This window comes from Parasteatoda tepidariorum, chromosome 6 (genome assembly GCF_982258835.1).
Source record: "Parasteatoda tepidariorum strain Cologne lab strain chromosome 6, Ptep-v5.0, whole genome shotgun sequence".
NCBI classification, from domain to species: domain Eukaryota; kingdom Metazoa; phylum Arthropoda; class Arachnida; order Araneae; family Theridiidae; genus Parasteatoda; species Parasteatoda tepidariorum.
The window spans coordinates 57,371,588-57,636,513 of record NC_141760.1 but is presented as its reverse complement, the minus strand read 5'-3'; the positions used below and the strand labels follow the sequence as shown (position 1 = coordinate 57,636,513).

The following is a 264,926-nucleotide window of genomic DNA, read 5'->3' as shown; positions in this document are numbered from 1 at the left end:
GTGCATTATCCTGTTGGTAAACACCATCCCCCGCAGGAAAAACTGTTGCCATGAATGGTTGAACCTGGTCTGCAACTATGTTCAAGTAGCTTAAAGACGTCAGGGATTGTTCTATGAGAATTATGGATCCTAATGTGCCCCATGAAAGCATTGTTCCTGGGCGAGAAACCATGAAATCCTGGGAGAGCCCATTGTTATAGATGAAGGGTGGTCATGATGTAAAGGCTCTTCGGTGTATATATATATATATATATATATATATATATATATATATATATATATATATATATATATATATATATATATATATATATATATATATATATATATTTGTTAATTGGAAGTATTGAAAGTCTCTGTTAAAATAATCATTGATACTTGTTTTATAATCATTTTTATAATAACAATTCATACATGATGTATGCATCTTCAAAAATCACGATACTTTTCACACTTTCAGATCTTTAGTATTTGATATATGTTAAAATTTTAGTACCGATAATAATTGTAAGTTGTTAATTATTGTCGAGCAAAATAATAAATTTAATTTTTTATGTCAGGATTGAGGCAGATTTATCAGCTTAAATGAATTTAAAGTGGTCGTCAATAATTGTCTGATTTTAAGTTGTGATGCACTTTTTGTTTCTCAATGTTTGTTGTTAATGTTACATGAACATTATCTATTCCCTAAATCCCCTAATGATATTCTATAATCAGCAAACTAATTATGTATTTTTTAAAAAAAACAAGGTATGTTTGTTTAAATCAAGTACTTTTTTCAAGCTATCAGTTCAAATGCTTCATTATGCTTTTACTATTGCTTAATACAATTATTAGAATAAACATCCTAATTCATGTTAATTTTAGTTACATAATTTTTAATTGTATATTGAACTTTATAATGCATTATTATGTTTGTTTACGTAAACAAACCTTGATACATACAATGTTAATGCTTGCAATTTATTTATGAATTAAAAGTTCTTTAATATTTTGAATAGATCATGATTTGATAAACCAAAATTTTGGAATTTTTTATAATATAGTAATTGTCAAAACAAAAGGAGAGTTTAATGTCAAAATGATTAAAGTTAGTAGAAGATTAACACTTGTAGTTTTATATATAATTTTTTTTGTAGCACAAAAAATGCAAGATTGTATCACGATATTTTGTTACAACTTATAAGTACAACAATTTATTTAAAAAAATAAATTTTCATTCAAATATTTGCTTATAATAAGAAATGCTTCTTATTTTAAAGGGTTTCTTTTAACGTTATTTTTACGATTTAATTTAGTTCCATGCTTCAAGCAATATATGAATTCATAGATATAGTAACAAGAATAACAAAATTTAATTACAAGCGTATAAAATGACATATATCATAGTTTTAATTTAAAACATATTTTTATTTATATTACGAAAGTATAAATGGTTAAGAGTATTTACTTGATTACATTCCCCAACACTGCATTTGTGGAAACATTTATGTGGATGAAACTCCTTTACCTATCAAATGCTTCATGGACAATTACACGCTCTAATTTCTTCTGCAACAAGTTCAACTTATCGGCAGCTTAACAGACGTAGAAATGTTGTTGGGATACTCGTATGAATTCCCTGCTTCAAAGTAGATAAAGAAAAGCGCTTGCGCATCACATAAAAGTTTCATACATCTCTTATTCCACCACAATTCGGGAGGAAAATATATTTTATTTCTGTGTTGTTGTTTTTTTTTTAAATACTATTTTGCTCTTGCTTATAAATATTTTGTATGAAACATACTGTAATCGAAATTTTACCTTCAACCTCTCCTTTTTTTTATTACGATTTTTATTTTATCTGAAGTTATTTTTTTGATATTACGTTGTTAGATATTTCTATTTTGATTTAACTATTAATTATTGGGAAAGTATGGAAATATGAAATAAAACCTGAAGATATTTAGATTAATAACATGACGATAAACTGAATTAGAAGCATTTCGCAGAATTTGCATTTTAATATTAACAATATCTAGATTGAAAATAAAAGTATGATTGAAAAGAACGCAATATGTTAAAATTTATCGCATTTTTGCATCTATGAGAGCACCTAAAATCCTGGTAATTTTTATCGAATCACTTTGGTAATAAATTTGGAAAAAATAATAAAATTGTATGGTTTTATAATATTTTAAAAAAATTTGGTAGTTTTATCATAATACCTTTGAGCAGTGTTTCCCAAACTTATCACTTTTGTGTACCCTTTCTAAACTTTCCGTAACACTGGGTGCCACTAATAAGAAAATAAAATTATTTTTACCATAAAAAAAAACTGCACAAAAGTTAAAAATCACAACTGGCTGTTGACACCACTAATTATTAACTGTTAACTCTGCAAATAATAGCCAATAAAAAAATAAGTAATCGTAAATTTTCATGGCTAGCTTTGCCTTTAAATAAAAAATTTTGAAATTTTCGTTTGCTGCAAGATATTTCGCATAAGAACGCGAACCCCCGCTAAACTGTTCCCGTACCACAGGGAGTACGCGTACCACTCTTTTGGAAACACTGCCTTAGAGTGCAGCATACAAACCATTAATTCGGTTAAATTAACTTTTTAGTTTTGTATTTTCTACTAAATGCATTGTAGTAAGAATAATATTTTTAAAAACCAGAACTTCCTGTTAACCATTACCATATGAAAAGGAAAAGAGAAAAATGAATAGTTTAAATACAGTACATTTTGCTTTTATTACCAGAATTATGATGTTTTTTACTAGAAATGTCATTATTATAGAGTACAGTAATTTTTAGATTGCTTTTTCTCTCACTATAATTTGAAGTTAGCAATTCCGTATAGAATTCAGAGAAACATCAAATCATTTTTTTTAATTCTTTACCCAATATCTTTGAGGTTAATGTTTATCAACGATAATTACTACTAGCTGCTCTGAAAGAAATAATTCGTATTTAATGCTACAAATTGAAGATTTCATAGCTTCATAAAAGTATTGAATTTATCATGAAATCGATATATCCAATGTGTGTTGAAGCGTAATGTGATTTCTAGTAGCTTCACTGTTAATTGGGAATTTTAAGAGCTATCATAAAAGCAATTGAATGCCTATCTTTAATTCTAATTATGTTTATCAATAAACATCAAAACATATTGCTGTTCATAAAATGAAGTATTTCGAAAATATTTTAAAGAAACATTCAAAAGTTAATAAAATTTTTAAAATGTATTTTTAAAAAGTAACATGTTTTTAAGCATAAAAAATAATTTTAAATTAATAGAAATTATTGAAATGTTTTTTGGTCGATGGAAAAATTGTGCTGATGAAATCCTAGTTTCTATATTTATTGATAGTTTTTTTTTACAATATGGATGGATCATTCTGTTTTTTTTTTCTCTGCGCTGAATCTTTTAAGAAACAAAAAGACGGAAATTAATATAAAATAATAATTCCAATTGTGTAAAAGTTAAACTCGGGTAGAATACATTGCATGGTTAATTTTTATATTGGTAATGCAATACATCTTTTATACCAGTATACAACTAATATTTCTGAAATTGATTTATGTTGTGTTTAATAAGAATCTAGGTGTAATAATGGTATATCACTTTATCGAGGAAATTGGGCGAAACATTGAAGTATAGTATACTAAATGTTAAGACCTGGTAAATTTAGTCAGTTTTCCAAATGAGCTGAGCAAGAGCTAACATTATATTGAAACACATTTTTCAGTAAAACAGAAGCAAAATTAATGAAAAAGATCTTTGAAAGATCTAATCTTTGAGATTTTAATGTTGTTTAGATGTAAATATAAACACACAATTATTCATTTAAAGTATTAAGTTAGTTGAAGTTTAAAATGTTTCTAGAATGGTGTAATATGAGCAAGATAAACATTAAATTTATTATTATTTATTATTTTTATCTATTAAATCTAAAATTAGGAAAATAAAGTTCTAAGCGCCCAACAAAATAAACTTTTCATTTATTATTTTATTTCTTGTGAACTTTTTAACAAAAAAATTTATTATTGTGCTCAGCTTTTAAAATACTTATCTATAATAGAGTTTTCAACGAGACAACTGAGCTGTAAGTGATGAGGCATTGTTTAATGTCCAGAAATAATAACTAAATAAATCCGAAATGGTCTAAATTATTAAATTAAGCATCATTTAGTCACTAGAATAAGAAAAAGTTATTATTTTACCTAACTAATTTTTGATAAACTTTATCTGTAACTCTTTTTTCTAATAAATTAAAAAAATTAAATAATAAAGCTTTACGCTAAAATCTTCAAAATAAACAGGTGTAAAAAATAACAAACTTTTAAAAAATGTACTTATTTTAACTAACTAATTTTTGATATATTATGATTTTTTAAAATTAAAGCTTTATATTGCAGGCTGTAAAATGGACCTATGTAAAGAACAAAATAAATGAATTAGCGTAAGCTTATCATAAACATATTTTTGCAGCAAATTTTTTAGTGATTGATATTTTTGCTGCGATTTCTCATTGTATGTAAAACATCAGCACAATGGTTCTAACTTAAAAAGAAACGGAAGGCGCTAACTAATAGGAGACGATATGAGGAGGGTTTTGTATTAGAGTATACAGTATTAAGGCACGTAGAAAGTGTATGGGGAACATAATGCATGTATACAAGCACCATTTTTTCTATTTAAATAAAATTTTAATAGGATTTTTTAAAACCTATTCTTAAAAACTTAATTTTTTTAAATTTATTCAGAAATTTTTCCGTGATCAGTTAAAAAATTAAAACGTATTTTCAATTCACAATTAATTACTATTTACTATAAAAAGTTTAACGACGAAAAATTCAAATTTTCGAAGCATTATTCTAATGCGCCTCAGTTTTTATATAAAGTGAAACTTAAAATAGCATAACTTGATCTGCCTTTGTATTAAAATCTCTAAGTTTCTTGAAAGACTTACATTTTTTTCATTTTTTCCAGTGTATTTTTTATAAAATTTCGCATAAATATATAAATATTCTTATAAATATTCCTGATAATTTCACTTAAATAACGTCTACAATAAAATAAATGGCCATATAGTTAAAAAGAAGTATAAAAGGCAGAATATGCTTTTGTTTGAAAATTTTCTTATTGAAAACAGAAATAGGCTCTGTAATATAATAAAAACAAATGTTCCCTGAACCGTTCTGTTGACGGTTTCTGTATGGTTGAACAAGGAAAAAGAATGAAAAAACATAAACAACCATCAATGCAATACGCTTCTTGTAGGATAAAGGCGTTTCTCGAAGTCAATTCCATCTGCTCACTTCTAGTATTTCGTTTTTCTAAAAGTACTAGAAAGAGTCGAAAGGACATAATGGTAAGTTACGGTTATTTTACGGATATTGTTTCATTTTGTTTGTTTAAGGGATCGTTTTCGATGTTTTTTAACAGTATATCAATGATTTCTGCGAAATATTCCATTACTACCATGCTTTCATGCGATTTTTTTTTCTTTGCTAATAAAAAGACTTCTTACTTCTAAGAATACGCTTACAGCATTTTTTTCCTATATCTAGACTTTTAAAAAATTATATATCAAAATAAATGAAAGGAATAATAATATTTTATTTCAAAACTACGCAAACATAATTTTTTTATTAACACTCGCCATTTATAAATTTATAAATTGAAACTTAACTTATAAAATCAATCACTGTCTTATTTAAAATATTATTATGTAATATATAATTAAATTATATATGTTCCAAAAATGCATTTTTAAGAATATTTTATACTTTTTGCAACTCTATAAGCATTTTACCTTTTATTTCGCTAAAGTCAGACTTTTTTTAAATAAATATTGCATGTGGCACTAAATTAGACAATAAAAAAAATATTATTTCACTTCAAAATGTATTAAATTAAATATTTTTTTGTTATAAATGATTATATTTTTGGATATAGATATAACTTTTTAAAATAGTTTACTTTCTTTAGATAAATTTTTATTTTATAGCATCTAATTTATACAAAGAAAATTTGAAATAAATTATGTTTCTTTGAATTTATCAATTCTTTTAATAAAGCTTACAAATTCTAATAGAAATAAACTAACATAGTTTAATTATTTTATTTAAAATTTAAATTAAATTAGGTAAATCTTAGTAAAATGCATAGTATTTTTGTTCAAACCTCAAAAACCTTTATTAACCTACTAATTTTAAGGCAGTTTTGTAACATCAATAATTCATAAGAACAATGAAAGTAAAGCGTATAAGTTAATGCACCACATAAATGCTGAAATATTAGCTCTCGGTATTTTTAAATATTATAAAAATTTATTTGCAGCAATTAGACTTTGCTTTTTGTTTTAATGAATATCCTTGCAATTCGAATGAATTGCTAAATCGGAATTATAAATTGTGGCAGCCAACACTTATAATTCTGATTTAGCAATTCATTTTTTATTAGAATGAAATTATTCATACATATATTTCACATGAAAAATGTTGTAAATCAGGATCATCATAACATATATAATCAAGTTTAAAGATTAAAAACATAAATTGTGATATTATTTCCATGATATGAGTACTGGTCATATGGGTACAAATGTGTTAAATTGAGCCATAATACCCTAAAATAAATTTAAGGAGTAATAATTTCATGGTGATGTGGGTAATTGTAATATGGGCAATGGTATTATGGGTAAAAAGATGATAAGTTAAACCATGATGTCATGTAATCAAGTTTAAATAGCAATAATTTTCACGGTTATATGGGTAGTAGTAATATAAGTATAGAGATGTTAAGTTGAACCCCAATACCATGTTATTCATGGTAATATTCATGGTGATATGGGTATGTATTTTGTATAATTTTAAGGAGTAATAATTTTCATCGTAATATGAATATTGGTAGTATTTGTGAAAAGCTGATATATTAAACCATAATACCATGTAATCAATCTTAAAGGGCTAAAATTTTCAGGATATGCATCTAATGTTGGGAGGTACGGTGGTATGGACAAAAAATTTGTTAAGTAGAGCCATGTGACCATGTAAACTATTTTGAGGAGTAATAATTATCAGGGTGTTATGGATTTAATCTGGAAAGTATTTAAAACGAATCGAATCAGTCAGAGAATTTTATTCATTATGCTCCTACACTTTTAAATGCGATATAAAAGCTTATTTTTAGAATAGCAAATTTTAGACATTTGAGTTTTTCTCTAAGATACTTAGATTTTTTTTTCTAAATGCTTCACAACTAAATTTAAATTTATTCTCATTTTGCACATTGAAAATTTAGAAACTGAATCAAGAACATTGCAAAAACTGCCTAGGCAATTTCACCCACTTACACTCCAAAGTTTCCTACTTACCAAAATTACTACTCACTCCTGTGTGTCACATTTTGGATGCAATTTTCTAAGTAAATAAAAGAACGTTTCTAAATTGTTCTTTTTTTTCTGCGTGGAAGTAAAACACAAGTCTCATAGGTATAAAGCAGCAAGAAAACTACAAAAAAAAACTACAGTTTTCTTTTTTTAACACAAAGTAAAGCTTTCAGCTCTAGTAAATGCTTAAAGCAATGTTTCTGAAGTTTGTATGCTGAACATCCTGCCTTAAAAAAGGATTTTATTTACTTAACGGAATTCAATGGCTATCATATTAGGAACAATATTCTTTCAGAAAATAAATAGAAAAAGAAAGTTTGTTTTAAAACAAAGAAAGTGCCCCAAGTCTAGTAATATGAAATAGTCAGAAACGAAAAAAAGCTCATTCCAAATTAATTTTTCCATTCGCATGTAATAAAATAAACGACATCTAGTAATCTGTAAAGAAACTACTTACTTTTATATTACAAAAAATTTAAAAAATATAATTAATAACTTAATTGCTGCTGGTAAGTTCATTTAGATTATCATTTCGAAGGGAATGGAAAATTATAAAACAGTGTCATGTTATGATTAAATAAGTACCAACACTATATATATATATATATATATATATATATATATATATATATATATATATATATATATATATATATATATATATATATATATATATATATATATAAATATATATATATATATATATATATATATATATATATATATATATATATAAGTTCAAAATGAAGATAAAACAAAGAAAAATTATAGACATATGAGGAAAAAAAGGGGAGGGAAATAATAATTAAAAAAATAACAAACAACTGATTTAAGGAAGGAAAAAAACAATAAAACACAGGATGAAATTTTATTTAAAAAAACCGGGAAAAAAAGATGTAATCTTTTCATCAGCTTACACGTTTATATCCGCAAAAAAGAGTGCTTTCTGATATTGTATCAATATAGCCAAAGCGAAATATATTAATACAATAGTGTGAGGAGCACTCAAAATTTTTTTTTACAGAAATTACAAAATAAAATAGAACACAATAAGTAAAAATAACACGTAAAAACAGAAAATTAAATAAAAGAAAAAGAAAAAACAGTAAAACATAAACTATAAAGCGAGCGAAATCAGATGTACTTACATGAATGAGAAATTTTTCAAGAATGATTTAAAAATGTTTTAGAAACATCAATGAAACTTATTGTTTTTCTTAACTTTCTTCGTGTTTTCTTGTATTTGCTTATATATATATATATATATATATATATATATATATATATATATATATATATATATATATATATATATATATATATATATATATATATATATATATATATATATATATATATATATATATATATATATATATATATATATATATATATACATATATATATATATATATATATATATATATATATATATATATATATATATATATATATATATATATATATATATATATATATATATATATATATATATATATATATATATATATATATATAATTAATACGTAATTCATCGTTTTTATGACTTCATGAGAGTAGAATATTTAAAATACTACCAGGTTAATATTTAATGGATTTCCAGAAAAAGATTTACAGTGAGTAAAAAAAAAAATGTATATGGCTGTAAGATAACAATGATAATGTAAAGTTTGATTTTAAAAATATCAGCAGCAGCATTTATAGCATTGCTATTAGTATTGTGTTGCTCTTAGCATTAGCTAATAGTATTATGTTGCAAGAGAATCTGAGGGTCATTTTTAAGGTTGTAGAAAAATTGCATGGTTTTAAGGTTTAAGATACTAATATTACGATGTCAGGTTTAACTGATTTTTCTGAGCATATAATAAATAAAAATATCAGTAATAGTTAAAAACGAAAGATTGCATTACAAAATTTCGGGGCTCTTAAAACGTAATAGAAATGAAACTATAGAATTGAAATTTAGTTTTTTGAGTCTTACAGGGAATTTTTGAAATTATTGTCGTGTTTTTGGTAAATCCAATTATTTTTTTTAAGTTATTGCAATTTTAAGTACTTTGTTTCGCTATTTTATCCCTTTTTTACATAAAATAAATACTTATTATCCACTGTTAAAGAAACATTGCTATATTTAAAATGCATGTCACATATATATACATATATATATATATATATATATATATATATATATATATATATATATATATATATATATATATATATAATATATATATATATATATATATATATATATATATATATACATAGGAGGAGCTCGTGAGCGAAACAAATAGATGCGGAACCCTCTTAATTCGCTTATGAAAATACTATATTATTCTATATAATATACTCAGTTCAGTTCGTAGAATGTTTTAGAAATTCTACATATTTTTTTAAATTTTAAGTGTTTTTAAAAAACAATTTCCATGAAAATTCTCTTTGCTTTTAATATTTATAGTTTATTTCTAAAAAAAATATATTTTAATGTTGCTTCTGAGATACATTTACTCTTAAATAGAAGCGGAATCTCTTAATATCCTTAAAAGTACGTTACAATATTCAAAATTTACTCAGTTTGCCTTATTGTATATTTTAGAAATTATATATTTCTTGAATTTTGTTCAACCTAAAAATTATTCCCATGAAAGTTTTTAAGTGTGTAATATTGTAATATATTTTAGCTTCTATAAAATATAATTTAAAGCTGCTTCTAAATTGAAGTTGCTTTTATGCTTTTAGTTATAATATTTTGAAGTTACTAAAACTCTAAAGTATTGCAAGTTTAATAATCCGAAATCCAAGCTATTTATGTTTTTTACTTATGTAATTTTAAAACCTATTTTGGCGAAAAATTTTTTCTCTTTTTTCCTGTATACATGTAAGGTTTGTTTTATTTATATTTTTTAAAACAAATACCGTTTTTGACTAAAGCTAGCTATTAGTAATAAGTGCCTTCAGAGATAATTGAAGATATATAAAAATAACAAGAGCCGCTACTACTAAAACTGAAAAGCATAAACATTTAATAGATTTTGTTTCGATAAATATTTAAAGTCCATGTATTGCGATGCTCCCTGAAAAAACTTGAATACCCTCTCTCAGACGAGAAACTGCCGCATTTATACAAGGATATAGTTTCTGACGTTTTTCAAGAAAATAAAGAAAGTAGTGGAAGTCATTGAATAATGGATTTACTTGATGCATATGTAAATGGGTCTCAGAATAGCGAATTACCACACTATTTAGAAATTCAGCAGCGTAGACGAATTTTAGTCCACAAAAAGAAAATTTTATGTAATGTATGGAATATATTAGTATGTAATTTATGTGGCACTAGTATTTTTTAACTATACAATTAAGTTAAAGCATTTGCCACATGTTTTTAATTTACTATTTTTAAAAATACAGCACAGATAATACTGTATTTTTAAATAATACACTGAGAAAACTATTTTCGTAAAATTATTGATCTGTCTGTCATTTCTGGCAATAAATCAGCAACATAGTTTTGTTTAATAAAACCAAAATTTATAGAATTCAAACCATTAATTTGGTAATTTTCTTATTTCGTGATTCTATTCAAAAATGCTTATTAGAATTCGTGGTTTTCGAAATTATCGATCTTGTTTGCAAACATTAAGTAAAAAATACGAACCTAAAAATAAAAACTCAATAAATGGTACTTATGATATGCTCTGAGGTATCATGATAAAATTATCAAATTTTATTCCATTTACCAAATAATATCGCAAATTATTAAACCATATTTTATTCTTAATTTTTTCAAAACCAATTCCGGAGTACTTTTATTATGAATACTGAGAAATATGGTGTTCCCGTAGAGCCACAAACACTGTAAATTTTACCATGTTCTGATACTTTTGAAAATACTTTTTTTCTTAAGGCGCGTTTAACTGCGCGTTTTTAATTTTACAGTTTAATAGTTCTCTCCCTCCAATTAAGAAGATATTTTTTTACAACAGAACTCAACACCCGTATAATTAAAAACGTCATTGGACAGGGCACAGAAACAGGAATTTTTTCTTGTATAGAGCATTCACATTTTTCTTAAGTTAGCAGGAAAATTTTCAAAATTTTAGTGGAATATTTTTATAAAATATTTATTCGGAAATATACGTGATTTCTTGCAATATAGCCAAAAAATTCAGAAAAATTTTATTAATAAAGTTTTTTGGAAGAAAAAAAATATTTATGGGTCATTCTCACGAAAACTGTCATTTTTCAGTTCATAAAATCCCAAAAAAGTAAAGTGAATAAAAAGCTCTGAAACTTTTTATATTAATAGAAATATGTAATGGCATTATAAAGAAAGTATATATCCTATAAATTATACTTAATACTTAAATTAATTAATTTTTTAAATAATTAATTCATAATTAATTAATTTATAATTAATTAATTTATAATAATTAATAATTAATTTATGATAATTAATAATTAATTAATTTAATAAATTAATTTATTAATTTTTTAATTTATTTTTCAAATTAATTAATAAGCAAATTTATTATTGTCACTGTTTAAAAAGTGAGGGAATGACACTAATAGTGAGGGAATGATATTTTATTTTAATGCATGTTTTTATCTAAGTTACATCTACCTAAAGTTTGAAAATGATAAAATACTAAGTATATCTAATATTTATCATAATTTAGTCTTATATATTTAATAGTTTTTACAGGTTTGGGAAATAAAATTGGCTGGCACGATTGAACAAAAAAAAATTTGATAATACACTCATCTTGAATCATTCCCTCACTTTAGCGTCATTCCCTCACTTTACACACTAGTGAGGGAATGACGAATTCAATAAAATTTAAAAATAACAGTTAGGCCTAATTTATTTCTGAAGTCAATCACATACAATTATATTCATACAAGAAAGCAACATACAATTATCCACTTTCACGATGAAGTTGTATTTTATTTTACTCTAAAAAATGACATGAGGGAATGACAAACGTAAAAAATTTTACCTGGTTTGATTCATTCAAATTTATTCCACAGCAAGGCTTCATTAAGTTGAAGATGGAAACATACTGCAATTTTGTTCTATGATGCCAGTTGTTAACTTCTGAAGTTTTTATTAAAATATTTTTATTCTAAGAAGATTGCAGGTGATAAGAACATTGTTGTGAGGGAATGACGCGAAACACTGGGGACAAAGTTTAAAATAGTGCTGTGTTAATATTTTTATCAGAAACTGAATTTAAAATTGATTTTCTGAATTCTATATTTCAGTATTCTGAAATAAAAAACACGAATTTGTAAAAAAAAAATTTATTTCAGAAACAATTTTTTTCTTTTTTAAAATCAGCGGTGGGGACAAGAGAGGGAATGACATATTGGTATATTTTAATTACCTAAAGCAAATAAAAAATAAAAATTGATAATTTTATTTTTACTCTTTCGTTAGCTTGCATTCTGAAGGACACTTTCCCCGAATTTTTTTTTTTTCGTAAGCTGTAAAACAAACATAAAATATACTGGGGACATGAAAATGACTGTTTTTGTGAGAATGACCCATATATATATATATATATATATATATATATATATATATATATATATATATATATATATATATATATATATATATATATATATATATATATATATATATATATATTTGGAAAATTTATTTTTTAAAAAAATATATGTATCATATAAGCCAAAATTAAATTTAATCGACTCATTAGTTTAGAAAGAGTGTTCCGTTCAGGCAAAAATCTGTAGCACTGAGAAAAAAGCATTTGAAGAAACAGGTAGCATTTACCAGTTGCACAAAACGTATTTGGAAAATCGTAAAAATATACATCAATAATAAGAATTTAAAATTGTTTTGGAACTTAAACATGTAATTTTTGGACCTTAAACATGTAATTATCCAGTAATCATGTACTTGATCATGTAAGTCTTAAAAATAATAATTTAAATATGTAAGTTTGGGACAAAAAAACCTGAAATCACTACCATAAATTTTTACGAGGAAATTGTTAAAAAGCAATTTTATTTAATTGTTATTTTCTTTTACCAAAACAGACAAACAACCATAAAAAAAGATAGCATTGAAACTCGTAACCGAAAAATTGTTTATTGACTGTTATCGTTAACCAAATACCGTTGAAAGACAAGAATTTTATCCCCGCCTACTAGGCCCATAGCCACTGAGAATTGAACTCTTGTCATTTGAAAGCTGGAAGCTGAGCCATGTGATAAGGATTACTACTGCATGTTTTTATTTTCTACCAATGGATACCTCATACAGCAGCGGACATAAGCATGGGGGGAACAGCTTATGAGCAGTGGGATATTCTGTTAATCTTATGAATCATTGAATGGGGGGAGGGTAAATCCCAGTGTTCACAACACAATCCTCCCTTACTCTAAAGTATGAAGAGTTACCAGCGCTTCGTACTTCCCAATTGCTGACCCCGGACTTTTGGAATACTAAACTCTCTTTCACACATAAATGGCGTAACTACAGAGATCTCCATGCTGTTAAAATCGCATTAAATTGTTCCATAGTAAAAGTGGATCTAAATAAACAAAAAATTCTAGTATGTATTCAAACGAACTCAAAGAATATCTGTGTATATATATATATATATATATATATATATATATATATATATATATATATATATATATATATATATATATATATATATATATATATATATATATATATATATATATTTCTTTACTGAATTTTTTTACTAAAAACATTAGATAAGTTTCAAGAAGAAATAAGCTGTAATTTACATTCTTGTATACACAATTTATACTATATTAGATTGGTTTTTATTTAAGTGTTCTCAATTGACCAGAGAGAGAGAGAGAGAGAGAAAGCGCCCTCCACCCAATATTTACTTAAACGCCCCCCCCCCCAATAATTATTTATAAAGTTTGTATATTCTACTTAAAAATGCAATCTTATTTTTCGCTTTTAAAGAAATTAAAGGCAACTTTTAATTGAACCAAAACAGTAAAAGAGCTAAGCCAAAAGAAGTCCAATTTCGTTAAAAGAAATCTGTAACTATTTACTAATAAATTAAGAGAAGCGCTGCAGTTAAATGACTTTTGTGTGGTACATAAATATTAATCGAAAATGTGTTTTTCATAGCATCATATTTCGCCCTTCAAATAAAACCATATACATAATCTTCACTAATATTTAAGATGTATTTTAATTAAAACTAAAAACTCAAACTACGAAAAATTCAAAATACTGCTGAAAATATTCCACTTAAAAATAAAACATGTGTTAGGTTGAGATAAAAGCTCTTTAAGAACAGCTAAGCAGATAATAATTCAACGTGAATTTTCTTCAGACAAAATAAAAAAAACTATATCATTTTAAAATATGAGAAGTACTTATGAGAAAGTATTAAAACTTCCATCATTAATAACAGATAATCAACCTGAAATTATAAAAAAAAGCAACGAAAGATCATTTATATCCATAAATGATGTTATTGAGACCAACTTCATTTCATCCTTTAAAAGCGTAGTTCTTAATGCGTGCTTTCTTTGCGATTTATAATGACTTTTACGGACGTAAATCAGTAAAATATTTTTCTAGAAATATATTAATGATTTATTGTAAGAACATTTTTTTTATTTTTCCTCAACATATTGGGACTAGTGCCATAAAATATTTATTCTTATCATTTCTATTATTACTTATAAATTTAAAATTTCAAAAAATAGCAATTTTAAACGTATCGTCTGTGAGCTTTTTATGCTGGACACAGTTCGAAGGACATGTTTAATAAAATATACAGCTCGAAATGTGGGTTTAATAAAATGGACATAGCTAGAAACGCATGTTTAATAAAATGGGCAGTATTCCAAATTCGTGTATAAGGAAATGGATACAGCTGCCAATATAAAGCTTCAGAATTAGAAATAAATCTTTTCAAAATAAAAGTCACACCAACGAATTTTTCGTTAAATTTGTAGTTTCAATTTCAACTTTAAAATCATTTCACATTTCACTTAATGTGTCAGAATAAATTTTACTCTAAAAATAAACTTATAAATAAATACTGCTACTTCTATAATATCGTAACACATTAGGCCCCGCTATATTAAATGTTGTTTTTAATTTTTTTTTAGAATTAATACACTTAATTAGGCACATTTAAAGCAAAGTAAAAGATTTTAAGCTTAAAAAATAAATTTCTTTTTTATAGGTGGTTCCCGAAGCAGGAGCTACGGTACCAAATTACGGTAGGTATATACATAGTCGCATATTTCTCCTAACCTCTTCGATCCTTTTACCATGGATTAAAACTCCACTACGATGATACAAACTCAGACAACTAATATATTTACTCACCATAAATAAAATTAAAACTTAACAATATAAGTAATTTAAGCAAAATAAAATTCCACAAATTTAAACAAAAAAAATTTTACAAATTTAAATTAAATAAACCTTGGCAAATCCAAATGTTTCTTCCTCCAGTCATCTGTTTGACTCCAGGAGATGTCTTCTTGGTGTAATTGATGATAGCCTTTAGCATTTGGCCATTCCTGGGTGAACTTTCTGGACGCCGAACCTGTGGTTAAAAATTGTAGCCAAACTCTATGAACCATTGAAAGATCAAGAATTTAGACATCTGACCATTTCTGTCTGACTTTGCCCTGCCTCTAGTCTTACGATAGATCTTCCTCGCATATCTTCGTACAAAGGATGCCTAGATGTCATTGTTACAAATTGGCGACCTCAAATTTCTAATTTAAGAAACGCAGTAAAATTTGTAGGCCTGCGATCAAACATATAATTTCATTCTCATTGCATATGATATCATTCAATCCTAATTTAAATATCGCAGTTTTACTTGGCAAATCTTATTTGACAACAAATTCAAATTTCATTGAAATTGGCTTATTTTTGGGTGAGTTATCACTATTTTTTTAAATTTTTCCTTAATTTATGATAGCCAATGTAGTTGCTGATATTACAATTCAGTTGTTCAAAAAACTTAATCAACAGCTTATTTACTTTTATAAAACCCTAATGGTAACTGTATCTTGATGTTAAAATTCGAGCTAAGATTTAGCATAACTTTTCTGATGACTATCAGTTATAATACTGTTTCATATTTTTAATATACACAAAAAATATCATAAATTTTTATTGATTTTACTAAAACATGATCTCAAACAAAAACTGATGTAAAAAAAATGCATATATAAAATACATGTGCGACCCAATATTATTATAATTAATAGGTATTTAAAAAATCCTTGTAAAAACTTGCACATTAAGAATCGGAAATTAATATTTGATCGAAGTAAGAATAAAAACGCAAATGAATCACTAAGGTGGAAATTAGCGAAAACATCAGAACCTGTTTGACTGGCGGGAAGGGACAAAGAGAAAACGAAAAACGGTTGCTAAAAATTTCACATTTCATCTGACAATCAAACTGGTTTGATCCCGTCTTTCCTTGTTTGTCATTTAACATAGTTTGATTACGTTCTTGTTTCTTTAAGAAATTAAATATAACTTTGACAATTAATGTTGATACTTTGAAGAATTGAAGCATATTCTTAAAATAAATATTAATAGCTGTGTTACGGCACAGCTAAGGTAATATGTATACATTCTTCCTAAGTTAATTAAAATGGTAAAAAGTTATAAAAAATAATTGACGCGTCTATTAATAAATGCTCCATTAGTTATGTGATGATATCAAATATGCCTAACTTCACAATATCCTACGTCTTTCATTTAATAACACCATTTGTAATTTAAAATAGAAGGATTTCGTAGAAATATGTTTTTCTTCACAAAAAAAAGTTTTACTGTCCAAAAATGATTGATAATACTAAACTAATCAATAAAAAATATTCGAACTTTATTTTTATTATTTTTTTTTACATAAGAAATTATAAGATTTAAAAAAATGCATATATTTAAAGATAAAAAAAATGTCTGATATATTATTCAGACCTGTCAAAAAGAATTTAAGCGTAAATAGAAGCGCTTATCTCAAAAGTATTTATTAAGTTTTAAACTGTCTTCAAAATACCTTGTTTGTCAGAAGGAGCTTAGTTAAATATTTTATGCATTGTGGTTCACTGCGTATACTTTTTTTTTTCTATCATAAATAAGTAACTTGTTTTTGTATATGAGTTTAGAATATTAACGCTCTCATCTGGAAAAGAATCATAAAAATTTCAGCTGAGTATGTAACGTTTCTTAACTTAATTATTTAAAATTACTATCAAAACTTCAGATATAAATTTTTTACTAATATTTTTAAGTTAAAACAGAATGCAATGGTTTTATATACATATTTAAGCAAATATATTTAAATATTTAAAACGATAATAAATGTTCCTCAATTTTTGTGTTTTATTTGTTACAACATAATATCATGTTAAGTAATTTAATTGTGTTGATTACAGCAAGTGGTTCATCAAGGGAAATTCTGCATAAAATAGGAAATAAATTATAGAATCTCTCATCCGGAAAGGAATCATAAAAATTTCAGCTGAGTATAAAATGCTTTATTACTTAATTATTTGAAATTATTTTCGGAACTTCAGATATAGATTTTTTATTAATATTTTTAAGTTAGAACAGGATGTAATGGATTTTACATACATATTTAAACAAAACACATTTAAATATTTAAAACAATAACGGACTTTCTGTAATATTTGTTGTTATATTGTTACTTCATAACATCATAGTAAGTAATATGTGTTGATTACAGCAAATGTTTTATTCAGAAAAAAACAGTGTAAAATTGGAAAAATTGGAAATAAATAATAAATTAAGATTAAATTGTAATAGAAGAGTTGGGAAAATTTTTTTAAATTATTTTTATTTTTATATTACGATACACTGAATAACGGATAGTACGGTAAAAAGTTTATAAAGGTTTTGATCAAAATTCATTATTTACACATTTTGTAAAATCTCTTTAAGTTATTAATAAGGCAGTTTTGTTAATATTTTCAAATTATTCTAACTTGTTGAAGATTTTGCCACCATTAAACTTAAAAACTATGATGATTCATATTGGAAGCAGTAGCTTAAGGACACAGAGCATGACACAGTTTTGAGTTGAAATGATACAAAATTGTATTATTGATGTATGCTATTTTTACACTTTAGTTTCAAAAAACATAAATAATAAACAATTCCTTAAAATATTTTAACCCAATATTGTGAAAGTATTATATAAAACAAATACTTTAATTAATATACAAACTAAATTACATTAAATAGGTACTAGTAATTAATTCACAACCACTATTCTCAATTAAAAATTCTTAATTTAACAAAAATACACAATATAAAAGTAACGTAATGATATTGATTGCATAATATTTAACATATGTACATTAATTTTAATTTGCCAATGTTATATGTAATAAAATATTTTTATGTTGTAAGCAAATATTCATATGTGGTGTACAATACCACAATTGCTTTTCCCATGCTCAATGGTTTCTTAAGACCAAAATATTTTTTAAGGACATTTGGTCACATTCATTTAGGCAGTGCTGTTATTAGTCCACAGCAAAGCAAAGTTTTCGAATAAACAAAAGATAAAAACCATTGTGAAAAATTCAAAGTACTATTACAAAAAATCAATAAAAACGATACCATAACCTATATAACCAAACTTGAAATTTAAAACCCGATAAGAAGCTATACGGGTAACTTTTAAACCTGGAATGGCAGCTTACTGAAAATTTTAAAACCAGCGAGACAAATTACCAGAAATTCTGTTGCAGGGATTCACACATACGAAACATTTTGAAACCAGTTTACAACATGCATACTAAGAGTACTGAGTGAAAATGTTAAGAAAATAGTTAAGGAAATCAGTGATGAATGAAAGAAAGTTGCTAACAAGTTAAATCGTGCTAAAAAGCAAATGTTTTTTACTACGAGTTTTAAAATCTCGAGTCTTTTTATTTGATGCATGATTGAAAATAAATTCAATAGACTAGTCTTCAGTGTAATTTTTACAGTAGTAATTCCCGTAAAATCACTGAATTACTCTTAGTAAATAAATATTACTGTAAAATTTACGGTATAATATTTTACTGTAAAATTGATTGTATGGACCATTTCTTTATACCGAGATTTGATCCTAAATTTTTCGCAGTGTATGTTTATTTTTTATTGATGTCTTTATTCATTTTTCTGGAAATGGAAGAAGAAAATGAAAAAAAAATCTAAATCCAGCGCTTTTAGATAAAAATGTTTTTTTCCTTTCAAGTAATACAAACATGAATCCCTATGAGTTGGCATTTGTCGTCTTTATGATGTTTTTACTTTGCTTGTTTTGGCCTCACTAATGAGGTAGAACCATTCATTCCGTAAATCACGGTAATATTTTTTTCATCCCACGACTTTAACTGCATTTTTTCCTAACAAGTTTATGCAGATTTTTATTTTACTTGGAAAAAAAGGAAGCACGCGGTATGCTTAAAACTTGTTTTGAATAACGATCATAATATTCCTCTTGATATGAAACTAAAATTACAAACTGCGCAACAACTAAGCTTCCTTTTTTCGCTTCTTTTATAAATGACTTATTTATTTGCTGTTGCTTTTATCCAGTGTGCTGAAAGTATTCTTAAACAGAACAGAAAGTCATTTTGTAATATGCTTTATCAATAAATGGCATCGTTAATTCCTGTTACTTAGGGAGCGTCTTTCTTCAGCATGTTGTATCAACAAAATAGTTTCCTACAACTCTACCTTATCATTCACTTTTTTTTCTTTCATTTTTTGTTCCTTTTCTGAACTAAAGTTAGAGCCAACCAGTGGCGTAGTGAGGGGTGGGCAAGGGGGTCATCATGCCCCGGGCGCTACTCGCAAAGGGGCGCCAAATGGTCCGCAAAACAAAAAATTGTAGGATAATTTTTATTATAATTGATTTCTGGAAAATATATTTTAAATTTAGTGCCAGTGTAATATAATAAATGCTAATTCGTAAATAAAAAGGAACACTAATAGTCTAAATAAAAGTGTAATAATATATTCATAATGGAAATGGCACGTCTTTTCTACTGGCAGGACTGACTCGACCTGTGTCTGTCTGCACTTCCTTATAGCATCTACGCTGTGTGGTTACATAAATTATCTCCTCCTTTCTTGATTTGTCTGATGAAATAATATGTCATAATGAATATTTGCTGTGTACAAAGTACAAACATTCTTTCTTTCAGAACACTAATTATTTTTATTTCTATAAACGCTATGTAGCTTACGCTTGTTATTTTAAAACGATAACAACAACACTCTTATGTACTTATATGTACAGTCACTGAAAAAAATATCCCGAAAATAACAACTGAAGGATCGTCTATTTTTTAATATAGATACTTCTCAGGCACAGAACAAATACAGCGTTTTGTCGTTTCTAGGAAAGAACACAAACGCCGTATTTGTTGTGTGCCTGAGAATTATCTGTATTAAAAAATAAATAATTCTCTAATTGTTACTTTCCGGATACTTTTATCTGTGGCTGTACGTATCCGTGCAACTTGCGACAGGTTGCGGGAGTCCGCAACAAATTCGAGAAATACTCGAAATATTAACGTTTAAGTTATTTTGTGTGTGTATTTTTCAGTTTTGCGCCCTTGTCATCGCGCTCTGCTTAGAATAAAAATGAAATGTTATGAAATATTAAATGTTATAAGTTTAATGTTAGCATAAATTATAGTGTATATTTCACTGTGTTCACCTTTCAAGTTCAAGGCATTCCTGGTAAGTAATAAAACAAATAATGAGGCCTTGCTGAAAAACTAGCACTTCAAGATGGTACAAATGTAGGAAACCTATTATCTTTACTTAGACTTAGCTCAGTTTGATCCGCTACTAGCAAATCATCTTAAACATGCCACAGAAAATCCAAAAACTGTCTCATATTTGTCAACACAGATTCAAAATGAATTCATTCATCTTCTGGCATCTACAGTTCGAAATCAACTAATAAATGATATCAAAAGAAATAAATATTATAGACTTTTGTTTGATTCAACTCCTGATATCTCTCATCGAGAACAAATGTCCCAAGTCGTTAGGTTTGTAGATGTTGATTTTAACAATAAAAAAGTTTCCATCCACTACTCTTCGACTGAGTCAACGAACTTCAGGCAAATAAGGGACATCAAAAATTTTTTCGTCCAAATCTTGTAAAAACTGCCTGAACTGTCGGTGATTTAGTCCTCTGCTCCTTATAAATTTTACATTTTTAATTATAGGTAGCATGACATGGTCCATTTTTAAATGCTTGGATGCCAATGATTCCTGATGAATTATACAGGGAAATCCCACAAAATTTTCTGATGTTTTCTGTTTTAATTTAGTTACAACGCCCGAATGATTGCCAGCCATGGCAGTAGCGCCATCCGTAGTTGTGCTGTTAAGTATATTCCAGTCGATGATTCCGCTTGCTGCTAAGAAATGTCGTTACTGTCTACCTCTCTCGCTTGTCTAGGCACGCGCTGCCCTTGAAATTACTTGTAAATGTAGTGTGCACATTTTAAAACTTCCGTAGAGGAATCGAGTGAAGTCTAAAAGCTCTAAAAAACACTATTCTCCTTTCTGTGACATATCGCGATCGCAGGCCGTATATTTGACATGACTGGGCTAGAGAATATAGTAGAAGTATTTGAAAAATTAGCAGAGGACACTACCACTACAAGTGACACTAGCAGTGAAGCTACAATTCTGTTGCAAAATGTACTAACTTTTAGTTTCATAACTTCAGTTCATTTCTGGTATGAAATCTTAAGGAGGAATGATCGTGTGCAGCTAAGATTACAAGATCCTAGACTGAATTTTAGAGAAGCGTTCCATGATCTTGAATCATTAACGACTGAACTAGCCGAAATTCGAGACAAGCTCTGTGAAGAGGCAATCGAAAATGCGAAGTTTCTTTGTGAAAAATGGGATAATGATACAACAATGCGTGTAAGAAGACGACGCAAAATGCCCGAAGAATTGGCTCGAGATGTTGGTCTTTCAGCAGAAAGTGAAATTTCTCGCGTTAGGAAAAGCGTTCTTGATCGTCTCCAACAAGAAATATGTACACGATAAAGTGATCTTAATTTCAAATTTGGATTTCTACTAGACTTTGAAAATTTATTAAATGAGGATAATGTTGATAACGACCTTGAAAAAAATTGCAAACATTTGAGTGAATTTTATAATACAGATTTCAATGGAATAGAACTCTTTATCGAAATATGTGACTGCAAAATGTTACTCCGCAGTAGAAAAGAAATTGAACCCAAAACTCCATTAGAATTTCTTACTTTTATAATCTAGTATGGAGAAGATGTTTTTCCAAACCTGAGAGTGGCACTTCAAATACTCCTGACTATCCCAGTATCAATTGTTAGCTGCAAACGTTCATTCAGCAAATTAAAATTAATTTTGACATATCTACGACCAAAGATGGGACAAGATCGCCTAAGTGACCTAGCATTTTTAAGTGTGGAAGGAGAAAAATTTGAAATGATCACCTTTGATGATATTATTAATAAATTTGCTTCATCAAAAGTAAGGAAAATTTATACATAGTATTTAGTTTTATAAATGTATTATAATCATACTATTGTTAAAAATACGTATCTCCTTAGAGATAATAAATATTTACTTTTTATTGTTTTAAAACTGCGTGTTTTTAAAATATTTCTTTATAAATATATAAAATAAATAATAGGTATCTTTTGAACTAATTCTAGATGATTATATACATATTTATTGATTTGCGAGTATATTTTACGTATAATATTATATGGTTTTCGAGTAGGGGGGGGCGCTAAAAAGGTATTGTTCCCCGGGCGCGAGTTAAGCTCACTACGCCACTGAGCCAAACGCAGCAATAAGTCAAATAACCATCAAAAGTCATGCAAGAAGCAAAGCCGTTCAATATTAGTGAGAGTAAAGCGGAGATTTTTAATTCATCAAAAATAGATTTTCAGTTCAACAATAGCTTATCATTGTGAAACTAATAAATCTGTAAAATGACAGTATCAAGTAATTTGAATACCTTAACAACTTCATGGGATGCCTATGGATGGCTTCTAAATTTTTCACATGATTTCCATTTCATTCTCAGAAGTAAAGCTCTCACTTTTGACGATTCAGCAATCCTTGATTTGTATTTCGTCAATTTTGAGAATCATTTCGTCACAAAACCTTACGATTTATGACAAAACGCAAACTCTCAATTGTATGATGAAAGCGTAATGCATTGTGGTAGATTGTTAATTAGAATGACGAATGCAGAATAAAGACTAGACGATCGAAAATATATTTTGTCTGAAATAAGAACTCGCCCAGACATTCGTCTGGACCTGTGGTGGGGACTATGGTAACGAGATATGACTATTTCAAGTAGGGGGTGTGGGGTCACTGTTTTGGAGTGGTTTCGGCTCGGGTAGGGTGGGGAAAGGGAATCTCTTTCTTCGGTCTATTGTGTTAGTCCTAGAGTGAAGCTACCCTCCCTAAAATGTGCCATTCTTGTTTCCATAGCTCCACACTGCCTCAGACTTTGTGACGGGATGAGTTCTTAGCTTAGACAAACTATAAAGTGCCGAACTAGCCCAAAGTATTGTATGGTGGTCAAGGAGTTGAACCCTTACCAGAAAAATTTAGGGATCGAATCTCGCTTCTGGTATGGCTGTAATTTATCTCTCCCCAACAAGCACACGACTTTAGGGCTAGTGAAGGGACAATGTCGGCTCACCTAAAGTGCCATTACGGCGGGCTTTTCATTGCCGTATCGGTTCCGTTAATAAAGTGAAATCTGGGCCAGAATGAGGGCCAGTGCATGGCATTTCAGGCAAAGCGACGGCAATCGTTAAAGGACCGGAACTAGTTTGTTGCCTCTGGATTACTTTGCCATTTTTGCCTGTTAAATACCGGAAAAAAAAATTTTTTTCACAGAAAAAAGAGAAAATTGCCGTAAAGGCTTTTATTGTACCTTTATGATGTCTTTTTTGCCTTTTTATCAAAAGCTGAATATGTTCACTGGCACACGTCGTTGCCTCACTTGCCGTTAAGGCACCTTAACTGTTGGCTGATTAGAAAACGTCTATGCCGTTTTCGCCCGTATCGCACCTTTATTTCAGGTGCTTAGGCGAACTTCTTTGCCTTATTTGCCGGCGTACCACCCTTAACTCACCTCAAACTCAGTTTAATAGAAAGTTTTAATGCCGTCCTTGCCGGTATCACACCTTTATGTTAGGTATATCGGCAATTTTTTTTTTTTTTTTGTCACTTACTTATTTATTAGAGTTCTCCTTAAATTTCAAAGACTTTTTGCTGCATGTTGTTGATAACAATTCTTATTTAAGGAACATAAATTGTTTTCTCTTACTCTGCTGATATCAGCTATAGTAATTTATTGCATTTTAACTTTTTATATTGTAATAAAGCAATAACTGCCATTACATGCTAAAAACTTATGCTAATATAAAAAGCAAAATATTGGAAAAAATTGCTTAATTTATGGTAAATTATCATCCAATGAATCTTCTTACATAATATAATAGATTTCTTTTTTATTTAATTTTAATCAATTATAAATGCAATAAGTTAAAAGTAGAATCATATAAAAACATTGTGTGTTTAATTGAGTGTTCACATTTTTTTACACATTATGAGGTAAAATTAAATAAAAATTTTATTCTAAGATAAAAACATATTGCGACTTAATGTATAAGTTATTTAAGTTATGAAAAAAAATTAAAATAATTATATATATTAATGTATAAGTTATTTAAGTTATGAAAAAAAATTAAAATAATTATATATATTAATGTATAAGTTATTTAAGTTATAAAAAAAATGAAAATAATTATATATATTAAACCTACAATTAGCTTTTTTTGATAGAAACAAAGCCACAACCCAGTCATTATTTTTGTTATCAATATTATTCATATTTAATATTGGATAACTTTCTTTCAATATTATTCATATTCAATATTAGATAAATAAGACACATTATAAATATTTTTAAAAATATATATATACTGGGCACCTGTAAATAACACATCAGTTTCTGTGATTTTAAATAAATAAAGCTGGAATTTTAATAAAAATAAAATGCATAAAATTTAAAATAAAACATGACCTTAAGAAAAGAATTTTATTTTATTTCAATATAACAAATCAAAATACAAACAAGTACATAACTGTACAATAACTTCTTTATAAGCATTCTCTTTCACAATGAATCTAGTTTTCCTGCAAAAAAGTAACCAATTTATTTTACAACAGATTTATTAAATAATACGTACAGAAACAAAATATCTAATTAATTTTTGACGAATTTTTATTCTGGGTTAAGTTATAATATCAATTAATTCTAACTATTCAAAATACTTTTATTGATCCCAGGGAAATATTCGAAGAAAAATTCTATTCAATAATTTTCAAAAATTTTGTTTTTCTCTTATAAATATAGTACGCTATAGAATTTAATAAAGTTGCTCAAACCACCTGTTTTTTTTTATTACTTACAAGCGAGCATTGATTGTCACAAAAATAAATTTAAGCTGATTGTAACAAAAGGTAATAATAGCACAAAATGAATATTCCAGCTCGCAATTAAAAAAAAATGTGTAAAATAGCGGATTCATTTGGATGGAAAAAAATTGCAGCATCAAATATTAAAAGAACTATGAATAATATCCTATGAATTAATGAAACAACCTGGATAAAACTTCTCTTTACAGTATTATGAAACAATTAATTAGTTTATATATAGAGAGAACAATGATTGACTTTAAAAAAGTTAAAAGTGGTGACCAAACTTCATTACTTTAAACTCATCTGTTATAAACTGTTAACTTTTAAAATGCTTCCATAAGTTAGAAGACTAATTGAAGCGGTACATATCGCTTAACAATGCTTATATATTGCATTTTGTAACTACAGATCAATCTATTGAATAATTGAACATAAAAATGCATTTTAAATAAAGAATTTGATAGCAAAGCTTTAATATTTTTTAATTTAGAAAGAATACATTCTCACCAAAATAGTTTGTAGCTATTAATATGTGATGTAATGTTAATATTTAAACAAAATTTAACTTTTTTACGATTAAGAACTATGAACGAATTTTTTACTTTAAATTAACATGTGAAAATATTTTAAGTTTATATAAAATTAAATTATTTAATTAAAAGAAATTTTAACCTCAAGGAAATAAACAAACTAAAGGTTTTTAAAAATGCAAAAAATAATAATGTAAAATTTTTTAAAATAGTACGTTTAAAATCTGAAAATATGTTATTTGATTAAAATTTCTAATAATTAAAAGAATATATGATCGTTCAAAATTATACTCCATTAAGTATTAATTACTTAAAAATGATATACCAATTATTATAGAAGAAGTTATTAAGATATGCGATAAAGAGGAATGATTTTCTGAATTTGTAATGAATTTACAAACTAACTAAAGAATATAAATTTTATGCCATCAAGATAGGTTGGTTTAAACTAAACGGTTTTTTAAAATATTTAAATTTTTTTTATACATAAAAAATTTTAATTTGAAGAGAACCAGTTGAAAACCAGTGAAATATATATATATATATATATATATATATATATATTAAACATCATAACAGTACATAGCACTTAATAACAGCTATGCAATAATTTTAAGATTTATTTTATAGTAAATTTTTACTTTTAAATTTTTAATATTTAAGAATTATGAAAAGAAATTTACTTTAAGATGACATGTAAGCTATGATAAAATCAAATCATTTGACTAAAAAAGAAATTTCTCTCAACAAATACAAGTAATTCTAGTATAGGCATAATTTTTAAAAAAACGAGCTGAAACTTTTTTAAAAAAGTAATAAATTTAGGCGGCTAAAAAGCTAAGAGTTTAGGAAAGTACTTTTGAAAATCAAGAACAGGTATTTTGATTAAAAAATTTCGATTTAAAAAAAAAATATTTCCTTATAAAATTTTTCCTTTAAAATCATAAAAAATTATTTATTGACAATCTGAAAATATTTTAATACAAATTACAGTCGAAGAAATTATTAAAATTGCAGTTCTACATATAGAATATAAAGTAGATTTTCTAATTTTGCTATGAACTTGTAAAATAGATTCCACAAATTATAGAATATAAAATCGGTACTACTGAGTTAAAATGTAGTTTTATCATGTTCTTACATTTTCTGTTGATTCTCGTTCATTCTAATTCTAGTACTCAACCATTCTATTTCATTCACATTCTCAGAATTTCTGGACTTTTCATGAAAGAAAGAAAAATAATTAGAATATGAGCGTGGAAAAAACTGTTATAAATCAACAAAATAAAAACTTTAAATTAAAAAAAAAAAACTGCTTAGAACTCATTTCTAGACAATAAGTTTATGTTTACCAGCTATCTTGTACATGCACAATGCTTATCGGAAATTATTATTAACTACTGAAGATATTTCTTATAAAATAATTACCATTGGCAAATACTATAGAATATTGTTTAAAATTGAAATGCGAAATTTAGATTATTTTTTTTAGAATTAGGTAAAATTAGATAAGTTATGATAAAATTAAATCATTTGATGAAAAAAATGTTTCCCACCTCAAAAAAAATTCTAGTATATTTAAAATTTTCAATTTTAGTCTAGCATGTGTATGGTATGTGTTGTTAGTCTAGTATGTGGTCAACATTTACAAAAGTCAAAAATAAACTTGAAAATTTTTTAGGAAAGTACTTTTGCTAATCAGAAATAAGTATTTTGATTAAAAAATGTTAAGGATTCAAAAAAATATTTTCTTTAAAATTATAAACAATTATTTACTAATAATCATAAAGTATTTCAATAATACAAAGAATACCACAAATTATAGAATATAAAATGGATGCCACTAAGTTAAAATGTAGTTTTAACATGTTCTTACCTTCTTTTCTGTTGACTGCCATTTTCAGTCTCTCCAGACTTTTCATGAAAGAAAAAGAAAACAATAAGAATATAACCATAGAAAAAACAGCAAAAAATCAACAAAGTAAGAACAATGAATTGAGAAAAAAAAACTGCTTCTAACTATTTACAATACAATATATCTGACAATAAGTTTAATGTTTACCATCTATTTTTTATATGCTCAATGCTTATCGTAAACTAGTATTAACTACTGATGATCTTGCCTTTAAAATAATTACACTAGGCAAATGCTATAAAATATAGTTCAGAATTGAAAGGGTAAATTTAGAGGACAAGTTTATATATAAAATAAAAAATCGAATTTAAAGTCCTAACTTATTATGCATCTTTTTCAAAAATGGGGTAAAATGTGTGTTTAGATAAATTCTGCCTAATATTTATAATAAAATTACATTATCAAATCAATCAAATATTATAAATGACAATCATTAAGAAAATAGTAATTTATAGTTCTTTTATAACATGACGTAGTATTAAAGTGAAAAATTTTCTTTTTTAAATTTTGTTCTCTAATTCAAATTTAGAAAAGGAATAAGATATGAAAGGAAAAAAAATCCGGCATAACAGATATAGAAGTCTATTCAAATTATAGATACTAAAATAGTCCAATATATTACTTTTGTCCGGGTTACCCTTAATTTTAGAAATAAAATTCCTTGCCTCTTCCATTATAATTTCAAAAAATATTTAGATTAATTTTTTGCACTACATAGTAATCATCAGAAATATATATATATATTCAACAGTCAATTAAAATCACTTTTTTTTACGGAAAATATGTCAAGCATAATGCTTTTTTAAAAATAAAATTTCAATAGGTGAAAGTTCAACAGGAAGAGATTTAAAATAAACAACCCTATAAATCTTAAGATAGAGAATGAATTAAGAAAAAGATAAATAAGATTATATAAATAGTAAAATTTGCACAAGAACTGGAAAAAGAGCTAGAAACAGAAAACTTAATTCTATGAAGAAAGAAAAAATATTATGCTGCAAATATTTCTATACTTAAAAAGAACTTTGAATTTATTTCTACAAAAAATATTCTTATTTTAAATAATTTTAAAAAATGCAAATATGTTGCAGTAGATTTCTTTTATGGGATAATAAAGTATATGTTTATCTTAATTACTTTTAACCTCATTGGCTACATAGTGTTAACGTGAATTTTAGAGTGAATTATATTTCACGTTTATTGCAAGATTTTTTTCATGTTTTGGCCGAAAATTACATCGTTCCTGACAGTTCCAGCATTTCTGTTTACTTAAAATCAAATTTCCTGTCCCTTTTGTACACAAAGATATGGGCCAAAACAATTTTTTTTACCATTCATTATAAATGTAACGTTCGTTATAAATATAAAGTTTTTCAAAAATATGAAAAAAATTTTAAAAGACATTTTAAGAAAATGCTTTTGCAGATTAAATTATGCGTTATTTATTTAAAAAAATTAAAAATGTTTTAAAAAACATACTTCAATAACAGTAAAGTTATTTCCTAATATTATTAAAAATTTAATCCTAAATTTTACCCTTAATATAAAGATTTGAGATGTTCTTACCTTTTATCTTGACCTTTCTTCCAAAAGATTTTTTCTTCCAAAAGATTTTTCTTACAGTATTTCCATCCGTGCAAAAAAAAAAAATTAAATAAATAACATTAATAAAAAGCAATTACAAAGCAACAAAAGCAAACTTAGAAAGAGTTTTCCCAGTTAACGAGTTTTAGATTGTTAAACGTTTCTAATTTAAAAAACTCTTATCAAAAAATTATTAAATTTAAATTATACGATAAACTAATAAAAAATTAGAAAATGTTAATACCATTTCTTTTTTTTTTTTTTTTTTTCTTTAGTGGTCGGAAACATATTTGAAGGAAACCCTTTAGGTCTGATCAGAAGTTTTATTTGAAACAAAAGGTGAAACGCGCTGTCAATACATGGTCCTGGCAAAAAATGACTACCGATTTTTTTAATAAATTAAATAAGGTAATTAAACTAAGTAAGTAAATTAATTTAAATAATTATTAAATTAAAAACTTTTTAAAAAAATAAAGAAGCATTTGATTTAAATAGCTATATAAAATCATTTTTCTATTGTTAGGATTAATGGAACTTATAATTCATTTTAAAACTAAAATGGTAACTTACACTATATTGGTTTTTAAGGGAAGAAAATAAAACAAGGATTTAAGGGAAACAATTACGCGGATAGGTGATCGGAAACGGGGGAATATAACGATTAAAAAATATAATTACTAAAAACTAAATAAAGAAAATAAAAACAAATTATTTGTGAAAAATTAATAAATAATAGTGTACTGAAAATATAACATGAGCTAAAGAATAAAAGTTTACTTACTTGTCCTTCTTAGGCTGTTGAGTATCGCATTCCTGCAATAAAACAGAAAGGAGACCTCTTTTGAAGTTGACCATTTCCATTATTTATCACCTTTTTTCTCCAAATTTTTTGGCGACCATTGAATCTTTTGGCGTCTGGGGTAAGTGGACCACCTGGTTGAAGAGATTATTTCTTAGAATCGGGGAAGGGGGTTTAAAGTGCTTAGCGTTCGCTTTCCCCTCTCTTTTTCCCTTAACTTGAAGGATTGGAAACAAGGTCACTTAAATGATTCTTTTTAAAAATACGTGTCCTGTGATTTCAGACAGTAAGATGTCCTCAAATTAAGATCAATATTTATTTTTAAGTTATTAAAAACAATTTCTGGTGATATAAAGGAAAAATAAATTAAATAACAAAAACATTTAGTTAATTACCAACGATAAATGAACTCACGAAATTAAATAATTGCATTATGTCAAAACTTATTTGTATGCTTTTTTTTTCAGAAAAACTTTTATACTTCTACACTTGGAAATAATGCTTACATGAATGTTTTGACTTCCTGTGCAGAAAAATAAAATCCTGTTTCTCTATAAGATTAATATGTATTATTAATAAATATTATTAACTCTTTCTGTTAAGGAATTGTTCCATGCGAAAATTAAAAAAAGAAAAACAGGGAGTCTCTGACTCCCCCCGTTTCCGATCACCTATCCGCGTAATTGTTTCCCTTAAATCCTTGTTTTATTTTCTTCTCTTAAAAACCAATATTTTAAACTGAAACGCTGAATATTTTGCTTTTAAAATGTACAAGTGAAGTAGCGTTATGTAAGAATGTTTTGTTAAAATGCTAATCGTAACGACTTCGAGGACTACCTCAACTTGAAAATTATCATCTGCACTTTAAAGAAGATTTGACCTAAGGAATACAGATTGTGTATTACAATAATAAAACAAGAAAAATTGCTGAGAAATTATTTTATTTGTTGACGAGAATTTTAACAGTTTAAACTGAGAATACTTTTTATTGTTAGGTTTATTTATTTTTAAAAAAGTCAATTTAACTGTTAAGATTTATATCCTGCAACATGCAAATCCCTCTCTCTCTCTTTCGCTACTCTTAATTCAATTCAGTCCGAGCTTACAAAATTAAAAAAAAGACAAAGATCTCCTGACGAAAAAATGAATTTTCTGCAAAAATGAATAAACAGTCAATATTTAAAATATACCTGAAAAAAATCACGAATGAACACTTAAATTAGAAATGACTTTCAAATAAATTGGAATTCGAAAGAAAATTCGTTTTAGGTTTACATATAAAAATGATTTTTTAGCTCATCGAATTTTAACTGCATAATTACATTTAAGTGGAAAATACGAAGAAAACAATTCGGTAAAATTACGGAACTGTATTGACATTTCTGGTTTAAAAAAAAAAAAAAAAAAAAAATAACTTGGGTAATAAAATTAAAATATATCCTGCATTTAAACCATTTATTTGATAAATTTTCTATTCAAATGGTAAGGGTTTAACAGAAATTCTGGTTTCCACAAATATAGTTCTTATTACCACACATTTAGTAGAAAATACAAAACAGAACAGTTAATTTTATTGAATAAAGGCTTATAAGAAGAAAATGCTCTTAGCTAACATGATTATTTACCATATTTTACCAAAATTTAACAAACATTATAAAATTTCATCTTATTGTCAACCTAAAACATTACCCTAACACTTTGGTAAAAATTATCGAGTTTTTTGGTGTTTCCATAGAGCTAGAATTATGGTAAACTTAGCAATATTTTGGTAGTTTTGATCATACATTTTCTCATCTTACAGATCATCCATATATAGTATTTTTTTTACAAGTATAAGAGTTAATAATACTTATTATCGAATGTTAAATTTTCTCTGTATTTCTTTCTATAAACCATAGTAATTTCAAATTTTAAAATCTTGTTGTTTTTGCTCAGAAAAACAAAATTTCAATTCTGTAGAGGAATTTTTGTGTCCAGCAGAGCGGCTCATACGATATTTTTTATCACTGAGTGTAGGAGTTAATAATTCTCAAACAAATTATCGATCATACATTTTCTTCATTCCATCGTAATCCCTGTACACTTCTCTACAGTCCATTGTAATTTGATTTTTCTAAATCTTGCAGTTTTTGCTCTACAAATAAAATACAGATAATAAAACGTAGATTGAAGTTATCAATGGCGCATACGGCAATAATTTAACTCCGTTGGCTACGCCCTAACGAATTTTTAATTTAGAAAGAAACGCATGGTATTGTAACGTATTATTATTTCTCTACTCAAAGAATTAAGGAGTTTTCCTCCCTAAACATTGCCCGTTCATAAATTTTTCTGTATTGGTTCAAAATTAAATAAAAACAGAGTACATTAATTATTTTTTCCTTCTGAACTTTTTTGCTAATTTAAGAAATGAAATACGGTTAGAAGTTTCTGAGTTAACTCATAAATATTAAGACAGTAAAAAATTTAAATGCATGAATTTCAAAAGATCTAATTTTAAATGCATTTGTGTCCAGATGAGAGAAGAATTGAATTTTAATAATTTATGAAGATGCGAAATAAGAAGATTTAACAATTTAATTACCGTTAATTTTTCTTTTACAGTTTTCTTTTTATATTTTAGCTTTCTTCATTATTGCACGAACCACGAAATATAGTTAATTAAGTAAGTTACCGATTTATTATATCAATTGTTAGAATTATGACAGGTTGTAACTGATTTCTCGCTTTATAATATTTTAATGTTAATTTTAATTTGAATAATGTTAATTTTAAAACACATGAATGAGAATGAATTTGATTTATTTGAATCATTTACAAGCTCTGGACTGTTCAGATACAAGGAGTTTAAAAATCCAAACAAGTGCAAAGAATTATGATGCTTTGTTGTACTTATAAAGCATAAAAAGCGAGACCCTCTCCATTTTTAACAAGTTATATTACTAATCAAATAAGACCTTGATATTAAATCAAAAAATATTTTTTTTAAAAATTAGAGTTCATTTATATATTTATTTTTCATTTACTTTTCTAATTTCCCACAAATGGTTGAAAGATTTTTGTTAGATACATTTTAGAAACACAATTTTGATCTGTAAATGACTTTTACGGTGTATTGCTTTTCGCAATCTGCGAAATATGAGAATTTTGCGTTTTTCTGTTATATTTTTGCTTATTTATTTTTTTAGGAAAAAAAATAAACAGTTCAATGAAAAACTTATTACGAACAATTTAACATAATAGTGGTCTTATGAAAATGTTAAATAATAATAATCGTCAGCAATATAAGGAAAGAAATTAAAACTGAAATTGATGATAGGGGAGATCGATTCAAAACATAAAAAAATAACAAAATATTGGAAAAGTCTGAAGTTCCTCAAGAACTCTGACCCCCAACAGGGTGGGATGTGAGAAACGCATAACCGGACATCGTTAACTTCTCAAGTTACCATACACTAACAAAGAGAGGAAAAGGATCTCTTTTTGAAACAGCTACATTCCATCACCTCCTCGTCCCCCTCAAAGTAAACTTAACTTCTTAATTCTAAAATAAAGGTCTTTACTTCTTTTACTAACAAATATTTTAATATCATGAAGGGCACACAAATACACTTACAAACTCCTTTTTATTCCTGAAATTCTATTGCATAAAATTGATCATTAAAATTCTTATGATTCTCTTTTTGATATTGACTTTACATTTAATATATGCAGAAAAAAAAAGCGCTAGTTCTTACAACGTACAAAAGTGCTTGCATTACAAACTACTAATTTTAGTGCAATCATTAATAATAATAATTCAAATTATTATCGAAAACTATTTAAAGCAGCACTAATTCGATAATTAATTATTATGATGGGTCGCTCCTGGGAGAGCAACCCCCCTGTGAAAGGAAGGGACAGTGAGTAAACTTTGTTTTTGTTTTAACGAAAATAATTCGAAACAATATTTTCATTTAAGGTTTGTTATAGCAGAGTAAAGATTAAGGTGTTAAAATTCTGAGTTGGAAACTTAAATCCTTTAATTTTCTATTAAGATATGTTTACTGGACTGTTCGAAATTGATTATATGGGGTTTATTTGATATAAACCCCATATAACCAATTTCGGGAGATATTATATTTATTTGAGCTAAGTCAAATAAAGAATGAATAAGTCAATACGGCAAAAAAATTACTCAGCGTAAATTACTCAAAGTTGAATTACAAGTTCCTTAAAATAAATATTCTACAAAAAATATGAATATCAAAAAAAAAAATTTTTTTTACAAAATAAAGAGTAAAAATTTAATTTAACTATGTCGTATTAGGTAAACTTCGTTATTCCTACTATAATTGCGAAATTTATTATATTTAACTGCAAATAAACTAAGAATAAGTTACTAGATATCAGATATTATTGATACAAAATTTTATTGAAAGATTGGTTTGAACTGTTTTCTAAAAACCGAATTAATCCAAATTAAAAAGATTATTAAAATAAAAAATTAAAAAAAGTATGTGTTATTAAGAGAGAAAAAATATACTTTACAATTACAATTTTGTTAATAAAATGATTAATGAAAGTCAAAGAATACTATTAGTTTAATAACATGAGAGAATTGTAAATGCACTATTCCAATCACTGGATACCCATTGATCATTTTTTTTCTTGGATAGATCTTTTATAAGGTCGTCATAAATTACAAAAGGTGTCTAAATTAATTTTTATCCTTTTGTCAGTCAATGGGCCAAATTGATAATTAATTCCAGCCAATATACGTTTCGTAGAACAATACAAAATTCTTTTCTTTCTTCAGTATTAATATTTATATAATAATTGCTGCCTAAAAGGAGAACAATAGTTGTGTATAAGTTAACTATAAAAAGATTATAAAATGCTTTAAAGTAATTTAATATAACACTATTAAAAATACGCTCTGGTGAAAATAAAAAGAAGAAAATCAGTCTGTAAAACAATGAATTCTAAGAATTTCAAAAATTGTCTTCTTTATTTTTTATTATTACATTTCGAGATGCTTTTTGATTTTCGAGACGCTATCATGATTTTTTTTCATGGCTCTTAGAATTCTTTACTTAAGATAATAGTGTTGAAGTTTTCGATTAAATTGGTCTAATCGAGAAGTGCGAACGCGTGAGAACCTAGAATAATAACATTAACATTGATCATTCCTAAAACTTTCTTTTTATATGAAGTTGGAAAAATAAACTGCATTGCTAAATTAACGTAAAACGAGCAGATATTAATAAATTTCCTTCTCTGTCAGAAGACTGAAAAGGTCCCTGACACCGCCACTGTTTTGGGGTTTTCAACTTAACGTTACACTTTATCAGACACTGTTAGATTTAGAAACTTCACATTACGCAGATATGTAGGAGATTGAACGCAAATTGCAATGGAATTAAAAAATAATTCTAAAATTAAGTCAAGATTATTTTTATTCTTAAACTTGTTAGAAAAATAACACGTGGGCCGCTCTATGGCCGCAAGCATTCAGTTGCAGAAGTTAAATTTGGTATGCTGAAAGAGCCAAATTTAGTTTATAACCGTAACATAGTCTTTATTTCCTCTTAGAAACTCTTATTTGTTTGAAAGTTATTACAATTTAAAAGGTTCTTTTTAATTTTTTCTTTAACTAATAAATATTTATCGATTGTTGTGGAAAAATTTTTCATTTACGCGATTTTCATAATATCCCTCTTGACTTTATTAAAAATAATAGAAATAAAGAAAAAAATATATATAGAAAAAGATTAGGTGTTGCCAAATATAAAACTTCGACATTTCATACCGATATTTGAAAATATATGTAGAATAAAGAGAAATAAGAATTGTTTCCTATATGATCTGTTAACAAGAAAAAATTACTTCTAATTTATTAATTCTTATTGTGTCTCGCATTCTGCCTTTCTAAATGCAATATTTTTAAGCACAGTTATTTATTATTCAAATCCAGCTATCTTTTTTATTTTGTTAAAATTAACAAGTTAATATAATAAACTTAAATAAAAGTATAATAATTTTATATTAAACAAATAAATTTTAATCGACTTTTCAGGAAAAAAAAACTTTTAAGAACATTCTTGAGAAAGGTTTGTACCCAATGCCTCTAGTTCTGAGAGAGAAAAAAACGATTTTGCGCGTGGGCATAAACTGCTTTTTTCATAGAACATCTTCAATGCGTAATAACTCTCGGCGAGACCGTTTTTCCTTATTTTTCATTTGTCAAAACTTAGTAATCCTTAAAATACAACTGCTGGCAATCCAATCGTAATTTTTATTTAAAAAAGTAGAAGAAAACGATTTGTACTTGATCTTCAATTATTTCAAACTTGATGAACGAGAATCAACTACAGGGATTATCGAGCGTAGCGAACAGGTGACGGTGCCTCCATGTAGAAAACAAGGATACATAAAAATAAATTGTGTCGAACAACTATTATCAGTAAGCGTATGATTAATATTTAAAATCGCCTCTAAAAAGGGACTGTAGAAGCTGATCAATTGATAAAAATTTATCTGCTGCAGTCAAGGTATAAATTATCGTCACAATCTGAAAAACATTTAATATATTTAAATATTTGCATGTTTACGAACTATGATCTGTTTTTGATTTTTTTTTAAATTAACCTCAAACTTTAACCGGATTTTAATAAATTAATTCTAAAAGAACTGCACTCTTTAAAAAATAGGTATGAAAATTGGATTCGTTTTGTACTATGAAAATTGCCAAGTCGATTCGGCAGCATGAAATACTATTTCATTTTTCGCCAGTTTATGGTTAAAAGAGCTCCACTTAGTTCTAATTACATAATCATTCAATTTTGTCTAAATAGTTATGCCTTTTCTAAAATATTGATTTGCAAATTGACCGTAAATTTAAAACTATATCAACAGTTTAATTGGGCAAACAAATAAAATTTCGGTTCTCTTACCGTTATTTTCATATTTCAGCCATTGTTTCCTAAGATTTAAAACACAGCACAATTTTAAAATTTGTTAATCCCAAAACCCCTTGTGAGAAAAAACAATGTTTTTAACTCATGTATAGGAAACATTTTGTAAATGACGTTTGAAAATGGATAAATGTGCGTTTATTATTTTGTATTGTCATGTTTCTTTCATTTTTCTACAACTAGGGAACATTATTGGAGAATGAGTAATTTTTCACACAATGCATTTTTATTTAAATCTTATATCGACTTCATAGAAGAAAAAATCGGTAACTTTTTTTAAATCATGCTATAACTTTTGTATTTTTTCCTGCTTGAAATACGATGCTATTTTTATTAACACTTGAATTGAAGTATGTGATGAATGTAAGTGTAAAGAAAGATTGAAACAGAGAAATTTAATGTTTAATTTTGTCTAATTTGCTATTAAAAGAATTGAGTTTTAAAATAAAACTCAATAACGCAATTCTGGTTTTAAATAACTATTCCGCTATTTAATTGGTAAAGGCAATATGCAGTAGAACATTTTTTTATTTATGTCACATTTTATGCTAGAATAAATAGTGCAGACCCTTGCCACACATGAATGATAGATTTGCTTTTTTTTAGTAAGCAGAAACTTTTGTTGGAGGGCTGTCCTTGGGTGGGGGAGGGATATGGTTTCCGCAGAGTCCGCGGGGGGTTATGCCTCAGCCAGGACAGAAGCCGTACCGACTGTCATTTTGTGTAAATTGGCGAAATTCTATCAAAGTTAAAAGAAAGGCAACCCTACAAGACCCGACACTTTATATTTTCTGCCATCTATCGGCAGGAATCGAAAACACGTCTAAAGTAAAAAATAAAAAAACAGCGCCATCTGTGTATTGCATTTAAAACAGTTTTTTTTTCCTTAATGTATATAAACTATTTTAAAAATAAATATAATACTGCATGAAAAAATATTTTTGTTATGCGAATAAAAAATAAATATAATTAACATTTTGAAAGTATAATTTTTATTTTTATCTATATTCTGTATTATCAGCTTAGAGAAAAAATTATTTGCTTAATATTTTGAAGTTTAATTAATAAAAATATCCAAATGTATTTTTATTATTTAAAAACATATTTTGAAGAATAAAATTTCCTAAGCAATTATTACCTTCAAGTATTGCTTAAAAGTTTACAGAAAAAAAATGTTACTTACTTTATTGGACTAGACGTTTGCTATAGCCAATCAGAAAATTTAAACACGATTTTTTTAAAATTCAAAATTCCTAAGACCATTTAAACTATTTTGAATCCAGTTTTTAAGAAGTAAGTGATTAAACTAAGATATTAAGTTTAAAATGAACATTAAAATAAAAAAAATAAAAAGCAGTTTATATAAATGAAAAGTTTACTTTTTTAAATGGTATACATTCATTATTACAAAATACTTAAATTGTAATAAAAGTTAGTAAATTAATGTAATAAAAAAGCATATTTCATTAAAAATCCTTGCTCTAAATTCAAGATATTTATAATTTCAAGGAGGATATAAGCAATTTACAATATTTTTTTCTATTTATTTTCTATAAATGGATTTTGTTATTTACATGAATTTTGAACTTACCAATTCATTTTTGTTTTAAAGAATGTTTAAAAAAAGAATCATAGTCTGAAAAAAATTCATGTTAATTTCATTTGGTTAATTTCATTGTTCTAGTTATAAGTATTAATATTTATTCTTATTTTTAAGGGAATATGTATTCAATTTTTCTTGAAAGTAACAAATATATTATATTTCGAGTTAAAAATTATACTTCAGAAAATGATTTCAAAAAGAAAAAATTAAAAAAAAATAATTATATATATTTATTTAAAAATTGTTATCAAATTTAAAATGATTATTTTTTTATTAAAAAATATAATAGGTAATGCCACAGAAAGTATATTTAGATTATAATAAAATAATAAAATTCTAGTTTTTAATATTCTATTTAAAAAATTAGCAGTTTTCAAAGAATAATAAAAACTGTTTTTTTCCTCTCAAAAAATACGGTTAATGTTTTATGAATTTTTTTCCTTTCTCTCCTGATTTTTTTCAAAGTTTTGAGTTAAAAGCACATTTTTTACCAACTCTGCATCTATTCATTATTAATCAATTGTAACATTACATTTAATTAACGGTATACAGTAAAGGTCCTGTAACTAATTAAGTGTAAGAGGCCAAACAGCGGTATACAATAAAGGTCCTGTAACTAATTTAGTGTAAGAGGCCAAACAGCGGTTTTATTTTTCGGGCCTGTATAAGTGAGGAGTTATTCCGCCTCTTCCTGAAATGCCTCAAAACAAACGATAAAGGACCCTATTGTACTTGCCTTTTGCCGTTATCCTACCTAGAATGCCAGCTTACGGCCTTACGTTTGCCGTGAGGTGTGTGCTTACTGGGTCTGTTCTTTTTATCTTTCCTTTGTAATTAAGGTGACAATGGTCGATGTGCTACGAGGTTTTTTGTTTGGAATAAAATAAAATGCTGAAATAATCCTTATTTTTTTACGAAATTTGTGTCCTTAAGGAAGTGATAGTTATTTCGTCACTTTGACGAAACTTCGCTCGGAGCATATACCAGAAAATGGTTTTGTCAAAAACAAAGAAAGTTTAGTGAAATTTGAGCATCTATTTTTTACAGTGTTGTGATGTATTTATCAATCGGAGTTTTATGATTATGGTTTTATTATAGTTTAGTTTTTATGTTCTTGTTTTGTTTGTAAATGTTACCCCATAATCCATTGGAAAATCGTAGTTATTTTGCAGGCCTTAACTGCCACAAATAGTCAAAACTACTATTAAGTGATACTGACACAATTATGATAACATTTATTCTCATATCACAACCAGTTATAATGAGGAATAAGAACTATGGAAGTGGAATAGAACATTCAAATGAATTAAGGACATTTGAACTTGCTGACATGAAACTTCTCGGTTGTGAAATTCTGTACAACAAAGTTATAATGAAGAATAAGTCCAATTATAATAAAGAATAAGAACGATAGAAGTGGAATAGAACACTCAAATGAATGAAGGACACTTGAACTTGCTGACATGAAACTTCTCGGTTGTGAAATTCAGTACAACAAAGAAAAACTTTGAATCATTTCTTTTAAACATTGCAACTTGAAACCTTCCTATCTGAGAACAAAATGAGAAAAAAAAATCGTTTACTGTTCCAAGTTTATGAATCAAAAATTTGCTTGGACATCAATTATTTAAGCATTCAAAATCCTAAGAAACGACGAGAAAAATTATTATTATTATTTTATTTTTTTCTGAAAAAAATTACGCGCTGTTTTTGAAACACCGTGAGTCATATTATGCACATGGATGTTCTTTTTTTTCATTATTTCTGCAAATAATTATCTATTGAAATTTCATAACGGTAATCTCACATATTTAGAATGAATAACAAAGTGACGAAATGTTTTAGACTATATGAGAAATTCTACCAATTATTTGTTTTTAATTTTACTGAAAGAGACAGTTAAAAAATATATTTTAATATTTTAAATTACTTTTTAACTCATTTTTCAATCCTAGAAATCACTATCATTTCTTCAGCAAACAGAAGAGTACTCTAGTTTTTCACTGAAAATTTCAAATTGAGAAACTTGAACCACTGCTGAGTGTTCACTGACTGCTAAATATACTTAAATGCCAATACTGGTGACATTTAAGACACACTTTTTCCATTAAGTTTTATGAAAAAAAAATATTATTTATCTAATTGCCGTTGCTGGCATTAAAAATATATTTCAAAACGAAGTTAAATTCTGTCCCACCGATGATTATTGGTCGGCGCACATCAATAATTTCTGTGGCATTTAAGGGAAGAAAAAAACTCCTTGACCAGTAGGTAGTTTTCCGCCAAAAATTAATCAGTGAAATCTACTTGCAGTGGTCGGAAGTAGCATACTACAAGTAGTGTAACTACTGTAGTCGCTACATTTTTCGTAGTTTGTTGTATAGTGTGCTACTCTTTGTTAAAAGTAGTCTTGTGCATAGTACAATAAAAAAAAAAACAAGTTTGTAAAGATTCTTGGCAATAACTTTAAACACGCTTTTAAAGCAACAAATTTTTCAAATTTGCTAGGTTCAAACCTACGCGAGTCCGTTCATGAACGTAATGAAAATGCCCGTGTGACAGCAACTGAGCGTTACCGAGAATTACGTATTTAGAGTCAAATATAACTAATATTTAATAAAGCCATTATGAAAAATAGATTATTTGTCACTTTGGTTCACACTTTCACACTCGAATGATCATTCGTGAAATTTTGATGTTGTTTCAAAAGAAGGGAATACATTTTCGCTGTACTTCATTTCTTGGAAGCAAAAAATCTGAAACGCTAACAAAATTGCAAATATTTGATAATTTCCTGGCATTTGATAAATTAAATATTTTCAGTCAAGAAAGGCATGAAAAGTTATAGCTTAACTAAACGAATTAAAAATGAAAAACAGCATTCAGAATAAAAAACTGGCTAACGTAAACATGAATAAATATTTCTTAATAATTCCTCAAGTGAATTTTTTATTCAAAACTATTTTGAACATAAGTGTACATTTAGTTCTGCAGCAAAGTTCGTCTTTTTTAAAGTAATATAGTAGAAGTGAATTTGAACTATAGGCTTATGCCAAATGGTACTGAATGTAATAATTTTTTATTTTTATTTTGATATAATCAAATTCTAAAAGTATGTTTTGCTCAACCTGATGCCAAAAAACCTCCAAGAAAGTCATCAAATAATAAAAAAATGGAATTGCTTTAGCTTAATTAGGTGCGTCTGTACATGGCTTTCAATGTTGTGCATGATTTCTTAGTGTCGATCAAAACAAGATTTATTGATTACATACTTTTTCTAACCAGTACAGAGAACGGGTATACAGCTACGAATACAATGAATATAATTCGAAGTAAAGAAATTGCATATTTCCAAAATATAAACTAATAATTATTTATACTTATAAAAACACAATAAAAAAATTTGGATAATACGAATGCTGACCACATATGTCTGATTTTTCTGAGAAGAAAATTAGAACAAAATGAAAACTGGAAACGCATAGTTCTCAATAAGAAACAAACAACTGTAGCCAAATCAAATTTATCTTTATAACACGAAGAAAATTATATTTTTTTAATGAATAGTGAAAAATAAAAGAAATCTTTCGCAGAGTTACGAAAAAAAAAAACATATTTTATTGAGTTATACAGATGCTTAGTTGCACAGTCGTTGCTAACTTGATTAGAAACTAAACATAAAAGAAACATAATTAGTTTATTTCTTCTAAGTAATGTGTTTAAGACGACGTTATTTGGATTACGTGAAACAGAAAAATTAGTAGTTTTGACTTTCTTAAAGTTCTTTTCTTTTATTATAAATTAACATAAAGTTTTAGGATTACTTAATTTAATAACTATATAACGAATATTGTGCTTTATAGAACATTTTAAGTACAAAAAGTATTTTTTGACAGTATGCATCTGTTTGTGAATTTTAAAATTATTTTCATTGCGATCACATATTTTTAGCAAGCAAGAAAGGAAAAAAATTTATAATAAAACAAATGAAGTGTTAGAAATTACTCGGAAAAAATGGTTAAATAACAATTTATTCAAAGGTTATTTTACCAATTATGATGGTATAAGATGGTATTTAAACTGTTAACTTTGAGAAAAACCGTTTATTAATCGCTCAGAACTTATCAGAACTATTGCACTAACTATAGGCCCAACTAATGAAGCTACTTATTTCTATGCAGCAGGATACATTTTATAGCCGAGGGGCTAATATGTCAGTCTTATGACGGACAGAGCGGGGATTCGAGTCTCAACGTTGAAACCACAATATATTACTTTCAACACAAAAAGAATATGCAGTATCCTGAATTTTCTAATTTGTGCCCCTGGACTATTAAAATACGATCCTTCCATCCACGTATAGGTGGAAGCAACATAAAGTTGATTAACACAATAAAGTCTAGTATTTCCATCTGCTACGCTAGGTGAAACAACAGATAAACCGATTCCTCAGTTCATTAGATGAAAGACAATTCAATAATAATCTAACTCTATTGCCCATTACTTAAAAAAAAGCATAGCTCCAATGTTCAACTATTTTTTTATGGTTTTGAAACCATGCTATTTGTAAATGGTTAGAAAAAAAACGTATAGTTTTACATTAATGGTTTAATAATCATACTAGCTGTAAGTGGTTTCACGACCATTAGGGAATAAAATGTTCGTTACAGTACTTTACAGTTAATTGGGTGGACAGACAGCTGTCAGTTATTTTACGGAAATTTAAGAAAGAAAATTCTAACAGTGTGAAATGGTCGGGAAAACTAAAATATCAATAACTAAAATTTAAGTAAATAAATAAATAATAAAAAAATTAGAATAATAAAAGAAATAATAAAAAAATAAATGGACCATCCTGAATAACTTTTGAATTAATGGCCGGATCTTCACTTTCTGGGACTCATTCTTATTGGTTCGAAAGGGGGACCTTAAATATGCTCATTTAGTTGTGAAGACGACATTTAAATTGTAAAATCAGTCCCTTAAATGTTCTTTCCTAAACAAACATACTTTTTTTTCGAGGATTCAAATATCTAGTACACAAAATAGGGGGGGGGGAGGTATTAGCAATCTGGGAAATATGGTTCCAATATTTAGGAGATAAAATCAGGAGAGCTGTCGAAATTTTGGAATCAGTACTTTTTACGTATTTCGCGTTATCTCGAAAATTTTTTTAGTGAATCAAAATAATTTTGCTTAAATTTATATAATTCATTAATCCAAAAATAATTTCATGCAAAAATTATTTTAAATATTTTCTTTTATTTTATTTTAATGTAGTCAAAAAATTTTTAATTTGAAGGTGCAAATTTTTTTTTTGCAATCATTTTAAAGAACGTAATTTTACATGGTAAAATGCAAAATTTGAGCAAATTCACTCAAATAGTTTCTGAGAAATCAAATTTTGCAAATATCATATTTTTAAATTCTTATTTCAAAACTAGTTTCTTCCACGTTAAGACTCCATGTTAAAGGGCACAAGAAAATTCACATATAATGTTTTCGATAAAAGCCGTTAGCGAAACACAGGATGTGATAATTTTTTGATATAATGTTTTGATGTACAATGTTATTGTTTGAAAAATACTTTTTTTTCTAAACCAAGGATATAATAAGTGTAATCGAAGAAATGACCAATTTCAACAAGCAAACGTAGATCAGAAAATGTCAGATGTTTATCGTTTTTATCAATCAAATCCTGGCGTAGCAAGCGATATTTTTAATTGTATTGCATAGCATGCACTCTGGAGTACATACTATGCAAAACAAAATATTCTGCATCGGATCTATAAGATTATCTACTATAGGATTAATCTACATCTTTATTTCTTTTCAGATAATATCCTAAAAATTTATATTATCTTTCGAGTTAGAATGCTTTTTTGTGAAAATCATTACACATTTACTCAACTGAAGCGAAACTTGCATAATGCGAACTTTGGTTAGTAAGGATTATTAGTTTTACCCCCTAAATGTCAGCACACAAATAAGAGATCATGGTATACAATAGAAATAAAAATATCTCATGATATGTTAATGCAATAGATTCTGTTTGATTAAACTGAATGATAAATGCGGTATTTTATTTTATAATCGGCGTTGAACAGCCAACCAGATTCTGAGCTTATGACTATCATTGTTCAATTCCATAACCTTGTAATTTTTAATCCAATCCAGATCGCCTGGTTTATGCATTGGGGAAAACTAGCTTTCGTAGAGGAATTTTTGATGGAACTAACAGGTATTTGAGCTACACTAAGAGGAAACCACGAAAACCTCTCACGGGAAGTGAGATGACATTGGAATTCTGACCTAAGATCCGTCTAACACTGAGGAGTTTTACGTCAGAACTGTGGTCGGCACGAGACACGTGCGTAATTCGTATCAACCAGCTCCCACTAGAATTTAAACCTGGGTCCCCTGATTGAGAGGTGAAAGCTTTATCACCTTAGCCACCGTGGCTTTAAATGTGGCATTTATTATTATCATTATTATCTTCACTTGCGTTTGCCTACTCTTTCCCCCCAAAATTATTTAACTATTCCATTCACATGTTTACTATCGGCTATCACAGTGAAAAAACCATATATACCTAAGCATGTTGAATACTACTGTTCACTTAAATTTATGTGTTATTTCTTCATGAACATTACTTAACATTAACATTACCTAACATTAACATTACCTAGCATTGATATTACCTAACAGCATATATGGCAACGTTACTTTTAAAAAGTAACGAGTAAAAGTACAAGTATTTTTAAAAAAAGTAACGAGTAAAAAGTAAAAAGTTCTTATTTTAAAAAGTAACGAGTAAAAAGTACAAGTAAAAGTACAGGTATTAAACAAAAAAAGTAACGATTTAAAAGTACATTTCTAGGAAATCGAAAATACAAAGTAACCTAAAATTTTATTGAATAATATTCTTATGTTCTTTAATGTTTTTGAAAAATTGTAGTTATTTATTTAATTATTTTTAATTTTGAAAATTATGGATTTATTTTTAAATTCGGAAGAATATTATAATATAATTTTATAATATCATCGTAAATAATTTTAAAATCAAATATAATTTTAATATCAAACTTTTTATGAATTTGCACGAGAAAGAAATTTTATCTATTGATTTTAATTTTTTGTTTACTTTTATTTATTTAAATTACCATTGATTTAAAATTATTTTACTTTATAGAAACGCGTTTTAAAAGCACAAACATAAACAAAGCAAACACGGGGTTTCAGAAAGCTTTGTGATCTTTGAGCTAGTAAAAAATAATTGAATGTGCAGTATAAGTTGAAACAGTACAGCCTACAGTTTTATTTGTAACAATGGCTAATGCTGAAGTTATGCAAGAAAATCATTTTCCGAACATTTCTGCCTAACGGAATAATTAAAATTTGTAAACGAATTTTAGTATCAGCGGCTAAATTAATACCTTCGAGTTTTCAAGAATTAAAATAGTAATTATAATAGTTTTCAGTAGCACAAATAGTTCTGAAGTTCTTAGAGATTTGACTGGGCATTGTTTGACAAGGTCGGGCATAAACATAATTTTAGTAAAAAATTTACTAGGTAAAAATGTATTTAGTAAAAAATTTATTAAGACAAAAATTTTATTATTATTGATTTCAATAAGAAAATTGAAAAACGTAATAACAAAATCCAACATTTTTTTAATTAAAATGTATTAAACAAATGCATAAAACTCGAAAATGAATGAAAATAACTTGCTAATTAATATTTTTATTCATTTTGCAAAATAATTGCATTTCGAAAGCAAATTTTTTTTTTTTAGAAAGTTTACTGAGTTTTAGAAAAAAGTAACGATTTCATTCGACATTTCCGTTACAAATACTTGTACTTTTTCCCTAAAAAAGTAACGAAAGTACAAGTAAAAGTACTAAATTTGAAAAGTAACGAAGTACAAGTAAAAGTACGTACTTTTTACTTGTACCGGCGGTACAAGTAACGATAGTAAAAGTACTGCCATATATGCCTAACAGTAACATTACCTAACATTAACATTGCCTAACATTGGCATTACCTAACATTAACGTTACCTAACATTAACATTACCTAACATTAACATTACCTAACACTAACATTACCTAACATTAACATTACCTAAACTATTACATTTGTCCGACAAATATTAATACGGATTTGAATAACAGCTTTGCATAAACTTAGTACGACCACAAAGAGTTAAACAATAGTAGATATATGAATAAGATTGAGTATGAATAGCATATGCTGCTTCAAAATATAATCTTTTTCTTATTAAAAATCTTTTATGTATAAAGTATATAAAGTTTATATAATTTCTGAAGAACTATAAATTATCACTCATTAACTAGTTTTATTTCACCCAAACATACGCTGAAAACGGAAGCGGTAATAATACAGTGCACCAATTTAAACATACGAATATTCATTATTTCTACTCTCTCAACAACCTTTCACAATTCCAGAATAACGAGAAATTCTTATTAGGCCGAAGATGAATAGATCAAAGTACTGAGCCACGAGGGATTGTTCTTGGAAAGTACTTGAGAGGATATCTCTTTAAGAAATGACAAAGTACAGATCCTTGCCGTAAATATACTAATGCTTTTTGCGCGTAGTTAAATGTTGCTCCGACTGTTTGAGTTTATACGTAACCTTAAAATTCTGAGGTTTTCACAGAAAATAATTAAATTTGTGTTTTAGATGTACACAGACATTAGATAATATAGAAATATGAAGTATGCTATTATAATTTTTCCACACAATTCAATTTTCTTAATTAATAAATTATCTCAGGAACAATTTTATTTAAAATATTTTTTCGATTTTATCATTAAAAATTATTTTAGTGTTCTGCCATATAAACAGTTGTTTTGCAATATAAACAGTTGCCATATAAACTTTAATTTTTTATTCAATTGAATTGTAAGATTCGACATATAGCGATATATGTTTATATCAATGTATGTTTATATTGGTATTAGAGGTTGGACTGAAGATCCAACGGGCACCTAAAATCCACTCAGTCCTAACACCAAATAATTATTGAAAATTACCATCACCTAATTACCATTTTAAATTACCATTGAAGTAATAGTTACTAATAGACACTTTGGTACATGGGATGAGATCCAGAGTTTCGAGTTACCCAATGATAATATAGTCAAAAAGTAAGCCAAGTAAATAAGTCAATCTAAGTTAATGTTAAATTTTAAATGAACTGGTTACAACTTTATATTAAAAAAAAGAACATCAGAATTTAATGTAACTGAAATATTTTTGACGCAATAGTTTGACCTTTTGACACAATAGTTCGATCGTTTGACACAATAGTTTGATCTTTTGACGCAATTGTTTGATTGTTTGACACAACAGTTTGATCGTTTGACACAATAGTTTGATCCTATCTACGGAAGAAGACCCCGGAGTTAGTACAATATAAATGTTGCACTAGAGCGAAAAATATTAATAAGCGCAGCACGAGTTATATCATAACTAGGCAATTGACTCGACACAGTAATGAAGGGAAGTACGGTCTTATTCATGGTTATTGCAGTATGGGGCAGTATGTTTATTGCATAAAATCGATAAAATACGTCTTTTTTAAAAAAAAAAAAAAAAATTTGTACTATTTAATAAATTATTTATGGAACGTTGGACGCAGAGTAATAAAGTTTATTATTATAAAATGAAGATATTGTGATTCTAATAAATTGTGAAGTTTATATAATATTACACTAACAAATAATTGACGCTAACAAACTACTAGTTATAACACCAAAGAAACTAAAATGGGTTAAATGGTTACTGAAATAGCTTAATAGCTTATGTTTAAGAAAAGTATGGGCACAAATTTTTCATGCAACAGGGGGAAGAAAAAAACTAAAGTAATTATTTTGGGTATTTAAGACAGTTTATGATCATTTTATTTACGAGTGATTAAACCGTAATTAGAAAAAACGTTAAAAAATAATTTTCATGATATGCTTTAAACCAGGGCTTCTTAAACTTTTTTATATAGCGACTCCCTTCAAGCTTAGGAAATTTTAAACGACCCCCTCCTCCATATAATGAAATATATATTAACCGTAGATGTAGATGTAATATCGCACTATTTTACAATGTAAATAAAATAAGGATTAAAGAATACGTACCCATCCATTTCACATATACATAATTGGAAACGTTGACGGGATATCGGTCGTAATAAAACACAATAAATAGAATGACATAAAACTATATATATATATTTATTCAATAGAAAAAATAAACTTTTGTAACAATTTTTTTTATAAGAAAACATAAAACTATATCTATATATTCAATAGAAAAAATAAACTTTTGTAACAATTTTTTTAATAAAAACATATTATTAACATCAAACAATATTAATGTGACGGATGTGATTGTTTATTTTTACACAAATAATTAAATCTAGGCTCAATTTGAGTTAGTGCAGATCGTAATAAATTTTCAACGTTTATTAAAGTTGAACGGTATTTTGATTTTATGTAAGTTAATGTGGAAAAGGCTGATTCAATTAAATATGTTGTACAAAATGGCAGTAATTTGTTCATTGCCATTTCCGATAGTAGGGGATATTCTGATTTGATTTCTATCCAAAATTCATGCACAGGCACTTGAGAAAATCTAAGTCGCAAGGTAGTATCACTTGTTAATTCGGCAAATTCTTCTTGTGCTTTTAAGTTTAAAAAATTAATTTCATCCATTTCAATTGAAAATGGATTGCAAATCCATTGTTGTGTATCGATATCATTGGGAAAATACCTATGCATGTAAACTTCCATATCCTTCAAATGATTAACTATAATTTTTGTTATAGGAGTATCTTTTTCTGAAATATTGTTACTAATTATATACTCGTCAGTAAATGGAAACATTTCGAGCGATCCACTTTCCACTCTGTTCTTCCATATAAGAATTTTTTTAACAAAGGCCTCAAGTTTATTTTTTAACATAAACATATTAACGCAGACTCCCTGCATTGATAAATTCATATCATTGATTTTATCAAAAATATCTGCCAAATAGCATAGCTTGAGAAGCCATAAATTATCTTGAAAATAATCGGCCAAATTAGAATTTTGCTCTGTTAGAAATATAAGAACTTCATCTTTTAAAGTTAATAATCGTTTCAAACTTCGACCTCTTGATAGCCACCTAACTTCAGCATGTAGCAATAAACTTGTATAATCCGAATCCATATCAATGCACAAATTTTTAAACAATCGACTATTAAGTGCTCGACTTTTAATAAAGTTAATGATTTTGACTGCATCAAAAAACACAGTGTTTAATTCTGGTGCAATTTTTTTAACAACAAGTGCCTCTCGGTGGATCATACAATGTGTAAATGTAATATGATCATTTCCAGCTTTAACAAATGCTGTAAAACCAAGATCTTGTCCGGTCATTGCTGCAGCACCGTCCGTGCACACACCAACACAATTTTTCCAATTTAATCCTTCTTTTTCAAAAAACTCATTTACTTTTTTATATATATCTTTTCCACGAGTATGACCTTCCAGAGGACGACAAAACAGTATATCTTCATGAATGCTTCCCTCATAAATATATCTTACAAAAAGTAACAACTGTGCCATTTTTGAAATGTCTGTCGACTCGTCCAGTTGTATTGCAAACTTTGAGCTGTCTTTAAGCCTCATAAGAAGCTGTTGAAATTGATCATTGCTAATGTCTGAAATTCTTTTGGACACAGTGTCATTTGATAATGGAATTTTACTAATTTCAGCAGCATACTGTTTTCCATGAACAATTTCAGACATTCTTATAGCTGCAGGTAGTAAAAGTTGCTCTCCAATAGTAAAAGGCTTTTTCGTTTTTGCTATCAAATACGAAACTTCATACGATGCCAATAGATATTTATCATTCAAAGTAACATACTTCTCCAAAGTGTTCTTTTCTTTATTTGATGTTTGCAAAAGACGCTCAAAATATTCTATTGGCTTTTTTGATAACGTTGCATGTTTAGTATTCAAATGTCGTTGCAGTTTTGACGGTTTCATGCTTTCTGCAGCCAAAACTTCTTTGCAAATTAAGCACACTGGTTGTTCTTCATTGTTGTGAGAAGAGCATGTGAAGCCATACTGCAAATATGATTCGTCATATTTTCTTTTTTTTGTTTTGCTAGAAGTCGGATTTGAAGCACTGCAACTTGGTTGTGACGGCGTGGCAGACTTATTAGTTGGAATTTTAATTAGCCATTTATCCATGATGGTTAAATAATAATAAATAATTAAACAAAATGTAGTTGAACTTTAACGTAATAATTAAAAACACCAACTGAAAATTACACAGTAAATACACACATGTCACTACGAAGACAAAGCTGAGTCCAAACTGAAGTACAAACAGAAAAATAACTACACTCGAATCTTTACCAGTGCAATGACAACAAATTACGATCAGATCAACCCCGACGCATGGCGTGTTCAAAGTGTGCAGCGCACAAAGGCACCGTATCACAAAGACGCCGAAAAAGAAGCTTTCATTTAATTTTTTTTAGTATTCTTTTATAAAAATAATATGCCGATTCGCCTAGCCTAGCTTGATTATACTTCCGTATTGTATGTGTAAGCTGTAAGGCGACGCGGCGTCTGGGTACTTATAATCACTAAGTTATCTTGCAAACACTGACGCCGGCGGCCAGACATCAATGTCGAACGTTCAGTTGAAAATCGAGGAGCGCGTTGTATTTATTATTTTAAATGCTACTTCCATATTTTCATTTATAGGCCCTACATAACAGTTTTGCATTGCCACTTTTTTCAAAAAATAGTTATAATAAAACTACAATAGTATTTTGTATGATTTTTATTTGTATTTATATTTGTACGTAGTGTGTATACTAATTTTAAAATTTTATTTATAATGATTGAAAAGTATCAGATCTTTGCGACCCCCTTTCAGTAGTCTCGCGACCCCCCTGGGGGTCGCGACCCACAGTTTAAGAAGCCCTGCTTTAAACAATGTTAAGGGTTTTATTGTTAACTCCAGCATAAAAAACTCTTCCTTGTCAATAAAGTGAAATTTTTTTGAAGATATTGAAAGAAATCTTCTTAAATGAAGTGCAATTGAGAGAACACAATGAGCTTCTACAATTAAGTAATTTAAATATAATTTATTTGATTATAAGTTTGGTTAATAAACAAATATAAACATGTGTACTTTTTATACTTTACTCTTTGAGTTCAGCCTTAATCAGGCCGTGTAGTTTTCAAAAGGTAGATTTCTATGTAAACTGCCCTTTAGCAAATATTTATTCAAATATATAAGTATTTTCTATAATTTGCTTGAAATTTATGTTATATAAATAATAAATTTCGTTAATATAGATTTTTCAAAGAAAATAATGTTCGAAGGTTCACCCTTACTCCAACATCTTTCTTTTTATAAATAGTGGTTATTTCTCAATTTTATTTAATGTGGGCTCTAGAAATTGAACTAAACGCACTCGTTTACATTCATTGTATACTACTTTACTTTTTAAGTACGGAGAAAAATATTTTGGAAAAAGTAGATTATTCTACAGTAAAGACATTTCTTGAAAAAAGAAACCACAATTGTGGCTAATAAAACCAAAATATAGGGTATTTAAATTATTGATATGGTAACGGTTTACCGGTAATTCTGGTTTCCAAAACTATAATTCTTATTACCACACATTTAGTAAAATATACATAACTGAAAAGTGAATTTAACCGAATAAATGGCCTTTATGCCCTGCTCTATGGTAATATAAAAAATTACCAAGTTTTACCATATTTACCAAATTTTAGCAATTATTATAAAACAATATTTAATTGTTAATTTAACCAAAATCATAACCCTGGTGCTAATAAGTAGAAATTGTCGTGCCTTTGGTTATGCCATAGTGCCCTCACGGTACATTTTACCACATTCTGGTAGTTTTGAGGATACTTTTTTATTCACTTTGGTTCTCCGCACGTTATCCAATTAGGTACCAAATCTCCCGCTATGGGAACAACTACTCTTTATTCTTTACTGCTTCTCAATCACCAATCTATATTATATAAAACGCTAATACGTATGTATCAATAAAACTGATGATATTTCTTTTCTCGCATTGGCAAAAATTTTCATTTTTAATTGATAGGCTTCGGCGCGCAAGAGCACGTAGTGAGCATCATATTTCTAATCGGGTGAATTCTTACCGAATTATCAAAGAAATTCTCACAAAAGTATCTTCATCGAAACCGATGCTTTACATCCGGCGTTCAATACTATTTCATATTGTTTTACAACACATGGTTTTGGCCCTCTGATGGGAAAGACTTTAAAACAGAACTTACAACAGTTACTTTTCTCAACAACTGAAATTTAGAATAGTGTGATTAAGAAAAATATGTGAACTGTTTGCAATTTCAAATTAATATTGAAATGTACAGGTTTAGAGTTTTTTACAGTGAAAAGTTTTCGGAACAGTGTTCAAAAAAGTATACAAAAGCTAGACTTTAAGATTGTATCCAATGAGCGAGCAAAGCGAGCATCGGATTGCGAAGCAATCCAAAATGAACTGCGAAAGCAGTTCCGGGGGTTGGCGAGCACCAGCGAGCAGGGGGCGAAGCCTCCTAGTTAATTTGAATTTCATTAATGCATAGTTAAAATGTAATGGCTTTCAATTTCATGCATAAACTGTCTCCATCATCTTGTTTTCTAAAGAGGTCATACATTATTGTTAGTTAATTGCTTATTATGTCCAAAACTAGCGGTATTTTTAATTCAATCCTGTTATAGAATAAAAACTGTTTCTAATTAATCTTAGCCCTTTCCTTTTTTCAAATAGCTTTATCATTTTGAAAATCAAGTTGCACAATTTTGCAAAAGATACTAAAAATATGCATTAAATATTACAGCTCGATTTAAAGACACTACATCTACGCTACAGAACGGTAAGCAGAACAGCAGTACTGCAATATGAGGAGCAAGTAAAACAACCATATTATTGGAGCTTTCATTTCCGTGGGGTATTGTCCTTTTATCAAACGTTCAGAAGAAATTGAGGTAGCGGGTTCAATATCTTTGTGTTGTTTTCCTCCTTTTTGTTTTTGGTATGCTATTTGATCAATCAATTTTTTGCGTTTTGCTTCTGTTTTTCAAAATTCGTTTTGCAATTTTTGACAAGAGACAGGTAATTCTCTGCTTTAAGCACACGAGCCTATATTAAACCAAATTTATTTATTTACTATTACGCATCCATCATTAAGCTTTGATGTGAACCGCCACCACCAAACTACTTTCCACTCTGACGATAAAATGAGATTGGTATAAAAAATAAATAAAAAACATTACTATTTCAAGTATTTATTTATTAATTGTTACACATTCATATGGTCCCGCAGTGAACTGATCGTAAAGACGCGGTTCTTAGTAGAACACCGAAGTCAAGCGTCACTTACTGAGGTTAGTAAGCGGATGGGTGGCCACTTTAATCAGCCTGATTAGGGACCGGGGTGGTGGTATCGGTCCTCGTTAAACTGTTCTACCGTAAAGTGCTTGATTTCACTCACAGGTCGTCTGGCTAACAAAGCAGTGGAGCCGTCCCATCCCATCTGCAGAGGATCAAAATTGCAATGGATCATCCTCAAGGATGTTTCCCAGACCGTCGTCTATAGGCTATAGACGACGGTCTTAGCCTACGTCCCAGACGTCCCGTTTTGAACGGGGCTGTCCCTTTTTACAATTACGAGTCCCGGTGTCCCCGAAATGGACTGTGGGACTCAAAATTGTTCCGTTTTCAGAAACCACGCGAAAATTTGAGTAGCAGACGGCCGGCCACCGCCCATCAGCTACTCAATCTGGTTATCGACGCGGCAGAAGGCGTCTGGGCTTATCACACGATACAAGAAAATCACATGTTTTGATCCCAAATTTACATGCGCGAGTACGAAATCAGAAGCTATTGTAGTAAATGTTTTGATGCGTACAGAAATGAAAGAATTAAAAGATGTGCAATTGTATTACAATACTAAACGACGCGTCAAACAAGAAAATATACCCCATTGTAGTGCGCTTTTTTCAACCTTACATAGGTGTGCAAGCAAAAATTTTAGATTTCCAAGACCAACCTGGTGAAACTTCTGACATCATTGTCAATTATTTAAACCAAGTGTTGACAGATAACAATTTGACAGCAAAAGTCGTAGCATTTTGTGGGGCAATGCCAACGTCAATTTCGGAGGTGCAGTTAGGCGAGGAACTAACAATGTATTAACGAAATTACAATCATCTCTGAAAAAAGAATTAATAGGTATTGGATGGGGAGCCCATGTAATTCACAATGCAATAAAATCTGCTGCAGATGGGCTACTCGTAGATTACGAAAGCGTTATTGTGAAGATTTTTTTATATTTATACGATTCGAGTTGAAGCTCTAAAGGAGTTTTGTGCCGAAACGGAATATCAACAAATGCTCGGCTATAGCAAAACGAGATGGCTTGCTCTTATGCCTGCTTTGGAGAGGGTTTTAAAAATGTATCAGCCGTTAAAAAGCTACTTTTTGAGTATTTAAAAATGTCCCCTGTTACTAAAAAACTTTTTTGAAGATCCCACATCCGAATTGTGGTTTTATTTTTTCAGTCAGCAAGTTTTTATCAAGCTGTCTTAAAACTTGAAGGTCAGACTGTATCGGCAATTGAAGCTGCAAAGGGAATCAATCAATTAAAAGACAATTTAACTCAGAAACAGACCAATCAGTTTCTTCCATTTGTGGTCCGTCAAGTAATGTTAAAATTGAAAGATAGTGGTTCTGATATTCATGAAGAATTTGTGAAAAGGACCGCTACAGAATTTTATAAAACAAGCCCTGAATATCTGGAGCAGTGGACTTGCTTTCTCACCAAAGAAATGGATATATTTTATTGGGCAGATTTAAAAAGGTCCCCACATGGGAAGATATTCAGAAATCTCTGGATGTATTAATTGAAAAGCAATATATTGACTGTAATAAAGATATTGAAGTTTTTGAAGAATTTTCATTAATTTCTAATTGCATTACATCGCAAAAAATAACGGAATGGAATAATTTAAATATTTCCACGGAAACCCGTTGGGTGGAAGTATTCAAACACTTTCGCGCCAACAATCTTCAGCATGAAAACTTTTCTATTGTAATTGAATATATTTTATGTTTGCCTGTTACAAATGCTCCAGTAGAAAGAGTATTTTCTATTATGAACAAATTGTGGACATCTGAGAAAACCCAGTTACAAATTTTAGTTCTAAAGGCGATGTTGATAAATAAAGTGAATATAAAAAAAACGTGCCAAGAGTTTCATTCTTACTTGAAATCGTCCCCAGCTATATTAAAACGAATTTGTTCTTCTGATAAATATAACTAAGCATTTTGGGTACCTATGATTTGACCTAAATAAACCTATGTCCCGTTTTGAGTCAAAAAATAAATGGTCACGTTATATAGCCCATTGTCCAGCTCCAGTGCGACATAAATGAAGTACCTGCCTACGCATTCATATACAGACTTATGTGCTCGTTACAAAGCCCTTGTCGAGTTCAAGAGCAGATAACTAAAATAAGAGAAAGTCAAAGATGCAACTATTGTACAAGGGGTGATCAAATGAAAAGGTACGAAATGACGTAAAAACGTAACAGTTAAATATTTGTATATTCCGCCATGGGAGAACGTAGCGAGACATCTCGGGATGCGATTGGAGTCTCTGACTGGGATCGGAGCATGCGCGGACGCCCGCATGCGCAGGAGAAATCAAGCACTTACAGGAGCAGAGGCTCTTATCAAAAGCAGCGTCCAAATGATGCGGCAGTCCGTATGAGGAACAGAAACTCGAGCACTGAAAAACCATTAACTCCTTTGTATACTGTGAGGCACTCCGACGCCTACGTAGGTCCATCAAGAACAAAAGACCGGAGCTGCTCACGGAGGGTGTGGTTGTGCTCCATGATAACGCGCGTCCACACGTCTCCAGAGTCACACACATGGAACTGGCCAAGTTCAAGTGGGAGACGTTGGACCATCCGTCTTACAGTTCGGACATGTCACCCTGCGATTTCCATGTGTTTGGTCCACAGAAGAAACACCTGAAAGGGAAGCGTTTCAACTCGGACGACATACTCAAGGACGCTGTGAAGGACTTGGTCTCGTCCCGGCCATAGGAATTTTGGGAATAAGGAATCCTGCGGCTTGTTCATCAGTGGGATCGTTGTGCTCAGGCCTATGGTGTATATTTTGAATAAAGTCTACATTTGTACCCACCGTGTCGTTTCGTACCTTTTCATTTGATCACCCCTTGTAATATGAGGGTCGACGGTTCGAATCCCTCCGTATACCAAGTTCGTAATTTCTTTCTCTCTCTTGTTCTAACTGTATTTCGGCTTGATACGAGTATATAAGTCGAGTCACAAGCCTGTGTAAGCGTGCGTATCATAAATTTAAAAAAACGCATGCATGCTTGCAGTAGGATTCGAACCCGCTACTTCCATGCTTCAATTTTAAGATGTTGGAACAGTCGTGATGCGTAGCAGCTACGCTACTAATTTAGTTTAGTCATATTCAGATATTTGAAAATGTGCATTACAAATGGACATTTTTTATAGTTTTAAAGGTTGCAGACGGTACTTTATACTTTGCATAAGAAAATAATTATTCGATGAGAAACAAAGTTAATAAGTATTTATTAAATTAAATAGATATTGTCAAACTGAACAAACTATACTACTAATGTTAAAATCACCAGCTTTTGATTAAAATTACCAATTTTCACAACATTTACCACCAAACAGCATGATGATAAAAATCTTATTTCATTGTTAATTTCACCAAAAAGTAAATAGCAAAGTACTTCGGTAAAAATCACCGTGCTTTTTTAATGTTTCCATAGAGCCAAAAATGCAGTAAAATTTACCACATTCTGGTAGTTTTGATGATGCTTTTTTTCTCAGTGTAGATATCAGAGATATTGGGAATGGAAAACGCATGAGGAACTTCTTAACTAGTTAATTAGTAAACATTTGCCTCAACTTTTATTCATATTTGAAGCCAGTAATCGGGGTTTACGGGTTATGTTAAGTAACGAGTTGTGTTACGTATGGGGGAGTAAAGAAGATGCTTCAAAATCGGTATTTGTTTACACGATTAACTATGTTGCTTTAAAAAAATAAAAGGACTACACGTTTTCTATTAGCAACGACGCATTCACTAAGACTTGTTCTGGACTCATTAAAGATGTGAGACATATATGTACTTCAAATCATCTGAAAAGAGATCTTATTGATGACGTCAAAAGTTATGTGAGTAACTTAAATATTATTTTGTAGGTAAGCGTTTTTTTTTATTGTGTTTTGCCTCTTTTAATTTAAGCTTCAATTCATCAAGTTTTTCAAGCGAATCTTGCAGAAGGATAAGGAAAATGCTGGCCGTAGTAATATTAGCTAAAGTTTTTTTTTAACTTTTATTGCTAATCATTTAAATTACTTATTCATGCAGTAAAGAAAATTTTATTTCAAAATTTATAATAATGTAGAATTTTTTTCTCCGTGTGCAATTAAATTGAAAGCAAATTTAGACAATTTGCGATGTCGAAGTTTAAAAAAGGCTAATAATATTATAATAGTAATAGTATAGAATAATAGCAAGAATAGTTGTATTAGATTACGTTACATAAAATGGAAATAAAGTCAGTAATATCCTTGCTTAAAAATACAAAAAAAAGAATGATTCGATGCATGTTATAATTTATTTTGCAGTAAACATGCCAATTATATAAGCTCATAGATCCTGCAGCTAATGCGATTATATTTCGGGAATATTTTATTGAAAATGCTTTAATTATTTCCCTGTAAAGAATTTTGAATTAGGTTTAGTTGAAAGTTTGCAAAGAAAAAAAAAGTTAAATTTTATTAGTTAAATATTGTAATAGCTTTGCTAAATTAATCATTTCAAAATATTTTGCATAAATATTTTACATAAATATTTACTTAATTAATGAAGTAATTATTAATTAATCGTTAGAGTTAAGTACTGTCAAAATTATATAAGAGATTTACGGAAATAAATTTTACGTGAGATTCAAGTTTGAGTTTCCTTTAATATTTATACAAATCTCGTGAATGTGAAATTTTCTAGATTGTTTTGTAAAATATTCCAGAAGTTCCTTCGAAATATCAAAACAATGCCGGTTTCAAATCAACACAAAGATTTTATTCAGTTTGTTAAACGAGTTAAGAATTTTCAAAATGTCTTACTTCCAGAGACTTTACCTTCTCTACTGTTGCCTTAACTATTCTTCTTTATGCAAAGAATTCACATCTTACTGAATTTCATTTCGAAAGAAGGAATGCGTAAATTATTTTAAGTGTTCCATGCAGATTTTGTGCGTCTAGGATTTTCAACAAGTGATAATAAGACTAAAAATTTAGATTTCGTCAGAAAAAAAAAATTTAAGTTCATTTTCTAATGTTCGTATTGTAAACTGAAATATGGGCATAATTTTCTCTAATATGATTGTTTTCTATTAAACCTTTTTTTTGTGAGAAAACATATGAAATGAGTCATTTCAATTATTTTTGCTGTAAAAGGTAGTGATTACGTATGGGTCTTTAGATTAGTGGTCTAATAAATAGTCTTCGCTAATATCGCAAATCTAGGCAGCACCCAGCATTTAGTCTACCACTCTCTATAATGATTATAGTTTTTAAATTAAAAACTTGAAAAAACTTAGAAAAGTAAGCTAAATAAACACAATAGTTGATGCACATTTTGATAATGAAATGTTTTTCTTGCAATTAATACTCTGAAATTTGTCCTTAAACTTAAAATTATCCACATGCCTTAATACTATAAGTCTTTCACTTAATGACTAGCTCTGCTACAAAACTTTAAGCACATTTTAAAAATTTTATTCAATATATTGGTAGATGATGACCTGTTTTAGCGTTTTTCCAAACTTTAACAGTTGAGGTTTAAGAATATAAATTTAATTCTGCAAATTTTTCTTTTAAGAGTTTTGTTAAAAAATGATTCTACTGTGTGACCGTTGCAGATGATAACAATGAACTCAAAAATAATTGGAAAATCATGTCTCATTAGGATGTGTGATTGTGGCTGATTGTCGATGTTTCAAATATATAGTACCGATCCTTTCATTCATTAAAAATTTCGAAATATTTAGATGAGATTTTCAAATATATTTTTCAATGATTTAAATATTTGCGATATATACATTGTCCTTCAAATAAATCAAAACTTAAATCAGAAACTCTTAAAGGAAAGAACAAATTGTGCCCTGCCATATGAATTTGCTGTAATAATTTTGACTCCTAACTGTTTCAGTTATAAATTTTGAAACCGTTAGTCTAGTTTAAGTCACCCTGCAAGGTTAGAAAGCAGCTGTGATGCTTTGGAGTTTCTGAGAAGTTGCAAATAAACAATAAAAAAAGCTTTTACATGACGGCGGAGAACGATCAAAGCACCTTGAAAAATGTTGGAGGTAGTATTAAAAAGAGAACAACAAGAGAAGCATTTTTTAATTACTAAAGCTCAAATGGGGGAGGAACACTTTTAACTTAAATAAGGCTTCTACGAGAGTCTTTGTCCCTTGACGCGTAGTCATTGCAGCTCTTGGGCTTAAGAGGTTGGTTATCCCTGATTTAGACGAAGAGCGCATTTAATTGAAGATGGAGAAATGAGGTAATTCAATATAAATTAAGTTTTTTAAAAGAAATTAGTCTGGCTCAAAAAAAATTGCTACATCATTGCTGTTATTGCCTTAATGTAATGATACGATTATCTAGGCTAACTTTGCGTACGAAAATCTGACTATCTGTTTTTAATAATTAGAAATTTAATTAAATTATATTAGATAACTCCTTCATAATTTTTTTCCTGTGAATTGATTTTCATAGCCATATAGTTAAATATAGTTGAGGAGCAGAAGAAATATAGATATTTGTATTACACCATCATTTAACTCAAAAGCTTGTGACCTACTACCGCGTTTGAAGATAACATTTTATTATGTTTACAGATCTAAAATTGCTCTATCTATACATAATAATAAACGCGGCTGTGTGTGTGTCTGTAATCACAATATATCTCCCCAGAAGCCTCTCCCAGGCACGAAACTCGGCACATAATTGTGTTTTGACATAATGAAGAAGTGTTTTTTTTCTTTTTCAAAAATTTGGATTAATTTTTCAGTTATCAGTCATTTTGTAGGAAAATCTATGCTTTTTCGTTTTCAAAGAGCCATATTCAAAAAACTATTAAAAAATGCATATACTTTTCTCCTCTCTTATAAGTGTATGCTAATGCGAACCTTTCAATTGAAATACTAATTTTCGACAAATTAAACCACGAATATATGAAGGAATTAATAATTTAATTGTAAGGTTCGCATTAGTTTACATTTTTCAAAGTGGAGAAAAGTTTAACTTTTGTATTAAAAATGTGGCAACATATTCGATACGTAAATACGCTTTGATATATTTGTCGCTGTTCATAATTGTTATAATAAGTTTTTCTTCTTCTTTCCACGCTCTATTTTTTTTCTTAAGCGAAGACGATAATTTTTGTAGCGATATAGAAATAGAAATTGATACCATAAAAAATTATATAGAAATAGAAATTGATACCATAAAAAATTAATCCGTTTTCGTGTTCTTTTCATGTATTGGGCGATTCTTTCGTTACGTGTGTTACTTTTACACGACATATTTCAACTTTAACACTTATTATAATAAACTTGTTAGATATTTTTTATGTTTTTCTTAATTTGTTGTTAAATCTATATGTGTTGTAAGTTTTCAAAACGAAGATTGAAGGCGCAAATTAATTTGATGTTGAAAAAAAAAATTTCTGAAATTTTGTTACGTGTGTTACCCTTTATAATGCTAGATATTTGAAACTTTGAATATATTCATTTAATTCTGTGAAGTATAAAGGCAAAAAATTAAGATATTTTCTTTTATAGAGAGATACAATATCGAAGCTGTGTTTAGTGATTTTTAAAAATTTCTTGCAACAGTAAAAACTTCTTTATTTTGGTGAAATTGGTGCGTTACGTGTGTTAACTGAACGTTACGTGTGTTACCCTCTGTGAATATTTCAACTGAGAAGTCATAAATGTTGCACTAAAACATTTATTTATTTTAATTTAGCAGAAGAAAAACAATTTATTTTAGCAAATAAAATAGCTAATGGTCTGGAAAGATGGTTGTAGCCCTTCTTTATACTGGTTTAGAGAGTAAAACATAGCAAATCTTAGGCACATCTATTCCTTCTAAATCATTTCTGTTTGGAAACAAAAATATGCATATTTTCCAATTATTTTATGCAAATATTGCATTTTAAGTTTACAAGCATGTGCATTTACGTCAATAATGTTCCCGAGATAAAGCATATGTCGTTTTAATTTCAGTTATAGGCGCACTTCTGATCAGGAGGGAACAGAAATTGACTTACTGACTATTTGCGTGCCACAATGTGCATCTATGCATCTTATTCAAGTATCTAACGATACTTATGCATAGATTTTATGCTTTGTATTACCGTTGCCATGTATTGATCTTTTCAATTAATATCTTTATTTCCTTTTGGCTAATATATAATACTGTTGTATTAGGCATGAGTTGATTGGTTAGCTTTGCAAACAACACTAGATAGCAAATAAATTTTTTTGTATAACAACACAATGATATAAATAACTTTGCTTTTTGCTTCGCTTTCAAGATTTTGTACTACACACCTATCCCATAGAAGGAACTTCTGCATGTGATATCGTAAAATATTTCCAAATTAATTTCTTTTTTTATATTTTGATTGACAAAATATGAAATAATTCAACCATATATTTATTTTTAAATTCTTAACTTGACTTATTACTATAGAAGGTTTCTGTTAGCTCATCTTCTGAAGTAGAATCGTTTTTAAACAGTCTTAAAATAAAAGTGTAGACATTGTTTCACCTTTGTCTTTGCCTTAGGAAATATTGTAAAGGACTCTATTTTAAACTCTTTAGGAGAGTATCGTCTAAGACAACAGCTGCCGTGAATAACGGAACTGTGACTGGATAGCATAATGCTGATTGAAATTCGTTTTGATATTCAAAAGAATATGCCATTGCAAAGTCAACTTGAATTTCCCTGGTTTTAATGCTAGATATGTTTGTTTGGAAAGTATCACCTCGGATTCTTTTAACTCTTACGTATTATTGAAAGTTAGTCCAATTTCCAAGAGTTATTTCAAAACATTCTTCTTACACATTTGCCATTATATATTTTTTTGTGAGCTATTGTCATATTTTTCTCATCGTTACCAAACTACAATAAATGATGGTTAGAAACCTATAACAAACAATGAGAAATTTTTGTAAGTATCAGAAGCACCCTTCCAACAATTAGATCCAAAATTTCTTTTACTTTATATACATAAATACTTCTACCATCACCATGTATTGTCATAAACTTAATTTTAGCCTTCCAGTTAAAGAATAAAAATTTCATGATATTTGTTTTGATTCTAAGTTTTACAGTAGCAATAAATTTTTTAGTCATAAAGTACTAAATATGGAAAATTAAACAATGTTTAGGATGCAACTGACAAAAATCAGTTATAAGCCTCTCTTAGAAACATTGTTAGATAGTTCTTTCGTTTTATTGCCCGTTTTTACCCGTAATAATCCAGAGAACCAGCTCTTGTTTCAATACAAGCATAGTATAAACAATCTAACTTTTGAAGAAAATCCATTTATTAATAATTAAGTTCATCTGAAATACTTAGTGGTGAACCTTTTACATCATTATCAATCTGTTTTGAAAGTTCAAGTCTAACTTTCATTATTTCCTTATTTTCTTTCCTTTGAAGTGCAGAATCTTATGCTCTTTTCTTTTTTTCTTCATCTTCTTATTCTTTTAAATCCAGATAAGGACACTATTTTAAGTTTATCCATTTTATAATAATCTAGCAAATGCAGTCGAAATATTCTACTTAAACATAAACGTATAAAAAATAGAAATTTCAAAATTATCGTCTTATTATGCTGTTTTTTTATTAATGCTTATACCGACCTGAATTTAACCACAATCTTGCAATTCCGTATTTGTGGCATTGAAGTTGTGCGGCGGATTGTCCGAACATGATTTAAATCTTTTATTGAAAATAAATAAATAATTAAAGCGTATAAGTACCTCTAACACACATAACAGTAACGCGCGTAACTTTTCGTTACGTGTGTTACCTTGAATAAAATTAATTATAAAATTTTAACTATTGGCAGTTTTAATTCGAGAATTTTTTCCGTTGCATATCTTGCCTTCTTAATTTATAAAACAAAAAATTTTTAAATTTTCTTTTCTACTAAAGTTTTTACAGAAAAAAATGCAAAATTATGTTACGTGTGTTACTGGGAAATTAGACTATCTTGATTAATCGACTTTTAAACAAGCAAAAAAATTTAGGCCAAATTAAAAAAATACATTAAACAATGATAAAAGAGTAAAATAGTTATATTTATTACTAAAAAGTATTTTATTGCTCTTTAATATTTTAAGAACTCCATTGGAATATAACATAACAAAGAAGAGAACTCCTGTTAAAATTCATAGTGTTCCACCTTTTGTTAGAATTCACATAAATATTTTTTGTAATTCAAAAAACTATCTTAACTATTAAAAAATGTACATCTTCTAGATTCCGAAATTGTGTCATTTTTGATTTTACGATAATTTTGAAAATTTAGTCACCCAGGACCACTTTTCGTGGAATCGCCCTATTTAGCATTTTAGTTTTTTTTTTCTTAAGCGTTGTAGCTATATAATATATAAAATAGGAATTTAATTGTTTTTGAAGGAACGATCACACTTACCTTGGATCTCTTTGGTTTTTCTATTCTTTATTTTAACAGTTTTTTATTAAATGTAATTAGTTATTTTCTGAAAGTTTCAGTTTGCAGGTAAGCACTTAGATTTTAATATTGAAGTTTCATGATTTGCTTTCATGGTAATTGTTGTTCTAAAGTATTCGTTGACTTCTTAAAAACCCGATTAATGACATGGCAGAACCGCCTTCCAAAAAACTTTGTATTTTGTCAAAGAAAAAGATATTAAGAGATTCTCAAAGAAGAAGAAGGGCCCAAGAAACGCCAAAGAAGGATGGAACATGACCGAATTTCGACAAGCAATTCTAGAGTTCAAGAAGTATCAGGGAAACGTAAAAGAAGATTAGAAGAGGTTTTCAGCTATTGGCCAATGATGATTTCGAAAGCAACTTTTGTATGTTTTTACAATTTCTGAGGCCTTTTTTTAAATAAAAAAAATAAAAAAATAGTCTCCACCTGATAGTTATATTATAGGTTAGGTTACCATAGGCCTTAGGTTACCATAGCAAAGTTACATCTTCAAACATCCTCAAGAGCTATAACACATCTGCAGAAGAACTGGATATGAAGACAAAATTGCAGGACAGGAACACTTTAATTGTCCACTAATCTTCAGATTTCCTGCTATGTTTTAAAAAACTTCATTTGTGAAAACCTTTAGCGTGGCGGACAGCTGGCCGCCTATGGCGGCTAGTATTTTATAAAAACCATATAAAATCTCTGAATTTTATATAAAACAACCCAAAAAATTGAATCAGGGAAAACTTTCTTTTAAGTTAACACCAAATATAAGTGTAGATATATATTTTAAATGGTGTAGTCAACCATGCCAAGACTACGCTCAAGCACATTCACACCATTTGTTAATTATTTTCGCTTTCAAAAGCACCAATTTTGGCTCAATTTGGATATCCTTGGGAAATAATTTACAGTCTAGTACGAGATGCTTGAATTTGTTCTTATCTTGCCCGCTGTAATGCATCTAGAGAAGCAAAAGAGAGCTTTAACTAAATATATGCATGTTTTTAAGATAATTATTTTATTTTTTTAAGTATTCACTAATTTTGAAATATGTAATTTTCATCAGCTTCTGTTTGAATTCATTTTCATATTATTTTTAGTATCCATGATTCACAAACTAATTTTGTTTAAGGAATTGGTGTGTGCATGTTCTTACTTTTAATTGATCTTAGTAAATATAAATTTTCTGATACTCATGTATATTATCTATCTTAATGTTGTTATAAGCTTTAGTGTTATGGAACACCAAAACTAGTGGCAACCACTTTGACCAAAAGTAGTTGCCACCATATAGGAAAATCTCTGGTGTTTCGCGGCACCAAGAATTATTTTTGTTGTTTGTTTACACATTATTCTTGTTGTTTGGTTTCACATTATTCTTGTTGTTTAGTTGCACATGATTCTTGTTCTTTGGTTACACATTATTCTTGTTGTTTGGTTACACATTATTCTTGTAGTTTGGTTACACATTACTCTTGTTTGGTTTAACATTATTCTTGTTTGGTTACACATTATTCTTGCTGTTTGGTTACATATTATTCTTGCTGTTTTTTGGTTACACATTATTCTTGCTGTTTGGTTACACGTTATTCTTGCTGTTTGATAACACATTATTCTTGCTGTTTGGTCACATGAAGAATTATTCTTTCTGTTCGGTTGCACGAAGAATTATCTCTGGTGTTTCACTCTACACCAATTTTGATGTAAAATAATTCCTTCTACTTTTGGTTTAGAAATAAACTAAACGTTTTTGGACAATGTGATGAAAGGAACGTGTTTTGTTTTTACCAAAGGTTTATTAAAATAATTTAAAAAAGTCATGCACATTTTAACATGCAAATGCTTTTTTTTTACACGAACTACAGGTTAAATAAATTTTTCATGAAAACTTCTTTTGCACCATTCTAACCTAACATTAGGTTTGCATGTAATATATTCCAATAATTCTCCTGTGTTTGTCTTAGATAAAACCGGTGTGAAAATATCTTAAACCAAATACAGTTAGTAAAAAATTCTAAATTGATTACATTTGTAAAATATAGCTTTAAACCAAAACTTTTTGAAGTGTTATGAGAGTCACAAAAACCGCAACTGATAAATAATGCAACAACTGGCTACAAAGAAGTGAAATTCTTTTCAACGGCTTTAGGCAGGTGTGAACGACAACCATAGAAAAAGAAACTAAAGAGCAGTAAAAACGCAAAAAAATACTTCTTTTTTATATTCACCTAAGCTAAAGAAAACGAACAAAAGAAATGCAACGCATAGTTACTATCATTTGGATATTCTAGGAAATTGCGAATTCAATATATGGTTTCCACCACAATGCTTTTAACATTTTTAGAATATTCTACTTCTCTTTCTCAAAGTAAGCTAGTGGAAACTAAAAAAAAAGAATTTTTTTTTCGCAAGTTAAATTTAGTTTAAATACAGTTATCTAATTATTATAGATGATCAATTGCTTGTCTCATTTTGAACACCCCGTTGCCTACAAATGCTAAAACTGAAACTCTTTTAAGTGAAATAAAACCTTCAAATTAGCCGTAAATTCAACTGCACTGTTAAAAAAATCCGGTTTAAATCTCGATATAAAGTATTTTGGTTCCATCATCTGTAAAATCCATCATCAGCAAAATCCACTTTTTCCGTAAAATATTAAACCGTAATAATTGCAGCAATACTTCTTTAATTGCAATGATTCAGTGATTTAGCGGTAATTATTACTGTACAAATTATGATATATCAGATTATTAGTTCCGTAACATGTCATCCCTTCTCACATGTTCCGTTACGTGCTAAAAATAGATATTACCGTAATTTGATCCAAAACTTTTTGCAATATATATGCACTCTATAACAGAAAAATCGACGCAACAAGAAGAAGTTGTACGATTGAAACGAAAATTGGTGGATAGGAAGACAATGTACAGAATAGTAAATGATTTAAATTTCAGAACAATTGAATAATTTATTGCAGAGTTACAGTAACAAGTTCAATAAGGTGTTGACCCGCCTCTAGCCTGGATACAAGCTGCCACACGGCGTGGCATAGACCGATAAAGCTCCCGGATGGTCTTTTGCGGTATTTCCTGCCAAATTCGATCCAATTGTCGAACGAGGTCATCAACATTCCGTGCCAGATGCAATCGTCTTCCCATCATATCCCAGGCATGCTCGATGGGAGAGAGATCTGATGATCTGGCAGGCCAAGGAAGAGTTTGACAAGCTTCCCGACAGTTCATACCAACACGTGCCGTATGTGGTCTGGCATTGTCCTGCTGAAAAACCAGCCCAGGGCGCAGCAAAAGGAACGGTAGCAAAACAGGTCTCAGGATGTCGTCGACGTACTGTTATGCAGTAAGTGTACCTCTAATGACGACCAAAGGGGTCCGGCTGTCAAAGGAAATGGCACCCCAGACCATAATGCCTTGTTGAGGGCTCTTGTGGCGTGCAATAGTGAAGGCAGGATCCCTCCTCTGCCCTGTGCGTCTCCAAACACGTCTTCGATAATCGTCAGGACGGCATCATTCCAGCCGCATTCCAGACGGCATCATTCAGGCTATTCAAAACATTCATGCATACGAAATTTCAAAGCAATCGGATGATTGCTTCTTGGTGCGTCGATTTTTGTTGTATTAGAGTGTATCATAGAATTTATACAGTATTATAGAATTTGTTTGATTTGTTAAAAGAAAATTCCTGTTTTAATTAAAATTTCATAGAAAGAAATTATGTAATAAATTAACCTGTAAAATTTGATCACAGTATAATAGTTAACGAACTATTATACTATTTAGCGCTTGCATTCTATTTGTTGAAACAAAAGGAATTAACAACTGATTTTTGTCAGAAATCTACGGGTTTCTGAATTAATGTTTTAAGCTTGAAGTTGATATTAAGAGGATGATAGGAAGCGTATGATACCCAAAATGCTAGTATATACCCGTCTTTCGAGCGATTGTCCGTCTCTTCATTCTTAAATAACATGGAATAGTCAATAGAATATTCAAAACGAATTTATTTCACTGAGTTCGCTTAATGATATAATATCGTCTAATAATCTAATTTCATTCAGCAATGTAATTTTACTTGATAATTTAAATATTCAAAATCCTGATTACCTAAAGTTAGAGACAGAGAGAGAGATTTATGAGTATTATTCTGAAAATGTCTCATGCCCTCCCAAGGCATTGTATATTGTGCCCATTGTCATTGATAATAAAATAATGAAGTAAGTAGTCTGTGTGTATTTTTCTCTTTCATAACTTCAAAACTACTTATGCTAGCTCTCTAAAATTTAAACTGGTGATGAAGAAGACGCGTTTAGCCCTCGATTTTTTAAAAAAAAAAATAGTGCGTGGAGTCCCTCCGCGTGGAAGAAGTTAAACTTCGTAACCTGCGACGTTAATTGTAGAAGAATCAGCAGTCGTAGAAGGATCACTAGTTCGATTCAACAACTCTTTTTCCTGCTCCGCTCGCTTCCGTGCTCTGAAGTAACGGTAATATTGTGCATTTTTCCCTCGTGAACCTCTTGAACCAGTGGAAGTGCTTGTGGTTGCCTCATCGTCTCGCCCTGGAAAATGTATTTGTATTAATAATGCATGTGAATGCGTCATAATGTAATTTCGAAAGAGAAAACCTAACAATCAATTGATATTCACAAGAGACGTACCTTGACATAACCTTAAATCCGTCGCATTGTCCGTGGGATTGTTTTCACTCAGTTTTTACTATTGTTATCCACTAAATTTGAAAATAAAAAATACTATCCTATTAAATTATGTGTGTATCAAATCAAACTAAAAAATATTTATAGAAAAACAATACTTTTATGACTTTTATTTTGATGCTAGTGAGAACCAAAACAATATGGAAATGAATGAGGGAAAACTGGATCCTACCACGTGATTTCCCGGCCAATAAAAATGTAGCGTTAAACGTTTAACGTAACCTTGTTGGAAGTCGCATAAGAAGTATAACTTCAATAAAAGAGAAACGCTTAAAAAATGATAATTTTTCATTGATTTAGAACTAGTCATTATTAAAAATTGCACTGCAAATGATTCTAATTTTTTAATATATTTTGAAATTAACATCAGTGATAATTGCTAGCGGATAGCTCTTATTAACTGAAATAGGAGTTTGTTGCATGTTATACTTATTTTGTTATTTTCTATTCGTTATGTCAGATTAACTCATTGATCAAGGTGAAAGTGGTAGCATAGGCGATCTACGTCAGCAAATTACTGTTTATTTTGCTTATAGATGTTCTGTAAAAGTAAGTAATTTATGATCAATGATATTTGAAATTTAAAAAAAATTATGTACTGGAAAGAAAAATTATTGGAGAAATATTGCTAATTCCTTCAGGAGAAAAGTAAGAAACTCCCTGTTCTATTATTGACAGCAATAATGTTTGCGTAATTTAAGTAGTAAGTACTGATTAAAATTAAAAAAACTATGTATTAAAAAGCAAAGTTAATAGAGAGTTGGTACCAAGTTCTTTAAGAGAAGAGTATAAAATTACCTTACTATTACTAATATCAGTAATGTTTAATTATATTTTCTTATAAGTTATAATTGGAATCTTTGTGCTAAGAAACAATGTTATTAGAAAAAAGTCACATTTTCATTTAGGAAAATGGTAAAAATCGTTGCACCATTATTGGCGCCTTTGATGTCTTGTCAATAATTGCTTGGTAATAGCTGGTAACTGAAATATAAAAAGGCTATGTACTCAAAGCAAAATTAATATAGATATAGTACTTATTCGTTTAAAAGATGCGTAAAAAGTCGCCAAACTATTATTGACACCAATGATACTTCATTAATTTTGCTAATAAGTGATAACAGAAACAAAAAATTGCAAGCTCGTATTAAAAAACAAAATTAATATAGAAATGGCACTTTCTCCATTAGGTTTGTTTCATTTTGAAGAGAAGTAAGAAATCACCATGCTATTTTTGACGCCATTGATGGTCCATTAATTTTGGTAATAGGTACTAATTGAAATAAAAATTATTCTATGTACTAAAAAGTAATAATAATAGAGAAATGATACTAATTTGCTTAGAAAAGTAAAAATCAATAACTATTTTACAGAACGCAAATATTGATTCGTTAATTTTGGTTTCAGGCACTACTAGTACTGTGGTACTTGAAGCACTTTCAAAGGGCACCAAACATATTTTTATGTAGGTATAATGTATTATATTGCATTTAGCGCGTATTAAATCTGCCTCAATTAAGTGCAGTTAAAATTTCAATACTGTGGAAAGATAATTTATAATTTGGTAAGAGTAGAGTTGGGCGTCGATTACAGTAATCGATTACAACTGTAATTGATTACAGATAATTACTGCTAAGCAATCAATTATTTGCTATCACGATTACAGGTAATCGCGAATGGAAGTAATCATAATTTTTGATTACATCAGAGTAGAGCAAAAATGTAATCGATTACATTTTTTAGGTACAGTAATCAATTACTTGTAATCATGATTACAAACATTCCTTCGTACATTCTATGTACATAAAAATATGTAACCCCATACATACTTACATAATGTATTTGCATATAGTATACAATCTATAGTATAGTATAATGTATTTGCATATAGTATACAATCTATAGTATAGTATAATGTATTTGCATATAGTATACAATCGTAATTACTTGTAATCGTATAGTTTGATTACAAGTAATCACAATTACTTGTAATCATATATTTTGATTACTTGTAATCATAATTAATCGCAATCGATTTTTTTGTGATTACTTGTAATTGCAATTACTTGGAATCATGATCACAGTTGTAATCAAAGTTTTGGTGAATAGTAATCAAGATTACGAGTAATACTATAATCAATTATTGTAATCGCGATTACAGCTGTAATCAAAAGTTTTAAAAGTTGTAATCGCGATTACAAGTAATTGACTACTGTAATCGACTATTGTAATCACGATTAAAGCTGTAATTAAAGTTGTAGTCCCGATTACGAGGATATGATTACTGTAATTGTTTGTTGTAATCACGATTACAGCTGTAATCATGGTATTTTGTATCCATGATTACAATTAATTGATTACTCTAAACGAAAAATTTAATCGATTTCATTTCTGCCAAATTCTGGGTTAGAGGGTTTCAGAAAGTATAAGTACCAAAAAAATTTTTTGATTGTGGTAAATTTTGAAAATCACAAGTTGGCTTCTAGCAGCAGAATCATTCCAAATGATATTGAAAATAGAAACAGTTACGCTTTGTTTTGAGGGGAAGACCTACTTAAACATTGTTTTGCTTCTTCTAATAATGAAATGTCACAGGAAAGGATAGAATACATTAATAAACAAATAAAAAAGATATTGGAATTATTTTAGCTTTATTAATTGTGCTGGTATAGGTCATTCTGATTTGCACATGATTACGCAATGTTGTTCAGTAATGATTTAATAATTTAATAAGAAGTTTTTGATAAAGTTTGCATTTAAGAAACGTTAATTCCTTCGTTTCATTAAAATTCAAAGGTTATTTTGAAAAATGAATTAAAGTATGCTGTTTAAGGTTTTTATAAATGCTACTAGCAATGCATGAAACATCGGTATTCCATAATGTCTTTGCAATTTTACAAATTATCAGCTATATTTGATATTTGTCGAATTTTAATATGGAATTCTGCCGAACGCCTACGTTGTAAAAATGTTTCGTATGGCTGAACACCTAAAATAGTTACAATTGCTTTACACCAAAGCTCTACAACACCAAAATCCAAGGATAGTTCTGGGTCACTGAAACGCCCAGAATGCTCTATTAAACAACTTGCTATAAAGTAACTGCCACATGTTTGTTATTCAGTAATACTAAAATTTATACTGAAAGTACAGTCGGATATGATACATACATAAAAATTAGCAATGTTAGTTTTACGTAGCAATTTAAAATGAGAATCAGTAGTTTAGGTTTCATACGCACACATAAACTCATTCTTAAAAAAATTGGTTGGTAAATCAAACATACCCCCAGCTCCTACATAATATTAAGACTAATTCGAATTAGGCTTAAAAGAGCTGAGGAGTATAGATAATTATACATTATAAAATTGCTTAATATAAATAACAGAAATTTAATTAAAATATAAATATCCATATTACACAACTAAAACATGCACATAGATTTCAACGGAAATCTTTAGGTTTTGTAGATGAAAATTAGTATTGAAGACAACCACAAACAACTGTCAACCTGTTAAATTACCGACGAATTCGAACTAGTCTTAACAGATCAAAAACGGATGAGAATTATGCATTATAGCATTATTTAATAAAGTTTTACAGATACTTAAGGATTATTCAGTCTAATTATAATTATATTGACGTCCAAAATGCTCCGACGCTAAAGTTTTCGATGTGAAAATATTTAACGCATGGTATGAAGTTGCGTAATCTCGGTGTAAAGTTTTTTTTTACATTTTAGGTATCTAGAGATTTCATACACCAATTAATCATACAACGTTTGATTTGGTAATAACTTAAAAAAAAGTTCATTATCACAATTTTTAGGGCTGTTCAACGTCGAATTCGGAGAGATATTACACCACATTTTTAACAGTGCAGTATAAATACATGAAATGGATGAAAAATCATGCCATGTTTTGCGGCAAAATTACGGTAAGCTGATAAAGGCTTAAGTATTGCTTAAGGATAAATAATAAGGTAAAATGCTTAAGGATTTGAGGCTCTTAAGTTCAACGACTTGGGCTTTAAATTTTAAAGCATAAAGGGAAATTATGCCAAAAAATAGGAAATCGCATATGCTTTTTTGTGGAATAAATATTTTATATATTTTTAGTTTGAGCGGTTATCAATGCTTTATCTTCTATCTAGACCACTTCATGAATTTTAATAAAAATTTAAAAAAGAAAAACATTAAAATTGCTTTTTAAACAAAATGTAGTTTAACCTTATGTGCTGAAAATACTACATTATTCGAATAATTAAAATAGCAGCAGACTGAATGATTTACGAGAAGTGCCAACTTAGCTTCAAGTAAGACACTATCATCTAAAAGAGAAAATTCTATGCAAATTTATTCAGAAAAGGTTTGACGTTAAAAGCTACTTCCAGATTTATATGAAATAGAATCTTTATTATGATATGCATAGCTAAATCCATCTTATCAAAGTAGAATATTTTCAAAAATGCTGATATCAAGAGAAAATTGTTAGAAACTTATACTGAATTGGTTTTAAATATATTAAAATACTCATAAAATCATATTAAGACTTATTAAAATATGTTACTTAAGCACAAATAGGAACACATTGAATCAATACCACACATTTATTTAATTTAAGTAAAAACTATTTCAAATGGAACAAAACCGTATGTTTCTGTTTTAATTTCTGTACTGCTATGCATTACTATAAATAAAATTAGTAATAATACAAAATATATTTAATGATCAATCTAGACCCTCAAATAAGTCAAGACATTAAGGTTAAGGCTTGGAGTGAATCTCGGTTCACTCCAAGCATATCTAAAATATTTTGTCCGTAAGAAAGTTAAAACTAATGAACTTACCCCAATACCTTTTATAATATATTTTTTCAGCGAAAATAATGGATATAATTTTGATTATGAAAAACATCAATTCAAGATAGTTTGAGTCTGTTTTAAAGTGTTGATGTTGTTCGTTAAGTTGATTTCAAAGCTAATTTAATCGCAATCATTCGCGTTTTTTTCTTTTGTACCCTGGTGACGCACTATTTATACAGGGCATTTCAAAGCAAAAGTTGATACAATAAAGATTATGCTAACACGTAATGGCACAGCCTGCAATGTTTCAATGGTTAAGGCACTGGAATGTCCTTTATGGTTTGGCGCAGCATGTCCTCATTTGGACCTTGTGCCCCTAAACCCTCCATTAAATCAATCAATCAACTGGAATGTCCTTGTTATGGATGGTGGTTTGATCAATAGTGGTGGGCTGTGACCCATCTATACCGAGCCCACCCAGCTTGAGATCGAGGGATCCCCACTTGTCTGGGAGGTAAAGGTGGCCTGTGATCAGTGTTGATCATTTTGCCACAATCATGTAGTTGATCATTAAAGTTCGAAGCCTCCGTGATTTCTTACTTATTTATTTTTTTTTACTTGAGTGACACAAAATTTTGCGATGACTGTCAAAAGTTAAAATTATTTTTTGCAAATTTCAGACTTTATTTTTGTATACTAGTCTAGCAAATGTACACCTACATTCCATTGGTTTATCGTGGTTTCCCTTGTTTTCTCCCATCATTGGGCAAATTATTTTTTTGAAATTAATAATTAATTTTTATAATAATTTACTATGTTTAACTTAATTTTTTGATGATCTTATACCATTTAAACTATTTCATAAAAGAATATTAGATCCAATACCTAGAAATAACTGATTTCAAAACATTTCGATATTTTGGAACTGTATCACCTTGTTAATATATAGCTATATATTAACAAGGTTTAATTAAACTCCTTTGCCTTAAATGAATATTTTACGCTTTATATAATTACGGTTTATATTATATATTACGCTTTATATTTTTACCGAAACTTTTAGTCATGATTTTTTGCAATAATAAACAATAAAATATATTTTTAAAATATGGGATAAAATTAATCATATCTAACAGCATGGCTTAAAAAAATTTATTTTCCTGTTTAATTTACTTCTGTATTTTTTACTAAATGTCTGATAATGTTACTGTACTTTTGAAAACTGGTATTTCTAGTAAACCGTTACCATAGCAAAAGGTAAAATTATCAAATTACTTATTTTAAAACAGTATATTTTGGTTTTATTAACCAGAGTTATGTTTTTTCCCCCGAAAATGTAATTACCATAAAGTACGGTATATTTACCAGAATTTTTTCCTCCGTGCAAATGAAGAACAATATTCCCTATCATTGTGCCGAATCTTTACTATATATGACGCCACTGGAAAGCAAGAACAATCGCACCCCCTCTGCCTAAACAGGCATACGTCAACTTGTAGGTCAGAAGAAATTACATGAAGAAAGTGGCTATTTTTTACAAATATCATTAAAGACAATTCGTTATCATTTTGTTACAGTTTTTATCGCATGGATGGAAAGCATTGCCATTTGTACAAGTACAAATAATACTTTTAAAAAGTATATTTCATACAGAATAAGACATTAAACCAATCCTTGATGAAGCAAACCATAAATCATTCAATTTACAAGATTCTGAAAAATATATGTTTCTAATATGTTGCTTTTAGTGTTGTAATCTATATTTCTTAGAGATAGTACTTTCAATGCATCGCTTGTGGTCTTTTATCTTCTTCTGCTAGGGTACTTCATCTTTCCATTCCCTTGTTGCTGAGTCTTATATAAAAGACAATATTCGATTACAGAAGAAAAGAATGATGAAGTATCGTTGTTTGGATAAAAAAAAGTAGAAACCAAAATATTTGCTTTTGAAATATGAGTACTTCTGGTTAAGGAAAATAATAAATATTTTCAACCTAGTGCTAATTGAAAAGTGTTTTAAAAATATTCCTGGGAAATAATTTCATGGAAAAGAGCATTTTAATGAATATGTTATATTTCTAGGAAATTTATTCCCGTGCATTTCTGCTAAACTAATGGGTATTTTCATGTAAACAAAAATGAATTTGAGATGAAATGAACAATGTCTTACATATCCCTGAAAAGATGCAAGGCATTGTAAGACATTGTTCTTTAGTTTCGCATGATAACATTATAAACAAATGGGATTTTTCATTCCTAAGATAGAGATAGGTATATGCATTTATAATTTGATATTATCTAAGTAAACAAAGCTTATTGTCTTTTTTAAGAAAATGACAGGTGAATAAAAATGAAAATAACAGGCAAATGGAAATTTTCAAAATGATATTTTGAAATAGTTCCACTTGCTAAATAAAACTTATTCTTAATTTCTTTTTCTTAAATTTAAAATTAAGAACAGACTTTATACATTTACCTTTCTTTATTAAAACAAACGCTGCTTCTCATGGAAACTTAAGTATTAACCTTTTTTTCTGTGGAAAAAAGACATGGCGTCCTTTTTTTTTAAAGATAAGTTAACATGCTGGTTAATTGCAACTTTAAAAGAGCAATGTTGTGTTAGATGCTCCTATTGAAATTGTTGTAAACTAAAAATGCGCTACATATTTTAATTATTACATTAAAAATAATGCAAAATATTTTTGAAATTATGTAAAAAAATGTTGTAATATTTTGAAATTATGCTCATAGGCTGGAAATGACCTAGAAAACAGTAAATAACTAATAATTTGAAAAAAAAAGTATTTTTAATTTTCTTCGTTATTTTAATTGTAACTTTTCAAATATTACGGTAATATTTTGAACCCAGTAACCTAAAAAAGTTAAGGATAAGTTGGTAAAAAGATTCTTAGAATTGGAAAAGTTGGCATAATTGCGGTTCAGAAAATCTTAAAGTTAATTTGGTAAATGAAGATAATTTGTAGAAAAATTAAAATGATGCAGATATCCGAAGGTTACGTGGACTATTATAGAATTTGTATTTCTCTGTATCCTCCGTATCTTAGCACATCAGCTTTGCAGAAGCTAATGCAAGTAAATGATGAATCTTCAAAATACCTAACTTTGAAAAATTACATCCTTTAGTAGAAAAATTTCCTAATTTGTTGGGATAATAAGAGTAAAATCTTATCACATTTCCATACATTTCGAATTATCTAAATTGTAATTTAATAAACAAAGTTGACAAAAAATTTTAAATTCTAGAAAAAATTAAAATGAGTGCAAAATAAAATCGAATTTATCTAACATTATATGAAATTGTCATTAGTTGCATAATCGATAATAAGTTATTAATTGTTTAAAAAATGTAATTGTGTTTGTTCATTCAAGATTTCTTTAATAAAACATTTTATTTTTATCTGGACGCATTCAAAACTTAATCTTCATTTCTTTTTATTTGAAACGAATGTGGTTAGAGTTTTATTTACAAAATACCACAAAAGAATAAAGCAAGTAATTTTCAAGTTTGCAAAGGATACTTCTGTTTCGATTTTAATTATTTAAAGTATTAATATTAGCGTTAAAGTATATGAAGAATATATGAGTTATCCAGTAACAAAATATGCACTTTTTTAAAAGTGAGTGAAAAATATCGTATGTTTTTTTTCCCTAATTCTGATGATATTAGGCAAAAATACATTATGAAGCAACGTTGTACGATGCACGAAAAAAGAACCACCTTGAATAATTTTCGAACTTATGATCGGATGTTCACATTTCAGGACTAAATCTTAATCATTTGAGGGGGTGACCTTAAATATGCTAATTAGTAATCTGGGAAACATGATCCCAATAGTAGTTATTTTTCCCAATAATAGAACTCCTACTTGAATTTTTGAGCAATACATTATTATTTCATTTTATGAAATGATTCCGATAATAAAATAGTGACTTAATAGTTATTCCAATTTTTTATTGATTTGCAAGATAAACTTTTGGAGATCGCTCAGGTTATGCTGGGGACAAGTAATTGTAATCCCAAAGCCTGAAAGTTAGCTGCCAATTAACTAGAGAAACCGCACTGCAATGTCCTTTCTTGATAAAAAAAATTTCATTTATGTATGTGGAAAACTTGCCAGAATGTGTTTAACATCGTAAAATTTCGGTCCATGAAAATTGGTTTGGAAATTTCGGTTTAGTTTGGTTTTGGAAATCTTTTTTAGAAATTTAAGTTTTTTTTTTTTTTTTTTTAAGTTTTAGGAAGAACATTTAATTTAGTAATAAGTTGAATATTGAGCTACATACCTTTTAATACATTTTAAACACCTTCAAAACTTTACTTAATAAACTGTTGAAACATTCATTCTAAAATTACAGTAAAACAACCGGCAGCATTCTGTTCATCCAGTTAGCCGGTTAGGAAAATTTTTTACCTTTATGGTTTTGAAACCATTTGGAACTGTGATGGTTCAGAAACCGTAAGTGTAAAACTACTCAGTATTGACAACAAGAATGACATCTAAACCATAAAAAGAAAATTTAATCTATACTTTGGAGCACGGTGTACTACTATTTGTATAAACAAATAGTAATACGCCATGCTTTGGAGTTTTATGTTAGGCTTTTCGTTAGGCAATGGATATTTAAGTTGGGTTATACTTGAGTTGTGTTTTTAATCAAATGAATGATAGACTGTAGCTTATTTAGTTTATCTGGTGGTTCCATCTATCGTGAGCGATAGGAAATACTAGATTTTCTTTGTGTTAAGCAAGTCTATGATGCTGCGATCTAAACGTGGATAAGAGTTTTGTTTTCTAATAGTCCAGGGATACCGCTTGAGGAGTGTAGAACATTGGAAACTCCTCGTGTGTTGAAGGAATGGAAGAAATATGTTGTCAACGTTGGAATTCGAGCCAACATTCTGACATCCATGATTTTGACAAATAACTTCCCTCGGCTATAGTATGTACCCAACATCAAGGAACTTAAGTCTTCATAAAGTGGTTCTAGTTGGCGCTCATAAAATTCTGATTGTTTATCAGTATTAAGTGAAAACAGTCAAAAAAACAATTATCACAGTGAAAAACTTGAATATAATTTTTTTATGATTGTTTGACTATTTTGGTTGAACATGATTTGATATAATAAGTTTATCTAATTGTTATTTAATCATTTTTTCTGAAAAATTTCTAATACTGCAGATTGAAGTCTTCTTAAGTAAATTTTTTCTTAAGTTTAATATATTGCTTTGATAAATTACATGGGACACTTTATATACGGAAGTAACAACTGTAATTTTAAGCAGTTTTTTTTGATTAAAGCAATCTCTTTTAGAAAAAGTCTATGAAAAGAAATCATGGAAGAATAAATACTCGCATTCATCAACAAAAGCAATTTCGACACTAAGCAGATAAATAAGATAAGCGACCCAATACTTTCACGAAACTTATGAGATCTTTTCAGGAAGAATATAATCATATTCCTATTTACAGAGTAACCAGTTTAACGGAAGCAGCGCCCCTTATATAGTGTGGGACTGTCAAGAAACAGCTGTATCTGTTCGGGACAATTGAAATATCGATCAAAATGCTGCATTCTCCCAAGCATCTGAGCCATATGGAAGTTGTTATTGCTTATCCCGCTGAGTAATACTTGTCAAAGAGATACAAGAGATTTAATAAAACGGTTGAGGATTTGTCTTCATAAAAAGGAATATTGGATTAAATGAAAAAGTATAATTTAGATCTTAGAAACTGATACATTTTCAGAGTGGTTTATGTATGTTTGAGGAAAATTTAGTGCACTTTACTTTAGGGAGCAATAAGTAATGGTGCTGATGTATGAAAGTTGATGCCTGGGATTTAAAAGTTTTAGAAGAATAATGACTACTACGCGAAAATATTAAAAGAAATGGAATGCCTTTAAAACGAAGCTTAGAGAGAATAACTCTCTGCAAAACATTAAAAAATACTGCTTTGTTTACTATAATTAAAAGATGCAATAAAATATACGTACATTTAAGGATGCGGACTTAATTGTAGGCTAGTTTTTTCTTCAACATTTAATTTTATATTAAGATAGTGCAATCCGAAATAGTGTTTAGTTTTGCTTCGAATTTAATTTTATTTCTGAGAAGTTCAATAAACTTATTTGACGCCTAAGTATGTTTAATTGACAAGAGTTTTCTTCGTCACTTTTTTTTATTTAATTCGTTATTTTTTTCGCTTTTTATCTCAGAGTCGTTTTTAATTTTTGTTTTTCGTACAGAAAAGATTTCTCTTTAAGGTCACAGAGAGTTGTTTGCAATTGTCTCTTTTTATGTCACACCCAAAGGATTGATTTTTTATTAGAATGTAATTGGCTTATCTTAATAGAATGCAAAATCTGATTTATAGACGTCAAACTATCTTAACATTAGCAACAAATAAAAATGCTTAACATGAACTAGTTATTCAAAACCATATGTCTGAAACTAACTTTTCAAATTTTATTACAAATTTTGAAATAAAAAATTTTGCAATTTTCGGATCATGCTTTCTATTTCTATTTTTATATTTATTTTCTATTTCGTATAAGGTTATCTTTAAAACGATAATGTTTATTCTAAAATAATATCGTCAAAATAAGCTTTTTTTGACACACCAAATATACAATTTTAATACAACAGTTTTTCTGAATAAAAAAACTCTAAAGCTTTTTTCAATTTTTTAGAATGTTAAAAAAAACTTAAAATAAAAATCAAATTTACAACTACACTTTTTCTTCACAACATGTGTAACGCAGTGGACTGATTGTTAAGACAGGGTTCCCAGTACAACACAGAAGTCAAGTATCACTGGCTGCAATCAGTGTGCCGGTGTTTGACCACTTGAATCAGTCTACAAAGGGACCGAGAATGTGCGGTATAGGTCTTCGATAAACTAACTGTTCGACCGTAAATTGAGCAGATCGACAGGCTACCGAAGTGGGGTTTCCATCCCCTTTGCAGAGGATCAAAATTGTGATGTTTTTGAATCATCCGTAGGGATGTTTCCCAGACCTTTGTTCAGTTGTAGTGAAACGCAAATTAACTACAACTACAGCAAATCTTCACGACATTCTGCGATTAAAAATTAACTATTTTTAAAAGTAAAATTTTAAACTAAAGAGAGCAGGTTTCAAAATCGAAACCATGAATCTCCCATGAATTCGAATATAAAAATTGCATCATCGAACAAAAAACTTATACTGTAATAGTTAATCATTCGATTGAAAATAATATGACAGATGCCAAATACAACGCATGGCAAACAAAGTTTGCCAAATTCCTTTTTTTATCCACATATACAGTTTCGTTCAAAGATCCCTTCTTAATGCTTGATATCATATGTATATTAGAATCCTAATATTATACGTCTCATAATGAATTTGTATTGAAATAATATTTAAAATGTTTTCATGATTTCATTCTACCCTGCCAAATTAGTCCAACAGTGTTGTCATAACTTATTGTTGTCGTAACTTGTCTTAGGCTGTCAAGGTACGTTGGGTATATGTCCCTCTCAATAATTCAAAATTCCCTCAATAATTAATCCTTTGCATCACCAGGTTACATATCTGCAACATACATGAAAATTCAATCGTATAATGAGGTGGATTTACCTATAAAATCGAACTAAATTCAGGTAAAGAAAATATTGCAAACTCGGGGGAACCAAGTCTTGGTGCAGCTGCCAATATTATAATGCGTTTACCAAGAATTGTTCCACGACATAATTGCAGGATATACAATTTTTTTACAACAATCCCCTTGATTGTATATTTGGCTAAGGAGGGATTGAAAAATGTGGTGTGAGACCTTGTTACCATAAAAACAACAATTTCAAAATTTTTCACCTGAAGTTTTAAATATATTGGAATTTTTGTGCTATTTTTCACGATATTGGAGATGTTCAACAAATGCTTTTTATCAATAAATTTTTAATTTTAAGATCTTAATTTTTTCATTATTTCTTATACGCTTAATATGATGTATTCTAACATCCACGTGAATATTTCTTAAATCAAGGTTGTTAACTTACAAAGGGTTAAAAAGTCCCTCTCAGTATTTTAGACAAATAAGGAAAATTTTAACGAATTACCTTCAATTTAAATTTTTAAGTTAAAAACAAGAAAGGGATAAAACTAATATTTTTGTAGATACAGGACGTTTTTGTACTCGTTGCACACAGTATATGGGAAATGCAGAGAATTTTTGATGTGCAATTTATTTTAGATCCCCTTAAAATTCGTTATTTTGTGATGACCATGCATTTTAAAATCAGCTGTATGAATAAAATTTGAATTTTTTTTTATTGTTCTTGATTTACATTTGCTCTTGATACCCAAGAAGTAGACGGAATTTGAATGTCAAAATTCTATTGTTACACACGAATGCGATTTATTCAAAACGAAGTAAAACCCTGCAAATAAATTAAAAAAAATCCAATAAAATATTTTATAATTTTCTTATGTAAATTTTGTAACTATCAATTGAATTATTTTGGCTGAAGTAGATGCAAAAAGGCATTATTTTAGAGTGCAAAATTTAAACATGTTGTGATCAGCGGGATATATAAAATTTATTTTTTTCTGCCAAGTCATTAAATAAGATGCTCTTAAACGTATACATGTGTTTAACTAACAACCTCCATTTGCTGCAATATTTTTTTTAACAATCTGATGCTGCTAAATCGAATGAAACGTCACTTCTAATCTTTTTCAATCTACCATTTTCAAATTTTTTGCTCAAATCAACTTAATCTTGAACTTTTAGAACATAAAAACACATTATTTATGCATTTCGGCTCATTTAAAATGAAATGAAAGACTCAGCAGCAGTTTAAAACCCCTTACTTTCTAGAAATGGTTTAGAAATTAATTAGATTTTCTGAGAATGACAAATACACAGTAATTAATGCTCTCAAGAGCAAAGGGCTTACCTTAGTGGGTTGGGGACAAGATTCCTTAATACGATGTTAGTGATTCATTTTACAGTGTCAAATAAGATTTCATGTTACCTGAGTAACTTGGGAGTTTAAACATACTTTCACACTTTTGAGAAAAGATCCTGACTCTCTAATATCTTGAGATATTTATTCGGCTTTGTTATGCAAATAAAGATTAAGAAAATTTAAATCAAAAGGAGTGTCGGGGTTATAAATAAGACTAAATCACGCAGTAAAATGAATAGAGGGGTTTGAAAGAGCCAAACTTGTATTCTAAGTGATTAAACATGTTAAGGTTAAAGTTGTAGAATTTTTGATCTAAAAGTAAAATTTAATTAAGCAACTGAACTTTGCACTTGCGTTTGGGATAATTAAATATGCATTCATTAGATGATGTTCCTTTGTGATAATTGAAAAACACTGTATATTTCTTAAATATTTAATTTAATTTGCGAATTAAATAAGATTATATATATTTCTTAATTATAAATGTTTGTATGTTTAGTACAAATAACTGTTTGTTCTCCCTCTAAATATGGTATGATTGCAAAATTGCTGTGCTTAGGAAAATTTTAAAATTTTATTTTAAGAAAAATGTTGTAACTTACAATAAAATGTAATTTCTAAAAATAATTTTACTCTAAACTTATATCAATAAATTAATATTTAAGTTTTGTAAAGAAAATTAATCCAAAGGTCAGTCAGACAGCAGTCAGTAACAGAGGCACAGTCCATCCAATGTTCAAAGCAAAACAATAAAAAACCGAACCAACCTTAATAACTATTTATTTAGTGACTTGATCTCCACATACTTGGGCTCAATTTAAGTAGCTCAAGAGGGTAACTTTAAATAGGCGAATTAATTATAACTAATGGTATTTTAAATTGAAAAATCAGACAAAAAAATTTTTTTCTTCTCTGAATAAACATACTTTTTTTTCGATGGATTTGGAATTCTAACGTCTGAAAAATGTCTTACATTTAAAATTCGATTTCTCAAGAAATATTTAACTGGTTTCGTTCAAATTTTGTATTTTGACTTATTAAATTAAATATTTTAAAATAATGTAAAATCTTGCATACGTTACATTTCAAATTTTTTTCGACTATTACTAATTGAAATTTTAAAAAGTATTATTTCTGCATGGATTTTTTTTAATAAACTATTTTTATAATTGATAATTGTGCTCAATTTTCTTTTATTCTCTTAATAAATTCTTCAGATATTTCACAATACTCAAAAAGTAAAATTAACAATAAAGAGTACAAATTTTAACCGCGCTCATGACCAAACTATTAGGGCCACATTGCCCATTTCTTAATTTTGCTGTTCTTCCTCTTTTCTTCTCTTTGAAAAAGTTTTTGCATAGAATCAAATTATTTCTGGACGTACTACTGAACATGATTGGTAAAAACTTGCAGATGCTTTTAGAATTATAAATATTGTTGATGAGAAAATTAGGGGCACGTAAAAATTTGATCTGTATCGTAGAGCGAAAATCTACGTATAATTGAGTAACCTTAGGTGTTAGAAATTAATTTAAAAGCATATTCATGTTATTCAATCTATATATTAATTATTAGTTGTTGATATTATGTCTTCTATACCAGGAGATTTCAAAAATGAACTACTTATTCCATCAATGTCCGGGCACAAAAAGATGTTTAGATGTGAAAAATACCTACCTATTATTTATTTAATTAGATCTATTTCTTCATGTTACCTAATCCAGAGATGCCAACTTGCTCCGGACAGCAAATATATATTTTAAAGTGGTAGTTTATTAATTGTGATTCTTGGTTTACAAAATTCAATTTAGTAGATTTTTATCCGCCACTATTTCTAAATGATTCGTGGGCTTATATAATTCACCACTTTATAGTACTTGTGACGTGCGATACCTTTTAAAAAGCAAGCAAAAATAGTCAAATATTTGTAAAATTTATTTTGTAATTATCTACCGTTTTACTAATTATTTTGGCTTGTCCGGAGCAGTTGGCATCTCTGCTAATCCTTTACACGGAAAAAAAGATTCTGGTAAAATTTTTGAATATATGGTAATGTTATTTCTGGTGAAAAAAACCTAATTATGGTTAAAGGAACTAAAAAACATGGTTTTTAAACTTATTATTTGGTAATTTTTTTGTTGTTATGGTAACAGTTTAGGGAAAAATCTAGTATTCAAACTTATAATTTTTATTATCACACATTTATTATAGAATACAAAAACCCATAGGGGGCCGAGGCCTAATGCTCCCATATCATTTTTTTTGTCCATTGTGCTCTGGGGCTCCAGTTCCCTAAAGCAGATGTTTCGGTTAGGTGATCAGCCCAACGTGGAGCCAATGTGTAGTTCACAAGCATGCTTGGTACTCATTTTATCCACTCACTATTCTACCGCATCGACAAACTAATCATTGTATCGACAACAAAAATCTTACTATATTTACGAAATGTCACATATAGTCTAACTATATTTTATTGCTAATTTTACAATGATCGTTACCAAAGCGCTTCGAAAAAATTATCCAATTTGTTGGTGTTTCCATAGAGCCAGAAGCACGGTGAATTTTGTCATATGCTGGCAGTTTTGAATATACATTTTTTTTCTCGGTGTAGCTTTTAAAAAAAATTACCAATGATATCAAGTACAAATCTGACCATTTATATTATAAATACACAATGACAGGCAGAACTATTTTGTTTCGGGAAAATAAAGGCTAATAAAAAACACTTCTGCTGCTACTTTCTTTTTTTTAAAGAAAGGGACCGTCCTTTTAAAAAGACGGAGCTAAGGTTATATCACAAGTGACACGCAACATTTCCTTTTATTTTTTAATTTAACAGATTCAAACACAATAAAATTCTTTTGTAATAATGAAATGAGAAAGCATTTTATAATTGAAGTTTACTTAAGTCTGATGCTGAGAGGCAGAGAAAACATTGTTCATTTAATAATAATAATTCAAGAATTTTTTAAAAAAAAGGTGAAACATGTGTTTTTTTTTTATTAATTAAAAACATGTTTTTTTGTCGTTAGAAATTTAATTTCCGTTTTTTAAAGATATAGAGCATCTGAATAAGTTTTTAAAAAACATCATTGCCTCTTTCTAACGCTATTTTTTTTTCTCAAATAGAATTTATTATTTGGTATGCGTTTTATTACTTGTCATCTATTCTTAGTTCAAGCTTAATACGCTTTTAAAAAATAATTTTTGAACTTGTTCCTGCTACGAAAAAATTATGAATATATAATTAAGTATAATACGTATTGAAATAATGTACATGTTATACAATGAAAATAAGCAGAATTTCGTAGCAGAATGCTTCGAGAAAACAGTTTCTCATGCATTGTTTTTTCTTGATATTCGTAATTTTTAATATGCAATAAATTTAATATTGACAGACTTAGACAAAATAAAAAATTTATAATCAGTTAAATTTAGTCAAGGAAATTTGTGCTATGGACTGCTAAAACTTAGTTCATTATGTATTATAATATATTTAATGAAATTTATTTTTAATGTTACTGAAAGATTGGTACCATTTTTTGTTATTAAATGAGCAAAAAATAGTTAAATAGTTATTATTTTTTGAAATTATGATATAACTAACAGACTTAGCCGGGTGCAGGAATATTCAGCTATAAGATTTTATCTATTATTTTTATTTTTCTTCCTTTATTTTATTTTTTGAGTAAGTCCATTTTGGTTAGTTTTTTAAGAAAATAATTTAAAAAAATCGTATGAAATAGAAAAAAAAAAGATGGCAGAGGTCTACTTTTTTGGCGATATTTCACTCGCCCCAAGCAACCTTAAAGTACAGAATTAATTTACAAAATAAACTGAATTTTAATCATTCCTTTTCTTGTTCATATTTTGCAATTTATTTTTGTCTAGCACAATATTAAAGTTTAAATTAATTCAAAAAATATTTTTCATACATGCCATGTACACCTATAACCAATTTTGAAGCATTCACTTGACATTAAATTTTTTGATTCTCAAAATCATATTTTCCCCCCAATTAAGTCTTCAATTATTTATTAAACAATTAAATATTTAAAAAGATTTTTTATGTTGCTATGCGATGCAAGAAAAGTGTCTTAAAGTTTTTTTTATACAATTTTACATCAATCTTCTATATTTTTCATGCATATTCAATGACGTTCAGTAAAGGAACAGATTTTTAAATTTAACAAGCTTTCTTCGTTTCTGACGAAACCATTTCCCTGTTATATGCTCTGAACAAAACTTTTGTCTCTGTTACGAAATAACAGTCGTCACTTCTTTATGGAAACAATTTTCATCTTCGCTCTATTCTTTTCACACAAAAAACCGTAAAGCAGCGAGACTTGAACCTAAAGTTTTCCTGGTACGAGGGCAACTCCTTGACCCCATCAATCTCTTTGATGGAAAATAAATTGATCTCTCATCAATTTATTTTCGTCCGTCTATTTGTTTTTCTCGTTTCGTCATCCTAGTTAATAATTACCCACAAGGCACTACGATGTGGTTTCAAGTTAAGGAAACATTTTCGTCATACATTTGAGAGTCCGTGTTTCATCACAAGATCACGAGATTTCTTGACGAAATTATTCTTAAAATAAATGAAATATAGCTAAAAGATTGTTGACTCATCAAAAGTGAGAATTTTAAACCTGAAAGTGTTAGTACATACACTAGAAAGCAGCACGATACATAGAAACATCTTACTAGATGGAAATCCCAATGTATTTCAACAGTTTTGAAAGCACTCTTTTTAACAGCTTAAAAAAGAAGCTTATCATTACATTATCTCAAATATATATTAATTTCAATTGTTATATTTATTTTCATTTAAAATAATTGCATTTTTGTCATTGGCATCGCCAAAAAATAGCATTTTCAAAAATTTTTTTTTTAAAAAGTTTGTTATTTCAAAATCAGTGAAAGTCATTGTGTTTAACTATTTGCTACCATCTAAAATTCTTCTCGTTTACTCACAGAAGTTAAATATTGCCCCCCTTCCTCACTCGTAAGCAAATAGTTAAAATTTAATGTCTCTTATAAAGTTCCCATGCAGATCTTAATGTTTATTTTAAAAGAGAAATAGTGAGAGTAAAATTATACTTCGGTGGAAACAGTTTTCTCAATAAACGGTCTTTAACTTTTAATGAGGCTCTTAGAAGTGAACTTCTGAACAATGGGGACAAACAATTAAATACCGTATATTTGCTGAGGTAGGATTACTTAAATTTGTTCAACCATAAAGAGAAATATTAATGGAGCAATTGTGGAAATTATTCCTAAAAGTTCTGTTTATTAAGCTGCAGGGAATGTTTGACTCCAACAATTTCATTAACCATTGAAAGCAACAGGAACAATTTATTTGTCTTATTTTTAGTGTTACTTAGACTTTTAGAAAATTTATTTGGATTTTGATATATTTTATTTATTATTATTATACAATATATACAATTTCAGCTTTATCCCTACGCAGTCTACGTAGTTTTCAAAGAAACGTTAGGAAAAATATCCAGTAATTTTTACAAACTAGAGACGTCCAAATGAATCTATATAACTAGTGTGCAACATATACAGCTTATATCAACAAGTAATAGACATGTACAATTACATACATGCACAAACAGTGTTAAAATAAAAATAAAAAATGGAAGAAAAAACAAAAAAATCTCTGATTAACTTATGATCTAATGATTGAGTATTCGAGTTCCAGGACTCAATCTTAATGGTTTAAAGGGTGAATTCAATGAACTTTTAGAAAATTTATTTGGATTTTAATATATTTTATTTATTATTATTATATAATATACACAATTTCAGCTTTATCCCTACTCAGTCTACGTAGTTTTTAAAGAAACGTTAGGAAAAATATCCAGTAATTTTCAAACTAGAGACGTCCAAATCAATCTATATAACTAGTGTGCAACATATACAGCTTATATCAACAAGTAATAGACATGTACAATTACATACATGCACAAACAGTGTTAAAATAAAAAAAATAGAAGAAAAAACAAAAAATCTCTGAATAACTTATGATCTAATGATTGAGTATTCGAGTTCTAGGACTCAATCTTAATGGTTTAAAGGGTGAATTCAAGCGTGCTGATTAATTTGTGCAGATGATATTTTGAACTACGAGATTAGGCATAGAAAGTAAGTTCTTTGAATTAGCATACCTTTCATTCGACGGATTTGGATTACTTACACTCAAGAAACTAATTGTTGCCGCACTCTAGAAAATATGGTCCCAATAGTTTGGTCATAAGAGCTGTTTGAAATCCAAACCCCTTAATTTTAATTTTACTTTTTACATATTTCCCCATAGCTAGATAATTTTTTAAGAGAAACAAAAACGTTCTGCACGCAATTTTGAAATTCATTTATCTACAGAAAAATCCCCTCAAAAATATTTTAATAGATTTTTTATATTAATTAATAATAGTAAAAAAAATTTAATTGTGAAATATATAATTTTTTACATATAATTTCTTTTACATTTAAAAGAATAACTATTGAACGTAATGACCCAAAATATTACTTTATACACGAAACAAAAACATGATACAAAACAATATATTGCACTTTGTTCTATATACTAAACCAGTGTTCCCCAACCTTTTTATCACCGCGGTCCTGTCAACGTTTGATAATTTTGCCGCGGCCCGCTGCGGTGGGGGGGGGGGGCGTTGATTCTTTATATTTTCAGATTATTTTGATTTAATAGACTTAATTTAATTGCATTTGAACATGCCTTTAAAATAAAATAGTAACACCAAAAAATAAATATAAAGTGATTTAACATTTTAACTTACAAGAACGTTAAATCAATGAGAACCCTGATCTTGTTTCGTTGCAATGAGACATTTCCATCTGGGGGTAATCGGAGACAATGATACATTACAAACATTAAAAAATTTATGTCACTACCTTCGGGGGGCCTTTTTCTTTAAATAAATAAAATTTTAAATGGAGCACAGATATTTTGAGTTTGGGGTATATACCTAGGAATTTAAATTTAGTTTCAATGAAATGGGCGGCCCGGTACTTTTTGATCCCCGGACCGGTACCGGTCCGCGGACCGGGGGTTGGGGAACACTGCACTAAACAACTGACATAGCATACAAAATAAATTTGCATAATAAATATGATTATTATTATTAAGATGCATTTTGTAAACGGTAGTTATTAGTTTTCAGCCTTCAATAGCTTCTCCGTCAAAATCAGCTGATCTTAACCCATGGCACTTTTGTCATTGAAGTCACCTGAAAAGTGTCACTTTTTTATCACATTCTAAGTATTTAATTTTTTTGTACCTCCATACCTGCACTATAAAATTTGCTAGCTTTTACGAGAACCAGCGTTTTTTTTTCTTCTTTTGTTAAATTTTTTTAATCTTGTTTTCATTCGCCCATTTGTATATTTTGCTTCCTGAAATGAGAAACAACTTCTTGTTTCTTAAAATTTTTGTTTGCAAAAATGAACATATTTAAAAAAAATTAAATTAGTTTTGAATTACAAAAATATTTCAAAAAATAAAAGCATATTCTAAATAAGTAGGAATAATGGGAAATTTATTCTTTTTTGATCAACATTTCAAATCAACATTTGTAAATTCGTATAATTAAATTATATTTGTTTCCTACTTTCAATTTTATAAATTACAATCTTCTTAATATGAAAGAAGAGGAATAACACAGCGTTTGTATTTTTTCTAATGCTTGAGATAATTTTTTTAAAATGGTTAAAAAAGTTATTTGCATAAATTAATTCAAAAATAGCAAAAATCCTGCTCTTACTCTTTTATTAATAATTTAAATCACATAATCATCATTAATGATGTAGAACAAGCTGCCATATATATTGAAAAAGTTATTTCTTTTCTGAGCTTAGAAATGATAATTTGCAGATGAGAAAGATAATTTATTAAATAGATTTCATTGAAGAAACCAGCTTATTAAAATATTCCTAAATACAATATTTTTCTTTCAAAAAGTATCTGTCAAATTTAATTTAGAGTAATTGCTAAATTTAATAATTTTCAGATTTCATTTTTTAATAAAAGTCGTAGTTAGTTCTAAATATATTAATTACTAGCGCATTATAAGTGTATTTAATTTTTTTTATTAAAATTTTCATTGAAAGTCTATCTTCCATGAATGTGATAATTTTCACAAGATTAAAAGGAAAAAAAAATCCCTTATTTGTATTACTTTTAGTAATACAGGGAGTGCGGGAAAAAGAGAGGAATATGATAACAAAATACATTTAATATTTCTGCTAGTTATATATTTTTTCTTCATGTATGAGTTTGTCTAATAATCTTTATAGGCTACAAATCACAGCCGCATTTGTTACCATTGATAATGATATGTTTTAGGTTGTGTGGCGAGAATTTGACTTACGATGTCTTTTTATTAGGTAAAGTAACATTTCTTGATGTATTTGTAATATTTTTCTTTTTATAAGCCTCTAAAACCCCTAAGTGAATTGTATCACACCCTGAGTAAATCAGTATAGTTTAAGCATCTATAAGTTTCATGAAAATCTAGTTTATTGAAATAGCTTGTAGAAAAATGTAACATTAAACAAAATATCAAGAAATGTTTCTTGTATATGCGCTAGGCTAATTGGAAAATTCGGCATTTTGAAAATTGTTGACGTGATTTGTTATTTTTATTAAACTGAGTTTTGTAGGAGCATTTGCAAAATGACTTAAACAGTTTGAAAATATCCTGAGTTACCAATTGGCCACTGGCATGTACTGCTACAAAGTTTACCTAATTAATTTATACTATTGCAATTAGAAATACTAGAAAAATAGCCCATACGAACGCTCGACATTATGATTAAATATTTTAGCCCTCAGGATATATTTTTTATTTTATTTTATTACCAGCGTTGAACAGCCGACCCAGTTTTGAGTTTACAATTATAGTTGTTCAACTTATTAGTCCTATAGTTGCGAACAGTACCCAGATGATAAGGGAACTTCTACAGTATTGGAGAAATTTGCTTTCGCGGAGGACTTTTTGATGGAACTTACCCGTATTTTCGTTACCCGGAGAGGAGACCACGAAAGCCTCCCTTGGTTAGCCCGTCGGCAAGGGGATTCTATCCCATGATCCGTCTACCACTGGAGATATTTTACGTCATCACTGTGGTTGATTCGAGCGAAGAGCAGATTTCGTATCGACTGGCCACCATTGGGATTTGAAACTGAGTGACCTCATTTGGAGGCAAGAGCACTATTCCCTGAAACTCTACGGCTCTTTTGGGATCTCGGGGTAATTTTTTGTAAGCAGTTGTAATTATTTAACAAAAATTAATCTTTAAAAAACGAACCTAACCAAACTTTTTAGTTAAACTGCAGAAAAATTTCAAATTATATGCATTTTTTTAACTATATACATATATTGTTCATAATATTCAAAATCGTCTTCGCTAATTAATTTTTGTGATTGCCCATGACTGCATTTTTTGAATGGCATAAATAAGTATGCAAAACAATCTTTAAATATCCACAACTTTAAGTAAAGAATTAAATCAACATATGCAGTTAATAAATATAACGTGTTGTAAAATATACAGTCTAATTTATTACAGGAAAAAAATATGTTAAATAATTTTGTACATTATCGAAGTAAAAAAAAATATTAATATGCTATTTATTTCAATTTGTTTAAATTCCAGTTTCCTTTTATTTATTGAACTTAAAGAAAGAAGATGGTTTACTTACATTTTACGATGTAAAATTCCTTAAGTCTAATTAGGCAACCAAAATCATAAACCAGTTTTATAAGTTTACATTTGCATTTCGGTGTTGGTACTAAGTAAAGATACTGTAAAAAAAGTTAAAACGACAAGCGGCTTTTTATTGTAGCTTTCAAAAGACAGCAATTATACTTAAGATACGTAACTTAAATGTTTCCCATTGGAGTTATAAAGAGCGTTAGAATCGTTTTACTGTTCTTTCTTTAACAGCTTAAAATAATTTATGGTTTTCTTTAGGAAACTATTTCCTAAGCTATAGAAAATGTCTGCGTCAAGATACCAATATTTCAAGAAATTCGAGGAAAATCCCTTTATATTCTCAGTTGTTATCCACTTTTCCGAACCTAATTTGATAAAATTTATGCATATCCGGAAGATACATACCTGTTATTCTACAGAGAAAAATAATTTCTTACTCTATTGATAATTTTTATTCTCCAGTTAATAGTGTTCATCTCGATTAAAAAACTGTACTTAATTATAAATTATTGATTAGGTTTAATAAAAGAATTAAAGTAATACCTTATTTTTGTTTCTACTCATTGAGTGCTACTTTTGAAACCCGATTATTCATCAACAAGATTTATTTTTTACATAATTTGTGAAATACATAAGAGTTCAGATTACAATGGAATTGGTTTGAAAAAAAATGATAATGTGTTCTGAGAAAAAAAGGAAAACGTAAACTACCTTATTATGGTAAAATTTACCATGTACAGGCTCTACAGTGTAAAAAATTTGGAATTAAATTACGATAGAAAGTAGACGTGAAATCGTGAAATCCATTTTAACAGGATCATGTTGAGGAACATACCGTACCATACTTGATAAACCCTAATATTTAGAGTAATAATTCCCATAAACTAACTCAATAACACTAATTAAATAAATAGTACTATAAAAATTACGGTATAATATTTGACTCTAAAAATGGATTTTACTGATGCTGCACTCAGACTGCTAGCACTTTTTAGCGTAATTGGATCCGGAATTTTTCAGAGTGTACTGCGGATAGTTTGGCTACCCAAAATGCTGTTACTTTATACGCGGTATTTTTTTACAGAGTGTAGTAAAACCTAAAAGCTCGGTAATATTTAATGAAGTGCTTTGAGGAGGATTTTAGTAAAATTAAAAATTAAATATGGTTTCATAATATGTGATTAAATTTGATAAATGTAATAAGATTTGGTAATTTCATCATGATGCCTTAAAGCATGTCATAAAAACCATTTATTCTTCTAAATTTACTTAACAATTTTGTACTTTGTACTAAATGTTTTATAGTAAGATCCATTAATTTGAAAACTAGAATTCCGAATTCCGGTAAACCACTACCATATGAAAGGAAAAATTATCAAATTAATTTTTTTAAAAGCTTATATTTTGGTTTTTGTTATCAGAATTATGTTTTTTTTTTTACCAGAAATACTGTGTGGTAATTTTACCAGAATTTTTGTCTCCATGTAGAATTTTCTCACATTGGAATTAAAGAATTTTTGAAATTTTCACATTCTATTATAAAAGAAAGTTAAGTTGTGAAGATGGCAGTTTTGGAGTAAATAACTTCATGATGAAAATTCAAAATCAATTTTAAGGGGATATGCTATTTTGGATATGCTATTGGGGCATGTTTCGAACATTAATATTTCATTACTAAACATTTACTGACTTTTTGGTCAATTATCATGTTTCTAGTAAGTACTAAGGTTTATTGTTTAATTAGTTTTTTCTAAGATAAAAAATAATGGAAAAAAATGAATTTATAACAAATACTGAATTATTTTGATATGTAATGGAATTTATAACGAAAATACATAAATAGATTTTACAGATGCTAAAATCCAAAATGAAAAGAGGAATAAATCCTTTAAAAATATATGAGAAAAATAAAGATTGTAAAATGTAAACAGAACAAACATTTGAAAGGATATGTTCAATTGAAATATACATAAAAATATTTAAGTTTATTTTACGAAACAAAAGCGTTTGATATTGATAGGTTTTTCTCTGTTTTTAATGTAAAATCTATACTAAAAGTAAAGATCTTATGGCATTAGTGCTTTTATGAAGTTTTGCAAAAAAGAATTCTTAGTTTTTATCAATATAATTAAAGAAATGTTATATAGGTAAAAAATTAAATAAGGAATGTTCTGCATTTCCTGTGTATTAAATTGATCTCTTTTAATTCTGATTGTTTAATAAAGCAATCTATAAGACAAACTAGACTCTATTTTATACATTTTTAATAACAACCAAAAACCTATCTTTTTAAAATTTGATTAACTTTAAACACATAAAAAGTATAGTAACAAACGAATGATTTTTAATCTTATATTTCGAGAGAAAGTAAAGAAATTATGAATGGTAAATGATCTTCGATGAAAAATACTGAAAGAAAACACAAATAATTAAGATCAAAAGGATAAAACTTCTTTGAAAAAAACGCGCTAAGAAGCAGCAGAAATTTCAGAAAAAAGTATCAATACAAAACAAATGAAATAAAATAAAAATATGACCACCGAAGCCGACGTCTTCAGGGGGTACCGGCCCCGGTAGCCATTAAAAACAAAACCATTTCTATTTGAGGGAGAAGCAAAAGCTTAAAATATCTCCCTCAGTACCCCGATGGTTTTGTATAGAGGTCCAGGAAAAACAAGATGCATTCAAAAGAATAAACAAATTACGAAAAGAAAATCAATAAAAATCATCAGAAAATTAAAAACTCACAGTCACAGGTCAAGAATCAACTTCAAAAGCGGAGGAAAAGAAAACACTAAAAACTGAAAAACAACGCCCCCTATAATAATGCGCAGTAAAAGTTTAAAAATGATATGAAAAGGTTAAAAATGATATGAAAAGGTCAGGAGAAGGCCTGACCTTTTCATATCATTTTTAATGATATGAAAAGGTCAAAGGTGACCTTTTCATATCATTTCATATCATTATTATCCTTCTCCTGACCTTTTCATATCATTTTTAAACTTTTACTGCGCATTATTATAGGGGGCGTTGTTTTTCAGTTTTTAGTGTTTTCTTTTCCTCCGCTTTTGAAGTTGATTCTTGACCTGTGACTGTGAGTTTTTAATTTTCTGATGATTTTTATTGATTTTCTTTTCGTAATTTGTTTATTCTTTTGAATGTATCTTGTTTTTCCTGGACCTCTATACAAAACCATCGGGGTACTGAGGGAGATATTTTAAGCTTTTGCTTCTCCCTCAAATAGAAATGGTTTTGTTTTTAATGGCTACCGGGGCCGGTACCCCCTGAAGATGTCGGCTTCGGTGGTCATATTTTTATTTTATTTCATTTGTTTTGTACTTCGATGAAAAATTAATACTTTATTTATGTAACAATACTTTTTTTTAATAATTTAAGACAGCTATCTGAAAAGTATAGAACCAATTGTATAATTAGTGATAAATATTTGCTTCTATTCGACCCAAGGAAAATTTATCCAATATTTTCGAATAATTATAAATAAAAATAATGAAAGCATGAATCATAAGTGTAAAAATCAAATTTAAGAATTACTGTTTAATGGAATAATAGTGGTGACACTAGGCAGAACTGAAGGGAGTATACAAATCCTTAATGCTGTCATTAGACTACGTATAGTAGAACTGAGTGCAGCATTCGGCAATCTCCTTCTCATTTCTTCTTGTACTATAGTTCGAATTCGCTGTATGAATCTTTTAATAAGAGTCCACCGCACTAGAAGAAAGTAAGGGTAGCAAGCCTTTTTAGAATGATTTATTAATCTACATAATGACATGTTATCTTTTCATATTATGTTTTGTTTACAAAAGAACTCAGACCATTTTTTCTCATTTAATACCATGCACGTCAGTTCTTTATTAAACTGAACTGAACTCTGCATTTCTTTTCTTTTTACAATTTGAATTTCGATTGCCTTTCTCGGGGAATAATTGGTAAACACGATATTTGTTTCTGTTTTATTGTATTTGCTTGAAGCAACGAATTTTTCAATGTTGTTAAAAGTTAATATAATAGTTATTTAAGGTAATATTGTTTCATACATATGCTAACATTCTCTTTATATCAGTCGCATGCAGACACAAATAAATCTTTGGTTTGTCTTTGAATTAAAATATGGTATTTAAAACTTTGCAGTAAATTGCGCTTTTATAGAAGTGGGCAAGGAAAGACATTTATTTATGAAACAAAATTATAACATAATGCCTCTAGAGCAGTTGGTTTATGAAAAGAAATCGACAAGTTAGGGTAAAGTGAATTCATCTGTTACTGATTCGCATTAATCGATGCAGCTCAGTAAAGCTGATTTATACTCGAGCAGTTCGGAATCTAATTACGAAGTCTTGGCTGCATTCGTAATTGAATTAAAGATAACGGAGTGTACGTGGAAAATATCACATTTTCTTCCCGTTGAATGAACTAACAGAAAAAATATAATTTTCTTATTTTTATATGATTATTCGAAATCGTATTTACTCCACGAAGGGAAAAATTTAATCATGGAAACATTGATGACACAAAGTATAATTTTTTTTAAAAATTTCTTTATTGCTTTTCGAACACACGCTATGATTTTAATCAATTAATCTTTCTTTTATTTTCTTATTTTACTATAACTTTGGTCTATTTGCTTAGTACCTTACACCTCAACTTTATTCTATTTCTTTTTTTTTCTTTTGAAAAAAAAGAAAAATCATTCAGGTATGTTAACCTATATATTTTTGTCTGAAACATGTCTTTTATTTCCTTGGATGATTTTAAACTATGTTGGGGTAAAAAAAAAATAATGTGGCAGTTTTTCTAATTTCTTTTGAGGAATTTATTTTTTAACGAATTTATGAAAAAAGAAATTTAAGAATCATCCTCTTCAAAGCGTATTATCTTTAATAAAAGTAGAGTAAGATAATCTTTTTTTAAGAATATTTCATGTGAATATTTTAGTATTTAAGTATCAAAAAATATTTAAGTATTTATCTACTGAGCTTTTTGCAAAAATTGAATTGATTTTTTTTTGTTGCCTTTCTTGATTTGAGGAAATTCTATTTCACTGTAAGAGGCCATTAGATAAATAGATTCTGGCACGTTGATATTGAATACATGATAAAAATCATTGCTAATAAAAGCTTTTTTATAAAGGTAAAATAATATTTTCTGAAAGAATAAGTAAAAAGAATGCATTTCTCGTATAGAACGGAAAAAACATAGCAAAAGGAATAGAATTAAATTTTTAGTGATGTATATATTTACACATGCATAGTTTCAAAGTTAAATAGTTAAAATAACTAATTCATTATTGTTTGCCACCCATAAGAAGTAAAAAGCATTTAATCGTTAAACTTCATTGTTAAAAACTCCGGATTTGAACTATGGATCAAATTACGATATAAAGTACCGGCAATTTGGGTGCATTTTTGAGTGCATCCATTTTTACTGTAAGATATTATATCATAAATGTAACATTGAGTCAGGGATTTTACGGTAATCATTCCTGCAAAAATTATGCTTTATCAGTTTTTTTTGTTTCGTGACATATTCCTGTAACAATGGATTTTACGGTAAAAAGTATCGGCACCCTGAGTGTCTGTAATTTTTACCGTAATTTGAACCAACATTTTTCACAGTGTATTGGACCGTCAAACTCAAAACGTATCCTCACACTGTCTCAAGTTAAATACCCTCCCTAAAAACTGTGACAAAAATGAGAATATTATGCTGAAAAAAAATCGGAAAAATTATTAAACTGTAACTTTTAAATTATAATTTTAATTGAGGCAAAATTTTTAATTTAGAAATTTTTAATTTGAAATTACGCTTGCATTATATACTAAAATGTCGCATAAATACAAAAGAAATATGAAAGGAAAAAGTTTTTACAAAATACGTTGGTAAAAGGGATAAAAAAGGATCAAAACTTGGCCTTCATATAAAATTACATAGCTTTGTTGAAATTCTTTTTTTTTCTTGATTCTTTCTCTTTCTTATAAAAATTCAGCTTGAGCAATTGACTGCGTATTGTACATATCTAATATATACAATTCTCTTACGTGGCTCCCAAATTTTGGCTGTATTTCTTTTCGAACGTTAGCGAGCAGGGGGCGCAGCCCACTAGTTATTATTAATATTCGATATCTTGCAGCATATATCGAAACTTATTTGATACAAAGAGGCCAAAAATAATTATTTTTATTTAAACTACAAAATATACAATAATAGTTTAATCAATTAGTCCGTAGTCTATTTCTAGACTATGTATAGAAATTATTTATTCGAAATTTCAAGTTATTCAATCCAAAACATTTTGCGATATTGCATTCAAAATTAAAGAAAATAACATGAAAATTAGTTTTGAAGAAAGAGACAACAAAATCTCATATAATAACCTAAATAAAAATTTTTTTTAAATCATAACTTTTGCATGATTTGACTTAGAAACAAATAAGCGATTTTTGAAAGATAAAAGTTCAGTTTTATGTAAAAAGAAAAATTATTTTTTAGAAAAAAATCGTCTTTAAAAAGGCAGGAGAGTAAAGTTAGTGAAATTAAATCGAAACATATGTTCTTTGAAATCTTAATCAATTCATGATTTCACATCTATCAGTAACTTTGTGGCTGAAATATATTTGAATAAAACTGAAGAATTTGTTTCTAATTTAATATCTGAATCAAACTGATATTAAAATGAGTAAATTAAAAAACTCTTCCTTAAAATGATCTTTAAATTTGAATTAGACCATTAAATGAAAATTGAATCTCAGGCAAAACTGCAAACTTCACAAATGGTTGTCATTTTAAAAGTTCATAATTGTTTTTAAGCAAATTGAAACATAAATGTCCTTTTTTCTAAAGTAAAAATCGATATTTTATAAAAGAAAAAGTTGTTCTATTACGCATTTAAAAAAAAACATTGAAAACATGCTAATTAACTAGATATTTTATATTAAAAATATATTTGAAGTATAATTCTTTTAATTAAATTTTTACCAGGTCGAATTGCTTTAAAAACAGAGCTAATTTTCTAAATGCTTTCCAAGTAATTACAAAGAATATTTACTACTTTTAATTAGGAAATTGATGTATCTCTTACATATAAGGATGTTCTAAAAGAAAACATACATCAATCTTTTATTGATCAAAATTAAAAATTTGCTTTTTTTAAACCATTAACAAAATTAATTTCAGCTATCTGTTTTCCCTAGGAAGTAAGAACAAAACATTAATAATAAGAAAAACATTAAAATAAAGACCTTTAAAAACCTTTTTATCAATTAAATAGCATTTATTTATTTATTTTTGCTGTTGTTTCAAGCCATAGAAAACTTAAGTATATATTTAAGAATCAGTGTTCCAATCCATTGACAGGGTTTTACAGAAAAACTATTTTAGGTCCATTACATGTTAATAAGTCTGAATCATATTATTTACGCTATAAGTCATGTTAAGCTTTTTTGTTGTTGCCTTTTCTGTTTTGTCTCAGAAATTATTTCATTTTCTTAATTATTTATTTATTTTTCAAATAAAAACATTAATGTTCTTAGTAATTATTTTTTGAACTTAATGTTAAGGCCTTGTTATTGCATTAAGTGTGATTACAGTTTGCAGTCTGATTGAAATCTAGAAGTCTTGAAATTAACAATAATTAGTTATTTATTTATTTTTCAAATAAAAATATTAATGTCTTAGTAATTATTTTTTGGACTTAATGTTAAGGCCTTGTTATTGCAGTAAGTGTGATTACAGTTTACAGTCTGATTGAAAACTATAAGTCTTGAAATTAACAATAATTAGTAGATAATAAGTAAGTAAACAAATTGCATAAGTGTTCTAGTTTGCAATGTATCTAGCAGGAAGAGATTTTGATAGAACAACAGAGATTTCCTATTAAAAACAGTAATTTTTCTTGATACATAACATATTGTGTATAGGGCTGTCATATAGTTTAACTGATTACCATGGTTTTGCTGGAATATACATGCAAAACATTTGTTTCAAAAGTTTCAATCAAAATTTATCATGAATGTGACTGAACTTTGTTAATTCGATACTTAAATTTTAATTTTGAGGTACGGGGGGAGGGTGAATGAGCTCGTTGAAATTAAATGGGTGACAAAACTGATCACCAAAACGACGATAAATTACACGGGCATGAAGTGACTCAACAATGCTTTAAATATTTACACTCTCAAAAATAATACTATCACTTTTGACAATTCAGCATTCTTTGAGCTATATTCCGTTAACTATATTTCGTCACAAAATTACGTGGTATGGGACAAAACGGCAACTCTCCGATATATGACCAAAATGTATCCTCAACTCGAAACCTCAACGTAGTGCATTGTGGAAGATAGTTAACTAGAATTAAACGAAGACTATATGATTAAAGTAAAGAAATAAAATAAAAGGAGTTTCCATCGTACCAGGAAGAACCCGCGCTCGAATCCAATTTCGGGCATGGGGGAAATTTATCTCACTGTTCTATATTTTTTTTTCTCGATATAAAGGTGACATTTACTCAGCTCTATATTGCCTATGATCAAGTGATTATTAGTAAGTTTACGCATCGCAAGGTCTTTTTTCTCTTTTAAATGGAAAGAATCAAATAGAATAAATAAAATGGGGAAAAAATGGACTGACGAAATTCGTTACTTGGAAGAACTGACGGTAGTCATTTTGTCACTTTGACAAAATATTCACTCCGAGCATACATCAGGAAATGGTTTCGTCACAAACGAAGAAAGTTTCGGGAAATTTGAGTATCCATTTTCTTACAATGTATCAACAATGAAAAAATTATGTTCTTCTTTGAAAATTCTATTTTTAATAATCCTGTATTCTTAGCTCGCCATTATGTTTTATGTTTTACTTTCTGTATCAACTTAAATTAATTTCTTTCTACATTGCGCACATAATCAAAATGTGCACAATTTAGTATTTTTTTCTGATCTACAGAAAAAAATAATAAATTGCGTATATTTTTCTGAATTTACGTACTTAAGCATTCTATATTATAATCGAAAATATTATAGTGCCCACTATTTTACAAAAATAAATGCATCTTTTGTATTAATAAGTAAGTTTTTGATGTGTTTTATAATAAAGCATATTCAAAATTGTCGAAAGAAAAAAATTAAGACTATGTCACTTTCTATTAATAACTATGGCAAGTAAAACGCATAATTAAAATATTTAACTATGAAGATTTGTCATAGACAGAAAATACATACTTTATTCATATTTTTCTTCAAGTGCTAGGTTTTACATTCACTCAAAATATTTTTGAGAGAAATGTAAAAATATTTAATAAAAATATAGATCTTGAAATTATTAAAATCGCTAATTACATAACCAAAGCTGTAATATATATATATATATATATATATATATATATATATATATATATATATATATATATATATATATATATATATATATATATATATATATATATATATATAAATGTGACTTTTTTTTCTTTTTGAATTAATTTATTTGCATAAAATATTTTTGACATTTTTAATTTTTGATTGTCTTTTATTTCGATCTAGATAATAGTATGCCAATTTAATAACTATAAAAACAATTTAGATAATCCCAGTTATTGAGATATCTTTCTTTTGAAGAGACAAAAATATTGTTCTCACGAAAAACAGTCATACCATTTTTGAACTTTCCTTAGTTAAAATTTTTTACCAACCGTGATTCATCACCCAACCAAAATAAATATGACAATTTCTTTTTTTAAAAAAAAGCTTTTAGAAGTTCTAGATTTTACAATGTTTTATGTCTTTCATAATATTAAAGACATCACTTCGTGCTGAAAGAAACCTGCATTGAACACTGATTTCTTTCATCTAAAAGAAAAGGGTGTATCTTTCAAAGAATATATGACCTGATGTACAAAAAGCTTTAAAAATAACATTTCTTACATATAAGTACTAAAGCCCAAGTCTCGAAACTCTATAATGGTATTTTTTCAACAAAAGTTTTGGTTATTTTTCCAGCTTTTTAGTTGAATTAAAGATTTTTTTTTCAGTTCAAAAAATATTTCTAGAGAGTATAACATTTTAAAAAACTACTATAGTTTTAGAAAAAAGTATTATTTTTCAGTTTTGATTTATAAAATAAAACTTAAAAATAAAATTAAAACAAAATCACGTATCTCTAAATTTATGAAAATATTTCATTGTAAGCAAAAGACAAAAACTAGATATTACAATTAATAAATATTAATTTAAGCACTTTTAAAATTAAGTAAATTTTATCACTATAATATTTAAACTTAAATATTTGTCTAACATATAAGCTCAAAAACGCATTAATAGTATGATTGAAATATGAAAAAAATACCAGGAATGTCTTTTGTCAATTGAAAAACCTTTTTTCTCTCTAAAAAATACATTCATCTTAAACGATTAAAAAATAACGGCTTTTACAGATAAAATTAATGAAATCTAATCCAGTGAGAATTCATAATGGAAGTTATTAAACAATTACTCTGGTACTTTTAAAAGAATTTTTGATTATTAAAAATTATGTTTCCAATATTTCTTTTTCATTTTTAATCACAATAAATTGTTACAATTAAGAAAAATAACTTTAAATAAAGAAAAAAAATTAAAGAGAAAAAAGGGGGTTACATTAAAATATATTTAAATAAGTTTTTAATTTAATTGTATCTCTCTCTCTCTCTCTCTCTCTCTCTGTGTATATATATATATATATATATATATATATATATATATATATATATATATATAAGTTCAAAATGAAGAATAAAACAAAGAAAAATTATAGACATATGAAAAAAAGGGGGGTGGGAAATAATAAGTAAAATAAGTAAAAAAATAACAAACAACAGTTTATTTAAAAAAAAAATGAAATGCTAATTAAAAAATCGGAAAAAAAAAGATATAATCTTTTCTTAAGCCCACACGATTATATCCGCAAAACAGAGTGCTTTCTGATATTGTATCAATAAAGCCAAAGCAAAATATATTAATACAATAGTGTGAGGAGCACTCAAAAAATTTTTTTATAAAAATAACAATAAATAAAATAGATCACAAAAATAAGTAAAAATAACATGTAAAAACAGATAATAAAATAAAATAAAAAGAAAAACATTAAAAAGGGGGGACTATAAAGCGAGTAGCAAAATCAGCACAACTTACATGGACGGATATTTTTCAAGAATGATTTAAAAATGTTTTCGAAATTTTAATAGATAATTTTAACACGGATTTGCCCGAAATGGATTTGCACATGGAAAAATTAACAAAGAAAACATTTTAGTAGATAATTTTAGCCACGGATTTGCCCGAAATGGATTTGCACATGGAAAATTGCATAAATTAATAAAGAAATTTTTAGCAAACAATTTTAATTCCTTTGTTAATCTATACAGTTTTTCCATGTGCAAATCCATTTCGGGCAAATCCGTGGATAAAATTGTTTGCTAAAAATTTCTAAAAATAAAGAAATTTTTAGCAAATAATTTTAATTCCTTTGTTAATCTATACAGTTTTTCCATGTGCAAATCCATTTCGGGCAAATCCGTGGCTAAAATTATCTACTAAAATTTTTTCTTTGTTAATTTTTCCATGTGCAATCCATTTCGGGCAAATCCGTGTTAAAATTATCTATTAAAATTTTTTTTCTTTGATTATTTAATAATTTTTCTATGTGCTAATCCATATCGTGCAAATCCGCGGCTAAAATTATTTGCAAAACAGGCAATTTATGTTTCTCTTTTCTATTTTATATATTTTTTCTTAAATAAACATCCATCTTCTAAAACTATTTATGATCAATTTTTAAAATTATCCAGTATAATATATTACCTTGCGCACATCCATTTCGGGCCCATCCTTGGTAACTAACAAATCAAAACTCAGAATAACAAATCACTTCAGCAGTACAGTAAGAACGACACTTCAAAACCCTCTTGTTACACTCAATTTGCGCTTTTGTTTTCATCTTTTGTTTTCATATTTTGTAATCTGGCAATCTTTCTGCGAAAACATTTTTAAATCATTCTTGAAAGATATCCGTCCATGTAAGTTGTTCTGATTTTGCTACTTTCTAGTCCCCCCTTTTGAATGTTTTTTCTTTTTATTTTATTTTATTATCTGTTTTTACATGTTATTTTTACTTATTTTTGTGATCTATTTTATTTATTGTTATTTTTATAAAAAAATTTTTGAGTGCTCCTCACGCTATTGTATTAATATATTTTGCTTTGGCTTTATTGATACAATATCAGAAAGCACTCTGTTTTGCGGATATAATCGTGTGGGCTGAAGAAAAGATTATGTCTTTTTTTCCGGCTTTTTTTCCGATTTTTTAATTAACATTTCATTTTTTTTTTAAATAAACTGTTGTTTGTTATTTGTTTTACTTATTTTACTTATTATTTCCCACCCCCCTTTTTTTCATATGTCTATAATTTTCTTTGTTTTATTCTTCATTTTGAACTCATCTAATGAGTGCTGTTTACTTGCAGCTTAAGCGCAATAAATGATACTTATTGGTTTTCTTAACTTTCTTAGTGTTTTCTTTGTATTTATTATATACTAGCCGCCTAAGGCGGCCAGCTGTCCGCCACGCTGAAGGTTTTCACAAATAAAGTTTTTTAAAACGTAGCAGGAAATCTGAAGATTAGAGGACAATTAAAGTGTTCCTGTCCTGCAATTTTGTCTTCATATCCAGTTCTGCTGCAGATGTGTTATAGCTCTTGAGGATGTTTGAAATTATATAGCTACAACGCTTAAGAAAAAAAAAACTAAAATGCTAAATACATGAAAAGAACACGAAAACGAATAAATGTTTTATGGTATCAATTTCTATTTCTATATAATTTTTTATGGTATCAAATTCTATTTCTATATCTGTTACGTCAAGCACTCAGGTATTATAATTTGATCTAGTTGTGCTTGTATAATTTTGATCTAGTTGCGCTTTCTACGTCATTTTGTTAACATCGTTTGGTTTGTTATTTAACATCGTTTGGTTTGTTATTTCTAAGTTAACTTTCAAAAAATTGGCTGGCATCAGCATTTTTATTCTTTAAGTTGCTTATTTTTTCTTTTGGAATTCGTTCCTTTTTAGCAAAATGTTTTTTAACCTAATCGAATTCTTTGCCGACTGTTCTCTGTATATATAAAGAAAATAAAGTAAATATTTTTAAAGTGTTGTGAAAAGAATTTTTAGTTGTACAAAGTACTACAATATCGCTACAAAAATTATCGTCTTCGCTTAAGAAAAAAAATAGAGCGTGGAAAGAAGAAGAAAAACTTATTATAACAATTATGAACAGCGACAAATATATCAAAGCGAAGCGTTCTATTTACGTATCGAATATGTTGCCACATTTTTAATACAAAAGTTAAACTTTTCTCCACTTTAATAAATGTAAACTAATGCGAACTTTACAATTAAATTATTAATTCCTTCGTATATCATTGGTTTAAGTTGTCGAAAATTAATATTTCAATTGTAAGGTTCGCATTAGCATACATTTATAAGAGTGGGGAAAAGTATATGCATTTTTTAATAGTTTTTTGAATATGGCTCTTTGAAGACGAAAAAGCAGACGAAAAGCATAGACTTACAAAATGACTGATAACTAAATAACTAATCCAAATTTTTAAAAAAGAAAAAAAATACTTCTTCATTATGTCAAAACACAATTATGTGCCGAGTTTCGTGCCTGGGCGAGGCTTCTGGGGCGATATATTGTGATTACAGACACACACACACACACACACAGCCGCTTTTATTATTATGTATAGATGTATAGATGTATATATATATATATATATATATATATATATATATATATATATATATATATATATATATATATATATATATATATATATATATATATATATATATATATATATATATATATATATATTCTTAGTATTTATTATATATATATATATATATATATATATATATATATATATATATAAATTAAAAATACATAAAATATTTAGCATATGAAAGCATTTAAAATATACACTGAAGTATAGACTAAATAATTGCTCTATGAAACTTTGGAAAACAAAGTATGCATAAAGTAACATTGCATTTATTCGGGGTTTTGATTACAATTTTCCATCTGACAACTTCTTTGCTTCCCCCTTTTGCTATTGTATGTCCAATAGCATCGTGCTTCACTGCAGCAGTAGAGGCTGATTTTATCGTTTGCCTTCTACTCGATCTGACTAGCCTTTTTTCAAATATACTAGGGCAATCTCACGTCGAACATATGTTATTGAAATCTGCTTCTTACTCTCTTTTTTGTTAAGAGTTTCATATAAAATGTAAGCACTCAGTTTGTTGGGAGAAAGTTCTATGTTTAGGAACTATTGAGCATCAATGAGGTTTTTTTAAAATTCTGATTTTTAGATCCTTGTCACCAAATTTATTGTGTAAGAAATTGAGGATAAAAGCGTTATCACTAGCTAATATTTCCGGTAATCCAAAATTACTCAAAACATCTCTAAGTTAATGAATAGTTGATCGTTGATCTAGTATCAGGAAGTTTCTTCATTGGGTATAATTCAGGACAGTAAAACCTTACAACTGCCATAAGAAAATACAGGGTGTCCCGAAACGACCGCATAAACTCTGCACAACTAGATTCCTCGTTGGGAGGACATAAAAACTACCCAAAGAAGCATTCCTGTACGATCCATAGTTTACGAGAAAAATACGAAAAACAAAGTAAGACGTCACTGCCGGTGCAAGAAAAAAACACTTCATTGGGCATATCCACGGCGTGCTCAAGCCTGCCTCGACATGCACGGCGGACACTTTGAACATGTGCTTTAAATTATGCATAGTATACTGCTGTTTATATGTTCAATAAAGTCTTTTTTCTTGCAGTCCTGTTTAGTCTATGTGAACGCGTTGCCGATTTCTAGCTAGAGAATCATAAACATGTTTTTAGACAACACATCATTCTTTACACCCTTTTAACTAGTAATTCAATATCAATATTAGGGATCATCTAATAGAAAAAATTTCTGCTTGTAGCTTTTATTTTCAGAATTTAAAACTTATAAATGAATTCATTTTCGTAATTTTTTGTTACCAACTTTCTATTTCCATACTTTTAAAACAATAAAAAAACAAAAATGATTTAGCACGTTGCCACACACGTTCACAGTGAAATCTCCTTCATGCCACGAGTACCGCTGTACAAAGCGTATACTGCTAAATATTTCCACCGACATTTTAATAATGCGAGTTTCTGGTGGTCACAAGAATAATATCTCGCCCTTTTGTTTCCATGGCATCATGTCTGTTTATTTATGTCCGTTGTTTCGAATCTGTTTCTTATTACGCCACTTTGCACGTTCAGTTTGACTCTTTACCGAGTAATGAGGAGTATAACTTAAAATTTTAACCCTAATTCGTTGAAATTTCGAAGTGAAAAATGGAAAAATTATTTCTTAGTGAGTCAAGTAGCAGTGAACAAGAAAGCTTTATGAAGATCACAATAATTTTCTTAATAAATTCGTTTTGTATTTCTTTTAAAACAATTCAATAGTTTTGTTACATCCTGAGAAATATTTTTCCAGATACGTACGAATATCCTTCGCAAGTAGTCAAATAAGCGTCACCCGAATATGGGTGACGTTGTCTGACCAGAAAATTTCCTATCCCCCGAATATAGTTGACATGACAGTCAACGTTTTAAAAAAGTAATTTGACGTATCAAAGATGCTTAGTACGTAAAAATATATGACACACACATTACACTTAAAATACGATAAAGATACTTGATATTTGAAAGTTATTTGACCTACAAAACATACTTCAATATATTTTATTTAAATTTGATTCTTGATATGTAAAAGATACTTTGACACATAAAATTCACTTATGTATATTAAAGTTATTTCGATGCGTTAAAGATAGTTAAAATAAATAAAAGATGCACTTAAAATATAGAAAAGATTCAGATTTATATGCTTGCATAAGATTTATATGTTTATAAGATTTATATGCTTACTTTAAATAAAACAAATGAAAGATAATTTTTGATGCTTTAAAAAATAGACTTACGATAAATAAAATATATTTTGACATATAAAAACTCAAAATAAATATTTTAATTTATTTTTAGTTTCAGATAAATAAAAAAGATGCTTGATATTGATGAATTATATTGTACGTATTTTTTGACTAATGTTTTATGACTGATTAATGATTAACTAATAATTATTGATAACTAATGATTATAAAATGAGCAACAACCCAATACGGGTGACAAGGCCCGATTAGAAACTTTGCTGTCCCTCAAATATGGGTACCACGGCAGTCAACGTGCTAAAGATAATAAATTTAGCTGGAATATTATGCGTCTTAAATAAAGTATTTGTTAATAATTTATTGTTATTTAAAAATATAATACTGGGCCAACTGTTCTTTATTTTAAAAAAGGTATTTTTTAATTAACTAGTGTTTATGCTTATTCGCAAGTCCAAAAAAATTCTACAGACAGTTTTGTAGAAAATGAACTATCGCAAACTTTTCAGATTTTAAGATAAAAGAATTTGCAAGAAATATTAGTATGCATTTATAAAACATTTCATTTAATTTGAGGAAAAAATTATTTTTTAAGAAAAGAAAATAACTTTGAATATCTTATTAACTTTCTTAGTGTTCTTTTTATTTTTTATTTCAAGATGCTTTATATCTTTAACTGTTCTTGTTTTTCTTTAAAATGAATTACTTGCTTTAGTAAAAAAAAAATATTATCTTTTTGTCTTATTTTTGATAAATAAGCTAGAGTTTTTTGCGTTAAAAATAAATTTGTGCCATCAAAGTCTGCATTGAGAAGTTTGAATGTTTAGAAAAATTGAACTTAAGGCACGCTACAATTTGTTTGAAAAATAATTTTAAAAATAAAGTTCATTTTTTATCGTTTAACTTCTGTCATTTATTTTACATCTGTCAAGTTTTTTTTATTGTTATTTCCAAATAAATTAACTTATGACTAATAAAAATGCATTTAATAGCATAAATCTAAAGAAAGAAATATATTTTTGTTTTAAACTATGGATATTTCAGTTAGTTCCAGTTTTTTTATAAGTATAATAGCTGAATACTCGTTCTTTCTCTAATAAACCCTTTTCTCGATCAAACAGAGCTATGAGCTAGTAAATGTCGCTGATGTTATCGATAAAATATTTGGAAAATATAAACGCGATGGTTATAGCTTAACCAATTAAAAAAATTTATTTTCTTTATCACTCATCCAGCCCGAACGGTTCGTAGTAGAATGTTCTAATGTCAACAGTGACCTTCCCAATGCTTCGAATTACCAGTGCGCCAAATTTCTTCGCTCTCAGTAGGATGGTTGAGGAGTCTGTAAGGGACAAGCTAACAGATAGACATTCGCTTTTATATTTGCACTAGCAGTGCACTGAGCACGTTGCAACTCTTTCAGTTTGAATTGTATTTAAAGTTTATATTTAAATTTTGTATTAAAGTGTGGAAATGAGATTTGAGATTGTGAATTGAAATGAAAATTTTATTTAATGGTGAGAAAACTAGTGATAGTCTCAGCAGTTTATTCTCTTGGATATCGTTTGTGCATTTCCCATCAGACATGCATAGTGATGAGTTGTTGATTGAGCCGCATGGACCATCAATCATATTTAGGATAGTGATCTGAAATTAGCGGGATCAATGGCGACATCAGGTATTTCTGCTGATAAAAGTTGACCAATTTTGGCAGGGTGTAATTTTTTCAAAAAGCCAAATCAATATGTGCGCATGTGGTAATCCTCTTTTTTACCATTCATTAAAATACATCAAACAGCGTGTGTCTACAAAACCACGATGCTTCACAATGTAATCAAGTAAAGATTTTAATTTTTGTTTGAACAGACGTGCGGTAATATCATGACAATCCGATGATGTTTGCCTAGGCAACAAAAGCTCTTTAATTTCAACTCGCGCAATGCTTGCGTATAATAAATAAATTTTGGAGCCCATATTAGCGAACATATGTCTTAGCATCCTGTGATTATTCATACATGTGCCTTGGACTCGTGTAAATATATCCAACAGTATAGTCATTTTCCTCCAATTCATTTGGATTAACGTTGTCATCATTAATAACTGCATCCCGTAAATGAATGTACTCTTCTGAATGCAATTTTCTTTGATTTAATCTAATGTAGAGTAAGCGTTTTGTTTCAGTTTTCACATACATATCGAAAAGTATTGGTGAAAAAATTGTCGACATTTTAAAATATCATTTTAAGCGTTTGGTGAATCATTAATTTATATGCACAATAATTCACTGCACTAGCTTTCTTATTGGTTTCCTCGCCTGTTGGCAGCTTTCTCAATTTTATGTTGAAATGGTATCCGTCCTCTCCTTGCCAAACAAAATGGGATATTGCAATGCATCATATGATCGACGCGTTTTCGAGACTTTTTGAATGTCACCATTTCTGTGTAAAAGAATTATATAGTAGGAAGTAAATTATTCGCCTATTATAACAATAGCCACATCATCCAATGTTGGTGCATTTTATTTTCCTTTGTAGAAGCATGCAGGTGTACTGTCAGCTCTAATAACAACTTTATAATTGTCGGATGGCATTTTGTCAAGAGCAGTTCTGAACAGTCTAATTAACTGATAATGTTTATCAAAATAATTTGTTAATGACGCCACAATTTCTCGTTTTGTGTCGTTGTTTAAAACAGACAACGTTGATTTGTGTTACCCATAAAACAGACAACATTCAATTGTGTTACCCATAAAATAAATTTGTAGAAATTTGTGATTTGCGTCTGGCAATGGTAGAAGTGATTCAGCATTGATGGTCTTTGCGCATTGAATGTTGTCATGTAATTCTCATTCACGATACGTGTAACACCGAATGAAGTAATTTGGAAACACGAATTGTAATTAACTTTTCTAAACTAATAGAGCTATAAGTTAGAAAATATCACTTATGCTATCTTCAAAATATTTTAAAACTGAATCACTTCTAGTAAAATGTAAAACAATGACAAAAATTCTTGACCAATCAGAAAATTTTATTTCGTTTTCACTCATCCCACACGAACGGTTCATCGTAGAATGTTCTAATGTTGACAGTGACCATCTTTAAGCTTTGAACTGACTATATAACAAGTTTCATTGCTTTTGGTTGAATGTTTTAGAAGTCTATAAAGGACAAACACACACATAGACGGACAGACATTAATTTTCATGCATAGAAACATAAATATATCTTAAACATAAGATCAATTTAATCGCTTAAAAGTAAAGAGAAAATTGCACTGTTTAAATTTTTTGCTGCTGGTTTAACCATTTAAAGACGACTCAATTTATCCAAATGAAGATAGGATATACTTTTTTGTCATATTTGAATAAAACAAAACAATGTGAATGAAGCACGAATAACGTAACAAAAACAGACTTCATTTTCGGTACTATTCCTAATATTAAAACTGCCTAGTATTGCTAAGTCTTATTCAAATTGAATTGTTTGGACTTCACCACTTCTAAGACGCTGCCATAATTTGTTACCAAATTATTAAATCTCTCATTTTTTTTCATGACCATAATTGCGTTCGAAAGGCATCTTAAATTTATTCTGAATAAAAAAAGTTAGAAAAATAATATCGTTTTTATGAAAACATACATTAATAACTTAATGAAAAAAAATATGTACCATTAGTATTAAAACAAATTTGCACATTGGACTTATACATTACATTGGGTTCATTTCTGCTTTTTGTAAACGTTGCCATTTTAATTATTGTTGACTATTTTGTTACTATTTATTCCGTTTCGGAATTTATACTTGTCCCGCAGTGGACTGATCATTAAGACACGGTTTCCAACAGATCATCGAAGTCAAGCATCACTGGCTGCGGTCAGTGTGCTGGTGGGTGACCACTTGGATCAGTCTGCGTAGGGACCGAGGGTGTGCGGTACTGGTCCTCGTTAAACTGTTCTACCGTAAAGTGCTCGACTTCGCGTGCTGGTTGTCGGGCTACCGAAGCGGGGGTGCCATCCCCTCTGCAGAGGATTAAAATTGTGATGCCATCATGTCTTCGGATCATCCTCAGGGGTGTTTCCCAGACAGTCACCAATAGCCCATTGTGCAGCTCTAGTGCAATGTAAATGAACTAGAACTGAATTCATATTTTCTACGTATTTTTACAACTAAGGCATTTGCATAGTTATCGTATGATTGCAAGTACAGTAAATGGACAATATTATTATTTATTATTATATTTTCAATTTATTTGAACATATTTAAACGTATTTTTTGTATTAGCGTAATCTAGTTTTAATGCAGAAAGCAATTAGCATTTAAAAATAACTTAAAAATATAAATAAACTTATAATTGTGTTACTTTCATGAATTTGGATATTGAATTCGCAAATTACTATTTTGGCAATCATACTAGCAATTATTTAGCATGCTACTCTTAACACATTTTTTCAATTTTTGATTTTTGCATTGCTAAGCTACTACCATGTTAAAGCTTCATAAAATCATAAGGATCACAAACCATTTATAAGAAAATAAATTTCTAAGCACCCATTGAATGAACATGGCAGCTTACTCACTGTTTAGGAGGTGTTTTTGTATTTTTATTAGGTAGTAGAGGCTTATGAATGTGAAAATCTTTCTTCATTTTTAGCAATTAGCAATGTAGAAAAATCCGAGTGAATGTATTTATTTATTGGTTTTCCACTAACTAATGGTAAATTATACTGTAATATTTAAAAATTAAAAAAAAACACAGCTACAACAACAGTATTGAACTTCTATTTTACGCTACATAACATTCAGCTTTTAAGTTTATCAGAGAAGCAAGATGCTTCACTGACACAATAAAGACAATTTTTTTAAAAAAGAAAAGCATGTGGTCAGAAAATTCAATACGGTAGCTACTATTGTAAAGTAATGAGCTGCTATTTCTTATTCTAGGGAAAAACTTTCGAAATTATACTTTTTAAAAATATTCATAAACAATTCATTTGCTCAGGCGTGCTTAGGCACTGGATGGTTTGGTAGATTATATTTGTGTTTGTTGATTTATTTGTCCTTCATTTATGTAGTTTAGCTTTATTCAATTTCATTCAATCAATGGAGAATCATTAGAGATTTTTTTTAAATTCTATGATTCTTAATAACATTATTATAAACCAAAATGTATCAATATATTTTTGAAATACCATACATGTTTTCAAGAATTAAAAATTATTGTTAGAAAAAAAAGCTAAAAATCATACTTATCTTCTTTCGCTTTCTAAAATCCGCTAGGTTAAGTGCAAAAATACCATTTAGAAATGAAAGTTCGGAAAAGTAAAGAAATATATATATATATATATATATATATATATATATATATATATATATATATATATATATATATATATATATATATATATATATATATATATATATATATATATATATATATATATATATATATATATATTGATACGTAGTAATTTACTTTTATGGTATACAGCATTTCTAAAATCTCTGTACTTCTATATTAAACAAAATGGAAACACACTATTTCATTTAAATAAAAGGAAAATTGAACTTTAAACTTTAGAGTCATCTCTAAGCACGAAATATGTTATAACAAAAGAAATATGTTAGTAAATCAAAGATATAAATTAATTCTAAGTGTTGAAGTTGCAATGAGTTTTATTAAATGAAGAACGAGAAATCAATAATAGAGCATTAAAATAAGAGGATTTTTCCCCTTTTGAAGTTTCTAGATCAGTAAGAACATCAAAGAAGCGAAAGCGATAATGATGTTCAAAAGAAAGAAGGCCTTTACTTAATTACTAAGATTTCCCTTTGACTGAAAGGATTTCATATCAAGAAATTGACTGGATGTTAGATTACGAAATGAAGACCATAATTTATGAAATAGGTTTTAATTTTTTTAAACTTTTTATCACTTGAAAATTAAAAGTGCTTTTATTTTCAAAATGGTGTAGTTGATTAGGCAAAAGTTTATCACTTGAAACTACAATTGATTCAAAACGTATTGAATGTGTATAGACGTACTGCAATTTATTGCGCCTTCTTTACCATTTCAAACGAATTCAATGCATTGCAATATAATTTAGATCAGTTTTCTAAGGAAACAGTCTACCCAAAATAATAAAATGCACAGTAAAAAATCAATGTGATAATTCTTTTATTTGCTTTACAAAATTATTTGCTTAAATAAAGCAAATAATTTTGAGATCAAAAGTTTATAGGCCAAGAGAAATTTGTGAATATAAGCTAGACGATGCTTAATATGCCAAACATGCAAAACTGATAACAAATAACAATTTCGGGTCCAAAATGTTTTAACAGCTTCTCTTAAGAAACGTAGGAAATGAGGGAAATATTTAGGAAACATACGTTTTTAAACATACTGATTAACCTTTTTTTTCTTAAAAAAGAAGTGAAATAGGAAGATACTTAGAAAAGGATTAGTTTGCTGAACAATAATATTGGTTCTTTGAACAATCATATCAAACAGAGGTAGTAAAACTTTAAGTTCTAAATTATCCACATTCCCATTTATGATGAACCAAAGTATAGAGTGTTTTTAAACAAAACTCAGAGGCGAGGCAGACTATGGAGGGCCAAAGTCTACTGTGTCCATCCCTGTTTTCTTGTCCATGGGAGCTAGTGTCTAGGAACAGATGTTCTGGTTGTGGAATCAGCCAAACGTGGACCCCCACTATTTAATCTCTATGTATGCTTGATGCACATTTTATCAGCCCTCTGCAGAAACGAGAGGTTGAGTTAAACCTGCCCTGTAAGTTGATAGAATTACGGACCAGCGGCATGGCAGTAAGGAATAGATACCACTCACCCTTGTTTGAAAAGGTTAAAATTGTACTATGATCTGGCTCAATTTCACACTGAATTAAGTAGCAAAATTAAGAAATATAATGGTTCATATAAAAAGCATATAAAAATTCCCAATAGAGTACTGAAAAGTGGAAAAAATTATGTCTATATACATATGTATTGTGCCGTATGTATTGTTGCTGATAGAAAATCTCATATGGTAAGTTATTGAAATTTTTAAAAAATAATCAGACCTTAAAAAATCAGACCTTAAATTGTACTATTACCTGGTTCAATTTCACACTATATTAAGTAGCAAAATGAAGAAATATAATGGATCGAAGCACATCAAAATTTCCAACAAAGTATCATATGCTTAGTTATTCAAATGCAACTTATATGCTTAGTTATTCAAATTTTTAAAAAAATCAGACATTAACTACTAAAATAAGCATATCATTGGTATAAAACAAAACCTCAGTTATCAAGGTATAAATGGTAAAATAAGCATTAACCGTAGGAAAAATTTATGTTTTAAAAATATGCAATCGTTTTCCATGCTTGTTGCCGATCAAAATAAAGATAGACTAAACCATCAAACACTTTATTTTTTTAAAATAAAACTGTAATTATCAAGTTTTATTTATTAAGAAAATATATTGTTAAAGTGAAGAAAAGTGCATGTTTTTAGCACTCAAAAATAATAAACACAGGTAAAAAATCTATAATACTTTCAATAGCTTGTAGCTGATTGAACATCTGAAATACTAAATTTACTCCAAATCATTTAACACCTATTTTTCCTCATCTGGACCTTGCGCCACTAAACCCTACATTCAACTCAATAACTTCAGTTATCAAGCCTTGATTATTAAAAGAAGTGTATAATTAATTTGATGGAAAAACGCATATTTTAGTTTCTGAATTAGTAATGAAGAGCGAAGAAAGTTATAGTTTCACCTGCTAAAAACTGATTGCAAATCTGATGCGCTAAATAATTTAATACTTTTTCCCAACACTGCAGTTATCAAGCATTGGCTACAGAAATATGCGTAACATTAATATAAAGTTAAATTGTAGGTTCAGTTCTAACTTTAATTATAGTGATGTGTTAAAAAATGCATATGGTTTCACCTGGTAAATAGTTTTTACTATTACACACGGAGAAAAATATTCTGGTAAAATTACCGTACTGTATGGGTAAAGTCGTTTCTGTTAAAGAAACAATGATTCTTGTAATTCAAAACAAAAGCATATCGTATTTCAACCAATCATTTGGTATCTTTGCCGTTCATATGGTAATTACTTACCAAAATTGTTGTTTTCAAAAAAAATATTTCTTATTAACACACATATTTAGTAAAAAATTCGAAACTGAAAAGTATATTTAATCGAGTTAAATGCTTTTATGTCATGCTCTAAGGTATCATGATACAATCACCAAATTTAACCACATTTACCAAATTTTATCACATTTACCAAATTTTATCACATTTACCAAATTTTATCAGGTATTACAAAACAATATTTTATAATAAATTTTACCAAAATCATTACCAAAGCGTTTTGTTAAAGACTACCGAGTTTCTTGGTATTCTCATAAAGCCAGAAACAAGATAAATTTTACCATATTCTTGCATTTTTACTATACTTTTTTCTCAGTGCATATCTTTGCATACTTTTTTTTTTCAAATATTTACGAACGCAAAAGACAAAAAAAAGCTGTAACCATATTTTCCTGTGAAAAAAATTTATTTCATACTAAGGGTACAACCTAAAATTGCTTTAAAGAATTCGAATAAAGCATTAAATGAAATAATTATAAAATGTCTAGTTAAAAATAAATATATGTAATTAGGTGCATTTCAATATTTCAGTTTAATGAGATTCAGTTAAAGCATTTTTATAAGTATGAGTTTAGAGAATTTAGAAATAATTATGCATGCAAAATTAAACTTTTTCAAATTATTTTTATGAATCTGTGTCATTTTTACAAATTGCACCTCAGATCAAAAAGTACTATAAAGAATGTTAGTTCGTGCTTTTATCCATTACTTTTTGATAAATGACATCAACAATGTCGGACTTACAGCTTCAACAACACGATGCATCCCCCTTTATTTTTCTATGAGCTCAGTGAAGCGCAATATAAATCTTGAAAGTACAAAAAGTTGTTCACTCAAGCAGAAAAAATTGAAATTTCAAAACATATCTTTAATATTATAACAAATGCAAAGACAAATAATAAAAATTTCCCATTTGATGTTATTCTAAATTTGTTTACATAAAGTTTTTAAAATTTTCGTTTGCTTTTTAGAACTAGTTACTATAATAGTTTTGTATCTTTTCAAATGTATAAAATTTGTTTATAACTATACACGATACAATTTTCATTTTATCTTAAAGACTTTCTTTATGAAGATATTGAAATTTCAGTTTGTTTTTTGAAAAAATAGCAATTAATGTAATAGGTTTAAAATATTTTTGAAATAAAGAAAATTTCCCTCAAATTAAACATTATGCAAACAAAGAGTTTTATTCTGATAATTTTAAAATATGTATTATATGTATGCTTCCAGGATAAACGAGATTTTTTTTAATAGTAATTATATTTAAAGTATATTATTTCTGTAACATATTCGGTATTATACGATTATGTATAATAGCATTAAAGCTTATTGTCTAGAAATGCCATAATAAATAGTTTTACTTCTCATAATTAATGAACCTTTTTAATAAGGGGAGAGAAGGCAAAATACCTCTCTCCTTAAAGATTGATGAACTTGGAAATTTAACTTTGTTTTGGCTATCTTTTGAAAAGCTACTTGCTGTTTGATTTTAAAAAGCGAATGACATTCAAAAAGTTACGTATTTTTGCAAAAACTGAATTAAAACAAAGGGTATTAATACAAAAATTTAATAACTAAGGCATAGCATCTAAATCTTTTTTCAAAGTAATAGCCATACTGAGAAGTGACTTAATTATAATTCATTATAATTTGAATGTTTTAGTCATCTACTGCCAAAGATATGAGTTTAAGTTAAGTAATTTAAATCTCTGGCAAATTTTCTGCCGATCTTTAAATTGTTTCAGTTGTTTGCGAATTGAACTCATCTCCAGAAATAACGTCTTGGTAAGACTTTTCTTTTGTCATTATATCAACTATTTTCTTACTGCGATAGTTAAAATTTGAACACAAAATAAAAATGTTATATAAACTAAGGTTTACAAATATAAATAATAAATGTCCCCAATGTTTTATAAGATGTAAATTTCGAGCCGCGATGGCTCAGGGGATAGAGCGTGGCCTTCCAATGAGGTGAGCCGGGTTCAACCTCATCCGGCTTGCACTAAGGCTCCTATACTATCAGAGCTGACCTATCAAGCAATATTGGAGCAAAAAAGTTCACAAGTTAACGTTATGTTAGTATTGTGCTTATGTTAGCTCTTTGGAGCAAAAATAGATGATGAGTCGGCCTGTCTAATTCAAGGGCTCTAACTTGCACCAACCCCAGTGCTGACGTGAAATATCCTCAGTGGTAGACGGATCATGGATTAGAGTCACTTTGTCCTGCGGCTAACCATGAGAGGTTCTCGTGGTTTTCCTCTCCATTTATCGCAGAAGCGGGTTACTTCCCAAAAAAGTTCTCCACGAAGGCAAATTTTTCCCAATGCTCGATCTAGGAGTTCCCTTGTCTTTAGGATTGGGTTCAAAATAACAAGGCTACATAGTGGAACATTAGTAGTCGTAAACCCAAAAATTGGGTCGGCTGATCAACGACGGTTATAATACAAAAGATAAAATAATACAATTTTGATCCAAAACGAAAAGAAACACTATCGAAAGAAACATGATGGAAAAAACCTAAAAAAAGAAAGTTATTTTAGTATTAATTTTTTTTCTATCAGATGTTCATTATGCTCCTTTATGTCATATAAATTTGAAGAACAGTTTTATAATCTTATTTAAAATATTTTTCGCTAAACATTATCAGTAACAAATATCCACAGTGTATAAATTTAAAACACGCTCAAAACTAATGAAATGAATGATTTCAATGGTTTGAAACTGAAATATCTTAAAGCATTTCCTTTTAGATTGAACCACTTCTAAAATAACTTATTATGTCAATCCATTCCTATTAAGTTTTTTCGTCTCATTGAAAGAAAGAAAAAAAAATTTTGTCCATGACACAATAAGAAATTAGGAAACATTATGGAGCTCATCATTTCAGAAAATAAGGAAAACTACATTCCATAGTAATCTGTACTATTCCATGTAAGGTTAAAAATATATGTATAAAACTCATTTAAAATAAATTTATGAATTAACAATTTCAATAGCAAATAACTGCAGTTTACAATTTCAAAATACGCACAAAAGCTATTAAAATAAAGCAGGTCTGAATAATTATTTGTTGGGCATGATTTGAATAGTTTCAAGCTATTCTCAATCAAAAAAAAGCAAGAAAACTCTTAAGGAATTTTCTCCATTTTCAACCTCTTCCAAAATAACTATATTCACCAATCTAATTTTAATCAAGTTTTATGAAAATGAATTTATATCAATGTGATGTCATAATATATATAGCATATTTCCTAGCTTTTAAAATTTCTTCAATTTCATAAATGTATTTTTTTAATCATACTTAATCCAATTTTAATTAAATTAAACTAATTACTTAAATTTTATTATTTAATTAAAAGCTAATATAAATAATTTATTTTATTTTCAACAATCAATGTTACGGCTACCTTTTTAATTCAATACAAAAGTATAACACATTAGTTATCTGTCGAAACTAAATCGAGCACCAAAATCTATTTTTAGATCTTTACTTTTTAATTTCCAAAAAAAAAAAAAATTTCAGTTACAGTGATATATTAATTCTCATGGTCCTTTTGGTGATTAGGTTATATCCAGATTATCTGAAATTTAATATTAATAACTCAGGATTGGCTTTGTTATTGGCTATTTTATCTCTCGGTAAATCGCCAACTATAACTCGGTAAATCGCCTAAGTGACCGCTAGGCGCAACTCAGTTACTGCTTATTTTAAATCATTGGCGTTAGAACAAGGGGGTTTCACACCTCAGTCCGACTGTCAATAATTTTACAAAAATATTCTTCATGTTAAAATAATAAAGCATCTTTTCATCCCCATAAAAGGAGCAGCCTTATTTTTGTGATATTTTTCTGGCTATTGATATAAATTGCAAAAATTCTGTCTGAATAAAACAATCTGATTTGTATATGCAATAATGTCTCTTCAGAAAACGCATACGTACAACAGAAAATTACCACCTATGATAATCATTCTTCCATAAAAGAGTAAATAATAAAAACTGGACCTAATGTTTCATCATGAAAACAGGAGTAAAAATAATATCCATCATAAAACTGGAACAACTCTATCATAACCAAGATTTCTAATAGCAAATATTCACAAGGTCTGACAAATTATTTGAATGGACTGGTTTGTACAGTTTCAAACTATTCTAAATCAAACAAATATCAAAAAAACTCTCAGGGAATTTCCTCCATTTTGGACTTCTTACAAAATAGTTTGTCAATCTAATCTTAATCAGATTTAGCTTCTCATTTAAACAAGGAAAATTATTTCCTGTCCGTGACGCTATATAACTAATAAAAAATGATGGCTATATAAAATAATGCTTTAGAGATCACTGCTTAAAATAAGATTAAAAAGGAAAATTTTATGCCATATAATGATAAAAAGTAAGCATACAGCTTCATACAAAATAAAATTGTATTAACAATTTGAATAACAATTATCTACAACGTACAAACTTTAACACTGCCGGGAGCGTTTACAGTTGAATCTCCTTCAGGCCACGAGTACCGCTGTACGACGCGCATTCTGTTAAGTACTCCCACCTTTATTTTAATAATGACGTAGTAGACGGATCATGGATTAGAATCCCTTTGCCGTCAGGCTAACCATATGAGGTTCTCGTGGTCTTCCTCTCCATGTAAAGCAAATACATGTTAGCTCCATCAAAAAATCCTCCACGAAGGCAAATTTCTCCCATTACTCGATCCAGGAGTTCACTTGTCTTCTGGATTGGGTTTAAAATTGCAAGGCTACGGAGTTGAACATTAGTTGTCGTAAGCCCATGAAATTGGGTCTGCTGCTCAACGACGGTTATAAAATAAATAGAACAATGCGAGTCTCTGGTAACAAGAATAATATCTCGCTCCGTTTGTTTTCATGGTATGTTTATTTAAGTCCGTTGCATCGCATCTGTTTCTCATCTCACCACTTTACTCGATCAGCTTGAATCTTTGCAGAATAAAGAGGAGTATAACTTAAAATTTTTAACCTAATTCGTTGAAATTTCGAAAAGAAAGAATGGAAAACTTATTTCTTAGTGAATAAAACAGCAGTGAACGAGAAAGCTTTCACGAGGCTCACAATAATTTTCTTAATAAATTATTTTTGTACTATTTTTATAACAATTCAATATTTTTGTTACTTCCTGTGGAATAAATTTGTGGAATACATACTAATATCCTTCGCAAGTAGTCAAATAAGCGTAACCCCAATACGGGTGACGCGACTAGATCAGAAACTTTGCTGTCCCCCGAATATGGGTGATGCGGCAGCCAACGAGCTAAACATGCGCAGAACAAATTAAAATAATACAGGTCTGACAAATTATTTGAAGATAATGATTTGAATAATTTCAAACTATTCTCAAGAAAACAAAAAAAGCAAAAAAATACTTTCAAAGGAATTCTTTCATTTTGGACCTCTTCCAAAACTCAGTTCACCAATCTAATTTTAATAAGACTTTGTGTTTTACTAAAAGAAATAAAAACTATTTCCTTGCTATGACACTAGATAATTAAGAAGAAAAAGACTGCTGTTATAAAAATAACACTATGGAGCTGATGGTCACTTTAGAAAAAAAAATATAATTAAAAACGAAAACTATATTCTATAATAATCATTATTACACTGCGCATTTTTAAAAACCGAAATGTATAATCTTATTGAAAATAAGTTTATACCAACAGTTTCACTAACAAAAATGCACAACATGCAATTTTAAATTGCTCTAAAACACATTAAAGTAATGCAGGTTCGGCAAATTATTTGAAGAGAATGATTTGAATAGTTTCAAACTATTCTCAATCAAGCAGATAGCAAGAAAACTCTTTAAAGATATCCTCCATTTTGAACCTCTTCCAAAATAACTCAGTTGCGCCAATCTAATCTTAATCAGCTTTTGCGTCTCATTGAAACAAAGAAAATTATTTCCTGTCCGTGACACTAAGTAATTAAGAAGAGACACATTTCCCAAAACTGTTTGACTCTCGTAATCTTGCCAAAGTGCATTCTTTTTAGAGTTGGAGGATTCAGACTAAGTTAATTAGATATACTGCCATGTAATAAATTGAGTCGAATTCAGAACGAGACTCCTCACTTGCAGTTTAAGTATTAGTGAGTTTTATTTTAATAATGATTGCAACCTTAAGATATTGTTTATTTTAATGAGGGAATACTGTCGCAATTTTCACCATCCCTGCAGTTCTACTTACGTATTTGGTGATAAACGTCTCTCAAACGATCACAAAAATTTACGTTTTGAAGTACTTGTCTGTCCGAAATATCTCTCTCATTAATATCTTTCAACATTTTTGTTTATTGTTATTGGTATTATGAAAGCAGTTTTTTGTACTTATATTTTGTTTAAGTATTGCGTAGAATAAGAATATTTCACATGAAAACAATAAAAAAAATTTAAAAAATGTTTCTTTTTTAACTTTTGTTGTAAAGTGCTAAAAGGACTGACCAAATTCTTATGATGGGGTGAAATCTATAATGTTAAAGATAAAAAATTTATCATTGATGGTAAAAAATCCGTTTGAGTGTGCAAAAGAGTATTTCCACCACAATACTGCAAATATTTAAACTAGCGTAAAAAACTCAAAGTGGAAAAGCAGCACAAAAGCAATGAAATTTTATAAGAATAGTTTTGGTAATATATAATAATTGAATTCATAGAAGGCATGAAGTATGACGTTATATACAGACTTCCTGAAGTATAATGTTACGCGTATAACTTCACGAAGCATGATGTTAAAATTAAACTTCATATGAAAAAAGTACTGTCATTTTTTAACAATAGCTTTAGTAATCCATTACAATTGACTTCCTAAAAGGCACATACGTCAACATTTGACCCAGTTCCTATGCCCCTAAATAAACATTTATGGGTTAAGGTTGGAAGGCAAGACAGATAGAAAAAATAAAAATAGCAAATAGCAGCAAAAGCAAAAAGAAAAAAATGCAAAAATTAAAAAAAGAAACACAAAAACTGGAAAAAAATTTTTATCAGAGCATTTTGATACATTTTTTATTACTTCATAAAAACAATAAAATAACGCTACAAACAAGCCTTAATTGTATTATAAAAAAACTTACAAAATTCCTAGCAGAGATCAAATCGAGTAACACTTAAGCACTTCTAGGGTTAGAGATTCTAGTTTAAAATAGCGCCTTTAAAAATTTTCTATAAATATTTATACATTCTCAATTTGATTTGTGTAATTATTTCTAGAGACACGGCAAAAATCATCAAAACTAAAAGTTACATTCAAAAGTCTAATTTCTTTTCCACACCTTTAACTTAAATGGTTGGTCTTCATTTCATAAGACTGGATCCATTTTGATGCTAAGGATTCTGCAATATTATTTCTTCATTATAATATCTTTCAAGAAACTAAACGAAGACACAGAGTTGAAACTAAATAAATTGAAGCTATTACTTTCCCGTCTTGATGTATTTTTATTGTAGTAATTTTTTGTTTTTAATAAAGATCCAGAAATATAATTTTGTAAACCAGAATTTTCGTTCAACCGTTGCCATACCAACTGAAAAAAGCACGAAATGAATGGTTTAAATACAGTACAGTTTGGTTTTATTAACCAGAATTATCGTTATTTTTTAACAATAAATGTCATTTCCACACAGTATGATAATTTTACCAGATTTTTTTTCTCCGTGTTAAATGCTATCAACTGCATAAAATAAGGTAGGATAAATCATACGAAAAAATAGATATCTGTCTCAAAAACGAAACGAATAGATTTATGTATAGCGAAACGATATATTATTATTATCATACAGAATCAGTGCGGAAAAAATAAACTCACCTCCCTCAATAACTTTTGATCTACTGATTGGATATTTGTTCCAGAACTCAACCTTATTAGTTCGTATGGATGACATGACCTGAATGTGAAAATAAATTAGTGCAGATGTTATTTTAAGTTACGAAATCAGATACATACACGCACTTTCACTGAATGAATATACTTTTGTTTCGACGAATTAGAATCCTCAAAATATAGGGAGTAGCCGCAATCTGAAATTATGATACAAATAGTTTGGTCAGAAGAATGGTCAAAAGCTTGTTCCCTTAATGCTAGTTTTACTTTTTGCATATTTTGTCATATTTTTGAGAAATTTTTAAGTGAATTGAAAAGTCTTTGCACACAACAATAAAACTCTTTAGCGAAAGATAATTCAATGCAACAAAAAAATAATTTTAGTGAGTATTTATTATTTTTTAACTATTTTATTTAATAACTATGGGAGAAAAATTTTAATAGTGAACAATATAGAGCCGTGGTGGTTTAGGGGATAGAGCGTTCACCTTCCCATAAGGTGAACTGACGGGATCAAATCACAGAGATAGCTGTTCGATACGAATTCCGTATCCAGCTTATACCGACCAAAGTGTTGACATAAAATTTCTTCAGTGGTAGACGGATCATGGGTTAGAGTCCGCTTGCCGTGAGACTAACAGTGGGTGGCTTTCGTGGTTTTCATGTACATGTAAAGCAAATGCGGGATAATTCCATCAAAAAGTCCTCCACGAAGGTGAATTTCTTCCAATTCTTGATCCAGGAGTGCTTCTGTTTTCTAGATTGGGTTCAAATTAAAAGGGTGCGGAGTTGAACATCGGTAGTCGTAAACTAATAAAATGTAAAAAATTTTATTAAAGTATGTAATTCTTCACATAATTTTGAGGGATGTAGTCTTAGATGGGAAAATACAAAATTTGCCCAAACTCGGCCCAATAGTTCCTTAGAAATTCAATTTTAAAAATATGACTTTTTCAAAATTTCATTTTTCAAGAGCTATTCGTCGATTTCACTCAAATTTTCTATTTTCCCAAGTAAAAGTACATTCTTTAAAATGCTTCAAAACTTTTTTGACTATCATTAAATAAAATTAAAAATAATAATAAATTTATACTAAGTGTTATATTTTGCATGTAATTATCTTTGGATAAACGAATTTATAATTGTATGCAAATTTTTTTCTATTTGCTTAAAAAGTTCTCAAGATATGGTGAAATACGCGAAAAGTAAAATTTGCATTTAAGGTGTCTATCAAGAGCATATTTTCCAAATTGCAGCTATCCCTTATATTTTGGGTTTCAGAAATCTGAATCCGTCGAAAAAAAGGCACATTTATTCAGAGAAAGATCTTATTCTTACTGATTTCATATTTTAATGTATCATTTGCACTATTTAAAATAGCATATTTGAGATCACCCTTCAGAACTAAGTTTGAGTCCTAGAATGTGAAGATCCGATCATTAGATGAAAAGTTATTCAAGGTGGTCCATTTTATATTAATTTTATTCTATCTTGTTATTTTATCTCGTGTTTATAATGTTATTTTATCTTTTTTTTTGTTTCGTTTAATGTTATTTCGTGAATTGTACATTATGGTTTGTATAAGATATTCCGGAAATGTATTTAAGGTATTTTTAGATGCATAAAGGTTTTTGGAGGGATAAGATCATTTCATAATAATTTTACGATAAGAAAAGTTTTATTTATAAAAAATATGCAGGAACTAATTTGTTGATTTATCTTACAAACTTTCTTAAATGTGGCATATCTTCAATATTTCTTAAAATACTGGGTCAATATTCAATTAATCCAATACTTTGCTTTAGTCAGTTCAATTACCATTTTAATTATTCCAATATTTTGCCACAAGAGAAATAATTTTGGTTCAGTCACTGCAGTCAATATTTTAATTATTCCGATATCTTGCATTCTCATTAAAATCGCTGAAAGCTACTGTTAAATTTTGAATAAAAGTATGTACATGATCCATTAGATAAGCAGAAAAAATTTCTGGTAAAATTACTCTACTGTACGGTAATAACATTTCTGGTAAAAAAAACATGATTTTGATTTGTAAAACTGAAATATACGGTATATAAATCATTCATTTCATATTTTTTCCGTTTATGTTGACATTTCAGGTACATTTTTTGTTTATGTTTCCAAAAATTCTGGTTTTCAAAATTATAGTTCTTATTGCAACATGTTTAGCAAAAATTACAAAACTGAAAAGTGTATTTTATCGAATAAATAATTTTTATTGCTCTAAGCTAAGGTATCATGATGAAATTAGCAAACTTTACTACTTTTATATAAATAATAAAATCATACTTTATTTCTAATTTGACCAAAATCATTGCCAAAGCTCTTTGGTAAAGAATTACCGAGGTTTTAGTGTTACCATATATCCAAAAATATTTTTAATGTTACCATATTCTAGTAGTTTTGACCAAACTTTTTTTCTTAGTGCACTTGCTATGATATAAAAATTGAATTCGCCTTAGGGGGAAAATATTATATAACTGTATATTTGTTATTTTATATTTCTTTTTAAGTAATTAATTTTCATTTAATTCAAAAATTATACCAAAAAAGTTTTTTTTTAAATATAGCTACTAATATTATTTCAACCGAAGTATTTTAAGATGGAACTTAGAAATCCTTACGTTAATAAAGAATCTAACTTATTTATGGGAAATTTAAACTCACATGACATCCTAAAGAAGATAAATAATCAATATTTTAATCACAGCTTTTCATAAAGTCTTTCTATATACATGTTGAATAGCATGATGGCGACAATTTTCAAGTAGAGTTGGCGGTTATTAGGGTAAAGATTAAAACTGAAGAGCTTTTGGCTTTTGCTAATGGACTCTTCTTGTAATTAAGTTGAAACATTTCTGAAGTTGAGAAGGAAGAAAAATTAAGTCTCTCATTAAAATGTTAAGAAATTTGATATTAACTAAAAGCTTTAATAACTTTATATTCTGGAAAAGTGTCTCTAACATGAATCTTTTAACAGTTTTAAATAAAAAAATTTAAAAAATTTCATCATTTTTTTTCAATTGGCTGAAATACATTTACTGTCGCCGTAATATATTTTCTTTCACTCGTTTAAGTCTAAAAGTCTTATAGAATTAATTTTTATTTAATTTCCACCCTCCCCCCAATTCATGGAGTAAATTTAAAACACAGAAAATTGATTTTTTTTCGATCACAGAATTTAAGTCACAAAAGACCCTGACAGCAACCATGTCAAAAGTTTATCTCGGTTACGACGTAGTGGAAATACTTAAAAGTGAGAAAAAATTTATATTTCACTAACATAAATTACGTGCTAAATATGTATGATTACCATAAAAAATTTATACGATCAAATCTGCAAAATCGATAAATTGATCTAATTTAATGGAGTAATTTTGAAAAATAGAAAAGCGATTTTGTTTTCTATCGCAGAATTTAAGTCATAAAAAGCACTGACAGCAACCATGCCAATGACTTAACTTCGTCATAGTGAAATCATTATAAAGTGGCAAAAATTTCGATAAACTTAAATTCCAACATATATTACGCGTTAAATATTTATGATTACCATAAAAAATTATAATGATCAAGCTACAAAATCAACAAATTTAGCTCATTTAATTTAATTTTAAAAAAATGAAAAGCCTTTTTTTTAACCGTAGAATATAAGTAACAAAAGAAGCAATGTCAAAGTTTTATCTAGATTACAGCATAGTGGAAGCTATAAAAAATGGTAAAAATCAGAACAAATTTACTTTTTATTTTGTGTTAAATATTTATGATTCCCATAAATAACTCTTGCAATCAAGTCAACAAAATCAGCAAAATTGAACTGATTACATATAAATAAATCTGATTAAATAATCTTATAGCTATTATTTCAGACTTAAAAAGAACAGACATTACAGATTTTTAAAAAAAGCCTTTATATCTTTTCGTTAGCTTAAGATTTGTGTGAAATCTAAGGTTTAAATTCATCTTTCAAGTAGTAAAAAAAACAAGAAAGTTATGCTTCAAAAACTTGAAGCATATTAATGAATTATAGCATATAATAAAGTAGATAATGGAGCATATTATGTAGCACGTATCCAAGGTTTTCAAAATCAAAAGTTCATTACTCATTAAATTTGAGACGTTAAAAAATATATATTGTTTCCTTAAACCCATTTTGTTCATTACAATTACAGCTGCTCCACTTGAGAATTTAACTAGACACATTTTATGAACGACAGTAATATAATCTTTCCATGAATTCAGTACGAATGCTTGATTACCATCACTATGTGCCTCATCAATTAATCAATTATTGGACCCTATAATATCTTAGTTGAACAATCTTATCATGTTGCTTTGAAAATGTTCTTCCTGATAGTAATTATTGTAATTAGGTGTTGTTCAGTGATTCGAAAAAGAGATTAATTAAAGCAATTGATATTTCCTTTATTAGAAAAGTATAATTTTCAAAGAATATTCAAGGTGAAGAATAATAAGAAGAATTGTGAATATGATTGATTACACTTATTAGAATATTTCTAGATTGTAGATAACAATGAAATATTACAAAATGTATTGGATCTAATAAGATATTGAAAAGATGTTTTTTAAAGGCACGGTGAGTTTGCTGGAGTTTTTCTTCATTAAATTTAAACAATTCGTTAAATGTTTAGTTACAAAAGATACCATTAATATAATTTTTTTATATAACCTAAGATGAACAATAGTTATAATTCAATAAAATCAGTCAGTGTGTTAATGAAAAAAGGCTTTAAACATGAGTAGAAATAAACAAGATGACTGCTTTACTTGGTTAAAAACTCCATTTGCTTTAAAAATATGAAAATTGGAAATAACAGTCCACATGTTTCAAGCGCTCAAAAATAGGCGCCCATTTTCAAGGGTTATCAGACTTGAATGAGAAGAAAGAAAAGTGATTTGAAATATAACACGTAATTGTTGCCAATGAAAAATTGAAAAATAAAAATGACAAACGAAACTAGAAAAACCACTGTAGCCGAGAGAGAGAAATTATGAAAAACCAAGTCAGAAAAACTTCGGTTGCCGAGAGGAAAAATCAGAGCAAGATTAATTTTCACACTATGAAGAGGTAATGTGGAACTAATATTTTAAATATTATCTTGGGATTATTTATTTAAAATGAATGCATACTTTCATTAATTTCATGAAAAGGCTTAACCCACGGTGTTACTGTTTGTATATCTTTAATTTTTCTGCCGAAAATTTTATTAATTAATAAGAAGCACTTAAATTAGCTTAGCTGTTCAAAGAAACGTTGCATAATGAAATTTTTCCTCATTACGTGTGAATTTAGTCTTTCATTGAGTGATTTAGATATACTACTCTGTTAAATACGAAATCAAGAGTTTAGTCTTTTAATCAATTCAAAATCATTGTTTTTGTTCCTTTAAGGATTCAAAATATTCTGAGGCACTAATTAAGGTCTCAAAAGAGAATTTCAATGCACATCTTTATTTTAATGTTGTGAAGAAAAAGGCAGAGTTACCTATTTTTCTTAAGTCTCGGAATAAATATTTCAAAGCATAATTATTTGTTTTCAAAATTCTTAATTTATGTCAATGTTTTTAAATAAGATAAAAAAAGAAATTTTAGTTTACTCAGTAGAAAAGCAGTCAAGTATTATTTAATTCAGTCAGAAACCAAAATGTTTGCTCCTTTCTATCAATTTGCAATACACATAATGAATTACCAACATATTTCACAACTGAATAAAAAAGAAGAAAAAAAACTCATATGGTACATGTGTAATTAAATCTGTAACAATGATATCATTATTTTGAATCAAAAGTAGCATAATAAAAATCTGTATTAATCGAATCTAGCTCATTCATTCGTTAATACACGAATATAAAAGAAGAATAACATTTTGTGTTTGAGAAAAGGAACCATCGCTATGCACATTTTAATTGAAAGATAATTTTCGTACTCTTAATTAACCCTCGACGCAATCAAAACTAAGTGCTTTAAATGTAAATGGAAGTAAACATAGAAAGCTTTTTTATGTTTCACAACGTTACATTTTTCAGTACTTGATTATGACTGAAAAACACCTCTTTTAAAACTTATTTATCTCTGAACACTATTAGTTGCAAATAGTTCGTAAAAACATTTTATTATTGCAATAAATGTTTAAAGTAGTTTTTAAGGGGGATATTAAAAGTTAGCAACATTTAATTATATCCAACTTTAGAAAGCTACTAGATAATTACTTAATTCGGAAATATCAATTCTAATACTACTATATAAAGGAAAACCAAAAGGGGAAAAAACGATTTATGACCATGAAAGCTGATTCTAAGAAAAAACGAATTCACGCGAGGACAGAAAGGGCTTTTTTTCCCACAGAACGGTCCATTTGCACTGTGTAATAACTCTCGGAAAGAACCGATTTTTCCCATTCTTGACTTCTAAAATCTTCGTAAGAAACCAGTTCATTATCATTAATAGCATATCATTCCAAAGTTTGTTTATTTTTCTATTTTTTTTACATATTTCGTCATTTTGGTCTATGCATTTTTTAGACCCTCTGTCATTCTTCGTAAGTTTTGCGTCATTCCAGCTCCCGGTCCCCTCTTTAAAGTAATGACTTACTTGCCTGCAGTAATTTCAATTTGATATCACCTTACCCCTCTATAGTCTGTGTTTCACACCCTGAGACTACCAATCATTCCCTTAGTTGAAAGAATTTTGGGGGGACCAATGTAGATTTAATTGATGATGAGGTAAAAAATTAAGTTCAGTGAAAGGGCATAATGGAGAACTAATAAAGCATTACTGAACGAAAACTGTCCCTGAATCTGAAAATATGAACTGTCCGATGTGGTAAATATGTTGAAAAATTAAAGTTTACTCTTTGAGATAAAATTTTTCTATAAAAATTTAAAGAATTTTTAATATTTCTTAAGAAAATGGCAGAACTTTCCCTCCAGGATAGTCCGTGTAATATAAATAGAAAGATATTTTTAAAGGTCTTTTGTTACAATATTTTTAATATCCAAATAAATTGCATAAAAAACTATTTTAAACTAGTTTCCTTTAACTATTTTTAAATAAGTGACAAAAAAGAAAAATTCAAAAAAGAAAAAGAAACCCATACGCGGAAAATACATCTATCATACCTCTAAGCAAAGTTAGATATGAAAAGTTTGGCTTCTATGAGAAACTCAAAAAAACTATTGGAGAATTGATTGAAGCCCGTAACCCTTTTTCTAAAGCAAACAGATATTTTCAATTTATCTCTCAAATTGCTATGATTCCCCTATCGGTACTTATATGGAGCAATATTTATAAAGCTGATGTATTATTTATCAAAGATTTATGAGAAAATATGTTTGGGAAATTATATGTGAACTTCTTTTTCTTTAAACATGCAGAAAGGATTTTAAAAAGAATTTTTACTCTATTGGACATTAAACAAAAAGGGGATTAGTTCAACGTTTTCTTAAATTTTGAAATGCATTTCAATTTCTTCATTTTTGTTTCTTTTTTTTTCATAATCATTCTAATATAACTCAGTTTTTACTAGTGAAATCTCCACTGAAGATGCTTTTTAAAGGTTTAGATTAAAGTTTCTTAAGTAATTTATAACACTTTTTTTATTAACTAAATTACCAATGCTATAAAAACAAATATAAGCATTTACAAATTTTAAATTTAATTTAAATAATATTTTACCTCACTTCATTGATTCATTCTACTAAAACTTACCTTTTAATAACGGAATCCCCAATAAAGATGTATTCGGTAAATCGGCTTTGTATACTGAATTGAACAAAAGTATTTAAAACAGTTTATAACAATTTTCTATTAACTAAATAACCAGTACCATAAAACCAAATAAAAATATTTAATTATTTGTAGAAAGTTATAAGAATAAATACATTCGTAAATCAAGCTGGACAAGTTTAATTTCAGACACATAGACTAAAAATTCATTTGATTAAAGCTACCAGTAAATGTTTATTATTTTTTTTCTAAGGGTGAGGTTTTTTTTTACTAAAGGTTTTGTTTGCTGTCGTCTCCTGTTAGACGGATGGGGACTTTTCTCTTCAGAAGTTAGCAGGCGAGCCTTTTTCACTCAAAGTGTGGATCTAAACTTTACCATGTACACAAAGTTTAAAACAGATTTCTTTCTTTTTTTTAACACAAACTGATTTTGTAAGGTTCCTTCTTGATTTTGAAGTTTTTCTAAAACCGAAAATGAACCTTTCAACATTATTCTTGCGCACAGATCTAAAAGCAATCAAGAATGACAAGCGCAGGACACATATATTGAGTATATTACAGCCAAGGAATGGCCACTTTATTTAACAGATTTTTATTAAGTCCATTTTGAAGTCAGTCGCTCACCATAATCAAAAATTCATATATTTAAGGCGATTATCAGACATTTTCATTATGACATTACAAGTAGAATCGAAAAAAAAAATTATGCAAAATAACATATCATTTGGAAATATTTCCGAATCATATTTATAGCTCATATTTATGTCAGACGAAATTTAACCACCTTTAATTTCATGCAATAATAATTATTTTCATTCAAGGTACTTATATAATCTAATTCGTTCATTAACTGTATTAGAAATTTCTCAGAAATGATTAAATAACAATTTATATATTATTCAATATATGATTCATAAGCAAAAATATAACCAAGAAAAGAGATGGTATTTAAACTGTTAGCTAGGGAAAAAAAATTATGAACTGTTCTCCCCTAATATGGTTAAACAATCAGAATTTTATCCGCACCAACCTGCCCACAACCAAAGAGAATTGAGCTCACGTTGTCTGCGAAAGCTAAGAGCTAAGCCATCTAATGAGGATACCGAATTCATATTATTCATTATATATCTAACACTATAGCGAATTCTTGTGAACCTTTTTATAAAAAGTGCGGTGAATACCACACAAAGCCATGTTCCTTGCAGCTGTGTACGTACTTTAACCGAAGGGAAAATATGACAGTCTTAGAGCGGGTTGAACGGGGGTTCCAATTCCAGCTTTAAGACTACAATATTTCCGGCATTCCTTCAACAAATGAGGTGTTTAGAGTGTCATGCACTCATTACTCGCTAACTCTAGACAAAAGGATTGACTTTGTTCAGTTACATACGTTTTTATTGTTTTGAAACCATGCTAGTTGTAAAAGGCTAAAAAATCTTATAGTTTATTATTCACTGTTATCTGGCAATAACAGCACATTGGCCGAGTGGTAGCATTACAAATCTTGGCTTCTATCCTCGGATCAGGCAAGGTTGACTCAACATTTCATCACTTCAGTTGGCAGATAAAATGAGTCCCAGGTATGCTTGTAGAATAAACACTGGGAGTCAGCAATCGGGTGAACACCAAACTGGAACCTCTGCTCCTATACAACAGAGCCCAAGTTTAAGAAAACTGGCATGGGTGCAGTAAGCCCTGGCCTTTCATAGGCAGTCATGCCCCGGAGTTCAGTTTTTTAGTTGTAAGCAGATTCAAACTCGTAAAGAAAACGTAGTATTCCGAACCGTAATATTTACGGTTAATTAGATGAACACATTGTTGCTATTAATTTCGCCGTTATTTTAGAATGGAAATTATAACACAGTTTGAGTCCTCCTTTACGTATTTAAATAAAATTATTTGTTTATTATTCTAAACGATAAAATGTAAATTATATAAGCTTAGACCAGCAATCCCCATCAAGATTGAAAAAGCAGTTCTCATCTATTTGGTTAGTGCGTCATGTGTGGCTGCTATAAGTTATAAAAAACATATTCGATAAACTGAGCAACTGGTAAATTGTCTTGTCGCAGCAAAAATACATCCGACAAAGATCACCCATTTATGTACGACCCGAGAATCTCTAGTCTGCATCACGTGAAACTAGTTGTTAACTACATGAATTTATCACTAAGTATTTGAAGGTACACGAGTGCATACCACATTTTTATATTTCAATTTCTTCAGTTAATTACAAGATCTTGGACTTGTCATATTTATTCATATAGTAATAATAAGTTATGAAAATTGCTAGCTTTATATTTAAACCAATAGAAAAAATTATTGCTAGGAGTAATATTAAACAAGCATATCTAGGGCAAGTCTAGTATCTAAAGATGTAGGTAAACAGTTATGTGAAGTTCTTAGTTCAACCATCAACACCCTACCTAACATATAATGAGTATATATCAAAGTAGTCACAATATGTTTCGATCTTACTTTTTAGAGACATACAGAAAATGAGAAAGAACTTTTAGAGAATATGATGACTTTTTCTCAGAATTTAAGATCATCAAAGTTTCCAAGTCGCAAATCACTGTTTAACTTCTCTTTTCCTCAGAAAATATGGGTTTTATCCCTGAATTTTATCAAAAACATCATGAACAAAAGGGTTGGAAAGTAGACGAAAATGGTTGAAAAAGCAAACTGGCTATAAAACTTTCAATAGATAAACGGAAATGTGTGTTTTTATCACACAAAAGAGATAATTTAAAAACGATTGCATTGAAAAAATATTATGAGTTTAAAAAACGTTTGTATTTACACTTAAGAATAGCAATTTAAAGCTCTTTTCATGGTTCTGAAAGTGTAAAAGAAATATAGGAATTTATATCCCTGCATTAAACTATAATATACCACAAAATAGCTTGTTTATTTATGTATATAATTTTAAATTTTAAAATATTTTGTTCTATTTATTATATAACAATGTTTAACTAATCGGTCTTGCCCGTATATATCTAGATAGAATCTGGCACACAGCTTTTAAGAATGTATTGGTAAAATTATAAGAAATTACTGACTTATTACTGACTGAAAATATACTGAAAATGACTGAAATTACTGACTGAAAATATATTTTTTGTTTACTAGCTAGTGAACATTAGAAGGTAATTCTAATGTTCACTAGCTAGTAAACAAAAAATATTTTTTTGAAACATTTTAAAAACATTTTGAGTCAAACGGTTGTTTTAATAGATTTTTTCAGGGTTAAATTTAATATTAAAATGTGGATTAGCAGTAAAAAACAGAAAAATCAGACTTGTTGAATAAAGTTTATAGCAATACGTTTTTAATGAAGGAGAATGTAGTGTTTTTGTTGCTCATTAGAAATTTGTAATTAGGTTATCGCTTCTACATTCTTATGACTGATTATAGATTGATATTCAAAATAATCTAGTGTTATATAACAATAATGAAAATAAAAAAAATTCTTTTTTTTATTTATTTATTTTTTTTAATTTCATATAACAGAAAGTTGGGAAATTTTTGATTCGTAAAAATAACGTTTTGGAAAGTATAAATATATTTTTTTAATGATGTACTCCTTTATTAAGCAAGATTTATTGGTTATTAAAATAATAGAGAATATATTGATTTATAAGGCTTACTGATTATTGTCATATTAAGATTTTTTTACAAAACGATATTTTTTTGTGAAATTGCCCTTAAAAACCATTACTTCCCTGAAAAACATACGAAGTGAGCACTTGTGGATTAAGTACAAGTACAAAGAATGTTCTTAAATATTTTTATACAGTGAAACACAATCCTCTTAAAAAAACATTATGCATGAAAGTGTACGGGACGAGAAAGAAACCCAGACATGAACCGGGATTCGAAATCTCACTATCTAGCTTTTCATTCTGAACCCTAGGGTCAGACTAAAACTAATCTCAGTAGTTTAGTCTTAGAGTATATTTTGAATACAATAACTCAAAATGTTAAAAAAAATTGCGAAATTAGCAGTACCTCATATTGTTTTTGATTTGTTTGATGGTAAGTAAAGAATTGCGTTGAAGCTATGTTTCTTACAGCAATAACTGAACTTAAGACCACTTGTTGGTGTAGATCAAATTTCTACTCACATAAAAGAAGAACAAATACTGAGAATGTTCAAAAAGAAGAGGAAAGTTTGTTTCGAACTCCCACGTATGAAGCAAACTCCAAACCTACGCAAGCTAGCATATTTTAGCAACAAGATCTTCAATAACTTGGTTTTAAAATGTAATTAAAATACAGTAAATAGAAATGCTTTGGTGTCCCCAAATTTACCAATATTCTTAAACCCTTTATAAAGAATGCAGAATACAATAAACAAGTATAAATTACGAGAATAGGATGTAAAGCTGTTAAGCTCACGTTACAAACAGTCAATCGAGGAACAAACACTTTCAGAACCTAAAAAGAAAATGTGTAGAAACAAATTAAAACTGCATACGAAAAATATAATTCAACCTTTGTCCACTGTAACACTCATGCTAACGACTGGAATAATGACTTGACTGGAATACTGTATATGTATATACACAGTATTTTAAATCTTTAATTTTTAGTACTTTGTATATTTCAGTAAGTAAGCTTTTAAATAACACTTATATAATTGACACATTTCTTTTATGGTTATCATTACTTAAAATAGGATACCACTGTAAATATCAATAATGCTGCTGTTGTCCCAAGTAGTTTAACTTTTCAGACCAATTTTATAAATCCATAAACTTTCAGAAAGTCTAAAAATAAAAGAGGATTTGGAAAACCAAAAGAGGATTTAAAAAAATAAAAGAAGATTTGGACGATTTCAGTTTAAAATATTCTTGGGTCATGCCTGCACAGAAGAAATGAAAAAAAAATGGGTAAAAAAAACCTAATTTGGGTTGAAAGATTCTTATGCATGAGGAAACCAATTTGGGCTCATACTAAATTGGGTCATGACCCATGCCTGATTTGAATATCACAATGTACTCATTTTGGACAAAATTAAAACCTAGATTGCGTAAGAAAAAACCATTTTGGATTGAAAAGATTGTGCAATTTAGGTTAGTGCTAAATTTGACTATGGCTCATGTTTGGTTTGGTTTTCACTATACACACATTTCGGGAATGTCAAGACCCATTCTGAAAACCACTGAGAATTCATTTTAGACAGTGTTTAATAACCAATTTAGATATCATAACACCCAATCTTTATACCACTTATAACCTATTTTGAAAAACACTCAATACAAATTTTAGCTATGTTGACACCTGTTTCGCACAATCCTAACCATCTTTTACTTGACTTGATTAATTGTGACTTTAGATGCTTTTAAAACCCTATTTTAGGATGAATTCCACTTACTATTTGAATGCATTTAAATATCTTTATCCGCAGATTTAGTATTCATTAATTTATTATAAATATTGATTAACTTACAGTTTACCTTTGCTTATTGCTCTTATTAAATCATTACAATAATATTTATCAAGATATAAGTACGTCCAAAAATTTTTCATTATTCGGAAAATTTGCCAATCATCTCCATTTATATCCAAAATAGTATATAATTAAATAATTTTCTCAGTAATGCTCTCTAAGATATTTAGACTGCTCAGGATCTTGATTTGAAGCAAAATCGCCATTAAAATAATTCCCATGTTACAAAATTACTTGGTAATCTGTCTCACATTACAGGGAAACAAATTTATTACGAACATTTTACTATCCTTGATTATTTGGATCTTCATTCAACAAAGAAAAATTCAAAGACAATAAACACAAAATACAATCGAAATCATAAACCCATTAGTAAAGAATTGTTATTTAAGTTTATTCGAATGCTAATTTTACTCTTAGCGTATTTCACTAATTCTCGAGAACTTTTTAAGGGGATGGAACATTTTTTGCAATCAATTATAAATTATATATGTCCAAAGATAATTCCAAGAAAGCAGTAATTTTTAGCAAATATTTTTTTATTATTTAATTTCATAATGAGCTGCCAAGTCTTTAATTGTAAGGTATAATTTTTTTTTACATTATTTAAAGAATAGAGTTTCATATGACGAATTACAAAGTTTGAGGGAATTCGGATGAATAATTCCTAAGTAATCTAAATTAGAAATTTGCACTTTACACTCTTACAATTTGAAAAGATTATATCCATTAAGGGTTCGATAGTATTAAATTCCTAAATAACGTTCGTATTGGAGTTTGGAAAGCTAATATAGGTGTTATTTCATTTTGGATAACATTCTAAAATAGGTTTGATTTCTTACTGTGTGAGTCGTACTACACTTTCTGCAAATACTAAAAGTCTTCTGTCCCTGTATATAAGAAAGACATCAAGTTTTCCTTGAAAAAGCGTTAAATGTAGGTCATCTAAGCCCTTCAAAAAATAGGGTATCCCAAGAGCCCTTCAAGAATAAGGACCCTCTAGAGAAAACTTTGCGTTTCTTTCAACAAAAAATATCATTAATAATAATTATATAAAATGTATTTAAACGGATATGATCTTAAAAAATGCAAAATTTCATAAATTAATTACAAACAGCAACAACAATCAGGCAATTCTTGAAAATAGGCGCCTGTGTTTGAGCGCTTGAAACACGAAAACTGTTATTCCAATTTGTGCATTTTGAAGCGAATGAATATTTTTATCAAGTGATATTAGTTATTATCAAGTGATATATATTTGGAATTATTTATTAAATGGGATACATAGTTTCTGTTATACGTAAGATTATTTTTAATGCACTTTAGACTGAAATTGAAAAATAATACAACAAAAACTTTAACAAACAGAATTTTTAAATTACTTTCATCACCATTACGTTATTTTTTTAAAACTCTTCAGGAAAATAAAACTATATTATTAAGACATATGTTATTATTTTATATAATTTGATGAAAGTTAAAGTTAATAATCTAATTTTTGGTTAATGTTTCAATGCTTCAATGCGAATGTCAGCACGGAATTAATTAAATGAGTATTATATTGAATGCATATATTTTTTTACATAAATTGCTTTCATAAATATGCGACCAATAGCCCTAAATATGCAGTTTATGATACAAATAAATATTTATACATTTCTCTGTAAATTGATAAAACGTTTTACTTACATAAATATTCATGATTATAGCACAGTATTATTTATTGTGAAACAAAATTTATTTTTTTTATTTTGTAACGGATAACAGTTTTGATATGTTAAATGTATTTGTCGGTACTATTTTTTGAAATCATCCAAAATATGAAACTCTGTGAACTTTTTTAATACTCTTATTTATTTTATTCATCATATCTGTGAGAAAAAGTCAAACTTATTAGAAAAAAAATGCATTCTTAGGAAAAAATAGCAAATCAAAGCTTACAACTTTATTCTGCTTATTTTAAATCATAATAATACAATCTCAAAATCAAAAGCATATTTACAAAGATAAATATTGAAATCCCTGTATTGTGTTTTGTTGAGGCAAAAATATGCTTATTCTAAATATTTTATTTCCTTTGAGAATTGAAAAGTAGGGTTTTAGCAAAATAAATTATTCAGAAAATCTTAGGGATTTGGAAACGGGGATTTGAAATGGCTTTAAGGTTTCTATTAGAAAGACTTAAAATTCTCAACAGAAAAAAATATAGGACAGTTGAGAGCGTTATTTAGGAATTAGATATTTTTAAGAATTATTGAACTATTTAAATTATTTTCAACGCATTTAATTCATTGCTAACAAAACATTTTTAATCACCTGTTAAAAAATACTTAAATTTTTAAAAACGCTCTTATAACATTAAATGCTTTTCCAGAAAGAACTATTTTAGCGATAAAAGCATAAATAGTTATAAAAATATAATATTAGATTGCTTATTCTTTTAAATTTCAGAAAAGTTAGATGGAAATAAATTTTATAAATCTATTAAAAAAATTCAAAATAGTTATGTTATTAAAAATATTATATCATTAAGTGTTTTTAAAAAATGTTTAAAAAAATAAATAATAATTATCTGTATTAAAAAGCCAAAAAACAAAAAAAAAGAAAAATATATAATCTATTTATAAGCTAGCAATATTCCATCCGCAAAAAAGACTGCTTTCTAATATTCTAATAATGTTTCCAAAGCAAAATATATCAATACAATAGTGTGAGGAGCCCTCTATTTGAGTTATTACTATGCTTTCAAAAATATCCTTGATTGCGATTTTGATTATTGAAAAAATCTAATTAATTTTTGTCTTTTTAATTATTATCTTTATGACAGAAAATATATTTTTATTCAAACTGATGGAATACCACTAGGATCTAATTTTTCCTCTCTCTAAACTATCTTATTTTTTAACATTATTATGAAAAATATATTAGTATTAAATTTGTTTTTAAATTTATTGATAATTTAATTATCAAGAAAATAACATTTTTTTTGAATAATATTTACTCAGAAGAATTAATCTTGCTTCGTAATCATCATATGATAAAATTAATTTTACTTTGCTTCAATTTGGGTATTAAAAAGGAAGAAAATTTCTGCTTTATTGATTTGTACGATAAAAGGAATGATTTTATTTTTAATATAAGTAAACTAGTTACGTGGAATTCTATTGTTTCTAAAAACATCTATTTAAACATCATTTTTAATCAAGTGAATAGAATTAAAAGAATATGTTGTAATGCTTATTTATCCAAAAAACAAATGGACAAACTCTATCAAATTTGGTAAAAAAGGAACAATGGATACCCAACTCAAGTATTTAAATTCTGCATGTAATCATTGAGTTAATTGTATGTTATTATTAATAAATTTACTAAAACAATTTTCGCTAATTTATATTTTTACCGTGTGCAAATCCAATTCGGGTAAATCCATGGTTAAAAGTCTGCACGAAACGGGCAAATTATCTTTCTCTCTATCTATCTTTATATATATATATATATATATATATATATATATATATATATATATATATATATATATATATATATATTAATTAATTAATTATAACCTTCTTTTAATTATCCAGTATAATATTCTTACCTAGCGCATTAACAAATCAAATGCGCTTTAGTACTGCAGTAAACATGAGCCATAAAACTAAATTCCTCTATTTACACTTTTACCTCCCTTTGTGCTTCAGTTTTCATATTTTGTAATCTGGCAATCTTATTACTAAAATATTTTAACTAATTCTTGAAAGATTCCGATACATGTAAGTTCATTTGATTTCGCTTCTCGCCTTTAGATTTCGTTTTGTCCTGTTTTTTCATTGCATTCCATTTTCTGTTTTTAGTGTGATAGATTTTTTACTTAATGTATTCTGATTTTGTATAAATTTTTTGAATACTCCTCACACTATTGTATTGATATATTTTGATTTGGCTAGATTTATACAATATAAAGAAAGCACTTCTCTCTGCTGATATAATCGTGTGAGCTGATGAAGAGATTATATCTTATTAATTTTGTTTTTAATTTTCTGGCACTTTAATCTATATGTCTTTAATTATTTAATTTCTTTTTTACATTTTTAAAAATATTTTGTTTTAACAATTGTTTTTCTTCTCTTTTCATTGATCCTCATTTTTTCCATGTTTTCTCAATATTTTTAACTTATTTTATGAGTTCTATATACTTGCAGCTTATGGGCAGTAAATAAAACTAATGCTCTTATTTCTCATAATTTTCGGTTTTCTCTTTTTATCCTTTTTGTCTTGTTTTATTGTTCGATATATATATATATATATATATATATATATACTAGTGGACTGCGCCCCCTGTTCGTTAACGCAAGCCAAGCTCCCGAAAATTGCTACGCAATCTTATATTGTTTGCTTCGCAAACCAAGCTCGATTCGCTCACTACTAAATAAGGTACATTGCAAATGCACGAAATTTTAAGAATTCAAAAGAGTAATTCAAATCCATATAAAAACTTTTTTTAAAAAAAATATATATTTTTTTAGTAAATACTAAGTCAATAAAATAAATTTGAATTCAAATAAATGACATGTAATTCGTTAAACCTATTAGAAATGTGATATAGTATAATTCGTGATATAAATCAAAAATCGTCAAACAAATTCGTAATATATAAATTCGTGGAAAAAAAAGCGCTTTCGACAAAATACTGAAATTGAGATCTATCGACAAAGACCTCTTACTTCTGCCTAGCTTAATAGTATGAGATTGCCGCAATTGATGCTTTCTGGTTATTTCAGTTTCCGTTTTTAAAAACGCTACATGTTGAGCCACCTCAGCTACATTAGGCATGTGACATTTTTCGCGGCAATGATTGGTCGATTCGCCGTGTAAGACAAATAGTAACGTAAACAAAGCAAAGCAAACGTTGCCACCGGTGGAAAAGAAATACAGCCGAAATTTGGGAGCCACGTAAGAGAATTATATATATATATATATATATATATATATATATATATATATATATATATATATATTATTGTATGCAAAATTATTTAATCTTACTTTATTAAATATTATTTACATAATTTTGAAATTATTACTATAAATATGTGTTATAATTCATCTTATACTATTTATATGAATTTTTCCTATCAAATTTATTAATAAATGCTAAATTATAACATTATTTTTATTATATTTAAAAATATAATAAATATAATATAAATTTAAGTCATTTGTACATTTATGTCTCAAGTTTATAAATTCGTTTACGCAATTATTTACAATATGAAGCATTTTACTTACTTTCTTTATTAATCTAAAATAATTTTACCTTTACCTACGAATGCCATATTATATTATGTCTTGCAACTGCATATTGCATGTTTACTAGAAGCCTTTTCTATGATAAACTAATAAACAATAAATTAAAATAAAAGTAGATAAATGTCAGATAGTGTAAAATATTCCTTAATTTGATTAAACAGATTTACTATGATATATTAAAAGTGTTTATTCTAGATTAATAATCAAAAAAAGTAATGATTAATGAATAGGTAAATTGTAACAGCTTGTGCGAAAACTCCCAGACGAATAATAAATAAATTATGTGTCAGAGAAGAGATAAAAGATGATGTTTCGTTAATAAAAGTTTCTGTAATATTTGGTGCTAATAAACAATTTCATTAGCCACATGTTTAGTTATACATAATTCATATTTATGCTTTTGAGAATGAATATATTTGATACACTATCTATATAACACTAAAATATAAATACCATACAATGTATAAACAAGACAAAACCGAAAACAATACAAAAATACAGATAATATAAACTTAGTTTCTCATTATGTTATGTCAAATTAGAAGTTTTCCTATTTTGTAAAGGCATATAAAAGTTCTTCGTATTACTCATTTCATTAGCATATAAATATTTAATTTGCATTCATTTTTACCTTGATTGGCCTTTTACAACAAGATTTTGACATAGTTATTTTAAGCTACAAGAAATCTTTTTAAATATTTTCTAACTTAAGATTTTTCGTATTAATGTCCTAAATGTTCGTGAAAATCAGCATTAGAACTCTAGGGAAAAAACTTTTTTTATAAATAAATAAAAATTTACTAAAAATAAATTTTTTAAACTTCCTGATTTAACACTAGAAAGACTGAAACTTAGTATATACCTATATTGCCCAAAAGCAGTCAAAATTACTGGATTGTGAAATAATAACTAATAAATAAATAAACTCGTTTAAAATTAATTTTTAATATTTTTTATATTATCTGCAGTTATGTAACAAGTTTTCAGTAAATATTAACTATGAAAAAATTATATGTTGTCCAAAAAGTCAAAAATTCCAAGAAATAGTGTCATTATATACATCATTGTTTTTCTAATTGAAATTAAAAAGCAGTCAAAATGACTTCCTTTGGCAATCTAGTATTAATTATGTCTCCCAATTTTGGCCTGCACGTTATACTTTAAGAAGCTCTTAAAGTATTGGAAGAAGAAGACAAAAAGGATTAGAGACAGATTTACACTAAGTAAATATGTGTAATAATCTTTTATTGATGATTATTCTACTAAAATTGAAGGAAAAAATTGTCTTTAATTAAAAAATACTTGCGATGTCCAGTTTTTATTTAGTTTAATAAGTTCAGAGTTGTAGTAATATTGTTTTAGTATTTTGAGAGGGCAAATATTTTTACTTTAAAGTTTTTGCTCTTATATGTTTTTTTTTATTCACTCTGTGAGTAGAGTGGTTTTACTTCTTTCTCACACTTATCGTTATTATTATTATTTTTGGTATTTTGACAGTCTAAGTATTTTTACATCAAAATATTTTGCTCCTATATGTTCTTTTTATTCACACTGTGAGTACTTTTGTTTCACTTCTTACTACACAGATGTAACAATTTGTATTAAGTATTTTGAGGGACCAAGTACTTTTACTTCAAAATGTTTGCTCCCATATGTTTTTTTTACTTACACTGTGAGTAGTTCTGTTTTATTTTTTACTATTTTAATCTTTCCCGATAAATAAAACTGTATGATTACATGTAGCAGATTGCCTAGCAAAATACGATAACATATCAACAATCATTTTATCTAAAGGATCTTCATTAAAAATTACTGTAAATGCATCACTTTCACAGAGTTGCTTCAATACTTATTAACGCCTATAATAACATTTAATTTCACTTTTTTATTTATAACATCTTGCAAATATTAAACGAGGCTAATAAATTACGAAACTAAAAATGAAATAAATTACTTCCTTTTTAATATAGGAGTGGGCCAAGAACAACGTGAGTCAATTTGCTAAGTTACGTGAAGCGTTATTCTGTTTAAAATCTATTTAATTTAATTTTAATGTATTTAATGCTTATAGAATCCGTTCTTATTAATAATGAAAATTTTAACCCACTAAATACTATTCTTACAAAACACCAAAAATCTAAATTCTTATCTATTTATTAGAGTTACATTAATTGATTATACATACATACAAACCTCATTTAATATTATATAATTGAATTAATTATATTCACATTATGATTCTATATGTATGATTACTAGCAAGAAAATTTTTGTAACGTTTTGTAAACCAAGTTTTACCAAGTTTAATACTTCGTTCCGTAATAAAAATATTTGTTGACCAAGTAACTAGGTAAAATTTAAATTAATAGTATGAAATAGTAAGTTTTTCAACAAAGAAAATATTTCATTTCATAATATTTATTTTGTATTTATTTATTATATTATTTATTGTGTATTTATTTATTATAATATTTATTTATTATACTATTATTTACTTTTTATATTATTTGCAAACCTTACTGCCTCATCTCTGTCCCACCAAAATTAAATATATAACATGTAACGTAGAAAATTTCACTGAACAATAAATCACTTTTACTAATTTAAAAACTTCATTTACTTCAAAAATATTCAAGTTGGAAATATCAGTTCACATGTTTCAAGCATTTAAGACCTGGCACCTATTTTCAAGCCCAGTTCTATTCTTGAAAAATGGGCACCTGTTTTTCAGCGCTTGAAACATGTCTACTGTTATTTCCATTCGAATGATGTTTTAGTAATATCTTCCCTCTTCAATATCTTGTGATTATTTATTTAATGAAGAACAATATTTTATTTTTGATACATTAAAAGCAAGCTTTGCTTATGTATATCTCAGACACTTAATGTGTTATTTTCTCATAAAATATCTGCAATGTTAACAAATAAACAAAGAGTACACTGTTAGAAATTTCTCGAAAAATGGTTAAATAACAAGCTATTTAATTTCTGTTTAACTATATTCAAATAACACAGTTAAATAACAATAAATAAAATGGTATTCGAACTATTACTCTGAAGAAAAATCCATTTATGAACTGCTTTCACTTAAAAAGGTTATCAATCTGTATTTTATAATCCCATCTAGGACAATCTAATGAAGCCATTTGGTTCCCTGCCACTGGGTGCATATTATAGCTGGAAGGGCTAATCGGTCAGTATCATGACCGACAAAACGGAGGTTCTAGTTGTTGACATTGCAATATTTCCTCCATTCCCTTAAACGCATGAAGTTTTTCCAGTATCTTACACTTTCTAATGCTCATTACCTAAAGAAATGCCTAGCACCAATGTCCAGTTAAATTCATTTTACTATATGAAACCATACTAGTTGTAAGTGGTTGGAAAACCGTATAGTTTCATGGTCTTATAATTAGACTAATTGTAAATGGTTTGAAAACCATATAGGAAAAAATGTTCTTTATAGTTAATTAGAGGAACAGAATGCTACCTGTTAATTCACCATAATTTTAGATAAACAATAATTATTTTAAATAAAAATTCTAACAGTGTAGTAAACAAATATTCCAATGAAATATTATTTTTATCTGTATTAAGAAAACGCATTTTTTAAAATTTAAATTTGGGTTTTTAAAAAGCAAAATGAAATAATTACCTTTTGCTCTTTATTCTTACATTGTCTAGTGACATAATGATATTAATGGTATTAATTATTTTTAAGCACTTATATTTTTAAATATTACTTAAATAAAACTTTATAATTTTATGGAAACTATACAACTCGTCGTGAGTTTATAATGTGATTTCTAAGTTTATTTGAGTATTCGCAAGATGAACTTCTACTGATTTTTAATTTCAAATAAATTCCTTTACTTTCTCTTTCAATTGTAAATGACTTCAGAATAAAAGGTTCTAAAGACACTGAAAACAGTTCTCTCTTCCGTAATATGATTAGCGACTAGTTGCTTAAACTTCTCGTTCCTTAAAGTATGATAAGCATTTTTGTTCGTTAGCTTTCTAGTTCTATTTATTTAAGAAACTCAAGTATTTAACTTACGAGTTATAACTTTACAAAAGATTGCTGAAAAGATTCATTTTATTGGCTTGTATCATAGGGTAATACTTCCTCCTAGAATATTTCAAACAGTTTGATAATATGAAAATTAATCTGGAATATTTTTTAAATAATAAATCACCTTTTTTAAAAAAAAATTAGAAATTTTCCAGATTAGAAGAATATATCTAATCTAGGAAACAATATCTAGAAAACAAGTGATTAGGACTAAGTATGAAAATGGATTACTTTAACACAAAAATACCAGATTTTTAAAAAAAATACAATTATAATGATACAACAATTTGTTTTTAAACAAATTGTTAAAATTTATGACAATTTAAATAAAAACACAGTTAAGGGGTTTAAATAGATACTCATATTCCATTGATACATTTTCCTCGTTTACCTTCTTAAGTTATATCAGAGTTTTAATAATATTTTTTATTACTCCTCATTATCAGTAAAAAATAACAATGTTTAATATAGTTGTAAAAATACTTGTTTTTAAAGATTTTACATATACTGATGATCATGACACTTGATATTACATGATCATGACACTTACAAGATCCTAATATTTGTCTACATTTAGACCTGAAAAGTAATTGTACTATCTGTAAAAATTCGTGTTGTAAATTAAATGGATTAATTTTTTTACTTACAACCTGCATCATGATACCTAATTTTTCCAAAACTATTTAAGGTGCGATTTTGCATTGATTAACGCTTAAAAGAGATCAATCTGAATCAATGGTGAAATATAAGAAAATTTATATAAATAGAGTTATCAAGTACAAATTTTTAATTTCAATGAATTTTTAACTGTTGCATCTAGAAAAAGAATTCTAACGTACAAAAATTCCTAAATGTTTAAAGAAACTACCAATGCTCTTATCTAACTAAATATGAAGAAACAAGGTGATTCAATTAAACCAAACATCGAAAGTTGCGTCAATTGCTGCAGTGAAACATGGTAACATATTACGGCCATCCCAGCGAATGGTAATTAAAATTAATTGATCCAAGAAATCCAATAGTTATTCCGAAGTAAGATATAGAGCTCGAAAGAAGTTTCTGTCATTGAATGTTAACTTATATGGATTCCATCCCCATCTCACTTAAAGAGGATACAATTATTCATCTAATTATTAGAAGCCCTTGGGCATCGTAATCATTATTGATATCATCATTCCTCTACCTTTTAATGCATGATCATCATCCTTTAAGGATTCATTCAACTAGACAGCAGCTATCATTCAGCTGTAAAGTGTTGCGGGTTGAATCTAATTTTTAATTCCGTGCTGTACCACATTTTATTTTATTCGCTCCACGCGGCAAACGCCCAACATGAACATCAGAGTGGGTCGGCAAAAAATGAATTTCGGAACGCTTTAGTGCGGAAAAGTTGCCTATTGTAATAGGAATAAAAACAGCATAATTATTTTTAAAACTAAGTTAGTGTCTTCTGTTCACGCATCGTACATAAAATTAATGAAACCTTGAAAAAGCCACGTCTATTTTTTTTAATTTTTTATCTTCATCAAAACTTCTAGACATACACGCTTCAGTTTCTTATACTTCTTTGAGAGTTTGAATAATCTAAATAAATTAAATTCTGATAAATATATTAATTTTTTACGTTTTTGCAATGTTTTAGAATAAGACATAAGTTTACCAAATTTTCGTAGCTTTCATTTCATTCATATTGTAAGGACAAAACAAACCAGAAATCACCATGTGAAAATAGCTGAGCATCGTGTTCCACCTGTACTTTACTCATCCAACCATCCAGATTTTTGATGTGGTTTCTGTATTTTATTTACAACTATGAACTCAGATTTTTAAACGGAATAGGATTCTTTTGTCTACTGCATTGATAATGTTCCCTTTTTATAATACTACCCATCTCAAGTTTGATTTTCTTGGAGAATTGAGGCCTTATTACAATAAGAAACTTTTCCACATTAAAGCTTCATGAAATTCACAAATCCAATTTTTAAGACTTACTTTCACATACATTTGCTAGATGTGCTCAAAATTATATTTTGACGCCTCTAAATTTTAACTCGTCAAACGCACTTTAGCACAGCGTAAAAAAAATGTCATTTTAGGTTGCAGTTGTATTGTTATAAGGGAATGGCTGAGGATTCTGTGAAGGGCTGTGTCTTTGGTCAAGACTTTCTCAGATCTATGGATGCCCATAGGTGGCATATGTGTAGGATCACGTGCTGGTGTTGTTGTAAGGGAATAATAATAACTTGTCGCTTTTTAAGCAGTGCATTACAGTTAATACAAAAGTATTTCAAAATAAAGAAAAATAAAGGATTATTGATTTTCGATAATCCCTTTAACTTTTTTATCAGTCATACAAAGTCCAGTCACATTAATGTGACCACCACCTATCTTCGACATCAACGTGAAATAACCAATCACAGAAGGCAGGTGGCAGCATATTACAGTAGAGTGCATGTAAAGGATGTCCTAGGGCATCGGAAAGCATTTCAACCGTTGGCGTAATGCAAAAACGTAGCGATTTATCTGACGTCCAAAAGGGTATGATTATTGACTTTCGGATCAAGTGTGGAAGCATTTCGGAAACGGCCAATTTTGTGAACTGTTTTCATACCACCGTGTTGAAAGTATACCGTGCATGGTAAAATGGCACTATCCAAAATCAGCGGCGTGCCACATGCGGCGCACCACGGGCTATAGATGGCAGAGGCGAAGGAAAGCTACGGAGACGCGTTCGGGTGAATAGATGTGCAACTGTTGAGCAACTGACCGCCCAGATGAACCAAGGGGCTACCAAGTGTGTATCCTCAACAACGGTTCGGCGAATGGTGCTGCGTATGGGCCTCCGTAGCAGAAGCCTGGTTAATGCATCTATGCTGACTGCTGTTCATCGGCGACGAAGGCTGGAATTTACATACCAGTACCGCAACTGGACGTCCACAGAGTGGCGACAGGTGGATTTATTCGATGAATTACTTTTTATGCTCCATCGGACGGATGAACACTGGCATATACAGCATGAAACGTCTGAAAGCAAACACCCTGCAACAATTGCCGAAGGGATCCAGGCTGGAGGAGGGAGCATTATGGTTTGGGAAATGCTTTACTGGCATTCACTGGGTGCACTCATCATTGTGGAAGGAGCGATGGATCAGCACAAGTGCGCATCTGCCCTTGTGGACCATGTCCACCCCTACATGCGAATGATTTTCCTTAGAATGATGGCATCTACCAGCGGGATAATGCGAGGTGTCATACAGCTCACAGTGTATGTGCGTGGTAAGAAGAGCACAAGGATGAGTTTACCGTACTTCCCTGGCCAGCAAACTCTCCGGATTTAAACCCAATCGAGAATCTGTGGGACCACCTCTATCGGGTTGCTCGCGCCACATATCCTCAACAGCGTAATTTAGCGCAGCTGGCCATGGCACTGAAGTCGGCATGGCTCAACATCCCAGTGAACACCTTCAGAAACCTAGCTGACTCTCTTCCTGCACGTCTCACAGCGGTCCACTCTGCCAAAGGTGGTTATTCTGACTTTTAACAGGTAGTCACATTAATGTGACTGGACTGTGTATATTAAACATTATTACTGTTACCTAAGCATACAGTAGAGTAAAATTCAAACAAAGGTAACATCGTACTGTAAAATTCTTATGGAATTATTCATTATTAATCTCAAGTAATACACATTTAACGTCTGTCCAGCGTAATGGTTGTAAGGTAAAAAAACAATTATTTCAAGAAAGGATTTTTGAAAGAATTATTTTAATAAGCTCATGGTATAGGAGTCGTAATCTAATTGAATAATCCAACCACCAACCACTGACATTTTGCAATACACCTTATTAAATGCAAATGTTCCCAATATTTTTTAATCTCTCTGATAGTTTTCAGGTCTACTGCAATCTTTCCATTGCCCAACTACATATATATATATATTGACCTATTTTTATCATACCCTAGAGTAAAGACTAATTCCAATAAGCTTAGGTGAATGCTTATTACAATAAACCGAGAAACATGTTAAAAAGAATTCAAATTACAGAAAGAATAAAGCTAAGACAAGCTCTTACTCCATATTTAGAGTGACTCTGAGAAAGTAGCTCATTCTTAAGCCTATGGAAATTCTGACTGGTTGAATTATTTACATATTTTCTAGTTAACCTAAAAGCATATGAGCTGACTGCAAAATGTCTAAAAATACAAGGAATAAAAATGTAGGTTTTTTTTCCAGTTAAACTGGTGACAGTGATCAGATATTTTAATTAGCGTACAATCTAGGCATCTGGAGAACTTTTGACTGTGTTTTTAGCTAAAGCTTCTTCCCTTTGATTTAGAAATAAAAGGTTAATAATTGAAAAGAGCATTAAAGAATTCATTATATATTTTTTTCATTTATTTTGGCTAGCAAAAAATATGACACCTTTAAAACACGTATTTTTTTTAAATAAAACTCTTGCATGAATTCATCAGAATTCCAACTCTTCTGCAAGAGTTGTTGGTTGGTTCGACTCTTCTGCAACTCTTCTCTTCCAGAATTCCAAAGTTTACAGATAATATATTCCTGACCTATCGAGTGTCCACGTAAATTCAAATGAAAGAACAATGTATCCATGGAAGAACGATGTATATAATATCAAAGTTTACAGATAATTTATTCCTAACCTATCTAGCGTCCACGTAAATCCATATGAAAGAACGATGTATCAAATTAAAGATTAGCTTTATACAAATTAAAAACTTAAAGCAGAGAAAATAAATTTCAATTATTTTTAAATTTAATAAAATTGCTGACTTCATATCTTTCTTAGTACATACCTGCTTGTGAATTTGATTCTACTGAACTAAGAATGACTTAGTTAATAGAACTTCGGAAACAGAAATTTTCAAAACAATTTATAAGTGAAGATAAAGTTGCTGTCACACCGATCTCTATACATACTTGCATGATGCATTGCATTGAGATGGAATTGGGAAGATTGTTTGATGCCGTAAAATGCATTAATAATTTATCATGTTGGATGTACATAACTTCTAAATAAATTTTAAATGATTTTTAGTTGCACGCATAACAAGAATGAATGCATAAAATTGAATAAATGATAATCTGAACTTTAAAAGTGTATTAAAAATTTACGTTTTCTGATTTTAATGTCTACTCTATAACTTACAATTTCTCATTTTAAAGTAAAATAACAATTTTAAAAAAATATTTTTAATCTAAACATTTCGTTATACTTCGAAAATAACTTTCATTTCTGAAACGTTAATTATACTTTAATTCGTCGATTTATAGGGGAGAGTGGGGTCAATTGTAACAGAGCAAAAATTTCGAGTGTCGGGTTCTAGATTTAGTTCCTAGGTGGCGCAAAAGGTAAATCTTCATGTACACCCCTGCTGGCACCCATTTTTATGTACTTTTGAAAGAGTTGCATCAAAAAAGATATTTTCACGCTACGTAAGTACTTTTTTTGGTATTAGAATAATATATTGTAACATAGTAATTTTGTTTAAACAAATAAAAATTATTAACCGAGTATGTAAGTGGACACCTTAATTAGCATTTCAAACAAAAAAAATAGTTTTGTTAATTAACTAACATTGTTTTTAACAAATAAAGTTGTAATGGCGTCTAGGGGACGATTGTAACAGCTAAAAATAAAAGATCTTATGTTTGCAAACCATTACTTAACTCTTTAAGAACCACCAATAGTTTCTTATATCATTTATATTATGTTGCATGTGCATTATTTTATTTGTCACCTTTCACAGCATAAATTAAAATTTTTAATCCCTTAAAGTTAAAAGTTTAACCCTTTAGGTTTCTGCTCATTATTATTTTTACTCCTAAAATATCACTACTATTTTGATCAATAAAAAAATATATCACAACTATGATATAATATGTATAATTAACTACGTTTTAGTTGAATTAATGAACTGTTACAATTGACCCCGTAAGTGGGGATAATTGTAACAAGTGTACGACTGTCAAAAATTGTTAATAACTAATATAATAACATTTAAAATAAGGTGCTTTTTTTCTGGTAGAGGATAGTCTACATTACTCGTCTGTCAATTAATACTAATAATATATTGGATTTTTTGTTAGTTAAAAATATTTAAGTAAAAAATGTTACAATTGACACCACTCTCCCCTACTAATTTTTTTCTGAATAATTACGTATATTATTAGCAAGTGCAGAGGTGTAAAAAAATTTGTATATAAGCGAAAAAATTAGAAATATATTTGAAAAATTGTATCTTATATGCCGTTTCATGACTCTAACAAAATAAATTTTATACGCTTTCCGGTTAAAATACGAGTCAGTTTATTTCTCCACAAATTCTGACACATCTGTCTTCCGTGCGGAAGTCGCGAAAACCGTGATCCAGTTTTTGATAAGCTGATTTCGAAAAGATTTACTTCGAAATAAGTAAAATCTCAAAGCTTTCACTTTTAGACATTTCCAACCCAACTTTTAGGTTATACACTACACCGAAAGCATTATGAAAACTAAAATGCGAAGAAATATTTTGAGGAATAAAGTATGTTTTATAGTTTCAGAAAAAATAAGTACCTAAATATTTTTATAAATAGGAAAAAAATTATTAACAATGTAATTTATAAAATTTGGTGTTTTTAGCTATTTTTAATCTAATTTGCTGTGTTGAAAATAGTTTTAACACTATCTATCCTTTAATGTTTAAATATTTTGGCGGAATGCTCTTAACATATTTCTGACACATATAGAAAAGAAAACTTTTACTATTCCAAAATAATTGGAAATTATTAAACTAAAATTCCTTAGAGTCCCTGCAGTGAATTCAGCAAAAGCAGTAGAACTAGTTTAACTTCATGTATACAATTATAATGATACGCACACAATCTTCTGAAATAAATACTGGTTAAATACAGAGGCGAATGCAAAGACCAATGTGTATTATATATAAATTAATACGTATTTTCATAGATTTAAAAGAACTAAAGTCTCAAGCGAGTGAGCTGCAGAAATCAAGAACGATTAAATTTATTAGCTAAAGTATTTCTAAATGAGGATTCGTTCCACTAATAAGTTACGTTGATATAAACTGAACCGTAGGTTGGGCAGAAATGTGAAAGGTTAAAAGCTAACAATTGATATAAGCAAACTGTTTAATATTATTTTGCTTAATTATGCTTATTTATTGAAGTAAGTTCAATAGCTGAGAGCTATATTCTAGTTTCATCACTCAAAAAAAAAATACGGTTAAAACTATTAGAACATGGTAAAATGTACCGTATTTCTGACTTTATGGGATCACCAAACCGTTTGGTGATTTTTTAACTAAAGTAATAATAAAGTAAAATAAATAATGTTTATGATATTATGTTTTATAATGTGTGATAATATTTGGTAATTGTTGCAAAATTTAGTAATTTTATCATTATACCTTAGAGCATGGAATAAAAACCATTTATTAGGTTAAAATTATTTTTCAGTTTTGTATTTTTTGCTAAAAATGTGATAATAGGAACTATAATTTTGAAAACTAAAATTTCTGGTAAACCATTACCATATGAACAGAAAAATTTGGGTTAAAATTATTGATTAAAATACCGTATGTCTTGGTGTTATTAACCAGATTTATGTCTTTTCTTAATCGGAAATGATCGTATCATGCTGTATGGTAATTGTACTAGAATTTTTTGTCCGTGTTTGATGCTTCATAATTAACACAAGACAGTGAAGCGTTTTATAGTCATAGATTTCCCAGACATGTTTTTTTTTCATTTTCTAACCATTTTCTTTGATTTTTATCATTTTATGAGTTTGGATTAGAATGATAATGACTTTAAATTGTCTGTTTAATTGTAATCTCTAAACTCTGATGTGCATATAAAAAAGTTTTATGAATTATTCTTTTAAATGAGATTTTCAATTACCATTAAATGTGTTAAAATCACAGATTACATTGAATGCATACAATGCATATATTTTTTTTTAAAAAGATAACCAGTCTAAACACAAATCTAGACTATTATATATCTTATAAACGAGGGAAACATGCTCGAATTGAGAAACAATTTGCAATGAACTGCGTTATAAGTTTTGGGGTTTGGGTGAGCGCAGCAAATAGGCGATGACACCTTAGTTCTTTGTAAAAGGATGTTTATTATTAACAAAGAAACAATGGTGCTTCAAAAAAAAGCAATTGCTATGCATTATAATTTGTACATAATAGTTAATTTAGGCAATAAAAATGGTGAATTTCGAAAATGCAAAGGAATCTATAACTGAAGAAACATGAACACACGCCAGCAATGCCTGCCATCATTAGTGAAAAGCATAAAAAGAAATGGCGTATTTTAGACATTAAAGTTCACCAAGAAGAGGAATGATTTGAAACTTCATTCGCTTAAAAAATATATTAATAGAAAATAACAGTCCTCGTGTCTCAACGCTCCCTGTTTTTGAACGCTTGAAACATGTCAACTTAATATTTAACGATTGCAATAGCTATATAGTCAGAGATCCCCTTTATTATCTCTAGGTATTCAAAATATGTTAACGGTGGAGAGTTATAAGAAATTAATAACAACAATTTATAAAATTAATAGTCTTTATACAATTTTTTAAATTGTATAGAGACTCACCAAAAATAGATTAGATTCCCACTCGAATACCAAGGCTATTGAAGTGACATGTTAGTTAACTTTTTTAAATTATTAGAAGCATGCGATTTTTATTTTTGCATGACACCAGATTTACCCAAAGGAATATTTGATCAAAAAGTTCCCTTGTCATTTGTGTTCATATTGGTACTGCAAGGTTAGAACGATGCATATTTATTGCCGCAAATTTCAATATAGCTTGGTTTTAAACTTCTATTACATAATAAAATACATATGAAAACAATACATACATGCGACAAAATGTTGATGTTATATGTTTACATGTTAGCTTACAGATGCAGAAAAATAGAACCAAAAGTTCTTAATTTCTAAAATTATACTGAACTTTAAAAATTACAAATATTGTGATTTTTTCATGTACGGGATGGATTTAACAATCAGTAGATCAATAGTAATAATACATTAAAATTCTTTAATTTAACTTGTTTAAGTTGTAAAGAATGTTTGAAAATTACCTCATTACTCAAAACACGGTGTAATATTAGAGGAAAATGCATTGGATTGCTTAATGACATGCCCTTCCTTTGAATAATGAATTGTTTGAGTTGAAACAAAATTAACTACTTTCGGATCAATTTTCAGTAATACATCACTGAAATTAATTATCTAGTGTCAAGCAAGGATGATAAAATTAGTGTCAACCTGATAATATTTTGACGTAAATTATGCATCTGGTTTGATTAAACGACAATATAATGTTCAGAAGAATCTGAAACATAACTAGAAAGAAAACTAAAGAAGCACATATTTTTTTAAAAAAAATATTAAAAATTTTAGTTTAAGTAAGGAATATAGGCATTTTAATACTGTTGAATTTACTAGAGTAAAAAACAATTACAATTAATTATTACCTAATCCCTAACGTGTTTTACTAAAAATGCTTTTGGAAAAACGCGAAAAATTACAATAAAGAGATTTTGCACTTTAACGTAGCAATCACTATATACGTACTATCTAAACATGTGTCCCTGTATGTAGTTACGTACTATCAGTCAAATTTCATGTTTTACTACGCTTGCAAGGAAGATGAGTCCATGGACGTGCAGCACTCAGCGTGAAAGTGTGAAATCTCTCTAATGTCAATTTATAATATACAGGTTCCTTGAAACAAAGCTAGTTGGGAACTAACGCAGCAAAATCAGTTGGAATTAAAGAGTAAAAGAATTTCTATTTTAATATTAATAGAAGAGTGCAAAATTCTATCCCCCTTGTCTCTATAAGCAAACAACTTTTTTTTAAATAGAATGTTTTAAAAAAATTGTTACGCAAAAGATTTTTTTATTGTAACGCAATATATATTAATCTGTGGCGACCATATTTTTTCTTTAAAATGCACAAAGAAAAAAACCTGGTAAAATTATTATAATGTGCGGCATTTCTGGGGAAAAAACTTCAATTCTGGTTAATACAACCAACACTTTCGATATTTAAGCCTTTCATTTAGCAAAATTTTTACATTTATATGGTAACGGTTTACCGGAAATTCAAATCTTAAAAATCATAGTTCATAATACCACGTATTAATTGAAAATACGAAACTTCAAAGTAAATTTAACGAAATAAATGTTTTTCATGCCATGCTCTATAGCAGGGGTGGCCAAGCTCCTAGATAGTTGAGACATTTTTCAAATTTGGAAATTTTTCGCAAGCCGCAATTAAATACGTATTTAAAAGATATGCAAAAAATTTATTAAAAAGAATTTTTTTTAAGTAAATTATGTTTATTGAGGGCATATAAGTAAAAGTGCAAAATATGTGTATTGAATTTAAATATTAAAAATTAAACACATTTATTTTATTTTTAGTGATAGTTCCTTAAAATTTGGTGAATAAATGGTGACAGCACTTCTTAGTAATTTTCTGAAATTTGGTTAGTTAATACTGATCGGTGTCCTTTTTTAATTCAGGATACTTCGATTCTGGTACAAATTTCCAAAATTCAGTAATCGACGTCGACTTAAATTTTAATTGTAGAGCTTGATCTTCTTACATCTCTATTAATTCTAATTCTACAGATGCTTTTTGTGCCATTATTACATTGGAAATCGAAAACTCACCTTAAATTGAACGAAGTTGCATTTAGTCTTTCATATTTCTTCAGTAATTTAAAAGGCATTTTGAAACGATAATAATGTTTTAAAATATAATAGCACAAAAATGAAAAGGGAACTCGGGAACATTTATGGAGAGCCACAAATAATCCTTCAAAGAGCCGCATGTGGCTTGCGAGCCGCAGGTTGACCACTCCTGCTCTATAGTATGATAAAATTGCCGAATCATACTACGTTTACCAAATTTTGTCACAAATTATAAACTCATATTTTATTGCTAATTTTACTAAAATGATTACCAAAGCGCTTCGGTGAAAATTTCCCATATTCTTAGTGTTCTCATAAAGAACAATAAGAATCTCGAAACACGGTAAATAGTACCATATTTTGGTACTTTTAAAAAATGAAGGCGTTCGAAGTGCGTTCCATTGGCTTCATGTCATGGAACCCTCCAATTTCCACCCATTTACAAACGGTGTAATAATTCAAGAGAAACTACATTTAATGCGTGAAACGATCCTAAAGAAACTACACATATTTAATTAATTAAGAACACATGTACGTATATGTAGGGGAGAATGAAACGGAAAAAAAATTTTATAATTTTAAAAATTTCAATTTAAAAATACGCTCGTATCCAACAAAATATATTTAAGAAAATACTTTTTTTAACGTGTAATTTCAATCTACGAACTTTCATCACCTTTAAACAATTTACAATGCCTGCAAGTTCTAGTGAAGTCTATACATTTCATAAATAAGAGTCATTTACCCAAAAAAAATCTAGTTAAATTTCCGTACTGTATGGTAATGTAATTTCTGGTAATAAAACAAAAGTATAACATTGGTTTGGTACTTTTTCCGTTCACATGATAATGGTTTACAGGAAATTCCGGTTTTCAAAGTTATAGTCCTTATTACCAAAAAATTTGGTCAGCTGCGTTATTACCAAAGCTGAGCCACGATGACTCTGGGAATAGAGCGTTCGTCTTCCAATGAGGCGAACCTGGGTTCGAGTCCCAGTCGATACGAATTTCACAGCCAACTTGCACCGACCCCAATGTTGACGTGAAATATCCTCAGTGGTAGACGGATCATGGGTTAGAGTCCTCTTGCCGTCAGGCTAACCGTGGGAGGTTATCGTGGTATTCCTCTCTAAGTAACTCAAAAGCGGGTTAGCTCCATCAAAAATTCCTCCACTAACGCAAAATTTCTCTCCATACTCGATCCAGGAGTTCCCTTGTCTTCTGGATCGGGTTCAAAATTACAAGGCTACGTAGTTGAACATTAATAGTCGTAAACCCATAAAATTGGGTGGGCTGTTCAACGACGGTTATAAAATAAATACAAAGCTGAACAATAAATTTGACCGAATAAATGATTTTCATGCCATGCTCTAAGGTATTTTAATAAAATTGACATAATTATCATAACAAAATTTAGTTACATTTACTAAATTTGATTACATATTATACACTATTTAGCAAAAAAATATTATCAAAGAGCTTCAGTAAAGAATACCGAGCTTTTTGGTGTTTCCATATAGCTAAAAACAGGGCAAAAGTTAAACCATGATTTGGTAGTTTTTACCATACTTTTTTTCTCAGGTTTTTTTTATTATGTAAAGATTTTTGCAAAATTAATTAAAATTTAATGTAAATATCAGAAAATCCATCCAGAAAGTAGCCTTTTAATAGAATATTTTCTAAATACTGAATTCCTTAACTCTGTAATTTTTTGTGGCAACGCATGCTTTCAGAAAGTATATTCTTACCAATTTATATTTATGGCGAATATCTATTTGTTCTAAGAGCATAACTGCTGCGTATAAAAGTAAAATAAATAATGTGTAGCATTACTTGTTCTCTTTTTACTTTCCAGCTTTTCCATGGAAATATCTCTAGTCATTACGCATCTGGTTTCACGAAGCTATTCGGTAAAGTACATACTAAAATCATATCATAGAAGTGTTTACCTTTTATACCTTTATTTGCGGAAATGCTTTCACGGAATTTTTTTTACCGGCTTCTTTTATTAGGAAACAGATAATGAAGGTACATTTTTTTGTTTTGTTTCGTAGTTTTCATGCTGTTAAATAAATCTTTTCCTGCTTTTATTTACTAGAAATCTAGAACGCATTATTCTGTTCCAGTTTTTCTAGAATACATTCTGTTTCAAAATCCAACTTTTCTTATAAGACAAACGAGCAGTGCTTAAATAAAAATTGATGAAGAGTTATAACGGTATCTCTGCATTCTAAAAAATAAATATTTACTTTGAATATATATTCAAAATAAACTATTCCTTTTAGCTATGAAATGATACAAAGAGAATATGACTGAAGTTCAATTTCATTTATTTCTAATATTTACTTAGTTTTTATTTTTATCTATTACAAGAAAATCTCGTTCTAAAAATATTGCGTCTTAATAAAATATCGTATGACTCTTTATGAATGATGCGTTTATTATGTGTCAAATTATTAAATGCACACAGAGACAAAATTCTGATGAAATTTCCATACTTTATAGTAATAACATTACTGTTGAAAAATGAAAAAAATTAGAAAAAAAGACATAATTCTTGTAATAAAAACCAAATTGCACGGAATGACAAATACAATACAATAATACAATAATGAAAAGTAAATTTAACCAAATAAATGCTTTTGTGTCACGCTCTAATGTATAATAATATGAATACCGAGCTTTACTACGTTTGTCAAATTTTATCACGTATTATAAAACCATACTTTACCAAAATCATTACCAAAGCACTTCTAGAAAAATTACCAAACTTTCTGGTGTTCCCATGGAGCCATAAACATAGTAACTTTTACCATATTCAGGTAGTTTTGAATATACTTTTTTTTTCTCAGTGTAGAAATAAAAGAAACTTTGATACTTCCAATTATTTTGATTATCATTATTGTGTTTTATGTGTCTTAGAATATCAGTACCAAACAATTGTTTACTCACACATTCATAACCTGCTTATAAAACAATATTTATAGAATTTTTAATTATGTGTTTGGTTCAAACAATTTAAATCTCTGACAGCCCGCACCATATTTTTTTTTCTATTATAACTGACTAATTTCATTTCAGAATAAATATTCGGATAAAGAGTAATCTTTTCTATTGAATTATTCTTTTTTAAATATATCTAAAACATATGCAATTTTGTTTCAATAAAAAGAGCAGTAAAAGTTCTTTTTAAGTCCATTACCACATAAGTAATGCACAGTGGACTAGAAACTATCTAAAGTATTTTTTTTTCTTATTTCAATTAACTGCTTAATTATATTTATAGCTTGAATAATAAAGTTGAGAATTTCTTTTATAATTCAATATGCTAGTTTAAGACAAAAACTTGAATTACTAGTATTAGTATGAAACAAAGTATGATACATTGTCTTTTTCGAACTGGCTCATTTTAATTTCTGACTGGTTTTATTATTCCTCTTTGTTTACACTACCAAAACAAAAATTACTCTTTTGTTTCGGATTCATTACTCTCTGATCAAAAGCAACGCATTTTATATATGTTGTTTAAGAACATATTTAATATTTATATATTTCCTGTATTTGCTACTACCGTAGAGACTACTAAATATTTTAAATAAATAGTTTGCTATTGGGATTTTATGGAACAATTGGGGCACAATAATTTTTATTTATAAAATATGCAAGCTAATAATCCGCAGGTATGTACTACACAAAGAATGAAAAATTATTCTTATACAAATTAATAATAATTAAAAATTACTTAAAAAATATACATCCAAAAGACTCAAAATTAAAGAATATATTTATAATGAATCATATTCGCATATTTTAATGCAATCAAAAATTATTTTTAAACATTCCAATAAAAATTAAAATTTCATTAAAAAAATAGAGATTTTTGCTTTTTAAGAGCATTTAGTATAAAAAATGCAAGGCAAATGTTATAGGTTTATACGACGTAGTTTTCTTGTTTTACTCGCCGACAAATAAAAAATATTTGACTTTCATAATTTGAAAATATATTTTTATATGTAAATAAACTTTCAAAAAAATACATGATGTTATTCCATACTGTAAAAAATTAATTCCGGATAAAATTCCGATATTAAACACCGTCACTGTGCATGCACCATTCTCAAAATTCATTTTACCGTAAAATCAATTTCTACCATAAAATATTATACCGTAATTTATACAGTAATATTTATTTTATTAGAGTGATTGAGTGACTTATCTGTAATTGTTATTATAACGTTACAGCATATCAGATTTTCTGTTCCGTAACATGTTTTGGTAAAAATGGATTTCACTTCAAAAAGTATCACCACACTGAATTCCGGTACTTTTACAAAGCAATTTTATTGTTGACCTTTGTAAAGCAAAAAAGAAAAAAAATCTCCGTTGAAAACATTTTAAAGTTTATTAAAACTATTTCACGCTAAGAAGAGATTATGTCAGTATAACATATTGCCAAATCTAAAAAACATTTTCCGGGAATAAAAAATAAGGAAAAAATTATTTAATCCTTCCAAGGCTAAAACCATAACTCAAAAATCTTCTTAAAATAAGAACAATTCTGATTTTTTTTTAAATCATTTACTGAAGTAGAAAAATGACGTCATATAACACAATGCCAAATCTAAATTCTATTACTTATTATAAAGTTTGCGTAAGTGCTTCAATACCAAATTCTTTCTCTTGAGTGTTATTCCTCCCATTACACTCTTTTTGTTCTTTTAACCCGTTTCAACCTTAATGTTTGCGTACATTTAAAAAGAAAAATCACCTTATGCTTATATTTTACGCCTCCTCAAGTCAGAAAAGTTTTTTACGATAAAAGGAGCCTTCTTATTACTTTGCTTCTATATTCCCTCTAATGCTCTATAGTTTCGATTTAAAGGGTTTAGAAGGTTTTTGAAAATGGTTTTGTTTCCTTACAAGCAGGAAACAATGCTTTTGTTGCCTTTTATTTCATTTATCCTTTTAAAGGAAAGATTTTTCTCAGTTTTGAGAAATATATATATATATATATATATATATATATATATATATATATATATATATATATATATATATATATATATATATATATATATATATATATATATATATATATATATATATATATATATATATATTTTATATATATTGGTGCAAGTAACACACTTTAAAAATAAGAATAGTCAATTGAGAATATTTAAATAAAAACCAATCTAATATAGTATAAATTGTGTTTACAGGAATGTGAATTACAGCTTATTTCTTCTAAAAACTTACCTCATGTTTTTAGTAAAAAAATACAATAAAAAAAGATAAAGGAAAAATTAAAGTCTCATAGTTTAAGAAATGAAAAATTTCTTAATGAAAAATTTCAATTTTCCTTAAAAAGATAAAACATATTCATGCATGGCTCGAAAGCATGATGTATACGGGATCTATACACGAAGCTCTATTTGTTTGCTTTTGTTTCCTTCTTATAGTTCGAACTATTTTATTAATTTTTAAATACAGTTTTGTAATGTTCATGAACAAATTTGTATTTAAAACAAATTAAACTTAATATATGACCCTCAAATGAACGTTTAAAACGCAATTTTGCAGTTATTGTAGTTAAATTTTGTTGTATTGTAGCAAATTCGTATTTAAAACACAAATTCACTTTAAAGGGATGCTATTAATCTTTGTTACATGTTAACAATGATAAATCTAAGTATTTATTTTTCCGCAATTCAAAAGGAGTCATTTAAAAATGACAAATCTCTCAAATGAAGTAAAAAAGGAAGCTAGCTTTTCCGCTATTCTTAATAATTATCACCTTTAGTAAACAAACGTAATATTTGAACACGGAGTTATCTAACCTTATACATATAAGGTTAGATAACTCCTTAAATGTATAAGGTTAACCTGTACTAATTATTTCGAATTAGGATATCAAACTCATAATGATAATAAAATAATTTTCTAAAGTATTTCACATAATTATTGTAGTTAAATTACATCACACGTGTTATATCAGAGTTATAGCCCGAAAAATTTCAAAGATATAAGACAACAAATTTTTAAGCATGCTGTTACATTTTCGAAATACTTAATATCTGAATATTTGTGTGTTAACTGTTTAAATACATTTTTTCTCGATTTTTTTTTAATAAATAGAAATTGAAACTAAATTGAGAAAAAAAATTTGGTCAAGACTAAAGGAATATGGTACAATTCATTGTATTTCTGGCTTAATGGAAACACTAAAAAAAGTTTATAATTTTTATCATCGGGCTTTTGTAATGATTTTGGTAAAAAGTACCATAAAATATAGTTTTGCAATGTGTGATGCAGTTTAGAAAATGTGACAAAATTTACTAATTTTATCATGATACCTTAGAGCATGGCATTAGCACCATTGGCGCTAATGGTAATGTGAATTTTACTAAATGTGTGGCAATTAGAACTGTAATTTTGGTCTTTTCTTTCAGAATATTCTTTGGTATCAGAATTTTCGGTAATGCGTTACAATATGAACGGAAAAATATCATATGAAAGATTTAAATACTGTATATTTTGTTTTTTATTACCAGAATTATGGGTTATGTTTTTTTTTAAAAAAAAAAACTGCGTACATTATTTAATTAGATGTTTTAAAATCTTCAAATTGTTTTTAAGGACTTGTAGTCTTTTAAATGCAAAAAAGATATAATTTTTATTTACCCTCTGGTTAAAAATATTCCGTTCATTTCTGTGGGAAATAACACTTTTTCTTCATAGATACTTTTAAAAAGTCCCTTAATTCAAACGTCAAACTAAGTAGTTGATCTAATTAGGAAAATGTTATATGAAAAAAATTGCTTAAAATCTTAAATATTTGAGTTTGGGGATATTTATGACAATGAAGTTTTAATATAAAATCCAAACATGTCTAATCAAATTTCATGAAAATAAAAAACTAGTTTTGTATGATTGTGTGAGTGCTAAAACAATTTGTGACTATTTTAGATCAACGCAAATTTTTAAGAATCTCTTGAAGCTTGTTAAATTCTTTAAAGCAAAATTATACTATGATTTCTTAGCTTCAATAACCTTTTTGATTTTTCTTTTAAAATTCGTTTTAACCTTTGCAAAAAAATTTAAAATAAAGTATTTTTAATTTCTTAAAAAACATCTTAACTTGCAAGCAATGAAACATACATAAATGAAAAGGTAACAATGAAAGATCTTTTTAATGTTAGAAGGAGTTATACGCCATCTCTTAGGTATTTATTGAAGTTATAAATTCAATTGAATGAAAATACTCCACTTCTACTTTTTTTTTAAAAAAGAAAATAAAAGGGCGAAGATCAACGTAAATTTTTCTTCGAAATATTTAATTAAGTCAAAACATAAAGTAATAATAATATGAAGTCCCTTGTACATGTAAAGGATTCCATTATTTTGAAATTATTTTCATGCATAAATATTTACTCTTATACTTCAAAATTGAGGCATACTACGCCATCTATTAAGCAGTTTCAGGTTTAACACAAAATGTAAAAAAAAAATGAGTGGGAACAAGAAACATTAATTTTCTTTTTAAATAGATGATCTGCATCTTTCAGAAAATTAGTAAATGTTCCATCAAAATGGAACTATAAAAAGCTTTTTAAATTTTAAATACTATCAGTTTATGAAATATTTTGTGAAATAACAAATATTTTTAGCATGACTTTTTTTTAATTTGTTTTTAGCAAGACAGAGAAACTTTCTTATCTGAGTGGTGCATAGCCTTTTTTCTAATATTCCAATCCTTCTTTGCTGCATAAAAAATAATTGAGTAATTTATCATTTTCTACCTAAAAACTAATACATTTTTCTCAGAAAATAAATATTTATGACTTATGTTTTAGGTAAAAAAATAATTATAATAAATAACTTAAAATATTCTAAAATAATTTAAAATGTAAAGTTTCAATTTTGAACCTATGATAGGATAGACAGAAAATTTTTGTGTTACTTAAAAAATAATATCTAATCTCAATTTTAATTATGTTAAAAAAATCAAATTTACTCATATTAATGTATAGCAAAATTAAAATATAGCATTATATTATAACAATGAAGAATACAAATAAAATTGAGAATGAAAAAGAATGATCATAAAATAAATTCGTTCTATTTTCGTTAAGAAATACTGTTAAAAACAATTTCCTTTTAATTTTCTGTTAAAATTTAAAATTACAATTTTCGTAATTTCGGTGAACTATTTTGAAGTATCCCTTATTTCTTTTACAATTTAATCAAAATTAGTGGATTAATATCTTCTACTATCATTCACAAACTTATTAATTTATTGCTAATTCGGCATGTACAACAATAAATGTTTCCTCGATAAATGCCTGCATTTACTACATCAGGTTTGATGTTAAATTAAGTTCCGAAATAGTTCATTCATTTATTTTAATTTTTATTTCTTTAATATATTAACGAATCTGTTAACACTGATAGTCGAAAATCATTATTTAAATTTCTTCAAAACTAAAACTATGAAGCTAAGTTTTGAACAAAAGTATACATTTGACTTAGAATTAAGAAAAAATGGACTAAGCCTAAGCATCAAACAACGGCGTGATAAATTTGATGCACAAACTAAAATACATCACTGCCTTAAAACCATATTAAGCATTTTTTCGAATAAATGCTGGAAAATTTAATAAAATTTGTAATTTCATCCATTTCCATAATAATTAACTAATAATATTGCACATGCGACTCATATGCGTAGTATATAAATAGTAACACAAATTAATAGTAGTAATAAATACAAATGTTCCACTACGTGTACAGTTTTTCATATACAAGATTTTTTATAGTGTTTTAAAAAGAGTTATCAAATTTAAAAGGGATTTAACTGTTTCAGCAAGTTTGTGAGCACCGCAATATTTGAATAATTTGCTCGTAGTTTTTTGAATGACCATTTTACAGGAAGATGGATTGGGCGAGGAGGTCCAATTCCTTGGCCACCCAGATCACCTGATATAACGCCTTTTTTGGGGGTTTCTTAACGCCAAGACCTTTTTCTTTGGGGATTTATAAAAGACAATGTTTACAGGAGGATCGCGCTGAAAATTGATGACCTAAAAGCCAGTATTACAACCGCAATAGCTTCTGTGGATGCCGACATACTTACCGCTACCTGGCGTGAAATTGACTATCTACTTGATATTCTCCGTGCGACGAAGGGAGCACACGTGGAAGTTCATTGACAAGGGTCATGAAACTTTTTGAGTCTATCTAACCATTTATGCTATTAATTTTAATCTATCTTTATTATTTTATGAGTTATTAAACATCAAAATGGGTCCGGGACTTTATAAACACCCTGTATTAGACAGAAAAAATCCTCAGGCTCTTAAGTTTTAGTTTGAAAGTGAAAGCTAATGATAGCAAATTTGCAAGGTGCACTAAGAAAAGAATTTGATCAAAACTATCGGAATAAAGTAAAATGTAACGTGTGTTTTGATCTACAGAAACACCAAAGAACTCGGTAATTTTTACCAAAGCGTTTTGGTAAATATTTTAGTAAAATGAATAATAAAATATTGTTACATAATATGTGATAAAATTTGGAAATTGTATCATGATATCTTAGAACATATAAAATTCCTTTATTCGGTCAAGTTTACTTTTAGGTTTTGTAGTTTCTTACTGAATATATGGTAATCAGAACTATAATTATAAAAATCAGATTGAACTTACCGTTATTATAAATAGTAATACAAATAAATTGCATTACAAAATACATGTGCCACACTACGCGTGCAGTTTTTCATTTATCAGAGCTTTTATAATGCTTAAAAAAGAGCTATCAAAATTAAAAGGGATTTAACTTTTTCAGCAAGTTTGCAAGCTCCATAATATTTGAATTATTTCAACTGTATATTGGAGATAAAATAACTAACTTGAAAGTGAAAACTAATGATAAGAGATTTGCAACATGCACTGAGAATAAAGTGTTGTCAAAACTATAGGAATTAAGTAAAATGTATGGTTGTGTCTGGCTTGATGAAAACCCCAAAGGACTAGGTAATTTTTACCGAAGCAGTTTAGTAAAGATTTCAATAAAATTAATAATAAATATATCATTAATAATATCATGATAAAATTAGGTAATTTTATACCTCATTTGATACCTAATTATATACCTAATTTAAACCAAATTTTATACCTTGGATCATAGCATAACACATACTTTTAAATTTTTATTAAATGCGTTGTAATAAGATCTATAATTTTGGAAACCATAATTTTCGGTAAACCATTGCCATATGAACGGAAAAATTACAAAATGAATGGTTTAAATACCATATATTTTGTTTTTAAGTACCAGAATTACGTTTTTATTTTCCAGAAATGTCATTACCAAACGGGGAGGTAATTGTACCAGATTTTTTTTCTCCATGTATGCACAACACATTTAACTCCATAGCTTTATTATTTTAAACATCGGAAAACATTATTTTCAGTTTAAAATAGATATCCACATGTATAAAGAACTTTTTTATTAATAATTTTCTCTCATTTCTGGTAAAACAGGAAATACTAAAAAAGTCTTCTTTTTTTAAAACTTTTTCTTAATAAAAATCATAAATTGTTAAAAGTGACTCGATTTTATTATCTTGAAGAAAACATGAACGTCTGTAATTACGATTTATGTAAGCAGTTCTAAATTATGATTTGAATTCAAAAGTCTTAGTTATATAATTTATAGAAATTATCATCAAATTTTTTGAAAATGGTTTAAGTAATTTACTGTTTAAGTTTCTAAAATCAAGTGAAACATGTGTTCAATAAACAATAAAGTGACATTAAAAATATCACCTCAGTAAGTAATCAATATTTCATAATAATTAATCCCCTTGCATTGCCCATAGTCGAAGATCTGTTTATTATTCCGAGATTTGTTAACCCAATTTTTAAAATTCGATGTTTGAAATATAAAAATCTCATATCACCCAATCTATATATATATTTCTCTTACACGGCGACAGAAAAAGCCTCATTACAACTCCCCGAATGGCAACGCTAGAAAATCGACCAATGATTGCCGCTAAAAATGTCACATGCCGAATCTAGCTGAGGTGGCTCAACGTATAGCGCTTTTAAAAACGGAAATAACAATTCTGCAGCGGAAATCTCATACTATTAAGCTAGGCAGAAGTGAGTAGTCTTTGTCGATAGATCTCTATTTTAGTATTTTGTCGAAAGCACTTTTTTTCACGAATTTATTTGTTTCATTATTGTTATTCGTTATTCATTGAAAAATGAGTCTCAGTCGAGCTGTTACTCAGAGAATGATTATTTTGAATTCTTAGAATTTTGTGCATTTGAATGTACCTAAGTTAGCAGCGAGCGAAACGAGCTTGGTTTGCGAAGCAAACCATATAAGATAGCGTAGTAATTTTCGGGGGTTAGCGAGCGTCAGCGAGCAGGGGGCGCAGCCCACTAGTAGTGTAATATATTATTAAATTAAAAATAAATTACTCTGAATAAATAATCCTTCTATGTTAAACATTTTATTAAAAAATATTTTTGATTAAGTCCGTAGATAAACAACTTTCAAGATTTTAAAATTTACAGTTTTGTTATTTTTAAATTTCTAATATACTGGAAAATTAGTCTCTGTCATTAATTCAAGTTACGATCTTAGGCTTGAGGTGAAAACATCGCTCATTGATTTTTCTTACATTTCATTCATTTAAATACTTAATTGCACTTTGTTAATTACTTTTCCTTACAGATAGGAGCTAATATTAAACTGAATGTTTATGTTTTAACTCTTTCATGATATAAAGTTTTTTTTCCGTTTAAAGATTTGTCAGCATGTTAATTTCAGAGGAAATTAAAATCTACGTAAATGGAAATTCAATTCCGTTTTAGGACCTTCGATACGAAAAATATTCTCTAATTTCGCCTCAGATGTGTATAATTAGTTTCTTTCAATGAAACCAGTAATTTAACTTAAGAAGTAATCATTTGCGATTTGTTGATCAAATATCAATAGTCATTACGAATGCTAAAGAACGTTCGGTATTAATTAGTTTCTAATGCAAATTAATAATTGAGCCTTAACTTCATATACTATAGCATATTAACAATATTTGCTATAATAATTACTGGTTGTAATTAGCAGTTAAGTAATTAGGAAAAACTATTAGTATAATGAGTTGTAAAAACATAAAAAATTAAATCTTGATTCATAAATCCTCCTGATAACATGGCATGCTTCATGAATTGAAACAAACATTAAAACATTATATTTAATTAATATGATAAAAAACGAAACTAATAATGAAGGACCTAATGTTAACTATGATTGCAGTTATTTTGTTTAGACTTTAGAAAATTTCCTCCAAAAAGTTATTACATCTGCTTCCATTATCTTTAATTCTAATTAGTGTAATTATACACGTATATTATTACAATTACAACTCACTGCTATAGTAAAATTCAATTAAAAAAATATGCGAATAAATGAAGTTTAAAAAATACATACTTAATTTATTTATTTCACTTTCAATAATTTAGTTGAAAACGCATCAACTTTACATTCTGATTAAAATATTTTGAAAATCTAAGTTCATAAAAATTATTAAATAAACCAAGCTATTTCCCCAAACATATATTTATTCCTAATTAATATATCCCGTGGTCTTTTTTTTAAGCAAAAAAAGGATAAAAAGAAAACTATATTATAATCTGATTGTAAAGGATTAATTTCAAACTCTAATAAAAAAAATCAATACAGGTTTTATTTAAAGGTTTATCTAATGTATTATTCCTAGTTATTTTTTTCAGAATGTTGAACTTTTTTCATGCACTAATGTTTTTAAAAGTACGCTGAGTAAAAAAACTATGGTCTAAACTACCAGAATAATGGCAAATTTTACCATGTTTTTGGCTTTATGAGAACACCAAAAGACAGCTCTTTGGCAAATATTTTAGTAAAGTTCACAAAAAATTCGATTTTATAATATGTGATTAAATTTAGTAAATGTGGTAAGATTTGGTAAATTTAGAGCATGACATAAGAACTATATATTCGTTTAAATTTACTTTTCAGTTTTGAATTTTTTTATTATATCTCTGGTTATAAGAATTATAATTTGGAAAACTAAAATTTCCCGCAAACCATTACCATATGATTGGTTTAAATACTTTGATTTTCATAATAATTTTTTTCGCCATGTCTAGTTTTTGAGAAAAAATTGGACTTTAAGGTAATTTAAAGATTTCTTGGAGTAAGTTCTTAATTTGAATAACTATGAACAAAAATCAAAATATTAATGCAAAAATAAAAAAAATTTAAATAAGATTAAAAAAGATTAAGAAGGTTAAAAACATCCAAACGGAAAAATGTGCTTAGCAGCAAAGATACCAAAAGGAATTAAACAAATGAGACATTGAAGAAAAATTAGTAGAAAATTGGAAAAAACATGACAATCAAAGCTGACGTCATCAGGGGCTACCAGCCTTGAATTGTCATAAAATGCAGAAAATTCGCTTTCTCTGTAGCGTACAGAGAAAACGAATTTTTTGACTTTTGTCTTAGCCTTTCTCGATAGAAAAAGTTTTGCATTTTATGACAATTCAAGGCTGGTAATTTGAGTAAGTAATTAAATTTCAAAGGAGAATAGTTGTTAAATTTTATCGCATTTATTTTTTTTCTTGTTTAAAACTAAACTTTTATAACTCGTTAAGAGAAATGCAATCAAAATTTAAAGATAAAAATCTTGAATGTTGGAAGGAGATGAGCATATGTTAATATTTTTGTCACGTTCTGCAGTTTTGTTATCATAATGAAAGTATTTCTGGATTATTTTTTCTAGACACGTTTTCTATTAGGCGTCGAGTTGTTTTTCATTTCTTAAATTAGTCAAGTTTTTTGCGTGTTCTGAATTTGTCCAAATTCAATTAATGCGATAATAAAAAAGAACTTTTGCTCTTTAGAATATATTAAATTATGCTAGCTAAATTGCATCAGCCAAGATATTTTGAGCTTAAAATAATCGGTTTCAGTAGAAACTAATGCCATCACATTCTTATAAGCAGCTACTAAGCTTCCGCTTAGGGTTCGGTTATATGAATTACCCAGGAACAACATTAGCGCTCGTCATTAGTTCCTGGTGTTACACTAAAATCTCGGATTGTTTAATTTTTCTTGATATTTTTCGTCTGTTATTGCGATGCCAAAATAAGCTTTATCTTCCTTAGTTTTATTCTCACTACCTTGATTACCATCTTCATCGTTCAAATCTGACCAAAATAAGCACGAAGACACCCTAAAAGTTCTTTTGTTTTGGTTAACACTAGAAAGACTGAAACTTAGTATATACCTATATTGCCCAAAAGCAGTCAAAATGACTGGATTCTAAAAGAAGAAATAATAATGCGCAAAGAAATTTCCTTAAATTAATTTTTAATATTTTTTAGATTATTTACAGTTATATAACAAGTTATTAGTAAGTATTAACAATAAAAAAATTATCTGTTGTACAAAGTTTTAAGAAATTGTGTCATGATATAAATCATTGTTTTTCTAATTGAAATTAAAAGCAGTCAAAATGACTTCCTTAGGCAATCTAGTGTTAATATTACATATAAAATTAATAAAAAGACATAAAACTAACATAAGGATATGTAAATATATATGCTGTGCATACTAGAAATTCAAATGTTGACTTAAAATATTGATGTTCATTACGCAGTAGATAGGAATACTTCTTCTTCTTCTCATTGGCACGACAGCCCAGGATAGGCCTTGGCTTTCTAGATAGGAATACTAAATGAGATTTAGTAAAGTTGTAATCTAGGGCAAAACGAACTCACTTAAATTTCAATTTTTATAAATCAGCATGGATTGGTAATCAGAGAAATGACAGTTCATTTCACAGTCTAATTCTGCTTTTGAGACTTGTAAAAATTCTCGAATTGTAATATTTTTCCAAGATTTTGCTAGATGACATTTAACTTCAAAAACTAATGTGACTGAAAGTGGCACTATTTTACGATATTTATATCATAAATATCTCTTAAATAGCCATTTTTATTGCCATTTGATGAACTTGGCAATCAAATTACATTTCTACAAAAATAACACGCATAATGATGAAAAATTAACTGTTGAAAGTTAATTGAAAAGCATTTTTCTCCTTTAAACCGTCTGTTCGTCTTCTCATTTTAAAGATTTAAACTTGTTTCCGGTTAAAAAAAATAAATATTTAACATGAAAATATGCTTCATGCCATGAACGCATTTTATACAAATGGGTAAATTTACTCTTGCATGGCTTTGAGAAATTATGATTCATCGCTTATGCAAGTTTAAATCCATGTTAGAAAGGGGAAATCTGATAACTAGATTCAAAATTCCTCACATATTACATAATTTTGAATAATTACAACTACTAATTTTATTTAAAGCTCATTAAAAGACCTCAATATATTTTATTTTATATATTTCACTGGTTGTGATTCCTATGTGGTCGCTAGAATTTATTCATACTTGCTTAGAAACGTTGGAATATTTAGACAAAGCATTCTGTGAAAGTATAGAATATTATTAAATAAATCATCCCACTAAACTGAAGCAGTAGAATATCGCTTCTTTGTAAAACTTTATTAAATCAGAAATGTGCAGATGGAAATAAAAATCGACATGTTTTTTCAAGCACTCAAAAATAAGCGCCTATTCTCAAGACTTGCCAGGCATGAATGAGAAAAAGCAAAAATAATTTTGCATATAAAACATAACGATGTCAATGAAAAATAGAAAATAAAAGTGAAAAACGGTTGCTGTGGTGCTAGAAAAACTACAGTAGCCGAGAGTGAAACAAAAAATAAATTAGACTTAAAGGACACCATAGGTAATTCAGTTATTAAGAATTTAATAAATCATCAATTGCACATTGTAGGAACCTTAAGCATAAATTCAATTTCAACAATACCAAAATTATTTTGAACCGAGTCACATCAGCTCATTTTGATGCTCTGAAATCTTATTCCATTCATAAGAATGTTGATTCTGCTGTTAACGACTTTAGTTTGTCTCCACATATCCATAGCACGTGGATATGCATTTTACTGTGAATCCACCCTTCTCGTTCACAGTGGTTTTTCTTGTTCTGTTTTTTTTCCTCTTTATTTACTTATTGTTTGTATCCTTTTCGGTTATGGCAGTTTCTCTAGGTTTGATTTTTACCCTTATTTCTTGATTTTTCATTGACAATTTTACGTCTTATGTCTCAAAACACTTTTGTTTCTTCTCATTCATGCCTGGCAAGTCTTGATAATGGAATATTTTATATCCTTGGAACTTTCGGACTTTCATTTTCATCTGCACATTTTTGAAGGCAATGAAATATTTAATAAAAGTATTGGGGGTATTAGTTTCCAAAAAAAAATTTAAAGATTTTTGGAAATTTTCTTTTCATTTATTTATTTTTTTGGAAATTAACATTAGAATCTTTCTTTCTTCTTATGCTTAGTAAGGAATCAGGAAAACTGAATGAAATAAATAAATTATTGTAATAATCAGGAAAACTTCATAAGGAAGTTAACGAAGTGAATAAAGCAGTATTTTATTGTTATTTTTTACTGTTTCAAAGTATTAAAAAATACTTTCTGAAACAAATTCTTTTCTTCAAATACTGCATAATTTTTCAAATGTATTGCCTTTAGTATACGCTTTCAGGATCCTTTGAAAAAAAAAAGAAGTAAAATCTGAGCATAAAGGGATGTCACAAATTAGTATTTTTGAAATAAAAAATTATATATTTTTCCTAATCAAGGTGAATCATTGGGAAGACAGTATCAAAAGCATCAAAAATAGTTTGATTTTCTAAGTAAATGGAAGAACACTTTTACGAATCAACTTTAGCTGTGTTTGAGTTTCATTCATGCTTTTATGCTTTTATTCTTGTTTTCGCAGTATTTTATTTTGATAATGTTTCGTAGCATTTAACTAGGTTTTCTCTTTGATTAAACATTAGCTTGCAGTGTCAACTGTACGTTTTTCTCAAAAAAGGCCTGGCAGAAGATTCTGCATATATTTTTAGCTTCGTTAGATATAAATCTTTTTTTTTTTTAATTTCTTGAACAATAATCTGAAATGCTATTTATCATAGAATAGTGAATATAGATAACTTTGGAGTTTGAAAATTTTTATAATGATTTCATAACGAATAGATAGTAAAGGCTGCTCGTATATGTCATTACACCAATTATTCATATAAATTGATATTAAGATTCCTTAGATTCTCATTATATTTATATATCTAGTTGAGTATCCGTTCTTTGTACTAAAAACAGATATTCAACTAGTCTGAAAAAATAAGACAGCATTAAGTAAAATAAAAATAAATAATCACTAAATGGGTATTTTTCAACACTGAGAAATTATGCACAAAACTATAGCTATTGATAACTATGTTTTAACTGTAGAAAGATTAACAACATCCATTTGACCTAATGTTATTGTTTGATAGGCCAACTCACGGTACTCAGTATTTACAACAATAAAATAATTTTTATGACTCTTATTCTTTTCGGGAAGTAGTGAAAAATATTACCACAAAGTCTATACTGTAAGAAATTTCTTAGAAAAAAAGCATTAAATAACATTTTCCTTAATTGTTATTTTACCATATCCAAACAAAACTATCAAACAGATGATATTCAAACTGTTAACTGTAGGAAAACCCGTTTATTAACTACTTTCACCTAATACGGTTAAACAATTAAAATTTTATCGCACCAACTGAACCCACCTAATGAAACAACTTAGCTTCTTGCAGCTTGGTACATATTATAAACAAGAGGGTTAATTTGCTAGTCTCATGACCGACTGAACGATGGTTCGTGCGCCTTGGCACTACTATATTTCCTTCATTTTCTACCAAACATAAAGATTTTCCTGAATCCTGAGCTCTCCAATGCCCATTACCCAACGAAAAACCTCGCTCCAATGTTTTTACTTTTTTGAAACTATGCTAGTTGTAAATGATTAGAAAAACAGCATAGTTTTGTATTCATGGTTTTATAACTCTACTATAGACGGTTTCTAAACCTTAAAGATATTTGCTCTTTATAGTAAACTTTACAGCTAATTATATGGACAGACTGCAGTCGGTTATTTTCCTATAATTTAAGAATTAAAATTCCAATAGTGTATATAACTTTGTTAGTAAATTTAGTATATATTAAAACAAAACTAAGTAAAAATACACTTATATTATATCCAAATTTTCGTTTGCAGTTATTTAAATAAAATTACAAAATTATTAGACATTGAAATATTTTCAAAAGTGTATAATTAAGTTTTTAATTAAAAAAAGAAGTAAATCATATTATAAACAAATGTTTCATTAGTCATTTTGCTGGTATAAATAATTCGAGGGGTTCCAAAAACAAGCACATTAGAAAGCGAATGATTTGCATAAAAATTCCATCTTTTATAAGGGCTTCGAAAATGTTTTCCTTAAAAACGATAAACATCTAAAAAATTACAAAAAATTGCAAAAATTAAATAGATAAACGTCAAAAATTCAGTATAGGCAGACAACCACTTCGTTAAATTAAAATTGCTTTTAATTTTTTGTTTTTTATTTTTAACGTTACGATTAGAAACTCCGTTATAGGAAAAAATTCTATGTAAGAAAGATCGGTGGACTCAACTTATTTTTTAGTTAATATTGTATAATGCAATATTTTTCCAACAATATTATTGTAATTTGAATAAAAATATTTTTTCAACGATTTTTGATGCGCTGAATCATCGTTTCTGGTTAACTTACTGCTAAGTTCACATTCATTATAGCGGCATCCGACTGTTAGTTTATATGCATGTTTTTAACGGTTAAATTAAAGCATCTGACATAGTTTGCACTCATCTAGGAAGTTATTTTGACATAATATAGGATAGAGCCAAAATAGAATATAATTCTAAGAAAGACTTTAATTCGCTGAAATTATATTCGTGATTGCACAGTGCGCAAAAAATAAAAAATTAAAAATAAACGAATTTCCCTGAATAACTTTTAATCAAATGACCGGGTTCTCCGTTCTAGGTCTCAATTTTCGAGGGGGGTAGCATCAAATATGTTAGTTAATATCTTTAGGCGATATTTTAAGGTACGAAATCAGATAGGAAAGCGTGCTTTCTCTGAATAAACATACCTTTTTTCTGATGGATTCAGCTTTCTGACCCACGAAATAAAAGGGGTAAACACAATCAGGGAAACATGGTCTCAATTGGTCAAGAGAGCGTTCCCAAGCTTAGACCCCTTAATGTTAATTTTACTTTTTGCGTATTTCCTATATCTTAAGAAGTTTTTAAGCAATATAAAAAAATCTTTAAATACAGTTATAAAATCCATTTATTCAAAGATAATTCCATACAAAAAATAACTTTTCGTAAATATCTATTATTTTTTATTATATTATTTATGAATGGTCGAAAAATTTTTGAATTGTAAAGTAAAAATAGTCCCAATTGACGGTATTAATTTTCTTAAAATATTGTATTAAATTAGTTTACTGATTTTCATTGCTTCAATATTTTAATAACACCAAATAAATACGATGATGGAACGAATAACTACTATTTTCTATAACGTTAACTCTAATTTTCACCATTATTGTTAATTTAGATGATGAAATACCCACAAAAAAGCAAAAGGCTGTGAGAAGGAGGAGAAATTTAAGTTATCAAGCAGTTGATTTTAGCCGGAAAGATGAACGTAAAATGCGTTTTGACAACTACGGAATTCCATAAAATAGTCAATTTGCAACAAAAAAAAATTTAAATATCAACTGAACTGTCTATTATGCATATTAATTTGCAAAACTTTTTCATTCCTAATTTAATCCATTTTAGGATTCGCACTGTACTTTTTATTGGAGGATATATTTTTAGTTTTGTGTTTCCAATTTTGAGAAAAATATTTTACGAGTTTTTCTCTAGTACTAAATAAATAAGTAAATGGAAACTTCGTCACTTTACTGGTTTGCCCTAATCTGTTTAAACGAGAAAGTTTAAAATTTTAATTACCTGCGCAAGGCTATTGAAAGAATATATATATTTATGTTTTTTTTTCTTGAACAATATTTTAAAACATTTCAAATTCATTCCCTTAATAAAATAAAATTAGAGGTTCTTTAATCTTGCAATTTGCGTTAGATATTTGCTAAGCATATCAAGTATTTGTTATAAGAAGAATAAAAGTTTCATTTTTTTTTCCAAATTTAATTTTCAATCACTCTTTATAAACAAATTTAAATGTAAAAAAAATTCTCTTATTTTGAAGATTTAGTAGATTTTTACTACCCTTTTCCCACTGCAGATGTCAGCACGACCAACAAACATTTCCCTTTTGCAAAACACTTAAAACTTACACATCTTAACTAAACTGAAAATTAGTAATAAGCACAGATTCAAAGTAACACATGATGTTTCTCTCTGACAATTAAAAAAATGATTCGAAATAATGATTGTTTCCTTTTAAAAAGTTATTTTAGAACAGAAAGGCTTACCTTACTTACAAATAATGCCATGCTCATTTTAGTCATTTACAACTGGCATATGGTAAAGTGTCAAAAATTAAAACTTAGCACAATATGTTAAACAAATGACTATATATTTGCTTGACAGACGACAAAAAAAATTTACAATTTGAAATTGGAGATTGGCACTTGCCATTGATGTTCACTCATTTTTTTTTTCATTTTAGTACTTTTTTTTAAAAAAAATTGTAAGTTTAAGAATCGTCCGATTTATAAAAAAAACATATTATTCCTGAGAAAACAGCAGCCATGCAAATTTAAAATGCCATGCAACTACAATTGTAAGAATACGCTTTTTTAGTTTCTCACGTATTTCTTATGTCCCGATAGATATTTAGTTTTCATTTAATTACAAAAAAATAAGTAATCACTTTCAGATAGGATTTCAGTAACTTTCTTGTTGGCCTTATGACTATGAAGTCTTAATTTACAAAATTGAAAAATGCGTGATTTAGGATTTATTGCATGATTTAAGATTTGCTATATGATTTAAGTCTTTTTTTTAGTTCCTCGCATATCTTTATGTTTCCCGATAGATATTTAGTTTTTATTTAATTACAAAAAAATAAGTAATCACTTTCAGATAGGATTTCAGTAACTTTCTATTTGACTTTATGACTATGAAATTTTAATTTGCAAAATTAAAAAATGTGTGATTTAGGATTTACTGCATGATTTTGGTCTTTTCCAAATATTTTCAATTTTCTTTGGCAGTGGCATAAAAACACAAATGAATCGTCATTAAACATATAGCAGTGGAATATTTTCCTTATCTACTGCTTAAAATGTTGTTCTGCGATTTGCGATTATGACTGATAAATTGAGTGTTAGCATCAGCATAATATTAAATTTAATCAAAGCCAGTTTTTACGGTTTAATATCTAAAATCTTTAAATAAATAAATAAATATGAATAAACTTTTTTATTACTGCTTTATTGCAAAACACATTGCTAATTTAAATTTTAGTTAAAATATATGAAATAAAACTGTAAAGTATAATATTCACTTAACAAGCACCATTGGTATCTACAACTTGCTTACTGTAGAAAAACATAAGTCATTAAAGTAGAGAATTTATCTTACTTCTTTTGAGTATAGAAATTAAGGTTATTCATTAGGATATAATTTACATAAAACATGTCTTTAAATACTTCAATATTACATTAGTTTTATTTCATTTACCTTTTTCTTTCTATTACAGAATATTCGTCATTTTTAATGGGATATTTCGATTGCCATCGGCACAAAACAAATTCAGTCCTTTTTGCCAGCTCACGTAAAGATCGAAATTGGTTGTTAACTTTTACCTGTGAGAATCACATAGTTGCATTGGGAAACATCCGAAATATTTTTATTTCTATTTTTATAACCGACGTTGAACAGCCGACCTAATTTTTGGGGTTTACGACAACTAATGTTCAACTCCGTAACCTTGTAATTTTGTACCCAATACAAAAGACAAGGGAACTCCGGGATCAATTATTGGGAGAATTTTTTCTTTCGTGGAATACTTTTTCTTGGAACTGACCCGCATTTGCGTTACATGGGGAGGAAGAAAACGAGAACCTCTCACGGCTAGCCTGACTCTGTCACGGTGAGACAGAGTCCAACCCATGATCCGTCTACCACTGGGAATATTTCACGTCAGCACTGTGGTCGCTGCAAGCCGTATGCGGAATTCGTATCTACTGGGATTCGAACATCCGAAATATGTGCTAAATTTAAATTTATATAGAATTATACTTTCACTGTATTCCCTAAGCTGATGTTTTTAAAGGTCGATTTCCACTGCAAGCTATTCTGAATACTAATATTTTTCCTAATAGGATAGTAAAATATCAAATATTAAAATATCAAATGTATGATAAAATATTGAATAAGTGTTAAAATATCAACGATTAAATTTAAATCAAATCGTGTTTAAAAAATCGTTTTTCATGCATTCACAAAAGCTGTTATTGACATTTACATGTCTATATTCTCCAGTTTACGGCTAATTATGGTAACATATTCATAAATTATGAGAAATGCTAACGTTATACATGTGTCGTACTACAAAAAGTCAAGTAGCTATTTTTTGTTATATATTCACTTACTTATAAAAAGTAAAATTTATATTAATCTTTATAAACGTATCTATTAAATTTCCGTCTCTTAAGAGTTTTTGTAACTTCGAAGTTTTATGTAATTTGTAAACATTCTGTGCAAATGAGTTAAATGTTACCTATCAATTACCTATCAATTCTTATTGTTTAGTTATTATTAAGCAATTTTAGTCAGTCTATATTTCCTATAATTGTTTACCCAGTTATACTTTCTATAAATAAATAATTTCATATTTTTTTTCACTTATAAATTGTTAGAATTTTTTTAGCATTTTTTGAATTTTAAATTATTACAAAAAATTAAGAAATGACATTAGCTCAAAATTTTTCAAATAAGATATTGTTTTCACATGTATACATATGTTCATTCTTAAAAAAATTAGCATTAGTATTAATTCAAAATTAAACATAATATTACTTTAATTAGCATCAAAAGTTCAAAATATGTAATAATGTAGCAATGTAAAAAATAGTAAACGTAACAAACGTAGCAATCATAATGTAATGTAGTAAATTAGAAATGTCATTTACAGATATATTATAAGAATCTAACTACTTTTTCGCCTTTCATAAATGAATATTGTACTTTTTTAGCTCAATGATGATACATTTTTAAACCCGTATAATTTATTAATGTAATGTAATCGCAATTATTGATTAAAAAAAAACTTCAATACAACAATATAAATATTTTTACGAATCTAACAACAAGGTAATACAAAGCAATAAATGAATATAAAAATTGAAAGAATAATCTTCCCTAGCAGTAAAGCTAGAGTAAACAGATCTTATATACTATCTATTTATATCGCTATACTATGTGTATTGTAAGGAAATTGTTGAAAGAGTGACTAACAATCTAACAAGGTTTCGATAAAGGCTTTTAATTTTTTACAACCTATTGAGTTGGGGATAATGACTTAACTTATGCAAATATCTAAGAACTGTTGGAATTTCAAAAGGTAAAAAATGCACACTAATATCCTCAATAACTCGTAAAAATTAGGTTGTATGGCTGAAATAATACTAACTTTATAAAGGTAACAATTAACATTTATTGGATGGGGGAGGTTGGTACTTTGTTTATATGAACTAGAGCAGCACAATGGACTTTTTTTATGACGGTCTGGGAAACATCCCTGAATATGATCCAAAGACATGCCATCACAATTTGTGATGTCCACTTCCTCAATTTAGGCATAGATCTGAAGAGGCAGGAAATTTTCTCCAGATCCCAGAACTCATAGTATAGCTCATCGATCTCACACAGGACTTTCGACTCCACAGAATTTAAGACCACGTATATCACATAAACTCTGTAGTACTAAAAGAAAACAAAAAAAATTTAATTCTAAATAAATTAAACTTCTTTGAAAAAAACGTGCTAAAAAGCTGCAGAAATTTCAAAAAAAGTAGCAATAAAGGAAATGAAGGAAATAAAAATATGAATAAAAGTATGACCACCGAAGACGACGTCTTCAGGGGGTACCGGCCCCGGTAGCCATAAAGCAAAACCATTTCTAATTAAGGGAAAGGCAAATGACTAAATTAACTGAGGGAGTTAATTCTCCCTTAATTAGAAATGGTTCTGTTTTATGGCTACCGGGGCTGGTACCCCCTGAAGACGTCGTCTTCGGTGGTCATATTTTGATTAATATTTTTATTTCCTTCGTTTCCTTTAATGAACTCTGTAGGTCTTAGCGGGGTCAAGGATCAAACCCCAGTCCCTCCGAACAGAAGTCTGATTCTCTGACCACTGAGCAACCACGGCCCAACATTTATTTTAGTATAACAATACTGAGCCATTGATAAACACCAAGTAAATTATAAACAATTGCCTGGACAATTATATTTAACATTCATTAAGTCTAAACATAAAACCACTCAGAGTTGCCTATGGACAGTTAAAAGACTATGGAGTGACGTCAAGCCTGTTGCATTTATCAAGAACACAAAACCCGAATTATTTAATATTCAATACAAGGTAGACGCTATACTTTGTGGTGCATGAGGAGTTTTAAGTCGTTTAAATAAAAAAAATAAATAAAAAATACAAGGTAGACTATTCTAGGTCAAATGCCGGCTTAGGGCAATTTAGCAAAAAGGATTTTTTGTAGATGCTTAATGGGAATCCATTATGAGAATAAAAGCAAAATGTAGCATCCGACAGGATGAAAGCATTGACTAAATTATCGGCAAAGCCCTGATGAGCATCAAGGTCACAGATAGTAAGGAAGCTGATCGGCTCTTTCAGTCAACAAGCAACCGTGCTCAATCGGTACTCGAATCAAAACTTCTGTTGTGCTACACAAAAAAAAAATAATAATAATAAATAAATAAAAAATAAAATGAAATTCAAGACAATTAATTTGTGAGTTTCAGGCTAAATAAAGTGAAATTTTCCAGATCATTGATTAAAGAGAATTTTTAATTCTCGTTGCTATTGGAAAATATTGCACCGGATGGCTATTCCATCTTAAGTATTCAGTACAGATCAGATTTTTCATATACGGTAGCAAAAACTTACTTTCTTTGAATAAACATACCTTCATTCGACGAATTTGGATTTTTTTTACCCTCAAAAGATAGGAAAAGGTAGCTGCGATATCGGAAGTATGGTACCAGAAGTTTAAACAGAATAGTGGTCGAAAATTTGAGCTCCTTAATGTTAATTAGCTTTTCGGCGTATTTAGCAAATTTCTAGAATTGTTTAAGAAAGTCTAAAAATTTTGAAACACAATTATGAAACTAGTTTGTCTAAAAATAATTTTATTCAAAAATTAATTTTTTGAAATTATTTTTTTTTTTTAATGATGGTTGAACTGTTTATGAGAAATGAACTTGCAAAAAGCACGCATTTTTTTAAACATGAATTTGGAAACTCTCATTTCTCAAGAACTATGTTTCTAACGTTTCCGTTCAAATTTTTTATTTCGTCAGATAAAATTATACATTTTAAAATTTTGTAAGACTCTACATAGTTTAAATTTAAGAAAGCTGTTGACTATTATTAAGTTATTTTGTAAAAAATTATAAATAAATATGAAAAAATACTTTTTTTTGCATCGAAATATCTTTGGATAAGCGAGTGATACAACGGTATTCAATTTTTCAAGCTTTTCTCCAATAGTTTCAGATAACTGGCAAACTGCACAAAAATTGAAATTAGCATAAGCCCCCGAAATTTTTACAAATTTTCAACCTATATTATTTGAAATTAAGACTGCGCTTTTCTTAATTTTCTGACGCGCAATCTTTTTCTTTCAATTCAATTTTAAATTCAAGTTTTTTCAATTATGATTAAAACTATAAATAAATCTTTTAATGTAGTTGAGATATTCAGAAACTAACAATTTTAACATTTATTTATTATATGCATGATAAACATTCCAAAAGCAATCAATATTGTTCACGAGAAGAAATTCTAATCAATTTCATTAAATCCTATCAGATTCATTATGGATTAAGAATAAGATTCATTATGGATTCAACTACGGAAATAACATACATTGTAAGAGATAGAAACGACTGTTTTCTCTCTGTAAAGAAATCGTAAGAACCGCTACCTCTTCCGCTATTTTGGGTGTTATCTTAAGTTACATTTTGTTTTGCTGCAAAAAAAAAATAGGAAATTATAATGTAATTAGGAAGAACTGAAATTAAAATGATGAAATATTTTAAATTACGGAAGAGTGTATAAATTGTTGGGACTATAAAAAATTTGATTTTGATGAGAAATTCGAGAATTGATAACTTATGGGTGTTATTCGTTCAACATACATTTGCAGGCTTGTGTGCTCAATTAAGGCTGAGCTGCTTTGCGTCTGGCAAAAATACAGCTTCAAAGTTAAAATTTGCAATATTGAAAGAGCCATTTTTTTTTTTAGCTCTGTAGTTTTTTTTAATTTTATTTATTAATTTTTTTTTTTTTGAAATTATTATTTATTTGTAAATTATCACTTTCTAAAGTCTTAATTAATAACTAAAAAATATAAAGCTAACACAAGAATGAATTTAAAGAAAAAGAAACATATAACGACATCAAGATAAAAAAATAAAAGAACGAGAATTTTTTTGGAATTTGTTGATTAGTTTAGAAAGATAGATTTTTGTTGAGAATAGTTTCGGTTTGTATTCAATTTTTATACCAACCCATTACGGGTATACCAATTTACTGTTCATCACTCAAAGTCCAATCCCGTAGAAAGGTTTCATGGAACTATCAGACTGATCTTAAGAGTACTTTGTTTGGAGTTAGGTTCTGACAGGGAGAGGTTGCAACCATTTGCTCTTTTAGCTTTGGAAACTATAAAGCATGAAAGTACAAGTTTTTCTCCAGTAGAGTCAGTACAAGGAAAAATCTACATTCCCTTGAAACGGTGTACGAATAATGAACCAGGAAGGAAAAAAATGAGTCCTCTGTAACTGAATATGTTTTTCACCTAATAAACAGTCTAAAAAGATGCTAAGAACTTGAAATTAACAAGATGGAAGGGGCAGAGTTAAAAGGAAATCGTATTATCATAAAAACGGTATTAAGAGATAGTCCAGTGCCGGAGATTTGATTCTTGCTTTGGCAACGTTTAAAGCTGATAAACTCAACGGATTGGTCCGAAGAAGATAGAATGTAAAATGTCTGAAACTAATTATTTCGTGAGTATTCCTGTAAAAAGAGATGGTTCGCAGATTTATCAAATAAATATTATTCAACCATACTATAAAGAGCCTGAGATAACTGATTTCCTATCTTAGGTAGAAATCGATTCTTCATCTTTAGAACAAGATACTGACTTTCTACAAGTGTATAATACTCCAGATGAATTTGATGTATTTGAAATTATTAATGTTAGTGATCAAAGAGATCGCCTTAACATGAAAACAACCAATTAAGGAATATTTTTAAAAGATATTCGAAACGTTTATTAAATTACCTAGGGAAAACTAACTTAATAAAACATGACATTCGACATCGTGCAAATAAGCCAAATTTATTCAAGCTTTACCGAACTTCGCTCAGACAAACAGAAATTTTAAAAACTAAAGGACAGAAATGTTGAACTTAAAAATTATTGAATAAGGGGAGAGAGGTTATACTTCTCCTATGGGGACCCTAGTGGAAGCATCAAACAAGGATCCAAAGCCCTGCATTGATTACCAACTTCTCAACGAAATAACAGTAACACAATTGTTCCCACTTCCGAGCTTTGAAGACAGGGTTGAAGAGGTTGCCAAAGAGAAATTTATCAGCCTATTAGATTTCACCAAGGGTTACTGGCAAATTAAACTTAGTTAAATGGTCAAAGATAAGCTGCTTTTGTGACCAGTTTCTGAACTTATAGGCCATTACGACTTCTATTTGTGATGAAGAATGCAACTTATTTTTTAGCAAATTAATGGCATGATTACTAAAAGTTTTGAAGGAATTTGTAGTATCATATCTTTACGATATAGCATAATATCGGATAGCTGCAATCTTCATTTAGAATATCTTTATTGTATATTGTAGCGGATTAACGAAATAGAACTTATAGTGAAACCTTCAAAATGCCATTTTGTGCAAGATCATGTTCTTCATCTGGAACATATTTTTGGACATGATTATAGAAAACTTTCTGATATAAAAATACGAGTATTATCCAAATTTTCTCTGCCTAAGACCAAAACTGAGATAAGAGCATTTCAGGAACTAGCAAGCTGTTATAGTCAATATATACCAATGTTTTCCGTTCTAGTTGCGCCGTTAACTGATACCATAAAAGGAGAGGCAAAAAAGAGATAAATTACCAGAACTAACGAATGAGAAGAAACCTTTAAGAAACTAAAACAAAAGTTAACAAGCCAATCTATACTCATATATCCCAACTATGAAAAAGAACTTATATTGCAATCAACTGATTCAGTATGGGTGTGTTATTAACACAACTAGACATTGAGTGCCATGGACATCCCATAGTATATCTGAGTAAAAAATTTTATGAATCCGAAAAAAAATACCATACTACGGAAAAAGCACGTGACAGTATAATTTTTGCGATCAAGAAATTATTACACTATTAGGATGAGCAAATCCAAATTGATCAGCTAGCACTGATGTCATACATCAAATGTGTGGGTATCATAATCTTCTTTTTCTTGAAGTGCAAGTACCCAATTAGGAAATTCAGTTTTAAAATTAATTTTTTTATTGCAAAGTAATGCATTGGTTTCAACCTAAATTTTAGAGAAATGTATATAAATGAGTTCATAAAAAACTTTTCCCTCGTTTTCTCTGGAAAAGTTTTTCCAATGGGGGAGGAGTTATGAAGTCTTAAAAAGTTCTAAAAAAACATCTAGCTAACACAAACATAAATTAAAGAAAATTAATGAATAAAACGAGATCAAGAAAAAAATACAAGAACGAGGCAATTTTCAGAATTTTTGATTAGTTTGGAGAGTTAGATTGTTGTTGAGAATAGTTTTTGTTAGTATTTAAAGTTGATACTAACCCGTCTCGGGTATTTAAATTTACGTTGGCTAAGTTTATATTAACCCGTAACATGTATTTGAATTTAGTTTTGCTGTGTTGATGTGTGGTTGGTGTCAAATAAATGTGTTTTTGTAAAATAAACTGTTTTTTCAATATAGCTTGATTCGTTACAGCTCTAATTTTTTGAGTAATTTTTGAGGGATTTTTTTCTCACCCCCACTTTTTTTACTTTAAAAAATTACTATTTATCTGTTGATGTAGAAAAATTCATTCACATCTTTCGAGTTTTTCATTTTACAAGTTTGTACTTGAGATCAATTAAGAAGTATCAAAATAAAAGACAGGAAATTAGATGTTTTCAGACATAAATATTATTGTCCATAATGAAATTTTCAAAAACGTAAAAATCTTACATCACGAGAAATAAGAAAAATATTTCCTACCATAAGTCTGTTATAATGCTAGAAATCTGGCTTCCTTCCTTCCTCACTGGCTCGACAGCCCAGGATGGGCCTTGGCCTTCTCCAGTAGTTTTTTCCAAGCTGTCCTTCTTTTGGCAATGGACTTCCAATTCTTTATTTTTAATATAGATAAATCTTTCTCCAGGGTATCTAGCCATCTGAGATTTGGCCTGCCCCTTCTACGTGTTCCTGTCGGCCGGGCATCAAAAATCTTTTTCACAATACGGTCTTCTTCCATTCTTACTAAGTGGCCTGCCCATTTTATCTTTTGGACCTTAATGAATCTTATGATGTCTGGTTCATTATATGATCGATAGAGTTCTAAATTTGATCTTCTTAACCACTGAACGTTTTTATTAATTCCTCCAAAAATGCACCGTAATATCTTTCTCTCAAATATGCTCAGCATTTCTTCATCTGCACGAGTCAATGTCCATGTTTCACAAGCATATGTTAAAACTGACCTAATGAGGCCTTTAAATAATAACAGCTTTGTTTTTCTCTTGATTACATTTGATCTTAAAAACTTTCTTAATCCATAAAGGCACCTATTTGCTGCTGTGATTCTCTTTCGTATTTCTGCAGTTACATCGTTCCTGTTATTTATTTCAGAGCCTAAATACGTGAAGCTGTCCACTACCTCGAATGAATGTCCCCCAATTTTTAGATGGGTACTCCTGTGGGCTGTTTTAGTACAAGGCATATACTTAGTTTTATTTTCATTTATTTTTAGACCCATCTTCAGGGCCTCTTTCTCTAAAGAAATAAAGGCCTCTTCAAGTGCTCTTGGTGTTCGAGCAATAATTCCTATATCGTCAGCAAAAGCCAACAATTGCATTGACTTATTAAATATAGTTCCTCTGTTATTGATTTTTGAATCTCTTATTACCTTTTCTAATGCTAGATTAAAAAGGAGACAGGCTAAAGAATCTCCCTGTCGCACACCATTTTTTATTTCTAATGGCTCTGATAAACAATTCTGTATTTTTACCATGATTTTAGTTTCACTTAGTGTTAGGTTAATCAATCTCACCAATTTTTCTGGTATTTTAAATTCTCTCATTGCCATGATCAAAGCTTTTCTGTTAATACTATCATAGGCGGTTTTAAAGTCAATGAACAGGTTGTGCAAATCAATTCCAAATTCTCTCGTTTTCTCCAATATCTGCCGAATGGTAAAAATTTGCTCAGTAGTTGATCTTCCCCTTCTAAAACCACTTTGATACTCTCCTATTATTTCCTCTGAAAACATAGTAAGTCTATTGAATAAAATATTTGAGAATACCTTATAGCTCGTGCAAAGTAAGTTAATTCCTCGGTAGTTTGAGCATTCAAGAACATCTCCCTTTTTATGAATTACACAAGTCAAACTAATTTTCCAATCCTCTGGGATTACTTCCAGTTCCCATATAATTAGTAATAGATCATATATTTTCTTCGCAACCTCCATTCCCCCACCTTTTATTAATTCAGATGGTATGGTGTCAGGGCCAGGAGCTTTATTGTTTTTTAATTTGTCAATTCCCATGATGACCTCTTCCAACGTTGGAGGTGTAACCATTTCTTGGTTATGCATCTGTAAATTGTCTATTGCTATCTCGTCTTCTTCCTCATCACCATTCAACAGATGGTCAAAGTGTTCATTCCATCTGTTCAGCACCTCTTCTCTATCGCTTAAGATCGTTCCTTCCCTGCTTCTGCAAGAGTTTGTTCTTGGCTTGAATTCCTTGCGACCCAAGTTTATTTCTCAAAAGAAAGCTCTGCTTTCCCTTGATCCCCTTAAATGTTCAACATTTTCAAAAAGATCTTCGAAAAATAATCTCTTTTTTTCTTTATGGATCTTCTTCTCTTCTCTTCTTGCTTCTTTATAAGCATTTTCAGCATTTCTTGCATGCCTTGAACTTATCATTCTTTTATAAGCCTCATTCTTTTTATAAGTTGCCATAAAACAATCATTGTCAAACCAGTCCTTTCTTCCGGTTCTCTCGATCTTTTCCACAACCTGGTCTCCTGTTTCGATAAGAGCTCTCTTAATAACATTCCATTCCCTGTTAACATCATCCCTTTCTGAAGAATCATCAGTCACTTCAAGCCTCCTTTCAATTTGTTCCTGGAACTTTTTTCTTGTAGTCTCTTTTTTTAGCTGTTCACCATCATATTTTTTCAGACGTTCTCCGCGAGCTTTACGAATATTTGATATTCTGGCTCTAACCTCTGCCAGAACCAGAAAATGATCGGAATCTATGTTTGCCCCACGATAAGATCTTACGTCCAGTATATCCGATTTGTGTCTTGAATCAATTAAAATATGGTCAATCTGGTTGTAAGTATTTCCATTAGGAGATTTCCAAGTCATTTTATGAATTCTTTTATGTTGGAACATTGTACTTGGTATGACCATATTATGATCTGTAGCAAAATCTATGAGTCTTTTTCCGTTGTCATTTGAAATATCATGAAGACTATACCCTCCAATCACTGGCCTGAACTCTTTTTCCACTCCAATTTTTGCATTTGCATCCCCTAGAAAGATTTTAACGTCATTTTTAGGACATGAATTATATAATCTATGTAGCTCCTCGTAGAAAATCTCCTTTTCCGCGCCATCTTTGTCCTCTGTAGGAGCATGAAAGTTGATAAAACTGTAGTTAAAGAAAATGCCCTTTATCCTTATTTTGCATAGTCTAGGTGTCCTGCAATCAAAATCAATCAGAAGTGGTCTTATTCTCTTACTCAATATGAAACCAGTACCAAACATGTGTTTTTCTCTATCACAGCTATAGACAACTGTATGATTTTTCTTTTCAATTATTCCCTCTCCTGTCCATCGAATTTCTTGCACAGCCAACAAATCAATTCTATAGCTGCCAACTTGTTCAATCAGCATTTGCAACCCCTTATTTCTATACAATGATCGAACATTCCACGATCCAATTCTCATATGCCTCAAACCATTTCCAGTCCGTTTCCTTAAAGTCAGCCCGGGTTTATTTTCTACTTGAGATTTCGTAACATGGAGTTTTTTACAGGGTGGGGTTGTTGGCCCCACGCCCAACCCCCAACCTGGAGGACCAGGGTGTTCCTCTTCGTCTGGTGTCTCCCCTCCGACCAGTCCGGCTTGGGTGACCCTGCCAGGAGCCGAAGCTCCCGCCGGCATAGCTCTCGGGATCAACAACACACACAAACCACAACACCACGTTAAGGTGGGAACACCATCGTGTGGAGAAGTCTGGCTAACAAGTAAAATTACTTCTCATTAATTTCCTCTTATTATGTCCATAATTTTAATTTCCAAGTTTAATAATTTTTAGAGTGCGTTTAAATATATTTTAAATCTAGGTATTGGTTCATTTCATCAAGATTACTAACAAAATGTTTTACATAAAATTTTAATCATAATATATGTTGTTAACAAAATGGTCTTTTTTTTGTTGAGAATTTCGATGAAAGGAAGCAAAGATGATTAATACTAAGAAATTATAGGTGTTTTGAAGCAAAGCAAACAAGGGATGGAGCGCCTCTATTTAGAAAGTTTAATTTAAATTTAGTAAATTTCAGGATTTCTATATTGAACTATATGAGTACGTAATTTAGTCTTAGAAACAAACATTTCTAACCATTCTGTATTTCAGCTTAACTTGTTTAAGTACACAAAAAATAACAAAAATACCAAAAAAATTTTATTGCTTATAATAAAACTTCAAACTATTTCAAATGCACTGAAAAAAATTCATCTCTCTATCTATGTTTTTAAAAAAGTTATGAATGATTTTAGATTGTTCTAATACAGAAACTTGCTCAGCAGTCGGACTTTAAAGTGCTTTTTCTCATAGATGATAATTTTGTGTTTTAATCTTAATTAAATCCCTAAGGAATTGTTTCTATTTAAGATAAAGCTTTGAAGTAAACTTTTTTTATCTTGAGTATAATACACTTATTTAAACTGTGCATGGAAAAAGAATTTTATGAGGTATTACAGTTTTTACGGCATGTTATATATACCTAACAGGAATTTTTACCCTTTTCTTCTACTTTTTTACAAAATAATCTATAAAAAATATTCCAATTGATATATCAACAAATGAATGCACAAAATTGTTAAAATGAATATAGCAAATACTAAGAAAAAATTTCTTTTTGAAAATATGATAAAATAAAAAAGCCTTCGAGATTTAAAAATTTTGAATTTTTTCAACTTTTTTTTTTAAAAATTTCAAAAATTTAAACAGTTTAATTAATTCTGAAGATAAATTATTGATTATAAGTTAAATGAACATGTAAAGCATCCTCAAAATGAATGATTATACCTTTATTTTAAAAAATTGTTGCAAAGGTACTGTAACCCCTTAAAACTTTGTAGTTTTCATCGTATTCTGTATAAACATATTCTATAACTTTTGATGAAATTGTTTTTGCTAAATCATTATTTTGAATGCATTTAGAAGTATCTTCTTTTCAATATTTCTTTTCAAAATTCATTTATGGGATGAAATAATAAAATGAAGGAATTTTACAAAAATAAACCTAAAGCAGTCGTTATTTAGAAAAATTGTTTTATATGAGTTAAGAGACATTTCTTTATAATAGTTCAATTAGTTTCGTTGAAAAATAACAAATTTAAGGAGTAGGCATTGGATTTTATAATACCTGTAAATCTAACTTTCAAACGCAGGTTTTCAGTTCCTTTGTAATGTATATTTAACTCTTAAATGAATGTCTCCTTAATGGAGCCTTATATTTTAAACTTGCAACAATTTATCCAAATATAATCTCAAATATTTATTATATATTTTATACAAAATTACAAGGATTTTAAAAAAAAATGAAAAAACATTAAGCACATTTTCAACACATGATTTACATGATACTCAAACATCATTTTTGCTTGAAATTGGATTAGTTTTTTATTAGATTAATCAGTAAAATATGCTTAAACGTTTTCGTAATTAACTGAATAATGTGCCTCAAACGCGAATATAAGAGTTTACGACTGTTTTATATTAAAAAGTAAAATTTAAGTTTGTTTTCCAATCATTATTTTATCATTGTATTGTTCAATATCATCTTTTATGCATCGTAACGTAATTAATATATAAATTTAACTAAGAAAATTTAATTGCTATTCTATAGATAAAATTAATCAATTTATTTGATTTGATTGTGAAGAAATTAAGTTTGAGAATTAACCTGCTTTTAGGAAACGCTTAATTTGAGGAAGAATTCTTGGCCTCTTTATATTTCCTGTCCATTTTTTTTAAGTGTGAGAAAAGTCCAAGTTCATGAGCATCGCAGAAAGTTTGGTGTTGTGGTCAGATGTGTGTGTGTGTGCGTGTATTTTTTTCCATTTTTTAAAAAAAAAAAAAAAGGAGGGAGCGTTTGTCTAATGTCTTCATTTGATACTTTGGATTGAATGACTTACTTAGCTTATGATTGGTTTCTTACCTTTACTTTTTAGATGACTGGATATGAACTTTTAAGGGGGTCGAATGTTTAGTGGTGATTCCATAAGTATTCTGAAGTGACGGAAGGACGAAAATGGCATGGTAGGTGTGTGTTCGTAAAAATTTTGATATAAGAGAATTTTTTTTTTAAAATAACGGTAAATATAGTTAAAATGATTATTATTAATTAAATCAATGATTAATTTACCTTCATTGTTGTTTCTTCCACTGCGCATTTTGACTCTATTATATTTTCATAATCGTATAATATTATTTCTTTACCTTATTTCAGAATCAATAAAAAAAAATGTGCTATTAACTTATGATGTTGAATTCAATCTTATTTATGCCTAGTTCTTTCACTTAAATTTATATACGATTATGTAACTGTATACAGAGGGTTTTGTAGCCATCAGCCGTGAAAAATATTGCTAAAATCCTTGTTAAAATTATGTCAGAAAATATGCTTTTAAGAGTTTCAAGTTAATAATCTATTAGCAAAGAAGAAACAAAAGCTCTATCAAAATCTGTCAAATAATTAAATAAAGTAGGTTCGAAGAAAAACATTAAAGCCAAATTATTTGTCTTATAAAATGTAGGCGTGTTTCTTATACTGTTTTAGATTATGTCAGTTGGGATTTGTTGGATTTCTATAGCTTTATAGTTTGTTTGTTTTTATTTTAATGTAGATTTTTCTCACTTAAATGTTACTTTTCAAACTTTTAATGAGTTTTCTTCTTTCATTCCTTTTTGAGAAGGATTCTGAATACATGTCATAAGGTAATCACAGAGACGTTTTTATAGTAATAAATTAATGCATTTAAAATGTTAAAATAGAAAAAATGGAATAAATAAATGTAAAATGCCCCATTGCATTAAGTCTAACATTTTGACAAATTTATTCCATCTGACTTATGAATATAAAACATAACTTTTAAATAAGGGAATCTGGGCTATATTATTAATTAATATTTTTAATTAAAATTTAAGAGAAACATTTAATAATCTTAGAATTTGAAACCATGCACTAAGAATTTCTTACTAATATTTCTTACGTCACATCCTATTATTTTTTTAATCATGATTCATATTAAATCTAGTCATACTTACAAGTTAAAAAAACAATTAAAAAAAACGCTATTTTTAATTTCGATTATTTTTATTTCATTATGTACTTTTTTATTTTATTATATACTTCTTCGCAGAATTATAATGTAGTAAAATAATATCCTCCGAAGTTAATCATTTATGTTGCTATAGCCAAAATTTTTAATTTATATGAATTTAGATGTTTTATATCATTTTCTTTAGCATAGATTAATATAATCCATATCATTCAATTCATTTTTTCCCCTTATATTCAGCGATTTACTAGTAGGAAAAATATCTCGCAATCTACAATGTAGTCGACTAACTTAAATCATGCTTTTGGTATGGAAACATAAGTCATAGTTTTGAATTTTATTAATTATGTTATATTATTGATTCGTATTAATTTTAAAATCTTCGATAAATTTCTTACTTAAAATGTTTTTAGAAAACAAAAAATAGGGGCAATAAATTTATTCTGTCATGAAGTCAGTACTAAAAGCCTTTATCTTAATTGGAAAGACAAATTCTCATAACTCTTACAATTTAAACATTTCCTCACTGAAACAATTGAGCCAAATAACAGCGCCAAACTCGCCAAAGGCATTATCCACCAAAGTAATAGCTTTACTGGATCATTTTCTCTCAGAGAATATCGAGAGTTACTTGGAGTAAGTGGAAAAAGTAATGTTGACCAAGTGTACTTTGAAAACACGTGGTAATGAATCCTGGTGAAAGTTATTTAACCAAGACACAGAAATTTTTGAGTCGTGTTATCCTTTTAGATTAATGAATATATTCTAAGAAATAATTATGATTGTCAACACAATTTATGAATGAACTAGGCATATTTTTTTTCTAATTTTGATGAAGTTTATTGGCGCGATTTTGCCTTTCATAAAGCACATGATGTTGGCTTTAATCATTAGTTTTTTTACATGGACACTTATTTCGGCAAATTCATCTTTCATGACCTATGATCGAAGTAAGATAAAAAAGAGAGAATATTTTTTCGTTATTTAATTCTTTTAAAATCGTTCTTTTCATTGATAAATAGATTAATTTTTTAATCTGTTCAGAAGTATTTTTTTCCATAATAAGATTCCATTACAACGAATTAAACAGATAATATTCCTTTCAAATTGGGATATAATTTGTTTGCTTTTTATTCCTTTTTTACACATGAACCAATTCTTTGTGTAGTATAAATAATTCAATCTGGAAGTTTTTATTATAAGAAGTTTTCATGTTTCCATACTTTGCAATAAAATACCATTAGTCAATTCTGATTTAATAACAAAATTTAAATTAGTAATGGGATCTAACATTTCTCAACCATAATTCTTTCAAGAATATCAGAAACACAAAAAGTTTCTTGCGATTGAAAAAATTGATTTTTGAGACAATTTTAATTATGAAAATAAGACATAATGGTCAAAAACCGTTTTTTATTATAATCAGCTCATTCTTATTCACCAGAAAATCCTACGGTATACATCCTTTATTTACAAAAAAGATTCTCGTACAAATTATTTATCTATAGCTTATACCGTATTTATCAGCACTATTATTTGCCTTTCGTAATAATAGTCTAAAATTATTACGTATTTTTAAATTGATTAGTTTTCAAAACTAATGGCTTAAAACTTAAAGAAATGTTACTTTTACTGCATAATAAAGAAATTACAAGGCAACATTTTATGGTTAAGTCATTTTGTTGCAGTTAAAAGTTATTAAATCTAACTAAAGTTGCTTTTTAATATGTTGCAGTTACTTTTAAAATTAATATTATGTAAAGCTGTGTTTAATAACAATTTGCAATTAAATTAATGAATTTAAAATTTTTAAAGCATTAATTATTGTGCTTTGACGAAAAGCAGTTAGCAATTTCTAATAATAACCAAAAATTTTAAAATGAATTTAAAAGAGCAAAATTGCAAATGAAGTTTTGATGGAAACCGAACAAAATAAAAAGGTTTATATTTTGTCCCATTAGAATGGGAAGCTAAAGCTTTGAAATCAAATCTTGGTTAATACAATAAAACAAATTTGAGGTCTTTCAATAAAGTACTTTTTAATGTTGATATAACCATCCAGTTCCTTAGCAAAACATTCAATGCAAAACTGATTGCATAGAATTATAGAAGTTGATGAGTGAAGCGAGTTGGGGATAATGTCCCCTTGCATTTAAATAAAACTAAGACTTTATCCTATTAATTATTCTATGTAAATACTAGAATTATTTTATGTTACATATAAATGGTCATAGATATATTCTCTTCTCTTTAAAATATTGCTTTCTTATTATTAGTAAAAAATACATTAATAAAAAATGTATTTATAAAATAAAAGAATGTGAACAAATTTTAACATCTTATATATATATTCATAAATAAATGATATTGTAAATAATTTTATCTTGACTATCAATGTTCATTTCTGTAACCTTGTAATTTTTAATCCAATCCAGAACTCCTGTGTTAAATATTGGGAATCTAGCCTTCCTAGATGAATAACTTTTTGACTGAACTAACCCGCATTTGTGTTACATTTAGAGGAAAATCATGAAAGCATTTCATCGTAGTTGCCATCTCCTAGTCAAGAGTCAATTGTTGACCGGAGGATCATAGAGGTTAAGGCTTTACAATTTCTAGACCAATGACATAATGGTAGCATTGAGATCAACATTATGCTTACCCCACCTTTACTTCCCAGACAAGCTGGTACTAATTCATATAAAGCTGGGTGGGCATCTGGTCACCAATAAAGATAAAACTCTAGCCTTTCCCAAGGATAGCTCAGTGACTTAATCATTGCACCATCCTGACTTCATAAATTAACACAACGCAAATGAAAACTGCAATATTTTACAATGTTAAAATTATGTATAATATCACCTATTATTATATTTAATGTGCCGACCGGCCTGTGTAGGGGGCAGGGACCTGTCCTTGCATCAAAAAGGCTCTGGGTTCGAATCCCGGGCAAGGCATGGATGTTCTTTCCTTCTCTGTACTATCTGTCCTCACTGTGGGAGTGACGTTGGCCCACCTAATATGGTGCCCCTGAAAGAGAGGCCAACAAAATCGCCCTGTATATGCCTGAATTGACGGATGTTAACACAGGTGGGCATTGGAAAAAAAATGATATTTAATGTTGTTAAAACATTACTTTATTAAAGAATCGGCTGATTCTGATGTTACAATATGATGCTATATAATAATTCCAATTCGGTATAAAAGAGAATTCATATTTAAACATTGAACTTTAAAGATTGTCTGAATGCATATTATGATAAAAGTTTTTATTTCCTTCTGAAATATTGGCATACATTACATTAACATAGTTTCCGTGTTTATTTAAGTCTCTTTTAAAGAAGCAAAACGATCAATAAGAGACGTCTTGTTTTTATAAAAGATATTTCAAAGCCAATATTTTATTTTCTACTTGCGCAAAGAACACCTAAAGTTCAACCTATCGATTTTCAATAGTTTTTAGAAATATGATGACACAAAGTTATTTAAATACGTACAAATAAAGCCAAATTCATGTCGATTCTAGCTAGGCTTGTTTAACAATTCTTTGCTTTGCTTGGATTTTGCTTTTAAGATTTCATATCAATAAAAATAATTTTCGAATTCAAAATAAAATTTTGAATATTTTTTTTTACTTTCTACATCTTTAATTAATATTTAAACCCTTAATAATGTTCAACCTTTTATTTTTGCTGATGACTCCATCAATAATTAGTTAGATATCGCAAATAAAATGTTAATTTACAACATTTTAAAAAATGATTGTTAAAATTTGCTCCTTAAAATTTTGTCAATGAGTATATGGGCATAATAACGATAAAGCTTATCAAATTATCCTACAATCTCACAGTACATTCCTAACCTTACAAAAGTTATGAATACTTAAGGAGGAATGCAAAATATATTTTTTTCTGCCCTATTAAGATAAGAAACAAACAAGAAGTGACAAAAATGTTTTGTTAATATTCCATCATTTACTGCGATTTCGGCTATTCATGGCAAAAGGAAAAAATATCTGAAATACTTTCGGTTGTCAGTGTAAAAATATTTGTCTTTCTTTTTCAGAATTGTCCGCGAACTTGCAGTCGACACTTTCTCTTGATTCACCTATAGATGTGGGTATTCTACTGAAGGATCTAATGCCTCGTAAAAAGTTACGTGAAGAGCATGTTCTACTGACCATTGATTTCCCAGGCACGAATCACGAGTTCACTTTGTTTCTAGAAAGGACAAGGGGTAGAGGTAAACTTATTTAAATTTTTAGATATCTACCTATTGCTAAAATGAAAGCATTGCTTAAAAATGCACGTTAATTTTTATTTTAATTATAAGTAAATATAAAAAGACTTCTGTATTTAATGTATATTTTTAAAATCCTTATCAAAATTAAAATATAAAAAAGGTTGCACATGAGGATGGCTAATTAATATTTAAGAGGAAAAAATAATGTCTAAATTTGACAAATTGTAGTAGAAGTGGGTGAAAAAGAAATTTGAAAACAGATTTAATTGGAGCTTGAAACTTGAAAATGATTTTAACCATAGTGTTTCAACTGCTTCTCTCGCAATCAAATCTCTTTTACTGTTTATTATATTTACTTTTTTCTTCGTAAAAACAATATTTAACTCCCAACGTGTATATCTTTTTATATATATATTTTCATTTTATAAAGATTCTTATAATACATCTTAAGGGTGGTCTTTACGTTACGAAATACCCTCCAAGTAACTAAAACTGAAGAGCATACTTCTTGTTGATTCATTTTTAATAAGTATAATTTTCAAATTTATAGATTATGTTTGACATTTTTTAAACTAATAACCATATTGATTGTCAACGCACTATAAGCTTAAGTAATTAATATTAAAAGTTATAACTAATATTAGTTTATTAAAGTGTAGAATTGCTGGTGATGGAATAAGATATGGTAGCAAAAAACAAGAGAAAAGGTAAATTACAAGAATTTAAATTATTTTAAAAATATATGGGAATACTCAGGCAATACGCAAAAGCTTTTAATTTTCCTTTAAATTCTCAGACTTAAAAAAAGCAACTTATTTTGCAATCATGCATACCAATGTAGAAATTAAAGCATAGGACTTTTTCCTGTAAGCCGAGAAGAGAAGGCGAATACAGACGAAGTATTTAATTATAGACGGCGTATTAACGTCACGGCTATTAAGACGTTGTTTATTATTACACTGAAACTATTCTCAAATCAGATTTATATTGGATGCCTGCAAGCAACGCCACGCTTGGGTGTCGAACCTGATTGGCTGTTGAAATTTTAGTGTAAGCAAATATCACGATTCAGCAGCTAATCAGGTTCGATACGCAAGAGCGACATCCCTTGCAGGCACTCTATTGTTTTCAAAATTTTTTTGCCTAATATCAAGTTATTAAAGATCTTTTTTAAAACAAAGTGTTTAAGCATTGTTTGAAATTTTGTTGAGTGTCAAACCTTATTGACAATCTTTCCAATCTTTCAAATTTGCTGCAATCTGAATATGAGGCAAAGTTCAACCATTTTATCATACATTTTAAACATGATTAAATGATACTATAATTGAATTTGAATGCAAGAGTCAACTTATCGTGTTTCAGTTGCAGGAAATTTGCACGGTATTATGATTCAAGGTATTAACATTATGGTTCAAAGATGGGCTGACTCTCCTCTGCCAGTGTTCATATCTTTATCGTACAATGCAATATTTTCAATAATATGAACAAAACTAACTTCCAGAATTGCTAATGCGATTTAAAGTGTTTTTTTAACCGAAATACATGAGCAAATTGGTATTATTTAAGCACGAATCACATATTCTAAACTTAAGATAAAATTAATTCGAAATGAGAGTAATACCTGTCTATTGTGTCCAAAACAATTTCAAATATTTTTAACATTTTATAATTTCTATCAGAAACATTCATTATACAGAAATGTTTACATATTTTCAGATATATTTTTTTGCTTCCTTAAAGTCATACCTGGCAGTGATAAATGCCAGATGCCTGAGCTTGAAATCCTCTTATATACTAATTAACATAAAATTATTTTTGAAAAAAAACGAAAAAGACAACGGTGCATTTAACTACATAGATTTAACATAACATTATTTTTTTGAAGAAGAATTAATAAATGAGATTTATGATTGTGACAACGATATTTTTCTCTTTTGTTTTGTTTTTCAGCAAAAAAATAAATGCACAAACCTATTGAAATCATCAAAATTTTTCTCTTAGTAGATCATTTGTTGTTTAAAAAGCACTGAATTTTCCCCTTCATCGGAACTATACCTGCACTTCATTCACTGATTCATTGTTTCTTTTATAATAAAGAACTATTTAATATGTTTGTTACTTTAAAAAAAAGTTTAAATCATATTACGAAACTCGTTAAAAGAGTTTAATTAACTTTCTGGATGGCAGGTTTTCACATTGGACGTTAATGAATTTCTATGTTTACTTTTAGCGGAAATAATAAAACCCATTAAAACCATTCCTGAAATAATAGATTGTTTTTCTTTTATTTACACCTCTCGCAACCACTTGGGAATCGTTTTTGTATCTAAACTTTTCTGTTCGTACGCAATAAAAAATGTTTGAAAAAGTAGGAAAATTCCAACTATTTTAATTGATTTTTTTCTTCTTTTCTTAGCAATGCTAAGTCCCATCACTCCATCGCCTGTTTGCGAATAAAAAGTTGTTAGTGATGAGTTTTAAAAAGATAAATATCAAGAAGATGAAACATTTTTCGTACATTTTAATAAATAGCGTAGAGAAAGTATTTTTTTTTCTATGTTTAATGTATACTACAGGATGAACGGAGAGTTTTTGGGATGGAGCAATTTCTTTAAAAATATAATTTCTGAATGAAATAATAAACTTATTATTATTCAAAAAATTTTGATAAGGAAAAACTGTTTCGACCAAGTACCCTTTAAAAGTTTTAGAGGGTGGAGTAATTTTAAAAATTTCGAATGAGAAAATAAAATTTCTTATATATTTACGCTATTTTCTTTTAAGACAACTGAGTTAAAATTATCAAATAAATGATTTTTGTTAAAACAGAAAGAAATTTTTAAATCTAAAGGTTTGAAATTGGATTTAAGTAAACTTTGATAAACCTTTAGTATGTCTTAATTTTTTGCCATTTTTATCTAGATGTGCAAAAATTTGAGTTTTTGTAACTATTTATGGAATAATTGAGAATGTTCTTGTGCTCAATATCCCCTTCATACAAAAAACGCCTTTTATCCAGGAAATCATTATATTTTGTACATTTTTTATTCTATATCTCTTTCTTTTCATCTGATTTGAAAATTGGCGAATTACATTAAATTTTCAAAAATCTTAACTAAAGTTTTATTCATTAAATTTAGAGACGATAATTTTTAATTAAAGTTTTTATTATTCTTAAAATTAATACAAATATTAACGAACTTTCCAAAAATACTTTAAAAAATTTGACTCCTTAATTTTCTATTTTTATCACCGAATTTATGGAAAGAAATTGAAATCTTTTTACCATTAATTTGTTTTTGTTATAAAAAGTTGAGCACATATTTAAGTTTTTTTATTTATAGTCTATTTTACAGATTGTTTTAAATTTTAATAAATTTTTGCTTAAGTTATATTTTACGTTAATAAAATAAGTATTTCATACATAAATATTCATATTTATATTTAATCTAAAAATATGCATTAATATTTTTTATTCGATGTTTTAAGTTTTTGACAATCTTAAATTTAAATTAACGACAAATTAATTTACATAATTTTGTGTCAATATCTTTTCAATCCTTTTGAAAATCAATTAACAGTAAAAGTGAGAAACAATTATCAGAAGCCAGATTGTTTCTCAGAATCAATTAAAGTTAGTTCTGATAACCAACTCAGTCACTGTTTCTTTGATCCTTAAAAAAATTAATTTCATTGTAAATTTTTATCTTACCTTCATTTTAATCATTTCAGGAGTAAAAATATGTCTCCTCCTCCGAATATATAGTAGTTAAACTGAGTTTATTTTGGGTGATTGTGAATTGAAATGCTTGAAGAAATAACTTGATATTTGGCATTTTTGTGTATTTGAGCATTTTAAGCATTTTTTTTTTTTTTTTTGGATTGCGTATTTTAAGATGTATAACAAATGGGAATTATATTTTTATAATTTAAAATTTTTTAATTTTTTTCCGTTATACATTGAGAAAAAAGTATGGTTAAAACTACCAGAATATGGTATAATTTATCATGTTTCTGGCCTTACGGAAACACCAAAAAGCACGGTGACCGTAGTGCTTTGATGATGACTTTCGAAATTAGCAATAGGGTATGGTTTCACTACCATGCTGTTTGGTACTAAATGTGGTTACCTTTAGTAATTTTTTTCATAATACCTTAGAACAAGGTATAAAACCCTTTATTCGGTAAAATTTGCTTTTCTGTTTCGTATTTTTACTAAAATGTGTAGAAATGAAAACTAAAATTCTGAAAATCAAAATATCCGTTAAACTTTTCAAACATGAACGGAAGCGTTTCCATATGAATGAGTTAAATACCGTATATTTTGGTTTTTAAAACCAGAACTAGGTTTTTTTATTTTCAGAAATGTCATTATCACGTAAGTCCAGTAATTTTACTAAGTATTTGTTCTCTGTGTATTTCGCCATATAAAGATAATTTGAATAAGATTAATGATCCATACTTTTATCCAATCCCAATTTAAAACCTACTTAAAGTTGTAACAAATTTGAGCTGTTCAATAAGGTCACATTCTGACTCAAAGTTGAGTATTTTCTGAGTGCATAATGAAACGTTATAAGAAAATCAAATTTTAATGACAAATCATGCAATATAAGAAAAATATTCATGAACTCCGATGGTTATGTTAACTAAACTATTGCTCTTAACTAGTTTTTTCATTATTATAAAGCTATAATCTTGACTGCGTTGTTGCACGACGTTTCCTTATTTTTTTTCTTATGGAAAATCTGAATAAAGTGCGGGAAATAAATACAAATAAGACTAGCATAAAGATAGACTTTTTGTAAAATTATGATTTACTTTTTTTACAATTAAAACAATTGCATATTTTTTAACTTTTTTTTAAAAAGCTTGGTCTTTTAAAAAATATTTTAGCAATATACTTTACGAAAGTTAGTTTTGTTTTGAAAAAAACAAGTGTTTATTTTTAAGTTTAACGAAATAACTTTCTCCAAGTAATTTTTTTCTCTATCTTAAGATAAATTAGTTTCCAAAATTTATTGTTAGTGAAACAGTTTTGTTTATTACCTACCAAATAAAATTAGGCAGTACTTTAGTGAAGTATTGATGCTTTAATTAACAAACTTTCAAACTTCTCAATGACTCGCTGGCTATGAAATATCCAATCAAGTTTTTATTCCTTAAGGAAGAAAAAAATGAAAATGACAGCTTTCTTCTAAAATATGAGGGAAAAACTTTAAAGTCTTCATAAAACTAATTAATTCCCTGAAATCTTATTTAAAAATGATAAATTATAACTTTTCCCTTCTTGACACAGATAAAATTCTAGATTATCAGAAGTTGAAACTGTGCCTGTCAATGACTCGATTATTTTCAGTTATAATCTCACTTTTTAAGCTATTACTATATATTATTACTTTATTTAACTTTACATTTAGCGCAGTTATTAACTTTACGCTTTCTTGAAAATTTTGATTGGTAAGGTATACAATTCCTTACATCACATTAAAAATTAATTTTACATAGAAAAATACAAATGTTTAGCTAAATCACTTAAATGGAAAACAATAGATGAATTTTGAAAGCATCACATTTTTAAAATTCAATTTTTCAGAAACTATTCCTCAAATTTTGCATTTTGGGAAAATTACAGTCCTTAAAACAATTTTAAAAAAATTGTATATGTTACATTTCAAAAGCATAAATGTTTACAAAAGGTTATTTTTTGCATAGAATTATCCTTGAATAAATTAATTTTATAATTGTGTGAAATTTGCTTATTAAGCTCTTGAGATATGGCGAAATACGCCAAAAGTAAAATTTAGATTAAGGGGTCCAAACTTTGGACAGCTTTCCTGACCAAACTATGGGGATCATATTTCCCAGATTTCGGGCATCCTCTGTATTTTGGGGTTAAGAAATTTGAATTAGTCGAAAAAGAAGTAAGTTTAATCAGAAAAAGTACGCTTTTGTGGCTGATTTCGTATCTTAAAATATTGTCTACACTAATTAATTAATGAATTTAAGGTCACTCCCCACGAACCATTAAAATTGAATCTTCGAAGGGGAAGATTCGATTATTAGATTAAAAGTTATTCAGGCTTGTTCATTGTAAAGTGAATACTATGATCCAACGCTATCTGCATTTCCGTAAGTGTTGGGTTTGTCTTGCATGAGGCAATATACATAATTGAAAACTTCGTCAAAGAGGCTCTCTGCTTTAATGTCTCTCCTTATTTAATAAATTTGATTGAAAGAGTACTGACAAAATAGCATATCAATATGACATTTTATCAGCATATTATTGAAAAACGTATGAAAGTGAAAACGTTTGACAAATTATTGGAAAATCAAAAGTGACTGTCATAAGAATGTTATGAAGATATTTGTTGGTGAAAATTGATTTCTCATTTCAGGCTCCCAGCTCGCTAACGGGATAGACTTTAGTATACAGCACTGAAAGAAATGAAAAATATATATATATTTATTTATTCCCTTAAAAATTTCTTAAAAGCTTGTTTTCTAATAGATGGTAGATAATTTTTTTCAGTTTGTAAATATTTTCCTAAATCTACATTCGTTACATTTTTATTTGTTTGAAATTAATAAGTTCCAATCCATTAACACTTTTTCTAATAAATCTGATCAAATATTAATTTAGAGAGAAAGAAAGATAAAAAAGAATCGGCAGTTTTGAAATAGTAGCTGAAATATTGGTTTCTGGCAATGTAAATCGGGTCAAATTACAGTAATCCGCCAATTACGAAAAACCGCCAATATAGCCACTCATATTGACGGTTTTTCTTACCGTAAAATCCATTATGTTATGGAACAAAAAATTCTGATATACCATAATTTTTACAGTAATAATTCCCTGTAAAATCATTAAATAACTCTAATAAAATAAATATTACTGTAAGAATTACGATATAATACTTTACGGATGATGCACCTCAAGTACCAGCGCATTGTACCGTAATTTGATCCGGAATGTTTTATATTGTTGTTATTCACTTAATTTATATGCTCTAATCTAATTCATTTAGCACAATTTTTATCCGTGATCATATTTTTCGTCAACTTAGTAACATAAAATTTTTATTTTATTTTCTAAAAATTGAACTGGAAATCTGAAAATCTAGATTCTGGGAAATCTGGGTAGTATTGACCTGTTAAGATATATAGAAGAGAATTATTACGACCGTGCACTTATCGTTATCTATAACATTCTTCTTTTACGCTCCTCATGAGGGACATTATTTCTTCTTACGTCCATAATTCTCAAAAAGTATGATAAGAAGTAGAATAATGGCCAACATATATTCTGATTTCATTACTCTATGAAAATGACACTTTCACATTGAGGACTGAATAATCTTGGTTTTAATCAGGCATGAAATATTTTAGTTTCCTTTGTTTTTGATGTCACATAATTGAATTCAATAAAGTTTTTTTTTTAATTTATCGTCCACTGAGTTGCCAGCCATTTAACAAATACAAAGTGAAATTCAGCTCTTTTCTTATACGTAACAAAATTCAGAACAAATATTTTGAACAAAATTTTTTTAATTTACCTGAGAGAGAGTAAAATAATTTAGTACTGCCAAATCAATTAAAACAATTACTCGCATAGTTAGCAAATAAGATGTTTATTTGCTGAATTATATTAAGAAGAGCAAATTGGTTCATATTTATGTTACTTGTTAATTATTGCTTTCACTTCCTACAGGAATTATAATTAAGGTAAAAATGTATTGATTGAACATCATACTATTCATCAAAATGTGTGTTGAACTGGTTAATTCATCATTAGAATAAAGTAAAACCATCCCTTTATATGTATTTCGCATGAAATTTATCTTAAATTTGCAGATTTGCAGCCGTTTAGTGTTTCTTTAATGTAGAAACTATTAGCAATGCTTAAAAATTCATGTCCATTACAGAATTATTCGCGAAGGAAAATTTATAATGCATTATGTACACAAATACAGATTGTCTATCTAGATATGCATTTATTTCACAAAGAAAATAGCAATTTCATGTAATTATACCATTATTTTATTTTATGTCCTTCCGGTTGACAACAATTCTTATGTACATGGAGAAAAAGATTCTAGTAAAATTACCGTATTGAATGGTAATTACATTTTAAATAAAAATAAAGCATAATTCTCGTTAATTAAACCAAAGTATGCTGTATTTAAAACACCCATTTAGTAATTTTTTCGTTCATGAGTGGTTACTTTTTCGTTCTGGTTTTTAAAATTATAGTTCATATTACCACACACTTAGCTGAAGAAAAAAAAGTCAATTTAACCGAATAAATGATTTTTGTGCCATGCTCTAAAGTATCATGATAAAACTAACAAATTTTACCCCATTTACCATATTTTGTTTCATTTTATAAAGCTGTATTTCACTATTAATTTTACTATTAATTTTACCAAAATCATTACCAAAGTGCTTCAGTAAAAATTATCGAGCTTTTTGGTCTATCCATAGAGCCTGAAACCATATTCTGGTATTCTAAATTTTACCATATTCCGGCTGGTAGTTATAACTATACTATATTTCTCTGTGTATATTGTGATAAATAAACGGTTTGTGAAAAATGCTGATCTCTGTTCAATGACGATGCGAATAATGACAGATTGCAAATAATAAATTGGTTATTGCCAACTCAATCTTAAAACACGGGGGGCTAATTCAGATTCAAGTATTAAAACACATTTGCCCTTGATGATGCCACTTATAAGGATGTACTGGATCTATAGTATTTAGGTTTTTCTATAGCCTTAATAATAATTTTAATTTTAATAAATTTTAATAAAAATGCAAAGAGGTTTCCGGATTCAAGTACCCAGACACATATGCTCTCGTGGAGGACATTTTAAATAAAATTAAATTTAAGTTGAATTTGTTGAGAAAAAACTTCTAATTCCACTCATGGTTAGTGCAACAGAAATATTTTAACTCTTGATTTGCCTATTATTTAGAGAATTTTACTTTAATGGTTCAGTAGCCAATGTAAGCCAAGAGCAGGAAACGGCCACTAACCGTCACGGCCTCTAAAACGAACTATATGACCGGATTATGATTGTGTTTTAAGTGAACCATTAACGTTTGACAGAGTTATTTGTACATAATAATGCTTGTTTGATGGGAAAATATATAATTTATTTAGAAAAGGTACCATTATACAAAAATATCTTGCATGCTAACTCCATTTTTTAACAATTTACAACTATACATTTCCGTTTCTCTATCAATTATATCATGATGTAAATGTTATCTTAAATGCGTCTCTTTTGAGAGAGGTACAAAGATCTGACAGACGTACATAGAATATAATTACATCAAGCATCACCTAAACATATCCCGCAGCGTCTTTGACTTCACTAAGATATGTCAGAATCAGTGACTGCAGTCAAATTCAACAACGCGTAATCTCTAATGAAGCTAATTTGATCTGTATCAGTCTGCTTAGAAGATTAGAAACAGCAATATAAGGAGAGTGCGCCTAAATGCGACAATATTCAATTTCAAATTCAATAATTATCCGTAAATGTGATAGGAGGAAAATTTCGTATCTCGAGAATATATCTCAACTCATTTCTACACATTTAAAACCGTTTAGAACGGGCAATTTCTAATTACAATTCCATCGCTAATTTTCATGCTCCACCTTACAAGTTCTAAATACTACTTTTTTTCCCGAAATAGAGATCACAATCTCCAAATAGAAGTCACAGGTTATACGACTTAATCCACAACACTGACTAAAGAATGTTCGTAATCTACCACAAGAAAAAAACGGAAAAAAGATTAGTTGAACTATATTTAGAGGTGTTATAGAATAACTGTGGCATTTAAAGCCTGATTCTTCGAGTGGCACTAATTGCGACAGTTTGAAGGCATTAAATATGACGGTGTTTTCTGCAGCCTTTTCAGAGTTAGGTGTCACTACTGCAATCGATAATACCTGTAATTGTTGCTTCTAATTACTATTATGTAATTAATTACTGGTGACTACAATTACAAGTAACTATGTTCTCTGATTACATGTAATGATGATTGAATGTAGTCAGAGCAAGAAAATATGAATATCATGGTTAGATGTTGTCAAAATATAAGATCACAATTAATCAAAATATATGGTAACAAGTAATCATGATTGCATGTAACCATGATTGCATGTAACCATGATTACATGTAATCATGATTAAAAGGCATCACAATATTTGATAACAACTAACTACGATTAACTGTTATAAACTAACGGTTACGAGTTATATTATATGAGATTACAGTACAAAAGACATACAATATATTAATGTACATATGTACATATAATGTACGCACGTGCAAAGTTTGTTTACATGCAATATGTAATGTAAATATTTGTAATAATACGTTTATGTAAGTAAAGAAAATTAGAGTAACGCTGCTTACAAACATATACATACCTGTACACAGAGTTTGCATGTATTACGCTCATGAAATATTGGTATTTATGTAAGTATGTACTTTTAATATTTATGTGTGTATATGGTTACAATATTATGTATATATATACAGTTTATGCAGGAACATATAATTTATCTATTTACCTTACGCATGTACTCATGGATAAAGTTTTTCGTACACACATACGTACATACATTGTATATATGTACATTATAAACACATGTATGTATCTACAAAATGTATGTATGTACATAAATTGCATGGACATGGATTCATACATCCAATGGTAGACTGCGTGAATGCACGTACATTTACTGAATGTACATACAAATGTACATAGTACGTACGTACATACGTGTAACGAATGTGCATTCATGGTGTTCATTGTACGCATCTACGTGCATTGTTTTTACATGTGTACGTAAATACGTTGAACGTATATGGAATATACAAGTACATGAAATGTACGTCTGTACGTTTATCGTGCATATACATTACTCACAATTTCAAAAATGTCATAGTTTAAAAACACGATTTCTCTGGAACTCTTCGACCAATTTTAGTTTGCCATGCAAAATTATATTCTATAAAAATGAAGTACAAAATTTTATACCTTACAGCTCAAACCTTTTTTGAACAATATTAAATAAAATAAATGAGAAAAGGATAAATATTTATTGCATTTAATTATCTTTGGATAAATGCATTTTATAATTGTGTGCAAATATTTTTTAATTCGCTTAAAAAGTTCTCAAAATATAGCGAAATACGCAAAAAGTAAAATTAAGTTTAAGAGGTTCAAACTTTAGAGCGCTCTCCTGACCAAACTGGGACCTTATTACCCAGATTGCAGGCTACCTACTATACTTTGGAGATCAGAAATATGAATTCGTTGGAAAAGAAGGTATATTTATTCACAGAAAATACATTTTTGTATCTGATTTCGTAACTTAAAATATCCTCTACACTAATAAATTGTAAGTATTTGCGAAGCGGGGGTGGCATCAATTTGGATCTCAATTGAGATTGAGTCTTGGATTGTGAAAATTCGATCATTAGATCAAAAGTTATTCAGGGTAGTCCATTTTTTATTTTACGCACTGTATATACAATTAATGTATGCTCTTATAATTTACTTGGAACAAGACTGTAATTTGTATTGGTAGCAGAAATCTAGGTAAAATTTATGCACAGTAGCTTATCAGAAACGGTCGAAATTTTAATCAGTGATAATTTTTTCTCGCAGCGTTCAGAAGCAATTGTAACTTGTACTGTCATTAGGATCATAGCAACACACAAGTTTGCACACATTAACAATTGAACACACTAGTCATAAAATTGTTGGAATTGTGATAGACGATTAATTCCATTTGACTATAAGTTTTTAGCGATAAGAAAACAATTGGAACTTGTATTATTATACAGCACATAGTTCCAACTAAAATTGCTGAGTTCTAGTTGATTTTAAAATGTTCATAGTTTTGGTTTGACTATACATTCTACTCGTTGATAAATTCTGTCTGTGGTAGTCAAAAGATGATGAGAGCTTGTACAGTCAACTAGAATAGAGCTCCTGTAGTTGCATTTTAAGTAATCTAGCTAGACTTAAAGCGTCCGGAAATTTGATTGACGATTAACTCTATCTTTAACGATTAGATATATAAATGGTTGAAGTTTGTAATCTTATCCAACATAGAGTTTCAATTAAAATTGCAGTGTTTTAACTAATTTTTAAAGTTGTCTTTGTTTTGAATGGCAATGAATTCCTATCGATGGCAATTAATTCCTAAATAAATTCTGTATGAAGCAGATTGAAAACGATGGAACTTGCATAGTCATCCAGATCAGAGCTCTACTTGAATTTTCAGAAGTTTAGCAAGATTTAAAATGGTCTTAATTTTATTGAAGATAAACTCAATTTTGCCATAAAATGTCAATAATTCATCATGAGAAGATTTAAACTTGTCTTGTCTTCGGGCATGGAACATTCTAGTTGGTCGGAATGGGTATGAAATTCTGATAGCCAAATTTCATCGCTTGAAACACAAAGACAAGAGAATTAAAACATTGTAAAATCACACTGTCGCACTTAGATACCTTGAGAGTCGTATTGAAGGGATACCTTAATGCGACCTTAAATTCTTTAACCTAAAATGCGAGAAAAATGCCCTATATGCGACAGTGATGTATCTTTGCTTAGGTTACAGATAAGTATTCAATTTCTGCAAGTAAAATTCGTTTAGAACTGAAGTCATATACTTAAGTCATTTTCAGTGAATGCATCCAATAAAAGGTCAAGTTAGACCAAAATGCGAAAAACTTATATATAATGATTTGATTACATTTAAAATCATTTGAATTAAAATATATTTGTACTTTTCAAAGTTATTTGCATCTCATTAGAAATTTTACTGAAGTTATAAATTATGAGTCACTAAGTTATCACGTTCCTAAACTGGAGTTTACTAATAGAGTTTATACTATAGCACTCCATTTGGATAAAATCAAAGTGGATAATCTTAACTTCTGTGACTGGAATCATGGATTATCTAACTAATTTACGAGATGAATGATAGTTTTCGTAATTTTCAAAACCGAGTTCATGTTAATATTCAGTTAGTGAAACTATTTAAAATTTCACTCAGCGTGAATCAAATTTTAATGACCTCGCTTAAAAATCTGAAATATTTAAGTATAAAAATAGACCACAATCGTGTCTACTTGCAAAAATAAAAATAGTATGTTTAAAATTCTGTTTTTTTTTGTTTTTTTTTTGCTTTAGATTTTAAAGATTGGAGGCTGAAAATGTCAGGCACTTATTCATTAAATTTTTATGCGACTATTTCAAAATACTCGAACACAAATCTCAATAATTTTTTGCATTTAAAATATAAAGAATCTCTTTAATGATAAAATAAAAATAGTAATTTCCCAATCTCTAGACAAACATATTAATTTAAAGTCTTGATATTAATTATTACATTTACAAATATTTATGAATAAAAATAACAGTATGTTTATTCAAGTCTTTATTGATATTAATAAAATCAAATAAACCTTTACAGTGATAAATATTTTTACCTGATGCAAAAAGAAATCTCAGGTCTTTTAAAAAATAAATAACTTAGGACAATTATATTGATGTTAACACATTTTTACTTGCATATATTGGATTTATTTATCTTTAAAAAAAGTTTTTTTTTTTAATTTTAAACTAAAAAACTGCAAGACCTTTTATTATTACTTTAAAAAATCTACTTAAGGGTTCGTAAATTAAAAAAATGCAAGCTAGATTATTAGATTTTCCATTGTTTATTTTCTAAATTAAATTATTATTCAGGTATTGAAAATAAATCTCTATTAGCGCTTATGTTAATTAAAAAATAATGATTAGAGGGACATGTTTACTTTTTCTTTTTTTATGTATATGAGAAAAAAATAAATACCATCATTAAATGGAAAAAAGCTCTTGATATAAAAATGTAATTAATTAATTTAGTAGAGAATTTATTATCTGAAAATGGCATAAAAACACAAAAATAAATATTTCACTATTGGTAAGGCTCCTCCATAATGATGCTGTAATCAACAAGGTAGGTCTGATGGACTTTCCCTGTAGTCTTGCAATAAAGGAGAAAAAAAATTCTATAGATACTTGTTTTTCTTTTGTGTTTCCGCCATACAATAAAAAAAGTTTTTGATGAACTAATGATATCTTTAATTTTATGTGATTTATTATTAAATAATTATTCATGATTATACGAGTCATGTCATTTTTATAACTATCCTTTCTCTTTCATAAAAAAAGAATATTAATGCATACTCTTGATATTTTCATAAAGCTAAACAATAACTAAAAATAATTTTGAGTTTCTATTCTACAGCTCAATTTAATAAAAATTATGCTGATAATATTTTTTTTAAAACTTACGAAAAATTCTAATTTGATTGATCGCTTTTATAAATCTGACCTGGCTAATACAAATAGTTTCACGGGAAACAAAGAACGCTTCAGCAAGCCACACTTGAGATCACTGGAGGAGCATGGTTTTAAAATATATAACATGAATGCAAAAAAACTTGATTGGTATACTATGATTCAAAGATATTTAACTTTCAAGTACTAGGGAATTAATCAATTGTGTTTTCACTTTCTATCACTCAGTTTTTATGAATTTACTAGCATTTCCCTGTGCGTGCTGCAACGCTTTCAGTCTGAATTATATTTAAAGGAAATTATGTTAATAGAATTTAAAATAACTTACATCATTTTAATGTTTTAAGCAATTGACAATTTTACCGCTTGTTGTAAACACGCTCATTCAATTGCTTTAGAATACTCAATGTTCTATGTCTTACCGTTCGGAGCGTACACGAATAAATTAGAAAGTTTGCCGACACATGAGCAGGGCACATAGCAATATAAGCATAGATTCTCCAAAGTTAGTCAACATACTCGTAATGACTGTCCTTGAGCTTTGTTGATTGTCATGGCGAATGCAAAATGTAACGGAAACTGCAAACACTTAAATTCGAATGGCATGTACGTCGGGATCATTGGGATACGTGGTAACAGATCATCTTTTCTTCTAAATTTGCCATTAAGAATTTTAGCTTAAAGGATATTGGTCATTATTCTTTTCACTCGAAGAAGAATGTGATTTTCTTTCAGAATGTGATGATTGATGTCGTACACATCGCAGTTTTTGGCTGCTTATATAGCTCGTTCACTGAACCACTGAAGATTTTTAAAATTTCGCTCGATAATTAAGAAAACGCTGTGAATGAGTACATCTGTGGTTGAAATAATTTCACTGAAGTTTGTTGTACAGTGTAATGTTTTGCGTAGATTTATCTACTGTTATCTTTCTATTACCAATATCATTTATTTATAAACTTAATGCGAGGGTTTTTTAAATAATATTTCTTAGAAAATATTTAAAATTTTAAATGTTTTTTTTCACTCTTTTTGCTTTAATTGCTGTTTAGGTTTTCCACTAATCTTGTTTAAAATTTTGTTCCTCCCCCAAGCTCTTCGTTTTACAAGCTCATGCTAAAACTATATGTCAAAAGTTTTAAAAAAGGGAATAAATAAAATAAAAAATACTAGACAGAAATTGAATGTTGAAAGATATAAATCAGAAAATTTATTTCATAATTTAATAAGAAAAAGACTTAAAAAAGATAAAACCATTTTCTGTTTGAACTGTCATGCTATACTGTTAAGGCAGTTTATACCGGCACTATAATGGTTTGAACTGTTAGGGCTATCGTTATATATTACTGACAAGTAAAAATAATTACTAGAAGTATAGATCTAAATAAGAACAAAATATTAAGTTTTATGCGAGGATGTCAAAGTTTTCTTTGTTGCCATGCAACTCAATTAGCACTAATTTCAGATTCTCAAGAATACTTTCCAAATAAATATATAATCGACTTGAAAATATTTCATGCTTGTTATCAGAATTTGCTACTTCTAACATAAAATATTGTCAGATTGGGTTATCAATATAGTGTGTCAGTAATATCTTCATAAACATGCATCGAAAACAAAATTTTATAAAAATATAAATTTCCCCTAAGAGCGTGAAAAAAAACCTAACTCATAACTAATAATTAATAAAAATCAAAATTAAGCCAGCCATTGGATATTTTTTAGTTTCATATGGCAACGATTTACCCAAAATCCTGTTTGTCGAAACTATCTCTCTAAGTACATTACTATATCTCTAAGTACATTTAATCAATTTTTTTGAAAACAAATTAAATTATTCTTAAAAATGGAGCTCACATTTATAGTTAAGTCAAAGCTTATTATATATATATATATATATATATATATATATATATATATATATATATATATATATATATATATATATATATATATATCAATGGTATACGCATGCTGAACTCACTAAATTTTATATAGTGATTTGTTTGCTTTAACATAAAATTTAAGCCTAATGAAAATTGACAGCTATAATTTGATTAAACCAAATGAAAATGCTAATTCATTTTTAGGGTACGTTAAAATTTAAATATTACATTATTCAATCAAATATATTTGCCCTGGGAAATAGTATTATTTTTATCCTAGAAAAACAGAAAAATAAACTTTCAATATTTTCTTATCATTTTATTTTCTCTGTCTGGAGAGACGACGGCAAAGTTGCTAAACGTTTCATTCCTAAAGCAAATGTTTTTTTTTATCGCCAGTGAATTTCGAAAAAAGTAGTTTGCAAAGTTCTTTTCCTTCACATTTTTCTGATATTGAATTGTTCAATTCTTAAAAAGACTATACTGCTCAGGGAACTTTCGAGGTAAACTATATTGCAAAATGAAGTCACTGTAGAGCAAATAATTTTTTACAGTAAAATATATATAAATAATTGTCTCGATTAATGTTAATATAGAACCATGGTCGCTTTTCTCTCACATATTATGCATTCACGACCATTCTCAAACTGATTTTATCTGCCTTTAAAATCATCTTCAATGTACAACGGAATTAGACAGAGCCTTTTAAATTAGTATGTTAAACACATTACCTGAGTAGGAATGCTAGCAATGTATGTGTGGTTTTTCTCTTATCTTATGCGCATATTTCAACTATAAAAATTTACAGTGAATTTTGATTTAACAATAAAAATTTCTGGAATCCTGCACTGAGTAGAAAAATTATGGCCAAAACTATTAGAATATGGAAAAAATTATCACATTCCTGACTCTAAGGAGAAATCAAAAACGATTCAGCAAATTTTCCCGAAGCTATCTGGTAATGATTTTGATAAAATTAACTGGAAAATACGGTTAATAATATGAGATAAAATATAGTAATTTTATCATGATATCTTATAACATGGCATAAAAACCATTTGCACGATAAAATTTACTTTCCTGTTATGTATATTTTAAGAGACGTTTATTTTGGCAATAAGAACTAAAATTTTTAAAAACAGAAACCAGAATGATTGGAAAAATTACCATATATTTTGGGTGTATTATCCTGAATTATGGTTTTTGTTCACCAGAAGTGTCATTGCCATACAGCCCAATAATTTTACCATCATTTTTTCTCTGTGTGAGCACTGATAAATTTTAGGGTAATTTTTGTAAGAAATATCATTATAACATAGATTGGAAATTTAAAAAAAATTATTTAGATTTGTAGATTTGAAACGTAGTTTGATCTGTTCGAATATATTAGAACATTTTTCTTTTAAAAATTGACAGTCAATAGTTACTAAACTTTTTATTGCTTTCTTTAAATGATGCTTCTTAGTTTTCTATTATTACTTTTTTTTCATTTATAATCTGATGAAGGTTAGTGGTTTCAAATTCCCATTTTATTCCTCGTGATGAAAAGCAAACTATTTCCTTTAATTGAATAAAATTAACTAGTGGGCTGAGCCTCCTGCTCGCTAACGCTCGCCAACCCCCCGAAAATTCCTACGCAATCTTATATGGTTTGCTTCGCTCGCCACTAAATTAGGTACATTGCAAATGCACAAAATTCTAAGAATTGAAAACAATCATTCAAATCCATATAACAACTTTTTTTAAAAAAAAAAATTACATCTATTTAGTAAATACTAAGTCATTAAAATAAATTTGAATTCAAACAAATGACATGTAATTCGTTAAACCTATTAGAAATGTGCTATAGTATAAAATCTTATGATAAAATTTCTGAAACTGATATCTCTTTAAAAAAGGTTAAAATCTTGACTATAATTAAGTCTATTAAAAATGAAATAAGTGAAATGCAATGGAAAAACCTGCATAAACAAATAAATTCTAGTAAAACAAATAAATTCGTAATATAAATCAAAAAATGTCAAATAAATTCGTAATATTTAAATTCGTGAAAAAAAGCGCTTACGACAAAATACTAAAATAGAGATCTATCGATAAAGACTATTCACTTCGGCCTAGCTTATGCTCTCTCTAGTTATTTCAGTTTCCGTTTTTAAAAGCTCTATATGTTGAGCCATCTCAGCTAGATTTGGCATGTGACATTTTTAGCGGCAATCATTGGTCGATTTTCTAGCGTTGCCATTCAGGGAGTTGTAATGAGGCTTTTTTTGTTACCGTGTAAGAGAAATATATATATAGATTTTTGAGTAATATAATAGTGTATATATAATAGTGTATGTGATATGATAAATGTGTGGAAAATATTTGTCACATTTTTATTTAATTTTTAATTTTAATACTGATGAAAATAATATTTTCATTGCGGGAATAATAAATTAATATAAAATATTTCTAACGTCATTTCAAATTATAAGTCATAAATAGTTTTTTGTAAGATATAATTCATCTGATAAGTATAATATATAAATAATTCAACAGAGCTGCAAAAGTTTAACACCATCAAAAATATATTTCTAGCAATAATATTTCAGAGCTTACCAAGTTTATTAAATATGAAACACAATTGTGATGCAGTAATTGTTTAATCAAATTAACTTTTTTCTTGGACAGATATCTTTATATTTACCAGCAAATTTTACCTATCCAAAAACAGTTATACAATAATTTTTCACTCTATCTGTTAGTTATAACTATCCTGAGAAATGCGTTGCAAATTAAAAATCACATACACAATTTTCTGATTAAATAATTTCCTTAAATCTGCATTTTTTTATAAAAAAAATATATTAATTTCGAGCCTTAAACTTAAAATGCAATATAAAATAATAAAAAAACTTTGCTTATTCCAAATAACTATATTCTGTTCATCACTATTTTAAAAATGTTTAATTGATGCAAATTGAAACTAATTTTAAAGAAAAAAATATAACATAAATTAAACAGATTTTTTCGTTAAATTTATAATCAGTAAAAAGCTTGTAAATATTAATCACAAAATTTTATTGCCTAACATGGTTCAACGAAAAATAATTTCATAATCTGCGCTGAAAATTGCTTTGGTGAGGAACATTATATTTCACACATAAATCATAATTTTATATTTAAAATTGAGCTGAAAGCAAAATATTTTTTTATGTTAAGTAAATATACTTATCACTTTAATGTTAAGCTACTCATCTCTTTCAATACATACAATTAATAAACTAATTCTTTCACTTCCTTCCAAATTAAAACAAAACTTTCTCTCGATTAAAATCCGAAAAAAATATCTTATTCTCGCAAAACAAAGTTTTACATCTAAGCAAATACGTAGTAAATAGGATAATAAAATAGGAAGGAAAGAAACTGAAACAGAAACATTGTCAGCGAATGATTAACAAAAAATTAATGATGAGAACGAGAAATTTCTTCTATTGAGAGAGATAACAATTACTTTCATTAAGTTACGCGCCTATTCTTTCTCTTTTTATGCCTTGCCCGAAAGGAAATTGTCGAGAGAACCATTAATAAAGTGCGAAACAGCATGTGATGGAAATGTAATATATCACATTGCAATGGTGACATCCAAAGACATCGTGGACTTTGGCGATGATTTATCTCCCAGTTAAACACACGAAATTTATAGAAAAAGTTCTAAGATGAATTATATTACTCGGACTGGTTATTGAGCCTGAAAATATTCATACTACAATTCACTGAAAATCGGTGGAGATATTTTAAATAATAATATAAAATGATCTTAATCCAAATGTGTACTAGTATTATTTATGATTACTTTCCAGAATTCTAATATATTTTGTATCCGACAAAATTGTACATCAGTATTTTTACACTTTAATATCACTTATTCAAGATACAAAAAAGTTTTTAAAGAAAATCTCAAGATGAATAATAAGAAATATATTTTTTATTGATATTGAAAGTGTTCTAATTCCAATTTAATTGAATATAGAAATAATTGCATTACCACAACAGCCAGATCTTGAAGAAAAGGGTCATGAGATTTAATCCCACTCTAGCGGCTTTTATCATAGTGAAGCTTATCATTATCTCTGTTAGTACAGCTTAGCATTACAGGATAGACGCAGAATACTTTAATATTATTAAGGAGAAGGAAATACTTTTAGATACGCACCAGATATAATATCATATATGAGTCAATCTTCTAAAGATATTATATAAAGATTTCTAAGCTGATGTCACTTCACTTATTTGTCCTCTGGAAATCAATGATGATGAAGTTACAGATACAACCAATTGAAATACGTTTCTTTCGGGATAGGAATGCGAATCGTCCAATAGGAATAGTGCAAACAACTAGTTGTCATTGTACCACGAAATTACGACAATTTATTTCTTTTTCTTACCCTTAGATATAGTTCAGCCTCTGGCAGACATCCATATTTAAATTGTTGTTGTTGTTGTTGTTGTAACTCATTTACGTCGCACTAGAGCTGCACAATGGGCTATTGGCGACGGTCTGGGAAACATCCCTGGAACCCTACCATGAGCTACATGGAATGAAATTCCATCTGGGAATGACGTCACGTTCCAACGGGAATTATTTTTCCCCACCACGAACACCTTGGAAAGAGTTTCTTGGCTGGAATTGGAACCGGTTTCATTCCAACCAGTCTCCGGCACCTAGAATCGTCGTTCCAAGGAGGGAATGATGAATTTTTAAGGACTAAATACGATATTTCGTCGATGAATGTCTTAATTTTTTTTCTATTTCATAAGAGAAGATAACAAAATTTTCTAAAAGATAAACGTACCCGAGCCATTTTCAAGACGATAATTAAAAGAGAAATGTTTTGTTTCATTAGTATGTGTGAACGAAAAGATACTTTCAGAGTTAACTAAGAAATTACGGCAAACTAAAAATAATTATGCTCTCATATGATAATTGTTACTATTTCTATGTTATTATTACGGGATATATTACTTGGTCAATACCTTTTTTTGAAGTTCCAATCATTTCTTTTTTTAATTTTCTTTCGATGAACTTTCAGTTCAACAATATTTAACTTCCTTTTGAACAATACTTCTTCATATTATACACCAATGGCAGCACATTTAAAAGAATTTGTTACAGGCATGATTTATTATAAAGTAAACAATTTATTTATAATAAGAAATACAAAAAAGAATAAAAACGTTTCAAAAAATATTTATAAAATCTGTATTTATTTCTTCTTTTACTCATTTTAAAAATTTTTATTCTCATTCTTCCATTAAAATATATACTATAAAAGCTGCGGAAGTAGTTCTCTGAACTATAATTTTTAAGTATTTCATACGTAAAATGATTTTACAAATTACGAAAAAAATATTACGCAGTTCTATAAATTAATTTCTTGTGAACATATTTATTTAACTATCAGTAAAAACAGTCACTTTTATAATGTAACAAATAAACCAAAGTAATAAGCAAAGTAGTAACTTTAGTCATTCATACTGTTACAAATTTAATTGAAAACTAATGAACTTTTATGAAATTAAATTAATTTCAAAGAGATCAAGGTAAACGTTAATTTTTTTGTCTGATAAAATTTGAATTCTTTCTGGCAATTAGTTTTGATTTAAAAACTAGTATAATTAGTAATCTATCTACATGCAGTTCTCAGGCACGAAATTTTGAATCTTAATTCATTAAAATATGATCATTATTTTAAGAATTGTACTTTTTAAAAAATATTTAAAATAAATAATGAAACGTATTAAAGGATATATCAGAAATATTTATTATGAAAAAATGATTTGATTTTATGAATTATACATGATAAATATGACAGTTTTTAATTAATAAAACTATATGTGTAATAAATTAAAGAATATTTCAAAGTATTCGCAGTTCATGTTTTTTTAGTCTAATGAAAACAAAAAACATTTTAAAAAGAAAACAATAAGTAGTCAAAAATATTATCTAAATAGCAGAAGCTCGTTTCGTTTTACTCATGCTAATGCTGCCAAACTCAAAAAGAAAATCTAAAGTAAATTGTGTGATTGGTTAAATTTTAGCCACGCCCTGAGAGCGAGTTATCATGGAATGTCTGATTCCAAGGGAGTGTTCATGGTACGGTATTAAACATTCATGGAACCAAACTTTCCCAGTTTCACTTTCCAGCCGGGAATCTTCATTCCATTCCCGGTAATTCATGGTAGGGCCCCTGAGGATGATCCGAATACACGCCATCACAATTTTGATTCTCTGCGGAGGGGATATCACCCCCGCTTCAGTAGCCCGACGACCTGCACGCGAAGTCGAGCACTTTACGGTTGCACAGTTTAACGAGGACCCACCCGCACACTGACCGCAGCCAGTGATGCTTTATTTCGGTGATCTGCTGGGAACCGTGTCTTAACGATCAGTCCACTGCGGGATCCATATTTAAAACATAAACGATTAGTGCGTGATGTTTGCTTACAACATAAATACTTGTGTCAACCTATCTCTACAGTTAGTACTTCGAAGTTAGCAAGTCGGTCAGGTTGTTTGTATGTTTCTATTATATCTTGTTTTCGTTAGCTCAGTTTGAGAGCTTGTCTGTTGTTTATGAAGTGGTGCTTGTACTATTATCTGATGATGCTGTCTTAGAGCTGGAGCGATCTGCTGTTGCCATGTTTGACTTGAGTCAGCTTGTGTACAAACTATACATGAGCTATATCCCTTCTTATTAATCTTTGATCAGTATCGACTACGTATGAAAGAGAAGTGCAGTGTTGGCCTATAACTCTCTCTTTAGATCTGTTTTCCAAACAGTACTATTCTAGAGGAATAGCTGACCCCTCTTTTGCTCGAAGGTGACGATCGAAGCTCTGTTTTGCATATAAATGAGTTTCCCGTAAAGAGATTGCGGAAAATAACCAGTTTTCTGTTAATTTATAGTTTGCTTAAGCTAAGAACTCCTCCCACCACAAAGTCTGAGGCCGTCTGGTGCTATGGAATGGCGCATTTTAGGGAGCGTAGCTTCACTCTAGGACTAACACAATAGACCGAAGAGATTCCCTCTCTCTCGCCGACCCGAGCTGAAACCACTCCAAAACAGTGACCCCGCACCCCTACTTGAAAAAGTCATACCTCGTTACCCTGGTCACCATCGCAGGTTCAGACGAATGTCTGGAGGAGTTCTTATTTTAGACAAACAATACCTAAAAGAACTTCCTTTCAGATACTCCAGTATATTGTTATTTATTTTATTAGCAAATAGTTGTCTAGTTAGAGTGTGGGATTTGAATGTTCGCCAACCACGGTTTCGGCAACAATTCAGCTCCGCTCTGGAAAGCTGGAAGTTTTAATCGGGTTGAAATCATGTTTTAGTTGTTTGCACCTAAGTAATATCTCCGACGTTTGCGGAGCTGGATAAAGGCTTATTGTTTAAGTGCGTGAAGTAATTTACAAATGCATAATTACTATATATATATTTAATGTTACTGTGTCTCCGATAAATATTCTTGCAGAAAATTTTCATTTTTAATTCTCCTAAATTTTACTTGAAACTCCTAATAAATAATTTAAAGTAGGTTTTATGCATTTTTGATTAAACTTTTATATCCAGTGCTATAAGGATAGTTATTATTAATCTCTATTTAGTCAATTTATAGTGATAATAAACATTACAGTTTTTGAACTATAACTTGAAACCGAAAGTTAGAGTCAATACCTAATTAAAGGAGCAGTAGATTTAACTATAATTTTTTCATTCTAAGAAAATTCAAGTCTAAATAATTGTGAACCCATCTCAAAATATCAAACTCTTTCTCATTAACATTAAATACAGTTTAACTCTTTAAGAAATGAGTACCATTTGTACGTAGAATAAAGAAATTGAACCGAATACAGAGCAAAAGCACACTTGTTTTTTCAAAGAAGAAATCATGAAGAAAAACTTACATTACAAACCTTACGATTTTGGAATAATTAAATCGCTGAATTTAAAATATTGTTTCTAAAATACAAAAATGCCTTATATTTTGTTATAAAGTTTGCATAAATGAAAAAACTTATTCAGTGCTTAATAATTATTTTTATATAACTATATTATAACACATTTTATTTTTAGCTGGGACTGTTGGAAACTTTATGATGGTGTGCATATCAACCAATGAATAGGGTTGTAAAATGAATTCCTACCCATAGCTTTTAAATGTTTCTCATAGCGTGACTTATATTAATTGACTGTCTGGAAGATATTACACAGTTGACTAATTACAGTTTCTAGAAGGCATTTAATATAATGCTTTATTCATTCAAGTGCAAAGAAACTTGCAAAAGAGTTTTAATAGTTCGAAAAAGTATTACTTACATTTTTCAACTTCAAAAAGCTCATATAATAGGCTCCAATATAACGCTAATGTATAATATAAAATTTTTATATTTTTAAACCATAACAATAAAACTTTATGAACATAGTTTATAAATATAACCAAATGAATATAATCAAAACAATTAAGTTTTGTATCAAGTTTAAGCCGTTCCTAATTATAACATTTCAAATATAAATATTTAGAATGAAAATATAAATTTCTAAGTTATGGATTCGCGTTGCAAATCTAAATCTGGATTCTAAAGTCTCGGTTTCATTGTGCAAGTTTAAAAAAAATAATTTCTAAGCTGCCCCATCATATGCTAAAAGTTTAATACGTTTCCATGAAAAAGAAAGATTTGCAACTATTTCTTGAAAAATAAAACTACCGCTCTAATCCAAAATGCATGATATCATTATTCATAATAACTTATGTAAAAATTATTTGTGTCTAAAACTATTCAGCTGCAAGACACAATTTCTTTTATGATTATGATAAAAAGCAGAGATTTTTTTTATTTATCAAAAACAGCTTTAATGCAAAGAAGTAAGTAAAAAAATAAAAATTTGTAGCGTTTGAGTATTTTTTCTGTGAAATTTTCAGTTATTTTTTCTAGTGTAGCGGACTAAAACTAAAATTTCAAAAGCAAATAAACTTTTTATAAGACTAATAAAAACTTTAAAAATGAATAGAATTCTTGCAAGATTTTGTTAAGGACCCATTCCCTGATCTTTAATATACTGTTTAAATTATTTATTAGTAGTGGTGAAAAAAAATTCTTTTATTGGGAATTCTTTAAATATATAATACACTATCATTGCCACCACAGGAGAACCACTATTGCTACCACTATTTTTTTCTGGTTGTACAAAAAGTTTGTAGTAGTAATTGCAACCATTTTTATTATATCAGAAGAACTTATTACCAAAATTAATTAAACGTCATCTGCGTATTGCGATTTTTTACGGTTTCCCTAACCGAATAAGCACCTTTTCTCCATTAACTTTGATTTTTAGTACATGGGTTATATATATATATATATATATATATATATATATATATATATATATATATATATATATATATATATATATATCCAATATATAAGTCCAATTTCTTTTTTTTTTTTGCACAGAAACATGGAAAAGTTATTTTTTTAGTTTTTAAATTAGTTCATCTTAGATTACGTTTTTATTGTGAACTTTGAATCTTTACATATGTTTATAAAATGTATACATTAAAAATTGTTGACTCTTGATTTTACAGAACTTGAAGTCTACAACATCAATTCGAATAAAAACAACTTTTTTGAAGCATTAATTTATATTTCTCTCTCTAAAAACAAATTTAAATCTATAAGTATTAAAATAGCAAACAACAAATCACTGAAGTTCTTGAATGCTTCAATGATTCCGCTAAAAAAATCGAACAATAATATACTGATGAAAAAAATAGTACTAAAGTATGAAAGTTTTGTTTTTCGAGATTCCTGAAGCATAAGTAATAAAATTAAGTTTAATTTTTTATTTCGTCGTTTTCAGTAAGTCCCATTAATAGTTTATTTCTAATACCTCAGGCTAAGCCCGTTGTTAAGAAATACAAATAAATATATAAATAAATAAAATCTAATAACAAACAACAAAACATTGGAGGATGTTTCTTTAAAAATCGCAAGAACAAGTAAAAAATATTGCAATGCAGCGAAATCTCTTTTCTTCTTCAAATTCTAGCTAATTTGTGACGCTTATACAAAGTTTTCCGTGTCATCAATTTTTATAATTTTTTTTGTCAAAGTTAATATGATTCTTTTTCTGGAATAGAGAAAACTAGTGATTTGATTATACATATGTTGGGTAAAGAAATATGCGTTAGCAAAAATAAATGACACTATATACATCATCATCACATGTAATATTCTTCCAAGGGTTATCAATGACGCATTCTAATATACCTACATGCGAGCGAACTGCCTGTTTTGCTAGAGTTATCAAATATTACCTTACTTTGCTAACTACTTTTCTGCATCGATTACTTAGAAATCTGCCAATATATTATTCATCTTGTTTTCAGCTTTAATTTTTCTGTTCTATGTGAGACAAAAATTAAAGTAGGGACAAACATTTAATGATATTATATTCCAATATGATGTATTTTTTTAGCTATCTTTATGTTTTGTGCTGTTTAGTTTTGCTTTTATAATATTGTTTATGAAACTTCCATAGCAACAATTTTACCTTGGTACCAGTTATGCTCAAAATTGGATCAATATGAGTCCTATATGAATATGCACTGAGGGTACCAATAGTGGGATGACTAGATTTTTTAATGTCGGCCCTATATAGGGCCAATATAGTCCAATATATGGCAAATATAGGGTTTATATTGGCTGAATAATGAATATCAAATATCAAGATAATCTGAAATTATGTAAGGCCGATATTGGTATTAAAATGGCTGTAAAATATTAGGTAAATCGGACAATTGTATACATGGCCAATATCAGAAAATAACGGTCCTTTGAACCCATATTGAGCCAAGATTCGTGAATATTGGTCCAATTAAGGCCCAAGTTATTTTGCTGATAGGGTTGTTAAATATTTTGGTTATCATCTTTTTTTGTGCAAAATGTATTTCCATATTTTTCGGTTTAGAATTTAAAATTTATTATGAACATTCTACTTTTTTATGTAAAATCTAATTATTTCGTAACTAAAGTAGTTTTTGTTAAGAGCCTCTGAGCTTAACAAGTTGCTTAGAGTTAAATTTACATATGAATTGATTTCGAGTTGCATTACTACATTTCAATTATTCTAATCTGTCTCTACAACCAATATTGAATTCATATGAATTTGCAACAAATTATTTGAGAACATAATTCGAAACAATATTATCTGCATTGAAACATTATAATACACTACTCATGGTTATTTTAATACATTAATATTTGATGTAATGATTACAATGTTCCGGATACATTAATCGTTTATCCCGATTTGAGTTTCAACTCATTTGTATAATCTAACTGACCAAAGTATGTTATCAAAGCTTTATATTAATTAGGTTTGTGTTGAAATCAACAAATACTCATCGTTATAAGAAATATGTACTATTTTATAAATTAAATTTATGTTGTAGTATTAAGAAAAACGGGGTAAGAGTTTTTGTTGAACTTAATCTTCCAACGTGTACTTTATACTGATAATTTGATCAACCGACAAGGGTGGTTTCCCCCTTAAACCCAAAAAATCAGAATTATTCAATTTTCTGAAGAAAAAAAAACACAAAATAACATTGATAGATTAATTGCTATATCAGATACATACTAAAATTAATTATAATAATGCTAAGTAATAAAAAATTAATAACTTTCATGTAAGTAAAGAGTAATTATAATTAAGGAAGAGAAGTAAAAACAAAAAACCACTAACCAAAATTTCTGAAATTTTTCCTGTGTATTCGCAGAGAAAGAGGGCAGTTTTTTGACCAGTATTTACCACGTTTAAGAAAAATAAATTTCTAATGAGTGAAATTCAAAAAATTATAGTGACTGTAGCTTAATTTCGTCCCCTTCAAATACTGGGTTCTTGCGATGCCAATGGCTAACGGTAACATTAAAATCGAAAGAAATGAAATGAAAAAAGCAACAATTGAATAGTTTGTTTATTGCCATGATGCCAAAAACAGACAAAAAAATGCAGTAAAGAAAATAGTTTTTAACAGTTTCGAGATTTATCAGGAAATGCTCATTATGTTGATCACTATTTTTTGCCACAAGTTAATAACCATAAGACCTCATGTTCCGCAACAAATTGAACTATATAAAAGGTGACAATATGAGCGTGTCGGACAATGCCAGCCAAACTAACGAAAAAGAACATTTCTTAAATGAACCTACTGTCAGGAATAGCGTGTATCAAGGTCAAGAGATCTTGGCGTCGTAACTGTTGAAAAGGGATGATTTTTAACCCAATCAATTTCAAAATGCATCTGAATAAGTTTTATTATGCTATTGTACTTTTGTATATCATGACTGTTGCATATTAAAGCGCCATCTGTTGATGTTTTTAACTATTTTTTCTTATACCATATCTTTCATCTCTCTTTTTGAATACGCAGGTTAAATTTTCAATCATTCCGACAAGTCTCAACGAGATAAGGTATACTTTGTGCTATGTATTAATAAAGCAAAACAACTTGAATAAAGCACAAATAAAGTTATACACAGTAAAAAATTATACACAATTATAAAGTTATACACAAATTACGATAAAAAGTATCGGCACTCAGGGTGCCAGTAGATTTTAGCGTGAAATTTAACGGAGAAGAAAATCTGATCTATCGTAATTTTTACAGTAATATTTACTGCAAAACCTCTGAATCACTGTAATTAAATAAATGATACTGTAGAAATTACGGTATAAAATTTTATGGTAAAAATGATTCTTACAGTAAAATGAATTTTATGGATGATGCACGCAGGGTGTCAATACCTTTTAACGTAACTTGATCCTGAACTTTTTTACAGTATAGGAATGAGTTCCTTTTCTACTGCTGGTAAAACCACTTAACTCGTGTTAGTCTCCTTCCTTTTCTACTGCCATTTTGTGTTTAAACGCTGAGGAATGTTCTTGGTTATTGAATCGAAAGTATAATCTGACCATTTCTTTATTTGTATTTTATTCATATTGTTTTTTTTTTTATTTATTCTCACAAGTGGTTTTGCTTAAAGATTTTAAAGTCAGCCTTTAATTTCCATTTTTTTTTTTATGATTTAGCTAGTTTTTGATTTAAAAAAACATTGTTTTTATTAATTCTGATTTAACAAAAATCATTTGCACATGAACAATTTTGTAAGTTAGCAGTATTTCTTTGAAACCACAAATAAATAATCTATTTTTTTTTCAGTTACTGTCGCCACCAAAGAATGGGGCAGAGTTCGAATGCAGCATTTACCTGTTGAAGGCTTAAGTGAAAGTAGTTATCATCGTGGTCTTTACCTTCATGTAACGCCTAGCTCCCCGGATGACCTGTCAAGAATGCAAATTTATCTAGATTGCAAATGGCAGGGTTATTTTATGATGCCCCTGTCCTTATTTCAAATGGCAGAGGAAGCTGAAAGTAATACACTGAAGGCTGTAAGTAAATTTTAAATGCATTAAAAATAAGTATAAAATTTTTAATAATTGCAATTATACCAAAGAGACTTCATTGAAAATTTTCTCTATTTACATAAGTTGAGAAGAAGTAAAATTGAATTTAAAAATTAAAGTTATGCAGTAATATACTTTAATTTTCTGCTTAGCTATATAAATCAATGCAGCGATTTCAGCTTTTACTATTCAGATATCTGAAACTGTTAAAAAACACATCTGAATATAATTAGTTTGATTTGTTTAATTAGTGTTATAGAAAACTCTATAAAAATCATATTATTTTTTAAGAATTTCTAGAACTTTTTCGTGTTAGATTCAAAGTATTTTTAAGAATTAATTTTATTCTTATGAATTTAGGAAAATCCCATATCGGGAATATATGGTTAAACCTGTTTTAAGAACCCAAATATATTGTCAAATCTCTCAAAATTGCTCAATTATGTTTAAAAATTAATGCAATTTCAAACACAATAGTTTTCGCGGTACGAAGTAGTTTCTGATCACATTTATAGTTCCTGATTCAATAAATGGTAACTCATGTTTTATTTTCAGCTTGATTTTATTATTTAACTGATATAGTATATCTATAGTTAGTATAAAGAAATCCAACATACAATCAATCAAAATTACACTATAAATTTTAAAGCAAACCGTTTGAAACTGGAAAGTGCAATCGTTTCTGTGAGGGTAAGGAACAGAGATTTTCAAAAATGTTATTTTGAGAACTTTGTGAATATCGTCAATACACGACATTTTGTTACTTTTTAAATTATGAGTTTAAGCTTATACTAGTACTTTTCAAAGGCATTCTTGAAAAATCTTTTAACGAAATAAGAAATTAATATAAGAATGGTATACCCAGTATAAAGTTTTATTCCGCTTAGTAAATTAGTAAAATAAACGGAGAAGTGAATATATATTTAGGCGCCCGGTGGCTGAGCGGTAGCGCTTCTCGCTGTCGTGCCTCAGGTCTCTGGTTCGATCCTGGGCCGAGCAAGGTTGACTCAGCCTTTCATCCCTTCAGTGGGTCGATAAATGAGTATCATATGGTATGGTAATGTTAACCAAGCATGAGTACCAAACATGCTTGGGAACTAAACACTGGGGGTTCCGCGTTCGGCTGTCCACCTGACCGGAACATCTGCTCCTGCACACCAGAGCCCAAGGTCAAGAAAACTGAGATGGGCACAGTAGGCCTTGGCCCTCTATGGGCTGTCGAGGCCACTGAGTTTAGTTTAGAATATATATGTAACAAATATTGTTTATAACAAATATTGTTTTATTTCATCTATTCAACTGCGTGTGTGAACAAAAACTTTCGTTTAAATTTCGAGCAATTTTTATGTCAGAAAAGTAATTTTAGGATATTGTTTACTCAGAAAAGAAGCATAATCAAAAATTTTAAGTCATGATAAATTTTATCAGGTTTTTGACTTTATGGGAACACCAAAAAACTCGATAATTTTTACTGAAGCGCTTTGATGATGATTCCAAAAGAATTAACAGCAAAATATAGTTTTATAATGTGTGATGAAATTGTATAAATGTGGTAAATATTTCAAAAGGTATTTTATCATGATACCTCAGAGCATGGCATAAAAACCAGTTACTTTTCAGTTTTGCATTTTTTACTAAATGTGTGGTAATAAGAACTATAATTTTTAAAACCAGAAATTTCTCGCAAACCATTACCATATGAACGGAAAAGTTACCAAGTGAGCTGTATAATTGTGATTTTTATTATCAGAATTTTGGAGGTTTTTTTCTCCAGAAATGACATTAGCATACATTACTGTAACTTAACCTTTTTTTTCCCTCCATGTTGCTTCACATTTGAAATAATGTTTCATTCTAAAAAGAGTGAAAAAGTCCTCGTCACCAAAAAATAGAAACAATAACGTATATGACTCCACTTAAATTAATTTTCATACGTATTTTTTTAAAAAATTGGGTAAATTTTTAATAAAATTTATGAAAACATTTAAAACGGAGTACCAATGTAGTAGTTTAAAAGAATTAATGGATAATTTTGTGAATTAAACGCGTTAGATCTATTTTATGATTTAGTTTTAATAACTCACTAAAAGAAATTTCTTAAAAAATATATGAATCACATACTTTTTACATTTTTAGAAAGCTTGAAAAGGCAAGCAAAAACAACTATATGTTACAATAGTAGGATAAAAAAAAATATGAAACTTTAAAAAAAATAGAAAACTAAGTTAAAAAATGCCATCAAGAAATAAATATATATTGTAACAAAACTTCACCAGCCACAAAATTCCTTAAATAAACATAAAAAAAGTTTTAATGCAAATAGTTTTTCATGCCATGGATACTGTTTCGGCTTATGAAGAATCCAGAATGATAAATGCGAACCTAAAGAACTTAAGATGTTTTATTTCTGAAAGCGGCAGTCAAAAACACGCGTCATTTTCTTCTTATATCAAAAGAAAAACTGTCATGAACAATAAGAACGTAGTACAAAAAAATAAGCTGAAAAATGTTAATGTTCTTTTTCCTTATCACGTAAAAGCTCTTTTCTTAGTGTTCAGCTAATGTTTCCAAAGTTTTTGTGTGTATGTATTAATTTTATGTGAATCTAAAAGTTAAAACATCTATTTATTTATGTTTTGAAACGCCTTTGATGCTTTATTGTTACATTTGTAAGAGTTGATTAAGTGCTTGAAATTCATTATTTACTCGTACGATTTTTATTGATAAAATGAAACCGTTTGTCCGAGTATGTGTGTAAATACTTTATTATTTTTTCACATGCTACTTTGCAGAAAGCGAAATTGAAAAATTAACAATGTAGTGTTTTTGATATATTTCATTTCAAACGTTAGTTATAAATATTTGCGTTAAAAAAAATCTCTGTAAAAGCATTTAATTGTTTAGCTCCTTTTATTTCATGTAATATTTTTTTAAATAAAAGTTAATTAGAAAATCAACAACTTGTTAAAAATCAATGATAATTGTTAATTTTTTGAAGATTTATTAGATATTTGAAATTAATTCAGTAAAAATTTCGGATCAAACTACGGAGAAAAGTATTTTTTACCGTTACATGTTACGGAACAAAAAATCTGATATACCCAATTTTTCTGTAATACTTACCCTAAAATCCCGAAATCACTCTAATTAAATAAATATTACTATAAAATTGTTGTAAAATATTGTACTGTATAATATTATACGGCTGATGCTTCCAAACTGCAGATATTTCACAAATGCAGTTCAGTTTTAATAAATCCTAGTTAAAATATTATTTTAAAAACAAAAGTAAATTGAGTAATAAACAAAATAATGCATTTGAAATAATTCATTTTAAATATTTACATCTTTATATGTCAAGTCAAAGTACTCTGTAAATGCATTTTAATTACTTATCTTGTGTATTTTTATAAAATATTTAGCCTTTAATTACTTAATACTAATTGAAACAAAGAATCAGAAAAGAGTTGTAAAATAATAAAAAGTAACTAACTATAAAAATAATTTGCATCTTTTATCTTTTTAACATGGGATTTATGGTTGAAAATTATCGCTAACTCATACAATGTGCAAGATGGAAATCAAATTATTTCTCCACATATTCCATGAACATGTTATAGTAATATGAATTTACAGAAAGTGAAATTAAGTAATAAAGTATATAGTGAGTTTAAAATAGTTTTTAACAACAGTAAGCAATATGATATGAGCAATAACGAGAACTAACAACAACGAAAAAAACTATTCTCATCCCTTACATGCTAGCACTTTAGGGCAAATGTACCTGTCGGAAAAATAAATCGTCGGGCATGTTGTGAGAATACATTGTTGAGCAAAAGTGCATGTCGGAAATATGATTTGTTGGGCACATGAAAATGTTGGGAGATACATTGTCGGGCAAAAGTACATGTAGAAAAAATGATTTATTGGGCACAGGAAATAGTTGGGAGAATACATTGTTGAGCAGAAGTGCATGTCGGAAATATGATTTGTTGGGCACATGAAAATGTTGGGAGATACATTGTCGGGCAAAAGTACATGTAGAAAAAATGATCTATTGGGCACAGGAAATAGTTGGGAGAATACATTGTTGAGCAAAAGTGCATGTCGGAAATATGATTTGTTGGGCACATGAAAATGTTGGGAGATACATTGTCGGGCAAAAGTACATGTAGAAAAAATGATTTATTAGGCACAGGAAATAGTTGGGAGAATACATTGTTGAGCAAAAGTGCATGTCGGAAATATGATTTGTTGGGCACATGAAAATGTTGGGAGATACATTGTCGGGCAAAAGTACATGTAGAAAAAATGATTTATTGGGCACAGGAAATAGTTGGGAGAATACATTGTTGAGCAAAAGTGCATGTCGGAAATATGATTTGTTGGGCACATGAAAATGTTGGGAGATACATTGTCGGGCAAAAGTACATGTAGAAAAAATGATTTATTAGGCACAGGAAATAGTTGGGAGAATACATTGTTGAGCAAAAGTGCATGTCGGAAATATGATTTGTTGGGCACATGAAAATGTTGGGAGATACATTGTCGGGCAAAAGTACATGTAGAAAAAATGATTTATTGGGCACAGGAAATAGTTGGGAGAATACATTGTTGAGCAGAAGTGCATGTCGGAAATATGATTTGTTGGGCACATGAAAATGTTGGGAGATACATTGTCGGACAAAAGTACATGTAGAAAAAATGATTTATTGGGCACAGGAAATAGTTGGGAGAATACATTGTTGAGCAAAAGTGCATGTCGGAAATATGATTTGTTGGGCACATGAAAATGTTGGGAGATACATTGTCGGGCAAAAGTACATGTAGAAAAAATGATTTATTGGGCACAGGAAATAGTTGGGAGAATACATTGTTGAGCAAAAGTGCATGTCGGAAATATGATTTGTTGGGCACATGAAAATGTTGGGAGATACATTGTCGGGCAAAAGTACATGTAGAAAAAATGATTTATTGGGCACAGGAAATAGTTGGGAGAATACATTGTTGAGCAAAAGTGCATGTCGGAAATATGATTTGTTGGGCACATGAAAATGTTGGGAGATACATTGTCGGGCAAAAGTACATGTAGAAAAAATGATTTATTGGGCACAGGAAATAGTTGGGAGAATACATTGTTGAGCAAAAGTGCATGTCGGAAATATGATTTGTTGGGCACATGAAAATGTTGGGAGATACATTGTCGGGCAAAAGTACATGTAGAAAAAATGATTTATTGGGCACAGGAAATAGTTGGGAGAATACATTGTTGAGCAAAAGTGCATGTCGGAAATATGATTTGTTGGGCACATGAAAATGTTGGGAGATACATTGTCGGGCAAAAGTACATGTAGAAAAAATGATTTATTGGGCACAGGAAATAGTTGGGAGAATACATTGTTGAGCAAAAGTGCATGTCGGAAATATGATTTGTTGGGCACATGAAAATGTTGGGAGATACATTGTCGGGCAAAAGTACATGTAGAAAAAATGATTTATTGGGCACAGGAAATAGTTGGGAGAATACATTGTTGAGCAAATGTATGTCGGAAAAATGATTTGTTGGGCACACTTACCTGTCGGGCAAATTAACTGTCGAGAAAATGAAGTCGGCCTTTTGAGTTGTCGGGCAGCCGAGTGCAGGGCAAATGACCAGAACCATTTAAAACATGTTTTTATGTCACTGAGAACATTGTATTTCATTTCAAGGTTTAAAATCCATTTTACTATAGCATAAAAAATAAAATTATTCTACCATTTGTTCTGAATTTCAATATATATTTATTTGAAAGGAATTGCACGCTTACTAATAAAATTATTTTTAAAAAAATCTTTGTAGTTTCTGTGACCGTTTGAAATGTTTTTTTTTCGAGTAGTGAAGTTTTATATTTCCGATTTTCTTTGGCATGTATTCCCTGTTGTATACTAAACACAAAACTATCAAATATTCGTAACGTAGGGATTCAAGTATTGAATTTCTGTTTGTCTCAAACAGGTCAGACAAAGAATTTTGAATTTCTTTTCAGTTAAATCAGTATGGAAATAAGGATGTAAAGCTTAAATAAACTGTTTCAATTCAAATATGTGTTTAAAAAGATAAATTGAAATTTTTTCGTTTCAATTTTTATAAGCAAATGAATTTTTATATGTATCATTCATTCAGAAAGCTGTTCCTGGTCTTAATATTTTGAGTTTATAAAAAAATTAAAGCAGAAAGTTATATGAAATTGCATTAGCTGACTCACACTAGCTGTTAATTATGATAAGTTACACTGAAAATGAAGTATGATCAAAACTTCTAGAGTATTTAAAAATATACCTAGTTTCAGGCTATATGTTAATACCAAAATGCTCAGTGACGTTTACGGAAGCGCTGAGTTTTATGAATTTTATAAAATAACAAAAGAATATAATTTTATAATCAGTGACAAAAGTTTGCAAAATTTCGTAATTTTATCATGATACCTTGGAATACAGCATGAGAACTATTTATTCGTTTAAATTTACTGTCAAGTTTTGTATTTTTTAAAGCGTGTGAGGTTATAATAACTGTAATTTCAAAACTAGAGTTTTCGGTAAACCGTTACCATATGCAAGGAAAAGTTTTACGAATTTCAGATATTTAAAATTTGATTTCTCAGGAACTATTCGACCGATTTTGCGAAATTTTTGTATTTTGTTTTATAAAATTATATTCTTTACAATGACGCAAAAATTGTGTACCATACAATTCAAAATGTTTATACCATTATCAAATGAAAATAAAAAATTTAAAAAGTTACTTAAAGTAATATTTTATATGAAATTATCTTTAGATAAACGAATTTCATTGTTTAAATTACTATTTGATGGCTTCGAATCATTTTTTACTTAATTCATTATATTAGGAGATGAAAAAGAATACTCAGTACTTATTAAATATTTTTCTCCAAATATAAACTCTGACTACTATGACCATTATCTTTTTGTAATGTTGTCCTTAAACAAAACAAAAAAAAACACTTTGTAATAGTAATTTCCTGTAAAATGTAGCAAAATAAAGTTACTTTCAAGTATAACTTAATAGGATGAAATGTCAATTTTGAGTTAATACTAAGACAGCTCTATTTCTTTAATATCCAACTTTAAGATAAGATATAACGTAATGAAAAGAAATTGTTGCTAAAGAAACGAAAGAAAAATAATATATTTTTCAACTAAAGCTCCAAAAAAATAAAATAAATGTAAGAAGTAACATCCAGGATACTATAAAAAATCACACTTTGTTCGGCTTTTAAGTATAGAATAAGAAAAACAATATCACGCAATAACTGAAAACCATTCTTGAAACCTCCATTAAAGTTCCATTTATAACCTAAAGAAAAAAGAATGTTAGTTCAGACTATAACGGTTTTCTAAAATAGCATATAAGATTTCAAGATAACTTTATGTGTCTCTCCTTCTATAAATAGACAAAAAATAAAGTTGAGATATTGTTATTGCAAAGCATATATACGCTGCAGTTTTTTACAGAAAGTGAGGAAACGAAAATAAATTACATTTCTAAATTAAAGTTAATATAATAGCATTTTTAGTTTCATTATACTAAGCATAATAATTTAGTACTACTTTTAGGAACAAAACTGCCAAATGGTGAATTGTAATGATTTCTTTTAATTCAGTGAAATAGTAATAAGTACTTTAATGAGTATTACAAACTTGATATTCTTGTATTAAGAAGATGGTAAATTTTAGATTTTGAATACACGTTTCTTATAATTTATAAGATGAACACCTATGTAAAATTTTCAAACAAGAGTTTTGTTCATATATATATATAGATAGATATCTAGACACTACTGGCCATTAAAATTGCTACACCAGAAAAGCGACACACCACGAACGTGAAATTTTCAGGACGGATAAAGCATGTTGTGGTATGCAAACGATTGGCTTATCAGCGCATTCATGCAAAGCAGCCTGCGGTAGCGACACCTACTATGTGTATTTCATAGCCGTTGTTGAACTGATGACCCAATTATGGGTTTACGATGATTAATAATTAGCTTAATCCCGTCTCGGCATCCACCTTACCCTACACATATCCTACAATGTGTATAAAAGAAGAGATTTGACAGTAAGTTTCTCATACAGAAATTGAATTCGAGCGCTGCTCTTGGGTAAAAATGTTTTTGATATGCCCCGTGTAAGCAGGAGAAATGCCTACCAGCACGCGTCCGAGTTTGATCGAGGTCAAATTGTGGCCTACTGGGATTGCAGTTCATCATACCAAAGTATTGTTGCTCGCGTTGGTTGAGATCCCATGATTGTTAACAGATTATGGAATTGATGAGTTCATGACCGTCATATGGAACGCCGTGCAATATCTCAGTGGCCTTAAGGGATCGTATAGCTACTCCCCGAACCCTGAGTCAACAAATGAGGTCATGTACAAGACTACAAGTGTCAGCACGAACAGTTCAACGACGTTTGCAGCAGAATGGACTATCAGCGCGACAACCATGGATTCGGCAACCCTTGACGCTGCATCACAGCCAGGAGCACATAAAATGGTGTGATCTATGACGAACCTGGAAGCAGGAATGGCATGACGTCGTCTTTTCAAACGAATCCAGGTTCTATACACAGGATCATGATGGCCGCATCCGTGTTTAGTGACATTGTGGAAAACGCCCATTGGTAGCTTGCATTCGAGATCGTCATACTGGCCCATCACTTGGAGTAATGGTATGGAGTGCCATTTAATACGCGTTTCGGTCACCTCTCGTTTGCAATGGTCGGCACTTTGAACAGCAGCCGTTACATTTCTGATGTGTTTGGACCAGTTGCTCTTCCTTATCATCGAGGCCTCCATAATGCTACGTTTTAGCAGGGCGATGCACGACCGCATGATGCCCGCCAGGGCTAAAGAGAATAGAAGGGCTGGTTCACTCCTTTGAAGTATCTCTTGCCGCGCCGATCCTCCGACGTCACTCTAGTCACGTCACTTTGGCGCAAAGCTCGCACTTTTACTTCAAGAACGGAGCGTTTGGCCTTACTAGCTCTAACTAATATTGGATCATTTCTTTTTGCGAGATATTCTAAGACATTTGTTATTTTCTATAATGACTTTCCTCAGTTTTTGCAGTGAATTTACAAGAATTTAAACTATTATCGAAATGCCAGTTTGCGCGATTACAACTTGCAAAAATTCTGATATAAAAACAAAAGGAAAAAGTATAATTTTTCGCGTGTTCCCTAAAGTAAATGAACAACTATGTAAAGAATGGATTCCGAAATGACACAGTTAATATAAAACCGCAATACGTTTATTCTGTCGTAAAGAACTTTTATAAAAATTCATTATCTAAATAGAAACCGCCTCGCTAAGAAAGGCAGGTGAAAAGAATTAAAAAATAGATAAAGTCAAAGAAAATTAAAATGTAAGTAAAAAGTATAAATAAAATATATAGTATATAGTTGAAATTTTCCTAATTTCATAACATATTTTTTAATGTAGTTATTCTAAATATTTATGATTTTTTTTAAAAATTATATTCTCTTCAACTTAAATATCTATATATTATATCATCGTAAATTTAAATGCCTATAAACAATTTTAAAATTTCTGATGTCATTATGAACCTAAATTATTATTTTGTTTCAGTAATTAGCGTTTAAGGTTGATGTTTCCTAATGATTAAGTATGAACAAATTGCTATTAACGACATATTTTAAAATCAGGGATTCTAAATTTAACTTAACTTATCGTTATAAAAGAATATGTAGATAAAAAAAGTGTCGATATATGCCTTCATTTTTCTTAATAGTTAAAGTTAAAACTGAACTTTTTAAAATAAAGTATTTATCGTGTCATTTTCACCAACTAGCAAAACATTTTTATAAGTTTAAAATGGTATTTTTTTAATATAATAACCAAGAAAGTTTTTTTTGAACTATGTTTATGAACGGAAATAATGTGTTAATTACGTAAAGTTTGAAGACTAATAACCAGAAAAAGTCTAACTTATTTTTACAAGAGAAAGATGCAAAGTTATCATATCTTTGCTTGCGATCTCCGAGATCTGTAGACACAGTGACGTCATGAGGAGGGAAATCGTAGCTTCAGCTCTGAGAGCGGAGTGAACTAGCCCTTGTATTCTCTTTAGCCCTGGATGCCCGCACTGTCTTTGACACAGAACTCGTTCACCTGTTGCCCTGGCCAGTAAGTTCTCGTGATCTCTCACCCTTGAAAACGTCTGGTCAATGGTTGCCGAATGACTGGCGCGCCACCACACGTCAGCCACTACGGTCGATGGATTGTGGCATAATGTTAAAGCTGCATGGAATGCTGTACCCGTCCATGCTATCCAATCTCTGTTCCACCCGATGCACAAGAGAATAACTGCTGTTATTGCTGTCAGGGGAGGCTAGTCTATATATATATATATATATATATATATATATATATATATATATTGTATATAGAATACCTTTCATTTTGTATTAATGATAGTATTAATAAAATAAGATTTTTTTAAATTGATTTAACGTTTTCAAGAGGCATCGACTCTCAACCACAATGCTATTAAAGTTATGACCCAATTTACTGAAACATTTAAGATTGTGTGCATAAAAAGAGTGATTTGCATTGCACCCAGGAACTTTCTTACCATGCTTTTGTATCAATTAAATAATAAACTCACAAATCGATTAAATATTTTATTTTTCTCTTTATTAATTAAAAAATAAAAAGCATATTAAATAGAAATTAGGATAAAGTTCGAAACTTTCCTCAGCAAAAAGGAACCTAATTATATGTTATTTTCAAATTAATTTTACAATTAGTTAATTCTAAACTTTATTTGCTTTGCATTACATTTTTTTAAATTTTTTACCCCTGTGTTTCAAGCAAAGATTTTTCATGAAAAAAAATTTACATCAATATGAAATAATGTTACTTTATTTGAACATTTTGCTTTAAAGTCAAAGCGAAAAGTTCAATTTTCAATTACTTATAGATTCTGTACAGCAAAAGTTTGTTTCTTTATACTTCCTCACACATTATTTTAATAAACAGCCATCAGTTTCGATGTATAGTGTTATTAAAACTGGTTTTACCTCCATTAGCTAATTGTGAAATCATGTGCATGTTGTAACAGCTGCAGTGCTATTTAAGCGAACAACCAGTCAACCTTCTCGATTATTTAAAACGAATAGCAGATTGTTTTTATTCAATATTGCTAATGTGTTAAAGAGAAACTTGAAAGAATGAAGTTTATGAACATTACTGAATATTCCACTGATATATTTTCCTTATCCATTTCTTCATTACAGAGAATTTAATGAATTTACGCTGTTTAACAACTAAATTTTCAAATCTTCCCTGAAATCTTACAAGGCAAATAATTTTGCGTATTAAAGGTAGGGTATTATTTTTACTTAGTTTAAGCAAAAGTCGAGTTAAAAATTTTATTTTTCAAATAAACTATACTATTTACTTTAATCCATTCGTAGGTAATTTTAATAACACTTATATTTTTAATAAATTATTTTTCACACACTTACACAGAAATTAAGGACAAGATGACTTTTTTAATGTTACGTCAGGCGAGAGCCCCTGAATTAGACAGGCCGACTCATCATCTATTTTTGCTCCAAAGAGCTAACATAAGCACAATACTAACATAACGTTAACGTGCAAACTTGTTTGCTCCAATACTGCTTGATAGGTCAGCTCTGATAGTATAGGAGCCTTACATCAGGCAAAGTGATCCAAATCAACGCTAATAATCCCATAACATGGAAAGAAGTGAGCAAAATTAAACTAAACAAAATAGAAATTCAATGGTTAAAAAAGAACTTTATTCACAACTTAGCTTCCAACACAGTTTGACAGAAGGTCAAAACGGTAGAGATGTGTCGAATAACTGGTAGAGATGCGATCACCTCTAGTTACTATGCAGGACGGGCACCGTCTGAACTCACTGTGTACAATGCTGTCAACAAACTGAAGAGACGTGGAACTTGACAAACTGAAACTAAGACGCGGAATTGTCAACAAACTAAAGAGACTTCCATTCCTTTGCAAATTCGTAAATGTTGTTCAAGGCTGTTGATGGTGATGTGAAGAATCTTGCTTGAGTGACCCAGGCATGGGTTTAGATCCGGGGACTTGAATCAAATTTTCAGCAAAACACAATTCTCCGATGTGAAAGTCTCCAACAATGCAAACCTTCGAAAATTTTTTCCCTGAACTCAAAACAAAATAATATTAAATAAAAAATAATATTTTTAAAAACCACGTTTTTGTAGTGGAGAATATTAAGTAAAACAAATTTGAAAAACGAAAAACGTGGGGCGCATGAAATGCATAACAGTAATGTTATATTAGTGTGTGTATGTGTGCTCTTGAGAATATGTGAATGTATATCTGTAATTGTAATTGTATCTGAATGTGGATGTGGAATATGTTTGTGTGTGGATGTATGTGTGTGTGGATGTATATGTGGCTGTGCATGTGTATGAGTAAGAAAATGTGTATATGTATGTGTATATGTGCTGTTATGTATTTCATGCGCCCCACGTTTTTCGTTTCTCAATTTTTTTTAATTATTATTCTCCACTACAAAAACGTAGTTTTTAAAAATATTATTTTTTATTTTGAATTTTTTTATTTTCAATTTTTTTATTTTAAATTATAATTTTTTTAATTTTTATTTTATATTTTTTAAAAATTATTACTTTTTAATTATTATTATTCACTACAAAAAACGTGGTTTTTAAAAGTATATATTTTTATTTAGATTATTTTTCTTAGTCAAGAGTAGTCAAGACTACTACAAGACCACTACTAAAATAATAGAACTTTCATTTGAAATTAGAGATACAAAAATCTTTATAGAAAAACAATTCGCGATCGCAACGCTCGAGTACGCCGTCTAGCGGGAGCCTGTAAATATCGGACATTAATTTATCACGTTTTCATTTAGTTCCATCAAAGTCATTGACTGAATCAGACGCCATTTTTTAGCAGCAAATAGGAAACAAAATTTCCCTAAGGAAAAGGCCGAAGAACTTGAAAAAAATCTCCAGAATATTAGTAAATCTTTCAGGAACAGAACACGCCAAACATTTGAAGAAAAATTCTTCAATAATTTTTAATTTCTATTATCAACAAACTTGCAACTGATGACTTCCGATTTCGGATACTGTTACAGATGTGTGTATTAAGGTAAAATGCATTTCTTCTGTCTTCAATTCATTACGAATTAAAGTGAAGTCAACATTGCTTTCGTCATTCCAGTGAATAAATAAGAATTCAGAACATACAGAATTGTTATAGTTATAGAATAGTATATATTTCTGTATCCATATAATTCGGAAAACAACAATAAAAAATTATCCAAGTTACTTGAAATAGTGCCATTTCTGCTGATTCTTAATTAATTTAAATCGTTTTCTTGGTAAGTTTTTTTTAATTTTGAAAGAATAAGTTCAACTAGAATTCAGCTATTCTGTTTTTAGCTACATATTCAAATTCATATCAATTATAACATTTTGCTGTGTAGTATGTTATCTAAAAGTAATGAAGGTATAAACTATGTATCTATTATTTGAGAATAAAGTTTTCAAACAAGGAACTTATCATTTTGGAATTCTCCGGGAATCATAAATCAGGTAAGTGCAATGATTTTTACAATAAAAAATTTGCTTGTAAATATTTTTTTTTCATTTGATGATGGTTCTCTACACTACAGAATGGGTTTTTACGTCTGATTAAGAACTATAAGAATAATAAAAAAAGAAACAATATGAAAGTCTTTATTTCAATGTAAAGAATTCTTAAAATCGTTTTTTTATCCTAAGAATTCTTTATTTTCCGTTTTTTAGTTTATAATTTTTTGATAAAAATTGTTCTCAAAATACTTTTTTTGAAAATTAAATGGTATAACATTATGTGTTTATGTATACTTCTTGTATATTCCAATGTTTGAAGTAATATGATTCAGAAAAGTATGGAATAAAAATTCGGTACTAACGTATTAACGCCACCGCCGCTACAGATTTGGCGGTTTTTAAGAGCCGCTAATCTACACTTAAAATTTTTGCGACAATTCATAAAATAAAACACTTTATTTAAAATCAAAATAGTTAATCGGATTTCGGTGGAAAATGAGCCGATATAGAGTTTAGCATAGATTCAAAACAATCATATCGCCATATGAACTCTGATGAATAAGATTCCAAATGAAATAACATTTCCAAAACGTACGTTTACCAAGATAAAGTTTTATGTTGTGGGAATTGGTACATTTTTGTTTTTTCGGTAAAATATTTCCCTCCTGAAAAAATAAAATTGCATCTTGTTTTGTTTTTGGCAAATCCCAAAGACGAATATTCGTAGCACTAAAAATGGCGACAAAAAAGAATTGTCTTTTTTTGTTTTGTTTTTGTTTCGTCAGCATTCTTTATTTTACGTTTCTTAGTTTCTAAATAATGATTTTTATTGAAACTTGAAATTTTTTGATAAAAATTGTTGTCAAAAAACGTTGTTTACAAAATTAAATTTCATAAAATTATGAGGCTTACGTATACTTTTTGTTCATTTTAATTTTTGAACTAATATGATTCTTAAAACTATAGAATGTAAAGTTTAAATGGGCCTTTCATGTTATATCATTAAATTTAGTAATACTATTTCTCGGGCATTAGGTTTTAACTCTTATAAGAATATACATATTTTTTTCTGTTAATGTACAAATATTTTTCCGATGTGTTTTGGATGTTCCTTCTCTAATAAAAAGAGATACCATTTTGTTTTCGGTTGTATAAGAAAGAAGATCAAGCATTTTTCTTTTTTAAATTTAATAAGCCACATTAAAGAAGGAACGTTGCAATGCTACACGCTACATTAACGACGTCTCCAGAGTAACTGAATGACGGTTCATATAGAAATCGCAGGTAAGCGTCTCATACAACAACGCCCCCTATAGTTCGTTGCGATCGCGAATACCTTTACGACTTTCATTAGTTTTATGCTGATGACAACCAAAACAATCTGGAAATGAATGAGGAAAAACTGGATCCTACCACGTGATTTTTCAGCCAATAAAAATACTCAGACAATAAAAATCTTTTCACCTGACATGTAATACTAATTTGAAATAATGGAATCGACAACGAAAGACAATCTCGAAAATAATTTTTTTTTTTAAATTTTAATTTTATTTTACTTTGTATGTCTTTTTTCTCTTGATTTTCATGCATTGTCATCCAATTCTGAACTATGTGCCAAATTTGAAGTTTGTAGCTAGTTGGGAAGTTAGTTTAAAATCGATTACAAAATTCCACCCGGACAGACATACACGAAGGCAAGTTTATATAAACGTGGTAAAATGACTTTGTGTACGAAAGTACCAAAACAACATGGTCGAAAATGTATTTTATATATATATATATATATAATACATTTATTATATATATATTTATTTATTGTTATTTTTATAAAAAAAATTTTTGAGTGCTCCTCACACTATTGTATTAATATATTTTGCATTGGCTTTATTGATACAATATCAGAAAGCACTCTGTTTTGCGGATATAATCGTGTGGGCTGAAGAAAAGATTATATCTTTTTTTTTCCGGATTTTTAAATAAAATTTCATTCTTTTTTTTTTTAATATATAAACTGTTGTTTGTTATTTTTTTACTTGTTATTCCCCCCCCCCTTTTTTTTCATATGTCTATAATTTTTCTTTGTTTTATTCTTCATTTTGAACTTATATATATATATATATATATATATATATATATATATATATATATATATATATATATATATATATATATATATATATATATATATATATATATATATATATATATATATATATATATATATATATATATATATATATATATACATATATATATATATATATATATATATATATAGATAGATAGATAGATAGATAGATAGATAGATAGATAGATAGATAGATATTCACATTAATAAGCATAAGCAGTTGAATGCGGCAACAACGTTACTAAGTTAGAATACTTTATCGATTCAACTTAGACAAAAATATACTACGACAATTCTTTTTCATATCAAAATTTGAAATTGCAGTCTTTTTATTCGTTAAAAAAATAAAGATTTCAAACAAATGGAAGTATTTTCTTGATATAACGTCTGGGACTTCTTGGTAATGTACATACTTATGCGATAGTAATGTATTTTAAAGTAGGATTCTTTCTGTATACCTGTGTATTTAAACTAAAGTTTTAAGGAATAAAGTATACCCTATCTCGTGGTTTATATATTTCATCGAATGCTTTTTGTATGCTTTAAAATGCTTATTCCAAAATCTTATTAAAAAATCACAGATATTCTATATTGGACAATAGATAAACAGAATTAAAATTACATTTTCCTTATGCATTTCTTTATCACTCGTTCTATTATTTAATAATTTGTACCTATCCCTAGCTTACAATTAACATTTTGAATACTTTTAATAATTTATAAAGTTAACAATTTAATAGCTTTTATTTATAAATTGTTTTACATTAAAGTAAAATTTCTAATAGTATACTATTGTTTTCTAGGATAAAGATAGAAAAGTGAAAATACAAGTCATTCAAAACTCAAACCTAAAAAGGGCTCTTAAAATAGCCGGCTGTTCAACTCCTGAACCCTCAAGCTTATCAAACTGCAGAAGACATTGTCAGCAAACATAAGGGTAATTAATAATGAAATTAGTCATTATGATCTCCTAGAGTTGTATAAGCCTTTAGTTTACAGCATGTTCTTATCTTAAAAATAATTATTTTTTCAAATCATTGAAAGCATTTGAGAAAAGAATATGAGAGTTAAAATATCAGGAGTATATAGAGTTATAATATGAAAATATAGAGAGGTTGTTGACGTATGCCTGTTTAGGCAGAGGGGGTGCGATTGTTCTTGTCTTCCAGTGGCGCCATCTATGGCCAAGAATTCGACTTCTGCCACACCATACGTCACACCCGTTTATAGGGCGGACCCATTCATACATCCATTCATTCATCTGCAGATCGTAATTTTGACCTAAATCAGAGAACGATCGATCTCCAATCCAGTATCCCTAGAGATATTGATTTGTTATGGGAACATGGAGAACTTTTGCAACTCGACAGATTTTACGTGCATCAGTCACAAATATAGATTTGTTGCTGACGTATGCCTGTTTAGGCAGAGGGGGTGCGATTGTTCTTGCTTTACAGTGGCGCCATCTATGGCCAAGAATTCGACTTCTGCCACACCATACGTCGCACCCGTTTATAGGGCAGACCCATTCATACATCCATTCATTCATTCACAGATCGTAATTTTGACCTGAATCAGAGAACGATCGATCTCCAATCCAGTACCCCCAGAGGTATTGATTTGTTATGGGAACATGGAGGAATTTTTGCAACTCGACAGATTTAACGTGCATCAGTCACTTTACTACCCGGAGAGTCTTCGGTCGGCGTTGTTCGAGCCCACAAACTCTCAGACATGGCCCCAGCTTCCTACCGACCAGGCTTTCCCAGCAAAATATAGAGTTAAAATCTAAAATTATCTATTTAATAAGCAATTTCAGATTAAGCGTATTTAACAAGTTACATTTATGACTTTCGTTTTTTATTGTTGTTGAATTACGGGTAAGCTGTTTAGTTAGTTATTTTAGTTAGAAAGTAAATAACTAACTAGAGCTTAATCATTTTCACATTTAGCTAAAGTTATATACATTTAGAAAATTTCCATTTAGAGAGTGACTGCAAATTTATTGTTGCTTATTCCATGAGGTAAATATTTTCAAACACTTTATTTTGTTTGTACCGAAGCATAAAAGTAAAATAGGGTGCGAAATTGCTTTATTTTATGAATAAGTTGTATATTCTATCATTTAATTTTGATAAATATTAAGGCATCATATGGAATTATTATATGGAATAATTAAGATTCTGATTTTAAAAAGAAGGGACATAATTATCTATTATTTATAGAAATCGCAAGTATGGCAACTTTTATTTTGCAATATTTTCATTTCCGGATTGTTGAGCTATTGCACACATAGCTAGGTAATTCTTGTCCCTCACGTGCTGTTTTAGCTAATTAATGTTTTTTTGATTTATAGCTTTAGATGAATTGTTAAAATTGCATTCTTTAAAATGATGTAAGAAATTGTATACTACCTTACAATTTAAAATTTTTTTTCGTCTATTATTAAATAAAATTACAAAAAATAATAAATATTTATTGAAAATATAATAAAATTATAAATAAATATTATATTTTCCCTGGAATTAACTTTAAATAAATGAATTTTAAAATTTTGTGCAAAATTATTTCAATTCTCCTAAAAAGTTAAAATAAGCAAACAACGTTAATATGACGGAATAAGCAAACAACTTTGAGGAGAACAAACATTCATGAAATTATAGAGATTTTATTTCTAAGATTGCGACTACCCCCTATATTTTTGGGATTGGAAATCTGAATCCATCATAAAAAAAGGTATGTTCATTGATAGAAATTCCGTGTTTATGTCTGATTTCGTAACTTGAAGTATCATCTGTACAAATTAACTAGCATATTTAAAAACACCCTTTAGAACCTTAAGATTAAGTCTTAGAACGTGAAGATCCGATCATTAGATCAGAAGTTATTCTGAGTTGTCCAGCCATTTATTGTGCATTGTACATATATATTTAAAATATTTATTATCAAAATAAATTAATATTCTTAGTAACACTAGCATGAATATGCGCATTCTAGTTCAACTGTAAATGACAAATGTTAACTCAAACAATAAAAAACAAATCAACGAGAGTCAGCAAGTGAATGCCAAATGGTGAGAAAAGAATACAAGACACAAACCCAGAGGAATGCAATGCTTTCTGCTGTAGAAATTGCCCTCAATAGTCCCATTCTCAAAGACAATTGTAATTTAGAGTCTGTAATTTTAATACGTGTACCATTTAATTTGAAAACGTGATGGGTATTACAATTTTTAATCACATTCTTAAAATATTGTTTGACAAGCAGGCTTGCCTGTGTGGCAAGTGGCATTAGAAACAACAAAAACAACAGATATTGTTTGAAAGATTAGTTCAAGCATGAAATTAAAATCCCTTTTTGAAGCATTGAAGTATTTTATCTATATCACATCTATTTCATCTGCATCCATCATAATATCCACTGTTTAAACAGCCTATCCAGAAGAAATCATATTACTTTTAGCTTTTACAGAGAGAATATTTTCTTCGAATGTATTCAAAATGTAACAATATGCTCCAGACATTTCAATTCGGGTTTTAAACTGTCATGGGTACATAAATAAAAATAATTCAATAATGTCTTATTTTCAATTGAATGTCCTTTTAAATTCGTTTTATTTTTGAATTCATGTATTGAAAGGTTAAGGAATTTATTTCTTTAAGCAAAAAAATAAAAATATCAGACAGTCAAACGTAAAATGCAATTTCCTTATCAAATAAATGAATCAAAATTGAAAATTCAACATGATTTTCTCATCACAAAATAAAGAAAAAAAAACAAAATTGATGCGAAGAAGACTTCCCTTTTTTCAAACTTATTGAAATCATCACAAATTATTGAGTTATTAGAGTCAGTACTTAATTTTTAGTGCAATATTAAGCATATAAAACTTACCTTTTTTTCTAAACTTAAAGTTCAAAATAATACTCCTGATGAAGTATGATAATAAACTTTTGACAAAAATGAAAAATAAAAGCATCCAAGCAGTTTTCATCTACAAATGAATTGACAGTTAAAGTTCGGCTTAAAAAAATTCCCGATTTTAGCTGTTGCATAAGAAAAACCCCGAAATATTTTAACTTTATCAGCAAACTTCACGTGGATGATTTTGACTTGAAGAAAAACGTTTGTAGAGAAAAATACAAATAAAAAGAAGGAAGAAACAATGATTGAATTCATTTAAACCAAAAAACACTATTGTCAGATACGCCAACCTATCCAAACAAAACACCACTTAAAATATGCAAGAAGACTTAAATTCAAGGGCTGCATGCAATTGGTTTAAATCGGGTTTAAAGTTGATTTTTAGACCCATTGATAACCTTCAGCTAGCACCAGAGTTACTTTAACTGATATTAATTACCTTTGAGATATCCAGAATACTGTTAATTCTTGCCTCTGCTGAATATCCTAAAAATAACACTTTATAACTTTGAAAAATGAATATATACTCTTTTAAATATTTATTATTTTGTGCTTTTAAATTAACTTTTTTTTAAATATTAGAATAAAATAACATTAAATGAATTTTTACACGAATTCACTGTGAGGACGTTTAAATTTACTATTAATAATATATCTGCATACATAGTAATTTTTTTTGGATTTTTATCTCTACTTTATGATAAAAACTTAATAAGTTAAATTTTTTAAATTTATTAAAAAAAACAAATTAAGAATTGAAATAAGTAAAAAGTGTTATAAATTAAAAATAATAATATATACGTTATAAAAAGGCTTATTTCTTTGTTTTCTTTTAGATGTAGATCAGTTACTTTCGAATATTGAAGAATTGGCATCTGTTCTTGAAGATATGCGCCAGAGCATCGAAGCTCAGGTAGTATTTCGTATGTGTTATTTCATTAAATAATTTCTCTAAAGCCTTAACATAAGTTCTTAATGAAGAAAATGTTTTTCGGAAAGAGTTAATAAGTTTAAGTATTCGAAAATTATTTTTTATTCTTAGACTGAAGCAGTTTATTGTTTCATCTGAAGTACTCGATTTCAAATTCAGCATCTGTTATTTTAGCTCGTTTTAAGTTATACGCATAGTTTTTATTATGATAGTGTAGATCAATTTTTGAATTATTTTTTCTACTTTTTTATCAAAAAATAAGCTTTTAAATCTCTTTATATCACTTCAAATTTCTAATTATACATGCAATATAAAATAACTTAAAATATGCCAAACATCGCAATTCTTGCAAAATCTGCTTCATTGGTTAAAAAATATGAATGGGCCTTTTTTAACTAAAACAAGCGTTTACGATAATAAATAAAGTGTTTACAAGAGTTACAAACAAATGTTTAGTAAAAAAAATATAGCTTATCAAACTGGACAGATTTGAGTTATCTCAAATCATACTAATATTGTTAAAATTTTCAACTATTCAAATAAGTTCATAATAAGTAATTTTCATTTTTACCAAACAGCATGGCAATTAAACCATTTTCTGTTGTTAATTTTATAAAAAATCATTACCAAAGCTCTACGGTAAAAGTTACCATAATTTTTAGTGTTCCCATGGAGCCAGAAAACTGTTAAATTTTACCGAATTCGGGAAATTTGGGCCATACTTTTTTCTCATTATAGGAATAACATCAAAGAAATATTTAAACTAATGTTAAAATATTTTCAAATAAGTTTATCTTTATAACACACATAAAATGCTAAGTAAAAGAAAATTTTTAGTATTCTAAAGACATTTGCTTCTGCTACTGAACCTTTTTCAAAAATGTTTCTTTCAATTGAGGCTAGAAATGAATTGATTAGAGCACCAGATGGCAGAGCTCTTCGCGTCTTTCAACAATGAATCCTGATATAAAGGACAAATTTGAAATCATTGCATATGCACAATATCCTCTCAGAGTAATTCCGAGTGCAATACAAAGACTCGTCATTCGAATACAAATCTAGGCACTTGCGTTCCAAAACTGCATTACCCATAAACAATTTATCTTTGTTTCCCACATTTGAAAATATATTAAATGAAGAATATAGAAGAATCTCTAACGAAAACTTCTATCTCAACTATTTTTTATTGTTAAATTATACCTACATTATCTTCTAAAAATATGTAAATAATCGTTAGTAAAGTGCATTTATGAAAATAAATTTCAAACGTTTTATCTAGAAAAATGTTTCGAAATATATGTTTGCTACTTAGTTATACAGGATGCAAAAAATATCTCAATTTATCGAAATTCTGAAAAAGAGACTTTGACTAAGTATAAATATTAATTTTTTTATTTAAATTATACCGCTTTTCTTTCAAAATGCAACAATACGATACAAGACTGCTCCTTAACCGCTTAAAAATAAACAGTTTATAACTGAAATCTTTAAAATCTGTTAATAATAATTTAAAATTTACTAAAGTTTATAAAAGTTTGTGACAATGAAATCTTTTATCCAATGTATATGTTATAAACAGTTAATAAGTTTTTATAATCATGATATGTGATACTTAACAGAAATTACGTCGAATATTTCCCTAAAGGGAGTAATAATTAATTTTCAAGTAATTAAAGAAAAATAAATTTTCTAGTAATTAAAATTTACTTTCTAATTAGGCAGAATACTTTGACTGTATTTTATTTAACATTTTCGTTTTTGAAAGATTATTGCATAAACAGCAATAACAGTTACAGCAATTACGAATGTGATAGTCGTTTAAAAAATTATCTTTTCATCTATGTTTTAATCCCAAAATGATAAAACTTTTTTTCATTTCAATAGACGAAAGAAACAAAACTTTTAAGAAATACATTGGAGCGATGTGAAATGTGTCATGGTAAGTAATTTCAATATTTTTTATTTTAGTCTTACTTGCATATTTTTTATTAATATTAAGTTTGATTTTTAAAATATAAAAGAAATATCAGTTCTACAAAATTATAACAAACTATTTTGTAGGTTTTTTACACACGTAATTTGAAATAAAACAATATGACTAAACTTATGCAAGCAGCATTATTTGAAAATATATGTCAAAAAAGCTCCTTAATGTTCAAGCACTTACAAGTATCAATTCTCTATGAAAAGTTTAACTAATGAACCTCTGATTTTTATCATAATATTTATTTTTTAATTCCAATAATAACACTTTTTTCAAGTATTATCATGTGATAGATATGTATTACTTATTTCCGTGATTTTTTTTAACTCATTTACTTAAAATTTACATTTCTTTTAATCCTTTTTTCAAGAAAGACACTAATTATTTTTTTTCCTTACAATAGATTAGTAAGGAAATCTTTAATTCTCAAAATAGAATAAAACCGCATGAGAAATTTTAATTACTGAACTATAAAAAACATTCATTTTCGATGACTAAGGCAAACCCAGTTTACCAAAATACGTTTGCATATAGAATTTTCCGTTTAGTTTTGCCCTTCGCCAAATCGTTTAAATTTAACTAATATAGCTTATATCAGTGCATTTAAATTGATTTTCGATAAGTATCTAAACAATGGAGTTTTACATTATAATGTGTGCTGACAGCTTTCCAATTACAGTTTTTAATTAAATTTTAACCTGAGTAGCCCGGAAATGCGATATTGTTATTTTCCCGCTTTCAATCATTTCAAAATATTCGATTTTGTTGCAAAAATTATTGAATTAAGAAAAACATATTTTTTAGCGTTAATTCATGTCTGAAAAGAGCATGAATTTGCGCATCAGGTGGTTCATTGGGGGAGGGGCTAGTTAAGTTATACTTTTTACAGTTACCATAACCACTTAAATTTATTTTAATTCTCATAAACAACGTATTTGGGTAAAAATTTAATTAAAAAAATAAAATTTCTTGCGCAAGGAGCTTTTCGGTTACCAACAATTAAAAACCATACTTTTAGCTAAACTAATAACGAAGAAAATAATAAAACTAATTATTATTTTCTTCGAAAACTTTGTGCCCAGATTGCGACTAACGCTATTAATATTCTGTTAAAAATTGAAAATGTTCGAATAAAAATTGCACCCTTTTGTTTTTAATGTCATTTGTCCCCTTAAGTTGGGTTACCAATTTCCATACATACTTTTAAATTTGATTGGTTATTCTATAATAAACAAAATATACTTGAAATCTTAGTTATAAACAAGTTTTATCCATACATATCTATTTCATTAATTTAAAAACAGTAAATTTTTTTTCAATACCAGTTATATAGCCTCTAACTTTCATCCAAAAAAATAAATACATGACATATTTTATTTTATAACCGTAATTGAACAGCCGACCCAATTTTTTGGGATTACGACTCCCAATGTTCAACTCCTTAACCTTGATATTTTAAACCCTATACAGAAGACAAGGGAACTCCTGGAACATGTATTGAGAGAAATCCGCCTTCATAGAGGACTTTTTGAGGGAACTGACCCACATTTGCGTTACAGGGAGAGGAAAACCACGAAAACCTCCGGATGGCATGGGAACTCTAACCCATGATCTTTCCACCACTGAGGATATTTTACATTAGCTCGGTGGTCGGTGTAAGCTGGGTGCCGAGTTCGTATCGACCAGTCATCGCTGAGATTCGAACCCGGCTTACCCCACTGGAAGGCAAATGCTTCATTACCCGAGCCACTACGGCCCATTAAAACATATTTAAACCTTTTTCAAATATTGTATTAATGTCCTCTCAAAGGTATTGCTATAAATTACTGCACTCCTGAGTTATATACCGTTGACCACCTAGTACAATCAATATCTCTCGAAATATAATTAATATTAATCTTATACCCCTTAAGGAAAATGCAAAAGGCTTGCTCATTATCGCGTTCGTAGTTGATTTCGGAATATCATTCTGTTCTAGTGCACAAGCTTTGTCGTGACAATCCGTGTTACCCTGGAGTGGATTGTGTTGATTCTGCTGATGGATATCGCTGCGGAGAGTGCCCAAGAGAATTCAAAGGAGATGGAGTGAAGTGTGAAAAAGATATCAATTGCAATGATAGACCCTGCTATAAAGGTAGTCATATTAAATATATTAAATACACCTGAATTGCAATGGAATAGATTTTGCTGTTTTATTCTAGCAATGTGGGAGAACTAATCTGGATATTTCTATTCCAAACTGAAAGTAAGGTTTTGTTGAAGGACTGTATAGGGTGCAAAAAAGTACTGAATAATATTTTTAGGAAAACTAATAAAAATTGTTAGGTGTTTTTTAAACAAATTATAATTTCAAAATTTTAATTACAGGAGAAACATGAAATGAATTGGGTGAAATGGATTAATTTAAAACTTATTTCTGCTTATTGCGTATTATAATTATGTGGAAAATATCTGAATCCCATTTTTAAAAAAAAATGCTGCCTCATCCAGCTTTAAATAAACTCACCTCAAATTGTGGGAAGGACAAATTTTTGCTCTAATATTTCACAAAAATGCAATTTTTAATGAGATTTGTTAAGTTTGATAAAGCGGTTTTTTGATATTGCATTCAAGTTGCGAATATGTACATTACTTTTGTTTCATGTAAATGCACTTCAGGATTTGCAGACTCAATGTTTTTTTTTGTATAAAAACATCTAGCAAATTGTGTTTAGAGACATAAAGATGTTCTTAATAGAACACAGTAAGTAAATTAGGACGAATATATATTGCTCTCAAAGTTCGATTTATGAAAGCATTCATTGATGACTGCATTTCTTAAGGTGAGCCTTCATAAGCTATAATAACTAAAATTCGATGTATGAAAGCATTGAACGAGTGAAAATTTCAATATTTGAAAGCATTGATTGTTTACTGCATTTCTTAAAATAAGCCTTCAAAAACTACATTCTTTGAATTTTGTGTCATTAATTGTTCTTTTTTTATAAGTTCACATTATCTTCAGCGTCTCTATTTCTGATATTCTTTTTAACAAAGCAGGAATGGCTTTTTTCAGCGTATTTCCATGCTGTTCGAGATAAAAAAAAGAGTTGCGTACTTCAACTCCTGGTTACAAAATACCCAGTTTTAAATTTCTGAGAAAAAAAATTTCAGGGCAATTTTTTATACTCGATTGGAATGTTGATAACTTATTGTGCAATCACTGTGAAATTGAAATTATTTCACCAAAAGAACGTGGTTCTCATTTGAGCTTTTGTTCGGGCCTCAAAACTCGGCGCACGTCCTCGTCCACAGTATAATTTGTTTTTCGTTTTTATCATATGATTTATTTATTTTTTGTGTGGTTATTACACTCTTTAAATCGATTGTTTTATTTAAAACTTCAAAACGCTTGTTATAAAATTAAACAATTCTGTTCTGTACAAACAATAGCATCAAAATAAATTCAATTAATATAATAGTAGTAAATTCAGAAATTAAAAGTTGCCCTGCATTGTTAGTACAAGAAAGAATGGCATATTGCCGTATTCTTTTTAAGGAAATATTTCGAAGTTTAAAATAATCAAAAACACTGCAAAAATACAATATGCTGAATCATTTCTCTTAGAATGGTCTAACACAGTTCTTCCATTGATGTCGGTGGTTTATTGAGCGAAAAATTTCTTAGTAGGAATAAGTTTTCCCACACTGATTTCTATATTGTTTTGATTGGTATCAACATAAAATTAATAAAAGCCATAAAGGTATTGTTTTCCTATAAATATTTCTGTATCTCTTATTTAAAGGTATCTGCCTGTACTCTACCGTGCAATTGAATAAACAACCTAAGTGCTTGACAACCGAGAAAGTGACCGAGACACTTGACAACTTTTCTTCTTCTATTTCTAATAAAAACTAAAATAGATTTTCAAAAACCTGATAAAACGAATTTCATTTTTGGATTTTTTTTAAATGTGAAGTATAAGATGCCAAATAAAGATAAAGATGCCTTATAAAGATGCCAAATATATAAAAATCTCAATTTTTTATTTTTTGACGCTTACGTTGATTTTTTTCAATTGCACCGCAGCACTTCTATTATTACGTTTTTGAATTTGACTGTTTTCTACACTAAGAATTATTATTGTTATTAGTAGTAGTAGTATTACATAATTCTCTGCTACACTTTAAGATAAAATTATTTAAATCGTTTCTTATCTTATTAATCATTTTACTTTTTTTCTTCAAATTACATTATCATTCTATTATATGGTACAGTTAAGGAGATAGCCGGGATAGCCTGGTCGGTAGGGCGCTGGGCCCATGTCCGAGAGTTTGTGGGTTCGAACCCCACCGGCCGAAGACTCTCCGTGTAGTAAATTGACTGACGCACGTTAAATCTGTCGAGTCGCAAAAGTCCTCCATGTTCCCATAACAAATCAATACTTCTGGGGTTACTGGATTGGAGATCGATCGTTCTCTGATTCAGGTCAAAATTACGATCTGTGGATGAATGAATGGATGTATGAATGGGTCCTCCCTATAAACGGGTAAGACGTATGGTGTGGCAGAAGTCGAATTCTTGGCCATAGATGGCCCCACTGGAAAACAAGAACTATCGCACCCCCTCTGCCTAAAAACATCAGGCATACGTCAACAGTTAAAGAGATTCGTTAAATGAGAATATAATGATCAACTGCATGCATGCAAAAATTTTATTTAAAATATTCATCAGTTTGGCAAGCGGAAACGGAAACTACGATTGTGAACTCTCCAAATTTGTTATAACTATATACTTTTAGATTTTAAGTATTATTTTAAGAAGTGATTGCTTAGAAAAATTTCTTATGTTCACGAATAGATCTTAATAGAATCATAATAGAAATATTTGAATGTGAGAAAGGGGGGAGGTGCACAAACGTAAGAAAACGTAATTCTTTTTAGTACATGTATTTTTAGTACATTTATTTTTAGTGAATAACTTCATCTTTCGTAGAAAAACTGTTTTATGGCATGAAACAACAATTATTGTGAACCAATCATTGGAGTTGGTGTGCAGTAGCAAACAGCCCAATTTGTAAAGCATGTAATCAATAGGAATATTTCCTTTTAATAGCTTCTTCTGTTTCCCAAACAATAACCATCTCGCCAAATTTGAAAAGAACCTTAAATTTTTTACATTGTACATAATGATTTTGTCGCAACAATTTCGTTGGAAACATTTAATTTATTTCCCTTTTTGTAAATAATAAACTGAAATACTTCTTTTTTTTTAATTAGGTGTGAAATGCTTTAATGTTAATAAAGGATACAGATGTGGTACTTGCCCACCAGGTTACACAGGGGATGGTAAAAACTGCACACAAGTGAATCGATGCTTAGAAAATCCATGTTGGGCAGATGTTCAATGTTACAACGTTGAAAAAGATCCCGGATACATTTGTGGACCCTGTCCTCAAGGATTTTCAGGAAACGGTACATTCTGTGAAATTCTTGGTGAGGTAAGACAAACGTTAAACCTGAATCGAGGTTTAATATGAGTTTAAATTTGTTGAACCATATTTATGCCTACTTTTGAGTTAATTAAATAAAAGAATGTACATAAGAAATAACTCGATGCAGTGTTAGGCTAAACATTAACAAAATAAATTTTAAACTTTGAAAATATTTTTTGAATACCTTTCACAACTGGTGTTTTCTTTTTTTAATTTTAAAACATTATGCGTTTTTGGACTTTCAAACATTTTTAATAAAGAAAAAAAAATCAAGTATAAGAAATATTTTCCAACAAAATTTATAACAGGATCAAAACATTTTTAAAAATCACAGTTTTCACAGGTTATAAGTTAACGTTATATAAAACTCTTTAAAAGAGATGGAGTTTTAAATAAAAAGTAGCATGAAAAAATCAACTTTAGTATGAAATGTATAGTCAATCAATATTTTTATAGGATTTCATCGAGTTCGATTATTTAAAAATGTATTTATATTTGATTACTCTCTTGAAAGAAATATAACAATATCAACAGCAACAGCAAAAATAAAGTGGAATCATGCTTATATTGTTCTCTTAGTTCCTTTTTAGTTATAAACACTGCTCATCTTAATTGAAGTAAGAGCGCATCATATTTTTGACTTATTTAACAATTGACAATTTTTATTTAATAAATTTGTTACTTTGTAAATGCAATTTAAATATACCAACATTTTTTGTTTAAAATAAAAACTTATTTTAAAAGTTTAAAAGATATTCAACTCTATATTTAAAAAAGACGAAAAGATTTTAATGCCATTCAAACGAAGCTGAATATCTTCACCATGGTTCCTTATTCGAGATGTGCAGCAGTGAGGTCACATTTTTAGTACTCTCTATTTTGTCTCCCAGTGCACAGTTTTTACAGTGTTTTATTTCCCAAATTCCTAAATTAATAGTTATCAAAAGCATTTTTTTACACAAATTCAATATCGCATGTCCTCAATCTCTATACCTACTTCTGCCAGTCTCTTCTTAGTGGAAATTCTATTAGAAATCGAAACAAGATGCTCCAAAAATGACCAGCACGTAAATAAAAAACGGAAAACAATTTACTTCATTCTGCTTAGGAAATTAGTTTATCTGACATTTTTTTAATTAGTTACGAAGTTTGTTCACAGATTGCCCTGCCACCTTAAAAAAAAGTGTAAAACTATTTTTCTAATAACCAACTTTTCTTATGGCAACAAAGTTGTGTAATGTCAGTACAAAATTAACAGACCCTATTGTTGCAAATGTTACGGTTAAAATAGTCTGACATGCATTAGTACGCATAGTTTTTCCAATCAGTTGCCCCTTCTATTAGCAAATTACTAATTTTAAAATATTATAAAAAAATATACAGTTTCTTTTTTTAAATAGTAACAAAACCGCACATTTTTATTTCCCTCGAATTTTTATTAGTATATTTTGTTTTAAATCACCTCTTCTTTTAGGGGACATACAATAAACAGATGACATACAATAAACAGATGAACTTCACTTCTTGAGAATGAAACATCGCGATGCAAGTCTAAATCCAAGGAACTTTTAAACATGCAATTGCATGTTTAAAAATTCAGTTAAATTTTACTTATATTATAATATTTTATATTATTTTTAAAAATATAAAGAAAAACGTCCCGCTAACTTTTGCGTTGCAAAGAAGGTTGCCTAGTATTGTCTAACAGCAGCTTCGTTCATAGAAACAAGCTAACAAAGTTTAAAAACATCATTTTGATCAAAATATTCTAAAATATATCTTAACGTAGTAAAAAAATCTATGACTAAATTTAAAATCAAAAACATTGAACATTTTTAAAAATTCGTTACATTTACGATCTAATTAAATTTAGAAAAAAACGCTTTGTATAACTATTTTATCATACCTGGCTTTAAAATATTCTAGTTTCGTATTTCCCGTAAAAAATTATTTTTTCTTATTAAATTCTTTCAAGATTTATTTTAGAGTTTGAAATGAAACCGAACCATAACCAATTAATGTGTTTCATGAATCCATTTATTTTTAATAACTATGAAAAGTTTTGTTGTTACTTCAGTTCAATCTTTTTCAATTATATCTGAGAATGATTAATTTCAACTCTTATAGAAACATGAAAAATAAATGAATTGGCTGTAGATTGGTTGACAAACATTTTTTGTAAACTAAAAAATATAATAACCCAGGTAAATAAACAAATTTTCATTCAAAATAGTCGTAATGATATCTAATAATATATAATTTTCAAGCATCAATGTTTTTTTCAAAAGTAAATTGACTTATAAAAATTATCTGTTTGAATATTTTTAAATTAACGTCAAATCTAATGCTAAAATGCATTCGATGTGACGTTAATTTAAAAATATTTAAACACAACATTTAAAAAAATATTTAAAAATATTAAATGACGTTAATGTAAAAGAATTTCCCCCTTCACGTAATTATTGAAACATACAAAAAAAAATTTAACGTAAATTAAAATAGATTATTTTTAAATATTCTACTGTGCAAACTGAAAAAATAATAATAATGTTGTAGTTACTTAATTAAATGTTTCTATTCCTAATTCTAATAACATGTGATCTCGCGATAAATGTGTAAAGTTATTCTTTCGAAAAATAAGAAAAATAATATGTATTAAAAGTTTCATAAACGTGTAATTTAAAAGTGACAAGATAAACTTTAACGTAAACTTGATCAACTTGTTCCATCAATTAAGGTTTACTCGAAACGTTAACACAAAAAATAATTTAATTACTTGTTTCCAATTTCTTGTGTTTTCAACGATTTATTCAGAATATTTTAATCATATTAAGCTTAAACATATGTAAAGCTTTAATTCATAAGGAAACAGATGGGTGTCAAAGGAACACAAAATGTAATTTGTACTTAAGAAGCGTTCATAAAAATTGTGTTCATGTGATAAAATGTCGTCTTAAATTAAAAAATGAAGAGGTTTTTAGAAGAATAATGTAGTCACTAGTATAAAATTATGTATATATATATCAGGGGTGAAAGCGAGACGGAAAATAGGAAAGGCTGGTAGTAAAACCATTTCAGTTATTACTAGTTTTCTGGAGAAGTTTACTTTTTCTTTTTTTAAACTATGCTACAATAACTACTTTATCTTGGAAAATTTGCAGTTTTATATATATGCTAAAATTATAAAAGAAATATTGATAGTTACAGATATTTAGTTTTTCTCGAAAAAAATACTAGAATGAAATGTCTTTCATACCAGTTTTTACTCTTTTCCGTCTTGCTATATAAGGACTTTCTGCCCTGATATATATATATATATATATATATATATATATATATATATATATATATATATATATATATATATATATATATATATATATATATATATATATATATATATATATATATATATATATATATATATATATATATATATATATATAGGTGGTTATCAAAATAATGGAAACACCTCAGATTTTGAAGGAATCCTTTATTAATATGGCGTAGGACCGCCTTTTGCATGCAAAACAGCTTGGATTCGCCTAGGAATCGTATCATACAAATTCTGAATAGTGTTTAGAAGAATATTGTACCATTCTTCATGGAGATATTGTGAAAGTTCCGTGAGAGATGCCGGTGGAGGATATCGATTCCGGATTGAAAGCTCTAAACTAGACCACAACGGTTCGATTATATTGAGGTCTGGGGACTGTGCTGGCCAAGGTAGATGTTCCACTTCATCCTCATGTTCATCAAACCATGATTGGACAACTCTGGCTGCATGAATAGGGGCGTTATCATCCTCGAAAATTCCATCTCCTGCAGGAAACAAAATTTGCATCATAGGATGGACCTGGTCAGCTAAAACTTCTCTATACTTCTCCCCAGTGATCCTTCCTTTCAGGGTTACCATTGGGCCAGCAGAAAATCATGACACGGCTGCCCATACCATGACCAATCCACCTCCATGCTTGACAGTTGGATGGAGGCAATCAGGATCATACGCTTGTGCAGGTGCTCTCCAGACATGTACCCGTCCTGTTGTGGGGAAAAGTGTGAAAGACGATTCGTCTGACCATATAACAGTCTTGCACTTATCAATCGACCAGGTTTTGTGGTTGTGGCACCACTCTACACGACGTTTTGCATTAGCATCTGTGACAAGTGGCTTGGGAATTGCTGTTCTGCCGTAAAAGTTCTCTTTATGAAGGTATCTCCTAACTGTAATTGTTGACACTGGAGAATCCAGATGCTGATTGAGCTCTGCGGTCACTTTGGCTGCAGTTGTTTTCTTTTTAGACATTACAATCCGCTTCAATACCCGTCGGTCTCTTTCACTCAGCTTCTCCTTCCATCCACTATTTTGCTTTGCTGAGCTTGTCTTTCCGCGCTGTGTGTATGCTGTCATGACTTTAGACACCGTACCTCTAGAAACGCCTAAAAGCTGGGATGTTTCGGTCACTGTTGCTCCAACTAGCCGGGCTCCTACAATTTGGCCTCTCTGAAAATCTGTGAGGTCTGACATTTTAAGCTTCTGACAAAAAATTCAAAACGTAGACAACTCTGTTAAAGCTCTCTCATACCACCTAATATATGTACTTTTTATATTAAAAAATACTGGTAGCTAAGATTATATTTTAATGCTTATGAAGCGAATTCTTAAATGTCCCTTTTATTCACAAGTGTTTCCATTATTTTGATAATCACCTGTATATATATATATATATATATATATATATATATATATATATATATATATATATATATATATATATATATATATATATATATATATATATATATATATATATATATATATATATATATATATATATATATATATATATATATATATATATATATATATATATATATATATATATATATATATATATATGGGGAAAAGTAGTCAGTGATTTAGGAAGATTAGTAGGGAAGATGGGGTAAGAACGGATAGTAGGATAAAATCGAGTCCCTCGTCGATTGTGCCGAAATTAGTTCCGTTTCCTAAAGAATAAACTCTTAACTGTACTTGAAAATTCGAGAAGAATGACATACCACATTCACATGATGTTTTTGATTAATTCATGGCGTTTGTGCAGATAAGTTTGTTTCACTATATCAATTCTCTAATGTTCTTCTGTTCTTAAACTAGACTTATTTATTGATCATTACAGTTACAAAAGTAATTTTTAGTTCAACTTACTATATGTTTACTAAAGATTTATACTCTTTCAAACAATAAGGATTTAATCCAATAGTGGCAATATTCTATTATGTTACAATAACCTCTGCCCTCAGAGTAAGTCCGGTAAATACACGGGTTTGCCCCTCCTCCTCCCCCTTTCTCAAGAAGATTGAACTCCAAGACAAAATTTATAGCTGCCCTTTTCCTCAAACCGCAAAAAACTTTATTTTCATATTTTGTAGAATTTTTAAAATCCCTATTTCTGAAATCGTAGTTTTTATATGGATATAAAGAAATGCCTTGAATTTTTTTTTTAAAAAAATCTAATCAATCAACACAATATTTGTAGTAAGAAAATTTCGGTCTGGTCCTCAAGAGCCTCAAATTCTGGGCCTATTGTCCCTCTCTCCATTCCCCCTTGAGTATTACCATGACTAGATCACATGTAAATTGTTTCATTAAAATAGAAATTAGTAGAGAAATTCCCACTAATAGAGAAAGCAGGGTGAGCTTTTTCTTGAAAAAAAGCACTTGTTAAAAAAATTAGTGCATCTGTGACTTCTTATGTAAATGATATATTGTACACAACAAAACAATGGTATCTGGTCATTTCTAGGTGAAATAGTTTAACTCCAGTAGGCCTTCTAACCTCAGCTACTCGATCTTACTCAACTTTCACTAAATATTTTTCGTAATTTGAATTACGCAATAAATTATATAATTTGCATTGCAAACGTATTCTTAAAAGTTGTGTCCATTTAATAGACTTTTGTTTAAATTAATTTTGTTTAAATTAATTTTGTTTAAATTCTTAATTTTCTCAATTTTGAAAGTTGTAGATAAGCAATTGTAAAAGTAATTATTCAAATTTAACAACTGGTGCACATCAAGATTTCGGGGAGCACCAATTTATAAAAATAAAAATTGTTAAAATTCTATACACTTCATTTAATAAATTTTCTTTTCTACATGCCCTCATCAATTCTTTAAAAAACCCTAATATTTGAAATCAATTTTATAAAACAAATTCCAAAACAGTATTTGTGTCATTTTAAACTATAAATACTTACTCAAATACGCGACATTTCTTATATTTATTTTAATTTAATCTAATTGTAATTTCAAAATTGTAATATTAAATACTTTTCATTTAGCACTTTTACACAGAAATTAGCATACACAGAAACATACTTTTTTAACATTTGCTTTGTAGGGAATATAGAACACCCAGCACCCATACGAGATATTCTGTACACACCTACCCTAATAAATATTCTCTAGCTTTTTTCAAAATGTCAAAAGTCCTAGAAGTTTATACTCATTGGCGTTAGAAAAACTATTATTCAGGATGCGAAACTAAACAATATCAACACTTGGCATATAATTATCGACGTGAATCAGGTAAATTAAGTGATTAAAAATCATTTAAAATAATTCTATTTCTAAAAAAAAATAATTCTAAATAAATCTTATCTAATTCTAAATTTGAAATAGTTCTAATTCTATAAAATAATTTTATTCCTTTAAAGTCAAACAGCGGTGCTTTTCATTTCTATCCGCACACGAAACTTTCTTTTAAGTGTTTAGAACTCTGTTTTCTTATTAACTTCAATAAGATTCTTCATGTTCTCAGATTTCTATGAAACGTTTAGAAATAAATATAACCCGTTATTATTTCAGATTCAAGTTACGAAGACAAAACTTGGCTGCAATAAGCATGACAAGGATTATCTTTACTACTTTTATCAACGTTCAGCGAAAATTAAATGATTGACAACTGTACAAAATATTTAAAACTGTTTCTTTCATGTGAAATTTTTGTTCATAATTTATGCTGTGTTAAATGCATGTTTGTGCCAATAAAGAAACATTTTGTACTCTAAGACACTACAATTACGCATGTAGTTTTTTTCCCTTCAGTATTTTGCTTCAGGAGTTCACGTATAAACTTCAGTCAAATGCAAACCTATAGTTTCTTTACTAAGGGTTTAAGACTCTGTTCGCTGAAACTCGGCAACCCCAATCGGCAACCTTCTCAATATTTGTTGTTTCTGTGTGAAAAAACAATTTTGAAAGTTGAAACTATTCACTGCAAAAAATTTCTAATCTCAGAGAGATAGTATTCTAGCGTAAGTATACAGTTAAATTATTCATTCATAAATACATTATCACTACGAAATTCAGGATCAAATTACAGCAAGAAGTACCGGCACTCAGGATGCAGTACTTTTTACCATAAAATCCATTCTTACCTTAAAATTTCACAAGACAGAAAATTTTATGCATTGCAAATTTTACAGCAGTACATATAAATAGATTAATTTTACAGCAATACATAGAACAGACGGTAGAAATAGATTTTGCGGCGGCAGCACTTATGGTTCCAGTACTTTTTATCGTAATTTCATTCAGAATTTTTTACAGTGTTTGTAGTAAAAAGAATTCTGTTTGCTTACGCACGTGCATTCACTTCCCACGCC

General features: G+C 28.5%; 2 protein-coding genes and 2 long non-coding RNA genes across 10 annotated transcripts in view; 1 reads left to right on the top strand and 3 right to left on the bottom strand.

Moving 5' to 3' along the window:
- Positions 1–1,637, bottom strand: part of LOC147808058 (uncharacterized) — a 38,967-nt gene extending 37,330 nt beyond the window's left edge. Inside the window, exon 1 of the long non-coding RNA XR_015434917.1 lies at positions 1,451–1,637. This is a non-coding gene — a long non-coding RNA (uncharacterized LOC147808058). The remainder of the gene's footprint in view (positions 1–1,450) is intronic.
- A 25,973-nt stretch (positions 1,638–27,610) lies between these two features.
- Positions 27,611–30,107, bottom strand: LOC147808057 (uncharacterized). The gene is made up of 3 exons (XR_015434687.1): positions 29,950–30,107; positions 28,345–28,382; positions 27,611–27,686 (listed from the first exon to the last, which is right to left on the bottom strand). It is a non-coding gene; the product is annotated as an uncharacterized LOC147808057 (long non-coding RNA).
- Positions 30,108–40,486: 10,379 nt separating this feature from the next.
- Positions 40,487–51,586, bottom strand: LOC139427290 (zinc finger BED domain-containing protein 5-like). Its single transcript, XM_087166850.1, has 2 exons — positions 50,843–51,586; positions 40,487–40,600 (listed from the first exon to the last, which is right to left on the bottom strand). The coding sequence occupies exons 1-2, from the start codon at positions 51,584–51,586 to the stop codon at positions 40,487–40,489; spliced, it is 858 nt and encodes a 285-aa protein (XP_087022976.1).
- A 6,658-nt stretch (positions 51,587–58,244) lies between these two features.
- Positions 58,245–264,329, top strand: LOC107441317 (uncharacterized). Of its 7 annotated transcripts, none has more exons than XR_015434916.1 (6): positions 58,245–58,658; positions 199,190–199,366; positions 228,911–229,140; positions 245,746–245,879; positions 249,703–249,779; positions 251,682–251,736. XR_015434916.1 is itself a non-coding variant. In XM_087166622.1 (6 exons), the coding sequence occupies exons 2-6, from the start codon at positions 249,756–249,758 to the stop codon at positions 264,214–264,216; spliced, it is 546 nt and encodes a 181-aa protein (XP_087022748.1). In that variant the 5' UTR covers positions 245,746–245,879; positions 249,703–249,755; the 3' UTR covers positions 264,217–264,329. The 7 variants fall into 7 exon arrangements, 2 of the variants coding, with proteins under 2 accessions (XP_087022748.1, XP_087022749.1); XR_015434915.1 differs by having other exon boundaries at positions 58,245–58,685; XR_015434914.1 differs by lacking the exon at positions 58,245–58,658 and adding an exon at positions 160,747–160,869.
- Positions 264,330–264,926: the final 597 nt, after the last annotated feature.

Excerpts from the sequence above, each read along its gene's own strand:
- LOC139427290 (XM_087166850.1), bottom strand. The coding sequence starts at position 51,586 with ATGGATAAATGGCTAATTAAAATTCCAACTAATAAGTCTGCCACGCCG. Across the intron at positions 40,601-50,842 it reads GAAAAGATATATATAAAAAA|TTCTTATTCCTCATTATAAC; the intron begins GTAAATGAGTTT and ends CCACTTCCATAG.
- LOC107441317 (XM_087166622.1), top strand. The coding sequence starts at position 249,756 with ATGCGCCAGAGCATCGAAGCTCAG. Across the intron at positions 249,780-251,681 it reads GCCAGAGCATCGAAGCTCAG|ACGAAAGAAACAAAACTTTT; the intron begins GTAGTATTTCGT and ends TCATTTCAATAG. Across the intron at positions 257,262-264,126 it reads TCTGTGAAATTCTTGGTGAG|ATTCAAGTTACGAAGACAAA; the intron begins GTAAGACAAACG and ends TTATTATTTCAG.